Raw genomic sequence first — 251,227 nt, 5'->3', positions numbered from 1 at the left:
GTTTCCATTTACCGAGTAAAGCCGGACGGTGTGGCCATTCGGTTCTAGGTGCTTCAGTCTGGAACCGCGTGACCGCTACGGTCGCAGGTTCGAATCCTGCCTCGGGCATGGATGTGTGTGATGTCCTTAGGTTAGTTAGGTTTAAGTAATTCTAAGTTCTTTGGGACTGATGACCTTAGATGTTAAGTCCCATAGTGCTCAGAGCCATTTGAACCGAGTAAAGTGGTCACTGGAGTCACATTCGATAGAAGCGGGATTAAAATTCCCGTCCGGTCAACATTTTCCGTGGTTTTAATAAGTAGATTAACGTGAATACAAGACTGGTTCCTTTGGAAACGACAAGGGCGATTTCTCTCATCCTTACGTCTCAGTTCCGAGTATGTGCTCGTCTCTATCCTCAACGTCGTTTGCTGGACATTAAAACGTGGATCTTCTGCTTACTTTTCAATTTTTTGGGGCAAACACGTTCATCTGTTTCCTTCTTAAGTAAATCACCTGACGGTGCTGCCCTTAACCCCCACACGCATGCTTTATCAAGCTGTAAAGTGCACTATTATATTTGTTGTTATTATTACTCTACGTATGCTGTTATCTTCTTGGAGACGAGGTCCGTCTATTCATCTAAAATGAAAGACTGTTTGTTTTTCTGTTCGTTTCGCGCCGTCTTATTTAGAAAGCATCCCTAGTGTCAGTGAGTGGTGATTTTCTGAGGTGTCCTCGGAGTCTTTCGCGACGGCATATATGGATAAAACGTTCTCGGTTTTCAAACCGCGTCAATTCGAGTAAAATCCTCGAGCTTTCGATGACCATCTCTGCCATCGTCGTCAGGAGTTCACTGACTGCCGGGGCTGCTACGGTTTCTCTCTTATATAGAAAACGGACATAAAATACAGTTCGAAAATACAAAAGTGTTGGCTCATGCAACTACATATTGGGACTCCGTTATAAAGGAAGCGGCCGAGATTCGTTTAAACAACAACAATTTCAACAGAGACCAGGGGTACACACTCAGCAGGGCATGGGGGCGGGCGTTGGACATCGAATGAAAACAAAGACAGATGGTCGACGCGGGAGAGGCAGTTTCAAACGTGGCGCCTGCCCCTGGCGCCCCCTGACGTCACCGGTGCTGCCACGGGCAATAGTTCCGTTAGCTGCCCGGGTCGACTTACGCGCGCGCTCCACATTGCGTCAAACTGATTGGCTGCTGATGAGGTCATCATGCCTATATAAGCGAGAAACCGTAGCAGCCTCTGCAGTCAGTGAGCTCATCACGGAGATGGTGATCGAAAGCTCGAGGATTTTACTCGAATTGACGCGGCTTGAAAACCGGGAACGTTTTGTTTATTTTCTGAAGTCTTCTAATCACATATGAGTAGCGAATGAATTGTATCTCGTTTTCTTGTGTACAGCAGAATGTTCTATTTTCGGCGTTTGGGAACAGATTTCACTTAATTACTTCACTTTCACTGTGTGATTTTCAAATACGCGTGTTAGATATGTGTGTATACAAATTTCTAAATTCGGACATTCTGATGTACGCAGGAAAATGCGGTAAAATAACAGCGCGACTCATTTGTGAAAATAAGCTCTAAAAATCACCGCTGAGGACGCTTCGTAAATAAGAAGAAGCGAAATACAAAAATCAACACCCTTTTAATTAGTCTCCGAAATGATAACAGTAATAATAATATGGAAGCAATAAATTAACTAGAGAAAACTTAAAACATTATTGGACATATTTGTGTTTTCACTTATATTCAAGATGTCAAAATGGAGAGCAAACTGTAGACAATTACTTCATTCTTTCTGAACCGAGAGAGGTGGTGCAGTGGTTAGCACACTGGACTCGCATTCGGGAGGACGACAGTTCAAACCCGCGTCCGGCCATCCTGATTTAGGTTTTCCATGATTTCCCTAAATCGCTCCAGGCATATGCCGGGATGGTTCCTTTGAAATGGCACGGCTGATTTCCTTCCCCATCCTTCCCTAATCCGATGGGACCGATGACCTCGATGTTTGGTCCCTTCCATCAAATCAACGAACCAACCCTCTGACGAAGAGAATACAAGAATATCGAGATTGCACGAGGTTGGAGAACGAAATCGACAATGTGCTTTTTAAAGCAACCATTCTAAAGCTGTATATTTAGAGAGATTTATGGAAATCACGATGGACAGACTATATTTTCAGAAAGGTCCAACAGTGATCTGAATCATGTTCCTCTCGAAGGTGAGTTCACTCTCTCAACCATTGCATCACGGGACGCTGTTGCATATGAACAGAATTTCGTATTTCTTGATACGATACACGAATTCATTACCACTTAACCTAACACCTTTCTATAATGTAGCTGTGACAACAATTCATTCTAAAGATGATGCCTTATAGAACGGAGTACAATAGCTGTATGAAGGGAACATATTTTTAATAGTTTGATTGACATCTTACCAAACCCATGAGAAATTTTACTTTCAAGAGAGATAATTAGTTCCCTGGTTACCCTGGAGGAAGAAGATAGATTAAGGAGGCATGTTCATGAAAAACACACACTAGTTAAAACTGCACAAAATACACAATCTTGGAGCTATACAGTGACATTTTGTATCGTGTTTTACATTTAATTAACATATTTATTGTTAAGTTCCTTAGATTATATGTATATTTAACATTTTTATGGAGTTTAAAAATTTTGATTACAAAAACTAATATACGTAACTTTCCTCGGAAACTATTCAAGAACTTTTTTCAAAATGTTATGTGTTGAATCTCTTTCCATATAGCAAGTACTCTCATGAGGGTTTTTTAATATATCAAATAGCGGAACTTCAACAATTTTTTAATTATGATTCTGTAAGTATAATATGAAAGTCACGCAAAATTCCAAGGACTTTGCCCCATATCTCAGTTTGTACCCAGAATTTCAAAATTTACTATTGAGGCATCATTTATTGGGTTTACAGAAATAAACGCACAAAATTTAATAATTGTAGTCATCACATATTCTGGGATAAAGGGGGATATACTTTGAAATGCAATTTAAAGTTCAACCTAACGTTTTTCTTAAATGTCACCTCTTCAGAAGGCCCCAGATTTGTACGCAGAGTCTTCCTTCCCTTCAACGCTTCTCTTCTGGTTTCTCGTTTTCTGCCCTCTTTCCTTAACCATGTCTTCAACTGACTTCTTACCTGCATAGAGGCGCTTTAAATCTAGTTTTCTGATGATATCTTGCATGAAATTTCCTATCTTAAAGCCCATCCTCTCTAAGACCTTCATCCTCACTACGTTTCCATCATTAAATACAAATACTGCATCATAAGTTGCAATTTTGACAATTGTAGCAGATGAAAATGTGGTTTTAGGGCCTCGTTTTCATTCGAGTGAGTACAGGGCCTCATTGGGATTCTGAGTTTTGCTATGAACCCACTTTTCTTAGAAGTTCATGATCGGCTAGAAACCTGTAAGTGCGCTTGACAACTTCCAGGATACAATTTGTAAGCCTTTCCTTGTGAATGTTGGGGTTGTTATCCCTCAGAGCCAGTAGATGCTGAAGTGTTGCTTCATAAAGTGGGTGTGGCAGGAAGGTCACGTCACACACTTCATTTTTTTAGGCGCTTGGGATGCGATTTCACCACTGTCACTTTGGGAACTTGTCGTCCGCGAGTCTGAAGATTGACATTTTCGGTCAGTTTCATGAACGTCGCCCCTTAACACCGAAAGGAGAGACTGCCTGTGGCAACAATTTTATCCTCCTTTTTAAGCGCCGGGAGTTACGTTTAGGAAGAGGTCTTGGAAATAGGTCGCTATGTATATAGTCACGAACGATTTGGTCTATTTCTGTAACTGATCCCTCATCATATTTCTTGACAGACCTCACCAATTCACCTTCCAACGACCTTTCGTATTGTATTGATATTATTTTCACAATTGCTAACTTCCGACACGACAAGCACGCTTTTTGACTTATCGATAACTCTTCTCAGTAATGAGCTTGATTAATCTTTTAACTGCTGCCAGTAAGAAAGAACATTCGAACTTTTATCTGTTATTGCTATAGCTACACAACGACCTGCACAGTGCTATGAACCACTGCTAACAACTATGATGAGTCGATAGGCGACTTGAGACCAGTTATGGAAAAACGAGAGTTCCACCACGAAAGCCGATTGATCAAAAGATTTCTTATTACTTATGTAAGAATATTAATTTTACTTTTGTAAGAACATTAACTCCTGTGGACTGAGGATGACACGGCGGCCGGTCGGTACCGTTGGGCCTTCCAAGGTCTTTTCGGATGGAAGAACATTAACTACCGTTCAGACCAATTTTGTTCCCGGAAGAAGTGAAACAGTTTCAGGAGTACAGCACCACCATTACGACTCTGTATGGGCTGCAATGAGACAACAGGAGGTGGCAGTCGCTGTAGGAACGAAAGTATTGGACGTACCTGCTACGCGGCAGCTTGCAAGTCGGGATCAGCAGGTCAAGTGATAACGGCCGATCCTGGCTAGTGGAGAAAGCAGGCCGCAGTCCCCTCGCTTTTTCAGCCACAGCTAAGGTAATCTTTCCTTTGTTGATGAAAATCGGGATGCACCTCGAAACGCTGTTTCTCAAACGAATTAACATTATCTGCACCTTCTATATCTGACGTAAATTAAACATCTTTTGGAGAAGGATTCTGCCTTGAGCAAACACAGTCCTGTTTCTTTTATACTCATATATATTTCGTCCGCAGCTCGTGGTCTAGTGGCTAGCGTTGCTGCCTCTGGATCACGGGGTCCCGGGTTCGATTCCCGGCCGGGTTGGGGATTTTCTCTGCCCGGGATCTGGGTGTTTGTGTTGTCCTCATCATTTCATCATTATCATCGTCTTTCGTGACAGGGACTACATTGGACTGTGAAAAAAAATTGGACTTGTAAAAACTGGGACTTTGTACGGGCGCTGATGACCGCGCAGTTGGGCGCCCTACAAACCAGACATCATAATCATCCCATACAGTAAAGAATCGCTATCATCAGTGATTTTGTAGCACTTCAAGTATGGAGAGCTGTCCTCAAAAATATTAGTATTAAATCTACTAATAATACTATCCATTGGCCGAGCAAAATTAAGGAATTTAGGGATCTAATTTAAATTAGGATGTAAAATGTAAATGTCTTATGCCTTGTTAGCTGGGATATCCAAAGGGGTCGGTTCAGCTGCCTAGTGTAGAGGGTGTCCTTCCTGCGCGCACATTGAGCCCTTCCTTTGCGGTTATGTGAGAGTTGTGTCGTATACGTATTTGAGGAGTGCTGAAGAATGAATGGGTGCGTGTATAGTTTAGAGTTGTGCTTGCGTTGCATGATGACACCGACGCGAACGAAAGTGTGTGTTGAATGATCGTGACGGACGGTCATTGAAAAGGCTTTTAATGAAAAATAAGCTGCAAAAGTCACTCCAGAACTGAATGTCGCACTCCCGAACCTTGTCAGCACCGAAACAACACGAAAGGAACCATAATGCCCTGGCAGTAAAATCTGATAAAGGTTCCACAACAATTATTATGTTTAAAGATGATTATATACATAAAACACTCGAATTCTTTGCAAATAACCACATACTTGAAGTCCAAGTTGACCCCACACCAACGTTTCAAGCTAAAATAAGAAAATGCCTCAACAACAGTAACTTCCTTTTCACTACGAATGAAGTGCGAGACCTTATTGTGATGAACCCAACAGCCCCCAAACTCAGAGCACAACCAAAAGTCCATAAAACCAACACACCTATCAGGCCTATTGTGAACTCAGTTAATAGCCCAGTCTACAAATTAATGAGAGAACTAAATGGCATATTTGTAGAAAAATACACATTTGAAAAATCATATTCCATAAAGAACAGCTATGAACTTATTAAGTTTGAAAGATTTGACAGTACAACCTCAAGCCAAGCTCCTATCCCTAGATATTGTAAACCTTTACAGCGGTGTACCTGTAGATGAAACAGTTGAGATAATAAGAATGAACCTATTAAGAAACAAGACAATGAACAAGCTAGAAATCTTCGAACTTGTAGATGTACTTAATTTAGTGCTCTCACATAATTACTTCTCTTTTAACAATAAAATTTGCAAGCAGCACCAAGGACTAGGAATGGGAAGCCCTCTCAGTGGCCTAATAGCTGAAATGTTTATCAGCCATATAGAAAATAAAATTCTAGCCCTAAATGATAACATCACAAGCAAAGTTAAATTCTATAAGAGACATGTAGATGACACCCTCACTCTATTTGATGGCATAGAGGATGAAATGACAAACTTCTTTAACAAATTAAATAGCCTACATAAAAATATTCAATTCACCCTTTAATAGGAAGAAAACAAAACCATACCTTTTCTTGACATAAAAATATCAAAACGGAACCAAAAGGGAGCTTTCAATGTTTACAGAAAACCTACTGACACTGACACGTCTATACCAAACTCCTCTACACATCCCTCCTCCCACAAAAAAACTGCTTATAGATCAATGCTGTACAGAGCACACAAAGTTCCACTTCAACATACAGAACTCCAACAAGAAATAGACACCATAACATATATCGCAATGAACGATGGATATGATCCTTCTCTAATTAATACCATGTCACAACAGATAAAAATAAACTGAACAAACAACATCAAACTACACTCACAACTGACAGTGCCCCAGCAGTCAAATATGTAACAATGCCATATTTTGGAATAGTACCTGACAAATTAGCAAGACTATTCAAAAACACAGAAGTAAAAATCAGCTTCAGCACCAACAACAACCTAAGTAGGAAGCATATTCACAATATAAAACCACCAGATACAAGTCTTGATGCATCTGGCTTTTACAAAATTACCTGCAGTCAATGTAATAAATATTACATCGGCCAAACAGGCAGAAATTTCAGAACCCGATTCGAAGAACATTTAGACTGCTACAGGCTTGATAAATATAACAAATCAGCAGTAGCAACTCACATTAAAGACACATGCCACCATTTGAAAATCGAAGACAACTTCGAAATTTAACACAAAATAGGAAAAAGTAAAAGAATGGCTATCATGAGAGAAATGGAAATTTTCATACATAATACAAAGCATGGAAATAACATTCTTAATGAGATAACAGAATTCAAAAACTCAAAATTCTTCAACAGTCTTAAGCCAGTTTTAACTCAATAGATTCAAGATGTGTCAATGTGAATACTTGACTACAAATCTGTCAGTACCAATAATATCGATACAAAATCTCGACAATCGATACAGACTCACATTCTACTAGTGATGGGCTAAACTGCGATTTTCAGATATCAGTGATTTCTGTGAATGCTACTTTTCAGTATCTGTTATTCTTAACTGTGATTTGTCGCAGTTAAGAGTCGCAGTTAAGGAACATAGGCCCTGGAGCCTATTGGTAGCGACTATCTCCCTGTCCTCCTCACCGTTTCAGACGGTCGTCGCCCCCGCCGCGCCCCTCGTCATGACCCTCCCCCTAAGTATGTCCATGACTATTCCTGTGCCGACTGGAATGCCTACCGGGATACCCTTTCCACCCAGGTCGATAGCCACCCCTTCACCTACCACCACCCTGACGATGTCACCCATGCCGCCTCCTTTCTCCAGCAGACCTTGTCTGAGGCCGTGGAGGCCCACGTCCCTACTGTCGCCATCCACCCCCACCGTCCTACCTTACCACCACAGGCCGTCCTCCTCCTCTGTGAATCCCGTCGTCTCTACCGTGCCTTCCTCTGCACGCGTGACCCGGACACACTACGACACCACCGGCAACTCCAGTGACACATTCGTAATTTGCTCGTGGCTAAGAAACACCGGGACTGGCGACAGACATGCACCCGTTTAAATGCTACCCTACCAATAAACTCGTCCAAGTTCTGGTCGGCCTTCCGTCGCCTTACCGGAACTAAACCCTCCCCCTATTATCCTCTTCTCCATGATGATCACCCTTTCCCTGACACCCTTAGTAAGGCCAATCACTTTGCCTCCTACCTCTCTGATGTATTTTCCATCCCCGATGATCCCCAGTTCGATTACTCCCTCTTTCCGGATATCCGCGATCGAACTGACACCTCTGTTCTCCCCTCGCTCCTGGTTTCCAGTACTTGGACAACATTGCACACACGGAACTCAATGCCCCTATCACTAGGATCTCATTGATACACTCCACACGAAACGCAACACCGCTCCTGGTCACGATCGTGTCACCTACCGTCACCTTCGTGAAGCTCCTGTCTCGTTCCTCTCCACCCTGGTCAGGCTCTACAATGTAGTCGTCCACCGGTTACTACCCCGACCTGTGGAAAACCTCCCATATCCTCATGTTCCTTAAACTCGGCAAACCGCCGTCCGCCGTCTCCTCCTACTGTTCCATCAGCCTTACCTCGGTCTTCAGCAAGGTCCTGGAATCTATCCTCACCCGACGCATCCACCAGCATCTCCACCAGCACCGCCTCCTTCCCGTTACCCAGTGTGGCTTTCGGCCGTCCTTCTCTTCCGACGACCTTCTCCTCCACCTCACTCATCTCCTTTCCGAACAGCTTCAGTCCCGTCGCTCTGCAATCTTCCTCTCCCTGGACCTCGAACGTGCATATGACCGCGTATGGCATTCCGGTCTCCTCTTCAAGCTCCAAACCTTCGCCCTTCCCATTAACTACGTCCGTCTGATCGGCTCCTTTCTCTCCCGCCGTCCTTCCTATGTCACCATCCATAACACAGATTCCTACATCTTTTTCCCCTCTGCCGGTGTGCCCCAAGGCTCCGTCCTCTCCCCCCTTCTGTACCTTTTGTACACAGCGGACATGCCGCCGCCGTCAGCCCCCGTCCACCTTCTCCAGTTTGCCGATGACTCCGCCTTCCTTGCCCTTGCCCCCACCCTCCAGTGCTCCCAACACCTTCTCCAATCCCATCTTGACCGGTTTGCCGCTTGGTGCAACCAGTGGTTGCTCAAGGTCAATCCCTCCAAAGCCCGGGCGATCATTGTAGGCAAAACCACCCCTTCCTTTCGCCTCCTTGATTTCTATCTCACCATCTATGGCCGTCCTATCGTCCTCACTCCCACCCTTAAGTACCTTGGCGTCACCCTCGACCGTCGCCTCTCCTGGACTCCCCACCTCTGGACAATCCAAGCCAAGGCACGCTCCCGACTCAGTGTCCTCAAGCTCCTCTCTGGCCGTACGTGGGGTCTGGACCCCTCCACCATCCTCCACACCTATAAGTCCCTCATCCGCCCTATCCTTTGTTATGCCCATCTGGCTTGGATCTCTGCCCCCCCTACCTTTTATAAATCCCTCCAAATCCTTGAACGTCATGCTCTCCACCTCGCCTATCGCATCCGTCTCCCCCACGTGGATCCTGTACGATCTCATCCCCTTCCCCCACCTCCTCGTTTTCCTTGAAAGGATACGGATCCTGTACACCTCCCGCAAACTCGATCCTCCTCACCCGCTCGTCTCCCCGATCCTCTCCCACCCCCACCCGCTGCCGCGCCTGTATTCGCACGTCCCACCTGGTCTCCATCTCTCCACCCTCCTTACCCTCTCCCAAGGTGGTTTCCGCCAGCTCCCCCTCCCTGATGATGTCCTCCTCCCCTGCATCTACACCTCCTATCAACTTTGATCCTCCCCCCCCCCCCACCTCCTGTGTCCTTTCCTTTAGGCACCCTCCCTCCCTCCTTTCCCTTCCCTTCTCTTTCCTTTCCCCCTTCCCTCCTTCCCTCTCCCCCGGGCTTCCCCTCCCTCTTCCTCCCTCCCCCTCTCTCCTTTGCCCATGGCATCTCTGCTCTCCCCTCTCCCATTCCCCTTCCCCTTCCTCCTCCTCCACCTCCTCTCTTGGCAGGTCCCCGGACTCGTACACGCTCAATGAACATTCGCGCGCCGGAGATCATCGCCGTCAGTGTTTCGTGTGTGTGCCTTCGTTTGTGTGTAGTGTTGTTCGCCGTCACGCCACCACCGTTCACGTGCCGTCGCCATCATCCATGTTATGTGCACCGTGTCGCCTCGTGTTAGTGATGTTTCTCGTCCAGCGTGAACGGCTCCATGTTTTTTCGATTTTTAGTGTCTACATTTTTTGCCCACCGTTTTTACTGTCTACTCTGTGCCACCTTTATGTACTACTTGTTGTCGAACTCAAGGCTGAAGAGCGGCGTATTGTGCTGCTGACAGCCCGCTTTTGTATAAGGTGTTTAAAATCACAATAATAAAAAAAAAAGAACATAGGTCGTGTATCCCTCCGCCACTGCTATTTCTGCTACTTCCGCGATTTCTGCTACTTCTGTGATTTCTGTGACTTCTGCTACTTTTGCGATTTCTGTGATTCCTGCGATTTCTGCGACTTACCGCCATATGAAAAAGTTACATCTGTCAACACAGAAAATTGCATCTCAACAAACCTGTCATTGGCAAGTATGTTTTACGTTTTTTCTTCCGTTGGCTTTAATTTTGTATTAAAGAAACAACTGTGAAAATATTAATAGTGTAATTATATGTAAGTAGCCGTACATTACCCTAATAGTTCGTATTTAGAAAATGAATTCTAGCATATTGTTATGTTCACAGGTACCTGAACTACATTTCAGTCACTCAGTAAAGTGATAACTCAAAATATCATTGTCAACAGATCTGAAGAAATTGCCACTGCGTCTTTAGACCGTTTTCGTCAGACGAGAGGTTAGTTTCTAAGCGTTTCGATGGACTTAATTACTTCAGTGAGATCGTTCTTGCAAATGTGATTTCATTATAGCAAATATTAGCAATCTACTCTGTCAATTATATTGCTAGTAATTAATGACAGCAAAAATTGTTTAATAATCCTTGTGTTTTTGCAGACACAGTTCTGGCACTGATTACTGGTTGCTGTACGTATCTATCCACATCAAGGCTGTTGAGAGAGACTCGTGAAGATTCAAGACAGCTCTTAGAGGATTTGCAGTTTAAAAGTGAAATAATTGTGAAATAAGTGTGTGAATGATTAAACTGTGTTTTATTGAAGTTGTTGTGCGATTTTAAAGCAATAATAAATGTCAAATACAGTGAGTGAATAATGAAAATCTCATTTTCCACATGTTTAAGCCGTCCTATACCCATAATTTTCCGCCACTTACTTATTGGTAAACACTTGTTGTAGAGTGATATGCCGCCCCCCCCCCCCCTTTCTCCACAATCTTGGTGTGACACTTGACCTGTAACATATCTCGAAGTCTACAATATGCATTTTGAGGCTGTTGATATGAAAGTGGGAAGTACAGATCTTCCAGTTAAATCAGGAATAGCTTAAGTGCATTACTTGAAAGTAACACAGGAAAAGCTTACTTATGTAGGTGGTAATAGTGTCGGCAAAAAGTTCTTGTGTGTGAAGTTGCCATGTAGAACACCAGGTGTAAAACTTTTCTCCCGAGTCTTGAACTGTGTCGGAACAAAAGTGAGGCATTCATATGACTGTTTTCATTTCTCTACACTTATACATATGTCTGAGTTCTGCTGTGTTAACATTGCAAAGTCGTGTAGGCATGTGGAGTATTAACCAAAACTGTCATATTGGAAGCAGAATCAAACACATTTGTTACGTTACTTGATATTTTCAGGAGAAAAAGGCAATGTTGCTTCTTATTAATGTAATACATTCAGAGTCACAGCAGTATTTGATCAACCATAACTGATGCTGAATGTGCATGTCGTCATATAATATGAAGGGCTTATTTCAATAGTGTTACAAGTCCATTACCTCCACTTTTCTGTCTATAATGCTTCTGAAATTAGTGATCCAAACAAACATAAATAAAGGTTCATCTCTAGTAAGAAGCCATATGCTTGAATATTTCTGGTATCTCAACCGCAGATTTTTCAGCGCTCATTTAACTTTACGACTCTGTATCTCAAAATGAACAAAAATGGACTTGTACCACTATTGAAATAAGCCCTTCATATGCACACACAGCCCACCGATCTCGTGAAGCACAAGGCTCTCATAACGAAGTATGTACGTCGGTCAACAGATGACACTAGGAAAAGTATGTTAACTGCGCTTTTTAGTTGCTACTTGCGTCTCTTAGTTGCGATTTGTCACAGAAATCGCAGTTTGACTCGGTAGCGAATAGCGTAGTATGAACTTTGCTCAACAGATGGCAGTGCTAACTGCGCTTTTTAGTTGCTACTTGCGACTCTTAGTTGCGACTTGTCACGGAAATCGCAGTTAGACTCGATACCGTATCGCAGAGATGGACGTAGTACGAACTTTGTCCAACAGATGACACTGTTAACTGCGCTTTTTAGTTGCTACTTGCGACTCTTAGTTGCTACTTGTCACGGAAATTGCAGTTGGGCTCCATAGCGTACCGCAGAGATGGACGTAGTACGAACTTTGGCCAACAGATGCCACTGTTAACCGCGCTTTTAGTTGCTACTTGCGACTCTTAGTTGCGACTTGTCACTGAAATCGCAGAAAGCAGTGCTAAATTCGACCAATAGATGGCTCACGTCTTTGAATGTGAAATACTACTTGCGACTGCTAACTGTGACTGAAATCGCAGTTAGATTCTGTAAAGTTGCTACTGTGATATCTGTGACTTCTCAGTCACTGTGATTTCTAACATACGCGATTTCCTGCCCACCACTACATTCTACAGTCCGCCATCTTGTGTTGTGTGCATATTGCTTACATGTATGTCAAAGCAATTTTTGCAGTGAATTACGTTGACAATCACTGACAAAATACAAAGAGCAATAGTGTTATGTCAATCAACAGCTCCACCATCACACCAGTGATGCAAGTGAAGCAGCAAGATGATGAAATCGAAAGTGATCAACACTATTTTCGTAACACAATACTGATGCAAATCTGTCTGCGTCCTATACAGGCTGTGATATCATACATAGGCAACCACAAGAAGAAAACCAGCAGAAGACATCAATGATTTCGATTTCTAGCCATCCACTGCCCCCCCCCCTCCCAAATGCCACACCAGTCACTATAGTAACAAACAATAGACAAAGAGTTCTAGATTAATCTAGTTTAAGAATGTTTATTTTTAAGTAACACTTCTCTGTATGTATGTAGGCCCTATGTGTGGACGTATGTACGTATAAACACCTGAAGATTAACAGAACATGTTCGAAACGCATTGTATTATGTTAGATTAAACATAAAATAAAAAAAGTGACTGGTAGCAGAAATTGGAAATAAATAACACGAAAGGAGCTCCATAAGCTGGAATTCCGAAAGCATTCATCAGTGATGCACATGCCCATAACAGGGAAAATGTGGTGCCTAGGCTACAAAACCTGGACTGTGTAACATTGGAGGAAAGTCATTTTGTCGTATGAGTCTTGTTTCATGCTCTTTTCCAACTTTTGGCCGAGTTTACGTCCGCAAAGTGAAACACAGCGAGGGTTCGGTGATGATTTGGCCAGCCGTGTTGTGGTATCCCATGGGCCCTATGATGACTGTTCAAGGTCATGTTGCCGCCAAGGATTATGTGACGATTTTGGCTGATCAGGTCCATCCCATTCACAATGTTTGTTCCCTAACGGCGATGCGGGGTTCCAAGCCAACAGAGCGTCTATTCACGCAGCTCGCATCGTTCAGGACTGGTTTTGTAAGCACGAGGATGAATTGTCGCATCTGCCCTGGCCACTACAGTCATCAGACGTCAATATTCTCGAGCCTTTGATGTCTACTTTGGAGAAAACACTGAATGATTGCTATATATGAACTTGCTACTATTTTCCAGAAAGAATGATATAAGATTCCCACTGAAAACCACAAGGAAATTGGATTTATCCATTCCGAGACGACTGGAATCTACACACATCAAAAACAGTTATTCACCACCCTGATTCCCAGAACTTCTGATGATAGACGTCGACTGTAGATATTGTATCATAGACACGGTCCCCTTGACTGTTCAGAGATGTCACTAAACCCGCCCAAAGATGTAAACAATCAAGCATGAGCAGTGCCTATTAGACGGAGGGGGTCTGACAGCCGATCAGTCCCAGTCATTCCACCAGGATGGAGGTATACGGCTCGTGTTGTCTGTAGCTCAACTATGCCTAGACGGACAATACCGCGGTTCGATCGCGTCCGCATTGTTACTTTGTGCCAGGAAGGGCTCTCAACAATGGAAGTGTCCAGGTGTCTCGGACTGAACCAAAGCGATGTTGTTCGGAAATGGAGGAGACACAGAGAGACAAGAAGTGTCGATGACATGCCTCGCTCAGACCGCCCAAGGGCTACTATTGCAATGGATGACCGCTACCTATGTGTTATGGCTCGGAGGAACCCTGACAGCAAAGCTACCATGTTGAATAATGCTTTTCGTGCAGCCACAGGACGTCGTGTTACGACTCAAAATATGCACAATAGGATGCATGATGCGCAACTTCACTCCCGATGTCCATGACGATCTCCATCTTTGCAACCACGACACCATGCAGTGCAGTACAAATGGGTCCAACGACATGCCGAATGGACCGCTCACGTTCTCTTCACCGATGAGTGTCGCATATGCCTTCAACCAGACAATCGTAGGAGTCGTGTTTGGAGGCTACCCGGTCAGGCTGAACGCCTTAGACACACTGTCCAGCGAGTGCAGCAAGGTGGAGGTTCCCTGCTGTTTTGGGGTGGCATTATGTGGGGCCAACGTACATCGCTGGTGGTCATGGAAGGCGCTGTAACGGCTGTTCTATCCGTGATTGCCATTCTCCGACTGATAGTGCAACCATATCGGCAGCATATTGACGAGGCATTCGTCTTCATGGACGACAATTCGCGCCACGAACGTGCACATCTGGTGAATGACTTCCATCACAATAATGACATCGCTCGACTAGAGTGACCAGCATGTTCTCCAGACATGAATCCTTTCGAACACGCCTGGGAGAGGGCTGTTTATGGACGACGTGACCCACCAACCACTCTGAGGGATCTACGCCGAATCGCCATTGAGGAGTGGGACAATATGGACCAATAGTGCTTTGATGAACGTGTGGGTGGTATGCCACAACGAATACAGGCATGCATCAATGCAAGGGGACATGGTACTGGGTATTAGAGGTACCGGTGTGTACAGCAATCTGGACCACCACCTCTGAAGATATCGCTGTACAGTGGTACAACATCCAATGTGTGGTTTTCATGTTTATATTGATCTCTATTACAGGCTCCGGAACTCTCGGAACCGAGGTGATGCAAAACTTTTTTTGATGTGTATATTTTGGATGCCAACCATTTTCCTGCACCGTGTTAGACAGAGTAATGTGTTGTGGTTTTGGTGCGTACGTATTTCTGTTCACCAGCTGTACACATGGAATGTGATTGTTTTTGCATCAGCTTTTCAGTGGCGTTCTTGGATTTTGGCTGGGGTTCTTGTTTTGTGAGATACATGTTGATCAAGGGGTTGTATAGAAAAAATATCCTAATTATAAATAAACTGTGACTGCTTAGTAAAAAACTGTTTATTAACCAACGTATCATTTTATTGTGAACCTCATACTGCCGTAGTTACTGTTGATGCGTATTTAGGGACTAATTAGTTAGTTATTCAATGTGTAGTATTTTCTTGCTCTCATTTTGAGTTGAAAAGTGACAGCAGAAATTCTGAGTGACTCACCTGATACCTTTTAAGTAGTTACTTATTCAGTGTACATTCTTTTCTAGCTCTCGTTTTGATTTAGAGTGATAGTAGAAATTCTAAGTAACTCACTTGATAGCACTTCTCCTTCAGTGACCGCTGAACCATTGTTTAGACAACCTGAATTTTAAATACTAATGCTCTTCGTTAATCAGTATCTTACGGTATTTGTAATTACTGAACTATACCTCACACAGAGTTGTTGGTTACATTACTTACCTCGTTCACATCTTCGAAAAGTTGTTACACGTCCCTCCTTGTTTTTTTTTTATGATCCATACCCTTTTTTATGACACTAGTGAATTATTTCCGGGATGTGATTATTTTCGGAGCCCAGAGACCGACGTGATACATCTACTCTCAACCGTTGCAACTGCAGAGAGATCCAACGTCACAATGACGTCACCTTTCTACTTCTAAAGCTGGATGCACCCGTTGTTTATCTGCTCGCAGATCTTTGGCTGCGAACTACTAATAGATGTCGTCTGCTCAAAAGTGTTCATATGTGTGTGAATTCCTAAGGGACCAAACTGCAAGGGTTATCGGTCCCTAGACTTAAACACTACTTAAACTAACTTATGCTAAGAACAACACACATACTCATGCCCGAGGGAGGACTCGAACCTCCTGCAGGAGGGGCCGTGCAATCCGTGACATGGCGCCCTAAACCGCGTGGCCACCCCGCGCGTCGTCATCTGCTGTATAGCGACGGCGTGAAGGACAAACGATTTTGGTCTACTTCCTCGTACTTTCGTGTGGGGCTGTACCATTACAACAATTTATTCTTGTAAAGTTCTATATACATTTGGTGTCGGTTATTCCACACGCCAATATTTTTCCTATCTTCCAAAACCGTACTGCACTCTTTCTTGTTCTGTCGATCCGTAGAAACAGTTTTCAGCACGCTTCAAAAGCACTGCAACGTTTGGATTTAGCCGCCGTTGCCGGCCGGTGTGGCCGAGCGGTTCTAGGCGCTTCAGTCTGAAACTGCGCGACCGCTACGGTCGCAGGTTCGAATCCTGCCTCGGGCATGGATGTGTGTGATGTCCTTAGGTTAGTTAGGTCTAAGTAGTTCTAAGTTCTTGGGGACTGATGACCTTAGATGTTAAGTCCCATAGTGCTCAGAGCCATTCGAACCATTAGCCGCCGTTTACTAACCGATGGAAAGATGCTCCGTGTCCTTACTGTGTATGAACTCCTGTTGGCGAGAAACTTTCCAAAACAATGTTATGACGATACGAGATTTCAGTTCAGTATCTGAACGAAAAACACAAATATTCGACTACTGTCGAAGGTCGTACATTTTTAAACATTCCGCGCAGCTAAATGTCATTTGATTTACGTTATTGCCCAAGTGTACAAAGTCGAGAGCCTATCGCCATACCCTCGTACAATGAGAAATCGGTATCAGAGTTACAACATTTTGATTAGGAGTCTTCGTGGAGTTAATCAGTGGACATGGAAACTACATAGTCAGCTCCTGTGTTAAGTGAGCGCCTTGAAATTTAGTTGAATTACATGAAAATCATAATTTCTTCCATTTGACTGATGAAAACTTCCCTTTGTAAGGTATGCGATCATCCCAACTTGGCGTGTAGTAATTCCATGGAAAGGTCTTGATCACTAAAAACTTTATTTATGACACTCATCAGATAACTGTGGCAAAATTTACACAAAAGACAAATTAGGAAACCAATCCTTTCATGCCACCCTTCGCTCCAGTTCCTCGGGCCTACAACCCCGCTCCCCTCCTCCCTTCTGCCTGATTTAATGCTGTTATTCCTCCACCACCCTCCCCCCCCCCGACCCACAACTAATTCAATATCCGTCTCATTGCTCCCCTTCCCTGGCCTTAGCGCCCTCCTCCACCCCACTCTACATCCATCCATAGTTCACCCCCTCCCCTCTCCAAACACGTTTGGAAAATTTGTTATTTATGATGTGTCTTGCCCTTTAGACGTGACCCATGTGTGGTCTCTGTAGGTTTTAGCTTAGTAATTCATTTAATTCAATCTTAAATGTCTACATTTATATTACACTTTGGTTATGGACACATTGTTTCGTCTTCAAATAATATGTATTTGAATGACATTACATAGCGGCATATTGTATTTGAATAATGTTATGTATTTGTATGCTACACTCTTCATTTGAATAATGTTATGTATTTTCATATTGCACATTTCATTTGAATAATGTTGTATATTTGCATGTTGCGCTTTTCATTCTCCCTTCCTCCTCTTTCCCGTTCCCTCCCTCCTATTCCCAACCCAGTAATATGCTTTAATGACACTGTTACACTAGGACTAACCAGAAAAAAGGAAGCCGAAGTCTGGGCTACTAGTTCGAATCATAATCAGTCGGGTTAGGGAACCACCCAAACTTGCCTTCAGGATTCGTTAAGTGCTTCTTATGACATCGACAGGGCATTTAACTGGTACCCGAAGTCGCTGCCTCGCCACTTTTTCCACAACGGTCCCTTGCCTAGTACTGCTGCATTTCCGTTCCACATGCTCGTTACTGTGACTAGGATTCGTTAAACTTTCGACGTTCTCTCTGTGATGGTCATTGAACTGAAGAACTTCCTATATACAAGTGTGTGGAAACCGTCAGAGCGATATCATTGTGACGAGACGTCTGTGGCACAGATGAACTACTCAGTTATCTTAAGCTGACATAAATACCGACTGCCCCTGCTGGGGTTTTGTCCTATGTTTTAGCTCACCGCCTTGGCTGTCCTTTTTCCTACAAGTTATCAGTGTACCAATTTCATCGTCCAAGTCATGCCTTTCGCTATCACGTACGAGTTCACGATATCTATTGCTGGCGCTCGCCATATATATGACAGTCTAACTAGGATGCGATTAACGCAAAGAGTCGTCTTTATCACAGCTGTCAGCCTGAAAAAAGGCACGTTCTGTATCAGTTTTATTAAAGGCAGCAGTCAGTGCCTCGCGGCCTCACTAGAACCAGAAAGTAGAGCACGTAACGGCGCTCCGAAGAGAGCATTTTGTGAATTGCTATAACAAAACTCGTCCAAATGTCGACCAATCTATCCAAAGGCAATATTGCCCCCTTTTAAACAATACGACATAAACAGATAATTAGCTTGCGTTTACGACATAAACAGATAATTAGCTTGCGTTTACAATACACGAACTGTTCGTGATTAATCCAACAATACGTTTGAACAGCAACACAGTGAAGATACCCGAAAAATCATACATCTGTCCGCCTGTTTGATCAGAGCTAAATATTACAGTTGCGAACAACGCAGTTTGAATAGTACCCTGCTAACATGCAGAGTCCATGAATTCATTTGGCTGTCTCCGTCCATCCGCTCGATTTAATTTGAAACGGGAATTGTCCAACCAGGCAGGCAACATGTTTCCAGTATCAACAGTGCAATGTCGGTGTTGACGGGGCCAAGCGAAGCGTAAAGCTTTGTACCATGCTATCAACAAGGGTACACGAGTGGAGCTTCTGCTCCGAAAGCCCATATCGATGGCGTTTCATTGAATGGTTCGCTCGCTGATACTTGTTGAAGGTCCAGCATTGAAATCTGCAGCAATTTGCGGAAGGGTTGTACGTCTGTCACGTTGAACGATTCTCTTCAGTCGTCGTTGGTCCCGTCCTTGCAGGATCTCCTTCCGGCCGCAGCGATGTCGGAAACTAATGTTTTACCTGATCCCTGATGTTCACGGTACAAAATGGTTCAAATGGCTCTGAGCACTATGGGACTTGGCTTCTGAGATCATCAGTACCCCAGAACTTAGAACTACTTAAACCTAATTAACCTAAGGACATCACACACATCCTTGCTCGAGGCAGGATTCGAACCTGCGACCGTAGCGTGGTTCCAGACTGAAGCCCCTAGAACCGCTCGGCCAATCCGGCCGTCTCACGGTACACTCGTGAAATTGTCGTACGGGAACATCCCCACTTCATCGCTACCTCGGAGATGCTGCGTCCCATCGCTCATGCGCCGATTGTAACAACACGCTCAAACTCACTTAAATCTTGATAAGTTTTCATTGTAGCAGCAGGAACCGATGTAACAACTGCGCCAGACACTTGTAGTCTTACATAGGTGTTGCCGACCGCTGCGCCGTATTCTGCCTATTTATCTATCTCTGTACTTGAATACGCATGCCTATACCAGTTTCTTTGGGGCTTCATTGTATAATGTACGTAATTTTTGGATTTATTTATTTTTCCATATAAATCTCATATTAGGTACATACATCGTACACAAGATATTGCACAGGAAGTCTTTTAACTGTTGGTTTTACAATGACAAAAATACATGTCACTTAAATTCTTATAGCAAATTGGACCCATATACTCGTAATGAATAGTCACAAATCTGAGCATATACTGTACGTTTACAACTTATTTCTACAAGTAAAAGTATGAATTACTTGTTACCATGCTTAAAATACTGAGATACATGTTTGGTTCAAATGGCTCTGAGCACTATGTGACTTAACAGCTGTGGTCATCAGTCTCCTAGAACTTAGAACTACTTAAGTCTAACTAACCTAAAGACAGCACACACATCCATGCCCGAGGCAGGATTCGAACCTGCGACCGCAGCAGTCGCGTGATTCCGACCTGAGCGCCTAGAACCGCTTGGCCACCGCGGCCGGCTGAGATATATGTATTTTGTGGTAAGGTCTTATGGGACCAAACTGCTGAGGTCACCGGTCTCTAAGATTACACACTACTTAATATAACTTAAAGTAACTTACGCTAAGGACAACACACACACCCATGCCCGAGGGAGGACTCGAACCTGCGCCGGGGGGGGGGGGGGGGGGGGGGGGGGAGCCGCCCGGACCGTGACAATGCGCCCTAGACTGCGCGGTTACCCCACGCGGCATATATGTATTAAAAGCAGTTTTGCAGTAGATACAATGTCACAGATTTTTGAAGGGTATGTTATTCATAAAGAGTTTTATATATCTGGTAATCTGTTGTGTACTTTTGTTTCTGCATCATATACACTTTTCTGACAAAGTGTGGGGTGTTACAATGAGTAACGTATATGGAACTGTTTAACGTGTACTGTAATCATAGGCATCTTTTTTTCTTTTTCTTTTAGTAAGACGGTTTCATCAGTATACTTTTGGTAATTTACATAACCACTGCCAGTTCAGAAATGTAGGGAAGGTAGAGTGCTTCTAGATCTTTAAAGAAAGGTTTGAATAGTTCTATTCTGCTTGTTTGTTTCATTATTCTTGTAATTGTATTTTGTTTCCTGAAACCAGTGCTGATCTGATCTACATTTCCTCAGAAAATGATACCGAACATCGGTAATGAATGTACATGAGTAAAGTATGCGGCCCTAACTGCTTCAGCACTAGTATGTTTCAAAGAATTCCTACCATATAGATCATTTTCGCTTGTTTCGAATTTGGAAATGTGATACGAGAATTCATGTTTTTCTTGAATGTGAATCCCAAGAAGTTTATATGAGTAACAACACTAAGGTTTTGGTCATCTGTGCGCATTACTGCTTGTGCAACATTTTTATTTCATTTGGATTTACATACACACTCCGCAAGCCACCTCCTGGTGTGTGGCAGAGGGTACCCTGTGCCACTGACAGTCATTTCCTTTCCTGTTCCACTCGCAAAGCGATGGAAAAACTACTATTATGTGCTTCTGTACGACTCCTAATTTTTTAAATTTCATCTTCGTGGTCCTTACGCGAAATGTTAGTTGGCTGCAGTATAATCGATCTGAAATCAGGCTCAAATGCCGGTTCTCTAAATTCTGTCAATAGTGTGCTTCGAAAACAGCGTCCCCTTCCTTCCATGGGTGTACATTTGGTGTCTCGAAGTACCTTGGTAATAACTGCATGTCATTCGAACCTACCGGTAACATATCTAGCAGCCCCCTCTGACTTGCTTTGATGTCTGGTGGGGATCCCAAACACTCGAGTAGTACTCAAGAATGGGTCGTACTATTGTTGTATTCGCGGTCTCCATTACAGATGAACCACCCTTTCCTAAAGGCTTCTCAATAAATACAAGTCGTCCATTCGCCTTCCCCACTACAGTCCTTACATGCCCGTTCCATTTCACATCGGTCTGCAACGTTACGCCTACATATTTAGTCGACGAGGCTGTGTAAAGCAACGCAGTAATTACGCTGCATTCGAACATTACAGGATTGTTTCTCCTACTCATCCGCATTAATTTACATTTCTCTACATGTAGAGCTAGGTGCCATCCACCACACGAACTAGAAGTATTGTCTAGGTCATCTTGCATCTTACTACAGTTACACAGCGGCGACAGCTTCCTGTACACCATAACATCATTGGCAAACAGCCGCAGATTGCTGCCCGTCCTGTCCGTCTACTTACTTACTTTACTTTACTTTACTTTACGCAATCAGGCCCAAAGGACCGCGCGATGCTACAAGGTTCCTCCTCCTGGGTTCTGTTTTGTGCCTCCTGGCGCCAATCATTCTCTGTTCAAATCTGCAGCACGTCCTCATGGATTCCATCCCTCCATCTCTTCTTTGGTCTTCCTATAGTGGGCGTCTTCCATAAGGAGTATAATCCACAGCTTTCGAAAACCATCGGCAATCATCCATCCGACTGACATGTCATGCCCATGCAAGGCGCTTGGTTCTCATCAATTCTACGATGTTGTCCGTCCGATCATTTATGTATACAGGGTGTTACAAAAAGGTACGGCCAAACTTTCAGGAAACATTCCTCACACACAAATAAAGAAAAGATGTTATGTGGACATGTGTCCGGAAACGCTTAATTTCCATGTTAGAGCTCATTTTAGTTTCGTCAGTATGTACTGTACTTCCTCGATTCACCGCCATGATTTCATACGGGATACTCTACCTGTGCTGCTAGACACAACATGTGGTTCATGCACGATGGAGCTCCTGCACATTTCAGTCGAAGTGTTCGTACGCTTCTCAACAACAGATTCGGTGACCGATGGATTGGTAGAGGCGGACCAATTCCATGGCCTCCACGCTCTCCTTACCTCGACCCTCTTGACTTTCATTTATGGGGGCATTTGAAAGCTCTTGTCTACGAAACCCCGGTACCAAATGTAGAGACTCTTCGTGCTCGTATTGTGGACGGCTGTGATACAATACGCCATTCTCCAGGGCTGCATCAGCGCATCAGGGATTCCATGCGACGGAGGCTGGATGCATGTATCCTGGCTAACGGAGGACATTTTGAACCTTTCCTGTAACAAAGTGTTTGAAGTCACGCTGGTACGTTCTGTTGCTGTGTGTTTCCATTCCATGATTAATGTGATTTGAAGAGAAGTAATAAAATGAGCTCTAACATGGAAAGTATGCGTTTCCGGACATATGTCCACATAACATATTTTCTTTCTTTGTGTGTGAGAAATGTTTCCTGAAAGTTTGGCCGTACCTTTTTGTAACACCCTGTATAGAAAATAATAGCGGAAGGTCCTCTTGGCGTCGTCCATATCTCCGATGAACATTCGCCGTTGAGGACAACCTGTTGGTTTCTATTAATTAAGAAGTCTTCGAGCCACTCACATATCTGGGAATTTATTCCGTATATTTGTACAGTCGTTAAAAGTCTGCAGTGAGGCACCGTGTCAAACGCTTTTAGGCCTATATGGAAATTTATGAATACTGTTTTCTGGCGATTTACAGTTAGTCTGTTTCTGGTAAACCACTAAGACCTTTGTTCGTAATACACTGATGGAAAAAAAAATTGCAACACCAAGGAATTGTGAGACGTAAGCGGAAGTTATAGGCGTATTTCTGTATCTGAAAAATGATGCCTATTCAAATTTCGAACCATTCTCGTGAGAGTGGCGGTAATAGCGCCCCTACGAGGATGCAAATCAGGTTTGCTTTAAATACACGCTGTAACTGTTGTTAGCGGCTGTTACCTTTGAGGTTATAAGTGGTGAGTTGATGTTAGTCAATAATGCCTTTAAGCCGACAAATACGCTATTGTCAGCACATCACTGAGTTTGAATGAGGTCGTGTAATACTGTTACGGAAAGCTGGATGTTCCTTCCGCTATGCCGTTGTTGTGGTATTCAGTCCAGAGACTGGTTTCATGCAGCTCTCCATGCTACTCTATCCTGTGCAAGCTTCCTCATCTCCCAGTTCCTACTGCAACCTACATCCTTCTGAATCTGTTCTGTTTAGTGTATGCATCTCTTGCTCTCCCTCTACGATTTCTACCCTCGACGCTGCCCTCTAACACTAAATTGTTGATTCCTTGATGCCTCAGAACATGTCTTACCAACCGATCCTATCTTCTAATCAAGTTGTGCCACAAATTTCTCTTATCCCGCTATAATGCAGAAAAACTTGTCAGGAATGTAGCCACTGTTCAAGACTGGTGGCAGCTGTGGTCACGAGAATGTACAGTCGTAACAACCGCGGGCTCCGGAGGGCCACGTGTCACTACCGAGAAGGAAGTGCGTCGTGTTCGGCGTGTGGCTCTGGCCCATCGTACTGCGTCTGCAATAGCAATCTGAGCAGCAGGTGGCACCACAGTGACACAACGAACTACAAATCGATTATTTCAAGAACAGCTCCTAGTCAGACGCCCTGTGGTTTTCATTCCACTGACCCCAAACCAACCAAAATTTGCGACTTCATTGGTGTCAAGTGAGTGCTCACTGGAGGGCAGAGTGGAGGTTTGCTGTGTTTTCTAATGAAAGCTGGTTCTGCCTCGGTGCTTGTAGTGGCCGTGTTTTGGTTAGAAGGAGGCCAGTTGGGGACTTGTCCCTAAATAGTTTGCGTGCTAGACCCACTGAGCCTACACCTGGAGTGATGGTCTGGGGTGCGATTTCGTGTGACAGCGGAGCACTCTCGTGGGTATCCCGCCTACCCTGAGAGCAAAATTGCACTTCAGCCTTGTGATTCGACCCACTGCGCTGCCACTGACGAACGGAATTCCAGGGGGTGTTTTCCAACAGGATAACACTCACCCATAAACACTGTTGTAAACCAACACGATCTACAGAGTCTCGACATGTTGCCTTCGCCTGCTCTATCACCAGATCTGTCTCCAGTCGAGCATATACATCACCGGACGACAACTCCAGCGTCATCAACAATCAGCATTAACCGACCCTGTACTGAGCGAAGAAGTGCAACAGGCGAGGAATTCCACCACACAAACTGACATCCGGCACCTGCAGAACACAATGAATCCACGCCTGCATGCTTGTATTCAATATTCTTGCAGTTACACCAGTTATTAATGAATTAGCATTTCACATTTGCAATGGCTTATCTCACACTTACATTAACCTATGAACTTGCAACGTTAATCACTTCAGTACATTGAAACGTATTCTTCAAATTTCATTGCTCTACTCAGTTATTCTGTGGTACTGCGATTTTTTTTTTCCTTCAGCAAAACTTTTGCAGATGCAGTAAGATTTCTTCGTTATTTCCTTGGATTGATAGACTGGTGAGTAGCAAAGAGGGGGGAGGGGGGGGGGGGAGGGGGGGGGAGGGGAAATTCGTGACGGATACGATGGTCACTCCAAAAGAAATGCAGACTATTTTTGTAAAAATACAGTTTTCAGTCTGCATGCGTCAAAGTTTTACAGTGCGTAGATACATCATTCCCGCTTGTTTTCAAACTTAGTTCAACCTGTTCCCGTGAGTGGCGCCGTCACAGCATGTCTTTAAGATGGCTGCTACACTTGACGTTCGTCAGAAGGAACGTGCTGTCATAGAATTCCTGTACTGTGAAAACGAGACAGTGGGAAACATCCAAAACAGGTTGAAAAAGGTGTATGGAGATGCTGCTGTCGATCGCAGTACAGTTAGTCGGTGGGCAAGCAGGTTACGTGATAAAAGCGGACACGGCAATATTGAGGATTGTCCTCGCAGCGGCAGGCCTCGTACTGCACACACTCCAGACAATGTGCGGAGAGTTAACGAACTGGTGACTGCTGACAGACGCATCACAGTGAACGAATTGTCACGCTACGTTGGGATAGGGGAAGGAAGTGTTTGCAGAATACTGAAAGTGTTGGCGTTAAAAAAGGTTTGTGTCAGGTGGGTTCCCAGGATGTTGACAGTGGCTCACAAAGAAACAAGAAAAACGGTATGCAGCGAACTTTTGGAACAATAAGAGAATGGTGGAGATGAATTTCTTGGAAGAATTGTGACAGGTGATGAAACACGGCTCCATCATTTTTCACCAGAGACGAAGAGGCAATCTATGGAGTGGCATCATGCAAAAAAAAAAAAAAAATAAAAAAAATAAAAAAATAATAATAATAATCTAAACCACACCTTCTGCTGGAAAAGTTATGGCTACGGTGTTTTTCGATTCCGAAGGACTCTTGCTTGTGGACATTATGCCAAGTGGAACCACCATACATTCTGATGGATATGTGACGACACTGAAGAAACTTCTAGCTCGACTGAGTCGTGTTCGATCACATCGGCAAAAGCAGGATGTTTTGCTCTTGCACGACAATGCACGGCCACATGTCAGTCAAAAAACCATGGAAGAGATCACAATACTCGGATGGACAACACTGAAACACCCGCCTTACAGCCCTGACCTGGCTCTGTGTGACTATCATCTCTTTGGGAAAGTGAGAGACTCTCTTCGTGAAACAAGGTTTGAAGATGATGACTCCCTTTTGCACGCTGCCAAACTGTGGCTCCAACAGATTGGTCCAGAATTTTACCGTGCGGGTATACAGGCGCTGGTTCCAAGATGGTGTAAGGGAGTTGAGAGGGATGGAAATTACGTGGAGAAATTAAAATATTGTTCCTAAAGGATGTATCTACACACTGTAAAACTTTCAAACATGTGGAATGAAAGATGGATTTTTAAAAAAATAGTGTGCATTTCTTTTGGAGTGACCCTCGTACATGCGTCGTGAGCAGTTAAGAGGGTTGAGGCACGAGATCACGACCAGGCAGGAGAGTGCTGAACTCTGGGCAGCGTAAGCGCAGCGTCCCTGATGTCGGAGCCAGGGTCACGTGCGCGTAGCGTAGCGCATGGAGGCTGGCGGGTTGGCCGGCCACTGGCGCTCGATACGTACGGGGCACGCGGAGCGCGCCGGCCGCTGAACCGGCGACCCGCCGCTATCGGCGAACTTCGGCCGGCCGCCGTCCACGACCCCGCAGCTCGGCGGCCGCGTGCCGGCGCCGGCCGGCTCCAAGCCACGGCCGTCTCTTTCTTCTCTCTGGTCAGGTCGGAACGGGCGACGTGACCAGCCCCAGCACACCGCGATAGCCTCACAAGCGGGTAGTAATCAAACTGAGTGCTTATAGAATGTCGTCTCAAGTCACGCGACTGGATTCGTGATTTCCTGCCAGAGAGGTCACAGTTGGTATTAAGTGACGGAAAGTCATCGAGTAAAACAGAAGTGATTTCTGCCGTTGCCGAGGTAGTCTAATAGGTCCTCTGCTATTCTGTATTTAAATTTAGGAGGCAATCTGAGCAGTCGTCTTATGTTGTTTGCAGATAATGCTGTGGTTTGTCGTCTAATAAAGTCATCAAAAGACCAAAAAAATTGCAGAACGTTTCCGATAAGATATCTGTATGGTGCAAAAATCGGCAATTGGCACTAAATGCCGCGCGGGTTTAGCCAAGCGGTCTGAGGCGCTGCAGTCATGGACTGTGCGGCTGGTCCCGGCGGAGGTTCGAGTTCTCCCTCGGGCATAGGTTAAGTAGTTCAAAAATGGCTCTGAGCACTATGGAACTTACCTTCTGAGGTCATCAGTCCCCTAAACTTAGAATTACTTAAACCTAACTAATCTAACCACATCACACACATCCATGCCCGAGGCAGGATTCGAACCTGCGACCGTAGAGGTCACGTGGTTCTAAATTGTAGCCCCTAGAACCGCTCGGCCACTCCAGCCAGCTAGGTTAAGTAGTGTGTAAGCTTAGGGACTGATTACCTTAGCAGTTAAGTCCCATAAGATTTCACACACATTTGAACATTTGACACTAAGTAATGAAATGTGTGAGATCATCCACATGAGTGCTGAAACAAATCCGTTAAACTTCGGTTACACAATAAAGCAATCGCCAGCCGTTGTGGCCGAGCGGTTCTAGGCACTTCAGTCTGGAACCGCACGGCCCCCACGGTCGTAGGTTCGAATCCTGCCTCGGGCATGGATGTGTGTGATGTCCTTAGGTTAGTTAGGTTTACATAGTTCTAGGGGACTGATGACCTCAGATGTTAAGTCCTATGGTGCTCAGAGCCATTGAACCATTTTTTTGATAAAGCAATCAGATCTAAGGGCCGCTAAGTCAGCTAAGTGCCTAGGTATCACAACTACACACAACTTAAATTGGAAAGAACACATAGAAAATGTTGTGTGGTAGGCGAACCAAAGACTGCATTTTGTTGGCAGAACACTTACAAGCCTCAAGAGACTGTCTACATTGCGCTTGTCCGTCCTGTTTTGGAGTGCTGCTGCGTGGGTTGTGATCCTTACCAGATAGGATTAATGGAATACATCGAGGAAACTCAAAGAACGGCTGCACGTGCTGTATTATCGAGAAGTAGGGGAGAGAGTGTCACGGACATGCTACAAGATTTGCGGTGGGCATAATTAAAGCAAAGGCGTTGATCGTTGCAGCGGGATATTTTCACGAAATTGCAGTCACCAGGTTTCTGCTCTGATTGAGAAAAATTTTGTTGACGCTGATCTACATAGGGAGAAACGGTCTTTCTAATACAATAAGGGAAATCAAAGCTCCCACGGAAAGATATAGGTGTTAATTTTTTCCGCGCGCTGTTCACGATATGAATAACAGAGAATTATTGTGAAGGTGGTTCCATGAACTTTTTGCCACGGACTTAGAGTGATATGCGCAGTAGCTATGTAGATGTAGAGGTAGATGTAGATGTAGATCGAGAGCACCGTGCCACCTGTCCATGGTGGGGTGAGACTACGAATAGTCTGTACATGCAGTTTCGGTGAGAAATGGACCTTACTTAAGACATGATCCATTCGTAAAGTACGAGGGTGTGCTGAAATGTAATGCTTCTCGATTTCTTATGTGAAAACTTTTACCTGAAAGCTTTGTAATAAAACAAACATTATTCTATGAGGTTCTGAGATTACAGCCGCATCATGTTGACTTCTTGCCACAATATTTCGGCCGGCAATCGTCCAGCCATCTTCAGGTGAGTGTTCAAAAATGTTCAAATATGTGTGAAATCTTATGGGACTTAACTGCTAAGGTCATCAGTCCCTAAGCTTACACATTACTTAACCTAAATTATCCTAAGGACAAACACACACACCCATGCCCGAGGGAGGACTCGAACCTCCGCTGGGACCAGCCGGGTGAGTGTTCAAATGTGTATGAATTCATAAGGGACCAAACTGCTGAGGTCTTTGGTCCCTAGACATGTACACTATTTAAACTAACTTAAGCTAAGAACAACACAGAAAGCCGAGGGAGGACTCGAACTTCCGGTGGGAGGGGCCGCGCAATCCCTGACACAGCACCTCAAACCACATGGCCACACTGCGCGGCTCAGGTGAGCGGCCGCCTCTGAAGACTGCTAGTTTTTTTCTTTATTGTATTTCGGTTCCCCATCCCCCAGAGGCAGGAGGGGGGCCTGGCAGCAGCTTAATACGCCGCTCTGTAGCCTACAGATAAAGCTAAGAAAAGAAACATAATGAGGAGACAGAACAATAGAAAAAGGGATGATAAAACGGTGACTGTTTAAAACTGGTACAAGGCGGAAAAGTTGTGAAGAAAACATAAAAAACAAAGAGGTCAATGATGCTGATTAAAAACACTCAGAAAAGGGGGGGGGGGTGGAGCAGTACGGACGCGAGAAAAAGGAGTGGGGAAGAAAGTGGAGGGCAAAGAAAAAGGACTCGGGGGGGCGGGGGGGGGGGGGGAGTAAGTTGAGAAAACACTGGGATGGAAGGGTGAGGGGGGGGGGGGGTGGAAGACTGCTGGTTGACGGTGTCGGTTTTAGACCAAAAATTGGCGCGGAGACGCATGCGCATTGGCGGCCGTCACAGGAGCGTCCCCCAATCGAAATCCGCTCCCTCTACAAATACTATTCCATTCGTGGCGCGCAGGCGGATGCGTATAGGTGAAACTAACCGTTCACCCTCCATCGGAACATAAACTCGAGGCGCTAAAAACAAACGTCAGATGCCACCAGACATGTGTCATTGTGCATAAAATGTTTTCTCTTAGAAGAAATTAAAGAGATCACCGGGTCCGAAGCGTTGTCCATTTAGAAGCCGCCGCCACGATTTATAAGATCTTACGCTAGATCTATTTCCACAGATTCTTTAATTACTTTATCCCAAAAGGATCTTGCTGGGGCCAAGATTTTGTGGAAGAATAATCTGTAGAGTGTCCTGTGGTAATACAATGCTCAGCTAAGTCCGACTTATTGGGCTGCGAAAGGCGAGTATGGCGCTCATCTTCAATGGACCTTTCATGTACTGTGCGCATCGTCTGATCTATGGTAAGCTTTGCCATACTGGCGAGGAATATCGTAAATTCCGGCGTTCCGCACTCCTAGATCGTCCTCTCCGAGCCGAGAAGAGCACCTATCGTCTCCGTTGGCCGGAAGATTAACTTGATATTTCCATAGGATCCTGCCTGCTTTAGAGGTAAGGTTGCCGACGTATGGAAGGAACGCCCTGAACTTGATCGGCTCCTTACCTTCTTGATGTTGTGGTTGGTCATGTTTCTTCCTCCTTAGCTCTGTACTAATCTGATATGCAGAATAAACATTATTTTTGAACACCGACTGTAGACGTTCTAGCTCCTTTGTACGGCTGTCTCCATCAGAAACAAAATGTGCCGGGTGCACCAACGTTCTAAGGACGCCGGCAGTTCGTGAAGCGTGATGGTAGCTCGACCCTTGCAAATAGAGGTCCGTACATGTGGGCATACCGTAGACAGAATGCTCTAATGACCACTATCCTCCTAACCAAGACATCCAAAAAGACGGTAAGCAACCATCTTTCTCTATTTTCATCTTAAACTGGATGTTCTTGTGGATTTATTTCACATTTCGTCAGTAGATTCTCTGTTTAAGTTCTGCCGAATCAAGAACCCTTCCCTCAAAGTCTTCTATCAAAAAGCTTGCTATCAGAGGGGAGAGAGAGCTGCCCGTGGCAACACCGCCAGTTTCCTCAAAATATTCATTGTTAAATAAAAAGTAACTTGAGTAAAGGACATGATGAAAAAGTGCTGTTATATCGGCCGTGAAATTTCTGATGAGTGACAAAGAGTCCATAAGTGGAACCTTAGTGAAAAGTGAGATCACATCGAAGCTCACTAATAAGTCAATTTCATTGATTTGAAGTGACTTCAGTCTATTGACAAAGTCAGCAGAGTTGCGAACATGATGCACGCAATTCCCCACAAGAAAACTCATAGAATATTCAGTACGCCGGGAAAACTTCAAGAATTACAGAATAAACGTCATCAACATTCTACATCGTTATTCCCCATGTCTATATATTTGACACCCTCTGCCGCTAGAGGGCTCCGAAGTGTTGCTTGTGACATGGCGTAACTTCGAGGGACGTTCAATAAGTAATGCAACAAATTTCTTTTCTCAGCCAATTTCGGTTGGAAAATGCGGAAATTGTTATCGGACATCGTGGATTAGTTCCTATAGTTTCTTGGAGTTCAGACAGGTGGCGGCGCTATACGTAGCCTTGAACATGGTACCAGTAGCGGAGGTGCGTTCCAAGCAGAGAGCTATCATTGAGTTTCTTTTGGCAGAAAACCAGAGCATCGCAATTATTCGTAGGTGCTTGAACAAAGTCTATGGAGACCTGGCAGTCAACAAAAGTGCAGTAAGTCGTTGGGCGAGGCGTCTGTGATCGTCGCAACAGATATGTCGCACATCTGACCGATTTCCAGCGTGCCGACCGGCCGCACACACCTGTGACTGATGAGTGCTGGACTGTTTCTGAAAGAAAACAATTGCAATAAAAAACATACAAATCCAGGGAAATCACATCACCTAGTGACAAGGTATAATACATAAAAAAAACGTTCTCTGTTTCTCAAATTTGTAAATACTGTCTTAATAACTCAAATTTATTTGTGTACAAGTCGTAAAGAGAAATGAGAACCACTTCTATGAATATCAAGAGCTCAGATGGAAATCCAGTTATAAGCAAAGAAGCGAAAGCAGAAAGGTGGGAGGAGTACATAGAGGGTCTATACAAGGACGATGTACTTGAGGACACTGTTATGGAAATGGAAGAGGATGTAGATGAAGATGAAATGGGAGATACGATACTGCGTGAAGAGTTTGACAGAGCACTGAAAGACCTAAGTCGAAACAAGGCCCCAGGAGTAGACGACATTCCATTAGAACTACTGATAGCGTTGGGAGAGCCAACCCTGACAAAACTCTACCATCTGGTGAGCAAGATGTATGAGACAGGCGAAATACGCTCAGACTTCAAGAAGAATATAATAATTCCAATACCAAAGAAAGCAGGCGTTGACAGATGTGAAAATTATCGAACTATCAGTTTAATAAGTCACAGCTGCAAAATAATAACGCGGATTCTTTACAGACGAATGGAAAAACTGGTAGAAGCCGAACTCGGGGAAGATCAGTTTGGATTCTGTAGAAATGTTGGAACACGTGAGGCAATACTGACCCTATGACTTATCTTAGACGATAGGTTAATGAAAGGCAAACCTTTGTTTCTAGCATTTGTAGACTTAAGAGAAAGCGTTCGTCAATGTTGACTGGAATATGCTCTTTCAAATTCTGAAGGTGGCTGGTGTAAAATACAGGGAGCGAAAGGCTATTTACAATTTTTACAGAAACCAGATGGCAGTTATAAGAGTCGAGGGGCATGAAAGGGAAGCAGTGTTAGGGAAGGGAGTGAGGCAGGGTTGTAGCCTATCCTCAATGTTATTCAATCTGTATATTGAGCAAGCAGTAAAGGAAACAAAAGAAAAATTCGGAGTAGGTATTAAAATCCATGGAGAAGAAATAAAAACGTTGAGGTTCGCCGATGGCATTGTAATTCTGTCAGACACGGCAAAGGACCTGGAAGAGCAGTTGAACGGAATTGATAGTCTCATGAAAGGAGGGTATAAGATGAACATCAACAAAAGCAAAACGAGGATAATGGAATGTAGATGAATTAAATCGGGTGATGCTGAGGGAATTAGATTAGGAAATGTGACACTTAAAGTAGTAGATGAGTTTTGCTATTTGGGGAACAAAATAACTGATGATGGTCGAAGTAGAGAGGATATAAAATGTAGACTGGCAATGGCAAGGAAAGCGTTTCTGAAGAAGAGAAATTTGTTAACGTCGAGTATAGATTTAAGTGTCAGGAAGTCGTTTCTGAAAGTATTTGTATGGAGTGTAGCCATGTATCGAAGTGAAACATGGACGATAAATAGTTTAGACAAGAAGAGAATAGAAGCTTTCAAAATGTGGTGCTACAGAAGAATGCTGAAGATTAGATGGGTAGATCACATAACTAATGAGGAGGTATTGAATAGAACTGAAGAGAAGAGATGTTTGTGTCACAACTTGACTATAAGAAGGGATAGGTTGATGGAACATGTTCTGAGGCATCAAGCGATCACCAATTTAGAATTGGAAGGCAACATGGAGGGTAAAAATCGCAGAGGGAGACCAAGAGATGAATACACTAAGCAGATTCAGAAGAACCGCTCTCTGAACTGAAGACCACAACAACAACAAGTAGTAAACAGCGTTTTTCCTTTTTAACAGAAATGTAACAAAAGCCCGCTCATGATGCTGAAACTTCAGCTAAACATGTCTTGGGAAATAAAAGAATCGATAAAAATTGTGTTATGCTTAAGGCAGATCCTCTCCAGAAACAACTTTTTTTAAATGTTTCTCCTCAGTGAATCTTATTATTAACACTCTTTCGCCGTGAAATTTAGTCCCATACTTGAACCTTTCTTTTATACCTTTTGTTGCTCCTTCGATGTAGGTATTGAGCATTAGGTAGTGGTGAAAGACTCCTCCCCGTCTTACACACTTTTTAATCAGAGTGTTTCATACTTGGTTTTCCTTTCTTATTGTTCCCCCTTGGATTTTCAATGTGTTGTGTATTTCCCATGTTTCCCTATAATCTACTCCCAGTTTTCTGAGAATTTCGAATACCTTGCACCGTTTAACACTATCGAACGATTTATTTAGGTTTATAAATCCTATGAAGGTACTTTGATTTTTCTTAAGTATTGCTTCCAGTATCAACCGCAAGATCAGAACTGTCTCCTGGGTGTCAATTGATAAAGCCAAATTGATCGTTATCTAAGAGCTTCTCAGTTTTATTTTCCATTTTTCTGTGTGTTATTCTTGTCAGCAGCTCTGATGCATGGGCCATTAAACCCTAGCACTCATCTGTCCCTATCTGCCTTTGCAATTGTATGAATGCTCTTTTTTCAACAGTCTGAGGGTATGTCTCCATTTCATAGATTCTACATAATTACTTGCAAAGTCGTTTGTTTACCATTTCTCCAAATGATTTCAAAATACTGAAAAAGTGTTTTCCATCCCTGTTGCCTTACTTCAACGGTCTTGCAATGCTCTGTTAATCTCTGATACTTGAGCCTTATGTTTTCTGAATCAATTTCCATTTCTTCTTCTACAGCACCAACAGAAAACTTCTCCCCATCGTCAAGGTGGCATCCACTTATCTTCTCCTGTCTTCTCTGCATTTAACAGTTGAATTTCCATTGCACTCTTAATGTTGCCTCCTTTGGATGACATTTCTTTTCAGTTTACATTTTTACTGCAGATGTTTCAGCTTGCTTTCTCTGCAATTCCTATTTAATTCATTCTTAAGTGACTCATATTGCTCTTTTCCAATCTTTCTCTGAACATTTTTGCAACTGAAACAATTCATAGGAATTATACAAGGCCCCTTAAAAATAAAATAAATGAATCCTTCACATCAGGGACATTTGCAGAGCAGTTAAAACGGGCAAGAGTTGAACCTATGCTTAAGAAAGGTAATGCAGAAGACATAGAAAATTACTGGCCCATTTTCCTGCTGTCAGCATTCTCAAAAATAATAGAAGCAATTATGAATGACAGATTAATGAATAAATACAATCTTTTGAGCGAATCACAGTTTGGTTTCCGAAGTTGCAAAAATATGGAATCAGCCATAGCAGAATTCACAAAAGTTGTACTTGATGCTCTCGATAAAGATGATTGTGTCACAGGCATATTTTTTGATCTTTCTAAGGCGATTGATACAGTCGATCACAAGATTCTATTAAATAAATTAGAAGCATTAGGAATAAGAGAGGTAGCTAATGACTGATTTCGATCATACCTAGCAGATAGGGTACGAAGAGTAGAGATAACACATACTTCAAATAGATCTAAACATTTAGTAAAACACTTATCAGAACCAAAATGCATTAATATAGGTGTTCTGCAAGGTAGCATATTAGGACCAATACTATTCCTGATATACATTAATGACTTTTTCAGTAGTGTTACTCATGGTGGAAAAATTCTCTTCGCTGATGACAGCAATATTACAGTCACTGAGAAAACAAGAGAACTCCTTGCCAAGGAAGCAAATGAAACTCTCAAGGAAGTTTGTGATTAATCAATAAGCAATAAAGTGACATTGAATATAAAGAAAACTAATGCTATGAATTTCAGTTTGAAGAGGAAAAACAACAATGTTAAATTAAGTGTAGATGGCACCTCTATAAATTGTGTAACAAATTTAAAATTTCTAGGAATTAATATTGATTCTCAGTTGAAGTGGTGTGAACCCACAAAGGTACTTGCAAACAGAATGTCATCAGCATGTTATGCCCTTAGAATCCTATGATCAGTGTGTAACACGCAGTGTCTTTTAGTTACATATTATTCATATGTACACTCAATTCTTTTTGGGGAACAAACACACAAAATATGAACACAATTTTCAAACTCCAGAAAAGAGCCATAAGAATAGTAACCAAAAATACTAGTCGGGCTCATTGTAAAGATCTGTTCAAAACACTGGGGATTTTAACTGCTCCATGTGAATACATTTACCAGTCAGTTGCACACATCAAAAATAACATTGGTAATTACTGCACAAACAGCTCTGTCCATGACCATGTAACAAGTGATAGACTCAACTGACATTTACCAAGAAAAAATAAACATAAAACTCAAAACAGCATTTTCTACCAAAGAATAAAACTGTACAATAAATTAACAAAAGAGATTAAAGAAATTGCAAAAATACACTTATTTTAAAAGGCAGCTAAAAAGTACCTGTTATGTAATACATTTAATACATTGAAGGAGTACTTAGCTAAAACAGAGTAGGAGTTTGATAAAAAAATGTTATACAAACAAATAATAATAATGATGATTATAAAACATTCAACATTCCACATAACACATTCATTTTATGTTTGATTCCTTCTTTTTTCCTTTCTAAAAATACTTACCCCCAATCTATGTACAGCACAATACTAACACCTCTTCCTCTATCTGAGCTCATCATCTCACTCATTATGGAGGGATGCTGACTCAGTTTTTCTGGATAGCAAATGGGAAGCTGTGGTACAGAAAATGGCCCAGAGATCACCAGTGTGTGTGTGTGTGTGTGTGTGTGTGTGTGTGTGTGTGTGTGTGTGTGTCTAATGAGTGAAGTTTTTTGAAACAATGTGCGTGTAGTGTGTGCAGTAACGGATAGTGAGTTATGAGCGTACAGTGTGGCATTACATTATTCAGTAAGTTATTTGTAAAAAAGTATTGTATATCTGAAGTAAATCTAATGACTGTCTAACTAGAAGTCTGTAAATATATGTGTATACGAATTAGCTTATTTTAAATTGGTCTAAACTTGTAAATACTTTGACATGTCCTATATCCTTGTAAAAAGAGATCTATGGATGAATAAAGCTACTACTACTAATACTACAGTTGAAGTACACTGATCAGCCAGAGCATTAGGCCCATCCTACTATCCATATAAACCCGTCTAGTCGATAGCAGCATCATCTGGCAAAAAATGATTGCTACTTTGCTTGTCAGACACATGCACGGTGCATGTAGTTTAGTGAAGTAGTATATCACAGCTACTTTGAGTCAGTAATTAGGTATGAAATTGTATTTTGGGGTACCTCAAACCATATGTGTCGAATACTAAAACTTCAGAAAACCACCATTAGAAATATGCACAATGTAGGATGAAGAAAATCATGTCATCCACTCCTAAAAAATCTGAGTATACTAAGTGTGCCCTCACTATACATATATGAGCTGATTATCTTTGTACACAGTAACCCTGACTTATTTGTAGCAAATCATTTTCAACTTGATTACAACACCAGAAATCAAAATAATGTTATGCTGCCCACCCTCTGTTTAAAACTTTATGCTCAAACTCCACATTATATGGGTATGAAAACTTATGACAAATTGAAAGGAAGAGAACTGCTCAGCATAAATTTAGAAACACTGAAAAAATCCTTATATGAGAAACTAGAGCAGAAATGTTACTATTCAGTAGAAGAATTCATAAATGACAACCTGAAAATTTGAGCAGGAGAGAGCAAGTACTTAGGACAGTTAATCTTAAAAGTTTGTTACTGTTGAAGAAAAATTCTTAACTGGTTAATTAAGCAATTATTCAGTACTGTGTATTATATTACTGATATTATAAGGAAAATTGTAATCCAATTTTTGTGTTTTGAAAAGTCTCCTGTACTTTTAAGTCAAGGTCTTGAAATGGTATGTTATGAGACAGTAAACTTCTACTTCTACTACTACTGACTGTAATGTCCATGTGTAGAATGCAGAAGGCACACAATCTATTTGTGTCTGATTGAGGGCAGATTGTGATGGCCTGGAGGCTCGGCACCAGCATTTTGGAAACTGCATGACTTGTCGCATGTTTGAGGAGTGCTGTGGTGAGTGCCTTCAACATGTGGCAAAGCCAAGGACAAATAGCTATTTATCTGTGTGCTACAAGGAGGTACTCAGTAAAATACATATTACTGGTGCTGACCAAAAGATCTGGGTGAGCGTAGATGAAAGAATTGATGTGGGTGTGTGTAGTGTTTAAAATGTTATTATTCATGTTCTCAAAGCTTATTGGCCTGGAGAAATGTTCCTGCTGACATGTGCAGCTCTCAAGAGCACAAACAACTCGACAGTTGCCACTTTGTGTGACACCTGCATGAAGTTACTGTGGCCAGATGATATGAACAGTGACAAAATTTTACTACTGTGAGCTGCATCCAAAAAGTAAGTTTCTCTATTTTTTTGGGACAAAGACAGCATAGTTACATGAAAAGCTTTATTGACAACAGGTACAGCAATGTTTGAGCTATGTTTTCACCTAGTCACCAAAAGAATTGAGACACTTGTTGTACCATGAGATCAAGTTTTGTATTCCTGTGTTGTAGAAGTCCGCCACCTGTGAACTGTACCAGCATGTGACAGTTGTCTTAACCTCTTCATCACTGACAAAACGCTGGCTCGAGGACACAAATTTTTTGAGGTGCAGGAAAAGATGGAACTCGTCACCATCATCATAATACCCCTGCAGAAATGTTGGTGCAGCTACAAATCATTTCGTTTTGTGCTTGGGTGTCAGGTTTTTCAGTAGTCATGTGGCACACTATTTCATGAACAGCAGGTGCTTAGTGACAATTTCATGCAAAAAGGATTGTGATGTTGTTGTTGATGTTTTTGTGGTCTTCAGTCCTCAGACTGGTTTGATGCAGCTCTCCATGCTACTCTATCCTGTGCAAGCTTCTTCATATCCCAGTACCTACTGCAACCTACATCCTTCTGAATCTGCTTGGTGTATTCATCTCTTGGTCTCCCTCTATGATTTTTACCCTCTACGCTGCCCTCCAATACTAAATTGGTGATCCCTTGATGCCTCAGAACACGTCCTACCAACCAATCCCTTCTTCTAGTCAAGTTGTGCCACAAACTTCTCTTCCCCCAGTCCTATTCAATACCTCCTCATTAGTTATGTGATCTACCCATCTAATCTTCAGCATTCTTCTGCAGCATCACATTTCGAATGCTTCTAATTCTCTTTTTGTACAAACTATTTATCGTCCATGTTTCACTTCCATACTTGGCTACACTCCATACAAATACTTTCAGAAATGTCTTCCTGACACTTAAATCTATACCTGATGTTAACAAATTTCTCTTCTTCAGAAACGCTTTCCTTGCCATTGCCAGTCTACATTTTATATCCTCTCTACTTCGACCATCATCAGTTATTTTGCTCCCCAAATAGCAAAACTCATCTACTACTTTAAGTGTCTCATTTCCTATTCTAATTCCCTCGGCATCACCCAACTTAATTCGACTACATTCCATTATCCTCGTTCTGCTTTTGTTGATGTTCATCTTATATCCTCCTTTCAAGACACTATCCATTCCGTTCAACTGCTCTTCCAAGTCCTTTGCTGTCTCTGACAGAATTACAATGTCATCGGTGAACCTCAAAGTTTTTATTTCTTCCCCATGGATTTTAATACCTACTCCGAATTTTTCTTTTGTTTCCTTCACTGCTTGCTCAATATACAGATTGAATAACATCAGGGAGAGGCTACAACCTTGTCTGACTCCCTTCCCAACCACTGCTTCCCTTTAATGCCCCTCAACTCTTATAACTGCCATTTTGTTTCTATACAAATTGTAAATAGCCTTTCGCTCCCTGTATTTTACCCCTGCCACCTTCAGAATTTGAAAGAGAGTATTCCAGTCAACATTGTCAAAAGCTTTCTCTAAGTCTACAAATGCTAGAAACGTAGGTTTGCCTTTCCTTAATGTAGCTTCTAAGATAAGTCATAGGGTCAGTATTGCCTCACGTGTTCCAATATTTCTACGGAATCCAAACTGATCTTCCCCTAGGTCAGCTTCTACTAGTTTTCCCATTCATCTGTAAAGAATTCACGATAGTGTTTTGCAGCTGTGACTTATTAAACTGATAGTTCAGTAATTTTCACATCTGTCAACACCTGCTTTCTTTGGGATTGGAATTATTATATTCTTCTTCAAGTCTGAGGGTATTTCGCATATCTCATACATCTTGCTCACCAGATGGTAGAGTTTTGTCAGGACTGGCTCTCCCAAGGCCATCAGTAGTTCCAATGGAATGTTGTCTACTCCCGGGGCCTTGTTTCGACTTAGGTCTTTCAGTGCTCTGTCAAACTCTTCACGCAGTATCATATCTCCCATTTCATCTTCATCTACATCCTCTTCCCTTTCCATAATATTGTCCTCAAGTACATCGCCCTTGTATGTTCCCTCTATATACTCCTTCCACCTTTCTGCTTTCCCTTCTTTGCTTAGAACTGCGTTTCCATCTGAGCTCTTAATATTCATACAAGTGGTTCTCTTTTCTCCAAAGGTCTCTTTAAATTTCCTGTAGGCAGTATCTATCTTACCCCTAGTGAGATAAGCCTCTACATCCTTACATTTATCCTCTAGCCATGCCTGCTTAGCCAGTTTGCACTTCCTGTCGATTTCATTTTTGAGACGTTTGTATTCCTTTTTGCCTGCTTCATTTACTGCATTTTTATATTTTCTCTTTTCATCAATTAAATTCAAAATTTCTTCTGTTACCCAAGGATTTCTACTAGCCCTCGTCTTTTTACCTACTTGATCCTCTGCTGCCTTCACTACTTCATCCCTCAAAGCTACCCATTCTTCTTCTACTGTATTTCTTTCCCCAATTCCTGTCAATTGTTCCCTTATGCTCTCCCTGAAACTCTGTACAACCTCTGGTTTAGTCAGTTTATCCAGGTCCCATCTCCTTAAAGCAGTTTCTTCAGTTTTAATCTACAGTTAATAACCAATAGATTGTGGTCACAGTCCACATCTGCCCCTGGAAATGTCTTATAATTTAAAACCTGGTTCCTAAATCTCTGTCTTACCATTATATAATCTATCTGAAATCTGTCAGTATCTCCAGGCTTCTTCCATGTATACAACCTTCTTTTATGATTCTTGAACCAAGTGTTAGCTACGATTAAGTTGTGCTCTGCGCAAAATTCTACCAGGCAGCTTCTTCTTTCATTTCTATCCCCCAATCCATATTCACCTACTATGTTTCCTTCTCTCCCTTTTCCTACTCTCGAATTCCAGTCACCCATGACTATTAAGTTTTCATCTCCCTTCACTACCTGAATAATTTCTTTCATCTCATCGTACATTTCATCAATTTCTTCATCATTTGCAGAGCTAGTTGGCATATAAACTTGTACTATTGTAGTAGGTGTGCACTTCATGTCTATCTTGGCCACAATAATGCATTCACTATGCTGTTTGTAGTAGCTTACCCGCACTCCAATTTTTTTATTCGTTATTAAACCTACTCCTGCATTACCCCTATTTGATTTTGTATTTATAACCCTGTATTCACCGACCAAAAGTCTTGTTCCTCCTACCAGCAAACTTCACTAATTTCCACTATATCTAATTTCAACCTATCCATTTCCCTTTTTAAATTTTCTAACCTATCTGCCCGATTAAGGGATCTGACATTCCACACTCCGATCCGTAGAATGCCAGTTTTCTTTCTACTGATAACGATGTCCTCTTGAGTAGTCCCCGCCCGGAGATCTGAATGGGGGACTATTTTACCTCAGGAATATTTTACCCAAGAGGTCGCCATCATAATTAAACATACAGTAAAGCTGCATGCCCTTGGGAAAAATTATGGCTGTAGTTTCCCCTTGCTTTCAACCGTTCGCTGTACCAGCACAGTGAGGCTGTTTTGGTTAGTGTTACAAGGCCAAATCAGTCAATCATCCAGACTGTTGCCCCTGCAACTACTGAAAAGGCTGCTGCCCCTCTTCAGGAATCATGCGTTTGTCTGGCCTCTCAGCAGATACCCCTCCGTTGTGGTCGCACCTACGGTACGGCTATCTGTATCGCTGAGGCACGCAAGCCTCCCCACCAACGGCAAGGTCCTGCTTCATGGGGGGAGGATCATGATATCTGTAGGAAATAGCTGCAGATCTCCATAATCATGAAGCAGCAGCTCTCCAGGATGTGCTACCACACCAGCTCAACCAGGTATTTATTGATGAGGGACGGTCACCCACTGCACTCTTCATCATGTGCACTTTGATGAGCTTCGGAGAAAAACCCTACACCAGTGATGCACCATCTCTTTGTTTATTATGTTCTGTTCATAGACCCACCTGACAAAGCTGGTGGTAAATTTTGATGGCACTATGTTTTCTGCATTAAGGAACCTTATCACAGACTGAACCTCACAGGCGATGAGAGAATGGATAAGAGACGCCATTTTGGGGCACTGCTGACACGGTACTGGCACCAGGCAGGCCTTTTCAGCCGGTATTTGATTGTTATGTCAAAGATCTGTTGTGCATCCACAATTTTCCCAGCTAAATACGTCTACCTTAAAGCAAACATCATCAGGAAACTTACTTTCTGAGTGTGCCTCACAGTAACATATGGTGTTTCATGCATAGCTAAAGCAAACAAAGTACTTCAGATTCTCTACCCCATTATGCCATATGTCACTTGCCTTGAACAAGCATTACACAAAGCTCCAGAAGAGGTGCAATCAAATTACCGTGATGTGAACAAATTACTTTCCTGTGGCAAGAAAATCTATGTGAAAGCTGCAGAAATTCAAGGAACAGGCTTCACTGCACCTCTTCCCTGAGCCTGATCATGCAAGAAGGGGTTCATGGCTTAGCACTGCTGAGTATTATTGCACCATCTACATGAGAATAAAGACAGCCTACTGTGAACTTGATAGTGATGAATCAAGTGCTGCTAAAAATGTTAAAGAGGTCTTTACAGATACCTTATCTGGAAACTTTGGCATAGCTCAACACCAACTTTTCAGCAGTATCAAATCCATCACATGACTGGAAGCTCCTGATACTCAACTGTGAGATGCCTTGGATATTGTGCAACATGTGCAGAATGAGTTGGGTTGAGCTCATGATCATGTGGCTGACAAAATGAGCAATAAATTACAAAGTGCTCTCCAGCACACTCGTGGATTTTCTACAATATGCAAAATTAGTAACAGTCTTTCTGGAAATGCCACAGCATTTGAAGATAATGAACCAACAATGGCTTGCAGTGACCAAGCTGTCTCTAAATATGCTCCTATGATAAGTGAGGAGCTTTTCCAGGTACAATACTATCCTCAGTGGCAACCATAGATCTTTGAAAATGGAAAACCTGAAAATGGACTTTGTGATCATTGCAACTCTGCAGAAACTGAAGACTGACAGGATGTGTTAACTAATTAAGGAATACTTTAGACTAGTGGTATGTAGTAGTAAAGATACAGTTTTATGAGTTGGATAAGTGTTATTGTTTTCGTTGTACTTCACTTTTTTCAAAAATATGTAGACATTCCAAAAATAAGTAGTAGTTAATTTCAAACAATTTTAGAACATTAAAACCTGGGTGCTATATATTGTAATTGCCAATGATAACTTTATTGGGAATTGGAGTGGCTTAAAATGAATGGATAATAAATCAGGTGGGATCATTGGTATACAGGACATGAGAATGAGAGACCTCTCCTGCTCATAGATCCATGAGGATAGTAGCTTTAATACAGTATTTTGCCTAGTTCTAATCTGAGAACAGGTAGAATAACAAAGTTTTGGAAGATTCAGATTTCATAGTAGTATTTAAACCATAAGCCTGCAAGGAAGAAAACAAAACAGCACACTGTTGTGTACACAATTTTTGTTTAAAATTACATATGAGGAGAGAATAGATATGGATGAATCAATTTGCCAAATGGTTTAATCTGCTGTCTTACTTGAAACCCACTGAATGAAAGAAAATGAAACTGTATATTCTCACAGCACAGCATAGCACAGAATTTCCTTTCTCACAGTCAGTTTTAACAGAAAACCTGTCCATTTCTGTTTAAGTATTTGGACAGCACTGGATATGTCATGGTAGCCTGGTTGTGTGGTAAACATGTTTATCTGATTTGAACCTGGTAGTGGCAGAGGTCTACATGTTTGGTCATGTGAAATCTTTGGATTATAAGACACCTGCAGCATCTGAGGAACATACTGGTCCATGTTTTGGATGTGATGGATGCTGATGGACCAGGAATTGGTGGTTGTGTGTGCTGTAACTTGGTACAGAGGTACTGTATCAGTCTTGATGTTGGTGGGGTGTCATATTGAACCCTACATTTAAGTGGATCCAGATGACAAGCAGCAGGAGTTAGAGAGCAATATGTGTTGGGGTATTTTGCATGTAATGGGAAAACAGTATGTTTTCAGACATCAGTTCCTATGCTAAACTTAACTGTCTTGGTCCCCACTAAAACTCTATAAGGGAAAGTTAGTTACAGCCTATATGGTCTATGTTTCACCTGAATGTTTATTAGTAGTATTATTTTAAGTAAATCAGCCAAGTACTTTTTGGTAAAAACACTAAATAGCAACTTAGTATAGATTTATGCAATCATATTGTAAATATGTGGCAGTTAGAACAATGTATAAATGCCTGTATTCATCCATTGCCAAAGTCTACAACAGTGGACCCTATAAGCAGAGAATTTGTAGCAGCAGGATATAGGGCCCGTACTGATAGACACCCAAGTATGTTGTTGCTCCTAAAGTGTTAAGCACAATTCAGGTCAAATTCAAGGCCTATAGAAACCAATTATTTGCAAAATATTATAGGTCAGAATGATTACAAAGTATATAATAAATTTTAGCACATAGAGTGCTACTGAGCACTACTCAGAATTGCCTCGCGGGAGCACTACTGTTGCCCTGATGCCAGAATGGATTGATGAGTAAGATGAGTAATCCCCACTTCACCAGCTTGCAGGCAAAAGCATAAGCCCCATGCACCCACAAGATGTCATTTAAGTCCACTTGTGGTCCACATGCATGCATAAAAAATGCACCAGTCTGCAGCCCAATGGCCACTAGTCCCACCCACTGCCCCACTGCCACCACTGCTGTCGCTGTCACCTTCACTACTATCACAGCCATGGAAGCTACGTAACCCAGCTCAGCCCACAGAGCTGAGGGCACCATTTCCTTCCTCTGGCAGCAGTCAGTACAGTGGAAAATCGATTATCCTGACCTCAGTTATATGGATTCATGATTATCTGGATTGTCAACCATGAGTAAATCTCTTTGTAGTCTAGTCAGTGTGTGGATGGACATATGATGCTGGCACTACCTGGCCCCACCCCGTGCTACCTCTACCCAATGTAAATACACACACACACACACACACACACACACACACACACACATATATATATATATATATATATATATATATATATATATATATATATATATATATATATATATATATACACACAACAGTGAATAATTCATTCATCCAGTCATGTGAGACCTCTCAATGTGTAAACACACTGAGATGCATGGCAGCTCTCCTACCTGTAGTGCAGCCCTCATGTGAGGAGATGCTACCCAATGTGAAATTCATGATGTTTAATGTGACTTATAATCTTAACATCAGTGGCATCAAACACATCATTGTGGGAGTGATGTAAGATCATGAGTTCTATGTTCTATCCAGTAGTGGTTTTTGAAAATCTATGACATAGTGCTACCAGAGTCATGTTATCTGCAGATGAGTGGATACACCTATGCAGTACATCAATGCAAATCTCTACTTTGTTCCATGGAAATGCTCACTACCCAGTAGTGATACTGGTTGATTATAAACTCTCTGCAGGAGATTTCCCATGATTAAAATACATGCATATACAAGGGGACACTTTTAAGAATCTAATGTATACCAGTTACACAATCCAGCATGCTCTGCACTGTTGACTAAGCTGGTAATCATAGGATTAGCATGTAAAACTCCTCATCCATCAGAAGAAACCATTGCTTAACTTTACAATTCACACTGTGCATCAATGCAAATCAGTATGAATGAACAAACTGTGGCAGTTTTAGGTACAGAACTGTACTCATATTTAAGTATGTTCATATATCCTGCTATATTGAAATGTGTGTGTAAAAAAACAGTAAGAGCTCTATGTGTGTTCACTATAAAATTGTCTGTATGCTAAAGTAAACACATTGTCATCATCATGGCCAAGTGGACAAAACATCTTCATCACAAGAGTCAAATTGTAAACAACTGGTCCTGCAGTGATACTGAGAACTAGGAGGAGGAGAAGAAGAAGAAGAAGAAGAAGAAGAAGAAGAATTGATTATGGCTCCCAATAATTTACATGCTTTACTTGGTAGCCCATCTGACTGTAAGGAGACCAATGCTGTCATCTTATCATTAACATATTTTAAGGGGCTCCACTTTGTACAAGTTTAGATATTCTTAGAAACATTACTTCAGTCCTAATACCAGCTAATACAGGAGATTCTGCATGGTATATGGAGTAACCCATCAGACACTCAGCAAAAGCAGTGATATCTCACCTTCTAAGAAAGTAAAAACCAACAGTGTTTTCATATTTGATGATATAGTGGAAAACGAGGATGAAATACAGAAATATTTTTGTTTAGGCTCGCAAATGAAGGTGAATGTCCTTTATTTGAGCCACACACATTCCATGATTCTGAAGCAATTTGTGAGGAATAATGTGAATCTCATTATCACTTTCAAACAGCATAGTATGAATTTAAAATACATTTATGAAGCACATGTAGGAACTGACATGACATTCAATGAATTTATTTCCAAATGTGAAAATTACAGAACCAGATGCATTATGGCTTCTGGTCATTGACAAAACAAGAAAATTGAATGATGGGCGATATGGATAAAACTCCTCTTTAAAAACGGTCTACCAATATACAACTGTGTCAGTATATTGTACGCTATGGACAAATTCACACAACTACAGTATACTCATTTCAAGAGTATTGCACACAGACGTAAGTTGATAAAATAATTGGCACAACTGATGAAAGATTAATGGAATTGGATAGCATTATGAAGGCAGCAGCTACAAAAGGTTGGATGTATAAATGTATAAATCCAAGGTGGAGACTTAAAACTGGTGAGGCCCATGGAATTGAAAGAACATTAGAAAATATCAAAAAACCTCCTGTAAATAGAGCAAAAATAAAAAAAGTTGATGAGAAAACAATGAAATCCTTCCAACATTAACTCATGTAATAATCACAAAGATTGATGTGACTGAGAAAACCCTACATAAGACCACATGAGATGAATAGTATCATGACTTTGGTTCACTATGCATCAGCATGTTGACAACACGCAAAATCAAAGAGGTAAGGAAGGCTATTTGTCAAAAATTATGGCTGCTAAAGTTAGGACACCTGGAGTGAGATCATTCTCTGTCTGAAACATTTAGACTGGTAACAGGAGGTATTGATCAGCTCACACACATGACATATGGAGATGGAAGAGGAGGATGAGAACAAGAAGAAGGGGAAGAATAAGAAGGATATTGTTGTGGGTTGGCAGGAGAGCCAACACCGGTTTACTAGAGGAAGCCGAAAGGCACACGTTTTAGCTCACGCAGGCTGGCGTGAGGTCTGGAATAGGACAAGGAAATTAGAATTTAGAAAAACGGACATAGCTGGTGGAATACTTAACTTTAATCCATAAATGGTGAACGGTACGTTATTACAGTATCAATAGTAACTGGTAATGGCGCCTTGCTAGGTCGTAGCAAATGACGTAGCTGAGGGCTCTGCTAACTATCGTCTCGGCAAAATGAGAGCGTATTTTGTCAGTGAACCATCGCTAGCAAAGTCAGTTGTACAACTGGGGCGAGTGCTAGAAAGTCTCTCTAGACCTGCCGTGTGGCGGCGCTCGGTCTGCAATCACTGATAGTTGTGACACGCGGGTCCGACGTATACTAACGGACCGCGGCCGATTTAAAGGCTACCACCTAGCAAGTGTGGTGTCTGGCGGTGACACCACAGATATATTATTAGTGACACATAAAGGTGATACTTCACAACTGAGACATTTCATGATGACTCCTAAAAGAATAAATGTTGTAGTGGACACAATGAGTGTGAACATTGGTGTTTAAGGACGTAGCATTTATCACATTCACTGATGCTGGGCTTGTATTAATGACATTTTCCCCAACTTGGAAAACAATGACATGGTTTGATGATGGACTGGCATGCAAAGGTATGGTGATATCTCTTTGAAACTCTAATCACACAGAAAGCATTGCTCACGTCAAGGAATATGAGAAAGTGTCATGGTTGCATGAAACCTTTAAGAATATGGCTATCTGGAATACATATGGATGTACAAGGTGATTATAATTAAAGTTAAACTTCCAAAATGGTGTAGAAATGACACCACTGGTCAGAATGACATCAAATTGCAATAGAATATTATCAGAGAAGGGGGAAAATGTATGGCAGAAAAAAAAAAAAAAAAAACAATGGGAAAATTGATCAATAGATGGCGCTGTATTTGTCAGAATAAGTAAATGAAAACACCTGTCATGAATATGACCCATTGAAGTTGGTATAAACATGCCAGGTACAGGGCTTTTCCTCCTTTCACATCTGCAATGTTCGCCATGAGTGTCTCAATGCAGGATCACGCTCTGCTTGTAAAGCTAGATAAGAAGAATGATGACTGTGCACATGTCACTCTGGAGAAGTTCCATGGCTGTTGCACTTGGTTGGTCAATACAAGGATGGTTAATGTTGTTTGTGGATGAGACACTGCAGTTGTCATCTGATGATGTCTCATATGTGCTCAATTGGAGACAGATCAGATGGTTGAGCAGGCCATCGCAACACGCAACATGTCAACACTCTGTAGAGCATGTTAGAGTACAACAGAGGTATGCTACCCCATTAGAAAACCCCTCATGGAATGTTGTTCATGGATGGCAGCACAACAGGATGAATCACCAGACTGACATACGCATTTTCAGTAAGCAGGCGTGGGATAAGCATGCTGTCATACAGAATCTTAACCCAGACCATAAATCCAGGTGTAAGTCCAGGTTGGTTCCAAGTCTTCAACTTGCCTCCTTCTAACCAAAACATGGGCATCACTGGTACTGAGACAGAACCAGATTTCATCAGAAAACACAGCAGACCTCCACACTGCCCTCCACTGGGAGCTGTTCTTGAAGTAACCAATATGTGACAGTTCATTGTGTCACTGTGAAGCCAACTGCTGATCAAACTGCTGCTGCAGGTGCAGTATGATGTGCCAGAAACTTTTCTGTGCCATGTGGGCATCTGGAGCCCAGTGTTCTTGCAACAGTACATTCTCATGATCACTGCTGCCAGCAGTCATATGCATTGACTACCTTCCTATATTGTCTTCATGTCTTCCACAGTATCACAGAAAGAACATTCAGATTTTCATAGCCCCATTACACAACCTCATTCAAACTCAGCGAGGTGTTGATAATGGTGTCTTTGTCACTTTAAAAGCATTCTAGACTGACATCAACTAACTGCATCTAATCTCAAAGCTAACTAACACTCAAAACAGTTACAGCATATATTTAAAGCAAATCTGATTTGTTTCCTCATAGTGACACTACTGGTGCCACTCTTATGTGAAAGGTGCAAAATGTGAATAGATATCACCTTTCAGATGTAGAAGCATGCCTACTAACTCTATGTTGCACAACTCCTTGTTGGTGTGGCGATTTTTTCCCCATCAGTGTGCATATATACAAACAGAGATACAGCAGATAGAACCATTATGTTTCCCATTGGTTATTTACATATTTTTTTTACAGTTCAATTTTTTTCTATGTGCAATACACAGGAAGTGAGACTAACTGGTAGAACTTGCACCAGGGGAAGAGAAAACCACACACACACAGTCACACAGATATGTATGCAGTGCACAATATATACACATATGTAAGTAATTTAAGTCATATCTACAGAACAGGAAGCAAAAAGTTTCTTTATATGGTTTAAGTGATTTAAGGAAGTTTCCCACTTCATTTAACTGGGATGAAATTACATTAGGTGTTACACAGGGTTTGATCATGGCTCCCCTTCTGTTCTTGATATATGTGAATGACCTCCCTTGTTATCTGAAACAAGAAGCTAGACTGACACTGTTTGCTGATAACACAAGCATAATTATTAATCCAGTAAAAGAAACTACAATAGAAAATGATACAAATACTGTCCTTGGAAAAAATTTTTGATTGGTTTTCTGTGAATGGGCTTGCTCTGATCTTCGGATAAAAAGGGTAGAGCATACTAAGTTTTAGGGTGTACATATAGATGAGAATCTTAATTTGAAAATTCATATTTTGGATCTCCTAAAGTGACTAGGTTCAGAAATTTTTGCAATCAGAATTATTGCCAATTTTGAGAATACAGAAATTAGTAAGCTAACATACTTTGCGTACTTTCATTCTCTGATGTCATAGGGAATAATATTTTGTGGTAACTAAATACTTAGGCAAAAAGTATTCACTGCTCTAACAAAAGTGGTTAGAATAATATGTGGGGCTCATAGTCGCATATCTTGGAGGCATCTGTTTAGAAGCTTAGGAATTCTTACAACAGTCTCACAGTATATTTACTCAGTAATGAAATCTGTTCCCAACAATGTGGACCAGTGTAAAAATGACGGTGACATTCATGATTATAATAACAGGAGAAAGAAAAACTTACACTGTCCTCTGCTTAACCTATCTTTGGCACAAAATGGGGTAAAATATACTGCTGTAAAACTTTTCAATAAATTACCAGATGAAATAAAATGTCTGACAGACAACAATAATAGTTTCAAAAATAAATTGAAATCATATCTCCTTGACACTCTTTCTATACCATAGATGAATTCTTGAACAGAAATAAATAAATCTATAGGTATAATACACGCAATTTGTGTCATTTAAGGGAATGGGGTAGGTAATAAAAATTTTAAGGTTTTTTTTTTTTTTTTTTTTTTTTAAACATTATTCATGTCTGCATTTCTTAAGCACTTGTCATGCTCCACACCTTGACGGTCACCATGAGATTGATCAGTGGAACACATAATTAACCGACTAATTAACTAACTATCCACTCTGTGTACAATCTGGTGTCATATAGAATAAAAATCTAAAATTGTACCTCCCATCCTTGACAAACTGCATAGGCAGCACAAATACTAACCTGCAAAAAATGTAAGTTGTTAGAGGAGTTGAATAAATACAAAATTCTTGTTAAAAGAAAATATCATTTATTGGTAATCCAAGTTAAAAGTATTTGCACATTATCTGAAACACATGCAAAACCATTTTTTTGTCTTCATGACCAAACATTTGCTTGAGTCATCAATGAGATGTACAGAGTGATTATAATTAAAGTTAAACTTTCAAACCGCTGTAGAAATAACAGCACTGGTCAGAATGACGTCAAATTGCAGCGGAATATTATTAGAGAAGGGGGAAAACATATGGCACAAGAAAAATAAATAGTTACAAAATGTAGCAGTAGATGGCACTGTAATCATCATTATTTAATAGTGGTCAACTACAAATGACAAATGAACCATACAGCAATGCCAAAAGTATATGTTTGATGTTAAACAAACTGTACTACTCAGTGTGCATGGGTGTACAGGTGTGATAATGTTAGTTATGTGTGCCCATCCACCATAGCAAGGTCACATCACATTGGACAGGAAAAATCAGGTTCAGTTGTCCTCAGGCCAAAAACCACATAAAAAGCATCAAAAACATCAAATTGGATTGTTAATTTCCACATGACTGGCACAAAACATGTTCAATATGCTGTACACCATTTTCTGCAACAAATTGAAGTCAAGAAACAACATGTTCCACAACTAATTGAAGTGTTTCTTGGGTCAAATTCAGAATGTGTTGCACAATGCGTGTCTTCAATGCAGCTAAGTTTGCAATCAGAACACTGAATACAACATCTTTCAGATAGCCCCACAGCTAGAAGTCACATGGATTAAGATCAGGTGGGGCGGCCAGGCTGTAGGAAATTGGTGGCAGAAAATTCTAGCATTTCCGAAATGACACTTCAGCAGCTGCTTAACTGGATTTGTAATGTGTGGAGGTGTGCCACCTTGCATAAAAATGATCCCATCCACACATCCTCACTGTTGGAGAGCTGAAATGACGTGATTGCCAAAAGATACTCATAGTGCTTACCAGTGATGGTAACAGGACGGGAAGCACTTGTCTCTTCAAAGAAATACGGCCCTCTGCTAAATGATGCCATAAACCCACACCACACTGACCTTTTCACAGGACGAAGCGGTACTGGTAGATTTGTGTATGGGTTTTCCATTGCCCATATTTGACAATTCTGTGTATTGACACATCCTGTCAGATGGAAGTGGGCTTCGTCTGTCCACTAAATCTTCCGTGGCCAATCATTGTCCACTTCCATGTGAGCAAGAAATTCTAAGGCCAATGATCTTGCCAGCAGGTCAACAGGAAGCACCTCATGCACATGGGTAATTTTGAATGGATAGCAAAGAAGAATGTTTCGTAGGACTTTATGCACCATGCTCACGGGTATGTCCAGTGTTTGGGCACTTCTTCGTGCACTACACGTTTGCACACCACCACTCGTCTCCTCCTGCATTGCTGTGGCCATTGCTTCTACTGATGTTGAATGAGTTTGTTTCCTCCCTCTGCCAGGTTGCATACCAAAAAAACATGTCTTTTTGGATTTCCAAATCATTTTCTCCAGACCCATGGCAGTCATCAGACAACACCTTTTTTCAAACCACCACTGTTTGCGACATCAATGGTGTCAAGCAAGAGCTCAGTGGAGGGCAGTGTGGTGATCTGCTGTGTTTTCTGATGAAAGCTGGTTCTGTCTCAGTACCAGTGACGGCCGTGTTTTGGTTAGAAGGGGGCAAGTTTAACGCTTGCAACCAACCTGTCTGTGGGTTTGACGCCCTTGACCTATACCTGGATTTATGGTCTGGGCTAAGATTTTGTATGACACCAGGAGCACCCTCATCCTGTGCATCCTTACCGAAAATTTGTATGTCACTCTGGTGATTCATCCTGTTGTGCTGCCATTCATGAATAACATTCCATGGGGTGTTTTCCAATGGGATAACATACCTCTGTTGTAACCCAACATGCTCTACAGAATGTTACCATGTTGCCATGGACAGCTCAACCACCTGATCTGTCTCTGATCAAGCTCATATGAGACATCATCAGATGACAACTGCGGTGTCTCATCCACAAACAAGATTCACCATCCTTGTATTGACTGACCAAGTGCAACAGGCATGGAACTCCATCCTGCAAATTGACATCTGGCACCTGTACTGCACAATGCATGCATGTTTACATGCTTGCACTCAATGTTCTAGCAGTTACACTTGTTATTAATGATGTAGCAGCATTACACATTTGTAATGGCTTATCTCACACTTCCATTAACCAATGGTCTTGCAATGACAATTGCTTAAATATGTTACCTAGACAAATGTATTCCTGAAATTTAATTACTCTGCATCAGTAATTTTTTGGTGTTTAAATTTTTTGCATCAGTGTATATAGATTTTTCTAGTGAAGTGTAAAAATAATGTATTGTAACGTACTGAAAAAACTCTTCAGTAAAAATTCATTATTTATAAACCAGAATTTTCATTATATGCCAGTTATTATTTACTAAGAAAGATCACTGAACCTTTCACTATGGGAGTGCAAATGACTGCTGTAGAGAGAGAGGGAGCAGGATGAGAGGAGTGGCTGGGAAAACATTGTTGTTTATAATAAACCTAACATTAATTTGTTATTGATATTTTATGTAAAGAAATTCTCTGCACCCTGATCGCAAACAAACATGAGCTTCTCACTACATGGTACAGAGCACAAATGTCCACTTCAATAATAAAAAAGGAGGGAGGGGAGGGCGAACTTGATTCAGTTGGTCCAAGGGAGACACGACATTGTTCTAGATCCTTACCTGTTCCAGAACTCTCACTGTGGTGTGGTGACCATGCCACACATTGGGGAAGACTGTGGTTCTCATAAGCCCACTGTGGTTCAGTGACCTGCATTCACAGTTCCCCAAAACAGCGGCAGCATCGTATCATAGGTTACATCATGCCATTGCTGGGAAGCAGATGAAAGTGAAGACAGAAAGCTCTGTTGCCTCATGATACCAAAAGTGACCTTGATTTTGTTTCTTGTACTAGCCCTGCATCACAATGACCTTGACCTGGTTCTCACACTGGCTCTTCATCTCAGTGCCACTGAATTTGGTTCTCATTCTCTTGTTATTATAGTGTTTAGGTGTGTCTCTTCATGATGATCTGAAGGCGAGTCTTGTATCTGGTATGTACCGCAGCTGGTGAGGCTGTCCAGTAATATAGAATATAATGTCCTCTAGAATGAATGATTTGTGGACTACTACAAAGTGCAGAAAATTCCCCATTAGCCAATGTAACTAGTGTGTTTTGCACTTGGGTAATGGTTCCAGATCAGACAGAGGGTGTCATTCATTGTTGTGGTGATCACAATGATTCTTTTCTTGAAGGCTAGCTTTTCCCTGGGCGAATTCTAGATTCAGATTTTCTCATCACTAAGTAGTAAAAGTGTTCCACAGATTCAATCATCTGGCAGTGATGACAATGAGCTTGCAGCTTTACTTTATGGAGGGATGGTCTAATTGATGACATACCAAGTAGCCCTTACTCTGCTAGGTAGGATAGCATTGGAGACATCATTCCAAATATTTTTCCAGTTCTTTCTGGAATACTTCATCTCAAGGGGTTTTTGCAAATGCTGTGCTGTGGGTGATTCATAGATCTTCTTGGTGGTAGTTTGCTTTGGGTCAAGATGAATGTAACTAAATTCTATAAAATATTTGTGTACATAGTCTTGTCTCTGCATTTATATGGCCAAAATTTCACGGTGCAATTCTGTCCACAGGTCTCAAAGTTTCCAATATGTATTGTGTTATCCATTGCTTGTTTACTTCCATTATTTTTGGGATCCAGTTTAGGAACATGGCATTACTGTGTGTCTGGATGCATTTGAGGTCCAAGCTATCCCCATTCCTTTGCAGCATTGCCATCTTGAAGCAAACTTTGAAAATGTTTCCTTCCCACATGTACCAGCACACATCCATCAATATTTTGTATGCTATATTTGATGGTATTAATACTACAGCTACTGTATTATTGAAATTACTTAACACTTAAGAGCCGGCCGTGGTGGCCGTGCGGTTCTGGCGCTGCAGTCTGGAACCGCGGGACTGCTACGGTCGCAGGTTCGAATCCTGCCTCGGGCATGGGTGTGTGTGATGTCCTTCGGTTAGTTAGGTTTAAGTAGTTCTAAGTTCTAGGGGACTTATGACCTAAGATGTTGAGTCCCATAGTGCTCAGAGCCATTTGAACCATTTGAACACTTAAGAAGTAATAAACAGTACTTTTTGAAGATGATCTAAAGCTCAAATGTTGTTTTCCAGGAGCTTGCTACAACTGGCATATAGCTTCTTTAACCAATTCACATGGATTTTGACTAACTACGTTTCTAGTTGAAATCTTCCTGCCATTACCTCTAGTCACATCTACATTGCTGCTGTATGGGTCCATATGTGGGAAAGATTTTTGAAGATTAAGTTTTGCACCATAACAACTAGTACATTCTGGCAGTATTCATCTGAATTCATTCATTTCCTCAGTTGTATTTATAGTAACACCTACATTGTCTGAATAAGCATGTCACAGTTTTGACATTAAATAGGCCCTACTTGTAGCCCCTTTAATGCCATACATTGATTCCAAAGTAATGATTTCACAATGTTGGCACATAAGGTCACTGGCAGAAGATGTCCATACTGAACTGATTGATTGATCTGCACAGGCCCATTTAACTGACCATTAATCTTGATCCTTGAAGAAGTTCCACTAATACATATTCAAATTATCTGTACAAATTTTTCATCAAAACCCATTTTCCTCACAGTTCTAGGTAGAAGGTATGACTTATTTTGTCAAATGCTTTATTAAAACTCAAAAGCACTAATGGGAGCTGGCACTTATGTATGTATGTTAAATCAATAATGTCTCTACATTCGCACAGAGTATCAAACATTGATTGTCCTATTTGGGCACTAGATTTATATATAATTAATTTGTAGGAGTAGCTATAATCTGATATTTATTATGTATGTGAAAATTTCAAATTTGGCATTTGGAAGTGTTGTTGTTGTTGTTGTCTTCAGTCCTGAGACTGGTTTGATGCAGCTCTCCATGCTACTCTATCCTGTGCAAGCTTCTTCATCTCCCAGTACTTACTGCAACCTACATCCTTCTGAATGCGCTTAGTGTATTCATCTCTTGGTCTCCCTCTACGATTTTTACCCTCCACGCTGCCCTCCAATGCTAAATTTGTGATCCCTTGATGCCTCAGAACATATCCTACCACCCATCCCTTCTTACAGTCAAGTTGTGACACAAACATCTCTTCTCTTCAGTTCTATTCAATACCTCCTCATTAGTTATGTGATCTACCCATCTAATCTTCAGCATTCTTCTGTAGCACCACATTTTGAAAGCTTCTATTCTCTTCTTGTCTAAACTATTTATCGTCCATGTTTCACTTCGATACATGGCTACACTCCATACAAATACTTTCAGAAACGACTTCCTGACACTTAAATCTATACTCAATGTTAACAAATTTCTCTTCTTCAGAAACGCTTTCCTTGCCATTGCCAGTCTACATTTTATATCCTCTCTGCTTCGACCATCATCAGTTATTTTGTTCCCCAAATAGCAAAACTCATCTACTACTTTAAGTGTCTCATTTCCTAATCTAATTCCCTCAGCATCACCCGATTTAATTCATCTACATTCCATTATCCTCGTTTTGCTTTTGTTGATGTTCATCTTATACCCTCCTTTCATGAGACTATCAATTCCGTTCAACTGCTCTTCCAGGTCCTTTGCCGTGTCTGACAGAATTACAATGTCATCGGCGAACCTCAACGTTTTTATTTCTTCTCCATGGATTTTAATACCTACTCCGAATTTTTCTTTTGTTTCCTTTACTGCTTGCTCAATATACAGATTGAATAACATTGGGGATACGCTACAACCCTGCCTCACTCCCTTCCCTAACACTGCTTCCCTTTCATGCCCCTCGACTCTTATAACTGCCATCTAGTTTCTGTAAAAATTGTAAATAGCCTTTCGCTCCCTGTATTTTACCCCTGCCACCTTCAGAATTTGAAAGAGCATATTCCAATCAACATTGCCGAAAGCTTTCTCTTAAGTCTACAAATGCTAGAAACAAAGGTTTGCCTTTCATTAACGTATGTTCTAAGATAAGTCGTAGGGTCAGTATTGCCTCACGTGTTCCAACATTTCTACAGAATCCAAACTGATCTTCCCCGAGGTCAGCTTCTACCAGTTTTTCCATTCATCTGTAAAGAATTCGTGTTATTATTTTGCAGCTGTGACTTATTAAACTGATAGTTCGATAATTTTCACATCTGTCAACACCTGCTTTCTTTGGTATTGGAATTATTATATTCTTCTTGAAGTCTGAGGGTATTTCGCCTGTCTCATACATCTTGTCCAGTTTATATTTAATATTTCACTTGTCAGTGCTGCCATACAAGTTATGTTTCTGCCACTGTGCTGTGGCCCCCCAGGGGGCTCACCACTCTTTGGTTGGTTTGTGCTTGGCTACCATGGGGCCCTAGCCTTTACAGCATTTTTTTCCCTTGTGTGCTGCATGTCTATCCTCTTGCTATTGTTTTTCCCCTCCCTTGGGGAACATGCCTAGGATGTTATTGGGAATGTTCTGCATTGTCTGTCGCTGACAACAGAACAGTCTCATTTTTATTTTTTACTCCCTTTTCATTTCTTTGTTTCCCTTCCTCCACTTCAGCGTTAGAGATTCCTCTTTTTCTTCTTCCTCCCAGTGTGCTCCTGAAGACCAGCCCATGCATCTGATGCATAACAAGTGACTGAGTAATGTGTAATTCCCAGCCCCAGGTTAACAGGTAAAGTTTGCACATACCCGCTGGTACAGGCCAGGCCCAGGGAGGGGTGATTGCCTGAGCTGCAGCCTTCTGAAATTGCTGACTGGCCCCTCTGTCAGTTGTTTGGGAGGTGTGAGCTGAGGTGTGGTGTCACTGCCAGACACCACACTTGCTAGGTGGTAGCCTTTTAAATCGGCCACGGTCCGCTAGTATACGACGGACCCGCGTATCGCCACTGTCAGTAATTGCAGACCGAGCGCCACCACATGGCAGGTCTAGAGAGACTTACTAGCACTCGCCCCAGTTGTACAGCCGACTTTGCTAGTGACACCACACTGACAAATACGCTCTCATTTGCCAAGACGATAGTTAGCATAGCCTTCAGCTACATTTGCTACGACCTAGCAAGATGCCGTATTCAATTGCTTATTAATATTATGAAGCATGTATCATCAAGAGCGATGTTCTACACTTATGGATTAAAGTTAAGTATTCCAGAAGCTACATACTTTTCTTTATAGCATTCATTACGTATCCTGTTTCAGACCTCACGCCAGCCTGCGTGAGCTTAACGCGTGCCTTTCGGCTACTTCTGAGTGGCGTGGCTGTCTTGCTACGCCACTACATGAAGTGTGAACAATCACCTAAGACAGGTGCACCACTATGTGAAGGGAGCCCCCAGTTAAAAGGAGCATGCCATCGGAGATGCTGGCTATCAGGGGGGGAATTTTTCGGCAAAGAGTCAACCATCTTTCCAATCAACGTCTACAAAATGTAAACATAATGAGGCTAATGATTCAAAGACCATTCCCGCTACACCACGGTTCCTCATGGTCTCATGTACTGAAGATGGTCAGTCCTTTGCCACAGTAAATCCATTTATTATTCAGAAAGGTGTTGATGCAGTTGTTGTCCCTGTGAAATTCTGCTCTCATTTACGGAATGGCACTTTGCTTTTGGAAACTGCTTCTGATTCTCAAGCACAACTGCTTGCTGCCTCACTTCTCCACAGCTATCCTGTTTGTGTCGAGGTCCATAGAACTTTGATTCTTCACATGGTGTAATTTGCACCAGGCTGCTCGATGGTATAAATGAGGCTGAAATCCAATCTTACCTTTCTGATCAGGGTATTGCTGCCATCCATCGTGTAATGAAGAAGGTAGATTCTTCCTTAGTGCCCACCCACACTCTTTTTCTCACCTTTAATAGACTGGTGGTTCTGTCCAAGATCAAAGCAGGCTATAAAATTTCACAGTCCGACTGTACATTCCAAACCTGATGCACTGCTACCAGTGTCATCATTTCAACCACACAATAACATCTTGTCGACACCCAGACAAATGTGCAACCTGTGGTGGGGATGCACACAAGGGCAATTGTCCACCTCCTTCTCCCCACTGTATCAACTGCAATGGTGACCATGCCACCTCCTCTCGGGATTGTCCCCTTGTATCTTGATGAGCGGACTGTCCAAAAGATTTGGGTAAAGGAAAAAGTGCCTTACCCAGTAGCTTGCAAGTTACTGGCTAATCGCAAACCCTGTGTTCTCCTGTCTGGGCACCTATAGTTCTGTTCTTGTTACCCTTCACTCCATGAAGGACATGTACACATTTGACCTCAGATTCAGCTCTGAGGTTGTGAAATCGCCCAGTGTGAAGATAGCATCACCAACCCCTATCCTGCTTTGCAACAAATCTTCAGACTCTCACCTCAAGGAGTGAAGCCACCAGCTTCACAACCAGTAGGCAGGAAAGGACAGAAGGAGTACTCCCATGAAGACTTCCTCCATCCCTCCAGCCAGACACTTGAGTATTCCTGTAACCGGAAAGGCTTGAAGAAGTCCACCAAAGACAAACAGTCTTCTCCTTCACCAACTCAAAGATCCTGTTCGACGGTGTCACTATGTGGTACCTTAGCCCTGCTGGCCTCTGTCTCACCAGGTTGCACGACCAACCATTTTTCAGTGTTGTACTCTACAGACCAACTGCATGAGCAAGCCGATGCTTCTGTGGACCCCGTGGAGCAGGATCCTCCTGCTTCTGTGCCCTGTAGTAGCGACTCTACACCAGCTGTCACTCGGTGGCCTCCGAGTTGACAACCCTACATCTCTTTCTCCTTGTGACTGTCCTCCAATGGAACGTATGCAACCTTTGGTTCCACAAAGAGGACTTACAGCTGCTTTTAGCATCACAGCATCTCCTTGTCCTCTGCCATCACCAACCCCCATTTTCCCCGTTTCCTGAAGGAAACGAAATGGCACCCTCACGACCACTTTGAGCTTTCACATTACTTATTGAATCATTTTGACCTTCCCTCTGAAATCAGCATTCCATTCATGGGGGCATTATGCTGCTCATACAGGATGACATTCATAGTCAACCTATTTCCCTGACTACCCATCTTCAAGCTGTTGCAGTTCGACTTTTCCTTCCTCACCTGACTTTCTCCCTCTGTACCATTTATGTACCTCTCTCATTCAGTGTCACCAGGGTAGACTTCCTTCAGCTTATTGGGCAGCTACCTCCCCCTTTCTTGCTGCTTGGTGACTTTAACACACATCATCACCTTTGGGATTCTCCCAGGAGGTCAGAGAGCTACCCTCTTCATTGGCCTTCTTAACCAACTTAACCTCTTCTGCCTTAATACTGGAGCACCCACATTCCTTTCTGACTCCTTGCACACCCATTCCCATTTGGACCTATCCTTTTGCACTGCCCAGTTTGCCCATCGTCTTGAGTGCTCCGTTTTTTCTGATACCTACTAGAGTGAGAATTTCCCGTGTGCTCTCCATTTGCTGACTCCTACCCCATCCACATGCACACCAAATTGGCAGCTTACTAAGCCTAACTGGCAGCTTTATTCCTTCCTGGCGACCTTCAAAGAACAGGATTTCCCCAGTTGTGATGACCAGGTGGACTATCTCATCAATGTTATCCTTACTGCTGCAGAATATTCCATTCCTCGCACTTCCTCTTTACCATATCATGTCCCAGTCTCTTGGTGGACTGAGGCATGCCGCGATGCAATTTGCATATGGGGACGAGCTCTCCACATTTTTAACCATCATCCCGCAATCACAAACTACATTAATTATAAACAGATGGGTGCAAATTGTCGTCGCATTCTTCAGGATAGCAAATGAGCTAGCTTGATTTCATTTACTAGTTTATTAAGTTTCACCCCTTCCTCTGTCATGTGGGCCACCCTCCAACAGCTCTCTGGGACCAATATCCATTCCCCCATTTCCGGTCTCACAGTGGCAGAAGATGTTATCATGGACTCTATTGCTATCTCCAACACCTTGGGCCACGATTTTGCGGAAGTTTCGAGCTCTTCCCACTATCACCCTGCCTTCCTCCATCAGAAACAGGTGGAGGTGGCTCAGGTGACGCCCTTCTCTTCTCTGGATTGTGAGTGCTACAATGCTGCTATTACTATGAAGGAGCTCAATCATGCTCTCAGTTTATCCCGATCCTCCACCCCAGGGCTGGACGCCATCCACATTTAGATGTTGCAGCACCTTTCTCTTGCGGGAAATCACTTTCTGTTTAACATGTACAACTGCATCAGGGCAGAGAGTATATTTCCCAGACACTGGCATGAAGCCACTGTCATACCCATACCTAAGCTCGGTAAGGACAAAAACTTTCCTTCTAGCTGCTGCCCCATCTCTCTTACCAGTTGCATTTGGAAGGTATGATTCATGCCCAGCTGGTATGGTGGCTCGAGTCTCTCGATTTACTCACGAATGAACTGTGCAGATTTTGAGCATGGTGTTCTGCAGTTGACCATCTCGTTACTTTGTCCACCCATGCCATGAATGGTTTTCCGTGGAAATCCCAGACTGTGGCCGTGTTTTTTTTGATTTGGAGAAGGCCTACAACACCCGCTGGAGAACTAGTATCTTCTGTACTCTTTACATGTCGGGCTTCTGTGGCTGCCTGTCCTGTTTCCTCCAGGCATTTTTGCAAGACCGAGTTTTCAATGTGCGTGTGGATTCTGCCTTGTCAGACACCTTTATCCAGGAAAGTGGTGTGCCTCAGTGTTCCGTTTTGAGCATCGTCCTCTTTGCTATCGCCACTAACCCTATACTGGCCAGTCTCCCCACGGACATCTCTGGCTCCCTTTTTGTTGATGATTTTGCCATCTATTGCAGTTCTCCATGGACCTGTCTCACTGGGTGGCATCTTCAGTAGTGTATTGATCGCATTGACAATGGCTTTTGCTTTTAGATAACAAAACTGTCTGTATGAATTTCTGGCAAAGCAAGTGGTTTCTCCCACCATCTTTCAGGACCTGTTGCCCTTCCGTTCATTGAAACTACAAAATTCCTGGGGCTCATGCTCAATAGGAGGCAGCCCGCTGTAAGCAGTTCCTCAATGCCCTTTGTGTCGCTGGCCGGAGTGGCCGAGCGGTTCTAGGTGCTACAGTCTGGAACCACATGACCGCTACGGTTGCAGGTTCGAATCCTGCCTCGGGCATGGATGTGTGTGATGTCCTTAGGTTAGTTAGGTTTAAGTAATTCTAAGTTCTAGGGGACCGATGACCTCAGAAGTTAAGTCCCATAGGGCTCAGAGCCATTTGAACCATTTGAACCCTACGTGTCCTCAATGGTACTTCATGGGGTGCCGATCAAACCATCCTCCTCCATTTGTACTGGTCCCTTGACCATTCGAAACTCGACTATGGGTACTTTATTTATGTGCCTGCATGGCCATCCCTCTTATGCTGTCTCAACACTATCCACCATTGTGGCATCTGTTTGGCCATAGGTGTGTATTATACCAGCCTGGTTGAAAGTCTGTATGCTGAAACTGCTGAACTACCCCTGTTCTACTACTGTGACTCTCTCCTCAGCAGGTATGCATTCCGTTTGTCTGCCATGCGTGGCCACCCATCCTATGCCTCCTTCTTTGATGATTCATTTGATTGTCAGTATGTGGCTCATCCTTCTTCTCTGTTACCTCCTGGAGTCTACTTTTGCACTTTTGGCACTTGCTACGGTGGCTTAACTTCACACTACCTGCACCTTTCCCAGTGGGTGTGAACCCTTCACCACCTTGGGTCTGGGTGAAATGGCCCATGTTAACCTTGGCCTTCTTTCACTTCCTAAGGACACTACTCATGCCTCGGTCTATGACCTTCAGTTTCACGATCTTTGCATGGAACTTTGCGATAGTACCTTTGTATATACTGATGGCTCTTGGCCTGTCCATGGGGTTGGGTGTGCCTTCGTTATTAGCACCCACATCCTTCAATAGCAGCTTCCGGCACACTGCTCAGTATTTACAGCTGAGCTCTTCACCCTGTATCAGGCCATGGAGTTCATCTGGTGACGCAACCTTTTCGATTGTGTCCTCTGCTCAGACTCACTCAGTGCCCTTCAAAGTCTATGTGCGCTGTGCACCATCCATCCCTTATTTTAACTTGGCTGCATATTGGGCACTGCCTTTTTAGCCATCATCATTTGCTAAGTGGCAGTACCCCCCATTTTGACACATTGCAATCAAGATTTAAATGTCTCCCACTTCCTGATGGAATGTCCATTTTTTTAACCTTTTACATTCCCATTTGGGTTCCTGTCTGAGTTATCAGTCGTTTTAGCAAATGACACGCGGGCTGTCAACCACGTTTTACTTTTTATCCACTGAAGCAATACGGTGAAGGGCATTTAAGTTTAAATTTTAGTTTTGGACCTCAGTTTCTATATGGTGTCTTTTTTAGCCCTTTTTCCATGTGCCTGTTTTTAGCTGTCTTCTATTATGTCAATTGGGACTGATGTATAGTCGTTTTTTAACTCCTCTCTGTCTTCATGCTCTATAGTTTGACTTGGACAGTTTTTTTGCACCCTAAAGCAAAACTATGATATTTTTCTGGAACACTGAATGATGCATTTTCCTTAATTCCCATTTAATGTACTGGACTCACAAAATACTCTGTTCCTTGTATCGTGATTGAAATTGGAAATATTTGGCCCAAGTTTCTTCAATTTCCTGTTTGTTATCATGCAATAGTGAAGTGTTGAACTGCCAAGTACCTTGTTTGCTTCACATGTATGAAAGTTGTATGGTAGGTGACATGATCCAAAAAGTTCACATGCCAGTACTCACAATCTATTACATTAGACATAAACAAGTAGATTCAATCTAGGCTGCTTGTGGAAAGTCTATTAACATATGTGTAACATTTAATGTGCAGGTCAAAGGAAGCCCAAGTGTTTACCATACTGAGTTCTTTAATTAAAATTTCCAGCTCAACAGATGCATTGAAATTTGGCACCTGTTTTTCTTTCCACAGCACACAATTAAAATCCATGCCTATTATTATGTTAAGCTGGACATTTGGTAAAAGGTTAACAATTGAATCTCTGAAAAAGTGGGTTCTACTCCATTTCCTAGATGAGCCTATTGGTGCACATGTAAATCATGTATCTGGATTGAAATCCGTCTGCTGGTTTCCAAAACATTGATACCTTTATATAATATAGCTGTGTTGCCCTCCACCCCAGTCATAGCCTGTAACCTTCTTCATGATTACTTCTTGTAGCACTGCAATGTATAACATCTGCCACATATAAATAATCCTTTAGTCACTGTATCTTTACAATGAATTCTATTATGTTATTGTTAATATTTGCTAATCTATAAGTATGTGTGTGAATTGCAGTGCTCTATGAGGCCTTGCGGGTTATTTGAGTAACCGTACAGCTGGAATGCAATGGTTTTTGCATCAATATCCAGTGTACTAAAGTAGTGGTACCTGTTTCCAGCTCTAAACCTACATTTTTATTTACAGCAAAATCACCAATGAATGTTAAAGCATCACATGACACTTCATGAAGGAGTATTATACAGGGTGATCAGAAACAACCTGAGAATTTGTAAGGATGTTCTTGGGTAGATGGAGTTGAGAAATAATTCTTAAGGAAAAATTTGATGTGTTGTGAGGTTTCTGAGTTAATTAGGATTGAGTCAGCCCATCAGGCCATTGCACTCACAAATCCAGATAGTCTGACAGAGATAGTGTTGTCAATTAATGTGTTTTTCGTTTGGTTTCATAAAACCAAACAAGAGAACAATACCAAAATTCGACTTAAGGTAATAGCAAGGATCAAACCCAAGCCAAAGGCCAAGAAGTCTCATGCACTATCACCTGTGCTATGAGAACAACTGCAACTGGCACTAATCGAGTATGGTGGGCCATCTTGACTTTGCATGTACAACAGCCTGATTGGGCAACTTCAGTCCTAATTAACTCAGAAATGGTGAAATGTATTGAATTTTTTTCTTAACAATTATTTTTCAGTACAACCTGCCTTGCAACACCCTTACCAGGTTTCCAGACTTTTTCTAACAAACCTGTACAACACTTACTTCACGAAAGAGGTTGTTCAAGACTCTAGATGAGTAATTGCTAGCACACTTTGTTAAAGTTGACAGTTAAATACCACTCCAATGAGTACCAGACACTACATAAGGTTTAACTCTTGATAATTTCAATTGAACATGTCCCACTCCCAAACTGTGTCTTGTCTTTTCTGTGTCAGTATTAGTGTGCAACAGAATTTTATTTTCCTGAGATTTTCCTTCGAGTGTTTGCAGGGTTGTCCTCTGGTTTATTCTCCTTTTCCATCCCTTGAAATCTTCATTCAAAAGTCATTTTGATATTTTCAGAGTGAGATATTTTGTTGACTATCAATTTTGATATGGCACTCGGTAGTGTGTGAGGGGTACGGTAAAATACTGGACCATAAACAGCAACAACACAGTATAAACAATCAGTATTAAATAATAAAAAAATTCTTTTATCGAGACATTAATCACACTAGCCCATGGAAATAGTGCTAAATTACAATAGGTCCAGACAATTGGCCTTAAAGTCCATCAAAAACTAGCATACATGAGTATTCCAAAGTTCAGATGTGGCATGTGTCACCTTAAGTGAAATGGGCATTTACTCCAACAGCATTACAAGACGCAATTTTACAAAATGTGATGTATATCATCTTGGATAAAGACAAGACTTTACTTAGGCTGAATAAAAGATGTCATGTAGCTAAATGTGATATATGCCACCTTTAACAGGGTGTATAAGACCCGGGAAAACTGGGTGATCCGGGAAAAACCCAGGAAGTTTTTCATCTGGGAGAAAACCGGGAAAAACCCGTGAATTTTTTAGAACGCCGGAAATTTTTCATTGTTTTAGTTTTCAGTTAAATTTTTGTAATTTTAGTTGGTAAGAACTGATACTCTAACAAATGATATTACTGTGTCCCGCTACGGCAGAACAATTCTGCAGCAATAAAACATGAACAAGAAAAAAAAAAACGTAAATAAAACTTCAGTTGCAAAGGAAATGTGCCACATACAATCAACAAAACACAGTGCTCATAAAAGTGTCTGCCAACAGCAAAATGTGTGAAAGCCTTTAGGAAGACTATGCAATACTTCATAACAATGAATTGCCTCCGATGAGGGTGACATCATAACTGTTTACATTAGATTCGTTTGAGCAGTTGCGAGCAGGCTCATGTGCATGCGCAGTTGAGTAGCATAACAATAGTACTTTCTTGCGCTTCTGTTTACAGAATAATGGAATAATGGCTGTTAGCTGAATAAGCAGTAGCAGCAAGCAGCCAGATACTAATCGGGAAAATTTTACTGGTGCGCCCAAGCTGCTAGATTCACCCAAGCGCATCAGAACAGGCCCAGATCTAATGGATTGGGGGAGGGAGGGGGCGGGGGGGGGGGGGGGGGGGGACACACAAACTGAGGAGTCTGTCCCATGTGGCAATTTCAGGAGGAGTGTCTGCCAGCAGCAAAATGTGTGAAAGCCTTTAGGAAGACTATGCGATACTTCATAGCAATGAATTGCCTCCGATGAGGGTGACATCATAACTGTTTACATTAGATTTGTTTGAGCAGTTGCGAGCAGGCTCATGTGCATGCGCAGTTGAGTAGCATAACAATAGTACTTTCTTGTGCTTCTGTTTACAGAATAATGGAATAATGGCTGTTAGCTGAATAAGCAGTAGCAGCAAGCAGCCAGATACTAATCGGGAAAATTTTACTGGTGCGCCCAAGCTGCTAGATTCACCCAAGCGCATCAGAACAGGCCCAGATCTAATGGATTGGGGGAGGGAGGGGGCGGGGGGGTGGACACAAACTGAAGAGTCTGTCCCATGTGGCAATTTCAGGGGGAGGGGAGGGTACTAAATTCATGTTCTTCAGGGAAAAAAAAACCTTGTTTCACAAAGCACCTAGCATCCAGCACACATTGCTCTATCGGTTATTCTTATGACTTTGAAACGCATCCCTGTTGATTTTTTACATTTTTCAACAAATTCTAAGTTGATTTCTGAATGAATCATAAGTTGATTTTTGAGTGTGTGCATAGGGTATGTGATACCTCTGCCAGAGGAATCCTGATCGCATCTAGAAATATACTTTCCTGCAGACGAAAGGGGAGGGGGCTAAACAAGCGGAACAGAACAAAGCTGAACTGAGTTTGCAAATGATCAGCTTTGTTAAAATTTCTTGTGAAATCCATAGACTCAGACTTCCAGAGTGGAAATAAATGACAAACAGGACTAACAGATAAGAAAGATTACGTATTATCTTCTCGGTGCATCCAAGAAAATGAAATTTTGACTGAAATGTTTTGGCCAGATCGCTACACTGGTAAGGGCCAGTTGTACAGACACCGCCTAGCAGCCACAGTTCAGTTCTGGGAGTAGTGTGCAAAACACATTGTACAAACACATAATAATGCCTAACCGGAGAATAAACGTGGGATAACTAAAACAGTGACTGAGGCAGGGCTAGTGAAGTTAACCAGAGAATATGTCTTGCCACCGGCAGGAATAGTTACAGAATTATTGATGAGAATGAGGAAGGAGAAGAAACAGAGATATCAATACAAATTATGGAAAACATGATGATACCAAATTTATACAAAAATTTCATACAACAACTTTTCAATCTCATGCTTGAGAAACTGGAGCATATGAATGAAATGTGAAACTATTTTCTAACATAAAGCTTTTTGCTTTTAGTAGGCCTGATAAGCATCTGATATTGGTACTTCATGAATTATATTCTGCCGTGCTATAAAAATGACCGTTTGTGCCAAAACAGTCTCGTTTATTTGGTGTGTTATACAATTTCTGGAATATTAGACAGGCCTATTTCATTTCATCTAGCAGACGGTGACAAAACAGAAGCAATCAAAATGGTTCAAATGGCTCTGAGCACTATGGGACTTAACATCTGTGATCATCAGTCCCCTAGACTTAGAAATACTTAAATTGAACTAACCTAAGGACAGCACACACACATCCATGACTGCGGCAGGATTCGAACCTGCGACCGTAGCAGCAGGGCGGTTCTGGACTGAAGCACCTAGAACCACTCGACCACAACAGCCAGCCAGAAGTAATCAGATAGAGAAATCACACCAGTCTTGGGTACTACTTGTATTTGCAGCTTTTTCAGTATTAGATAACGACATTTCGTTTTTTAGTATATTAAAATGTTTGACGAACTTTGATGAGCTCATAGATTCTTTCACAGAAAGGAATGCACACCATGTAAAGCTGTAGCAAGATTACAGAGCAAAAATGCTAGGGCCTAAGGATTGAAGAAATGTGGACTGTCTTGCTTGCTCTTGTCTTTATGGTTTTATGTACCCTACACTTAATTTTGTCACACAAAACAGCAAGTTATTAACTAATAGGCAATAAAGAGTGCAGATTTTCTGAAGAGTTCTTGTTCTTCCAGTTACAAATAATCCCATCCAGTATTAATAGCGAGATTTTTTTTTTTTTTTTTTTTTTTTTTTTTTTTAAATGAAGAAGGGCAGGATGTCAAACTGGCCGACTGGGAGCCGGAAATTTTCACTGCCGTGAATATAGTTTGATAGCATCCATTACAAAGAATACATGTTTGAATTCCACAGAGTGAAATAAAGTGACGTGCAACAAAAGAGTGGTGTATGAAAAGGTGTGGCACTGCACTTTGGCACACTTAAGACCAAATAACATGTCTTCCTTTTCCTCCAACATCTATGATTTATGTATGAAGATGCACACTACTAATTGAACATTTTTTTGAAAATGTCGATTTTTAAAATTTTTGGCTTCCTGTCTCAAATGCTTGGGGGGGGGGGGGGGAGGGAGGGAGGAGGGGAGGGGGGGGGGGGTCGGCGGAGATATTGTAGATCCGTTTCAGATGCGCCGAGCAGTCTGAGTTGTAAGGGGGAGGTGGGTAGTCTCCATGTGACCCATGTTTACGTTTAATGTTTTTTCTGTTTCCTCTTCGTTTACTGCTCTCATGTCAAATGAAAACAAAACAAATTTCTGTGGCTGGGGGCTATCAAGTGAATTACATTACATTCATATAATTAAAGAGGGCTAAAATGTTATCAGTTTCAGACCTTATTTTATTTCCATCTATCTGACAGTCAAGCACTAATTGCCTTGCAGAACAATGAAGTTATTTTTGTCGGTTGCTAAGGAAATTTGGCTTTTATAAACATTTTCCATTGAGGGAGTCAATTTATTTGAAATGAAGTCTTTAATTCCATGTTATTGGCTAGTTTCAACTGTTTGCTGCATTTCAGGTTTTAATTTTCTAGCACGTGTGGCATTATGCCATAATAAAGAACCAAACATGAGATAATACAGTACTAGTACTCCAAGAAAGTTTACATCTCAAAAACCGAATTGAAAAGCTTAATATCATGTCGAGGCCTACTTCATTGGGAATCTGGCATGCAAATGTGTAGTATAAGCCAAATTATGCATTTTAGTGTGGTTCACAAAATTCTGGTGCTCTTGGAGTATCCTCTGATGTCTTGTTTCTTTTATGAAATAATGTAAGATCTTTTAATGTTTTACACGTACAAACATAAGGGCTTCCTACGTCATCGTAGAATGCAAGTGCAGTGACGCCAGTTGCCTGGCGCTCTCTGGCAACTGCTGAAACAAAGCTATTTCTAACAGGCCACGGGAAAATATTGCGAATGGTGGTTTGAAAAGCGTTAACTTTCAAAGTAAATTTCCTTTTACGAAATATGAAAAATGTGCAGGAATGTATGATCAATTTGTTAAATCACAGAGTGTTTGACTCTAATTTAAAAATCAACTCTTTGAATACGAGCCATTTAGAATAATTTTGAGCACAGAATATCAGAGATTTATGTCGTTAATAAACATTTTATGGGCACATTTGTGTGATGTACCTTAAAGTGTAACACGCTCAAAAAGGATCAACATTATATGTGAAATCTTAACATCTCTTGCAGCTTATTAATCTACAGGTAGTGAAGAGCAGGCGTGCTAATTAAGATGATAAATAATCACTTGCACTCTTGTCACTTACTACAAATACTTTTATTCTTGCAGCGTATACGCAATGCGTGTAGCATAGAGTGCATGCTACAGAGAACTGATCTGGCAAAGATCAGTCATTCTCACTGTGGTACGGTAGGGATATTATTTGGGGGTGAGCCAGTGGCTCTATGTCCCCACAAATCTTCGAGACCAATATTATATGTGAAAGCTTTGATTTTTCTTATATTAACACTGTGTATATTAATTTAAAACCTTAACTTTTCCTATTTGTGTGTTCGCACTACACAACTGTGATCTTGCTATTGGCTGACTACATCATGTGTTCTATACTCTGAATATCTGCTGTCATTGGTTGGCGAGATCAGATCACGTGACATGAGCTGTGACTGGCTTACAAAAGTGCATCGCAGTCTCGATTTCAATGCTTTGGAAAGTAATCTACGGTGTTTGGTGGAATTCACATTTGTACTTTTGTAATACAAAAATATGCAGCATACATGTTGCTGCACATCAAAGATCTTTCCAAAACTTGTTTTATTTTCCTCTGAGTTTCGTTTTCTAAAGTGCTGAGAAATTCTATGGTGGTGTATAAAACTATAGCTATCCAAAGGATTGATAACTTTCACAATTCTGGGGGAAAGTATACTGTCACTTAACATGGAAAATGTATATTTTCACCTGGGAGAAAATGTATTTTTAACCAGGAAATCTGGGAAAAATCCGGGAATTTTTTTTCCTTGTCCATGTGTACATCCTGTTTAGGAAACCAGAAATTTCCTTAATAGAATCCAAAGATACGAACTACTTAACAGAATCCAAAGATATAACATAGCTTAGACATGATGAACGTCACCCCATGAATTAGAAAGCACTTCATCTTTAATTAAAACAATCCCTTATCATACACCAGCTGGACATGCAGTGCAGCAGCCTTCAAGGAAGCAAGTATTCCTTTGCTTTAACAATTTACACCCCCTGTCAATTGTGGAAAATCACATAACACTGACCATATCTCAGTGGGCTGGAATAAGAAATTTTTAACAGCCAAGGAATCCCACTATGCCATCACACATGAGTGAAACTCAGTCAGTAATTGTAGAGGATGCTTTACGCACATGTAGCTGTGCAGTGCTTAAGGCCTGTCTAATACTTCACATAGTCTCTGAAATACAGGCTTAGCAGATTAATGGTAGATGACACATTTGGAAACATGTCCATCACACAGATCCTGTGTGACCTGTGCTCACTAGCATAGCAGGACCTGATCTACTTTCTGAAATGTACCTCTAGATAATATGGCCAACCAATCCTGGCTCTGAGGACAGCAGCTATTCATTATTATGAGAGCTTTCACAACATGCACATATGGCCTTTTTGTGGTTAGGGCTGAAGTTCCATCTACTAGTTCACTCAATAACAGTATCACCCTATCAGGTCTAACAGTGTTGCTAACCAAATACTTGCTAGGCAGCTGGACAGGCGTCCTACTAGTGAAATTTTGGTGCAACAACATATTGCACTGATATATGGCTGACCACTATATGACACAAAGTCTCAGTAAACCTTTGATGTATATGTATGAGGGAATATGTTTCCAAATTTCCAGGGTGACTGATTGAACACCATTGTGTACTTTGTGCATATATGTACACAACCAAATCTCTTTGGTCACAGGAAACACTTTCTCTTACAGTCCAAATGCCATAACCTGCATGTTGCAACAACACATCACTGATAGAACTATGAATATGTTTCAAATATCGGACAGCATTATTTACAGCAAGTAATGTGTCAGCATACAAACAGTAGACCATTTAACAAAAAACAGAGAGAGAGAGAGATAGGAGGAGGAAGAGGAGGAGGAGGAGAAGAAGAAGAAGAAGAAGAAGAAGAAGAAGAAGATCCAGCTGTGTTCCTACTATATATCCTCTGGCAAATTCACTGAATCTCTTAACATATACATGAATCACAGAAGCAGTGATTCTCAGAAAATACTTATCAAATGTGCATTGCAGGGTGTGCGCTGAAATCCCAGTACACACAAGTCCATTACAAAGTTGTACACAGCAAATTTCTCAGCTCACAGGCCCCATGACCCCTGGTACTGATGTATACACTTCCAACAGGCTGGAGTGCAGAGCATGGAAGTGTTGACAAATGGACAACCAGCCACATACTAGACCCTTAGATCATCAGTGCTATCTCTTGCATTGTTAATGGCTAAATTCAGTGAGGAAGAGAGTCCACAAGTTTCTTCAGGTGTGCCGTATTCAGGTGAAGCCACTCATCCATCTTTAGAGCCCCACAGAGTTACCAGGCCACCAACATGTTGCTTGATGTGTTTCATCTGCTGGTCCAAGTAGTCCAGACAATGAATTTCAGCTGTACGTGCAGAATGGGTTAACATCAGAGCCCTGGGAATTTTATGAGATGGCCATTCACCCTCTTGTGTCACAGTGGGACAAGCGTCTCAACAGCCAGGGTAAATACCTCTAACATACAGGTACTGGTTTCTGTAATTATGCCTCTGGCTCCTTTCTTTTTGAATGTCCCTTGTATTTTAATGCCAGTAAGACATCTGCATGCTGACTACAATACCTTTCTGAGCAAACTTAACTAAAACAAACTAAACTTCACAGTTACATTCAGAAAACAGACCACAGATTGTATCCATCCAGGAAGAAAAAAAAAGAAAATTGCGAAGTAACATTGCTCAGGGATCCAAGGTCAAAACTTTCCTCTTTCTAAATAAAATGAGGTCCAATGCCAAAACTAATTTCTCATAGGTGATACAATATTATTACCAAATGGGAGAGGTCCCTCTCAGGACATTCACAAAGAAGATGTATGATATTACTGAGTACAACCAAGGAAACATCACTACAATCAGAGTTATTGAATACAGAAATTATTATGTAAACTTAGAGGCACAAGACACTAGAACAATGTGGATGTTACAAAATTTTTTAGTTTCATGAGTGTAAGCAAGTTCACCTAGTATGAACGTGGTGCACTGTTTGTGGGAAACTTATACATGCCACATACATCCTAAGTAAACTGAAACATACTGGTACAGTATCAAAACAAAGTGTGTTTTAACAGTGTACTATCCATTGTTTCACAGTCTCTCCAATTATAAATTATGGGGTCACTTGGCAGGCTGGAATAATGTAATTCAGCTCCATAGAAAATCAACTACAAACTAGGACATTGCATACTTACATTTATTCATCCAAGAATAATGAACATATTCAGTTAGTGTGCTTTAACTGCAATAATAATATGGAAAATATTAATAGACCCTTCCTCTGGGACATGAAACTTACATTAACAATGCCTGTAAAACACAAAGAAATGCTAAGCAGTTGCTTATCCAAAGCACTAGGCTTTTCAGTGATGATGAAACTACTTAACTGTGACCTGCTGAGAAACAACCATTATTTTTGAAGAGACCATAGCAAAAATTGAATATGTATTATTTATTTTTCTGTTATTCCTATGAGAAGTTGAGTTAATCTCAAATTGATTTAAAATTTGTCATGGTACTTCTCATAAATACTGCACTGAAGTTTTTTAGGTACACAGTTTTACATTTAGAAATGTGCTATAGATGAGCATTCATCTATTATTTGTTGATACTTTTAAATAACTGCATCAAGACCAGCATCCCAGTGACCCCTTTGATAATCATTATCTTCTGGATAACACCAGGATTGAAGACTGAGCTAGTTCATATTATGGTTAAGGCAGTAGGCTTAAATTTGAAAGGTGTGACTTTCCAGATTCAGGTTATTATGGTTCCCTTAATTACTTAAGGCAAATGTCAGAGTGGTTTATTTTGTACAGGAAATTCTTAGTTCCTTTTGCCTCCGTTTCCATTCTGCATGAACTGTGACTCTGATAACATTTTATGAACTGTATGTTAAATTCAATACCCATTTTTTCATTAATAAGGTTCACAAATTTTCCTAGAGTGGTTACAAAATATTAGCATGATAGGCCTGATCTGTGAACTTTTTTTTTTTTATTGAAGATCTGTTCTTTGAGTAAATTGCTCATGTTATAAGCTATTTTCACATAAATCATAACTTTTCCTTTGCCCATATTGCTTTAGAAACAGTTGGTTTCTTGTCTGTAATTGTCTAGATTTGTCTTTTATATTTCTGATGTCAGTTGTTTATTCTGATATGTGTAGTCAATACACCAGTTATTGTAAGTAGGGACAAGGATAAATTACTTCATTTCTAGATTTTCTAATAGTCTTGTATACAATGATAAATTTATCACATAATGTATTTTTTTACAATGTTAGAAATTTAAGTTATTTTAATCTCTTGTCATTCATTCATTCTTTTATGGATTGTGCTCTGTAAATTCTATCATAAAATCCACAAATGAGGAATGAGCCATGTGTTATCTCATACATATGCACAGGAGGTAATGTGCTGAATTACTGATCTTATAAGTAACATCTATTTGCAGTAGGATAAAAAAAAAAAAAAAAAATTATTGGCAAATAGTGAACATGAATTCAGAAAATATCATTCTGGTGAAACACAACAAGCTCTTTATTCACATGAGGTAATGAATGCTACTGAAAGGGGTTCTCAAATATATTCCATTTTTCTAGATTTCCAGAAGGCTTTCGGCACCATTCCTCACAAGCGACTTCTAATAAAATTGCTTGCCTGTGGAGTATAAGTGTTATAGGACCCCTGGTATTCCTAATCTACATAAATGATTTAGGAGAAAATATGAGCATCCCTCTTAGATTGTTTGCAAATGACCTGTTATTTACCATTTCATAAAGTCATCAAATCTGATTTAAAAATGATTTAGATAAAATATCTGTGTGGTACAAAATGTGCCAATTGACCCTAAATTAAGGAAAGGGGGAAGTCATCCAGATTAATACTAAAAGGAAACCAATAAATTTCAGTTACACAATAAATCACACAAATCTAAAGGCTATGAATTCAGTTAATCACTTAAGGATTACAGTTACAAATAACTTAAAACTGGAATGCTCACATATAATAATGTTGTAGGGAAAGCTAAATAAAGACTGCAATTTATTGGATAACAGTTGGAAGATGCAACAGGTCTACTAAAGAAAGTGCCTACACTGCACTTGTTGATCCTCTACTGGAGTGTTGCTACACAGTGTGTGCACACCAGACAGGATTGATGGAGCATGATGAAAAAGTTCAAAGAAGGGCAGCTTACATTGTATAACATGAAATACAGGTGAGAGAGTCACAGGCAATATGTGAGTTGGGGTGACAATCATTAAACCAATGTCATTTTTCATCGTAGCAGCATCTTTTAATGAATTTTCAATCACCAAATTTCTCCTCCAAATGCAAAAATATTTTGTTGGTGCTCACCTGCATACGGAGGAATGACAATTGCAATAAAATAAGAGAAATCAGAGACTACTCACAGTCTTGAATGAATGTGACAGAAGCACTAACAACGGGGGACTGATGTACTAGGACATACCTTGATACTATGATATAGAACATTGATAATGGTTAGGCACTAGCTGAAATCTAGATTTACTTAATAAAACATGAAAGAAAATGACAACTGATTGCTGTGCTCCATCATTTTGAAAGTCATATCACAGTCATTGAGTACATCCACATTCCTAATGGAAGGTAACTTGATGCATTATTAGAAGGTTTTATAGCTCCACAACACAAATTTAAGTTTTTAAAAACAAAGAATTGAGACTGTTGTTAATAATTCTTCCAGGTTATATGGCCGTGGTCCATGGAATACTTCCATTCCTAACGTTTCATCCAATACCATGTTGGACATCTTCAGAGGTATGGCTGGTCCTGTTGAGTCCTGCTGACTGACGAGTCGGGCATCGGAGAGTAGCCTAAATACCGAGGAAAGTGGGCGTAGTCTAGCTTGCACGTAGCAGCAGAGAGAAAACTGGTCAAAGGTGTAACTATCGATGTCCATAAACATAAAAATCACTTATCGATTCTGTAACGCCACTGTCCATATCTCGCTTAATTTCAAGGCCTCTTCTTTTCTATTAAAATTATCTTCATGTTTATAAATTTCAATAGCCTCCTTATACAGTCATGGATAATAGTTCGTGGTAGCACTTAAAACTGTGGTTTCAGAAAACTTAACTACATGGTCACCAGACTGAAGTGCATGTTCTGCAATGGCTGATTTATCTATTTTATGCAGTCAGCAAAGACTTTTATGGTCCTTTACTCTCGTATTCACACTTCTTTTCATAGTCCTGATATAGACCTTGCCACAGGTACATGGAATTTTATACACACCACTAAATGATTAAGGTAGTCTTCTATCTTTAACAGAATGAAGTACTTGTCCTATTTTTCTGGTAGGTTTGAATACTGGTTTCACTTTATGTTTCTGCAAAATTTTGCCGATTCGATCTGTAACCTTACTAATGAAAGGTAAAGACACCGTGTTCTTCCATTGTTGTGTACCATCCTTGTCCTTTGGCCTGCTGTAATTAGGTCTTAAAACTCTATTAATTTCTTTGTTCAAGTACCCATTCTTTTTGAAGGCCTGTTTCAGATGATTCAGTTCCGTATCCAGATGTTCCAGCGTACAAATCCATTTTGCCCTGTCCACTAAACTTTTGATTACACCTCTTTTTTGTTGTGGGTGATGATTGGAGTTCTTATGTAAGCATCTATCAGTATGTGTGCTCTTCCAAAACACTTTATGTTTTAGACTGCCATCGGTCGGTCTCATGACTAACACATCGAGAAATGAAATAGCCTGGTCTTTTTCCACTTCAATGGTAAACTGAATTTTAGGGTTTATGCTATTAAGATAATCAAAAAATTCGTCTAAGGCTTTTTTACCATGTGTCCAAACCACGAATGTGTCATCTACATAATGATACCAACAACATGGTTTCTTATTTGCTTTATTCAATGCTAATTGTTCAAATTTCTCCATGTAAAAATTGGCAATCGCAGGGCTCAACGGGTTTCCCATGGCAACACCATCCACTTGCTCATAAAACTCCTCATTCCACTGAAACTGACCAGATGTGAGACAGTGTCTAAACAGAGTGGTCAAATCTTCAGGGAAAACTTCTGTTATGTAAACCATAACTTCATTGACCGAAATCATATTAAACAGAGATACAATATCAAAACTGACCAAAATGTCTTCAGGAGCCAAGGTTAGACCTTAAATTTTCTCAATAAAATGATGTGAATCCCTCACATAAGAACCAGTCTTACCAATGTATGGTTGTAGAAGAGTAGCTAGATACCTAGATATTTGATAAGTAGGGGAATCAATCACACTAACTATGGGTCTCAGAGGGAGATTTATTTTGTGAACTTTAGGTAAACCATAAAGTCTGGGACACTTAGCTTCACTCCTTAGCAAAACTTTTTTATCCTTCTGTGGAATGGAAGTAGAAGACTTTACCAACATATTAGTTTTCCTTAAATGATATATGGACAGTGACGTTACAGAATCGATAAGTGATTTTTATCTATGATGCACTATTATCGATAGTTACATTTTATCTTTGACTAGTTTTCTCTCTGCTGTTATGTGCAAGCTAGACCATGCCCACTTTCCTCAGTATTTAGGCCGCTCTCCGACACCTGACTCATCAGTCAGCAGGACTCAACAGGACCAGCCATACCTCTGAGGATGTCCAACGTAGTATTGGACGAAACATTAGGAATAGAAGTATTCCATGGAACACGGCCATATAACCCGGAAGAATCATCAACAAAAGTACCATCTGGTCGTGAAAGCCTTCACTGTATGATTAAAGAATTGAGGGCCGTGATCAGCATATTTAGTTACATCTAAGTTGAGGTCACCCTCTCTGTGCTGAGAGATAGAGATAATTTTTTTGGTAAATGTACGGTGGGGATGGTACAAAATTGATACATAGATGCTGTTGTGGTCTTCAGTCCGAAGGCTGGTTTGATGCAGCTCTCCATGCTACTCTATCTTGCACAAGCCTCTTCATCTCTGAATAACTGCTGCAACCTAAATCCTTCTGAATATGCTTACTGTATTAATCTCTTAGTCTAACTCTACAATTTTTAGCCTGCACATTTCCTGCCAGTGCTACATTGGTGATCCCTTGATGTCTCAGAATGTGTCCAGTAAAATGATTCTTTCTTTTTGTCAAGTTGTGCCACATATGTCTTTTCTCCTCAATTCTATCCAGTGAAATGAAGTATCCATCTAATCTTCAACACTCTTCTGTAGCACCGCATTTCAGAAGCTGCTATTCTCTTCTTGTCTACACCATTTATTGCCTGTGTTTCACTTCTGTACTTGGCTACACTCAAATAACTTGAGAAAAGACTTCTTAATACTTAAACATGTTAATAAATTGCTCTTCTTCAGAAACACTTTTCTCAACATTGGCAGTCTATATTTTATATCCTCTCTGTTTCAGCCATCATCAGTTGCTTCACTATAGCAAAACTCATCTACTATTTTCAGTGCTTCATTTCCTAATATGATTCTTTCAGCATTGCCTGATTTAATTTTACTACATTCCATTACCCATGTTTTGCTTTTGTTAATGTTCATCTTATACCATCCTTTGAAGACACTATCCATACAATTGCTCTTCAAAGGCCTTTGAAAGAAGTGTGAAGTCATCGGCAAACCTCAAAGTTTTTATTTCTTCTCCATGAACTTCAGTTCCTTCTCCAAATTTTTACTCCTTCCTCAATGTAAAGCTTGAATAACATCAAGGATAGCCTATAATTCTGTCTCACTCCATTCTCAAATACTGTTTCCTTCTCTTGCCTCTTGACTCATAACTACCACCTGGCTTCTGTACAAGATGTAAATAGCTTTGTGCTTCCTGTATTTTACCTGAGCTATCTTCAGAATTTCAAAGAGAGTATTCCAGTCAACATTGTCAAATGCTTTCTCTAAGTCTACAAATGGTATAAATGTAGGTTTGCCTCTTCTTAACCTATCTTCTAAGATACATCATAGGGTCAGTATTGCCTCATGTGTGCCCACATTTCTTTGGAACACAAAATGATCTTCCCAAGGTCAGCTTCTACCAGTTTTTTTCATTCTTCTGTAAAAACAGTAATTTTGTTAGTATTTTCCAACTGTGACTTGTTAAACTGATAGTTCAGTAATATTTACAACTTTCAGCAACTGCTTTCTTTGAATTGAAATTATTACCTTCTTCTTAAAGTTTGAGGATATTTTACCAGTCATATATATTTTGCATATCAGATGGAAGAGTTTTGTCATGGCTGGCTCTCCCATGGCTATCAATAGGTCAAACAGAGTGCCATATACTCCTGGGGGGTTTGTCTTGACTTAGGTCTTTCAGTGCTCTGTCAGATTCTTTTCACAGTATTATGTCTCCTGCAACCTCTACATCCACACCTATTCCATTTCTATAATATTGCCTGCAAGTTCACCTTCTTTGTATAAACCATCTGTACGATCATTCTACCTTTTAGCTTTCCCTTCTTTGCTTAGGACTCATTTTCCATCTGTGTACTTGATATTCATACAGCTACTTCTCTTTCCTTAAAAGACCTCTTCAATTTTCCTGCATACATAATCTATCTTTCCACTCATAATATGTTCTTTTACATCCTTACATTTATCCTCTAGCCATGCCTCTTAGCCATTTTGCACTTACTGTCAATCTCATTTTTGTGTCTTTATATTCCCTTTTGCCTGCTTCATCTGCTGCATTGTTATATTTTCTCCTTTATTAATGAAGTTCAATATTTCCTGTGATACCCAAGTATTTTAGCTAGGCCTTGTGTTTTTACCTATTTGATCCTCTGCTGCCCCCACTGTTTCATTTTTCAAAGCTACCCATTCATCTTGTTGTGTATTCCCTTCCCCTTTTCAGTCAATCATTGCCTACTGCTCCCTCTGAAACTCTCAACAAGCTCTAGTACTTTCAACTTCTTCAAGTCCCATCTTCTTAATTTATTAGCTTTTTGCAATTTATTCAGCTTTACTCTACAGTTCATAACAAAAAAATGGTGGCCAGAACTCACATCTGCCACTGGAAACATCTTACAGTTTACAGAGTGCTTATGAAATCTCTGTCTTACCATTGTACAAGGGATATCCAGAAAGTAAAAGACATTTTGAAATAAAAATTCAGCAATATGGAAAAATCATCTGTGTGGAAATACCATCTATGTAGAAATCTTCTGCCTGCAATTGCAGCTGCTAGTTTATACTGGCATGCAGTTTGGTGTCAGTATCAAAGCATTGTCTAGTGAGCCATGTCTTCATTGCTGGGAAGAGGTGATAGTTCCTTGGTGTCAAATCCAGGTTCTATGGTCGATGCTCAGATACCACCCATCCACAACCCTGTAGGAACTCTTGAGTATGACTGATCATGTGTGCACGTGCATTATGCAAAAACAAAGCTTTTGTGCTGTTTTCCCTGCTACTATTCTGTATCACCCTTCTTACCTTTCTAACAATACATTTTTGAGTTAGTTGTTGTACCACATTCCAGGAAATCAATGAGAATCACTTCCTTAGAGTACCAAAACACAGTAGCAATGATCTATCTAGCTAGTAGCATTTGCAAACACTTTCTTTGTTTCGTGGGAAAACGTATGTGTCCCCATTCTGTCAACTGCCTTTTTGTTTCACATTTGACATACTTTACCCAAGTCTCATCCCCAACTATGATACAATTGTTAACTTTGTTACCATTTTTCTCATAATCTTCAATGGAGGTCAGTGCTGCAGCCAATCTCTATTTTTTGTGATGTTCCATTAGGATATTGAGAACTCACGTAGCACAAAATTTGCAGTAACCGAGTTTCTCTGCCTCAATTTCATGCATCAAACTCCATGAAATTAGGGGAAAATGTTATGAAAGTTCCATAATTGTTAAATGATGATTTTCATGAAGTTTGTCATTGATTTTTATCACCAGTTAATAAGCCACAAGACTAAGCCTACCACTGCAGTATTCACTGTGTGCATTGGTGTGGTCATTTTTAAACTCAATACCCCATTGCCTCAATTGGCTTTTACTCATTATTTCTTTTCCATGTACATCGCAAAGGAGTGATAAATTTCAGTTGGTTTGCCAACAGAAACCTAATCACAGAACATGACTCACAGGTGGCCAAATTTTGTATTGCAGCACACAGTTTAACACATCACAGAATGCAAAGTAGTACGAACACAGACTGCACACTACTGCTGCTGGATGGTTACTGAGTGTAGGAACATTATGGAATCAAGATGATGGCTGTAGATGCAGATACCACTATGCTAGACCAAAACATAGGATACTTTCTGGATAGCCCTTGTGTTATCAGTCTGAAACCTTGCAGTGTCTTCATGTCTCTTCCATGTTTATAACATTCTTTCACAATTCTTAAACCAAGTGTTAGTGATGATTAAATTGTTCTCTATACAAAATTCTACCAAAAAATTCCTCTTTCATTCATTTCCCCCAGTCCATATTCACCTACTATTTTTCCTGCTTTTCCTACTATAAATTTCCAGTCCCCCATCACAATTAAATTTTAGTCTTCCTTAACTATCTGAATAATTTCTTTCATCTTATTGTGCATTTCTTCAGTCTTTTCATCTGCAGAGCTAGTGGGTATAAAACATGTACTACTGTGTTGGTTGTTGACTTTGAGTCTATCTTGGATACGGCAATGTGTTCACTATGCTGTTCATAGTAGCTTACCTGAATCCATATTCTTATTAGTTATTATAACTACTTCTGCATTACCACTATTTGATTTTGTATTTATAACCCTGCACTCACTTGACCTGAAGTCCTGTTCCTCATTCCTGAATTCACTAATCCCCACTATACCTAACTTCAACCTGTCGATTACCTTTAAAAATTTTGTAACCTACCTCCCAAATATAAATTTTTACATACTCTGAACTGTAATAAAATAAGATGTAGGGTTTACTAGATGAGACTCATAAAAATTAAGTGTTGTTGTGAGGAATACAGATGAAACTGTTCTGACGTAAATGTTGAAAACTTAATAAAGCTATTACTCTTCTTCTATCAAGACATATAGGTGTGCCATACTGCCTATGAGCCACACAGTATGTATTTTTTCATAGAGCTATTTAACAAGCTCAGGTATACATTGTGATGTAGTTTGTACACATCATATTAATCTCAGGAAACAGTTGGTTTGAAAGAGTTCCAGTGGAAATGGAAATGCCTTGTGGCTAGGGCCTCCCGTCGGTTAGACAATTCGCCTCGTGCAAGTCTTTCGAGCTGACATCACTGCAGTGATATGTGTGTCAATGGGGATGAAATGATGATGATAAGAACAACACAACACCCAGTCCCTGAGCGGAGAAAATCTCTGACCCAGACGTGAATCGAACCCGGGCCATTAGATATGACATTCTGCCGCGCTGACCACTCAGCTACCAGGGGCGGACAGAGTTCCAATTATTGCTAGCCACTCTTATTTGTTCCATGTTGTAGGCTGCTACTCTATATGAGTGAACATTAATCTGATGTTGTAAAGTCCGTTGCTGATCATGTTTGATTTACACAAAGCATCTATATCTTGAAGGAAGCCTTCCAGCCACATAAGCTATGGAATAGGAGTTTATAGATAATTAGCACTGATGTGATATTATGGTGATAGATGGGATGGAAACAACACATTCTACAGCTCTAATACAAACTCTGCCTCTCCCCCCCTCTCTCTCTGTCTCTGTTTCTGTATCTCTCTCTATCTCTCCCTCTCCTTCTCCCTCCCTCCCTCCCTCACTCTCTCTGTCTCTCTGTCTCTCTCTCTCTCTCTCTCTCTCTCTCTCTCGCTCTCTTTCTCTCTCTGTGTTTTCTCTCTCTCTCTCTCTCTCTCTCTGTGTGTGTGTGTGTGTGTGTGTGTGTATGAGCATTCATGTATTGAAGTATGGTTGCCTGTCCCATATCTGGTAGGGTAGAAGTGAATAGTTTGAAACTGCACACATCAAAAAACGTTTTGCATCAGCCCGGTTTCCAGAACTCCTGAAGAGAGTCATTGATTGTGGATATTGTATCACAGACACAGTCCCTTTGACTGTTCAGAGATGTCACTAAACCTGCCCAAAGATGTAAGCAACCATGCGTGAGCAGTGATTGTTAAACAGAGGGGGTCCGACAGCCGATCAGTTTCAATCATTCCACCAGGAAGGAAGTACATGGCTCATCTTGTCTGTAGTTCAGCCATGCCTAGATGGTCAATACTGTGGTTTGATCATGTCCAGGCATCGCGGAGCGAACCAAAGCAATGTTGTTCGGACATGGAGGAGATACAGGCCGCCCAAGGACTACTACTGTACTGGATGACCACTACCTATGGATTATGACTCGGCTGAACACTGACAGCAATGCCACCATGTTGAATAATGCTTTTTGTGCAGCCACAGGACTTCATGTTATGACTCAAACTGTGCGCAATGGGCTGCATGATGCACAACTTCTCTCCCAACACCCATGGCGAGGTCCATCTTTGCAATCAAGGCACCATGTTGCGTGGTACAGATGGGCCCAACAACATGCCAAATGGACCACTCAGGTTTGGCATCACATTCTCTTCACCAATGAGTGTTACATATGCCTCCAACCAGACAATTGTTGGACACATGTTTGGACGCAGCCCAGTCGGGCTGAATGCCTTAGACACGTGTCCAGCAAGTGCAGTAAGGTTTTAGGGTGGCATTATGTGTGGCTAACATATGCCACTGGTGGTCATGGAAGGCACTGTAACAGCTGTACAATATGTGAATGCCATCCTCTGACCAATAGGGCAATCATATCAGCAGCATATTGGCGAGGCATTCATCTTCATGGACGACAATTCACACCCCCATCATGCACATCTTGTGAATGACTTCCTTCAGGATAATGACATCGCTCGACTATAGTGGCCAACATGTTCTCCAGACATGAACCCTATCAAACATGCCTGACCAGCCAACCACTCTGAGGGAGTGAGACGGTCTGGACCAACAGTGCCTTGATGAACTTGTGGATAACATGCCACGACAAATACAGGCATGCATCAATGCAAGAGGATGTGATACTGGGTATTAGAGATACTGGCATGTACAGCAATCTGTACCACCATCTCTGAAGATCTTGCTGTAAGGTGGTACAAGGTGCAATGTGTGGTTTTCATGAGCAATAAAAAGAGAGGAAACGATGTTTATGTTGATCTCTATTCCAATTTTCTGTACAGGTTGTGGAACTCTTGGAACCAAGGTGATGCAAAACTTTTTTTGAAGTGTATCATAAAATGATAAAGGTAGGAAGTAGAGGGAGCGAGAGAATGTGACCCTAGGATGCAGTAGAAAACACAGAGATCAATGAGAAAAAGAAACTGTGGCATGGATCTAGAGTTAATAGTATGTTACAGGGTTATATTTACACTTCCATTCGGGAGTTGTGAGTCATTTACTTGATTCTCTTAGTGAATACAGAGGTGGTCCCAAGAAGACCAGAATTTCAGAGTTGGGATTTTGGACACTGTTTTAGTGGTCTCTGGCATTAGCTACAGAAAGAATTGTTCTTCCACTATGTGCAGTGGAGTTTATGTAAGTCTGAAGTAATTAATCAGAAGTATGAGAGAACATATGATAACAAGCAGAAGTGACTTGTCTGCCACATACTTTCTTCTAGAAGTGTTAGTCTCATAAGGTATGCAGGAGTGCTTCTGTGAAGTTTGGAAAATTGGAGAGGCACTGATTGAAGTAAATTCCTAGATAACTCTGTGTGAATGGGCATTGCCTACAAAATGCAATGTTACGGGTTTGAGTACCAGTGTGGCACACAATTTTAATCTGATAAGCAGTTTCAAAACAATGAACACTCCATTGCAAAGTGAAAGATTTACTAACAAAATTTCTTACTTTGTTGAATGCAAAAATTCTCTCTTGCACTGAGATTCATATGGTGTGTAAGATAGACACAAACAAAAATTGAAGTAGAAAATATATGTTACAACAGTAACAAAAGTGGTATTAAAATAAAATATGGTAGAACAATAATGGAAGTTACTGGATGGAAAATAACATAAAATAAAAGGAAGGCAACTGATTAACTAGAGAAATGGTATATGCTTACCAACACACACACACACACACACACACACACACACACACACAGAGCATATTTAAGAGTCCATACCTCCAATCTCTCTGCTGTATAAATTTTGAAGTGACTAATCCTTCTTTCTCTTTACAGCTCTGTAAATTTCTGCGTATATTATTCATATTTTGCTAAAGGCACCTTAATCCATGTGAAACATATTTTAAAAACATTCAGATATGTCACTGATTTTTGAATGGGCATAAGTGAGTTGTTTCTTTTCCAAATAATACAATCAGTAGTTTGAGATTGAATTTCATGTCCTTTTTTTTTTTTAATTACAGGTACGTAGGTACTTTAGAATAAATAATTTTTGCCAGTTTATTTTATAAATTATGTCATCATCTGTGGTCTCCCAGTCGGCATTACGTAAAAGAATGAGAGGTAACAGATAGCATATATTTGCGCTGTGTATAGAAATCTATCTTCATGTTTGTAGTTGTTGTTCTGTTTATGCTGTAATTGATGAGACATGTGCACACTGTGAATAAATCCCCAGAAACAGAGTATAATGTTCAATGATCAGTAAGTACTGAATTGCGTTATGAGAACAGAAAGGAAGAAATATATATTCTTAGGAACAATGTTTATTGCTCCTTTTGAGAATAATGGCAATCATTTTTTACATTCATTAGATGCATAGTATCAAAGTTTTGTTACAGCATCATATTCCTACTTTCAGTTAACTAAATTATAACTCATCCTTTGACCAGACCACGTGGAAAATTCATTGAGGCATACTTAAAGAAAATCTATGAATATATTTGATCTATTTTCAATAAGAATATTAAGCCTTTCTCCTACTTATCCAAAATTATTACATACAAATAAAAGACTCATGACTAACATAAACTCAATGTACATATAAAAAGATTTAAAGAACTTTTTTTTCAAAGAGCTTCATTACTTTTAGCAGATACAAAAGAATTATCTCTGTGACATTGTGAAAATAGGATCAACTGTAAGTGTTGGTATCTACACCAACTCAAAGCTGCAAATTGTTTTACTAATCAAACATTTATTTAGAAATATTATAGTTTACTGAATGTGAATGTGGAGCATTTCAATTTCATATAACAATAACATTACAATAAATTTCCATTCTGTGTTATCATTTTATTACAACAAAGTGTTTGTTCTGGTTACACATTTGCAAAGGTAATCAGCTGTTTGCTTCATCTGTAACAATAGAACTGCACTTTCATACTTCTCTTTAAGCTAACAGGTATGCATCAAAAATAAACTTCGTACCTTGCAGCAGGTTTTTGTGTGCAGCCTTGTATGAGGTCTTACATGAACTTACTGCCAAGACAATCTTATAAAATTTATACAGTAGATTCTTTTAAAAGAATCATGCAGTATTTCTGTACATATCGCACCACCAGGAATGAACAATTAAAAGTAATACTATTATTAAAGGCAGTTTCTGTATGTTATTCTACATTTGAAACATTTCATTAGCATTATATGTTTTATTTACACATATCAACGCAACAGTTTAACATTAGTGAATCACAAATTTAACACTTTATTTTAATCACACATTCATATTGTGTACATACACTTGATTTAAAATAAGATAAATACATTCAGCATCTCACCTCATTTATGCACTATAACTATTTAAGTATCATTGACACATATAAAACATTTGTGTACAACTGTAATGGAATATAAATAGTGTGCTGAAACAAATATATATTTACAAATATTTATAATGAAACTGTAAGCAATCAGCAGTCCATAGCATTACTACTTTAGAAAAATAACATCACAAACAACACATTCATGATCAATAATATCCAAAATGATACTTCACCACTGATGATGATGGTAAAAATAAACTGAAATGTAAAATTTTACTTCCAAAGCAGACATTTCTAACTTTGTCTACATTATTACCTCATGGTACTACATAAGTACTAGTACTTATAACAATGAAGTGAAGGACCTTTCTCCACCTTGCTGGTAACTGCAACACATATCTCCTGTCGAAAACTTAATCTCTTCGTGATGGCACTTTTCCTCTCATTCTAGGTCACACTTACACTGATCCATCTCCATAAAGTTTCATTTAATCAACCATTAATTCAAAGTGCACTGAACCTCGCCTTTCAATTCTGTCATGTACAATGTTTTGAGCCCAGGCCTTGCACTCAATGTTGACCAATACACCATCTGGAATAAGGAAAATATGAATGACAAATATCATGGATAATGCACAACCCTGTTTCTATAAGTATATTACAATACTGAAACTTAATGCCCCTTTAATTTGCTGTGTTACAAGCTGTTACTTTATTACGAAGTCTGTGTCATTTACCAGCTGTGCATATAACTTTCACTGTGTCAAAAATTATAAAATTGACATATACCAGTAATATGCAACAACTTAAAAATTAAAAGATTAAGCATTTTATTACATCATATTTAATTTGCTATTGACATTTGAATTCTCTGAAAGATTCGGTATTTTTGGAGAAAGTTCAGCAAATCCATTCACTTTCTTCACAGTAAAAAATATCCTGGATAGACTAGAGCAGATGTAGTTTTAAGTCTCTAGAAATTTTGTTCCTGAACTGCTTCATTGGCAGGACCTACACTTCCATAGGTAGTGGTCCGAACATTCCCAGGTCAATAATCAGAAAGCCATCTCTTGTTTTAGACAGTCAACAGTTTGGCATGTTCATGCTCTCACTGTGACATGTGTTGTGGTCCTGTATGTCATGTCTGTTGTTTAAGGAACCTACATATTCCTTAACATGAAGGCAGCACAGAAGTACATAGCATCAATCAGCAGTCATAAATCCAAATTTTGTGCATGATGGCCTGCAGTGCTCCTGTCTCGTACTTGATGTTAAGATCTTAATTGCTTTTTTTTAAAGTAATATTACTCTTGCACCCTGTAGAGTGACTTTATAGTAACAGGCCATAGCTGATATGGCAGTGAAACAATGAATAATATACTATTAGGCAATACTGATCAGTTAGCACCTATTTCAGTTTTCTCAGGAAGTACGTGACTGGTGACAATTTGTCACACCTGTGTGCAGTGTGGTCTTGTGAAGTGAGATTACTGTCCAGTATAAACTCTGGAAGTTTCACAACCCCTACACAGTTTAGACATCCTTTGTTGCTGAGGCTACATATTAATTGTGTGTTTTTTCTTCATTCATTTTAATTTTATTTGTAGCAAATTATTCTTTTGTCATTTCAAACAAGGCATCTGCTTCTTCTTGAGCCTTGCTGGCTTTGATGCCTTTGATCAAATTTTTTCTTGCTTGTGTTAGATTTGGTGGACACTAAAATATTGTTGGCTCTATACAGGATGATGGCATTATTCTTTCACAACAAATGCCATAGAGAGGAAAGTGGCAGAAAAGGATGTGCCTCATGAAGTATAACTTAGTACTCTTAGCAAATGATGCTGTGTCAGAATTAATGACAGTAAATCAATTAGACTTTCAGAGGATTGGGATAAATGAATGCAAATATTTATATTGCCTAATCTATAGTTAAATAAATTAAGAGGAGTAGATACTGCTGAATCAGAGCATACATTACAGATTTCAGTAAAACATACTGTTTCTTGTCATATTAGAAAATATGTGATCTTTGAGGGAAGATAAAATGTGTTTAGACTTGCTTTGGGAAACAAGTGAGCCATGCATAACCTAGATCTACACTGAAGACTCATAACTAGTGATCTGATAAAATAAATACAATTTTTAGACATTCTCCATCTCAATTAATAGAAATGTTAGGTAGATTTCTTACATGTACCTCAAATAGATAACACACGAGCCATCTAAGACTTGAACAAGGTGCAGTAGGACAAAGTTAAGAAAGAAATCTAGTTGATTAGATCATAGGTATTATCACTACATATTAAAAAATGTAGTTCTCAGACCCAAACATTCCATCATTTGATGAAAGAAAAGGAAGGGTTGGAGGAAACAGAATTATTCAATGAATAAAGTCTCACAAGCCTCTGCACTAAGGACATTCTATTATTAAGGGTGTACAATAAAATTCATTTTATGAAACTCATGCTAGTTTTGTGGTAAATGATGAACCAGTTTTCATGAATGTGGCTACACTTGCTACTAGTCAGTGTAATTATATGTTGCTTTCTTAAAACTGAAATTGAATTCTCCGTCTGTCTGGAGCAGGATATGAATTTTTTTCGGGGAGGGGTGGGGGGGGGGGGGGGGGAGGGTTGAAGAAAGGAGGTGGATGAGCTGGCCTCCCTAGCATCAGACTGTGTACAGCCTTGTACGCAAAATTTTCTGCAAATGAAGCAGACAGGCTTAGTTTCCACCTTACCCTCTCATTGCTGATCACTTAATTCATTTGGCATACCGGCATATTATTATACACGATGCCAGCATTCACAAACCATCTCCTAACAATTTACAAGAGATGAATGATGTGTGTGATCACTTGGTGCAAAAACACAAATAAAAGAAAATTAATATAGAAGGTATATTCTAAACATGACCTCAGCAATGTATTTCATTCATTTATTTACCAATTATGTTCCATACATCCCATCACAGAGGAGGTCTCTTAGGAAGGTGGATGAGGAGCTGTTAGAAAAAATCTGTATGCAGTATAATAACATCTTTCTCTCTTTCATATTAAACAGAATATGCAAGTGTTTTGATATGAAACAAGTAAGCTAATTCTAACTTCCAGTTATGTGTCTTCAGTTCGGGGTGGTGAATTTTAATTTATTGTGTGTGTGTGTGTGTGTGTGTGTGTGTGTGTGTGTATGTGTGTGTGTGTGTGTGTGTGTGCCAACACTCAACACTCACAGATAAAATTTCGGGTAAGCCATTTACCATGATTTATGAAAATACTTTTACCTGTAAGAATATAGGCATTTGCAATACAATTGTCGTTCATTTTACAATTTGCTGCAAACACTGATAAAGTACTTACGGACAGGCCTCTCAAAGAAAACAGCAACAAGCGGGCTTAGGTATCCCTCATAATTTTTGAATGGAAAGAAGTATCCCGGAAATCCTCGGCGTGGGATGTACTGTATGGGGCCAATATTCTCAACATCTGCTGGATTTTCACCTTCACAGCTTACCCATACTGTGTTGATCTGACAGGAAAAAATCATATTTGAAATCAGTATTAAGTTGTGTTTCATCTCAGACATAAACACAAAATTACACCATGTACAGATAACTGGTTCACAAGTAAAAATGTCTAGATGTTGCCTTTCAAAAAATTTGACAAGAACTGTATCTTTGTATTGTATTGAATCATATGCATATTTTGTAGATATGAGAAAATCATGATAGAAACTTGAAGTGCTAAGATAACTTTCACTGTTGTGGATAAAAGAGGTTATTCTTTTTCAACATAACATCCACCCTCAAAAAAATAGTTCTGCAAGTATGAATATGGGTTAGAGTATTCTGGTCTTCATTATAATGAGTCCAGTCATACTGGATTTTTGATCAGTAAACAAACTTCATGAGACCACATAAATTCTGGCCAGATGTAAACTGGTTTTCATTTTTCATATGTAAATTATGTAATACATCTTTGTAAATGTTTATTAATTTTTCTGGTTGTTTGGCACAAATTTTCCATAAATATAATTTTTATTTAAATGGCAATATAGTTTTGTACTTTGATCTTGCACTCTGAAAACTAGTTGGCAAATAATCACACCAAATACTCTTAAAACAAATATACATTAATTTGGTTATTTTTAGCATTCAGTTTTAAATGCAGATAAAACATATGTTCCTATTTACATTTTTATTTATTTTACTATTGATAATTAATTGAAATTACAACATAGCAAGATGTTTATAAATTTCATATTTACAAATTTTATAACCTTTGTCATTTGATATTATTCCCAAAAACTTTTGCATAGATACATATCATCAGCAAATATTACACAAAATAAATCTCATAAATATTAAAAAAAAGTTATGTGAACTTTATTTTGATTAATAGATTGTTTTGGGTTGTTCTAGAACATTTACATGTCTTATATTTGTTTGGTGTCAGTTTCTTCAGTACAGTTTTAGTCTCATTCCGTCTAGCATCATTTTCTTGTTGACGTGTTTTGAGGTAACAATAGGGAAGTTCTTTGGAAAGTGTGATGGAACCAGACAAAGGAAATAGCTCTGTATTTTGTGTCTAATATTTACTCATGACATTTTGAAAATGTGTTTGACATCTTATGTGAAAGAATAAATAAACAACAATTTACAACTGCTGAATTAATGACTCCAACCTGACACAATTGTTTTGTGTAATGTTGACATAAACTATAACTGTAAAAGTATTTAACTATAACAAGGAAAGTGTGTCATATGGTACTGTTGAACAGTGAAATAGTATACTTTGTGCAGCCAGAAATACTTCACAGTTTTTCATTGGTAATGCAAGAGGCAGGGAACCACAGGTCAATAGCCAGGTGGAATGCCAGTGAGAAAGTTTTGCCTATGGTACAGCAAAAAACAAATACTCTATTGCAACTCTGTGTGTGGGCTGAGAGCTCAAGCATACAATGTAGCAAACTGACGTCTTGGCGATGGAGGGATATCGTCATAATCGTGACTGTGCAAAGTATCACAAGCAAGCTTAAGCTGGATGCAAGATTAACTATTTAGTATACTGACATTGGAGAATAGGTATTGAAAGGTGAAACTGTGAAATCCTGAAGTGACCAAGAGAGCTGACCAAACAAAGCCAGGACAAATGATGGCATTGCCTTCCTATCATAACAGAGTACAATAGCTCGTCCTGTATAAATACTACTTTGATTCTGGTGGAATTCTATTCAGTTTGCAGCCATACTATCAAGAGGGGAGGCCCACATCAGTTGACCATCTGATTCTCTAATTGCCTTTGATCATCGGTCTAGTGACACATGCTGTCTGGCAGCACTTGGTTGCTGTAAGCTGCAGCACCAGTTACTAAGTCAAGACTGTTGGCAAGCTTTAGCTGTCACTATCAGGCCAACCTTCTGGAGGTCAAACCAGCAGGGTCTTTGAGCATATTGTCATCTGCTACTGACAGTTCTGCCCATGCTGGCTGCCTGGATGCTGAAATATCAATTATAGCATTTTGTGGACAATAGATGTTTAATATTGTAATACTGTTTTAATAATGCCTTTGTGTATCAGATAGGCATCTATCCTCTGAGTTGGGGGTACACACATTGCGTGAGTGGCCAGTCATTGGCTTTGGCTTGACCTCAGCACACTGCCCACCATACCCTCCTACCACCAGGATGCTACATTTGGTGTCAGAGCTGTTGCTGTAAGAAGGCATCTGACGTCAGAGATGTATCTGGCTACAGCGCCACAACTGCAGCCTCACCTAGCAGTACAGCAGTCACTATGGATAGGTAAGTGTATCTTCAATTGGCTTTTGTTTTGTATGTTGTGGCCATTACTACTTGGTGGGACAGTCCTGCAAACATGAAAGTAACTTTTTTTAAACTTTGAGAGCCTACTAACCTGTCACAATTCAGGGGAAATTCCAGGGAATGGTGCTTGTGTTCTGTTAGATGCCAATTTGTCTGGAGATGAGTTGCCATGTACAAAGGCAGTGCCAGTTACATATGATACTTGTAGAAGGGTTGACCATAAAACACAGCAGTGTAATAAATCTCAGCAGGCCATGATAAGACACAAAGACTCATTTTACAATGTCTCTGTCAGTATTCTTGCAGCAGTAATCTCTCATAATTTGTGTTATTGTCAGATGGAGGCTACAAAACTGCAGTTGTGCTTCTGATAGGGCAAGTATCATCCTTTTCATAAAGTATTGCTGCATTACAGAAAGAGGTGGGTACCTTACAAACCAGAACTAGTCTATTACAATGCAAGTCAGTAGAAGCAAAAAGCTTGTTAAATGTACCTGTTCCTGCTGTAGTGCCTGTAACAGCTAGTCTAGTGACTCCTTTTTCAAGAAAGACAATAGGAGATGTGTCTGTATTTATTAATGAAGTGAATGCTGCCACTAGATTAGGTCATTGCATGGATGAAACATGCTTGCTTTGACTCTGTTATGGTTGGTTCATGATGCAAGAACGTATGTCATATACTATGAAGGATTAAATAAAGTGCTGATGTTTGAACTGCTGCTAACACACTTAAGCAATGGTACATTACTAGAAAAGTTGAGGCTTTTTAGTTAATAGATTAATGGTCTGTCAGAAAAGCACAATAAATCAGTAGAAGCATTTTTAGACAGGATTAATGTGTGAACCTATGAACTGATGCAGATTGTGAATACAGGGAGAGTTATTCTGCAGGAGATAGAAAACAGGTTATTGCATACATTTTTGTGGTGACTTCCAAGTGGCATATTGAGAAGTGTCAAAATGGAAGGTGATTTAGTCACTGCTATTAGAGTTACCAAGCAGCTTGAGGAAACGGACATTTCTACCTAAGGCTGAAATGACCAAAGCATATTTTCCTCGCATGTAAAATGCTACAGATGTGGATGTATGAGCCATATCAAGAAGCAATGCCACCAAGCCCAGTGTTACAAATGCAAGGAAGTGGTGCACTAGGCACATGTTTGTTGAAGTAGCAAACTAGACAGGAAAGAACAAGTGTTCTTTAAACAACACTGCCCACTTTTAACATTGGAGGAAAAGGATTACAGGAGCATTCAGAAGTGTTGCCACATGTTGGTGAGGAGTACTGTGTGAACCTAACACTTAACTTTCTGGATACGCATCATGCAGAAATTGACTTTTGACAGTATACAGTTGAACTCAGTGGGACATTGTTTCCTCTGGCCATGACTACAGCAAATACTACATCACCACAACATTGACTGACTGTGAAGGTGGTACCAAATAATTTGCAGACTCTTGCACTAAAGATCAATTCATATGATAAAGTACTGAGAGGTACAAGGAAGGTAGCCTGGATGAGTGTGAGTACTAGCTTGCCAAGTGAAATATTATGTGTTGTAGAGACATTGGAATGCAATGCAACAGGAATTAGATGGGTATTATATGGTTCTGATGTGCATAGACAATCATATGGACAAAATAAATCTGGCAAAGGGATTACTGGTTGCCAACTTAGATAACCTAGAAGAAGACAATCTGGATAATAACTATCCAGATTGGAGACCTTTGCCACGTGCAGACAATCAAGGCATCTGCACCACATAAAAAGCTACAACATTTGGAACAAAGAGATACAGCAATGATGAAGCTTTGTTAGTATGATTTACTTCCCTACCATGGTATTACTGCACTTCACCCCCCCCCCCCCCCCCATGGCCATAATCGGAAATGCCTGCTAACATTACAGTAAATAAAACAGGTCAATTTTTTAACTGTTGTATACACTGTGGAATTCCAAACAGCTTCAAGTGCAAGTTGTCTGGCCATTAAAACAGCAGACCTCCTTTTGATCAGCGTCAGTCACACAAGTAAATGCATGAGTTGACCAATGTACTGCTACTACCAGGTGCAATAACATTTTAGTTGATTAATACAGAACTGTTTTATCCTGGTGGACTATTCATTACCAGTGATACCAGTCATGTAACATAAAATGCCAACTGGAAATAATGTTCCAGTGTATAAGAAACAATACGGAGTCCAGAAATACCTGCAACTGATAATGGAAGAATTTATTGACCAGGAATTGGCTCATGCCATTATTGACATAGTGGTAGCCTTTGGGGTACAACTATTGCAATTGTTTGAAAGAAATCACTAGATGGTACCATAACATATAGGTTTTGCTGTGACTACAGGTACCTAAACACAAGAATTATCAGTGATGTATATCCAATACATAACTTAATGGAGACATTGGACAACTTAGGTCAATGTAAATGCTTTTCTACAATGGATTTAAAAAGTGATTATTACTAGTTGAAAGTAATTCCAGAAGACCAGCCCAAGACCCCATTTATGATCCATTGAGTCAAAACCAATATCATAGAAAGCTGTTTCATCCCAATAATGTGCCAGGCTATTTGATGGAGTACTTAGAGGACTAAAACTAAAATAGAGCATGGGTTATCGCAGTGACATAATTGTGTTTCCTAAAAATATGGAGGGATATGTAGAATGAACGCAGAAGGTGTTCAAGAGATTATGTGCAGCATGCTTGACACTGAGTGTGGATAATTGTCTTTTTGCAGTGATGGCAGTGAATTATCTGGGGCATATAATTAGTCAAGAAGGTGTTAAAACTGATACATGTTTCATTTCTGCAGCACATGATTTTTTGCCACCAGAGCAACAAAAGAGCTTTAATTGTAGCTTGATCTTTGTAATTATTACTGAAAATTTGTTAGAGGTTTTGCCAAAATTGCTGAGCTGTTAAAGAAAAGAGCAAAGTTACAATGGCTTACTGACAGGCAGACTGCATTTGATAATTTAAATGAGGCTTTAGCGTCAATTTCCGTACTGGTGCTTCCAAACTTTGGAAAAAGAGTTTATTTTATATTGTGATGCAAGCAGTTAAGCAATCAAGTGCATCCATAATCAATGTGTGGATGGTAAGGAACACCTATTGGCATATGGATCAAGACAATTAAATAAAACAGAGTGAAATTATTCTACTATGGAAAAAGAGTTGTTGGGTCATCTACGGTATTTACTGGGATTAAAAGACCTGTCAAAAAGATTGACACATGGGCTTTGAAATTAAGTGAATTTGAATAGATAGTGCATAAACCAGGCAGAAAATATGACAATGGTGATGGCTTAAGTAGAAAAGCTTAAGTGTTACCAGCACTTGGTAGAAGCTTACTGGAATGGCAGAACACATAGGCTGTTGAAGGTGACTGAAGTATTTTGAGCAAAGCAGCAGTTTGTAGTACAAGAACGCTTGTCATGCAGAATGATGAAATGCGAACCATGAGTGGAGCTTTTGAAGACAAAGTACTGAGGTAAGCACATAACCATGTTCTGTCAAGTCTTTGAGCATGCTGATTGAGCAACTGATCAATGGGCAGCCAAAAAATCTTAGTGGAGAACATAGAAACAATATATGGAACAAAATGTTAGAAACTTTATACCATGCACACAGCATGCAGTTCTTATTCATCAATGAGTTCCACACACAGCCAAGGCCCAAGAAACACAAGCCACCACTTGGGATATGAACCTAACATGGGCAGCAGAGTTCCACAACTGTAAAATTTCTGTACAACACATATCGCAATTAATAGTGGCCATTTGGGGTGCTAAGTTGAGTAGGGCACCAGAGTACCCAAGAGAAAGTAGTTCACAACTAGTAGTGAAAACTAACATAGGTAGAAGTCTAATGGAGGGAGTAGTGCTAAATGTTAAGTCACTTACATGGAAAAGTGATCTCTAACTTGCCTTGGTTCCACTACAAAGATTGCTGGAAGTGTCCCAACCATTTAGAATGGTAGGTTCCAATATTCTGACCATCAGCTGAAGATCAGTGGATAACAGTTAGATACTGACTATGATACATCTCATTCACTTCATGTAGCAACAATTGCAATCCTAAATCAAAAGGCTAATACAGTGGCTGACGACATGATGAACAATTGGATTTTAAAATTCAGTACTCCCAACAAAATAATCACAGATCAAGACACTAATTTTATGCCTGTTCTGATGATATAGCTATGCCATTTACTATAAATTCATATGTTAAGGACTAGCCCTCACCACCCTCAATCAAATGGAAGAATGGAATGTGTTCATTGTACAGTTTGAAAAATGTTTAGTTATTATGTCCATATAAATCATAATGAGTGGGATGTCTACTTTTCATTTGTCATGCCCTCACATAACTCTAAAATAGACAGTAATATTGGGCTCTCACCCTATGTGGTAATATACAGTAAGAAGAATGTATATCTTTTGGATTAATGAAGCCTAAACTGTGAAAAAAGTGACTCAGTTAAGAAACTTGGCAAGCAAGTATGAAAATGCCTAAGCAACAAGAACAGACAAAACATTGTGTCAGTAAGTTACCTAAATATAGAGATGGACAGTGGGTTTTATCGATGAACACTTACACACGAACGGACAAGACAAAGAAATTCCTGAAGAGGTCATAGAGATGACATCTCCTGTTAACGTCAAGTTGCAACAGCTGATAAAAACCTCTATTATGTAGACACTTTACAAGTACCAGTGCCATTCCTAGTGCAGGATGTTAAACCCAAGAAGAACGGAAAAAGACTGAAAGTCAATAATAAAGGAACACAAGTGCTGCATGCATTTATACCATGTCATAGAATAAATGAATGACATGGGTTTGTGAAAAGTTTTGTCAATGATATGGGAAATAGTTTATTTTGTCTGTCACTGCTTTGACATTTTCAGGTTGCACTACAGGTATATTTTGTTATTATGGCATTTTGTGTTTTGGAGAATTTTTCTTTTTTGTTTATTTCTAGCATTTTAAGTTATGAGGCATGTCTGGAAAGTAAGTACAATAGGGAAAAAACTCAAAAAGCATTTTTTCAAACCAAAATTTATTTTTATGGGAAAGAGCATTTCTTAATCTATTTTTCTACATAGTTGCCACCATTGTTCAGACATTTCTCATAGAGAGAAACCAGCTATGCTATGCCATTTCCATAGGGGCCCCCAGTGAAGACAGCCATTGCTGAACACCATTTTGTACTCTTTCACCACTGTCAAAGTGCCTTCCTCCAAAATCGTGCTTCAAGTTCAGGGGGTGTTGGGTCATCTACAGTATTACTGGTTCATCCAACGTTGAATTGTCCTACCCACTTTCTCACCTTTACATCAGTCATTACATTTTCACCATAACACCCCTATCTCACACATACTGCTTCCAAACGAACTGCTGAATATGGTTTCGAGTGACACCAATAGAGTGGGGGTGTGCATTGTCATAAAGCAACACAAGCCTTGACTGAGCATTCCACATCTTTCATTTTGAATTGCATGCTGAAGTTTTCTCAGTGTTTCATAGTATCATACTACACTGATAGTTTCACCTCTGAGAAGCAACGCAGCAAGCAGAATATCCATCCATCCCAGAACACAGAGTACATGCATTCTTGTGCCCAGAAAGTTGTTTTGAATTTTTGTTTTTTGGGGGGATCATGAGTGCCTCCACTCCATCAACTGTTGTTTTGATTCTGAAGTGACATTAAAAACCCAAGTTTCATTGTTGGTCACAATTCCATTTAAGAATTTCAGACTTCATTTCCCTCATCACTGCATCAGGTAATAAATGTCTAAGTTCTACCAAGATGGTTAATTTTGTGAACATCCGTAAGCATTTTTGGAACCCAACAGGAACATAATTTGTAAAAATTTAAGTGATTTTTGATAATCTCATGTAAAACAGTTTCTGAAATTTATGGAAAATCATCACAAAGAATTCCTATTGTGAACTGTTAGTTTTCATGAATTTTCTCGTTACCTTTCTCAACCAAACCATAACTGACGTCCGAAGGTCATCTACTCCGTGCATGTTCATGATCATTGGTTCGTCCATCATTGAAATATCTTACCCACTTTCTCACCTTTCCATCAGTCATTACATTTTCACCATAAATTTCTACAAGCTGATGACAAATTTCAGGTGGCTTAACATTCTTTGCACTCAAAAACTGTATTGCACATTGCTCAGGTATCACATTAGGCATTAGTAATGATCACCAACAAATGTAAACACAATACAATCCAGCTGTAATGGCATCAGTGGTAAGATGATGAACCAAAGAGATTAATGCGTGGAACTGCAACAGTAGTGCTGTGATGGCAGTATAATGAAATGGTATTTACTTTCCGGACACTGCTCGTTTAAGGACAGGATGTAGGCTATTGTTGTTATGTGACCAGGATAGTCACTGGAATACACACACTTTTTGAAAGAGGAAGGTGAGTGAATGCAGATGATGTTCTGTGTATGTGTGTTAACCACCATTTGAAATGGACAATGCATTTTATTGTAGGCAAGCAATATGATTTATTTTGTTTAAATATTTGATAACATCAACAGAGGAGCTTCAAGGTTACAAAAGAGAGTGTTTTATGGTCTGCTCAACTACAATGGTTCAGTCTAGGGTGAAATACAACAGTTTTAGGGTAAGCCAGAATCAGATGAATGTCAGAGATAAACATTGTTGCCACACCCTTATTTCCAGAAAATGGGCATGGATTGGTTTTACTCAGTGTTTTGTCCAAAAGTGGTGATTGTAAATTGATACAATGAAAGGAAGCCAAGAGGAATGACAAGGACTGAGCTACATGATAGTGGAATGTTAATCAACAGTATGATGCATGTCATAGTGGGTATCTGACACAACCTAGTTTGTGCTGCCAGGAGAAACCACTAGATGTGTCTCCAGTCCAGAACCTAACATGCCTAAGTCAGCCCTTCAAAACCAGACCACCTAAATTCCATAGACAAATTCAAATCATCACAATACAGACAAATCACTATGGAGCAGACGTTTCAACACATACAACAGTATCGTGAGAAGCAATACCAGACTGTGTTGACCTTAAGTGTCACAGATTCTAATGCTGTACTGGTTTCGGTTATGCTTTAAGTGACATACATATATCATGAGTGAAAAAAATTACTCCCTCATGAACCACCTGTGCATTAAATATCAGTAGAATGATTTATAAATAGAAATAAAGATAGTTAAGAAATAATTAAAGTACTCAATTACTTGTTAAGTGAGGAAGAGTAAACAAGATTGTGAATTATATAGAATGGGTATGACCAGTATGTGAAAAATGATTGTATTAGTGTAAAAAAAGTAATTTAGATGACATCTGTCTAGTAAGAATATGAGTTCCCTGAACTGAATTTAAGAAAATAAGATTTTAGAATTAAGAACCTAATTGAGGAGCTATGTGGTTTCAAGCAGATGGATTGTGAGGAATTGAGAATATTGTATAAATTTTGTTCTGTGCATCTATGTCAGGACTGTTTCAGAGTTACCTCAGAGAAATCTGTGGCAAATTTCTTAAAGACTATGGGCATGTTCCATAGTAGAGTAGTATACTTGGTGGAGCCAGAAAAATTTCAAAGTTCTTCCCTAGCTCTGCAAGAGGCAGAGCAGCACAGCCCAATAGCCAGGTGGAATGCCAGTGAGAATCATTCACCAGTGGTGCAGCAGCAAACACAGGATCTGTTGTGACATTTTGAATGGGCTGAGTGTTTGAGCATGAATGGTAGCAGAGAAACGTCATAGTGAGGGAGGGATAGTATTGTAGTGTATGGAACTGTGGACATAGAAACGACCGAGAGGCTTCGTCCCCGCCGTAGCCCTCAGTGGTTCATAACCCCAGAACAGGCTACAGCAGTCCACTTACCCCCACACCACTCAGGTTATTGTGCGGTTCGGCCCCCAGTGGACCTCTTGGGAATGTCTCATACCAAATAAGTGTAACCCCAATATTTGCGTGGTAGAGTAATTATGGTGTACACATACATGGAGAAAGTGTATGCGTAGTGATCGCTGACATAGTGTAATGGAGGCAGAATAAGGGGAACCAGCCCACATTCACCGAGGCAGATGGAAAACCACCTTGAAAACCATCCAAAGGCTGGCTGGCAAACCAGATCTTGACAGTAATCCACCGGGCGGATTCATGCCGGGGATCGGCATGCCTTCCCGCCCGGAAAGCACTGCGTTAGACCACATGGTCTTAATGATGACTGTGCAGAGTGTCTCAAGAAAGCTTAAGAAGAACACAAGACTAACTATTCAGTTTTATTACATGGCCAATAGAAGACCTTAAAAGTAAAGTTAGGAAATTCTGTAATGACCAAGATGGATGACCAAACAGGAAAATGTCAGCAATGATGTTATTTCCACCCCATCACAGAGCACAGGAGCTCATCCTGTATAAATACTACTTATGTTCTGGTGGAGTTCTATTCAGTTTGCAGCTGTCCTATTGAGAGGGAGGCCTATGTCAGTCGACCATCTGCTTGTCCAGCTGCCTTCAGTTCTGTCTGGGTAGTTTTGTTGATTGTCAGCTGCAGTGCCGGCTACAGAGTCTAGACTGATGGAGAGCTGTGTCCATCACCATGTGGCAAGCCTCCTGGAGGTCTAACCAACAGGACCTGGGACTAGATCATGATCTGTCATTGTGTAGGTGAGTCACTGCTGTTGCTACTCATCTCTGTATCTGGGGCAGATTTCTGTGATCAAGTCTCTCTCTCTCTCTCTCTCTCTCCTGATGGGAGACCATGGCACTCCTCTGCATAACTTCACGTACTCTGAGCAGAGCTGATGGACACCTTTTAAGCACAGTCTTCAGTGGGGTCATGGGTGCCCTAGTCACCATCTCATGGAAGCTGTGTGCAACCTCACTTGGTGTAGATGCAGCTAAGTGCAAATACAGGTGAGGTGACCGGCTACATGATGTTGCTGCCGGTGAGCTGACATGCCACTGACTGCATGTCAAGAGCTGACAGGTGTGTTCCAAGGTGGTACACTGTTGCCTACCCTGCCAGAACTGGCTGCCTGAACATCTGTTATATTCTGTGGACAACAGGTGTTTAAAACTGTTATACTGTTTTAATAACACTTTCAGGTGGCAGACAGAAATCTACCCTTGGAGTCAGTATACCCACATCTGTTGGATGATCAACCATTGGCCTCCTCCACCTCTAAACTTGATATTGATACAGCACTCACTGTAACATCCTACTCTCTGGATGCTACAGTACAGATGAATAACAATTACATTGATCATAATGCTTTTATTCATGCAGCAGTGCTACACTGTATATGCAAGGGCCAAAAGAACAACAACTGAATGATAGTGCACCATCTTATAGACAGTTACAGCAGGGGTCAAATAAAGTGTCAAATTACCAATATAAGAACAATAAAACTGACATTTTCTTGCATCTTTTGCATCTAAGTAGTTAAATTTATTAAACGACCATTGACATACCGTTCTTGGATTTCGCAATTTCTCTTCGCGAATATGAACCTTTAGATCTTGAGGCATCTTTTCAGGTAGGTCAGTGTCATTATAAAACACAGGCATCCAGTTAAATATCTGTAAGATAGTAAACATTGCTTATTAAAACATGAAAAATCATGATTAGTTTACAGAATATTTCATACTCATCTGTCCTACTACTCAGATACACTCTGGAAATATTTATCTCTATAAGTCTTACAGGATAAACAATTCATTAAAATCTGGTAACATTATGCAAACCTTACCCACTATTTAAAGATTGCTGTTCTCTAGTATTAAGAATAAATTATTCAGAAGACAATACAATTGTAAATAGAATTTTCAGTTAACAGTTAACAGAAATATGATAGATTAATCATGTAGCACATATAATATTTAATGGTATTAATTTTGTCTTGTGTAAACAACAATACATCAAACTTTGAATACACTGTGTAAGAATCAGCATTTCACTTAAAGATTGTGGATAAAGTGATACACTTCTAGGTTTTGTAAGTACTCTGATTTTATTGCTTCTAAAATATTTCCACAAACTAAGTGATCATCAAATAAATTACACATTTTCCTCATAATCAATTAATTACTAGATGCATACCTTATGATCAATATTATTTCCTGTCCCACATTCCTCATGGACACTCCATTACATAAAGGCTCTTGAAATGCTACTGATATGTAACACAAAAATTTGGTTTGTGTCTTTGCTCATAAGCCAAACATTTGTTGTTGTTGTTGTTGTGGTCTTCAGTCCTGAGACTGGTTTGATGCAGCTCTCCATGCTACTCTATCCTGTGCAAGCTTTTTCATCTCCCAGTACCTACTGCAGACTACATCGCTCTGTATCTGCTTAGTGTATTCATCTCTTGGTCCCCCCCCCCCCCCTCCCTACGATTTTTACCTCCACACTGCCCTCCAGTACTAAATTGGTGATCCCTTGATGCCTCAGGACATGTCCTACCAACCGATCCCTTCTTCTAGTCAAGTTGTGCCACAAACTCCTCTTCTCCCCAATTCTATTCAATACCTCCTCAGTAGTTATGTGATCTACCCATCTAATCTTCAGCATTCTTCTGTAGCACCACATTTCGAAAGCTTCTATTCTCTTCTTGTCCAAACTATTTATCGTCCATGTTTCACTTCCATACATGGCTACACTCCATACAAATACTTTCAGAAACGACTTCCTGACACTTAAATCAATACTCAATTTTAAAAAATTTCTCTTCTTCAGAAACGCTTTCCTTGCCACTGCCAGTCTACATTTTATATCCTCTCTACTTCGACCGTCATCAGTTATTTTGCTCCTCAAATAGCAAAACTCCTTTACTACTTTAAGTGTCTCATTTCCTGATCTAATTCCCTCAGCATCACCTGACTTAATTCGACTACATTCCATTATCCTCATTTTGCTTTTGTTGATGTTCATCTTATACCCTCCTTTAAAGACACTGTTCATTCCGTTCAACTGCTCTTCCAAGTCCTTTGCTGTCTCTGACAGAATTACAATATCATCAGCGAACCTCAAAGTTTTTATTTCTTCTCCATGGATTTTAATGCCTACTCCAAACTTTTCTTTAGTTTCCTTTACTGCTTGCTCAATATACAGATTGAATAGCATTGGGGAAAGGCTACAACCCTGTCTCACTCCCTTCTCAACCACTGCTTCCCTTTCATGTCCCTCGACTCTCATAACTGCCATCTGGTTTCTGTACAAATTGTAAATAGCCTTTCGCTCCCTGTGTTTTACCCCTGTCACCTTCAGAATTTGAAAGAGAGTATTCCAGTCAACATTGTCAAAAGCTTTCTCTAAGTCTACAAAATAGCAATTGGCAGTCATCATTAAAATACAGATACTAGCACTCTTGGAATCCGACTCCCTTTCAGATTGATTTGGGGCTGATTTACTTACATTGTCGGTGAATATCTGTAGTGATTATGACTTCAACAACTTACATTATCTGTAATGTTTTCATCTACAAACAGTAATGTTTCTCCACAAAAAATATATATTTTGCATTCAGTTTCACAAGGACAAATTCTTTTACATTTTCAGCAATTTTTTCAGTTTAGTCATTTTGTTTGGAGATTTTTTTTACCTTAATGGAACCAGTATAGCATTTGCTGAACCCTTTTCTTCACTACATTCTATTAATCTTCTGCTCAATTTATACAGTATCTAAAATATTTAGTGAACTAAACAGAGATACATATACTATATTTGGTGACAATAAAGATATCATTAACTATTCCTGGTATTAATATTCACATAAACCAGCACAACACAGCAAATATGACCAGTTTATGGAAATATTCCTAGTGTATTTATCATGATCTTTTTTGACTGATTGTAATAGTATATCATTTTTACCAGCTTTATAAGCTTATTTCAAATAAATTGGTATCTGCATTAATCATTCATGATTTATTGCAGTATAATATTTCCTAAATCATATTTCATAATTTTCTGAGGACCTAATATATCATAACATAGTCTAGCAACTAAATTCAATTAATCAGTCTCATGTAATTTACTTGTGGCTATTCTTTTGCATGCCACCCTAATGACCAGGGAGCAGAGAATGTTAATGCAAACCTCAAAGATCTATGAGTTCATTTTATATCAATATTTCTCATTTTATGTTATCAACAGTATTTTCTAAATTGAGTTTCTGGGATTTTTTCCATAATTAATTAGAAGGATACATACCTTATTAAGCTTAAGGAATATGCACGGAGCAGATTTTGGGTAGTTATAGTTGTTTGCCTCAGTGCAAGGAGCAAAATCATTTACATCAACTTCACAGACTTTCCCATCAGCTGGCTCATTGTCATAGGAGCATGTCTGAATGTTCTGTCCTATACTTGCTGATTGGCCAGGCTTTCTGTATGCTGCAATAAATCAGTAACATGCAAATGTAAAAGATTATGTTCTTTGGAAACAGTACTGTTTTACAGCTCTATCTGGCTATGAGTAAATTTTCTATTCCAATTTCTTGCATTACTGGGATGTATCTGATAATTCTTAACTGTTTCAAGTACATGGGGCACATTGTCCCTTTATAAAACTATTCATAAATGACAGATATCTCATAGATTTTATTTTTAAAAATTACACGCTCTTGAGGAAGCTTGGTTTCATTGTTGTTATTTTTCTTGCACTTCAACTATGAATGTAAATGTTCTCTTGAGAAGGAATAATATTGTGAATATTTCTTGCTTTGTGTCACTTTTGTTTTTAATATCTTGCTGATTTTTAAGAATAATTTGCTGGAATGGGAAGGAATAGTTACAACATAAGTATCTTAATATATTTAGATATTTCTATATCACCGCACTTGAAGTTCATAGGTAATAGAGCTAATTATTTTGTGAGGGGCAAATATATTATTGTGCACCAGTACTTCAGTGGTTTGAAATGTTACGAGTACATATTTTTATTTCCTTTCAATTAGAACACAGTGCAAACTACTAAGTAAATATCCTCATTGAATTTAATATTTATTTGCAAGACCAAATGTTTTCAGAGTATGAAACAGCACTTCCAGTCTACATTTTATATCCTCTCTACTTCGACCGTCATCAGTTATTTTGCTCCTCAAATAGCAAAACTCCTTTACTACTTTAAGTGTCTCATTTCCTGATCTAATTCCCTCAGCATCACCTGACTTAATTCGACTACATTCCATTATCCTCATTTTGCTTTTGTTGATGTTCATCTTATACCCTCCTTTAAAGACACTGTTCATTCCGTTCAACTGCTCTTCCAAGTCCTTTGCTGTCTCTGACAGAATTACAATATCATCAGCGAACCTCAAAGTTTATATTTCTTCTCCATGGATTTTAATGCCTACTCCAAACTTTTCTTTAGTTTCCTTTACTGCTTGCTAAATATACAGATTGAATAGCATTGGGGAAAGGCTACAGCGCTGTCTCACTTCCAAATATTTACTTTCACATGTCTTACAGAAGAAGGTAGCTCTTTCTAAAGGATGAGGAAATTCTTATAGTACTCTATCCAAATGACAGTGATGATGAAGACAACCTTCTTTTAGGAGAAGAAAACGCCATATTATTAGAAAAAGACATCTGAAGCAGTGAGAAAAACATGGTGGAAGCTCATGAAAGGACTTCTGATCTGGCATCAGAAAGCTCTGTCTACAAGTTTGAAAGCTGGAAGAGGATATAAAGACATTGGTGAGGAAGATGTGCTGTTTCCTGTAGTGATTTAACTTTTTATTGAGGTTCCTGAATAATGTTGGAAGAAGATAAGGTCATCAGTGAATATCAAGCAGTTTAAATTTGTATTATCTTTGAGTTTAAGACCTGAGTTGTATTTGTATTCCATTGAGAATTATATTCATTTACCTCATGTTGGCAGAAATTTTAGACAACTCATTCAATGTGTATGTCATCTGATGTTCTTTTACTAACATAGTCTCAGTAGAACTGTAGTGTACTTACGCTCTAAAAATTTGTCAAGCTCTTCTACCCAATATTTATAGTTATTCTCATCTGATCCCTTGTACCAGATGAGGGTACTCTCGACGTTTGACTCTGGAGGCATTGGACGGAAACCCAGACCTGAAATCAAAACATACAACTTATGAGAGGTTGTTTACACAGACACTGAAGACAATGAAGGCCATTACACTCTTCGCCTCATATTTGTTATGAAATCCCAAATACATTGTCAAGTTTCTCAATAAATCAACAGGCTGTTACAGGCACCTATATTCTGCGTTTTTTTCCATAATTTAAAGTTAGGTCAGTAAGTAAATCGGAAAAAAAAATTCTCTGACAATCTGAGTTAAGAAAATAAATTTTGTGTCCCCAAGTGGAAACTGGTTTAGTTACATTAGTAGAGGTCTCTACTCTTTTCTTTATTTTAATTACAGTGTCCTATTGGAGAAGTTATGTTTTATGCACATTAATGGATAGGCATATGGTTAGTTCATATCTTACTTAAGAAAAATGATATAGAAACTTGTGTCAAGTATACAGAATGGATCATTCTCTCTAAAGCATGGAGTGTGATGTTTTAATATTTCCTAACAAGCTAAAATTGGAATCCAGTTTTAGTCTGTCAGAAGTTTTGAAACAATGCACACTCCTCTCCAGAGTGTAATGTTCCTTCTGGAAACATTACCCTAATCTGTATCCAAACTATTTATCTATGAAAATATTTATCTCAGGGATCTTAGTTGACTTAAGTATGCAGGAGACCTTCTGTGAAGCTTGGAAAGTAAGTGAGATGTATAACAGAATTTAAAGGTGAAGTATGAGTCTTGGCCAGCTTGCTCCTAAGCTTCCAAAAGTCCTTTATCTGTTGCTGCAAGAAATGTCAGCATTAAATGATGTGTTAATTAGCTCATTAGCCTTCTGCTCTGTGAGCAAGTTCTTACTGTAACTATTTCTTGTGATCCATTGCTTCCTTTTTCTTTTTACTGTACTTGCAACCTTCCGTCTAATTACCTAGTAGCTACTTTTTTCCCCAGCATACGTACTTCAATACATCTTTTGTAAGCCAATCACTTTAAAATATGCCAGGTCCAGTTTTTAGTTCTTGTTTTTCGTTACTGATTGTACTGTCACTCTTTTTGGCAATTCATTTTTCACCAATTGTTTGTTTTCTATCTGCACCATATTCTCATTTCCAAAGCTTCCGGTTTTTTCCTCTTCTCACATTTCTGCACCAAACACAGTGTAATAGAACACTCTATATTATTAAACAATGGAAACTCCAGGATGTAATGTAACAATATCATGAAAAGGAAAGTTGCCACTCACTGTATAGCAGAGATGCTGAGTTGCAAATAGGTACAACAAAAAGACTGTCACACATAAAGTTTCATCCAGTTTCATCAAAAATAGAGATAGACACACACACATGCACATACAGGCACACACACACACACACACACACACACACACACACACACACACACACACACACACACACACAACCGCAACTGACTCACAATGACTGCAGTCTCAAGCAACCGAAACCACACTCAGTGTGGTTCCCGTTGCCTGACACTGTGGTCATGTGTGTGAGTTGCATTTGTCTGTGCATGTGTGTGGGGGAGGGGGGAGGTCTATTTTTGATGAAGGCCTTATTGGCCAAAAGCCTTATGTGTGACAGTCTTTTTGTTGTACCTATCTGTGATTCAGCATCTGCACTATATGGTGAGTAGCAACTTTCCTTTTGATAACACTCTATATAAAATATTTTGTATGTTGGTTTACTAGTTTGAAAACTTTGTAAATCTCAACTTTGACATTGCTAGTCATGTATTTACTTCATTTCCATAATTCTATTCATTCTCTCTGGATTTCCTACATATTTGTGCTCTAGACTCATTCTAGTTTTCTCCGTTCAACATTACTTTCAGCATTTTTTTCCAACTTCTACTAGCATAACTTCTGTTTTTCATGCATCAGCCTTGCATAAACCAGTATTTTCTCCACTATTTTCTGAAATTCTTTTCCATTTTATATTAGCTGCAGTGCCCGGTGTTGCTGGGATGTTTAATATTTGCCATGGAATGTGTTAGGTCTTTTGCCTAATTGATACTCATAGCAAGTGCAAGCCACATGGCAAACTGCAATTGCTTAGTACTGAACAGCATATTTTGGTTGTTAGATATTTAATTTTTCATTAATTTTCTTCAGTGTTTCATCTTAATGTAGAAATGTGAAGTGAATCATTGAAGAACTTTTAAGTAAGTCAGTCAAGTACTTTTTGAGATGTCTGATAATGTTTCGCAAGGCACTGACCTTCCTCTTTTCTTGAACATAAAGTATTCAAAATTTCATTAAGATCAGCATAAAACTGTAGATTTGAATGAATTACAAGAAAACAAATGGACACACTTCTACATACATAAATTGTGTAGTATTCTCAACCAACAAGTTTTTGATCACCAATTTATCATACCATAACCCCTAAATATAGGCCGTCAGGACAAAGCATTAGTCTCCCCATGAGATGCTTCGATAACATTGTATAACACCTCCTCTATCCTTTATAATGGCCTCAGTCTGTTGAGGAAGACATTCCAAAATTTCTTCAGGCAGTCCATATCCAATTGTAACTACTCACTGATGATTAGATCCTGTTGAGCTCCAAAATTGTGGAAATGGTGATTGCTGTGTTTCAACCACTGTTCCAGATAGGTCCTGACATTTGTAGTGGGAATAAGATCAAGTGTTTCAGTGGGTTTGGTATGGTGCCTATGTTTTCTAAACAGGAACATATAAGTGAAGTCCTGTGAACATGGCTGCTGTCACCTTAATTGAAGTGTGCATGCACTGCATACACATCATGCAGATGAAGTAGAAAGGTCAACATTTGGCCACCAAGAATATTAAAATAAACATCTTGGTTAATGCTCACACCTAGCTGAATGAGTGAGCACCAGTCATGGTAAAAAAAATACCTCAAAAACATCATAGTACCCCCTCTTGCCTGAATTGCACACTCCACACACTATGGATTAAATGTTTCATTGGGCCAGCTGTGCATGTGACTCCTTGCATCATTTTTAAAGAGGCAAGATTGTGACTTGTAGGTCCACACTACATGCCTCTAGTCAGTTACTATCCAGTTTCTGTGTTGCTTTGTAAACTGAAAACATGCAGCTTAATGTACATTTTGAACAGTAGTCTTTTTTGAAGTACCTGACTCCAAAATGTTCATTATGTGTGTTACTCATGGCAACATTCATTTGGGTGGTGGCTGAGATGGATTGGAATTTGTTGACAGTTGCAATTCCTGTCACTTTTGAAACTGATTGTCATTGACAAGGCATGACATTCCTCTATGGTCCCTGCCGGTTAGAATCTTTTGCTGATCTCTGTTCTTACACTTTGTTACATGACTGGTAGTAGTACACCATTCCTTGTAGACATGTGGGATAGCCCACACTGATTCGCCAGCAAATTGGCAGCTTTACTTGTGATCTTTTAATGTTCGCTTCTAAGCACTATAGCTCCTTTCTGCCATTCTGTCATGTCTCCACATAACTTAGTCTTGCTGTGCTGATTCCATACAACCAACTTCACTGCCATGACTTACACCAGTGCTGGAGGGACACATGACCACCTGGAACCAAATATACACTATTTTCAGCTTATCAAAGAGCCTTTTTAATGGGGTCAGCGAACTCAGCTGAAAATTCTGAACAGAATCTGACAGGGATCCCACAGGACCCTGGAGCTTGGTTCGATTTTAGCGGTTTTACCTGGTCATCAACGCCCCTGAAACTAACATCTATATCACTAACTTTGCAGTGGTGTGAGAAGTAATCTGCAAACTACTTTTGTGTCTTCCTCAATAAATAAATATTTGGAAAAGGAGTTCCAGTTCTATACTTATGCTTTTACTTTTATACCCTCAATTTCAGTTCCTTTGTCACCCAATAAGATGAAAGTAAAAATAAAATCAACGTCTCACTCAGTCTGGTACATAGCATTCGACCATGTGATAGAAAATGACGATGGAAGTAGATCAGTCTCAGTATCTAATTTTTAATTACTTACAGGAAGTTATTTACAATGAAATTCTGAAAAACAGTGACAACATATTAACGACGGGTAACAGCTGCATCATAATAGGAGGCGCAAATGATGTTTACTGTAATGAAACTCGGCGTGCAACGAGAATCCTAAAGGAAACAATCAAAAGGATGCCTCAAGTGCATTTCTACATTGTTAGTATCCCCAGGAGGCACGATCTGATGGAAAACTCGTGCGTAAACATCGAGATTGTTACAGCAAACAGGCTATTTGAGAAAATATGCCGAGGTTTCCAGAATACGACTTTTGTAGAGATAAACAGTGTTCACAGAGAGCACTTCACAAGACATGGTCTCCACATGAACGTAAAAGGGAAAAAGATTATTAGTGCCGAAATACTTAAATTTATTAATGAGTCATCTGTAATGGAAGTGTCTCCAATCCCAATTCCGCCAAAACAAGAGTTGTCTGTAACAGTGGAACCATCATTATCTGCAGTAGAGCTACAACAAACACCAGCAGCAGCAGCAAAGGCTCAGATGTTCTCAGCAGCAATGTCTGATAAACCAATAGCAGCAGAATCACCACAATCATCAGCAGAGCTGTCGTCATCAGCAGCAGCATCCAGAACAGCAGAACCCATAATACTACCTCAAGGCAATGAAAATGCATGTGAGGAAAACATACGAAGGTCATTAGCTGCAGCAGCTAACAAAGAAGAGCAGTCACCAAGTCGGCGAGCACAGGAGCCACCAGCATCAACAACCACACAGAAGAGGTGCCTGAGGCCTGGGAGATCAACAGCAGAAGCAGCTTCCAATCAAGACAGATGCCTGAGAACTAGGAGATCTGCTACACTAAGTGAGAATTTTTTATGGTACCGAGTAAGCAGAAAGAGAACATGGAAAAAGATGTAAGTAAAACTGTCCGTTTTAAATACCAGTGTGACAATAGTGAGAGGAATATAAACACCGGACAAAGATACGTTCCAGGTTTAATGACACAAACTGAAAAAAATCACTGCATAGTACCAGAAGCAAAGGGAGCAAGTGAACTGCTTAGTATATTACAGGAAGGGGAACTATTACATTTAAAGCCAACTGTTAGAATACTTCACCAAAATGTTCAATACATAAACAATAAAACAGAGGAACTAGAGGTAATATTACAGGAGTATAGGCCAAACATTCTAGTAGTTACAGAACATGGGCTAAAAGAAAATCACATAGGAATGTACAACTTGAAGAATTATGTGAAAGTAGCCAGTTTTTGCAGAACTTCCTATAAAGGTGGTGGGGTTGCTATTTTTTCTAACTATAAATCAACTAAAGCCATAAATATAACAAAATATGCTATAGAATTGAGCTTTGAAGCTACAGCACTGGAAACTAAAATTGCTGGGAATTTATGTTGTGTATTAGGTTTGTATCGATCACCAAATGGTATAATTAAAACCTTCTTTGAACAGCTGGAAGATATAATCCAACACCTCTCAAAAACATATGCTTATTTGATCATTATAGGAGATCTGAACATAGACACGAGTAAAAATACAGACAATACTAAGACCCTACTGGACTTATTGTGCATATACAATCTAAAAATAAAAATAGATAAACCAACCAGAGTAACAAAGCATAGTGAAACTATTATTGATCATGTAATAACAAATATTCCTACATGCTATTGTGACACACAGGTAATAAACTCCACATTAGCAGACCATTTTGCAATCATGATAGACATAAATATAAAGACTAGTGATTCAGTGCAGAAGATATGGGAGATGAGAAGACAGAACTACCCACATAACATAAATCTGCTAAAAAAGATGTTAGAGGCAGAAAACTGGGAAACAATATATGCAGCTAAAGATGCAAACACCAAATGGAACCAGTTTTATTCTTTATTCAATTATTATTATGATGTTACATGTCCTGTTAGTAAAAGGCTTGTCAAACAGCAACAAAAAAAGAAAAGCTGGGTGACTGGAGAAGTAATCCATGCCAGAAATAATCTGAGAGTGTATTATGACCTCTCCAAACAAAAAAATAATGAGGCCTACAACACACTGTATAAAATAAAAAAGAAAGAGTACTGTAGTTTTATCAGAGAAACTAAAGCATCATTCATCAGGATGTCTATAGATAAGGGAAAGAACTACTCAAAAGGTTTATGGTCGTTCATTAATGGAGAGAGAGGAAAAGTAGCAAATCGGGCAGAGGACATCTGCCCACTGATGAGTGGGAAAAGCAACGCAAACCCTCTAGAAGTAGCCAATACTTTTAACAGATATTATATTACTGTAGCAGACGAATTAATAAGTCAAAATAAAACAAATGCAGTAAGTAAATTGTTAAACCCCCCACATACAAATCATACTATGGTTTTCATACCTACAACAGATGCAGAAGTGTCAAACCTAATAAAACAACTTAAAATTAAACATTCTTCTGGCTTGGATGGTGTCACATCACATCTCATAAAGGAATGCAGAGAATGTATATTAAAACCATTGACACACATGCTGAATGCTGCGATAGAAGAAGGTATATTTCCAGATTCACTGAAAGTAAGTAAAGTGAAGCCAATATTTAAGAAAGGGAACAGGGATGAATTAGGAAATTACAGGCCAATATCATTGATCTCAACATTTGCTAAAATCTATGAAATGATAATAAAGAATAGAATTGTAAGTTTTATAACAAAGTACAGTATACTGCATTCATCACAACATGGTTTCAGAGAAGGGAAGTCAACAAAAACAGCATCAACAGATATAATTGAGCACATTCTTAATTTACTTGACAGGCAACAAAAGACTTGCGGTATTTTTATGGACCTATCTAAGGCATTTGATTGTGTGAACCACTCAAAATTAATGATGAAATTATATCAGTATGGAATTAGAGGAAAATGCTATGACATACTTAAATCATACATTACAAATAGGAAACAATGTACAGAAATCAGACATACTAGTGGGGGAAACATAACAAACTACATATCAGAATTACAAACAGTTAAACACGGTGTGCCGCAAGGGTCTGTGCTTGGGCCAATACTATTTATACTCTACGTAAATGACTTCCCCAACTATATAAATCAGAAACTTATTATGTATGCTGATGACACAACAATCATTTGCACAGCTGACACAAAGGAGGAGCTTGAGAAGGAAGCACTCCTGACTATTGAAAATGCAAATAAATATTTAACACAAAACAACCTGTTTATGAATCAGTCTAAAACAATGAATGTAGTATTTCAGACCAAGCATAGTGAAAATTATAATATAAATGTTAATATAAATGGAAACACTATTAAAGAAGTAACCAGCACAAATTTTCTAGGAACTATAATAGACAAACATTTGGCATGGGGGGAGCACATAGATGCACTGTGTAAAAAGATAAACAAACAGATCTTCATCATGCATAAAACAGCTAAGACTGTGGATGATAAAGTCCTCAGATCAATGTATTATGGACTTGTCTTCCCACATTTGTCTTACTCGGTTCATATATGGGGAAATGCACAAGCTGGCTACCTAAAAAGAATATTCACAATTCAGAAAAGGGCAGTGAGATGCATTGCAAAAATACCACCAAGACAGACCTGTAGACAAGCTTTTGTACACTATAATATTATGACAGTATATTCACTGTATATATACCAAAGCATAATGGTGGTAAGGTCAAGTGATAAACACCTCCTAAATAAAGATGTACACAAACACGGTACAAGAGGAAATGAAAATTACTACATGATAAACAGAAATCTAAAACTGTCTATGACTGCCCCAGAAGAAGCAGGCAAAAGGTTTTTTAATAAACTCCCCAAAATCATTAAAAAAGAAACAGATCTAAAATGTTTTAAAAATCATTTGAAACTATATCTCACAGAGAAATGTATATACAGTTTGAGTGAATACTAAGATGTGTTTAAATATATCATTACTGAAATGTACCTGTAAAAATTATCATTTCTGTATGTTTTTTTGATTTGTGTGTACATATAATGTGAAACATGTAAAACCTTTGTATGATTATGGACTATTTCTGTTTAATCATTTGTTTCATTTATATATATATTGAAATCAAGTTTGATGTTAATAGGCTATTGTATGACACACCCAATACTCTCAGCTGGATTTTCAGCTGGAGTCCATGGGCAAAGAATAAATAAATAAATAAATAAATAAATAAATAAATGAAAAGAGGAAAAGTCTGTTTACAGAATACAGTACGAAATAAAGAAACCTAAGAGAACAATAGAGAAGATAGCCTAGCTGAAAGGCCGTATAGTAACGTGATGACTACATTACGATGGCAGTGTAGCAATAGAACAGACTTATTCATAAACAGGTACTTACAAGAAAAAAAAAGATTAACATTTCTGAGATCTCCTTCACAGTGTCTACCACTAATTCTTCTTTACTGACACAAAGATCATGGCTCAGTTAGTTAATCTACATTATTGGCATTTATGCTTATTCGTCTAAAACTGGTAAGGCAACTTAGAATGGAAAACCTAGGTTTAGTAGGTGGCTCAAGTTATTTACTTCACAGAGGACGATTAATTTCATGAACCGATCACATTTTACATCTTCTTAGAGATTGGGCTAGACAAGCATTGTGGGTAGACTTACACCGGGTGGTATGAGTAATGTCTATTTCTTTGTTTCACGAGTTATATATATATATATGAGGACGATCAAAAAGTTTTCTTTCGAAGGCCATACAGTTCAGAATCGGTATGACAATCGGGAAAAAACGCCGTGAGCATTGGGAGTGAGGCAATCGCCCCACCGATGCTCCTTCTGGTGTCCGGCTGCATGAAGAAACCTGCAAATGCCTGCTTTGCATCCTCATCCGACAGGAATCGTCGACCATTCAAGGCCTTTTTTAAGGGACCAAGGGGCGATAATCGCATGGGGTGAAATCTGTACTTTAGGGGGTGGGGGTTGTTCGAGTGTCTCCCCCTGGATGAGGCTGGCCTCCCAGATGGACTAGCGTCTTGTGTCGAGTCGCGACCGGCACAAAACCGGCGCACCATTCCACTGAGGTAGTTTTCGACAGACATGCTGCCTCATACGCGTTCTTCATTCTCCAATTGGTCTACCGGTGTTTGTCGTTTGGCATCCAAAAAAACAACAGCACTTTGGTCCTACTTGGATGCATTTGGTAATAATGTGGCCAGAGTACACATTCCCTCATTTGTCGCACACACATTAGAAAGACATGAGTGCCATACTAATCCTTTTCCTACATGTCGGTGCATATATACCCCGATCGGAGTTACTATATGTTCCATAAACGCAGCAGCAACGCCCTCAAACTGAAACTTTTTGATCGCCTCTTTTATATCGGTCACTCTCCCTGTCACTAATTGGTTCTAGAATGAATATTGAAATTTTAGATTTTGGGTTGAATTATGACAAACCGCCAATAATGGATAGCGACGGTGGAGAAGGGCAAAAGGGAGACTCGTGACATTGGATGGGAAAACGATTAACAAACGTGAAGTGAAAGTGAATTAGATGTTTCCTTGTAACGGTTTCTCACAAAAATGCAGCGTGGTTGGCAAAGAACAGATTTCAGAGAATAATTTAAGGCTGCTTTTCTAAACAGACTTTAATTTGGTATGGTGTTCGTCTTAGCACGCTACGTGGAACATAAATTGGTGTCCATGGAAACCGTGCCTGCCTCAACAATGCTAGAGCAGGCAGCGTCTTTTCAGGATGCAGTTTGCTGAATGCATTTTAGCTCGGTACGAAGCAGAATCTAAAATCTTGAATAACATTTGATGGCCAGATGAAGCTTTCCATTTCGATGTGTCTATTTATGGCCACAACTGCTAATTTTGGACTCCTAGCGCATAAAATTCGGAGTTTACAATTGATTAACTTGAATCACGGCCCTCTGCAAATGCACGTTGTACTTTTCTTCCAGTTTAATAAATTCTTCGTGATTCGATGAATGCAGAAAGTTAATTTCAGTGCTAGAAACAGTCGTTGAGCCTACTGTTACATGAGATGATAAGAGGATGCGATGTAGAATGAGGCTCTATCCAATTTCGCATTATATCACGCACATGACTCGGTAATGCTTTTCCTGCAAGGGTTATCGGGCGTCGCGGAAATGCTGATTGGCCAATGAGAAGCCCCGATTTGCAGCTGTTACATTCTTCCTCTGCCGATACCTGAAGGGCAAATCATATGCCAGAAAAAACATGGCAAGTTGGACACGTTGGATGCGGTGATATGGAGAAAATGTATGAATTTGCTTTCAAATGCTGAGGCTTACGACGAAATCCCAAATTGTAAGAACTATACCACATTCCCGTTCAATGGTTGCAGCATGTAGGTGGCAAAATATTTATAGAACAGAAAAAGCAGTCTTGTTTGCACAGACAGAGTTTTATTTAATTTGTTTGTTTGTTTATTGAGCACCCGTTTTATCATGTACAATGATATGGGATTTGTCATATGTTACATACAGAAAAAATATGAATAACAACATATTATGTAAAAACTATCAGTGAACAATCTGAATTAAATATATGGGCAAAACAATTATAGCTTACATGATATAAATTTGTAACAATATAGGACACAAATAAGTTACATATATTCTGTGTATAATGGACAGCAACAAGAAACAATGATTATAACACTCTATATTGACAGATTAATTAATTTTTGTGTGTACATAAAAGAGTCTACCCCACGACACAAGTTTGTATATGAGTAACTTATAAGATAGGTGAAGGTACGCTATCTTCCTGAAGAATTCATATATTCACTAACACTGTAAAAACTATTACTGACTAACATTCTTTTGAGTTCACTTTTAAAACTGCTCAGCTGCTGAATCCTTTTTATTTTTAAGGGAAGAGCACTATAGAGAATTTTTGGGTGGTATATTGCACTCTTGTTGTAATGGGCTTTCTTATGCACTTCTCCGTGAAATTCATTACTCTGTCTTGTTGTATAGTCACGGAACTCACTGTTTAAAGAAGAAAACTGGGGGTGAGACTTCAGGAAGCATATACTTTCATAGATGTAAATGGATGGAAGTCATGATTTTATATTCCTTGAAAATTTCCCTACATGGATCTCTAGGTGCAGCTCCTTTTATGATTCTTATCGCTCGTTTTTGAATAATAAAGGAGCGTTTTGCCTGACTTGAATTGCCCCAAAATATGACACCATATCACAAAAGACTATGCATAAATGCATAATATGTACACAATACTGTTTGATCACTGCAGCAATTTTTTAGCATTCTACATACATAGCAACATTTACTTAACTTTTTATTGAGCACATCTATATGCTTGTCCCATTTTAGATGCTCATCTAACCAAATTCCTAAGAATTTTGTATTTGGCGTTTGTAGTATATTCTGTTGGCCTAGCTTCACAGTTATATTGAGCTTCATATTATTTGAAACATGTCTGTAATTCATCCATAATGTTTTTTTCTCATTCACAAATAAACTGTTGTCCCTGAACCATTTACTTGCTTCAACTGTTGTTGTTTCAATTTTGCTGTTAAGGTCAGTCTCATTCTGAGCTTTAATAAAGAGACTTGTATCATCAGCAAAAAGTACACAATCAGCTTGTGTTAAATAGTTTGGCAAGTCATTTATAAAGATCAAGAACAACAGGGGTCCCAACACCGAACCTTGGGGCACCCCATAACTAACTTCCTTATAACCAGAAAAGTATGACTTTCCATCATGAACTATTTCTACTTTCTGGCATCTGCCAGATAAATATGACTTGAACCATGCATGAGCAGTACCACGGAGTCCATAGCAACTAAGTTTTTCGAGCAGTAGTTTATGATCAATAACGTCAAAGGCCTTTGATAAATCTAAAAAGACCCCACAATTTACTTCATTATTATCAATGGAATTTAGGACAAGTTTTAGAAAGTTGTATATAGCTGTTTCAGTTGATCTATTCTTTCGAGAGCCATTTTGTTCATTGACCAATATTCCACTTTTTTTTTTAGGAAAGTAGAGAGTCTTCCATACATTACTCTTTCTATAATTTTTGAAAAACAAGATAACATTGATAAAGGCCTGTAGTTTTTTACATCATAATGATCCCCATTTTTGTATAATGGTTTTATAATTGATTGTTTCAGCTTTCTAGGGAAAGTGCCAGTACTGAAAGATGCATTAATTATATCTACAAGAAGAGGAGAAATATATCTGCTGTGTTTAATGATTTTGTGTGGAATACCATCGGTGCCACAGGATAATTTATTTTTTAGTTTGCTTATGGCATTCTCTACCTCATGTACTGTTACAGGATACAAAAACATGTTTCGGAATTCAATGTGATGTTATGACTGATGTCTGTACTACTTTGGGTTTGTATGAGGTTTTGAACTACACTTGTAAAATGACAGTTGAATATATTGGCAATTTGTAATGGATCATTTATAGTTTTGTCCTCAGTTTTAATAACAATGTTGTTTCTCACTTTGCTTCTTTCTAAGTTACTATTGATCACTTTCCAAACTGATTTTATTTTTTTGTTGCCATTATTTCTACTGATATATGAATCATTATTTAACTTTTTTGCTGCAGTGATTACTTTCTTGTATAATTTCCTATAACACTTAACACGTTTCGCGTGTTCTAGGCATCATCAGACAATCTGGGGAAATTAAAAGTTGATGTAAGTATGAATTGGTATTAAAGGCACTAATAAATGAATAAATTAAAAATAACAAGAGGAAGAAATACACCGACTGGACTATGGAGCACAGGCTTGTTCATTTACTGCCCAGCACCTCAAATCATCCTTCACGTAGCCAACAAGGCAAAAAACTAAATTTTTTGGAAGAGTTTGAAATTTCTAAGGCTATCTCTTCCAAGTCTCTGAATCTAATAAATGAACAAGATTTGAAGATTACAATGGAAAATAGCACACTTTTTGAGACCACCTTTGACATTTCTGGCACACCTCGAGATCTCCCGCATTTTCACTGTCAACACATCTCTGAACCACAGCACTTCGATAATGTTAGACAATGACGCTGAGTGAATTAATGTTCGCACCTTTCGCCACATGAGGGTACCTCGTGCATTGTCGGACGTGACTGTTTTGCTGGTCCATTTGTTATGGTATGGGGAGACATAATATTACATGGTCGTGCGGACTTCCAGATCTTTGAACACTGTACACTAATCGCTCAATGTTATTTTGATACTGTACTGCTTTCTCACAGGCGTCTTCTTGGGGGGTGCGTTCGGCCCTGACTTTATTTTTGTGGGCAACATTGTGCGTTTGCATCGAACTGCGCATGTGGAGGAGCTCTTGAAAAGAGATGATGTTTGACGAATGAACTGGCATGCCCGTTCCGCCGACTTAAATCCCATTGTGAAATGTATTCGTAGTTGCGAATAGAGACAACCATTCACCTGTATAACGGAATGACGACAGCGAAAATTTGTACCGGACCGGGACTCGAACATGGATTTCTCACTGTTCGCCTTACCATTTGGCTATCCATGAACGCTTCAAGATCAGACCCAAACTTCCATACGTCTTCAACTATATGTCTGCAGTCTGCACTGGTACATCCATTATGAACATTCTCATACAAGGGAGACACTTTTAACAGAAGGTCGCTTGCCCGATGTCGGCAGATAAATACGATATTGCCGTGCCTGTGTTGTCAGAAGTACCATGCAATGTTTCTTTGGGCATGCATCCATGCAAGTCCCAAAGAACATTGCATGGTAGTGCTGAACAACACAGGAACTGAAATATCGTATATATTCCATCGAGAGCATGTGGTATGCGTTGGGGAGTCGTATTGCAACACGTTCGCATCACCACCCACCATCCACCAGTTTTCAACCGCACCTGTGGAGGAATGGGAACGTCGTACAACGAGAACTTTTCACCAACTTTGAGGCCAGCCTGAAGCACGTTACAGCACATGCGCTGTCATACGTGGTCACCACACACCTTATTACGAACCATGCCCTGCCGTTTTTAATGCCTAGGGATCCATTATGAGTAGCGATGATTTCAATGTGATTATTGTCTTTGAATGAAAGTGCCATTTCTGTTCGACTCGTTGCGTATTTCTTTCAGTTATGTTCTTTACTACGCTGTAGCAGTTCTTTCTATGTCTGATCCAAATTTCATAGAGCTAAGTTAGTTGACACTGAGACATTATGCGGAAGTTATTCTCGTCCTTAAATTTTACGCACCAATGTACACTACTGGCTATTAAAATTGCTACACCATGAAGATGACGTGCTACAGACGCGAAATTTAACCGACAGGAAGAAGATGCTGTGATATGCAAATAATTAGCTTTTCAGAGCATTCACACAAGGTTGGCGCCGGTGGCGACATCTACAACGTGCTGACATGAGGAAAGTTTCCAACCGATTCCTCATACACAAACAGCAGTTGACCGGCGTTCCCTGGTGAAACGTTGTTGTGATGCCTCGTGTAAAGAGGAGAAATGCGTATCATCACGTTTCCGACTTTGATAAAGGTCGGATTGTAGCCTATCGCGATTGCGATTTATCGTATCGCGACATTGCTGCTCACGTTGGTCGAGATCCAATGACTGTTAACAGAATCGGTGGGTTTAGGAGGGTACTACGGTACGCCGTGCTGGATCCCAACGGTCTCGTATCACTAGCAGTCGAGATGACAGGCATCTTACCCGCATGGCTGTAACGGATCGTGCAGCCACGTCTCGATCCCTGAGTCAACAGATGGAGACGTTTGCAAGACAACAACCATCTGCACGAACAGTTCGACGACGTTTGCAGCAGCATGAATTATCAGCTCGGAGACCATGGCTGCTGTTACCCTTGACGCTGCATCACAGACAGGAGCGCCTGCTATAGTGTACTCAACGACAAACCCGGGTGCAAGAATGGCAAAACGTCATTTTTTCGGATGAATCCAGGTTCTGTTTACAGCATCATGATGGTCGCATCCGTGTTTGGCGACATCGCGGTGAACGCACATTGGAAGCGTGTATTCGTCATCGCCATACTGGCGCATCACCCGGCGTGATGGTATGGGGTGCCATTGGTCACCTCTTGTCGCGTTGACAGCACTTTGAACAGTGGACGTTACATTTCAGTTGTGTTACGATCCGTGGCTCTATCCTTCATTCGATCCCTGCGAAACCCTACATTTCATCATCATAATGCACGACCGCATGTTGCAGGTCCTGTACGGGCCTTTCTGGATACAGAAAATGTTGGACTGCTGCCTTGGCAGCACATTCTCCAGATCTCTCACCAAATGAAAACGTCTGGTCAATGGTGGCCGAGCAACTGGCTCGTCACAATAAGCCAGTCATTAATCTTGATGAACTGTGGTATCATGTTAAAGCTGCTTGGGCAGCTGTACCTGTTCACGCCATCCAAGCTTTGTTTCACTCAATGCCCATGTATATCAAGGCCGTAATTACGGCCAGAGGTGGTTGTTCTGGGTACTGATTTCTCAGGATCTATGCACCCAAATTGCGCGAAAATGTAATCACATGTCAGTTCTAGTATAATATATTTGTCCAGTGAATACCCATTTATCATCTGCATTTCTTCTTGGTGTTGCAATTTTAATGGCCAGTAGTGTATTTTATATTGAACACGCTGGGGAATAGCCCTTTTTAAAGTCCAAGTTAACAAGGACCTCTTTGACGACGAATAATCTCGTGCGACAGGAAACTGAGCAGATCACTCCTGTTTGCAAAAAGCATAAAGTGCCAGATGCATAGAATAGTTAATAATATTGCTAATATCCGTCTTTGCGGAATCTTAAAGCACGTTTTAAGCGTGAACATTGTGACGTTCTTTGAGCTTCGGTTATAGAATCGGCACAGATTTGATGAAAGCTTTGTGTGTGAAACACAGCTTCCTTTGTACACATACGATATGAACAGGTAGATTCCTTCTTCCTACATTTTGAGAAGACGTTCGACACTTTTCGCTGCTAATAATGTACGAGTAGGTGCGACCGTAGCGAGTATCTTAACAGGTATGCGATTTTGCGCATTATTTTTTGAAGAACTTATTACATTATACTGGACGGCGAATGCTCAACAAAAACGAAGATAACATCGGCTGTGCTCTAAGGATTAGATTAGATTAGAGCAGATTAGATTAGATTCGGTTTTCGTTCCACAGACCCCAAAAATTAGATGATTGTCGTGGGTGTGGAACATGCGAGAAAGTATAACATAAAAAACATAGAACATCTGAATATAATACTCACTGCCCTGATCATTTATCAGGAGATTGTCTAGTACGTGAATACATTTATAGTAAACTGGAACGTAAGGAATTGTTGTCAGAATGAAACAGTTATGCACTTTTAATAAATTTATCATACACAAAATACATAATCTTGACTGTTATGACAAGTGCTGTCAAACCTGAACTCTAACAGACATTTTTACTTAAACCGACCTGAGTCCCTGTTGAAATGTTCATCTGCAAGTGGAAGGAGTTGCCTACCAAAAGGTCTTTCAAACTCTGTTTAAATTGTGCTTTATATGAAACCAAGCTGTTAACGGTTGCTGGCAATTTATTGAAAATATGTGTTCCTGAGTATTGGACCAAGGTAAATGATTTTTGGACCAAGGTAAATGATTTTAGGTCTTCACGTAGATTGTTCTTATTCCTAGTATTGATACTATATATTGAGCTATTGGATGGAAAACAGATACATATTATTCGCAACAAATTTCATTAAGGAATAAGTATACTGACTGTGAGAAACAGTGGTCAGAATACCCTGTTCTTTTAACACGATATTCTTCAACTTACACTACAAGTGAGTCTTACTACACGCTTTTGCACTCTAAAAATTTTCGCTCGGTTTGACGAGTTACCCAGAATATGATCCCATATGACATAATGGAATGAAAGTACGCAAAATATGCTAGCCCTTTTTATACTTACATATTCTACATCTGAATTCATTCGCACTACAAATGCAGACTTGTTTAGGCGCTTCAGCAGTTCTGTAGTATGCCCTTCCCAACTGAATTTATCCCCGCGTTATAATCCCATAAATTTAACACTGTCAACCTCTTCTATCTGCATCTCTTCGTATGTTATACACATGCTGGAAAGAAATCTCTTACAGGTTCTGAACTGCATATAGCGGGTTTTTTCAAAGTTTAATGACAGTGAATAGGCTTTAAACCATTTATTAATGCCAGTGAAAATTTGATTAGCAGCAATTTCTAAAACCGGACTTTATTTGCTATTTATTGCAATGTTTGCATCATCTGCAAACAAAACAAACATAGCACCTGACAACGTCAATCGGCGTTGCCCCAAAGAATGTTAACACTATCTCTTGTGTTATCAGATAGGAACATCATCATCATCAGAGTGTTCAATGACCATGATGGTGTGCACAAGTATGCATCGTCCTTTGACTATAGTAAGGATAACTCGATAGTACTCGATTAAGAGATAATCGCTGAGCTCCTGTAGACCGTCAAATTGCTTAAATATCTAGAAGCGACATGAAGGGGCTGAGAGAGTAAAATCAGTAATAGGGAAAGCAAATGGAAAAATGAGGTTTACTGAGGAGTTGCGAGAAAGTGCTACTCATTTGTTACGGGAATCGCTACCAATTTCGGAGTATTGTCTGGGCGCATGAACTCCTCACTAAGTAAGCATGAGAGCATAAATCGCACGCATATAGAGACGCGCTGTTAGGACAGTTACATTAGCAGATGGATATACAAACGAACAAACCCTGTCCGAAAAGGTCTTAAAGACCCAATGGTACCGACCGATCGCCGTGTCATTCTCAGCCTATAGGCGTCACTAGATGCGGATATGCAGGGGTAGGTGGTCAGCGCATCGCTCTCTGGCTATTGTCAGTATCCGTGAATGGAGCCGCTACTTCTCAAGTTAGGTAGCTCCGCATTAGCTCACAATGGCTGACTGCATCGTGATAGCCAAGAGCGCTCGGCAGACCATGGCGGTCACCCAACAGCGCTTAACTTTCCATTGTGGCAAGACCGTTGGCAGCATATCAGTATTGCCGATGCGAAATATAGAGACAATCGGGTATCTGAAATGGGGGTCCTTGAAAGAAATGCGACGTTGTTTCCACTGATCGCTGTTGGATGATTTTACGGTAGGAGTATTCAGAAAAGCCTTTGCGACATTTTTTGCTGCCAACATCGCGTGTTTCGCTTAGGGATAGTGAGAATAAGGTACGTTAGGGTGCGTCCAGAGCGAAACAAACATGTAATTTCCTCTTTCTCAATGCGCGAATGGAACAGGACAGAGATGCACTAACACTGGTGCGAAGTACGATCCACCACAAACTGTGCAGTTCTTTGGATATGTAGAATGTGGCAAAGTTCACTACGGTCTTCGTTTTGCTCCTTCCCAGTACATTTCAACACGATACTTAAACAATTCTTTCAAGGCGCGTCGACGGATGGAAAACTGGGGAAATGCCTAGTATCCGGCAGACATACTGTCCAAAACGAACACGGTGTTTTGACCATAGCGACCATCCGTTAACGTAAGTTACAAATTTTGCGAAATAATTCCATCAGGACGTACCGGGTTAGCATGCTGTCCTTCTAAGTGACAGCACTTCAGCTAGAGGAATACCATTAACTTCTACAAGAATGCAAACGGACGGAAAACTTCGGTATTTCAAAGGTTTCCTCTGGCAGAGTATCCATAATCCTCCAAGTTCTTACGCGTGGTTAAGACGGAAAATAGAGAGCGTATTTATTTCAACTTCTTCCATTAGTGGTCCCTGTACTGAAAGGAAGCGTTATCTGTGAAAATCAATCTAAACAATGTGGCATATTTTAATAAAAAAGCTTCGACTGTCAGGCTTTTCGTAAAGTGGGTGATCTGGATAAAATAGCGATTTCGATCCTTTGAATCCCCTGTAGAACATATGGGGATATCTTAAACGTTACTATCTTTGCTGTCGTTGAGTCAGAAGTTCCACTTTGTCAATACGTCCCTGAAAGTTGACCGACAATACTGACAAACCAAAATTCATCTGCTATACTTCTGAGAAAGTGGTAGTTATTATTACATTGTCATTTAGTTACACTCGAGTGTTTGCGAGAACTGCTTTACATTACATGTGTTATGAGGAACACTAGCCTGCTAGATGCTTGGAGAAAAAATTAGTTGTTGTGGCCAATGAGTAGGTGAAATGTGCAGAAAATAAGGCAAAGTGCAGAAGGTACAGCAGTTGAAATTTACCTGGGTTGTCTCCGATTAAGGATCCATCTAGCTCTCGTTTCGGAATCCTCATGTCCAGAGTCTGGTAGAAAATGGCAAGCATCGCGGAGAAAAACCCAGCCAGACATGTGTAGAACAGGACGTAGAAAAGGAGAATTTTTGCTGAAACAGAAGAAAACAAAAATATAGCTAACTAATCAGAGGTCAATCAAGATCAATGTAATTTTAGAGCTCTGTGATATTACAAAATTGAACGCAACAATATATAAAGATTTTGAAAGAAACAAAGGCGATTTGCCTATATTTAGCAGGAGGAAGAGTTCTAAAAGTACATCAAATAAATAAATTTGTTTGAACACTTCTACGTTTCTAAAGAGTATCCATTTTTAAGTCCTACTTGGTTCAAATGGCTCTGAGCACTATGGGACTCAACTGCTGTGGTCATAAGTCCCCTAGAACTTAGAACTACTTAAACCTAACTAACCTAAGGACGTCACACACATCCATGCCCGAGGCAGGATTCGAACCTGCGACCGTAGCGGTCGTGCGGTTCCAGACTGAAGCGCCTTTAACCGCGCGGCCACTCCGGCCGGCTAAAGTCCTACTTGTTTCATTGTTTCCATTTCAATGAGTTTTCGTTACAATATGATGTTTAGGAAGAAGTATTGTAAGTTATCGTTTTTCTCTTACGAATTTATGTACTACTTGTCCTTTCGACATTAGCATCTTGTCAACTGCGTCGGGCATAGAACACACATGAAATTTGAGGTTAATACCACTACAGGGAAGCGTTGGGATATGAACTTGCTGATGAAGGCAGTGTCTCCCTCCCACCAATCTGCCCATCCCTTACCTTCCATATAAACTCGGTCACTCAAACTGCTAATTCTTTCATCTGCGGCTGGAGTAAAAGCAAGTAATTATCAGTCTTCATTGGGCGTGCCGTAAAATGCGTAAAATTATAGCTATGGTCGTCACCGAAGGACATTTGTAAGCTTAAGAAGAGGTTCATATGTCAAAGTGCCAACTTACTTCCTTTATTGTGACGTGCGTGTGTTATTCGTGAGCAGTTGGTGTTGAAGAAGGAGTCTGATGATGAAACAAGTGGGTTACGAATATCGTTCCGTTTACTCAGCACACAATGAAGCAGTGGTGACACACGGCTGCGTGTTTCGAGAGTCAAGATCTCGTCATTTATCAGTGTTGAAACCAGCAGTTGGACGTGTTTGAATTTGCAGAGTACAGCCATAAAATAAACTGATATCAACAAGAACGTTCTTGCCTTATTTAAAATCGCCAGTTCATGTTATATAGTGGTGTGGGCAATGGACGCTAAATGCATCAAGCTACCAACAGCTCCCTTCCATAATATTAGAGGTTGTAATGTGTGAGAATTGAAAAGAGCAATGTGAACTGGACATTTAAAAACAAGAAGAGAATTTTTCGTCCGGATGACGTTGTTAAATGATCGTTACTTTTCATGTTCCAATATGGAACGTCAACAGAAACAGCCGGACGTTTAGAGCTTGACTCTCGAATTGAGTAGCTGTGTGTTGAGATTGCTCTATTGTGTGTCACATGCTGAATAAACGTAACGATTAACTTGACAACCACTACTTCAACCTGCTTGCTTTAGTGCAAGCGTTGTTCTCCCTCTACAGGTTTCACCTCCTCTGCCCAATACTTCCTTCAGTTACCAAACTGACTGTTCCCCGATGCCTCAGGATGTGTCCTACCAACCGAACTCTCATTTTACTCAGGTTGTGGCAGAAATTTCCTTTTTCCACAACTCTGTTCAGTTCCTCGTTATTAGTTATGCTATGTTCCCATGTAATCTTCTTGCAGTACCGCATTGATAAAGTTTTTATTGTCTTCTTGTCTTAACTTTCTGCTGTCAGCGTTTCATCTCCGTAAAACGCTACACTCCAGATCATTTCCTTCACAAATTCATACTCAGGGTCAAGAAGTTTCTCTTCTTCAGAAATGCGTTTTTACTGTCGTCATTCCGCATATTATGTCCTCTTTACTTCTTCAATCGCCATTTATTTTGCTGGGAAAATAGCAAACCTAAATCTGCAACTTTATATATCGCCTTTATAATGTAATTCCCTCAGCATCGCCTGATTTAATTTGACTACACTCTATTATCCTTATTTTACTTTCGTTGATTGATAATCTTCTTTTAACCTCAGTTCAAGACAACATCTTGACAGCATTACAGTACCATCAGGAAACATCAGCTTTTTTACATTTGTTACTCGTGAATTTTACTTTCCTTTCCCAATTTCTCTTTGGATTGGTTTACGGTTTGCTTACAGATTCAATGAAGTCAGTGGTAGGTGCTTTCCTTTCATGTCCTTGGACTCCTTGTTATTGCTGTTTAGTTTCTGGTGACGTTGCAGATAATATTTCACGCTCTGTATTTTATCCCTCCCACCTTCAAAATTTCAGAGAATAATCCAGTCTACAGTGTCAAAACATTTCTCTCAATCTACGATCAGTATTGCTTCAAGTGTTCGTACACTTCACCAGAACCCAAACTGATCATCCCCGGATCGATTTCTACCAGTTTTTACATTCTTATATAAATAATTGTGGCCAGGAAATTATTACATTCTTCTTGAAGTTGCGAGATGTGTGGAGGGCTGTCTATTAGTGGAACATGCTGTTTAAGGAAATCCATCGTCACAATTTTTCATTTCCTTAAAAACCGGATGCCAGTAATTCGAGGGTGTGCTGAAAAGTGATGCCTCAGTTTTTTATTCTGTACCCAATATCGGCTAAGGTATTACGTGTCATATTACCCAGACGACTTTCCTTCTTCGCTGACGCAAGTTGGCACCCTCTGCGATAGAGGAGTCCGAATTGTAACGTGTAACATGGCGGTGCATGAGAAACAGCGTGCTTCAATCGAATTTCTAACCACAGACAAAGTGCCTCCAACCGAAATCCACAGGAGAATGAAAGCCATGTACGGTGCTGATTGTATCGACATTAGTAATGTGCGATGATAGATTGTTCGTGATATAATGAGAGCGTATACTGGCCATCTACGCAGAACTAAGAAGCAGAAAACAGAAAGCATGAATTCGAAGAGCTCTTCCATAAGTGGAGCACCCTTTTCTTCAGCATGACAATGTCACACGGCGCACGTGAGCTGCGACATTTACAACAATCCTACGCCTTTTCATCTGTTTCCATAACTTAAAGAAAGCCTTCGAGGAATTCACTTTGATAGCGATGAAGTGGTACAAGCAGAGGTGAGGTTGTGGTTCCGTCAACATGTAGAATGTTAATAAAGTTGGCTTTATTTAAAAAGTTTCAAGAGTTTTCACGTAAAATATCGGATGCATTACTTTTCAGCACGCCCTCGTATATCGCCATTCCCACACGTAATGCAAATCAGAACATTCTACAAAATAAACTCTGCAGGCCAACGTGGCTTCCTAACAAGCAGACATGTGCCCACACAGTGACTCTCTCCCAAGCGTAATCCCACACCACAAGCGCTGCGCACTCGTGGTTGCCAAACCAGATCCATTGTTGAGTCCAGAAACGAACAGTAGTGTACTGCTAGCTTAAAGTTACAGGAGAGCATTTAATTCAGAAAACTGATAGAACAATAAAAGCCGTGTATGGTGACGATTGTATCGACGTCAGTAATGTGCGACATTGGGTTGTTCACGATTATAATGAAGGAAACCGTTGTGCTAACCGCAACGTGTGTGACATATCTGAGAGTATATGGCAACCGAGGAGATTCGTCTGTATCGAGTTGATGAGCTCGTAAATCGTCGGATAACACAGACACAGATGTGAGGTAAGTATGGCACATCACGAGAGCGTGTACAAGCCACCGCTGCAGAAATATGGTACAGAAAACTGAAAGCACGAATTCGAAGAGTTTGTCCACAAATGGAGCACCTCCTCCTTCAGCATGACAAAATCAGAACACATGCGAGAGCTGTGGCGTCTGCAACAAGCCGACAGCTTGAGTTCACTGTTATCGATCAACCTCTATGTAGTCCCGACTTGTCCGTATCAGATTTTCATCTGTTACTAAAACTTAAAAAATACTGTCGAGAACTTCACTTTGATAGTGATGAAGCGATGAAAGCAGACCTACAAAGCGCGAACGATCTCGCGGACGAGTGTCCACACGGCGAGACTCTCCAAAGCCTTCTCCCACACAACAGCAACACTTGCTGCACGCTGGCGCGCAGCATACCAGACCGAGTATTGAGGCCAGAAAGAAACAATAATGTACTGTACGCTTAAATTAACACAACTTTATGTAATTTAGAAAACTGATTGAAATCCCGCATATACAGGAATGTTAAGCAATAAAGTGATGTAAAATTAGGATGTCAGATAAATATATATCTCGCGAAGCCTACGAATTTTTTTGCGTCTCTCATCACCTCACATCCATAAGGTGGATAATATTAAGACAGATATCGCTGTTTTGATATTTCAGAGATCTTGCTCTTGTAAGACCCTGGAATCACATTCTGAAGACAGTGGTCCCAATCCCCAGATTTAGTCCTTTCGAGATTTACGGAAATCGCTCGAGGCAAATGTCGGAATGTTTCCTTCGCCTTTCATTCCCCAATCTCATACGCCGTCAGTGGTGAGCGTGTCGCCGGAGGGACGTTGCCTGCCGGTGTGGACGAGCGGTTCTAGGCGCTCCAGTCTGGAACCGTGCGACCGCTACGGTCGCAGGTTCGATTACTGCCTCGGGCATGGATGTGTGTGCGATGTCCTTAAGTTAGTTAGGTTTAAGTAGTTCTAAGTTCTTGGGGACTGATGACCTCAGATGTTAAGTCCCACAGTGCTCAGAGCCATTTGAACCATTTTTGGAGGGACGTTAAACCTTAATCTTCCTTCCCCTTTCGAGGTGCCCAGTTCGATAGTTCTGGATAGTTTTCGCCGAAGTTGCCCAGCAGCGACCCAGCATCGATCGTTGCGGCTGCTGACTAGTTGAGGTGAGGGTTTCCCATAGGTGCCCGCTGTTGGTACCTCTGCAGACGGCGCTGCGGCCGCAGCAGCCGGGCGGCCGGGCGCCGCTACACCGCGGTCGATACTTGCGCCGCTGCCGCCGCCGCCGCCGCCACCACCGCCGCCTCTGACGTCACGGCCTATTGATCCGCCGCCGGCCCCAGGCTCGCCGCCACAGCCGCATATCGCGGCGGCCCTATCGCCCCTCCCACAATCCCGTCCCGTCTCGAGACCTGCGTTACACAACGGTAGACTAGGCCGCAGCTCAGTAATACTGCCTGCCGTTACTGTCTGCAACACTTGCGACGTCTAGGGGCGATACATAAAGTAGTGGGGAACAACTTCCGTTAGAGCTAAAAAGGTTCGCTCATGCTGCCTGGCTGCACTAGCCGCCTTTCCATTGAATCCGTTGGTCCTGTGACGACGAGATTTCACAGAAGTAGCAGGGTCTACTAATCAGGTGCGATGCCTCTGCTTACTACTTTCGTCCATGGCGTTGTAAGCGTGATATTTGGAAGTGTTGTAGTCAGGCGAGTTGTTTATTTGGCAGCATAGGCAGTTGTAGATAGTAAAGACTGTACAGGAGTGCAGCACCATCTTTTCACAGGTTATGCGATGATAAACAGAGTGTGCTACATTCTGAAACAGAATACAGTGCGTCACCCTCTTAAAAGAATATAGACCACATACCTGTGACCGCATATGTGCATTGCCGAAAGAAAATTAGTGCACATGGAAAGACGACGTAGATTTTGATCCGACGACGGAATATGCCACCTGGAGGGTAATACATGTGCTCATAATGATTTCATCGTCGTCTGCCAACAGACAGAGCACTGGAATGGCTACCAGAGCACCGTACCCTTTAATAGGAGATGCTCACAACCAGAAGGCTCAGTGTGGTGCAAACGTGTGAAGCAAGCAGCCAAGTGAGCGAGTTTGAAAGGGGTCAGATTGAGGCTCTGAAGCTGGCCGCTGTGGCCGAGCGATTCTAGGCGCTTCAGTCCGAAACCGCTCTGCTGCTACGGTCGGAGGTTTGAATCCTGCCTCGGGCATGGATGTATGTGATGTCCTTAGGTTAGTTAGGTTTAAGTAGTTCTAAGTCTAGGGGACTGATAACATCAGATGTTAAGTTTCATAGTGCTTAGAGCCATTTGAACTACTGGTCCTTTCGGAGAACTGCCACACAAGTTGGACGTGCTTCGTCATTTGTGCAACGACGCTGGTTATCAGTGGTGAACTGAACATTCTCAACTCTGCAAACGAGGTTCTGGACGTCCACGCAGCACAGAATCCGGCCAGGATGTGTTTCAAGGGCAGCGGTGGCAATCTGTACAGCTGTCACAGCTGTCACAGCACAAAAAATGGTTCAAATGGCTCTGAGCACTATGGGACTCAACTGCTGAGGTCATTAGTCCCCTAGAACTTAGAACTAGTTAAACCTAACTAACCTAAGGACATCACACACATCCATGCCCGAGGCAGGATTCGAACCTGCGACCGTAGCGGTCCCGCGGTTCCAGACTGCAACGCCAGAACCGCGCAGATATTACTTATCAAGAGTACACATTATTCGCAGGCGCAAATTACTTTTGGAAGGCCGGGGAAACATCGAAGGTGAACCTGACTCAGGGAGGTCTCCTGTTTCAAATTCGATGAAAACGTCGAACGTATTCGTACTCATGTGAGAGCAAACCTCCAGCAGAAACTGTCAACCAAGTGTTTCACAAGCATGTCTTTAAAAGGATCAGGAAAAGGGTGACTCGATTGAGACTGGACATTGCAGACAAGTGGATGCTGCATCATGAGAACGCCCGATGTCACACGGCGATTCCGTCAGTGAATTTTTGACCTCAAAAAGCATCCTTACTGTTCCATTTTAGTCCTTGTGACTTTTTTCTTTTCCCGAAAGTGAAAAATGTCTTAAAAGGAGGTCATTTTGGGTCTCTGGAGAATATTCAGAAGAACGTGACCAACATGTTAAAGGCTCTAACGGTTGCAAGCCTTCCCAAGACTGGGAACAACGACGGTCGCTGTGGCCGAGCGGTTCTAGGCGCTTCATTCTGGAACCGCGCGACCGCTACAGTCGCAGGTTCGAATGCTGCCTCGGGCATGGATGTGTGTGATGTCCTTAGTTTGGTTAGGTTTAAGTAGTTCTAAGTTCTAAGGGACTGATGACCTCAGATGTTAAGTCCTATAGTGCTCAGAGCCATTTGCACCATTTTTTGAACTGGGAACAACGACTCCTCCGATATACAACTGCCTTTGATGAGGACAATATTGTTGTTTAAAAAAAAAACTTCGTTAGATAAAAAATCAATCTCGTTACTTCTTTTTACACCTTGTACAAAATTTCCTCGTGAATCGCTCTGACTATTAGTGAAGACCGTATCAAAATCCCTACTGTACTTCTTGAGATAAGCCTTCACATAAATACAGAAAATCCTAGGTGAGCACTTTAATTTAGTAATGTGAGTAGATATCTAATGACGATCGAGTCACAGGAGTGCCCAGCAATCTTCAGTGGAACACACTACAGGAAAGATGCTGAATCTCATGTGAAAAGTAGTGTACTTCCAAAGATGAGACAAAAACGCTTCGGTGCGTTGAACACACGTTCCTCTGTCGCAATATGGCTAAAGAAGGAGGAAAATGGATAAATGGTGCTGGTTTAGTATGTGCCTCCACCGTAACCATTACAATGGTTTGCGGAATATTTACGCAGATATAGATGCAGAGTGCAAGCACGAGGGAAGAGAAGTTCCCGAGTGTTTGGAATCTCTGTTGGGAGAGAAGATGATGTATGACAGGGTGTCCACGTTGCAATAGAAGTTTGAGGAAGTTTCAGACTGAAGGTACCCTGGTTTTCTATCGAGAACGAGTAGGCGTGTGACAAGAAATATCTGTTGCAGTCTGAGGAAGTTTTCGAGAGGCACAAGTATGCAGAACATCGCTCGGGGCTGCGTGACAGCCTTCCCGACATGGGCGGCAGAAAGATGTTTCGGAGCTTCGAAGGACGACTGGTCGGCGTCGCTGCTGGCGGCACCCGTCCTTCCGGAAGCCCTGAGGGGTGGGGGTGGAGACGGGGGTGGGAGCATCGATGTGTTAGCGGCGTGGCGACGCGAAAGGTCACGGCGCATGCGCGCGCCGCTGACCCACATCGCATCGCGCCATAATGGCCCACTGCAAATAACCGCCGGCGATCGACAGCGGCGGGTGGGGCAGGGGGCGAGGGTGAGGCTCCAATCAATCAACGACCACGCTCCTGCTCACCGCCCACTGCTTAAGGCTTCCGCCGCTTTTGTTACCGCCGAGCACCTGACGACGTACGCGTATGCGTCGCTAGGACAGTAGCTTCACGTATGCGTGAATGGTTAAAAATAAGGCTCCGGACCTGACTTACCTTTGGAAAAGTGAGTAGGAAACGCAACTTTTTTGTAATATCATAACAGTAATCCGAATAGACTCTGTTGATCGGCGCGCAGTGATACGAGCAATCCAGACATCATTTAATGTAACATGGTCCAGTCACATTAACGTGACCACCGCCTGTGTTCGATGTCAACGTGCAGTAGCCACTCACAGATGGCAGGTGGCAGTGGAGTGTCGCGGGGGACCATTCCCTTAATTCCCTTGTTGCTTCTACGATATATAGGCTCAATAAGAAAGCAGAAAGACGGCTTTCCTGTAGTTTCCTGTAGCACGAGTTTGTGAACGTAGGTACGCTGTTAAATACATGGCAAACTGTCTGGTTTTCTCTTTACGAAGTACTTGTAAGATAACATCTGCATGCAATCACTGCTAATTCTGCACACACACACAAAAAAAAACAGAGGTGCATCCATATGGTGCTTGTGAAGATTGTGTCACCCAAGAACCTCCTATTTTAGGTTTCCCTAAGGAGGGGCGAAGGGTTAGTGTTTTATAAAGTAATACCAGATTCTGCCTGGTTATCTGGAGCAGAATATTGGGCTCCACGAGAAAAGGATCCTAGGCATTTAGAAATATTAGAAATTAAGTTCGTCAAATCAGTGAGGATAAAATCACAAACACCTCCATAAGGACAGAATTGGGTGTGAAATTTATGTAGGAAAGCTGCACAAGAAAATTGGGTGTCAAAGCTACAACAGAGAAAGTTGCGTACAACAAAATGAAAGGTAAGTATTCTGCGTATGTCGGAGAAGGAAATTTTGCATTACAACCCTTTCGAGGAAATTTTGTGGGTGGAGTGAAGATATTTTATGAAACCGGAATAACATTATCGTAGCCAAAAACTGAAAAATCAGAAGAAGTAGTGAATGAAAACATAGATATGATCAACCTGTGGTGAAAAGGCAGATAACCTTCAGTACGTATTAACGTAATGTAAAAGTCAGCCTGCCATTTCCTCACGTGACACTCTGTGAACTATGGATGAACGGCAACAGGCAGATACCATATTTATAGATTTCCGGAAAGCGTTTGACATGGTGCCCCAGTGCAGACTGTTAACGAAAATCCGAACATACGCATTAGGTTCCCAGATATGTGAGTGGCTCGAAGATTTCTCAAGTAATAGAACCTAGTACTTTGTCCTCGATGCTGAATGTATCAGGGACAAGGGTACCGCGTAAGGAGGCCCCTCTTATTCCCTATATAAATAAATGATCTGACAAACAGGGTCAGAAGCTATCTGCGGCTATTTGCTTATGAAGCTGTAGTGTATGGGACGGTGTCGTCATCGAATCATTGCAGAAGCAAAATGTGTAGTTAGTGTGATTAATGGCACCTTGCCTTGAATGTAGGAAAACGTATGTTAATGCAGATGAGAAGGAAAACCATCTAGTAATGTTCGAATACAGTGTCGATAGTGTGCTGCTTGACACAGTCACGTCGATTAATTATCTTGACGTAACGTTGCAAACAGATATGGAATAGAACGAGCAGGGATGATAGTAGGGAAGGTGAATGGTCAACTTCAGTTTTTGGGAGAATTTTAGAAAAGTGTAGCTTACTTGCAAAGGAGACCACGTAAGAACACTAGTGCTACCCTATTCTGAGCGCTGCTCGAATGTTGGAGACCGCCATCAAGAGGACATCGATGCACTTCAGAGGCGGGCTGCTAGATCTGTTAGCGGTAGGTTCGAACAACACGAGAGTATTTCGGAGATGCTTCGTGAACTCAAGTGGAAATCTGTGGAGGGAAGACGACCTTCTTCTCGCGGAGCTTTACTGAGAAAATTTAGAGAACCGACATTTGAGGCTGACACCAGAACGATTCTACTGTCGCCAACGTACATTTCGCGTAAGAACCACGAACATAAGAAAATTGGGGTTTCGTAGGGTGGCATATAGACAATCCTTTTCCCCTCACTGTGTTTGCGCGTGGAACAGTAAAGGAAATGGCTAGTAGTGGTACGAGCTACCCTCTGCCACGCACCATACAATGGCTTGCGGAGTATGTAGATCAGGGATAGACTACAACCCTGTCTCACTTACTTCTCAAGCAGTATTTAGCTTTTCTGTCTCTCGTCTCGTTCAACAGTCGTCTATTTCTGTGCAAGTTGTAAATAACGCTTCTCTTCCTGTATTTTACCGCTGCTACCTTCAGAATTTCAGAGAGTGGGCCTCTTATGGAGTTAATTCAACCGAAGGGTTGAAGCACGAACCATCACACGTTTGTTAATGCAGCATCACAGAAATGCTCTCAGAATCCAGTGCAGATGTTACGTGTCAAGTATTGAACAGTGCCGAGACTCTTTTGAAAGTCTGATGGGTGTACTGACTTGCATAAGAGTTACGACGGTGGCAGGGAAGTGGATACTTATAGCGAACGACATGGTGCATATAGACCGGAGCATCAGCTTACGTAAAACGACCAGTGGGGCGGTGAACAGTGCGCTGTGTGCAGTTAGACAGGTGTTGCAGGCGAAGGTCGCGATAACGTGTGGAGGCCAGGTCAAGCCAGGCGGAGCCGCGTCGCGTTTACGCAAGCAGCGCGTGCGCGCTGAGCTTCACAATTAGCCGAGCGATAATGGACGGCGGCAGCGCGAACCACACTCAGAACGGGCCCCAGGATGTGTAGCGCCCCTCGAGTCAGCGGAACTGTCTGTACATGTTTCGGAGTTGTCAAGAGTTTCATACTACGAGCAGCGTTTGATAAGTAATGCAACAAATTTTTTGGCCAGCCAGTGTCGGTTGAAAAGTGTTGAATTTGCTGTCGAATATCGTGTTATTTTCCCACTTCATCCCTCATAGTTTCATGAAGTTCCTGTTGGTGGCGGTTGCATACGAAGCTTTCAAACTAGCGCCTGGAACGGAGATGCGTTCCAAGCAGAGAGCTGTCACTGAGTTTCTTTTGGCGGAAAACCATACCATCGCAGATATTCACAGACATTTGGAAAATGTCTACGGAGATCTAGTAGTGAACAAAAGCACGGTGAGTCGTTGGGCGAGGTGTCTGTTACCACCGCAACAAGATGTCCGATTTCCCACTTGCCGGCCGGCCCCACACAGCTTTGACTCCTGCAATGTTGGAATGCGAGGGTATTCTCATTATAGATGGCCGACAGACCACAGTTAAACACGCAAGGGTTCGCGAAAATCTACACACCCGAGAGGAGCTCACAAAACTTCACTGGGCTGCTCTTCCTCGTCCACCCTACAGCCCGGATGGCGCACCTTCCGACTACAATCCGCTCGGCACAATGAATGATGCACGTCAACGAGGGAAGGTTACTGATGCAGCTCCGACGTCAACCAGTAGAGCGGTACCATGCGAGCATACAGGTCCTCACAGTGAATGGCGTAAGATCGTTGAGTTGAACGCAGATCATGTTGGAAAGTACGGTTTTGTAGGTAAAAGGGATGCGGTATAATATGGTGTACTGGAATCCTGAATAAAACCAATCTGCTTTTAGAAGATAAAAGTATGTTGCATTATTTACTGAACGCCCCTCGTACACTCCAGAACACTCGACGTGTTGTTGTGTTAACGTTACGACATAAATTATTCTAGTTCACAAGTAAGGAAATAAAAAAAATTACAAAGCTGTAAAATGTAAACTTTCATGACCGAGAATGACAAATTTGTAAAAATGTTCCAGACTATTATGCCGTGATGAAATGAATTTCTTCAAGAAATCCATAGTTTCATTCGCAAAAAAAAGGAGCGTTAAAACAGCAATGCAAAGGTCATGCTTGTGTACAGCCGTCTGTGAAATCGGAAGATTTCCTACCGTTCATTAAAGACGTCACTGACAGAATTGAGCAGATCTTCAAGAAACGGAATATCGTTTCTAAACCCACCAGGAAGATAAAGAAATCCCTCAGGTCGACCAAAAATGCCCGGGAAGCACAGAAAATGAAGGAATTTGCAGAACACGAAGTATTTGTGGAGACGTGTATGTGGCTACTAAGAACGTAAGGAAAACTGTAGAAGGAGAACAACACGCAGGTCAGCTGTTGCGGAATACACTTTGCATCCAGTAGGCTACGAGGAGGCTTACAAGTTCTGGTATTCTGTCAGGTCATAGCAGCTGTAGGTCAACAGTTTGCATGAAATGTGGACGTCAGGGAAACTTTAAGCTCTGATATGGCTTTAGTAGGCCTTGGGAATTAACTGGTATGGGCTACAGACATCACAAGCGTTGTGTGGGAATTGCACACGGACGAAACATCCTCGTAAACTACTGCAGACCACTTCAATTGGAGCTCATGTACCGGAGTTATTGACATAACTACCCAACGAGAGGAGACAGGATTCGTTTTTCTTAGCCGTGCTGCTGGCCAGAAGCCAGCCATCACAAAAACGAATGCACAGCACTGCAGTGGTACAAACATCAGTCATTGGTCTGTTGGGCGGTGTAAGGTTTTGTAGAGTTATGAGTCACAGTAGGCAATGTGGAAGTCGAATGGGCGTGAGTAGATCTGGAGTATCCCTAGCCAAGGTATTACACACACCAAGTGTGTGTGTATAACGACAGATCGGAAGCTGATATTTTCTGAACGAGTATGATACCGTAATGTTTTCTCTCATTCAATATTCACTGTTCCTGCTTCAGGAAATACTGAAACAAATTTTACCTTCTGTGTATAACAGGCTCATGGGAGGCTTACCTGTAATCGATGAAAACAATAGAACCCTTCTGCGCAAATAGTGAGGTGACTAGCATTTTTGAAACGAACTGAAACGTGTGTCCAACAAAGCTTTTGCAAAATAGTATACTGCGTACTGAGATATAAAGGATAAAGTATACTACAAAATTTTGCAATGCAGTTTCCTGTATAGGGTGAGTCGGCTAAGCTATTCACATCAGATATTTCCTCAGGCATTTAAAATATCGTAATTATTTTTTCAACGGCGTTTCACTATTCAAAGTCCGATTACTAGTTTGGGGAGATCACAATATTTGGAACTTGGGATTTATCTGTTTTGAACATGAAAACGAAATAGTGCAGCAAATTTTAATTTGAAACTGATGTTAATGGCATTCCTCTACGGGTGGTTGGACCGAGGCACCGAAAAGAAGGGAAAAGATGTGGCATTTAAGGATGACTCACAAGTATGGTAACAATTAGTGCTTTGGATTCTGCCAAGGCACTGAAAGAAAGATACACGGCCAAATCAGCAACTGCAACAAAAAAGGAAATCACAAAATCAAGAGCCGGCCGAAGTGGCCGAGCGGTTATGGGCGCTACAGTCTGGAACCGCGCGACCGCTACGCTCGCAGGTTCGAATCATGCCTCGGGCATGGATGTGTGTGATGTCCTTAGGTTAGTTAGATTTAAGTAGTTCTAAGTTCTAGGGGACTTATGACCCCAGCAGTTGAGTCCCATAGTGCTCAGAGCCATTAGAACCATTTTGAACAAAATCAAGAGGTAATAAACATTTCCTTAAATACTCCTCACGTTATCAAGCGTTCGAAATGCCCACCATATATCGCAATACACGCTTCCAGTCGCCAGTGCAAGTACTTGTGGACAGGCTGAAAAGATTCCTTGGATATCATTGCACATACTGCAACAGTGCGATGTTTTCAATCCTTTGGGTCATCGTAACTTACGCATAGATTTCATCTTTGACTTTACGCCAGTGAAAAGGTCCAGTGGCGTCAAATAAGGCGAGCGTGCAAGTCACCTGACAACACCTTCACGTCCTGTCCAGCGACCAGAGAAGGGCTGCACGAGCGCTGTCGTAGCAACAAACGAGCGGGCAGCCCATCACCTACGAGCTTGTGCCTCATACATCCACGTATTTAATGTGGCGCTTTCTCTAGGGGAGTCGGTGGCACTTTGATAAGAAACTGTGCGTATCTTTTACTCGTTAAGAAGTTCACAATGAAGTAAGGACCAATCACGTTGTCTCCAACAATCCCACAGCAGACTTAACACTCCACTGTCTCTGACGTTCGCATCTGCCTCGGCCATTGCGGATTTTCACCAGCCTAATAACGGATATTTCTTACCTCAGCTTCCCGTGATTTGCCACGGTGGCTTCATGAATTCTTTGAAGAAGCACTCCTATTGTCTGGCAGTGACTTGCTACAAAGTAATAATGTAATTATGATTTATTTCACTTCTTACCCCAGTTATACGTGAAAATACCATCGCAATAGCGTAAAGTCAAACACTAGTATGTACAATACAAATCACGGGGTAGTGCAACAACCCCCAGAAAGAAAAAACCATAGCGATGTGGTTTCTGTCGATGCGGGAACAGCTAAAAAAAAGTGGTTCAAATGGCTCTGAGCACTATGCGACTTAACTTCTGAGGTCATCAGTCGCCTAGAACTTAGAACTAATTAAACCTAACTAACCTAAGGACATCACACACACCCATGCCCGGGGCAGGATTCGAACCTGCGACCGTAGCGGACGCTCGGCTCCAGACTGTAGCGCCCGGAACCGCACGGCCACTCCGGCCGGCCAACAGCTCGAGATAGCGTCCTTGTACCGCTCTTCCAACACATACAGTGAACCCATACACGAGGCGCAATTCGTCCTACTCGTCATCAGTAAGCCTCTCAGCATTCCTGTGTATTCCTGCAAATAGAAAACCTTCTACTCACTAATCAGCACGGATTAAGAAAGCATCGCTCGTGCGAAACTCATCTTGTCCTTTTACACTGTTGATATCCCGCGGACTGGAACAGGTAGATTCCGTAGTCCTAGAAAGCGCTTGGCACTGTACTCCATTGCAGACTGTTAACGAAAGTCTGAGCATGCGGATTAGATTCCGAGATATGCATGCGGCTCTTCTTAAGTAATAGAACCCAGTACGTTCTCGTCGACGGTGGGTGTTCATCAGAGACAAGAATATCGTCAGGAGTGCCTCAGCAAAGTGTGGCAGGACCGCTCTTATTCTCTGTATACATAAATGATCTGACGGACAGGGTGGGCAGCAATTTGCGGCTGTTGACTGATGGCGCTGTGGTGTACGGGAGAGTATGGTCGTTGAGTGGCTGCAGGAGGATACAGGATGACGTGGACAGAATTTCTAGTTGATGTAAAGAATGAAACTTACTCTAAATATAGAAGAATATGAGTTAATGCGGATGAATAGGAAAAACTGTTCTGTAACGAATACAGCATTAGTAGTGAGTCGATTGACGCAGTCACGTCGGTTAAATAGCTAGGCGTAACGCCACAAAGCGATGTGAAATGGAACGAGCACTTAAGGACGGTACTAGGGAGGCCGAATAGCAGACTTCGGTGTATCGGTAGAATGTAGGAAGGCGTAGCTCGGGGCCGCGTATAGAACATTAGTGCGCTCCACGCTTGAGTACTGCTAGTGTGTATGGTTCTCCCCAACGGGTCTGATAAAGGAAGACGTCGAAGCAATTGAGCGGCGTGCTGCTAGTCTTGTAACCGGCAGGTTCGATCAACACGCGAGTATTACGCAGATACTTCGTTAACTCAAATGGGAAACCCTGGAGGGCGACGACGTTCTTTTCGTGAAACGGTATTGAGAAAGTTTAGAGAAACTGCGTTTGAGGCCTAGACACAGCAAGACGATTCTACTGCCGCTGACGTACATTTCACATAAGCACCACGAAGGGAAGTCAGGAAAAATTAGGCCTCGTATAGAAGCATATACACAGTCGTTTTCGCCTCTCTCCATTTTCTAGTGGAATAGGAAAGGATACGACTGGTAGTGGTACAAGACATCATCCGCCATGTACCATGCGGTGGCTTGCGGAGTATGTACATAGGTATAGGGGTAGAACGTACAACTAACGCTGCCAGAAAAACAAACCCCTGACTGAACTTAATGTAAGTTTGAGGGCTAAGAGTAAAGTTGGCATTGCTCTTACCAGCAGCTGTACCGTGGGTGAACGGAACAAGACACAAAGCTCATACCGTCAACATTAGAGCTATTGTACAGACATCATCAGTGCAACGCAGACAAAAAGACAAAAGAAATAAAAAGTCATACGATTATTATGTAACGAACCGCAGGACACCACGGATCTCTTAAACAAAATGTTCACAAATTATTCTTGAACGGCGCCAAACTTTTTTCGGTGTTATTGGCATTCTTCACATATATAGGGAGGAATACTCGTACTTCTTACAGGCACAGGATTCAAAGATATCCCCGAAAAATATAAGACATTTTTTGTTGGAATTCGTGTCCACCCTGTATATAAATAAACGGAGCGTTTGTGAGCACTAGATTAGACGTTTCGACAGAATCAAGGAAAGCGTGACACTTGATTTACCTACTGTTCTTCGTTGTATTAGACAAGAAAGGGAGCGCTGATTTCCATTAGGTGGACGCTATTAATTAGGAGTGCGTTTCGAATCAACGGTTTGCTACCCTGATTTGGGTTGGCGCTATCTCTAAATGCTGAAAATCTTTATATAAGGCCAAACCTCGTCATCGGTTCAATATTGCTGCGCAATCGGCCTTTGGGGCGTCGATTAAATGTGTGGAGAAAAATAAGCGGAAGCCGCATGCAACTGTACTAATGACATCAAGCATTTGCAAGTAATTTTTATGTTGAAGAAAGATCTCCAAGGCATCAACGACTGCTGAAGGGACTGATAGCTGAACCTGAACATAAGCATATGTAACGTATTATGCGTATACACGTGTACAGACCCGCCGCGATCAAACTATTGGTGACAAATCACTAGAAATAGTAACTACTGCGATATAGCTAAGAGTAACCATGAGCAGCAACATAAACTGGAATTGCCACTGGGAAAAAAATGTAAGAAAAGCAGATGCCAGGCTGAGAATCACGGGGTAAATCCTAAGGAAATGTAACTCATCCACGAAGGAAATTGCTTGTATTACCAGACCTTGAGGATTTTTCACCAGTCTGGGACTCTAAGCAAGTTGAATTAATGGAAGAGATAGACAAGATCTTACGAAGAGCGGCTCGTTTCGTCGCGGGATCGTTTACCCGGCACGAGAGCGTTACGGAGATGCTCAACAAACACCAGTGGCAGACGATACACGAGAGGTGTTGTGAGTCTCAGATATGTTTACCACTGAAATTTCGAGAGCGTACGTTCCAAGAACAGTCTCGTAACATATTTCTTCCTGCCACGTACTTCTCACGAAATGACCACAACGAGAAAACTGGAGAAATTAGGGCTAATACGGAAATTTACCGACTATCATTCTTTCTACACACAAATCGCGAGTGGAAGAGAGAAGGGGGAATCGGTTAGTGGTATGAGAAGGACCCTCCCTTAGACATTCTTAGATGGTTGCGAAGTATACAGGATGCTGAAAAAAGTGTTCCGTATTTTGGAAGGTGGTAGTATGGACCAAAACGAGACAAAGTGTCCAGTAAACATGGGTTGTAAAGTGCATACGTTAAGAGCCATAAACATTGCTGCATTTTCACTACTTTGAAACACATCTCTTCTACTACAAGCTCTTTGCTATTATGAACGAACCTACAGAATGCAAAAAACTAAGGAAGACAAATTCCTCTGTTATTGTCCATGGATAAAGCATGCAGTAAAGATCTGTTATTATTGTTACTGTGAACCATTCCCACAGTTCTGGGTAAATGCAGCACATATATTCGTTTTAACGGAACTAGTTTGTGTTCTGATAAGTTTGTGAAATAATTTTACATTCTAGTTTTATCATCACATTTGCCATATAATGGAAGTCCATTATTCCACAAAAGAAATGGCAGACTTGATCTTCTGTTATTCTAGCAAATGGATGCAGCCGCCGAGCCCGTGTCCTGTATGCTGAGAAATGAGCAGAACGCAGTAAAAGAATAATGTGTCTTCATTTGTTTACCGCACTCTGTAGATCGTACGCAGTAGCAAAGAGGTTGGAGTAGAAGAGATGTATTTTGCAGTACCGAAGATTAACAAGTGCTCATAGCTCATAAGGTATGCACTTTGGAGCCCATATTCACTGTACATTTTTGTCATGTTTTGGCCCCTACTGTTATCTCTCAAAAAAAGGGATTCTTTCTTAACCCTCTTATATGTAGAAGCAGATAACTTCGTCATAATACTTACAGGAAGGAGACTGTGCTTCCGGAAATGTCGCAATGCCTGCAGAATAACGTGCACAGCAACGCGTGAATATTTTATTGCGTATTTGTCAGAAGTTAAATGTCTCAGTTTATAGTAATATATGTTATGCCACGTCATGATATCATGCATAAAACCTGTGTCTCTTGCGGTTCGCATGCATTTACTGTCCGTCGTCTGAAGACTGCGCGAGCTAGAGAGTATACAAATTTAAAGGAGTCCCGCTAAAAGCGCAGCATATTCTGTGAAACAGCTGCCTCTCGTGCCAGATCTGCGCACGTGCAGCGCGGCGGGCAGTTGAGATAGCGACAACAGCGTCGCAGGAGGCTGAGTCAGCGCCGCACGCTGCACAGTGCATACGCCACGCAGCGGTCGCCGGAAGCACGACTCGAGGCCGCGCGTGTTTATGGAGGGCCGAGTCCGTGCCAGCTGCGTGCGGGGCGCCCACGCATCTCTCTGTGCAGAGGAAGCACTTCAGCTGAGCCGTAAAAACGGGCCGACCACCAACCTTCGGGTCAAGGAGGGTAAAATTCCTGCAGTGGCGAATTTTATCAGCTATTGGTGATCCCATGTGGCATGTACTGTGTTAATCACAGTATTATCCTAGATAAATTGCTGTTTTAAGGCCTGATGGAACAGCCAAACAATGGATAATACAGAAAGCCGTATTTAGTAATTCAACCAGTACAGTACGGGGACATAATTCTGACTGGGGGGAAATCAGGTATGGGTTTCACCAAAGCTAAGTCTTACGACCACTATTCTTCCTCATCCATGTAAATGATCTTTATGCAACAAGCAGAACTATTTCTTTTTGCAGATGACACTACTGTTATAATCAATCTACATCTACAGGGATACTCTGCAAATCACAGTTACGTGCCTGGCAGAGGGTTCATCGAACCACCTCACAATAATTCTCTATTATTCCAGTCTCGTACAGCGCGCGGAAAAAACGACACCTATAGCATTCCGTGGGAGCACTGATTTTCCTTATTTTATTATGATGATCGTTTCTCCTTATGTAGCCTGGCGTCAACAAAATATTTTCATATTCAGAAGAAACATGGTGATTCAAATTTCGTGAGAAGATTCTGCCACAACGAAAAACGCCTTTCTTTTAATGATGTCCATCCCAGATCTGTATCATTTCCGTGACACTCTCTCCCCTACTTCGCTATAATACAAAGCATCCTGCCGTTCTTTGATATTTCTGGATGTACGCCGTCACTACTATATGGTAAGCATTCCACACCGCGCAGCAGTATTCTAAAACAGGACGGACAAGCATAGTGTAGGCAGCCTCTTTAGGAGGTCTGTTACATTTTCTAAGTGTCCGGCCAATAAAACGCAATCTTTGGTTGCCCTTCCTCATAACATTTTCAATGAATTCATTCCAATAGCAGTCGTCCGTAATTGCAATTCCTAGGCATTTAGCTGATTTAACGACCTTTACATTCAACTAATGTACCGAGTAATCGAAGTTTAACGGGTTCCTTTTAGCACTCATGTGGACGACCTCACACTTTTCGTTATTTATGGTCAATTGCCAATTTTCGCACCGTACAGATATCTTTTCTAAACTAAGTGTACATACAGAAACAGAGAAAATAGTAAAAAAAAGTCCTTCAAAGTATTATTCTGTGTTCCTGTGAAAGATCTCACCGTCAATTTTAAAAAGTCACAACACATTCAGTTCCGCACAATTAGGGTACTACACTAACGATAAGTGTAACAAATGGTGAGGAAATAATAAAGAGAGTGGGAACTTCAAAATTCTTAGGTGTCCATATCGATGAGCAAATGATTCAAATGGCTTTGAGCACTATGGGACTTAACATCTGAGGTCATCAGTCCCCTAGAACTAGAACTACTTAAACCTAACTAACGTAAGGACATCACACACATCCATGCCCGAGGCAGGATTCGAACCTGCGACCGTACCAGCAGCGCGGTTCCGGACTGAAGCGCCTAGAATTGCTCGACCACCGCGGCCGGCTATCGATGAGAATTTTGGACTGAAAAAAGCATGCTTTGGATCTCAGAAAACAACGCAATTCAGCCTCATTTGCACTTATAATCATTGCAAATCATGAGGAGAGACAAATCGGTAAGTTGACATGACTCCGTAGGCTTTCCCGGCGTAATGAGTCTTGAAAGTATGTTTGGGTTTGCTGCCGGATACTAAAATCAACTCGATTCAATATTTCGGCGATCCAACTGTTCGCCATCTGCAGCAGAACGTTGCTTCTGCTACTGAGTCACACTGGGACTCAGCAGCAGAAGCAGCGTTCTCCTGAAGATGACGAACAATTGGATCCCCGAAATACTGAATCGAGTTGACTTAAGTAGCTGGCAGCAAACACGAAGAGACCTCCTAGTAAGTTGACATGACTCCGTAGGCTTCTGACTGGGGAGAAATCATATACGGTGTTCACCAAAGCTCAGTTCAAAAAATGGTTCAAATGGCTCTGAGCACTATGGGACTTAACTACTGAGGTCATCAGTCCCCTAGAACTTAGAACTACTTAAACCTAACTAACCTAAGGACATCACACACATCCATGCCCGAGGCAGGATTCGAACCTGCGACCGTAGCGGTCACGCGGTTCCAAACTGACGCGCTTAGAACCGCACGGCCACACCGGCCGGCCCAAAGCTCAGTCTTAGGTCTATATTTTGCATATTTTCATTCGATAATGTCATATGAAATAATGTTCTCGAGTAACTCATTTGAAGAAAGAAAGTCTTCATTGCTCAAAAACGTGCTCCAAGAATCGTATGTGGTGGCCAATCACGACCGTCTTGAAGACATCTGTTTAAGGATTTGGGCATTCTGACTATTGCTTCACAGCAGATTTAGTCTACCATGAAGTTTGTTATAAGTAATCCACGACAGTTCAATTACAATACCAGAAGGAAAAACGACTTTCATTGCGCGACATCAACGTTGTTTTTAGCAAAAACAAAGGAGTGCACAATGCTGAAAAAATTTTTTGATCGCTTGCCTGGTGATATAACACGTCTGACAGGTAGCAAGACCAGTACCTTCACAGAAGACTCCGTAATACTTTCTCAGCAACTTTTTTTTTCTTTTTTGTCGTCAACAATGTGCAATATCGTCTAAATAGCAAAAACTCATCTACCACGTTTATGATCTCATTTACTAAGCATTTCCCCTCAGATTGATCTGATATACTTCGACGATATTCCATTAGCCTTGATTTTCCTATGTTGACGGTAAGGAATGACTGACGTAAAACTGATCTTCGACGCAGCTTGTATAACATATCAGGTGTTGACACATAGCGGTCATCATGAGCTGACATAAAATATGTCGTAATAATGCGTGCTACGTATAGACAGACAACAACAGAGAAGCTTATACTTTTCGTCGCCACTAAAAAAATTGTGAAAAGAAGAGGTTCCTATTCTGAGTTTTACAGCAAGAGATATACCTAAGCGTCCCTTCTAACTCTTAAACACTGTCATCCGACTCCTACATTCCTTGTGAAGTAACACATTTACATCTTCCATTGGATGACCATTTTATGAAGTTATATCCACACGAGAACTACACTCCTGGAAATTGAAATAAGAACACCGTGAATTCATTGTCCCAGGAAGGGGAAACTTTATTGACACATTCCTGTGGTCAGATACATCACATGATCACACTGACAGAACCACAGGCACATAGACACAGGCAACAGAGCATGCACAATGTCGCCACTAGTACAGTGTATATCCACCTTTCGCAGCAATGCAGGCTGCTATTCTCCCATGGAGACGATCGTAGAGATGCTGGATGTAGTCCTGTGGAACGGCTTGCCATGCCATTTCCACCTGGCGCCTCAGTTGGAGCAGCGTTCGTGCTGGACGTGCAGACCGCGTGAGACGACGCTTCATCCAGTCCCAAACATGCTCAATGGGAGACAGATCCGGAGATCTTGCTGGCCAGGGTAGTTCACTTACACCTTCTAGAGCACGTTGGGTGGCACGGGATACATGCGGACGTGCATTGTCCTGTTGGAACAGCAAGTTCCCTTGCCGGTCTAGGAATGGTAGAACGATGGGTTCGATGACGGTTTGGATGTACCGTGCACTATTCAGTGTCCCCTCGACGATCACCAGTGGTGTACGGCCAGTGTAGGAGATCGCTCCCCACACCATGATGCCAGGTGTTGGCCCTGTGTGCCTCGGTCGTATGCAGTCCTGATTGTGGCGCTCACCTGCACGGCGCCAAACACGCATACGACCATCATTGGCACCAAGGCAGAAGCGACTCTCATCGCTGAAGACGACACGTCTCCATTCGTCCCTCCATTCACGCCTGTCGCGACACCACTGGAGGCGGGCTGCACGATGTTGGGGCGTGAGCGGAAGACGGCCTGACGGTGTGCGGGACCGTAGCCCAGCTTCATGGAGACGGTTGCGAATGGTCCTCGCCGATACCCCAGGAGCAACAGTGTCCCTAATTTGCTGGGAAGTGGCGGTGCGGTCCCCTACGGCACTGCGTAGGATCCTACGGTCTTGGCGTGCATCCGTGCGTCGCTGCGGTCCGGTCCCAGGTCGACGGGCACGTGCACCTTCCGCCGACCACTGGCGACAACATCGATGTACTGTGGAGACCTCACGCCCCACGTGTTGAGCAATTCGGCGGTACGTCCACCCGGCCTCCCGCATGCCCACTATACGCCCTCGCTCAAAGTCCGTCAACTGCACATACGGTTCACGTCCACGCTGTCGCGGCATGCTACCAGTGTTAAAGACTGCGATGGAGCTCCGTATGCCACGGCAAACTGGCTGACACTGACGGCGGCGGTGCACAAATGCTGCGCAGCTAGCGCCATTCGACGGCCAACACCGCGGTTCCTGGTGTGTCCGCTGTGCCGTGCGTGTGATCATTGCTTGTACAGCCCTCTCGCAGTGTCCGGAGCAAGTATGGTGGGTCTGACACACCGGTGTCAATGTGTTCTTTTTTCCATTTCCAGGAGTGTATTTACCGAAAAAACCAGCGCAGTGATATGACACGAAACTCTCATTCAGGAGGGGGCCATTTCAAGTACCCCGCCCCGTTGTCCTTGGATAAAGGCAAATGCCGGGTAGCTTCTTCAAAAAATAACACAGCAGATTTCCTTCTTCAGCCTTCCGGAATGCAAGATTGTGCTCCGTCTCTAATGGTCTCATCGTAGACGGAACGTTAAATGCTATTATTCCCTACTTTTCCTTTACAAGAATTGTTTCGATTCACATTAGCCTGCACGTTTACACTTCTACACACATCAGAACGGTGGCTGTAGCAGAAAACTTGACTGTCTTTACAACAAGTTTAACTTCTACAATAGAGAATATGAGACTATGACGCAGCGGTCTCTCAGTCGTGATTGCGGTTTTGTCCGAAATCGTCGGGTATTGATTTTCTTAATACGCTGCCTTTAGTTTTATAGCCTATTGTGCGGGCCTTTCATACTGTGGCTATTGATAACCAACAATTCATTTCTATCGTAACGGGCGGTCGTTTCCACGCCATTGCTCTGACCGCTTACATTTTATGACTGCTCTTCATTGTCTTTGAATGTGTGTTAGTCGTTACAGGCATAACAGTTTCACGCAGTCAACTCATACGGAGCCGGCCGAAGTGGCCGTGCGGTTAAAGGCGCTGCAGTCTAGAACCGCAAGACCGCTACGGTCGCAGGTTCGAATCCTGCCTCGGGCATGGATGTTTGTGATGTCCTTAGGTTAGTTAGGTTTAACTAGTTCTAAGTTGTAGGGGACTAATGACCTCAGCAGTTGAGTCCCATAGTGCTCAGAGCCATTTTGAACTCATACGGAAGCCGGTTAAAACTTCCACTAAGAAGTGAGTTAACACAGCTGGAGATGAAAGCTAGGAACATACAAAATGACATACAAAGAGCAATAACAAAGTTGTGGTGACCATTGAAGTTCTTGAAATTTGATCTCTAATCTGTTTGAAATCTCCACATAAAACGGTGTATAGCGGAAAAGAGAAAGTGTCACTGTTGACACAACAGTTAAATATGGCCCGTGTCTTCACACTTAAGACCTGAACTCGGAATGGCACTTTGCAGTCAAGTTTACAGGAACACATATAAATCCTACAGAAGAAGGGATAATGCAAAAACCCTGTTACTGTGTTATATGACGCAACAGGACGTAACGATACAGCATATCACAAGGAGTGTTAAAAATGCTGATAACCACGATCACGAAATATTGTACATTCCAGCAGCGTGGACTGTTTCTAGCTACGAGATTTGGCTGACTCCGCAAGTGAGGGGTGTCATGGAGTAGAGTTTGGAGTTTGTTACGAAAGAGTAGGTAACTACTACCTACAATACTAAATGGTTGTTATTCACTTTATATTAATCATTGTACATGACAAGTTCTGGCTTTCTACAAACTGATACTGAAAGGATACGTCTGTCTGTGGGCTCTGTAGGATGCAAAAATGGGTTGCGAAAACCATATTTGTTTCTCTAGCGGGGAAAGTATGGGGATGGGAGGGGCGTAGATTTCAGTTTCCCTTCACTGAGTACGCCTTTGAGTCTGTCACAGTCGATGTACAACACTACAGGGATTATAATCCGGCATGGATCCAAGCAGTAGCCAACTGAAGTCTGATGGCGAAGAGGTAATAGGACGTGTAATTGCTACATATTATAAATATAATAAGTTCGCCGCCAAGTATTTTTATCCGTATACGAAGTATTATCTCAGGATCTATCGTAGGGATTTTGATATGTTTTTCACTAATGGACAGACTGATTCACGAGGAAGATATGTGCGGCCGTAAATACTTAGTGCTAACTGTGGGAAGTCGGAGCGGTTCGCTAATGATTATATAGTTAAAATCTAGTTCCAGGAGGCAAAGGAAATATTCTCTTGGCAGGCAAGTCAGTCATCTCTTATTACACGGATCTGCCATGGTGTGCTGTTATTATCGGAAAGGTAACTGGGATAACAACCGGAACGAACTGCTCTGTGACGAGCCACTAGAGACCCAGGGTTTCTGGTATAAAATCATTCAGAATACAACCCTAGTCGTATTCCTGGCTGGCTTGTCATTAAACCCTGGTCACACTTCCTTCTTTTCCTGTAAGTTTGCTAGCAGAACTCGGACGGGAAGGTTTACGTGGCAGGAACGACAGGCACTGTATTACAACGGAAAGCAAGAATATTCGTCAACAATTCTACTACTGAACTATATTACATTTATCAATCGAGAAATTCCTTGTCAAGTATTTACTTGTACAATATGCCGTTCTGTATGTTTTTTACATTCTCTATCCACAGCCGAAAAAATTCTGAATATTGCAGGAAGTGTTGTGCTTGCTGCTCGCAGCTGAGGTTGACGTTTCGGGTTATTTTTATTAACTTCAACTGGTTACTAGGACTGTGTCTTCACAAACATAGCAGATTTCACCCAAACGACCTACCGTAATGCGAGCAGCAACACGAACAAGATGTTCAACCTACAAAGTATGTACGAGCTTATTTAATTCTGGACGTGTGTATGTCTGCCGGCCGGGGTGGCCGAGCGGTTCTGGGCGCTACAGTCTGGAACCGCACGACCACTACGGTCGCAGGTTCGAATCCTGCCTCGGGCATGGATGTGTGTGATGTCCTTAGGTTAGTTAGGTTTAAGTAGTTCTAAGTTCTAGGGGACTGATGACCACTGCAGTTGAGTCCCATAGTTCTCAGAGCCATTTGAACCATTTTTTTGTGTATGTCTGATTTGGGGTGCACTGCTTCGCACGAAAGATTTCGCTGTGCTTTTACAAAGGCGTCAAATCCGACCCAGTTGGAGCACGCATACTCAGTGTGTGTGTGTCGTGACGACGCTAGTTACGGACCCCTGCTAATAGTGTTTACGCAGAGCCGTAGTCGGAGCTAATTGCGGTAACGTGCAGCTGTCTCGTAGCCAAGCGGTACAGCTCGGTTCGTCTACTCGCGTTCAAAAGACCGAGTCAGCCCGAAGAACCTCTCAGTATTGAATGGCAACAAAAATGGTTCAAATGGCTCTGAGCACTATGGGACTTAACATCTATGGTCATCAGTCCCCTAGAACTTAGAACTACTTAAACCTTACTAATCTAAGGACAGCACACAACACCCAGTCATCCCGAGGCAGAGAAAATCCCTCACCCCGCCGGGAATCGAACTCGGGAACCCGGGCGTGGGAAGCGAGAACGCTACCGCACGACCACGAGCTGCGGACGAATGGCAACAGAAACGCGATGTGGCATAGCGCCGTGTAGCAAGCATCTCATTGAACTAAAGATTTACTGACTCGTAGAATTTGGTAGGCTATCCTCGACAGCGGCTCTTCATGAGATACCAACAGCAGCTAGATAGGCGGCAAACTCACTCACTTTCAGGTGGCCTGTGGGAAACAGAAGGCAACTTTATAAGGCTGTTCACTTGCTGTCCTGTAGATACCAACAGAGAAAGATGGTAGAAAATGGTGAAGAAATGCGTAGTGTCTCGGAAATAAAAGAAAAAGGTCAGATGGAAGATTCTAAAGGGAGTGATCAGTCTGGAACTTTGTGCGAGGTACAACTAACTTTTGTTAAACGACATGACTGTTGGAAAGTATTATCGTTGTAACAATTATCGTTGTAACAATTTTGCTCAAACAATTGTTTGTTGGCAGCTGTTTGAAGTGACTGGTGTGACAAGTTTCACAGCAATGGAAAATCACGAATATTGCACAGTGATAAAACATTTTGTACTGAAAGCATATTGAAGAGGAAATTTGTTTTCGCATTTTCTTTTGGTGAGAAATCAACAAATGCGGCACCTACTATCTTTCATATAACGCGACCATACTTTTTTCTTGATGTATGACATCTGTTTCACACACCTATAGTTGCTGATCGTGTTATAATAACCCGCTTCCACAATGGCGTTCATCTCGGAGATATCTGGTTCCAATCTTGGTGATGGAAGAAATCTACGTAGCTGTTATTTGCCTGGCAGGAGACAATAAATTGTCGCGTACAATTCGTAACCAGCAGTCTTTAAACCAATGTTCTGGATGAAATGCCAAGCGTCTTCGCGGTCTTTCTTGAAGATGATGATCCGTCCATCGAATGAGCTCTTTCGCCCCTTGGTACTATTCGAAAGGCTTTGGCTATGGGCTGGCATCGAGTTTCAAGACCTCCCTTTTCTGGTAATTCATCGAATACTGTGGGACAGTAGCCAGACGTGAAGTACTTGAATAATAATGATTAAAGTCAACAAATGTACTGTAATCCAACACTCTCTATTTAAAACGTGCTACCAGTTTCGACTCCAAAAAGCATCAGCCCCAAGTGTACTTTACCATCAACGTACGAACGGCAATCACAAAGACCAACGGAGACTTCAAATGGAAACAGCACAGCTTATTAAGCATGTCTCGCCAGCATATGAAACCAACAAAGTCGAGTGTAGCGGGACAAAAGTAAACTGGATTCCGTATCTTCGTAGCGATAACAAGCCGACCAATGGTCAGACGGAATCCAGTTGATTTTTTTGCCTCTGCAATGACTTTGTTGGTTGCGTATGCTGATGTGACATGCTTAATACTTTGTACTGTTTCCAGGTAAAGACTCCTTTGGTCTTCGTCAATGTTGTTCATACTTTGATGGCAGATTACGCTTCGAACCTGAAGATAACGCTTTTTGACGTCGAAATTGGTAGCATGTTTTGAATAAACGGTGTTTGATTACAGTTCAGCTGTTGGTTTTAATTAACATAGCCAAGTCTCAAGACGTTACATCTATTAAAGTCACCTACAATTAATAGTTACAGTTTGCGAAGGAAAGGGGCGTTATCCGGGATGGAAGAATACCTTTCGAATTAAGTGACTGACTATAACTTGTGGGATCTCCCACACAGCGAGGTACCACATTAGTGTTTGGAAGGACGGCGTCCGGCCATCCAGGTTTAGGTTTTCCGCGATTTCTCTAAAGGCAAACACTGACACGATTCATCTGACAGCGCACAGCGATTACCTTCTGCTCCGTCTCTGGGGTCTCGTCGATGGAATGTTACGAGAGGTAGTCAAAGTTTTAACTACCATCCCGAAGAAATAAAGTTACGTAACTATTTTTCAAGTACATGGCTGCTATCCTGGTGCACATTGACCCCCCCCCCCCCCTTGCCAGAGTACCATAGTACACTGCTAGGACAGCCAAAGCAAAATGGCTTAGCCCGTTCGTAAAGTAGAGTAGACTCGTGGACAACGTACAGTCCCTCATTTACCGACCGAGCGAGGTGGCGCAGGTTAGCACACTGGACTCGCATTCGGGAGGACGACGGTTCAATTCCGTCTCCAGCCATCCTGATTTAGGTTTTCCGTGATTTCCCTAAATCGTTTCAGGCAAATGCCGGGATGGTTCCTTTGAAAGGGCGCGGCCGATTTCCTTCCCCGTCCTTCCCTAACCCGAGCTTGTGCTCCGTCTCTAATGACCTCGTTGTCGACGGGACGTTAAAAAACACTAACCTAACCTAACTAACCTAAACCTCATTTACCTTCTTTCACAGCCTCCTTGTCAGACATACTGTATGACTGTAGTTATTCTTTACTACATTGTATTCTTCCTCGATGTTGCAAATTTAGCACGTCCTTTATGTGAATCATCTTCGAGAGAAGTGTGACATGTTTCAACTCAAGTATTCACTTATTAACCGCTGTAAACGATAGAACAGAAAGAAAATTCCTCTCAAATAAAAATCAGTGTGCCAGAATGGAACCCAAATACAGTCCCAGTCCGGAGCGTAGTTTTAATCAGCCAAGAAGTTTCAAAACAGTCCACAGTCTGCTGCAGAGTGGAAGAGTCGTTGAAGGAGCAGAGTCTTTACATTTTTAAATCTTTCTATTGCATCCTATTATCTAAATGCGTAATGAAATGTGAAATCCTGTCTTTGACAAAATGAGAAAGGCAAAACAAATCGTTACACACACAGAAATGGATGGATGGAAAGATGGGGTTAAAGGAGCCAACTAGAAGATTATCGGTCTTTCCAACCTACGTATGTATCGAGTCGGAAGTAGTCCCCAGAGAAGAAGGAAACAAAAGACAAATCCCTATGAACCTTATTGTTTCTTAGAATCAAGAACAACCAAGAAATTTAGAAGCGATTGGCTCTGTGAGAGAGGTAAAATGGCGAAGATTTGTGAGTTGTTCCGCATAGAAAGCATCTGGAGGTCCCTGGAACATGTTGTGGGAAGGGAGACGCACCATCTGCATCCGACGTTTGCTTCCTCACCCTCCATTACCTCTATTACCAAGGCAGCAAATTCATAAAATCTCAGAGAAGAGAACAATAACGACGAGACAGAAAACCGACGACAGATATACAAATTTGGAAGAAAAAAGCTGAGAAGGCAGGAGCCAAGCCGGACCACCGAGCAGGGGTAGCCAGAGGCCCCCTACGTTGGAACAGGCGGCACCATACCACTACAATCCCTCAAGCGACCGACGAAGCCAATGTACCCCACATCACAATGAGGTGCATAAACCCGGTCAGTCGCTCTGGCGTACTACACTAGCACCAGAGGCACCATGTCAGGAAGGTTAAGGTTTCGCCCTAAGGTGGCCAAATTGGGGCAGTAGAGTAGGGTGTGAGCCACCGTCAGACGAGCACCACAACAGTAGTGGGGTGGATCCTCACGTCGTAGGATGTGGCCGTGGGTCAGCCAAGCGTGGTCAATGCAAAACCGACAGAGAGGCATGCGAGAAGCACGAAGGGAAGATTGCCACATGGCCGTGGTCTTCTTTATTACTCGTAGTTTGTTCAGAGGAACCAGGGAACACCAATTAGTGTTCCAAACTTCCAACAATTCACGGCATGTCGTCGGCCGAAGATGTGGTTCCGGTACCTCCATCTCGAAAGACGGCATCCTGGCAGCTAACTGGGCCAACCAGTCGGCACATTCGTTCCCTGGGATCTCAAAGTGACTTGGGGTCCAGACAAAGACGATCGACCGTCCAACTTGATGAAAGTTAAAAACGAAGATCCTGGATATTCACAACCAACGGGCTTTGAGGGTAACACTGGTCCATAGCCTGAAGACTACGCAGGGAGTCGCTACTGATTAAGAGCATCTCGCCGGTGCAAGACTAAAGTGAGTCGCCGCTCGAGCGATACACTGCATCCCTCCGGTAGGGGGCGTAGTTCACTGAACCTTGCGTGCATGTAGCCAAAATTGGTTCTTCTGTAGACCATCCAGAAATGAAAGTTATTGAAAATGTATTTCCAAGAGTTACAATCTAATTAGATATAGATAGCATACTAGAAGATGGGCCCTTAAGTGATTTTGCCTGGCTCTAAAATTTTGGTTTTCCCTGTGAATGTGTATTAACAGGATCGTGTACCAGTGTTCGTAATTCTTTCTTGACAAGAGCCATTATCGTCAGTTTTAAATTTCTGACATTTATACCGTTTGTGGGCTTCACTAATTTAATTTTTTATATTTTGGCTGTATATGCCACTGGACGTAAGTTTCTCAGCGTAAGCGCCATGTGCCTTTTTTGGTGTATAACTACGTTATTTGTACCAATGCTCCCATACTGTTATAACGGGAGTGTTAATTTCCTTCCTTTTTATTGTTACTCCACCTAAGGACGTTATTAATATTGATAATTTACACGTTGCCTTTGTACGCCAATTGGCACATGTTTCTCGGCACGAGCGCGACCTGCCCTGTTTTCAGAGTGACTACGCTCGCCGATTACACTCAGTCGCTTGTGAGCGTTGCAAGATCCATGAGCTATTTTATATTTACGTGACAAACCCTAATTCTAGGGCTATATAGTTTATTTTTGACGCATGGATCTAAGCCGACAATTGTAAAAACGGCGATGGTTCATTAGTCCTTACTTATGCAGAATTGTAAGTACAGTCGTCGTTATCATACTTCTGTAATGATAGAGTTCTCTAATTTGTGTTAAAATTTATTCTTGGCTTGTAAGTTTCATACTTTTCTAATGAAGCTATGATGTTCATTGTCCTTAGGCTACATTCTGAAGAAGACAAATCTATATTTGTCGAAACCTAGGCTAGGTAAAGAATTTCTTTATCCATTGCAACTGGTCGGCTGTTTATAATTTTAATACTAGAATGAGGTTCTTTTCTGGAACATGTGTCCTGCCGCTTCATTAAAAATAACAAAAAAAATGTCACACTGCAACATAAAACTGCATTAGTAGTAATATCACGGATAATAAAATAATTAGACCGTTGCTTATTGTAATGCTCGCCACAATTCTCTTCAATCTCACCGCACAAAACTGCGACTTAATCGTTCGTAACAAATATTCGCCTCTTGCTATGCCAGAACCTGAAGTATCTAATAAAATTCATTTCGTCTTCCTGTATGAGAGCAATGTCAGCGACCAGAACTGTAGCAGAGACTTCAGTTAACCGCACTGCGTTTCTGATGAAGCAATCATATGCTGCTGGAGCAGTAGCGTAATTTATTTATTTTTTGTTACGCATCGTATAATTTAAACACTCAGACGCCGCAACTCCTTACAATCCTTCACTGTCCGTTAGAGGATTTCCCACTGGAGACAGACCAGCCAAAACAAACAGTTTTGTGGCAGCAGTGTATTTCAGTTTAAGCATTTGATCGAAACGGATACTAGGAAGAGAGATGGAGCACACATTTGGGACGGCAGCGACGGCGGTGGGCTGGTCCACCTGCAGCGGGGAGGTGCGCGCCGGGTTGCCGGGCACTAGGCGCAGCGCCGGAGGCATCGATCCGACGTTGAGCGCAGCGCGGCGCGGCGCGGCGCGGCGCAGAGCAGGCGGCCCCGCTGCGGCGCTGCCCCTGCCGCGGCACGCCGGGCTCACCTGACCCTGGTCAGGGCGGCGGAAACGCTCACCTCGCATTCACACCTCGCGTCCGGCCTCTCGTTGGCAGAAATGTCTTCGGCTCCACGATCACTACGTTGAGAAATAAATATGTAGAAACGAGGAATAAAGCTGCACCGGTGACTTATAAATATCCCGTTTTTCTTCCATACGAGGGCGTGCTGAAAAGTTACGCCTTCGAATTTATTATGTGAAAACTGTTAAAGCTTTTTAAATTAAACAAACATTATTAACATTCTACATCTCTGTTCTTCATGTCTACGTATTTGCAGCCCTCTGCCTATAGAGGGCTCCGGATTGTAGCGTGCAACATGGCTGTGTATATCTACATCTACATTTACATACACACTCCGCAATCCACCATACGGTGCGTGGCGGAGGGTACCTCGTACCATAACTAGCATCTTCTCTCCCTGTTCCACTCCCAAACAGAACGAGGGAAAAATGACTGCCTATATGCCTCTGTACGAGCCCCAATCTCTCTTATCTTTGTGGTCCATCCGCGAAATATAAGTTGGCGGGAGTAAAATTGTACTGCAGTCAACCTCAAATGCTGGTTCTTTAAATTTCCTCAGTAGCGTTTCACGAAAAGAACGCCTCCTTTCCTCCAGAGACTCCCACCCGAGTTCCTGAAGCATTTCCGTAACACTCGCGTGATGATCAAACCTACCAGTAACAAAACTAGCAGACCGCCTCCGAATTGCTTCTATGTCCTCCCTCCATCCGACCTGATAGCGATCCCAAACGCTCGAGCAGTACTCAAGAATAGGTCGTATTAGTGTTTTATAAGCCGTCTCCTTTACAGATGAACCACATCTTCCCAAAATTCTACCAATAAACCGAAGACGACTATCCGCCTTCCCCACAAATGCCATTACATGCTTGTCCCACTTCATATCGCTCTGCAATGTTACACCCAAATATTTAATCGACGTGACTGTGTCAAGCGCTACACTACTAATGGAGAATTCAAACATTGCGGAATTCTTTTTCCTATTCATATGCATTCATTTACATTTATCTATATTTAGAGTTAGCTGCCATTCTTTACACCAATCACAAATCCTGTCCAAGTCATCTTGTATTCTCCTACAGTCACTCAACGACGACACCTTCCCGTACACCACAGCAACATCAGCAAACAGCCGCACATTGCTATCCACTCTATCCAAAAGATCATTTATTTAGATAGAAAACAACAGCGGACCTACCACACTTCCCTGGGGCTCTCCAGACGATACCCTCACCTCCGATGAACATTCACCATCGAAACTACGTCGGTGCGTGAGAAGCGTAGTGCTTCTAACGGCAGAAAACGTGCCTCCACGTGGAGCACCCTTTCCTTCAGCACGACAATACCAGACCACACACGAGCGTTGTGACATCTGCAGCATTCTGACACCTCGGATTCACCGTTATCGATCTCCTCTGTACAGTCCAGTTTCGGTTCCAATCGACTTTAATTTGTTTCCAAAACTTAAAGAACACCTAACCTTGATAGTTATGAAGCGGTGCAAGCAGAGGTGAAGATGTGCCTCACAACAACGAAGTCACACATTCTACCGTGACTGTATCAACAAACTGGTCTCTCGTTCGGAGAAATGTGTTCCTCACCAGGCTGACAATGCTGAGAGATAAATATGTAGTCAAATAGAATGTTAATAATGTTTGTTTTATTTTTAAATAAAACTTTAGGTTAAATTCGTAGGCGTTACTGTTCAGCGCACCCTCGTAAATAGGGTACAAACTTATCATCCACAATATTCCGAAAATATAAATGGCAGGTGAGTGGGAGAACCAGCGCACAACCAGCTTAACAGTTCATGTATTCCTGACGAAATGAGGAGCAGGAGGGAAAAGAAAATGCAGGATACCTTAGGTCACCATCAGCTTGACTGTGCTAGAGGTAAGGACATCAGAGAGGCTGTTCTGATGTAGCGACTGAAAATGAAAGCAATGATGAACAAAAATCAACACATCATCAGGGGATTTGTCGACCTAGAAAAAGAGATCTACAGTGCAAAATGGTGACGATATTCGAAACTTTGGGGAAGATATACGTCATATATAAGACTGGAGAAGGGACAATAAAAATGGAAGATCAGGAACGAAGGGCTCGGATTAAAACAGGTGTAAGACAGGACTGGAAACTTTCTCCCCTACTGTTCAATCTGTACATCGAAGAAGCAATGACAGAAATAACAGATAGGTTCAGGAGTGGGACTGAAATGGAGGGTGAAATAATATCAGCGTGAGATGCGTTAATGACACTGCTATCCTTAGTGAAAGTGAGGAAGAACTGCGGGGGCTTACTTATTGGAATGAGCAGTCTGCTGAGCAAAGAATATGGACTCAGAGTAAATCGAAGAAAGGCGAAAGAAATCAGAAACATAAATGAGATTAGTGATAAACTTAACATTAAAACTTGGGATCACGAAGGTGATGAAGTGAAGAAACTGCTTACTTGGAAGCAAAATAACGTGTGCCGGACAAAGCAAGGAGGACATAAAATACAGATCATATTCCTTATTTTATGAAACATCGACCTTAACTTGAGGAATTAATTTCTGAGAATGTTTGTATGGAGCACATTGTATGGAAGTGACTTGGAGAAACCGGGAAAGAAGAGATTTGAGACATTTGAGATTTGGTGCTGCAGAAGGATGTCGAAAATTAGGACTGATAAGGTAAGTAATCAAGAGGTTCTCCGCACAATCGTCGAGGAAATGAATAAATGGAGGACACTGGCAACGAGAAGGGACAGTATGATAGGACATGTGCGAAGATATCAAGGAATAACTTCCATGGTGGTTGAGGCAGCTGTGGAAGATAAAAACTATAGGGTAAGACAGATATTGGAATACATCCAACTAATAATTGAGGTAGTTCGATGTAAGTGCTGTCCTGAGATGGAGACGTTAGCACCGGAGAGCAATTCATGGTGGGTCAAACGAAACGCTACGACTAATTTATAATTGCTTTAAATGGTGTCTCGAGGAGCGAACTATAGATGGAAACTGCGTCCGGAAACGTCGCCCAAGGTAGCTAGGAAGTTTTAAAAATGTAGGGGCTTCTAGTCTACCATTCAATCGCGAAAGTGAGTCTGTAAGCTGACGGATCGTAATCGGGACTCCATGCAGTGGGGTGACTGCATTCATTGCGTTAGATGGCTTCGAATACGTACACGCCTGCCGTAGCTACATTGCAGAGCGTACGACCAAAAGTCTGGTGTCGAAGGGGGGTTTGGTTGCAGACTTTTCCATGTATTACTATAATGCTCTGTGCCGTCTTTGGATGAAGCTGCTGGACCATCAAGTTTTTCTTCACTACACGCCCTACAATTCCTCAAAATTGGTGGATATAATTTTGTTACAACCTGTAATACCATGGGGGTGATGCCATGTGTCTTACCCGTTAGGAATGTCCATCATTGCGATTTCTGAACTCTCCAGTTCTCCTGGTTTTCCTTCATCCTTTTTGTTGCTGCACGTGATGGCTCTATCTCAAGGTCATCAATTAATTATTATTATATCATAGTATTATTATTTTATCTTTTTTAGTCATCAGTTTTCTGACTGGTTTGATGCACCCCGTTATAAATTCTTCTGCTGCGCCAACCTTTTCATTTCAGAGTAGCAATGGCAATCTACGTCACAATTATTCGCTGTATATATTCCAGTCTCTGTCTTCCTCTACAGTTTTTACCCTCTACAGTTCCTTCTAGTACCACAGAAGACATTCCCTGATGTCTTAACAGGTGTACTATCAATCTGTCCCTTCTCCTTGTCAGTGTTCCCCATGCACTCCTTTCCTCGCCGACTCTGCGGAGAACCTCCTCCTTCCTAATTTTCAACATCTTTCTGTAGCATCACACCTCAAATGCTTCGTTTCTCTTCTTTTCTGGTTTTTCACAGACCATTTTTCGCTACCATACAATGATGTGCTCCAAATGTACATTCTCAAAAAAATTTTCTTCCAATTAACGCCTATGTTTGATCCTTGTAGACTTCTCTTGGCGAGGAATGCCCAAAGGCAACCTGTTTCGACTGACTTTACCTTCATATTCAGACCTTAAAAATCTTTTTGTCATGAAACGAGTTCATTTTACGTTGAACCTCACGCCAAGTTGTCAAATCAGAACATTAAAAAAGGTTAGTCATAATTAAAAGCACCTAGTACAAAAGGCCATATATATATACTTCCACAAATACATCATTGTACGACACATAGTTCATAAAACTAATATACGTGGAAAATTGCTCCATCATGCATAAATTTTTAATATATTTTTTCTTTACTGCTAAGGCAATCGTACAGTCGAGTCAAATCAAAGAAATGCCTGACACCTGACAGGGTTTTGACAGCTTTCAACTGCGAAGCGCAAACGGCTGTAGGGGAAAACGGTATCCGTCTACAGAGCTATGAAGAGGTGTTGCGAGAGGGCCATTTACAAAACTACGTTGTAGACATGCGAAGCAACTGCACTCTGCGTACAGAATCTATTCGGGATTATGTTTTTTAATTTGGATACTGTACTTGTATATTTATGCATTATGCACATTTCTTTGTAGGACTGTTTCATAATCTAAAACACGTCTTCACGAATACATGGAAATGAAATTTTTTCGATACTTCACTACAAAGATAGTTCATTTCTCGTTTTCGTTTGTAATAGAAATTGGCAAAATGAATACCCGTGAAATGCCGGGTTTTTCATCTAGTAGTGAATAAAATTGTGGACGACTTGTAGCTGTTTCAACTGAATATTAATTGCAACGATCGCTGTGTCCCTGATAGGCGATGCCTGCTATATTGCTATACTTACGCAAATGCTCAGTTAGTTCCGTAATAGGATGCACGGTATACGGCATATTTATGTGCTTAACGTTTCGCTTCCTAATAAGCCTTGGGCCACGAATAATATACATAAAACAAAATTCACTGAGAACGCAAATAGCGGCCTTGCAAGCCTACCTCATGTAATCTCTCTTCTGTTCTCACCTTGAGTACAGTCGAAATTCAAAGGCCGGATTTTCCGCCCACAATCCTTCTTAACCTCTCGTGGCACCAAACATAGCGTAATGGGCGTGGAACTGCCTACTGACGGCATGCTTTGGCCTCACACATCATACTTTGTCTGCTATCCTGCATTAATAGTGTCCACATCACGCGGGTTACTAAGTATGTACGCGCATGGAACTATCTAAAGTGAAACGACCACATAAAACTAATCGCAAGTAAGGCAGATGCCAGATTGAGGTTTATTGGAAGAATCATCAGGAAGTGTAGCCCATACAAGTAGGTTACAAAACCATCATTCGACTAATAATTGAATGGTGCTCGTCAATCTGGGATCTGTGCCAGGCAGGAATGGTAGAAGAAACAGAGGAAATCCAAAGAAGAGCAGCGCGTTTAGTTCAAAAAATGGCTCTGAGCACTATGGGACTTAACATCTATGGTCATCAGTCCCCTAGAACTTAGAACTACTTAAACCTAACTAACCTAAGGACATCACACAACACCCAGCCATCATGAGGCAGAGAAAATCCCTGACCCCGCCGGGAATCGAACCCGGGAACCTCGTTTAGTTACAGGTTCGTTTAGTGAGAGCAAAAGCGCCACGGAGATTCTCAGCCAACTCTATTGGCATATGCTAGAAGAGAAGCGATGTGCATCACGGTGTGGGTTACTGTTAAAATTCTCTTAAGCTGCTCGTGAGCACGTATTATCAGCTACCTTACATTTGCTGTGGTGTATGTGTAGTGGCTTGCCTAATTTTTGTTCCCTTTCAGGCTACCTTTTATAAAATTCCGCAGAAAGAAGGCTTTTTAACCGTCGCGTCCTCTGGAAGGTGGCAAGATGAAATAGCTTTGTTCGAACATACTGAAAAAGGAATTACGAACAAACGGGTTGTGGATTGAAACCTCAGTTGGACCTTTTCTATTTTTCTGTATGCCTTGATATAGGGTTCATTTTTATACCTTATTGATCTTACTGAACACATTTTGATGCTATTACAACGGCCGATGGTTTCGTTCTATTTTTCACATAGCTGGAAATTTTTCTCATAGTGATAGGGCACTGAAAGCTGCCTAGTCAAATTCAAGATCAGGTATCAGACCTTAGTTACGTATCGACAGACGTGCCAGAGGACAGAAACCCTGTATGGGCTGTCTGTAAGATCATCTCCGAGCGCTACTGCATGAGCCATGACGGTCATGAAGAGTAAAGCAACGTGAACTACAGCTAATGCTTTCCCCAAGTTTGTCTACCTCAATATGTGAGCGATTTCAGGAAATTAGAGCTCCCTAATTGGGGATTGCCAATCAATGTACTAAATCCTGGCTACGTCAAGTATATGCATTCTGTTCCATCCCATTCGGTAGACCATTATTGCTTGATAGCACAGCTTGTCTGACACAGCCTAGAAACACAGCTGACACTGGGTGTAGCATTATGGAAATAAACAGACTGACATAAATCCGCGTTGATCGAAAGGCGAGTGCACACGGGAAGCGAGCAGGCTGAGCGGTTATTTCTGTGCGCGCGCTTACCCACTGGTGGTGGTAAACAGTGTGAGGCGCCCCGAGAACATCGTGGAGAAACAGACGCGCCTGCTGGATTGGCACTAGCCGGGCTACGGCAGTCACAATGCCCCGACGCTTCTGGAATGTAATCCCACAGCGTCATTTGAGAGCTCCTGTGGGGTGGAAGGTATAAACGGGCTCCAATGTAGGTCAAAGCTTCAATTTTTGTCTCTGCTCTACCAATTAGGGCCGGCCGAAGTGGCCGCGCGGTTCCGGCGCTGCAGTCTGGAACCGCGAGACCGCTACGGTCGCAGGTTCGAATCCTGCCTCGGGCATGGATGTGTGTGATGTCCTTAGGTTAGGTTTAACTAGTTCTAAGTTCTAGGGGACTAATGACCCCAGCAGTTGAGTCCCATAGTGCTCAGAGCCATTTGAACCATTTTTACCAATTAGGAGATCAATACCTGCAAAAAAGGCTGCCTAGATTCAACTGCTTACATTGTCTTATATGATCTACATTCACTTAAGCTCACCGGACTAAATATTAGTCCCCCCCATCCTCCCTACAGAGAGCACTTATTATTTTGGAGCGCTGCAGATGTTGCAGAACGGTTGCCAGGCCGTCTTGTGACCCTTGACATCTGACTTAAATTATCTAGTGAAGTGGTGCTTGTGTGGACGTACTTTGATGTGAAGGTATGACAGAATGCGTATCCAAGACAACGCCGTAATTGCTTCCCTATTTGTTGGTGTACCAACGCGGACTGTCAAGCCTTTCTACCACGGAGCCACCGAGTTATTTGGGCCCTGTAGCATGCGTCACAGCACGTGACGCTACAGGTCTTACGAGTTGCAGCGACAGCCTCCAGCGGGAAGCGAGTTGTTATTTTAGACCAGTCTAATACATTCAAATACACTCACGCTCTTCATAACTTTATTGAGCACTTTTTCATCGACGTACTGATTTCCCTTCGGGCTCCAGACGCAGCCGAGCGCTCGCGATGTAAGTCGGGCGAGGCAACTACTGTGACGTCACAATTTCTTTGCAGGGTCGCTTATTTTCCATGGGCCCCGGTGACAGGTGGTGGCGTATCAGTTGCCATCCTGTAACAAAGCTTAAAAACAGCGGTGGTAAAAATATCGTAACCGATATGAACTCCAGACGGTTGTGACGCCTTGTCAGTGAAAATCGGTTTCAGATTCGACAGGAGTGGCTGCTACCGGTGAATGCAACTCTGTCTCAACTAGTATCTGACAGAAAATTGCGAAGGGAACTTCATGCAATGGGCATATAGCCTCGGGTACTTAGCAAAAGGCCACTACTCACAACTTCACATGAAGTTGCACAAATTCACTGGGACAAACAGCACAGAAACTGGACAGTTGGTGACTAGGGGCACGTGGTGTGGTCTGGCGAGTAGAAATTTTGCATCTTTTCAAATGCTGCGAGGCGTCGATTGCGCCGACGACCTAGTGAGGCGTTTATGCCGTAGTCTGTGGAGGGTGTATTTCAGGCTGTAGGTGGTTCAGTGATGTTTTGATGCTGATATTCATATTATGACTTGGGACCACTCATTCAAGCTACCGTTAGCATGAACCAGGATGTTTACTTCAACATCCTCGGTGATTAGGTGTTGGCCTTCCTACTATATCTCGATGATGATTATGCTATGGACACTACCGGTTTGCCGGCCGGGGTGGACGAGCGGTTCTAGGCGCTACAGTGTGGAACCGCGCGACCGCTACGGTCGCAGGTTAGAATCCTGCCTGGGGCATGGATGTATGTGATGTCCTTAGGTTAGTAAGGTTTAAGTAGTTCTGAGTTCTAGGGGACTGATGACCTCAGCAGTTAAGTCCCATAGTGCTCAGAGCCATTTGAACCATTATGAACTACCGGTTTCCAAGAGAAAAACAGCCGTGTGTTTTCGAGATCCTAAAGAAGGCACGCTGAAACGGAACAAAGAAAGGACAAAGGCACTATAAAGAGTTATTATACGGCTAACGAACTGTTATATTACTTCCAACGATGAAATCTAGTAGGCAGCAGTATTTGAAACAGTAGTGTGGACAACAGGATATAAAATTTCTCTCAATGGCGAGCTGTTTAATGGAAGCTGGCTTGAGTGCCGATTCCAGCAAGTTGCTCTTTCTCTCTCAGGCGTTGCGTTTCTCTTTCAGAGTGCTGTTGGAATCGATACTTTTTAATTTCTATCCTTGCCTCTAGAGTGTACCGTGTTTACTGCTTATTGCTCCATTAGCATATGAGGGCACATCACAGGTAACGAAACACCCATCACCGTACATGCGAGACTATGTTAACATTTTCAGTTTACGAATGCTATAACATTAAATAGATTAGATGAATTGGATGAAGCGCTAACCTCCAGGTTTGAAAGACAAAAACGGAAATATAAAACCAAACAAATTATATAGTAGACAATTATTTCTAGCGATACGTAAGGAACGTCTTGTTATCAGCATATGATGAATTTGAAATCGCAACAAGTGGCGTGATCAGACTAATCGTTTCTAAATTAAGCCTTAGCACTTCCTTCCCCGGAACCCCTCGAATGTTTACATTACTACAGACGAAAGTGATTAACTATTTCATTCTAATTTGCAATATTTACTCCGTAGAAAAGGATAAATCTCAATGAAACTACCAGATGTTTCATTCCCGAGTGATATGATCGTGATTTGCCGCTAATGTTACCGCATAATAGTTTGATGCTAGTTTAGTACTTTATGCAACGGTGTTTCTGCACTGAGAGCTTGTTCTAGACACGATACAGATGCACTATTTTCCAAGAAAACTAAAGCCCGTTTGGAAGAAAAAAATTTACTTAAAATTTCAGGCAGTTTAGTGGAATATTATGAATAAATCTATAGTGTAAATCCAATATACATCGCAGCAATATGTTACACTGAATTCAAAGAAACATGAGAAAATATAAATCGAGAGCAAGTGTCTGCTTAAGCGTCATTTCAAAGGTCGTCAATTATGGTAACTTTTTTGAACGCTAATATATGCTAGTACGCTTAATATTGTGGGATAGGATGTAAAAAAAAGTGACGATAATTGAAAGGTGGTCGTCTACGTAAGAAAAGCAGATACAGTAGGAATGCGGAAAGTAGTTTAGTCACGACGTGTATGGAACAATCTTAGAAGACAGTACGAGACAATGGTCTATCAACACTAGATGTCAACCTGAAGACTGCAGGACTCCGCGCTTACTGCACGGAGTATCGGTCCGGTTGGCGACGAAGAGCCCTAGTAACAGTCGTGTCACCCCACAGGACAAAAGTCGTGCAATAGACAGCAAGATAAAAGAAAAAATAAGTTAGACGGAGCAGCTTTGTGAGAACGGCTAAGGCTTATGCTGGAATCAAATATTCCCGGAAGAAAATTCTGACTTACGACTAGTGTATGACATATCGTGTTTGCAATATCTAGGTCAAGTTTGGTAATTACTTGCTGGTTGTACATCTACAGTTACATTTATACCTCGCAAGCAACCTTACAGTGTGTGGCAGAGGGTACTTCCGGTAGGTACCACTATCTGATCCGTCCTTGTTCCATTCGCGAGTGGCGTGTGATTAGAGTGGTTGTTGGTAAACTTCATGATCATGTCTAATTTCTCGGATTTTCTGGTTTCGGTGACTTCACGAGACGTAGGTGGGAAGAAATAATATGTTGCCCGATTCTTTCCGGAAAGCACTGTCTTGGGATTTGAGTAGCCAACTTCTTCGTGTTGCACATGGCCTCTCTTGTAGCAACTGGGTTTGGTGAGCATTTCCGTAACTCTCTCGAGTTGACTAAATAGTCTCGTGACATAACGTGCCGATCTTCGTTGGATGTTGCGTAGCTCACCTACTAATCCAACCTTTCAAGGGTCCCAGACTAATGATAAATATTCCATAATCGCCGAACAAGTGTTTTATAAGCCACTTATTTCGTTGATGAACTAGTCTACACTGAGACGACAAAAGTCATGGGATAGCAATATGCCCATATACAGGTGGCGGTAGTACTGCATGCACAAGGAATAAAAGGGAAGTGCATTGGCGGAGCTCTCATTTGTACTCATGTGAACTCACGTGAATAGGTTTTCGGCGTGATTAGGACCGCAAGACGGGAATTAATAGTTTGAACGCGGAATGGTAGTTGGAGCTAGACGCATGGGACATTCCATTTCGGAAATCGTTGTGGAGTTCAATATTCCGAGATCAACAGTGTCAAGCGTGTGCCGAGGATACCAGATTTCAGGCATTACTCTCACCACGGAAAATGCAGTGGCCTTCACTTAACGTCCGAGGGCAGCGGCGATTGTATAGAGTTGTCTTTGCTAACAGACAAGCAGCACTGCCTGAAATAACCGCAAAAATTAGTTCGGGATACACGACGAACGTATCCATTAGGACTGTGGGGCGAAATTTGGCAAATAACGAGCTATGGTAACAGACGACCGACATGAGTGCCTCTGCTAACATCACATCACCTGCCGTGCCACTCCTAGTTTCAGCAGTGCGGTTCTAGGCGCTACAGTCTGGAACCGCGTGACCGCTACGGTCGCAGGTTCGAATCCTGTCTCGGGCATGGATGTGTGTGATGTCCTTAGGTTAGTTAGGTTTAAGTAGTTCTAAGTTCTAGGGGACTGATGACCACAGCAGTTAAGTCCCATAGTGCTCAGAGCCATTTGAACCATTTGAACTCCTAGTTTCGCGACCGTATCGGTTGGATCCTAGACGACTGAAAACCGTAGAATCATCCCATGAGCCCCGATTTCAATTGTTAAGATATGATGGTGGCGTTCGAGTGTGGTGCTGACCCCAAGAAGCTATAGACGCAAGTTGCCAACAAGGCACTGTGCAACCTGGTGGTGGCTCCAGAATTGTTTGTATTGTGTTCACATGGAACGAACTGTGTCTTCTGGTCCATTTGAACCGATGATTGACTGGAAATGGTTGTGTATAGCTACTTGGAGACCATTTGCACCCATTCATGGATTTCATGCCCCCAAACAACGATGGAATTTTTATGGATGACAATGTGCCATGTGACGAGGCCACAATTGTTTGCGATTGGTTTGAAAAACATTCTGGAAGATTCGAGTAAATTATTTACTCATGTCAAGGAACAACTGCATGTCCTTTCGGTCTTCCTGCGGTTCGCTACAGTCTTCTGGCGATGCAACTTTCTTACACAAAACCGCATCATCTGCAGTCAGCCTCATGGAAGTTTCGGAGTTATCCACTAGACCATTTATATATATTGGAAACAGTACGATCCTGTCACACTTCCTTGAGTTACTCCTGAAATTAAATTTACGTCTGTTGATTCCGAGCCGGCCAGGGTGGCCGAGTGGTTCTAGACGCTACAGCCTGGAACCGCGCGACCGCTACGGTCGCAGGTTCGAATCCTGCCTCGGGCATGGATGTGTGTGATGTCGTTAGGTTAGTTAGGTTTAAGTAGTTCTAAGTTCTAAGGGGCTGATGACCTCAGATGTTAAGTCCCATAGTGCTTAGAGCCATTTAAACCATCTGTTCCGTTAAGGGTAACGTGTTGAGTTCTATCTGCAAGGGAGTCTTTAATCCAGTCACAAATCTGATCCGATACTCGGTAAGCTCGTATTTTCTTCACAAAACGATGTTGTGAAACTGTATAAAATCTCCGAACACGGCGTCAAACTGAGCCCCGTTGTCTACAGCGCTGTGGATCTCATGGACGAACAGAGCGAGCTGAGTTTCGAAAAATCTCTGACCTGAGTTTCGGAAAATCTCTTTTTGGGAATCCATTCTGATTTTTATAGAGGAGATTTTCATTCGCCAAATATACCAACACGTGAACATAAAAAACGTTCCGTAATCATGCAAAGTTCACATCAGCTATAAATGCCTATCAGGTGATTATTTGCATCTGTCCAACGACCCTCTTGAAACCGGGAGTGACCTGCCCTTTTTTCCAGTCGCTAGGTACCCTCCGTTACTCTAGCGACATGGGACAAACTGATGCTAGAAGAGGACCAAGTTCTTTAGAATAAAATCCGTAGAATCTTCCAGGTGTCTCACCTTTTCCGGATACCTTTCCACTCCTAAGCGACTGTAGTTGCTTTTTTACTCCGCGGTCATTTCGGCGTTCGTGAGCCGACTGGCAGGAGGGACAGATTACGATCTTCCGATCGTCTGTGGTGAAACAGATTCGGAAGAACGAATTCAGTAGTTCAGGTTTCTCTCTGTCATCTTCCGTCTCAGTATCAATATGGCCACAGAGCAACAGAGTAGATGATTTCGATACGATTGCGGATTTTACATGACTATAAGTTATAAGGTTTTTCAGTCAGAATGGTTGTGCAAAATTTTACTTTCAAATTCGTTGAACGCTTGTCTCATTGTTCTCCTTATGCTCAGTTTTGCTTCGTTCACCTTTTGTCAGCTAGATTTTGACGTCGCTTGATTCTATGATGAAGCTCTCTTTCCTCCCATAGGAGCTATCTAAGACGACTATTTCACCAGGTAGGTCTTTGCCAACCTGAACATCTTGTTCGGGACGTATTTGTCTGACAGATTTATGATCACCGACGCCCTCCTCTATGTTAGCCGATTCCAAAAGTTTTGGTCTGTTTGTGGCTACGATGTCTAAGAAGTTGCCCTCGCGACCTGGTTCCCTACCTGCTCGAAGCAATTTTCAGACAAAACATTCAGCATAATGTCACAAGCATGCTTTTCTCTGGCTCCAGTTTTGATCGCACGACTCACCCGTTTTATAGGTGTAGTTTTCTAAAGTTTATGGAGAGCAGGAATGAAACTGTCATCACATAAATACCGGTTAAGGAAAGATCTGGATTTAACTAAGAAATTTGTCCAGAATTCAGTAGCCACAAGACTTATAACGTCCTGCATTCCCCTGAAATTACCTTTCCACGGTCAGGATTCGAGTTTTCCAGCTTTGTTCTGATATAGGCTGTTGGCGTCTCTGTCGTGTCTCTTCGGCCGCTGTCGTCATCATCGAAAGAAGCAAACAGTATCCGTCGAGAAACTTCGGGTTAGCTGGTGACTGACTGCTCACTCTATTGGAGCTCTTGCCTCGTCACCCGGAAAGCTCCTTCTTACAAATACTCAGGGCACTACGGAGTGTCAGCGATGTCGACTTTGGAATCCAGTGTATTTAACGTTTTCATCCGTTTGATAAGTGCTAGGGGATGAGGTAATGGGTGAATGGAAACCAAAGGTTACAAGGAATTAGGTAGAAACTCCTGACAATATATGTTCTCTTTTCATGTTAACCTGGTTGGTCCATTTCTGTAGAAGGAGTGTATGACAGTTGTGGACCCACATTGACGTGAAACAGTTTTTTGTTACTGTGAAATTAGTTTAAAATACATATAACCACATTCGGACCAGACGAGTCGCTCGTAACTACGTAGAGCAGGTCGTATCAGAAGTGGCCATAGCTGATGAGACGTTAGAGCCTAATCTTCTGTTATTACCATGATACGAGTGCATCAATAATGTTCCTCAATTCCAGTTCTATAGACGGTACTAGAAAATGTTGAACGGTAGGACGATGGACACGGAAGTAACAACACAATGGTCCATTTTAATGAAATAAATTTCGGCGAGGAAAAAAGTTCTAACAGAAGGAAGACATTAATTGTAACCGCAAAACATTATCACTCAGTGTTGGTTTTCACTACCGGTATTTCCGTATATTGTAATATATTTTTTATGGACGTTAGGTCGTGATCTAACAAGTAACCGTCATCAACTTAACCTCATATTTTAAGGAGAAAAAAGCACACTTGCGAGATGTCAGCCCCAGCTGTCGATCCCGCGTGAAAATTTAGGCCATAGTTCTGGCAGCACGCCGTTGAGACCTCCTGAACGTATGGCTTTTAAACTTCTTCTCGAGCACCGGTTATCGCTCGGTACGCCTCACTGTAGCCGCTTAATGTCCGAGCGCGAAGTACTGCACAGTGGACAGTTTGTGAAGTACTCTACCGTCTCAAAGTGCGTGGTTTCTAATCTGTAGCTAGTGCCAGAAATCTCATTGCTTTTATCACTTTTATGTTGCAGTTCACAAATGCAGTGTAGCTTTTAGTGTTTACTAATTATTAACATCGCTGTTGTGGGTTTTTTTCTTTGGATTATAAAGCTACCGTTCAAGCGAAGCAGATTTGGAGGAGACCCGCTGTTCTTCACCGTGATTGACATAATTAAATAATAAAACGAAAATCATTAACTTCATTTCATTATAATTATTCGGTTACTTGTTTCTCCTCGTTTATATTTTGAGGCGTATAAATAGCTGCAGGATATCAGTACAAGATTATTGTTAAAATACTAGTGAGCATATTTGTGGATGTAGTTGACATATTATGTACTCATATTGCTTGCTAATTTACGCGTAGAATGTGTTCTCTAACAAGATATCAAAATACGTTGGGTGGATGTGTCCGCCTCTCCCTCCTCAGTCCTCGACTTCTACATAGGAGGCCCCTGCCTGTCACTCCCCTGTACTGTATAGTAATACTTCGCGCTCCACCAGGCGGAGCGAGTGGCAAACGACTGGTACCGACAAAAGTTTAGAAGCTCTATTTTCAGAAGGTCACAGCTATGGTATCAGAATAATGGCTCAAATTTTGGAGCGGCATCGATTGTTGGGGTTGATATCTTACAAATGTGCTTATTTATCTCTAAAATGTGAGGTCAAGTTGGTGACTCTTCATTGTAAGTCATGTTTCAGTATCTTAACGTTTCGCTTCCTAATGCTGGATGTAAAGACGCAATTAGCAGATTTTCAGATTTAACTGTTTATACGTACTGTAACCACGCAGCGGTCAGCTCATGACGTCACCTTCCCGCTCACAAATACCACGGTGTCATGCCGACAAGTGTTACGGATACTGCACTGTGAAAGAGATAACGCAGTTTCCTTTGTTCAGCCCACAACCTGCCTCAAAGTACATGGATATTTGAATATTACACTAGCTGTTTGCAACGGTTGAAACATACAAAATCCCTTGCACATGTAGTCAAGCGTACAAAAGAAGTGCTGAAAGAAGCAGCAAACGGCTCAAACAACACAAGAGCAATTGTTGTCTGGGAAAAACGGATTAGCAGATCGTACAGTGCGTCAAGGAACCACCAAATTCGAGTCTCTGATAACATAGTTTTGTCAGGGTCCAATCATTACAATGCTAAGATGTGCAGAGAGGTAAAGAAATAATAAAAAAGCCCAAGAAAACATGGAAACAACTTTAATGGAAAAGAAGGAAAGCTGAAAGTGGGATGCTGTGAGTTACGTGCTAAAAAAGAAAACAGAGCCAACGTTTCTGCAATGTAACAAGCTCCACAACACACTTCGGGGCAAGTCTACGATCCTTATCGGATGACGTCACGATGTGGCCTTTGCTTGGTTACGCGTAAAAATCTCGCCTGTCGAGCTTGCTTAAGTTTTAAAGGTTACACACCACGTCTTTCTAGTCTCTAGTGACGTCTACACTATTAGTAGACGAAATGTTTGGCAGTACGACATACCTTAGGCTATGACCAAACACCCATAAAACAGAAATCACAAGGTAAGTATTGATCACTGTTCCACCAGTAAAGCTGCATATATCGGGTGGAAGCATTGACGCCGTTAGTGTAGTATGCGAACAGGCTGATTACTGAGGAGTTGTTTAAGCGGCAACAAGAATTTTCAGCCACCATCAATATTTCACAGTGGTTGTGATAAACGCTCCATGTGAAGGGAAGGCGAAGAAAAAGATGCACTTAATTGGGTCACCAGCCGCTCTCCTGTTGCGCAGCGCCACAGAGAACCCTGGACAGACCTGCGCCGCGCTTTCGTGTCGGCAGTGTCCTGACGCACGCCCTGGTCTCATTACCGGCGCAGCGCCTTCGTTAGCGGATACCCCTCCCCTCCCCACCGCGCCCCTTTGACCACCCCTTTCTCTCTCATCCTGTCCCCTTCCTTTCCATGCTGTCAACACTGCGGGCACGGTTATTAAACACCGGGTCTACTGCCGGGCCGCTGAAGAGGCCACAGGAGCTGTGAAAATCTGGCGAAGCCACGTCCCAAGCAGTCTCGTTGCGACGTTCATGGAGTTGAGCTCTAACAAATGCACACCAGCTATCCTGGCGCAGCGCTAAACCACCGATCCTGACTGTCGCAGCACTGGATCATGGTGCCCTTGTTACAAAAGTTCTCTATAAATCCATAGACGATTACGACTTTGCAACCTGGATTTGGCTTTATGGATTCCGTGGTGATGTAAAGACTCTCAGCGATGACGGAGAAGAATAAATTTATCAGTTTGAGGAAAGGGACCCCCACCTGAAAATGGCAGAGTCGGAAATTATAATCGAAAATCGTTCTGATACCACTGACAGTGGAATACTCTTGTTGCTAAAACCGCAGTATAGGCGACAGAACAAGAAAAGAAGCCCAATAAACATGGACTCTATGATGCATACCTTAAGGGCTATGACGAGCACTTGTTCATATTCGGTACTGTGAGACATATCTCTTCTTCTGAGAAACTGCTCTTTTGCTGTTAAGGTATGCGTTTTACAGCCTATACTTACTAGGCTTTTTTTCTTGTTTTGGTCCTTAATAGCTCCTCCAAATATATGAAAACTAAAGAGCTTCCAGTAAAAGAGAAGTGTTTCACAGTATCGAAGGTGAACAAGTGCTCATAGCTGTTGAGGTGTGCAGTTTAGAGCCCACGTTTACTACACATTTTTTTCTTGTCGTAGTCCATACTACCGCCCGAAACTTGACTAGCCTCAATCGTTTCAGTACCGGCACATGCATTCTACTGTCACAAGTATCAGAACGACTTTCGCTTGTAACTTTTGAGTCGGTCATCTCTTCACCAGGGCCCCTTATATTGATACATGTGCCCTTCTCCATCATCCACGAAAGTTTGTAACATCATTGCGGAATTACTCGGTATAGCACCTATAAAAGAGAAGTGCGTTCTTTACGCAACGGTGTTTCGACAAGTTTACATAAAATACATTTCTACTAACTAGGACAATATTTCACACTGACATCAGTTAGACTTCGTAACCGAAGATTCGCAGTCATCTCGCAACCAGTTTGTTTGTAGACTCATGTTAAAGGAAGTTTTCTTTCTTGTTGTTGAATACACACGACCACGTCAATTTTCGTTATTAATTATGATGTACTCGATCACGTGCGCGGCACTGCACTATGTAAGTGAAATACAGTTCCAAGCAAAATTTTCGTTATTAAAACAACTAGATAGTGGCTCTGTCTGAGCGCCAAACTTAATGTGGAATATATGAAACAGAGTCGATTTACGCCCTAAAATATATTCAAACGAAAGGTGCGTTTTTCTGAAATCAAGAAAGCTTTGTTTCTTTTTCTTCAAATACACTCTGCAACTGGGGTATAACATCAAAACTACAGGTTTCTACGCAGTCTCTTAAGAGGAAAAGGCAGGAATGACAAGTTCCTGGTATTGACGGTGTTTACATCTCGCGGTTCTGCAGTAGCGCCAGTGCCATGAAAAGGACGGTACAGCTCTAAATCGCTGTAGCCAGAAGGCATTGACATTCTAGCTAGTTTGGGACCAATATTTCCAACAGGCACTATTTACGTCATCCAGAAGCAGTATCGAGATATTGTACTAGCATAGGTATGATCAGTTTTCATTATGATCTATCGCTCTGTTCGTGCCACTTATCACTAACCGATTACTGTAGCGGCAACAGGAGCAGCATAAGACAGCAGCAGAAATATGATGGAAGGGAAAATAAGATTAGAATTCAGTCTCAAGTCGTCGTCGATTTACAAGTTCACCGCTGTATCAGCTAAGACGCGTCAGAAGAAGTAGAATCTGTAATGTAAACCGATAGTTCAAATATGGCAACAAAGAGAGATAGAGACAACAACATGTACCAAGTATTTCTGTAAGTTTTAACTTCGGAGGCGAAGAAAGCTTTTGGATATAGTAAAGAACTATTTACGCAATTACCCATTTGAATGTGTTGTTCTGTTTGATTTCCACCATCATGGTGCAACGATGAGCTGTGAAATGTACTTTATTGCCCTCGGAAATCGAAGAAACGACTTCCCCGTCTTCATCGCCACAAAAACGTAAACGAACTTCTCCCCCGCGACAACGCAAGCCCTCACACAAGTGTGCGCACCCCATAGAAGCTCAGAAACTTCATTGGACTGTTCTTGCTCATCCACTTCAAACTTCTGTCAATTTGGCTCAACGAAAGATGCACTCCACGGGAAGTAGTAAGTGAATGATTGCGAGGTTGCTGATCCTACAAGACATTGACTTAACAGGTCCTCCCAGTAAGATGGCGTAAGACCGTCACATTTAACAGAGATTATGCAGAAAAATAGGGTTTTGTAGCCGAAAGAGTGGGGAATAAAATGGTGTATAGGTATCCAACCTGTTTTCAGAAAAAAAGTATTGAATTACTTCGTGAATTCCACTCGTATATCCTCATAGTTAAAAAGAACTCTGCATTCAACATGGTATACGTACTTTCAGAAACACGATTCAACTTACTGTGTAACAAGTGGGCGTGGTGCGCCTGTCACGCAATTTTGAAATTTCGTTTCAGGATGAGTGAAGTTAACATTTTCAAAATCGAATGTAAAATAATCAACCCTTGGTGGATGACGGAGAATAGTTCTATTTGGCAGAAATAAATGAGAAAAACTTAACAAATCAAATCTATTTGAAGTGATAGTCTTGCTTTGTAAGTGGTGTCTCATGAGCCAAACGATTAGCACCTGACTGAAAGAGTGTACTGAGTATAAACAAAGGCAGTGTTTTCTTAAACAGCTCAGAGACGTATTCTGTGCGCTTTGACGCGTACAAAATAAGCGCTGTTAACCGCCACTTGTTATTAGGACGGTATTTTGTATCTAATGACAGTTCTTTAAGAAGGAAAGGTGAAGTGTGCCAGCGTCGGCGGGACGCAAAGTAGATACGGTACAGTTCCGCAGACAGGACTGACACAGCCCATTGCGATGTTGCTTGTTTGCAGACAGACCACCTGCCAAGGTGAGCGTGTTGCCGTAACAACGCGTGGCTTTGTAGAACGTGATTGGAAACGCTGGCTTCTCCGCCTGCGATATTTCCGCTGTACTCTGCCAACTCACCTGCATGACCTTTCTCAAGGCGCACATGGCAACAAGACAGACGTGACAACTCTCTCCCTCCCCCCCTTCCCCGTTCCCTCGCCTCCCCCTTGTCAGCCTGCCAACCAGTAAAAGTTTATTTTCCTCACTTCTGCTTTTCTCAAGATGGGACGGATTTCTTCCTAGCTATTGGGATAATTCTAAATTAATGCGTCCATAGTGAAATAGCTAGGAATAAAGAAGAGGATTGAAAATTTAATTATATAGTTCAACATTAACAGTATCGTAATACATGTCACTAAAGAAATTCTAGGTGAAGGACACAAAACGAATCGGGTAGGGACCTAAATTTGGAACGAAGAGATAGAAAAAGTCATAGAAAAGAAAAATATAACATTAGGGAGTTCTAGTAGAAACAGACCGAGGAAGCTGCAGGAAAATATAATAAAATCAAAAATGAAACAGAAAAATACTAAAAGAGACAGACAGATTTTCGTGGAATACATTTATAAATCGAGTTGAACATGATATCATTGGCGGGCAGGAAATGGCATGCAAATTGATCAGACACTTAAAAGAAACCGATAAAGGTACTGCAAATATAAATATCATTCCTTCAGAAGACTGGGTGAATCACTGTCAGAAATAACGGTATAATCCAATACAGAGGAGCCAACGGGAGGAAAAAATACACGTAGGGACAGATCTAACAGACTTGACAAAAACTGAGAGTTTAGAGAAAGCAAGAAATAGTAAAGCACCTGGATGACATGGAATTAACTCAGAACTGATAATATATGGGGAACAATCTAGAATTCAGAATGCTCCATTCTTGAAACATGTGTCAAGTGAAATAGCAGAAGAATGAATATGCTCTAAAGTTTTAAATGGAGACTGAAGTAACCCAAATCATGCAGTGGAATCTTATAAGGTCAACAGTAAAATAATTAGTGAAAGGCTTCGAAAAATCTCTAATTCAGTTTTAATAGAACAATAAGCAGATTGTCCATAAAGGAAGATCCTGCGCCGACGATGTCTCCACAAATCTTTCGCAACCATTGGTCGGGCCCACATGTTGTCAAGGTTGTTTCGACTTACGATGCAGAAGTTTCACTGGGAAGCCCTTAAACATCCTCCACAAAGCCCTCTCTCCATGCGATTTCCATATTTTTGGAGCCCTGAAGAAATCCACTCATGACTGCCGATTTGCTTCGTACGAACAGGTGTAAGCCTGAGTACAATCATAGTTGTTTAGGAAACCAGAAACATTTTTCCATAAAGGCACTGACCGTCTTACTTCACAGTGGGAAAGGTGTGTTAAAAGTTATAGCGTTTACTTTTGAAGTAATAAATAATTTACTTTTCTTTCATCTGTCCCGTAGTTGAGTACCTATCTCATAAGAGAGAAAGACGTTATTTTCTCTTTTGAGAGTTACAAAGCAATGTGCGTTCCTGAAGTGAATTGCCTTGTTTCTTGAAGTGTTACACACAAGGGTTTTCTTAACGAGAAATAGAAAACCAGAAATGTTTTAGGCTCAAATTGCGCACCTTTCTCTATCAAATAGCCACATTCATCATTCAACCCGTTTATACTCTTCAAAGAAGACATGGACTCTCTTACTTCAAGAGCAGCGATGTGTTACTAAGTTATCAATATTTATGTGTCGATAAGAAAATCATTATAAAAGCAGCCGTCCATTACTGAAGTACGTCGAATTTATGCTGATTATCAGTCTCTGACTGAAAATCTGTCACTCATTACCACCGAAGTGAAGTGTTTGTGTTACTGTCTTGTGTAATATTCAGCGAAGGATAACGCCAGTACCTGATAAGTGAAGTATTGTATTTTCTTCAGATCATTATAGTCATCTGACGGGATATTATCACTTTCGGAAAATTCCTTTTACGACATAAACTCGTAATACGATCGCTTAGCAAAAAAATCTCAGTCACAGTACAAGAATGCGAAATGAACGTCGCATTTTGTCTCCGAATCATATGCTCTACAATTTCTCGCTTTACAATTTTCTCGTTTTTTTGTTAATTGATGTGGAAGAAATTGACAATTGTCTCCTGAGAATTATTTCGTATCTGACTGTTTTGCCTTAGGTACAAGGAAATGAGCGGAGTTGCATAAAGTAGGACTAACAATGCCAGGCAAAAGTAATTACTCTAGGCACTTATACCTGTAGTGCCACAGAGTCTGGCATATGGAATTGATGTGCTGGATGCCTTGTACCTTTGGACATCGAAACAGTCTGCATTTACGAGAATTTATCGTCACTTTCAGCATTCTGACAACGGCCTTGCCCCAGTGGATACACCGGTTTCCGTGAGATCACCGAAGTTAAGCGCTGTCGGGCGTGGCCGGCACTTGGATGGGTGACCATCCACCCGCCATGCGCTGTTGCCATTTTTCGGGGTGCACTCAGCCTCGTGATGCCAATTGAGGAGCTACTCGACCAAATAGTAACGGCTCCGGTCAAAGAAAACCATCGTAACGACCGGGAGAGCGGTGTGCTGACCATCCTCACTGAGGATGATACGGCGGTCGGATGGTCCCGATGGGCCACTTGTGGCCTGAAGACGGAGTGCTTTTCAGCATTCTGCCCAACGTCTGTACTGAGAGATGCAGTTATAATGGAAAAAAGTGTTTAACGACGAAGTCATTGGAAACGGGGCACAGGAACGAATTTTGCGTGGCAGTAATGGGAAGGAGGTAACGAGATATATGGGAAGGATATCGGCTAATTCCTTATCAAAGGAACTACGCCGACTTAGCGAGTTAAGCAACTGTTAAGGTACTGGAGTTTTATTTTCTATCTCCGTCAGGCCACCATAATTTAGTTTCCTTTACGAATACTGGGCTGGTCCCCTACAGAAAGACCACGGCTCGTATCTTTTACCCTCATTCATAAATTTTAATTTTTCATGTTATGTGACCAGTTATTTGTCATTCACGTGTTATAGCAGGCACAACCTGGGAGCTTGTAATAAGAACGGTAGTGCCGAATTCATTTAACGTTTGGCGAAAGAATATTCTGGAGAAGGGTCCAGTGTGACATTTTGCAATAGTTCTGGTGCAGGAAAAACTACTGCCTATAGTTTTCCGAGAGTGAATAAAACGCAGAAGAAAACCGCAAGAAAAAAATTGCTGGAAACAAGAAGCAGCGAGGTAAGTTATTGGCACTGACGCAATGAATATGATGAAGCAAGGGGAAGGCATGTTCAGCGTATCTGCCTCTGCTATAGAATCGAGAATGTGTTGCACATTTTCCTCCTCAAATGCAACTTTTTGTACGTTCAGCAATATGAGTAAGAAGCGAGACTATAGTGAGCACGTGAAGGGTACGGTTAAATTTCTTCAAATTTCACGCTATCTACATGCAACTTTAACAGTCTTGCCGTTAATACTGCCACCTACTGCCAAAGCTTAAATAATAAAGAGATATTCCATCCACTCGCAAAATGAAGACGCACTAATAGGAGCCTGGTAAGAAAAAGTCTGAATTGCATAGCAACTATTCTAAATTGTGTGTTCAAGTCTGTCGTCACCAAGGAAGTACTTGGAACATGTAAAAAATGGAGCTTGATTCCAGACGATACATGGTAAAGAAAATTATATAGAGAATGAAAGTCATTTTTTATGAACATTCATTTCTAAGATTACAAGTGTTATATGACAATTAACGGACGTAACTGACTGTTACAAAAGAAGCTAGATTGGTTATATACTAAAGGAACATGGAGTGCAAATCCAGCTTTAGAATAAGTGCAGAAGAAGAGAGAGCAAGGATGGGAGGGGATTCAGAGTCTTGACGATCTGTTCAGTGGGTGCAACTGAAACATGCTGAAAAAGGAAGCGATTGGTGCAAAAACATAGAAACAGTAACGACCTGTCCGGAGAGCAGAAAACTGATCATCAGGATACAGATCATATTTTATGCAAAATGTTGAACATTTTAATGCTGCATCATCCTCTCTAACCAATAGTACAGCCTCACTGCTACAAAATCTTGACCAGGTGCGAGAACACTCTCGTTGCGATTAGACGAATATGATATACGGTTTTTGCCAAATCTGCTTGTCATATTATTGTTATTACTCTTTCTGCCATCTACACCTCACAGCGTAACGTCTCCTGGAACATCTGAGCGTGGTGCACGTCGTCCGTTTTGCAAGTCTTGCGTGAGTGCGAGCTATCGATCGCGCGTCTGCGATAATGTGCCAGCCAGGCACAGGCGGTAACGGCGAGGTTTTGCAACCAGCGGGTGTCCATTCGAGAGCTTGTCTTAACATCGTTATTACTGAGACGGCGACCTGCGTAAACAAGTTAATAGGACAGCAGCACCAAGTTTGTTTGCGCTGCTGGACCATCGTTCATTGTCTGTGGCGCCTTGTGCAATACTAGTACACTGGTACACTGATTCTCCCTCTCTGTAACATTGACATACTACAGTGTACAGTAGTTAGGAAAATACTACTATATGAATTTATCAGTACCTGAGCCAATAAATACATAAATACTTGTTGTTGTATTTTTAAATCTGAAGGTTGGTTTGATGAAGATCTCCACGCTAGTCTATTCTGAGCAATCTTCTTCATCTCTACGTAACTGCTGTAACCTGCATCCTCAAACTTTCTGCTGTAGTCAAGCCTCGGACTCCGTTCTCTACAATTATTACCCCCCCCCCCCCCCCTAAGCTCACAAAGTTCCCTTCGTTACGAAACTGACTCTTCGTTGGTCCCTTCATTAAATCATGTTCTGCCATACGTTTCGTATCTACTATCACATTTCAAAAGTTTCTATTATCTTTTTGTCTGAACTATTTATCGGTGGCGTCTGACTTCAGTGAAAAACTACACGTGAGACAAATAACTTCAGTGAAGACCTTCTATATTTAAATTTACGTTAAATGCTAACAGGTTCCTGTTTTTCACAAATGCATTTCTAGATATAGCCAGACATCATTTTATATCCTCTGTATTTTAGCAATCAACATTTTTCTATCCATATAGCGAAACTCATTTACTACTTTTAGCGTGTCGTTTTCTGATCTAATTTCCTCAGCATCACTTGAATTAATTCGACTACATTTGCACTATCCTTGCTTTGCTTTTGTTTCCGTTCGTCTTATAATCTTTTTTCAAGACATTAAAACGTCCAATCAACTGCTATTATGAGTCCTTTGCCGTCTTTAGAAGAATTACAGTGACATCGCCAAACTTCAGAGTTCTTATTTCTTCTCCTCAGCCTTTAAATCTCTTTCAGATTTCTCACTGGTACGCAATGAAATACACTGGGGGTAGGGTACAGCCGTCTCACTCGTTTCTCTACTGGTTTCTCTCAAAGTTGTACATAACTTTCGTTCCCTTTATTTTGTCCCTTATACATTCAGAATTTCAAAGAGTGTTCTCTAGTCAACCTTGTCAAAAGTCTTATCTAAATTTATAAATGTTATAAACGTGTATTTCGCAGTAGATTAAGTAATTCCATTTTACGAAGTCATCTGTAATTATGCCAACATACAGTAAAGGTTACAAAATTCAAATTTACTGTTACTATACACAATGAACTTTTACATTTTAAGTACAGTGCGGTTCATGTTATAGGACTCTTTCGATCCAATCATTTTGAAACATGTGCGCAATATACTCTCCTTTAGTAACTCCCCAGTTGGCTATTAAGCCACTCAGAGTTTGCAAGTTTTCCAAATCTTAACGCCAGGAAGTCCATACTGGAATGTTGCGTCTGCTGTTTAGGAACTGCAGTCCTAGATAGGATTCGTTCCATTGGAGGATACACAACGCAGCATGCTCAGAAGCTATTGTGAATTCTTTAATGTTTCAACGTCTTGGCACCTGGAGACGAGGCCGTGGTGCTGGTGAAGAAACAGCGGAGCATTCACTTGAAATTACTTAGAGAAGACATATGAAATCTAAGTCAGAATAACCGAAGAGGGAGTCCAGTATATTAATCATTGCACTACCCCATTCGAACAATGTTTCCGAAACTCCTAGATTTCACTGTTTTTTTTAGGACGCTTGTGTCCATTTATAGTGTGGCAGAGATCACATTTAATTTGGGATCACTCTTTGTGTGCGACTTTGATTTATTCTGCGACTAAACAAAAAGTGATGGTCTAACATCAACCAATACCCTTTCGGCAGATTTTCTGATGCAGTCCGCCATGGTTTCTCTGTTGTAGCAATCTCTTTTCACCTCGGAGTAGCATCTACACTTTCGGCAGTAGCGAAACTTGATCTTCGATCAATCTGTATTGCTTGATAGCTCATCATTTGCGTTCGTTTTCACTTATTACATTTTCTTGGAAGAGATGATTACAGTAATAGCTTTGCGAGGAGGTAACTGCAAAACGAATCACACGCAATTGTACTTCATGCCATCCTAGAGCGGTTCATGCTCGGTCCCACCATCTCCAGCAGCCATCGTGGAGTAACGTTCTGAAGATGATCAATTTTAAAAAATAAAATTATTCTATGCAGTCTAAACTGTTTTCTGCTAGGTTATACGAAAATTTAAGGCTCTGGAGGCGAATAAGAACAAGAAGATATGGCGGTCTCCTCTCTACAGTACTCGTCAATGAGCTCGATTTCCCACTGCGATGACTTTTGTTGAGTGTTATCAAGTGCGTAATTTCCTATCGGCGTAAATCTGTAGACACTCATAGTCGAGGGCAGAGATGCAAAACAGCCTTCATACCGCAGAGATCTCTGTAGATTTCTGCAGTGAAGACCGAAAGGGACAAACTCATGTTTCGTTACCCAGTCCGTCTCTCGTATGTTTGCGACAGTAGGTCATATTTGTTTGACGGTTGTCAATTGGCAGCCGAGATATAAATAACTGAGCACGCTGGCGGACTCCTCAATTGGCTGCTTGTTGACAGCTGCTCAACGAAGACAAACACAGCGCGATGAAACAGAAATATCTCATAACGAGTTCACCTTGCCGAAACCAACTGAAAGGTCTTTGCCCGGATGGCACTGAAACCGGGGTGGGAGCATTCAGCTTTTGCTGATACAAGAACACATACGCTGTACAATCAAACTAACCTTAAAGAGAGTCTGTGAGGCGAAAAATAGTAAACAAGAGTTTCTCCCTTCGTTCTGATTGACTTTGCTCCTGTTCAAGCATACACTTAACCTACAGTTTAATTGATATGTTGATGGCTCGTATGGTTCAAATGGTTCTGAGCACTATGGGACTTAACATCTGAGGTCATCAGTCCCCTAGAACTTACAACTACTTAAACGTAACTATCCTAAGGACATCACACACATCCATGCCCGAGGGAGGATTCGAAACTGCGACCGTAGCAGTCGCGCGGTTCCGGGCTGAAGCTTCTAGAACCGCTCGGCCACCGCGGCCGACGATGGCTCGTATTATTCAAACGTTACTGGTGCCTTTTTCTAAATTTGTATTATATTGCTGTACTCGCATTAGTCACTGGGAATATAGCAAACTTTTAATTCGCTTCAGATGCATTATCTGGTGCAAGATTAATAAATTTTAAGATTTTTAGTGACTACCCCTGATGAAAAAGTGATGTCAGGTGTGGTGAAACGTTGAAATGTGATCAATTATTAGAACGTACATGAACGTATGGTGATCGTTTATGTAATATGTAGCTATGACTACTCCGTTGAGTAGACCTAAAAACAACACTTCAGTTACTCACTATGAAGAACGTATACAGGGGGTCCCTACCTATTCCATATTTCGAATGGTTTCCGAGAACACATTTAATGTAAATTGTAATTTATTTTCTGTAGTATTCAATATAGAAAAATTATTTTTAAAGCGTAATTTTACGTGCCCATTCGATATAGCGGTCCCAAATTAGTCTATTGCAACATTTACCGACATGTGTTAGCAGAGACAGTAAAACGTCAAGAATAACCAGCTGCTGCTCGCTGGTAATAGCGCGGACCAGCGTGGTGCTGTTCCTGTTGAAGTACTGGTCATTCTTCGTGTTTTACTGTCACTGCGCATAAATACAGACAAACATTGAAGTAGACAAATTTGGGACCGCACTATCGAATGGACACGTAAAATTGTGCTTTAAAAATCATTTTTCTGTATTGAATACTACAGAAAACAAAAAACAATATATGTTCAATGTATTCTACCCTGGAAACCATTCGGAATAGGGTATATGTCCCTATGTACAATCGCTCCTGCCATATCCACGAATACTGTATATTCCTCCTGGAACACCCCGTTTATACAGGGTGGTTCAGTTGCCCTTAAAGCTGTCGTTTTATGCAACCCATAATGTTCTACTTGCCCCTCAAAACCATGCGCGTTATTTCCATATTCTCTTGCTCGCTAACCGGAAACTATTAGTCCTGCAGAGAAAAAAATGAGCAGGACCTTTTTTTGGTAGGAAATTTAATGTAGCTAACTTTTACACTGCTGTGAGTTTTCTCTAGAGGCCACGGTTTCCGAGTTATTCAAGAAAAACGTACAAAAGTTACCTTCAAACGCTGTCCCACACTCAGCCCTCACTGGTCAGGATTTCTAGTATGTTTTTCACGACACTCCGTCCTATCACTGTAAAAAAAACTGTGTACGAATTATTGCCCACTTTAGACCTTTTTTGGTCTTTATTGACTGGTCGAATGATGCCACCGACTTGGTCGAGCCCTTACAGCTTGTAAAATTTGTAATGTTTACCTAACAGTTTTGTGAATTTTAGCAGCATAAGATAAACAATTACAATGTATTCGTCAGACCTTCTGAATACGAAGCGACTCTGCATGTAAGCATTAAATTTGGATTGAATTGTCAACGTAATTAGTCTGAACATAACGTTTACAAAAGTCGTTTTTGGTTTATTAGCCTTTCGTGCACGTTTAAATTAATAATGTCAATTTAGCAGCTGGCTGTGTAGTAGAAGTGAATCAGGACCTTTAATTTTGCTTGTCCTTTCCCGTTCATAAGGAGCAGATGACTGTGTTGCACGCAACATTCATATTGCACACACACTATTTTTATATGGTGCCTACATCCTGCCACCTCTCAGGGGCATAACCATAAATAAGAACTCCTAGCGTCGCCGGGATGCATCGTGTGCACATTTTGTCTCTAGACGTTTAATGCAAAGGCTTTGAAATGCCCTACACACACACACACACACACACACACACACAAACACACACAAACCTGTGCCATTTAGACACAACTAAGTATATGAAAATGAGTGTAAGAGACAGTCATTAATTGCTACGAACTACTCGCAAGTGGAGAAGTTTGTGAGATAAAGATTAACAAATAAGCTTCAGAAGTTGAAAACTATTTCTTTGAACCACTCATTGTATTAGTTTCAAGTGCTCTAAATAATCACTTCTTGAACTTCTCAGTTGAATGGTTTCTCTATCATCAACCAGAAGATAGCTTTTCGTCGTTAATTCAAAACGATAAACAACGGACGTAAGGTTCTAAGTGAATAAGGAGACATCAGTACATCTCGTTTAGTCCACATACAAACAGTCAAAAGTTGTATACATTTTTCCTCTGCTGGTTTATTACAGAATAATGCTGAATGAATGAAGCTGAGCGTAAGCACTACTAATGAGATGCAGTGACGTCATTGAGCGCCTGCACCACGCCCATTAGCTGTGTTGTGTTGAAGATAAAAGACGCCGCCTCACGGCAGCTACCGACGCAGCTGTTTAGCGGAACTGGACGAAACCGGACCCGATCCGGATCCGCCGTTTATCGCACGGATTGCCGTCTCCTGGCGCTCACAGATTTCCGTGTTAATTGGACAAAGCGGTTTTGTTACGTCTCTGCAAGCCGAGAGTCCTATCCGGATCCATCCGGCTTGGCAGAGTAACGGGTTTCGAGACTACACTGCAACATGCAAACAAGAATGACTCAACAGTGTTTCTTTGTTATTGCACCGGACACCTGGCTACTCATCCCGACTGCCCGGTTGCAGTCGTCGGTCATTCATAGATTTCCGGGTTACCGGAATGAAACTGGTTTGCTTCGTTTCTCCGTGTCAAGAGCGTTATCTGGATCTATCCGGATCAGCAGACTTGCGGGTATCGAGACCGTAATGTAATAATAAGATGACTCAACAGGGGGAGCGCGGTGTGTCAATGAATATACATCCCTACAGTCTGGCACTGGCCACACACAACTTTGGAACCGGTGTCCATAGCTGTTTGTGCACCATACGGTGGCTTACAAAGCACGTATGTGGAAAAAGAAACAATATTAGTGACGTAGAAAACATGCCCCTCCGTCAGCTTACATTGTCAGTCTAGGTTTATAGAGTGGATTTCTGAGACAAATACTTTGGGGTTATGGTGTTATTCGTGTAGAAAATGAAACTAAAGAGAAAGTTAATTCTGGTGTCAGCATAACAACGTCCTCTCGAATAACTTAGAAGGGGCCATCAAATGTAACGACCTTTCCTTTGCGCGAATCCCGTAATTACCTTGTTTCGAGGAACACTATGGGGGGGAGGGTGTTTTCATCCAGTTCAGTAGCAAATAATAACCGTATGCCACCACATCCCGTCCTCTTCCCGGGAACATACTGCATACGAAAATCTGTTCCATCATTACAGGTGGAAGTGGTTACCGACGGGTCGCCGCTGCACTAAAGGCACACCAGCGACATCGCCTGTAGACTGAGCTACTGCTTGGCTTTAGGCGTTCCGTGTGAACTTGGATACAGAGATATATCAGGCGACAGAGATTCTTGAAGTATCTATGCCGCAGTATCAGGATGTTCGTCCACTGGCGCAACGCAATTGCAGCGCGACAGCAACGCGACGTTTTAGCTACAGCTGGAAGAGATTTGCGTTGCACGTTCTTCGTCCACTGATGAAACTCTGATGCAACTCTTTTGCGGCGTAGGACTATTTCAAATGTGCTGATTTTTGTCAGTCTGCATCACAAAGCCAAGCTATGCAGTTCGTAATGCTCTCGTTACGTAACGGTACCTGAGTAAGCTTCAAAAAGAGCGGAAATTCTGGATTCATCCGTTCACCCGCGGTAATCAGACACGTTCAGCTTTCGTATTAGCGCGAGCACTGAAAAAGGCGAAGTAAAATTAAAAGGAATTGCATGCATGCCCGCAGGAACATTGCATCGTTCTTATTAACAACACAGCCACTGCAGTATCGTATTTACACGCCGATACCAGGCAGCGACTTTCAACTAAAATGTCCTTCACAGTACGGGAATTGCATAATGTGGGTACGAGTACAGGTTGTCACGCAGTAACGACGACATATGGAAGTTTGGGTTTGGCCGTGAGTCGTGCACGGATAGCCAAGGTGGTCAAGGGAACCGCTCGCGAAATTCGCGGACCCTGGGTTCGAGTCCCGGTCCGGCACACATTTTCATTGTCGTGATTGCCTTATACATCCGGTGCTTGTTCGTATTCTCAACTCCTAATAAATTTTATGTAATGTTGAAAAATTTGGCGAATGCAGTTGGTCTGCTCGTACAGTTCGAATAGAATAACGTTGTGATTGACTTTTCAGTGATGACTGCGGTAGGTGTAAGGCGCTGGCCAGTCACAGCTTTTTTCTCAATCGCCACGTGGTGGCCGTCTCAACTGTTTTGAAAGTAAATGGAAAGCCTTGACAAGCGTGGCTGGCTGCTCGCTGGCAACAAAACCCCCTTCCACTGTTATGTGTCACCACAGTCTTATTTTATTCAAGCTATAACGTAACATCATTAGACACTAGATCACCACACACGGAGTGGTAGACAGAGCTCAAGTGTGCGATAGCTCAGATAAATAATAGTACAAACTTCGACAGGAAAGAGAGACAGAAAAAATTGTATAAGCTTATGACACAAAACGCATCTGTTTCGAGGTAATAGCTCTTGATACGAAAAATGGCTCTGAGCACTATGGGACTTAACTGCTGAGGTCATCAGTCCCCTAGAACTTAGAACTAATTAAACCTAACTAACCTAAGGACATCACACACATCCATGCCCGAGGCAGGATTCGAACCTGCGACCGTAACGGTCTCGCGGTTCCAGACTGTAGCGCCTAGAACCGCACGGCCACTCCGGCCGTCCGCTCTTGATACGTTCTGGTCTAATCATTCTCATACTTCTTTCACGATTACCATTTTAAGAAACTGTCAGAAACGGCTTATTCCCATTTCAGTGTAAGCTAGACAACGGTGCTACGTTGGCGACCTTATTCTTTCTAGCATTCTACGTGCATCGAGAATTCTCATGAATAATCCAGTCCGGCAGATTACCCACGCTGCCCATTGGAGCAACGTAAATCAAAATATTAGAATAGATCCATAAAAATGATTAAGGTGGTTCAAATGGCTCTCAGCACTATGGGTCTTAACATCTGAGGTCATCAGTCCCCTAGAACTTCGAACTACTTAAACCTAATTAACCTAAGGACATCACACACATCCATGCCCGAGGCAGGATTCGAACCTGCGACCGTAGCGGTCACGCGGTTCCAGACTGTAGCTCCTAGAACCGCAAGGCCACACTGGCCGGCTGATTAAGGTGTTGTGACCATGTGCGAGACAGAAAATCCACGAATCCGGAAGTCTACCAATCCCTGGCAGTAACCACCATGTAACTGAAACTTAGTGACTGATTAAAATCGTGCTGCAGAACAGTGCGGATCTGTGGTGCTGGTGTCCCATCTTGCGTGACACGATACCAGTCACATCGATATTTCTATAAGTCTACTCGCCTAATACATCCCTTTCTCGCTTGAAAGTCATATGGAGTGCACAGCTAAAGACGTAATTTTTATATTTAAGGACATAGAATCAAAGTGACTACGTCCGTGGTCTGGCGCCTTAAAAATGTAAGAACTTGCATAAATTTAATAGACCGCTTTAGTTATAGCTGTTGTTCGACAAGGTTAGTCGTTCCAACGCTCGTCTGTACAGCTACGGGAGAACTTTGGATACTGAGCAGTTATTCCTCAGCGAGCTTAGTCTGTTCGAGCCTTAACTGAACGGGGGCACAGCGCACGGAATCAGCCATTTATTTTTCTTATTGTAGCGTTTCTTATAGGTTCGTACGTGAGGGCCACTTAATCATTAGATACAATATAATTTTTGTGGCTGGGTATCCAACATGTCTCCATAGCGTACACTTAACATAAGATAGGACGGGAAATCGTGTACGCAATTTGTCTGTGACTCGTATAAACTATTGTATGTTTAACTAGTTATGAGTTGTGTTTTTTTTTAAGCAGAAACGGAAACACAGCCCGGAATCTGTTTAGACACCATGGACTGGTTGGTTGCCCTGGCACAATTGTTAATCTGACAAGTGGATTATCCTGTCTCGCAAGCTAGCGCGCTACAGTATCTGCGGGAATCGAAAGGTTGTTGACAGGTCTCAGCGATGCCAAGAACATCTGCAATGCGCCCAATCGGAAATCTGCTGTATTCGACACATTCTTTCGTGCCTATTGAGAAGGAAAATATGAAAACCTCTGAGCAAAGTAACTTTGCGTTCTGTGGTGACTGTTATCGCTTCTGACCTTCTGAAGCTTCGAAGGAAGTCAGAGGAGTGGAGTTTCCGCGTAATCAGCAGTGCGCGGTTCTTATGAACGGCGGAGTTCTGAGCGGCGACCGGTTGGCGCAGCACAAGCAAACCCACAGCAGAGAACTTCCTTATCTTGTTTACAGATCACTCCGATACTGCGCCATCATTCCAGCTTCGTCTTCCTAATAATTTTAGTACCGTTTCTTAATCCCAAAACAAACGACGTGAAAATTTTCACACTAAAGGATTGTGTGACTGTGAGATTGTAGATGCACGTTAAGTTAGCACATACTTTTCTGTCGGTCTTGTACACGGTGAGGACTCTTTTTTTTTATCTTAACTGCACGCTCGGAAATCTGTATGAGCATGATTATGACTGGAAAAAATTAGATGGAAATTGTGACTGGCGTATTTCCTTCATTTACTATTCTAGGACAACAATTACAAAACTGCATTGTTTCCTACTTAAGGCTTACTATTTAATGCTTTTGTGGCCGTTGTCATATGAAAACAAAAGAAGAAACCTGAGTTAAACGATGGCAGCGGTGCAACGTAATCATTACATCAAAACTACTAGCAACTGTCAGTATTCATTAGTGGGTAAATTTGGGTGACCACATCTACTGATCGTTCTCTAATGCAAGGGTTCCCAAACTTTTCTTTGAGTAAGCAATTTGAGAATCTTGGTACTTTGATGGAACACTTTGTTTATTTTTAAGACCTATAAAATTTTCAAAAATCAGAAAAACTTGTTTTATTCAGTGACTACTTCAATTTTAAATCATAAATAATAACACAGAAATCATAGCAAAATTTTTAAACATCATTAACATCGTCGTTTCCGAAACCCTGCTGTAATAGAGCGGATGCTGAAGCCACGTAAAACTCTACCCTTCTCTACTTACAGATGGAGCGAGGGAAAACGACTGACTATATGGCTCCCTACGATCCCAAGTTTCGCTTGTCTTCGCGGTCGTAACGTGAAGTGTACTTTGGCTGGAGTAGAACTGTTATGCAGTCAGCCGCAAAAGCCGACTCTCTAAATTTTCTCAATAGTGTTTCACGAAAAGATCGTCGTTTTCCCTCCAGGGATTCCCATTTGAATTCTTAGCTTGTCTATAACACTCGCGTTCGATGGAACATACCGATAAAGTATCTAGCAGCACGCTTCTCAAATGTTTCTATTTCTTTCTTTAATCCGACGTTAAGGGGGTCCCAAACACTCGAGCAGTACTCGAGAATGGGCCTCTCTTGTATTCTACACTCGGTGTCCTTTAAAGATGAGCTATGCTTTCTTGGAATTGTCCAAATAAACCGAAATCGACCATTCCCCTTTCCTACTCCTAACCTTAGATGCTAGTTCACTGATGGATAAAGGAATCCTCTAGACGTTTATATGGCTTACTATATTCAGCTATGTTGCCTCTGTAGGTTATCTAATTTCGTCTGCCCACGTTCCATTAGATCGTCTAGATCATGTCGTATCTCCACAAAGAAATTTCCTGGTCCCTTCATTTTCCTGGCTACAGACCCCGCCAGGCATCATTTCATTTTCACTGCAGTCATAGTCTGTTCCCTGAACTACCTGTTGGTTTTTCTACCTCTGCCATTAATTCTCCACATGCATATCTCTGTTGCGCATTGAACAGCCTTCAGTGTTTGATCCTTTTTCCAATTAAAATTTTTGGTGATGTGCATTGATTGTAAACTTCCATTTTCAGACTCTATCTGGAGCTTACTTTCGAACTGTTTAGTTCTTCAAAAGCGCTGCATGACCCTTTTATTCGTCTATTTATTTCTGCTGAAGTCTAGCAGTGACGCAAACTGTTAAACAGCAAGCCTTCTTATCCAGTGTTCGTATATTTAGTTTTTGAGCATATAGCGTGAGAGTACCCGCTGCCTTCCCCTGATTTCCAGTCAAATGGTAAAGCAAAAACGCAATGTGTTTTACATAGAAATTACATTTATTCTAAGATATTGCAGTGACTGTGTTTGTAAGAAGTACGATGCAGCGTTCCACCTGACATGCATGCATGTACGAAGAACAGGCATTGCAGCGACTACAGCCGTAATGAAATACTGGAAATGTATTTGCAGCTGTGAATACTGTAGGATCAAATGACGACATTGAAAATTTGTGAATGCCTGGACTCGAACCCGGATTTCCCGGCTGTCGCTAGCAGTCGCCTTAACAGTTCGGCAATCCGTGTCCGCTTCACGCTAGACCCAAACTTCCATATGTCGTCGTCCATGAGAGACACATTTTAACCGGAAGTGGCTAGCATCTTATCGGCGGATAAATACGATACTGCAATGCCTGTTTGTAAGAAGTACGATTCAATGTTCCACCGAGCATGAATGCATGAGAGAGGGAACAGGCAGAGTGGCGACTACAGACGTTATGAAATACAAGAAATGCATTAGTAGTTACGAATACAGGCAACCTCCAGCTGTAGAATGGAATGTTGACACTGAAAATTTGTGCCATACTGGGTCTGGCCGTGAAGGGTGCACGGTTAACCGAAATTGTTAAGGCGACCGTTCACTACAGGCCGGAAATCCGGGATCATGTTTTCAGTGTCGTTATTCCATTATACATTTGGAGGTTGCCCGTAGCTACAACTGCGAATACATTGACTGTGCGTTTATTCCATTACACATGATAAACATACCGCAAATTGTGTCCGCTTAATGCGGCACTCCCAAGATATCTGCACTGAAACACACATCCACTCTTTGTAGCATCTCCAAACTACCTGCCTGCTCACATCAAAGGGCAGGCTGCTGCAGACAAGAGCACAAAACTTCCCCGACAGCGAACAGATTATAACTGCCAAGGTTGATTTGACCAGTTATACGACATAAAACTACGATACCACAAGGAATGGCAAAGGTGACTGAGAGAACTCAGCATATAGAATGTTCCTACAGTATAGAAAGGATTTGGGATACTAATTTTTTGCAGAAAATATGTTCCAAAAGGTAGGTATGGACAAGTTTCCGCGAGTGGAGACTGGTTTGGAGTAGCGCATCGACTCACTATTCGGAAAGATACGCTACTTCCAGATGTGACGCTAGACATTCATTTGCGCCAGTTGGTGCACAGTATCACTCGTAGCTCTATTGACACGTTGTCTGCAACGATGCCGCCGCCGGCCACAGCAGAGGCTCACTTACAAGGAACCAGTTGAGCGTGAGGTCGCAAAAAGCCAGTAAGGTTTACCGTATCCGACGCACCAAATATTGTCTGCAATGCAACCACAATACTGGCTGCTAAGGGCAACGGGGTGGGACTGAAGGTACACAACGGTGAGCATAGCGTGTGGCTATGGAGCGTAGATGAACTGCTGAATCAACGATTTACTCACAACAGTGCTACAGTGCTGGTGGTGTTGGTATAAAGTAGAGCAATGGCAACGGTAAACAAAGCAAACATCGCATTATATCTGCAACAATACTTCCCGAGGTTTACAGTTCTTCAGAAAATAATCCAAAGAATTTCGCATAGTGAGAATGAAGTGAAAGATGAAATATTAACGTTTCTAAAAGATTAGTCAGTGGAAGGTGTGGTCTCGTATACGCTCGACTGTGCGGACAATGTACATGACAATGATGACGATAAGTGCTTAACATGTGGCTGTGTTATTGAAACAAGTGTTGAGTGATGTACGAGTAGTTCATCATCCTTGTCGGACATAGTGCCAAAAATCCCGACTCCAGTGCAAAGTAGTAAAGGATAATTGTCGTGCAAGGAGCGTGTACTAAACATCATTAGGTACATGGAAGATCATCCTCAGCATAGTAGAATAACAATTACTAACAGATTTAGAGTAAGTCCACAATAATTACGGGTATTCAAGGGAAGACAAGGCGCACTACTTACAAAAACTGGTGTTTGTGCGTTTCAAGACATGCGCGAAAGTTATCTACTACGTTATGCTAATCAAATTGCGCGGGACATAGATTACAGAGATTTCAAGGGAAGCGTAGATGGTTGCATAACTTCAAACAGTGCTGCAGAACTGGAAGACGTAAGATAACGAAATTTCAAACAAAGCGTCAACCTGACGATGCATCGCAAACTGCGGAATCGGCACGAAGATTTGTAAATGGCCGGCCGGTGTGGCCGTGCGGTTCTAGGCGCTGCAGTCTGGAAACGCGTGACCGCTACGGTCGCAGGTTCGAATCCTGCCTCGGGCATGGATGTGTGTGATGTCCTTAGGTTAGTTAGGTTTAAGTAGTTCTAAGTTCTAGGGGACTGATGACCGCAGATGTTAAGTCCCATAGTGCTCAGAGCCATTTGAACCATTTGTAAATGAGATAAATAAACGTATATCATCGGTTAGTAAGGAATTTGTTTTCAACTCCAACCAATCGGGAAACGCATATGAAAGGAGCACTGGAAATTGGAGGTAACAAGAAAGTTGTATCAAGATCAGCTGACATCAGTGCCTTAACGTCATCGTATACAATTATGCCGACTATTAATCTGGATGGTAAATTGGCTAGAAAGTAATTTACTGTGTTGCGAGAAGTAGGAGGTGCTCTGTCTCCTATGGTTCTTTCTCGTGTGAGTGATCTTGCAAGGGCAGTAGGCAATATTTACCTCACAGCAAGCAAGAGTGGGAAAATGGGGGGCAAGAGAACTACAACTATGGTATGAGCACTCTGAATGTTTGTTTTATACGCGCCTATAAAACAAATTATCGCACTATCTGCATCTACGCTTTAAAGGACAGACTGTTTCGCATTCGGTTGCATGCTATCACATTCTATCAGTTCTCATCACCCCGTTACGCCAATATGATTCTATACCCATTCTTTAAGAGTCGATACCTTGGTAAACATTCTGTATGGTTTGTAGTTCCCAAGAAGTTCGCCTTCAATCTTGATGGTGCAGACCTTCGTGATCAATGTGGCATGCCATTTTTGTTCGGTTTCGTGGTGCAAGTTAATGGTGAGCTGGTGCATTTCTGGCGCCCGTTGCCATCGATTCTCATTTTCATCTTTGAGTCGACTTCGATATTGATTGCTTTTCTTCATATCTTTGGCGGCGGGCATTTAACGGCAGTGCGTGCGTTCTGCTGGGTCTCTTGTGTGGGTATCGGCGGTGTGAGGGGCAGTGACGTGGGACTGTGTACGTAGGCAGCAGGCGGAGAGGCCGAGTCGGCACGACGAAGGAGCGTGGCCAGCCGCTACGGCGTGTTGAATCGTGCAACGCCGATCCATTGCCCAGGGTGATTTGGTTTTCTTAGAGGTTGGAAGGGCAAGTTTCTTCGAGTCTGTTACAAGCTACACAGGCCGAATGAATTGGAGTCGTCGAGTTGCTTCGGTGGGTTGCGTGCATCTTAAGTGAACATGTCAGTGTACTAAAACCTATTTGTAATTGTTCTAGTTGTTTATCACGCAACTCGGTGTCGTGACTTGATACTTGACGGCATTTAAGGAAGTGTGGCTACGTCCAACAAACCGACATGAAGCATGGCTAAATACGTAGCTAGAAGTGCAACGAGTAGTGCGTAAGTCGGTGTCTAGCGTTCCAAGACATGCCGAGATATTTCTTCCATTCTACCTTGTAATCCATTATTGTAGTTTGGCGTTTAAATGTGTGCCGAAATAATTCTTGTCATTTAATTTTAGGACATTATTTTAGTGTTCCTTTTGCGAATTGGTTTATCACATTTTAAGGGCCGTGACTGGCCAAGTAACTCACGGTGGCTGATTTCATTGAAAGTATTGATCACCTGTTCTCTATACAAGTTTGTGTATTTCATGCCTCAGAATATTGTCCGCCGCTGATGTGTTTTGTGTTGAAATAATTGACAGTGGTCGGCGTGAGCAAACTGGGAACAGAGTACCACGGTACATCTCGTGTTGTGTTGTTACTGTCTTGTGATTCCATCCTTCCCGTGTAGAGTTATTGTGTCTGAAGTTCAATTGCAGTGCAAAGTTGAGTACAGTTTTATTTCATTTGCTGTCTCGTGGATCTCTTGCATTGATTAAAATCCTTTGGTGTGCTAGCGTCTATCACTAATTCACACGCAGTATTGAAGCGACCTCATTTTAGGGGCTATTGTCATATGGTAATGTTCTAGTAGTAATGATTTTAACAACATTGTTGATTAATCTACTGAGTTAAGTAAACTTGAAAATTTGTTTGGTCAAATTAAAGCACACCCTTAGTCGTGGAAGTGATTTTATTGTAATAAAGCTTTTAGGAATAGTGTTTTATTTAGGAAAGTCGGCTAGCCAAATTTTACAAGATCTGTGTTCTGTCACTTAATGTATTCTTTAGCTGGTTGGAAGTAATTATATTTCTGATAGGAATCGTGTGGATGTTAGTTCCACCTAAGTAATGAAGTTTATCTGAGTTAGTTTAAATAGTTTATCCAATTTTCAAGTTTTTATGGGTCTTGTTCTAGTTAAAGAAAATTGTTCAACATTTATCCAAGTGCTCCGGCTTTATAAGGCAATCGCCTTTGTTATTGTGATTGTGATTTGATAATGCTTTATGATTGAATAAAATGTGTGGCAACTAAAACGGATTAGTAATGTGATTTCGGTGTGTCCTTATGACCTACCACACCTCAAATGGTTTGTTTTGAACATTTCTTGAATGTCAATGATGTCCACTTTCTGGAGTGTAATACATCCCATGAAAGGTTGATCTCTGCACCTTTTGAACGCTCATTTTCTGTCGTCCTCCTGATGCATATGGTGAGTAATTAGCAGCTAATATGTTTCTTGACTTAATTGTTAATACAACTCGTACTAAAGACTGAACTTGTGACCTCGCACTGAAAGAGTGCCTTGTTAGGCGTAACGCCGTGTGCCCGCCGGCCTGGCGGTGAAACACCCATCACTATGCGTGCGGCAGTCAACGTGTTAATTCAATGAAGGCTGCTAATATCGATTTAGACTACACAGACGTGTCACAAACGTGCTTTGCCGTTTACGAGATAACACTACTGTGAGTGGGGTGGGACAGCCGCATGCACTTAGGAGTAATGAGCGTGTGGGGTGAGGCTGCTACGTGAGAATTGCCGGTGCTGATGGAAATGCACTCCCCTCGACCCAGGAGACCGACGGTGGCCGTCCATTGCGCCACTGATCGATAGCCCGCGTCCCAGCGGCCCGCACCTCGCCTCGAGAGTGGGTTTGCAATTTAGAAAGAAAGATGGAAGGAAGGAGATTGGGTTTACTGTCCCGCCGACATTGAGGTCGTTAGAGAAGGAACACAAGTTCGGATTGTGTCAAGTATGGGGAAGAAAATTGGCCGTGTCCTTTCAAAGGATTAAAACCCAGCGTGAAAGGATATCACGAAAAGATTCGCTGATGACATTACTATCGTCAGTGAAGTTGAAGAAGAATTACCAACTCTGTTGAATGGAATGGTTTAATGAGTACATAACACCGGGTTGTGGATAAGTCGAAGAAAGACGAAAAGGAATGAGAAGGAACAGAAATGAGAACAACGAGGCACTTAACATCGCAATTGGGGATCACGGAGTAGTTAAGGAATTCTGCTACCTGCGCAGCAAAATAGCTAATGGTGGACGGAGCAAGGAGGACATAAAATGCAGAGTAGCGCTGACAAAAAGAGCATTCCTGGCCAAGGGCAAAGTACTAGGATTCTCAAAGTGTTTCGCCAGAGGAGATGTTTGGGAATTCCCGTACTAGAGGGAGCTGTAGAGAGTACAAACGGTAGACAATGACAGAGACTGGAATGCAGAAAACAAATAGTAAGAGGTTTTCTGAGTTGAAGAGGTATTCACCGGAGAGGAATTCGTGGCGCGCCGCATGAAAGCAATCACTAAATTGCCCACTCAGAGCACATTATAGGTGTCGGGAGACTTTTGATCAGATAGCGTAGCTGGCATTACCACTACTTTCTTGTACGGCTGCGCGGAAATGCCAGTCATCTGCATTTTAAGCATGTACACTACTGGCCATTAAAATTGCTACACCAAGAGGAAATGCAGATGATAAACGGGTATTCATTGGACAAATATATTATACTACCACTGCCATGCGATTACATTTTCACGCGATTTCGGTGCATAGATCCTGAGAAATCAGTACCCAGAACAGCCACCTCTGGCCGTGATAACTGCCTTGATATGCCTGGGCATTGAGTCAAACAGAGCTTGGATGGAGCGTACAGCTACAGCTGCCCATGCAGCTTCAACACGATACCACAGTTCATCAAGAGTAGTGACTGGCGTATTGTGACGAGCCAGTTGCTCGGCCACCATTGACCAGATGTTTTAAATTGGTGAGAGATCTGCAGAATATGCTGGCTAGGGCATCAGTCGAACATTTTCTGTATCCATATGGTTGTTGTCTTGCAAACGTCCCCATCTGTTGACTGAGGGATCAAGAAGTGGCGGCACGATCCGTTACAGCGATGCGGATAAGATACCTGTCATCTCGACTCGTAGTGATACGAGGCCGTTGGGATCCAGCAAGGCATTACCCTCCTGAACCCACCGATTCCATATTCTGCTAACAGTCATTGGATCTCGACCAACGCGAACAGCAGTGTCGCGATACGATAAACCGCAATCGCGATAGGCTACAATCCGACGTTTATCAAAGTCGGAAACGTGATGATGCGCATTTCTCCTCTTTACACGAGGCATCACAACAACGTTTCACCAGGCAACGCCGGTCAACTGCTGTTTGTGTATGAGAAATCGGTTGGAAACTTTCCTCATGTCAGCACGTTGTAGGTGTCGCCAACGGAGCCAACCTAGTGTGAATGCTCTGAAAAGCTAATCATTTGCATATCACAGCATCTTCTTCCTGTCGGTTAAATTTCGCGTCTTTAGCACGTCATCTTCGTGGTGTAGCAATTTTAATGGGCAGTAGTGTAGTACACTTAATGCCGGTAATGCTACCGTGCGACGAAATCGTTGGTTTTCGCCTGCCGCTAGGCCACCCCTTTGGCAGCGCTGTGGGTCTGGACACTGACGCCCCTGCTGCAGCCAGGCTCAATGCTCTCTGCAGTTTCTTTACGGGCGTCGACGCGGTCCGCTTCTCCCAATGTCCCGATTTCCGCGAGGCTTCCCCTTTGCGGTCCATCAATTTAAAAACTCACGTTTCCTGTCAAAGGAGCTGGCCTAGAGACAGGCGTTGGCTCCCATAATTTCGCCGCTTTGTAGCTCCTTGGATGACTTTTTCGGACGTGGGTTCCTATCCGTAGTTTATTTTTTCAAGTCAACCTCTACCCCCCTCGAATTTTGTCGATATTGTTTCGTTACCTCCCGTTCTTTTTTGGAATTTTTCAGTCTCTACTCCAAGGTACAGAGAGGGCTGTTTGATACTTGGGCAATTATAGAGCGGCGGTTCTTCCCAGCCAATTGTGTCAATAGACTTGGAGAGGACGGAGAGAATCCCAATTGGCAGATATCCTATGCACTTTTAGGAAATTTGTAGACTGATTTTTCCCGCTACTGCACGAGAGATGCACCAATTTCTATAGTTGCTATAGTTGCTAGCGCTTCAATCTGGAACCGCGAGACCGATACGGTCGCAGGTTCGAATCCTGCCTTGGGCATGGATGTGTGTGATGTCCTTAGGTTAGTTAGGTTTAAGTAGTTCTAGGTTCTAGGGGACTGATGACCTGAGATGTTAAGTCACATAGTGCTCAGAGCCATTTGAACCATTTTTTATAGTTGCTAGCATTACATGAGGAAGATGGACTACATAATTCGCCCCATTCCTTTGACTATCACATTCCACATGAGTAACGGGGCTTCTCTCCTTTGCTCTAGCACAAAATCTCAACTGGTTGAGAAAAAGAGCTGCATACATTTTTCAGTCACTGAAAGCTGTATTTTTATAACCAGTTGATTTATACGAACCAGGCTATGTTAATTGCATTCTATAAGGTCAAGTACTGAGTACGCTGGGAGAAACTACACGAGAAGACACTAAGGGAATAAGACTCAAAGTTGCAATACCTTTGATATAGTTCTTTCAGAATTTACCAGTCTTGAACTTCTGTTCTTTAGGGGCGGACCAAGAAGGTTTCTTTCACTCAGACGAAGGACTCATGTATAAAACACGGCTTTATGTCGGCAAAAGAGGTGATTGTATTTCGATAATTCATGATTTCCATGTATTTGTCGTGTGGATCAGGAAGGTAGAGGTGAGTTTATAGCTAGGAAATGGTGTTTTGATTTCAGTAGTGAAAGTAAACTAGTTGTTACGAATTACAAAAGAAGAAAGAAAGTCTGCAGTGTGACTTGTCAACAACAGTGTTATTAGGAATGAGAGAAAGAAGAAGGAAATGAACAACTGTGTTCTTTTTAAGGAACAGTTCCCTCATTCATCAAGAGAAAATTATAGAAATTATAACAAACTTAATTTGGAGGGATCGACAGCGATTTGAACTCAGTTTTTGTTAAATACGAATCCACTGTCTGAAGAATTGTGCAGCCTTACTTTCTTGTGCGTCGTGTTCATGGCTTTTCCCTTGACGAATTTATCCTCCGACCTTCTTAGAAATTACGCTTCCTAACGTTTGAAATTATGAGGTTGTTTACGTGCTTCTGTCACAATCAGCTGTCCTCCATCCTCCCTCTTTAACGATGACAGACTTCTTTCCTCTGTCCGTAAACACATGCAGCTAGCTCGTACGAATCAGTGTTGGTTATAGGTACTTTCGTGATGGTTTAAGTCCTTTACGGCTTTTATTAAGTTCTGCAGGCGATAATTTGGATGTTTTCTGTTCAAGTCTAAAGGACCATCCCCATCCCTTCCTGTTTAAAGCTTCATCAAATCACAAACTGAGTTCTAACTTGACCGAAATGGACCTTTTAATACCATCGCAGTTATCAAATGAAATGTATTTGAAGTTGTAGGACCCCTATTCGTCATTATTTATAAAGCATCGCATAAAGGAAACTCACTGAACGTTTTTTCCTTATATATCATGCGTCAGCAGCAGTTAAACCAGGGCTAATTAAGCACGTTGTTGGTGAATCAGAAAGGATATAGTCATATCGAGACGTGATGACTATTCTTCGTAGCTACACAGCGCCTACTGTTGTGACAGAGACGTCAGGTACATGGCAATAATTAAGGTTGGAAGTACTGTTGTAATGCAGACGTCGTGATTCTGGTTACTCAAGAAAGGTACATTACTGAGAATAGGAAGGGGGAAGGAAAAGGCTGTGTTCTGCTCAGTTAAACATCGCAGGAATTTAACGTAATGTACGGCAACGATGTAGCCAAATAGCTAAGTCTGGATAAGGATTCGAATCACCCTTTTCTAAATAACGAATCCAATATACCAACTGCCGTGCCATCTCAAATGAACAGTCGGTTACACAGGAAAGCAGACAAGATAAGTAATTCTGTAGTTTCGTTATAACTTCTCAATGAGAGAGCGTCAGTTTTACACTTGTTTCATGAACGGTACGGCTAAAATGCTTTAACTGATTTTGGAAATGATCTCTGTGATCTTCTGGAAAGCACTGTTGTTTTAAACAGAGAATACTTTCCAATCTTGAAGAAATACTGTTAGAGGAGTCCGGCGCTTAGTTCTCTAACGATACATATTAGTTTCAGAAATGGGAGCTTCAGCATGTGTAAGTCAGCAGGAGATTGGAACAAGATCTTACTCCACTGCTGTTGGCAATTTTTACATAATCTCAGAATAATATTATAAGGACACTGAAAAACACGGTTATGAAATCTCTAAACAAATTATATTCATTATACTGAAAATAGAATCAAACAGTGCAGTCTAGACGCCGTGTCTGTGATAGTCCCAGAAATCCAAAACAGAACCTTATCTCCTCGAAAGATAGGGAGAACATAGAGTTGTTCATATCAGTAGTATGTTCTAACTTCCATATTCTGCTACTGAGACCTATCGAGGTGTGGTGCAGCGGTTCAGACGCTGGACGTGTGTTGGGGACCGCACTCAAGGGGAGAGTGGTTCATATTCCCGTCCGGCTTTCTTTAGCTCTGAATGATCCGTTTGAAAAGATGGCAGCTAATTCGCTGTCCCATTGCTATCCCATCACTATAAGCGGAAGTCTAGGATATTTCTTTAAAAGTGGAGACTCCTGATTTGCTTCTCCTTCCTTGCACACGGTCCTCCGTACGTAATGGCTGTATAGACATCGAGAACAGTGAGATATTTAAAATGTAACCATCTTCTTCCACCTAAAGAATCAAATAAGCAGGGATCAACCCTGTTTGGTTGTGAAACCTGAGCGTCGCAGCGAAATATTTCAGAGCGACAGTGCGAGCAGATAAGCGGAGCTGTGTGGGATGATCCGCTGGTAAGTGCTGTCACCGCTATCAGCCCGTTACGTAACATCAACACAGCGCCGCTTTGATGGCTTCTTTTAAACTGACTAGCCTACCAGCAAGCTTTTGCTATTCGAACAAGTCCGACCGACCACCGCATGAGCTCTTTCTTCAGATTCTGCATCTAGTGCAGACAAGTACAATAAGGTTCGCAACTCGTTGCAAACGTGGCTTACCCAAAAATGACACTGCGTAATAAATTAAGTACAGCCGCAAATGAAAATGAGCTATTTTGTCACAGATAGTGAGGACTTATTCTGCAAACGAACAGTGTATATTTGACTTTTTAAACATCGAATTAAGTTACGACTTGTAAAATAGTTGTTTTCAGATAAAGCCGAGAGATCTGGTTGTTTCATTACGCAGTATTTATGTGGCTTACAGCGTTTTAAATCTTACCATGCAGTCAAGGAAAACCTGCCGATAATTTTTGTGTAAACAGGGCAGTCGACGACTTGCTCGACAAGTGCAGTGTGTTTATGTTGTCACGCTTACCTTCAGTCACAGGAAAAGAGAAGTAATGTCAATGCAGTTTTTAATCAACGACTGTTTTTTACTACACACAACAAGTCATTTAAACGTAGTGCAGCACTGTACCAAATGTACAGTACGTTTTTATTAACATGTACAGTAATATGCTCCTGTTGTAAAAAAGGAAAAAAAATTGCAGTTACTACTTACATTCTCCATAAGTGAGTAACATGTCTACTTTCTCTTCTTTGACTTACATTGTACTCATACACACCTTCAACTGAAGATGGTTGACTGAATGTGAATTTTCCTTGTGTTCCCTTTTTTACTTTTAGCGGAACGACTAGCTCAGGATATTGAAAATTCAAATAGCCTTCGGTGAAATTAAAAGCAAAGGCTGTAACATTAAGATCGCAATGGAAATTCCACTGTTAAATGCATAGGAGAGAGCAGATAGGTGGCAAAAGTACACTGAAGACGTCTATGAAGGGAGTAATTGTCTAATGCCGTTATAGAAGAAGAAACAGGAGTCGATGGGGAAGAGGTAAGGGATCCAGTGCTAGAATCAGAATTTAAAAGAGCTTTGGAATATTTTATATCAAATAAGGCAGAAGGGATAGATAACACCCCAACGGAATTTCTAAAATCGTTGGGGGAAAGTGGCAACAAAACGACTATTCATGTTAGTGTTTAGAAATTATGAGACTTGCGATATACCACCTGACTTTCGGAAAAAATTAATCCACACAACTCCGGAGATTGCAAGAGCCGACAAGTGCGAGAATTATCGTACAATCAGCGTAACAGCTTATGCACCCTAGTTGTTGACAAGAATAATGTGCATAAGAATGGAAAAGAAAGTTGAGGATGTGTTAGATAACGATCTGACGTTGCGGCTGATAATGGGAACGAGACTGAAGAAAAACTAAGACACGTTCATAGGATTTGTCGACCTGGAAAAAGCGTTTGACATCGTAAAATGACACAAGATGTTCGAAATTCTGAGGAAAATAGGGGTACGCTACAGGAAAAACTGGTAATATACGAGGATTGCCCAGAAACTAATGCACTGCATTTTTCTTCTCAGCCGAAAACAATGCTACGAATGCGAAACGTTACGTATGTATTTTTTGAAGTCTCCTGAGTGAGCGCGCCAAGTTTACACCACTTCGGACTGATAGCGTAGCTGCGGGACAGTTGCAAAATGGCGTCTGTAAGTGATGTACGTTACAAGCATCGTGCCGTCATTGAGTTTCTCAGTGCAGAGGAGGAAACTGTGGGGAATATTCACAAACGCTTGTGCAAAGTCTATGGAGCATCTGCTGTCGACAGAAGACAGTTAGTCGCTGGGCACGGAGGGTGAGGTCATCAGAAGGCGGTTCGGCGGAGCTCCGTGATTTGCAGCGGTCGGGGAGAAAGGCTGTCACACCTGACAGCTCTGACCTGGCTCCACCGGACTTCCAATTGTTTGGGCCATTAAAGGATGCCATTCGTGGAAGACATTTTGAGGACAATGAGGAGGTGATTCACACAGCAAAGCACTGGCTCCGCCACCAGATCAAGGATTGGTACCGACAGGGCATACACGCCCTTGTTTCGCGCTGTAGGAAAGACAAAGAACGGGATGGAAATTACGTGGAAAAATAGGATGTGTAGATATACGAGGTGTGGCTAGAAAAAAAACGGACTAGTACTGGTGAAACAATAAAACGAATGCAATAAGGCTGAAAGTCGCGTGGCCTGTCACGTGACTCTCGCTCCGCCTACTGCTCGAGTTTCATCTGCCTCCTGCACTCAGTCTGCCCGTGGCGTCTGTTTTAAGTAGTTGACGTTTTGTCTGTGCGTCGGAAAATGTTGAGTGTACAGAAAGAACAGCGTGTTAACATCAAATTTTGTTTCAAACTAGGAAAATCTGCAAGTGAAACGTTTGTAATGTTACAACAAGTGTACGGCGATGATTGTTTATCGCGAACACAAGTGTTTGAGTGGTTTAAACGATTTAAAGATGGCCGCGAAGACACCAGTGATGACACTCGCACTGGCAGACCATTGTCAGCAAAAACTGATGCAAACATTGAAAAAATCGGTAAACTTGTTCGACAAGATCGCCGTTTAACAATCAGAGCAGTGTCTGAGTTAACAGGAGTTGACAAGGAAAGTGTTAGGCAGATTCTTCATGAAAGTTTCAACATGAACAAAGTGTGTTCAAAAATGGTTCCAAAGTGTCTCACAATTGAACAGAAGGAACGCCGAAGAATGATTTGTTCTGACATCCTGGAAAACATTGAAAGTGATCCCACCTTCTTACAAAATGTTATTACTTGCGATGAATCGTGGTTTTTTACTTACGATCCCGAAACTAAACGCCAATCGATGCATTAGAAAACTCCTGGTTCTCCACGACAAAAAAAGCACGAATGTCAAAATCGAAATTCAAGGCAATGATGATTGTTTTTTTTGACATCAAAGGCATTGTGCACATTGATTGGGTACCAGAGGGACAAACAGTGAATCAGCATTACTACATTAGCGTCCTGGCTACCCTACGTGAGCGAGTACGGAGAAAACGGAACGATTTGTGGAGAAAAAAGTCATGGATCCTTCACCAAGACAATGCCCCAGCTCACAGTGCGTTGTCAATGAAGACGTTTTTGGCAAAACACAACATTCCCATCTTAGATCATCCACCCTACTCACCTGATTTTTGGCCCCCTGTGACTTTTTTCCTTTCCCTAAAGTCAAGTCAGCTTTGAAAGGAACTAGATTTGAGACTGTTGAAGCAGTAAAAGAAAAAGCGACGGAAGTAATGTATGGACTTACCGAAAATGATCTGCAGCATTGCTATGAACAGTGGAAAATTCGTATGGAGCGGTGTAGAGACCGAGGAGGAGAGTACATTGAAGGAGATATCATGAAATTGTAAATAATTGTAAATAAATGTTTTTTTCCAGCATGAGTCCGGTTTTTTTCTAGCTGCACCTCGTAGCACCATTCTTTCGTGTGTTTAATTCTAATTATGTTCAATAAAGAATTGTTGAAGAAAATATGCAGTGCCTTACTTTCCGGCAATCCCTCGTAAAATATGTACAAGAACCGAACGGAAATAATAAAGAGGGGAAGACCAAGAACGAATTGCTCGTATTAAAAATGGTGCAAGACAGAGATGTAGTCTTTCGCCACAAATGTTCGACCTACACATCGAAGAAGCAGTGACAGTCGCAACTGTGGGATTAAAATTGAAGGTGATAAGTTTTCAAGGACAGATTCGCTGATGGCATCGGTATACTGAGTAAAAGTGAAGAAGGATTTTGCGATGTGTTGAATGAAATGAACAGACTAATGAATACATAGTATAGGCTGAAAGTAAATCGAAGAAAGACGAAAGTAAGGATAAGTAGGAGAAATGAGAACAGCGAGAAACTTAACATCTGGATTGGTGATCATGAGGTATGAAATTAAGGAATTCTCCTACCTTGGCAGCAAAAGAACCCATGAAGCACGAAGCAATGAAGACAGGAAAAGCAGACGGGTGAAGAGAAGTCTTCTCGTATGAAATACAGGACTTAATTTGAGGAAGAAATTTCTGGGAATGTACGTCTGGAGCACAGCATTGCATGGTAGTGAAACACGGAATGTGGGAAAACCAGAACAGAAGAACGTCGAAGCATTTGAGATGTGGTGCTCTAAAAGAGTGCTGAAAATTAGGTGGACTGATAAGGCAAGGTATGAGGAGGTTCTCCCTCGAATCGGCGAAGAAAAGAATATACGGAAAACATGCAGAGGGAGGCAGAGATTGGAACACATCCAGCAAATAATTGATGACGTAGGTTGCAAGGGCTATTCTGAGATGAAGAGGTTGGCACATGAGAGGAATTCGTAGCGAGCCACGTCAACCGAGGACTCAATTTTTGAAAATAATCTCTAGCAACTGATGAGTTGCGTTATAATGGATGCCTGCACTTCGTGGTAGGAGAGTCAAGTCAGTTTTGTGATAAGTTTTTAATGATACCATGTTTTCGTAAATCGTACATCGTGATGAGTTTTTGAAGAGGTGTTAAGGAGAAGAAATAGATTACCGAATAAAAGTCTGCGGCTCGTGGTCTTGCGGTAGCGTTCTCGCTTCCCGCGCACGGGGTCCCCTGTTCGATTCCCGGCGGGGTCAGGGATTTTCTCTGCCTCGAGATGACTGGGTGTTGTGTGTCTTTCATCATCATTTCATCCTCATTCACTCGTAAGTCGCCGTAGTGGCGTTAAAGAATTTATGGAGCGGCGGCCGAACCGCTCCGTGAGGGGTGTCCAGGCCACCAGTGCCATACGCTCATATACCGAATAAAAGGTGTTGGTTATTACTCAAAAGAAGACGTTGTGCTGTCCGTATATGAACAACGAACAAAGTTACAAGAATGACAGTGATGTTGGTTAACGTCCCCCGCCCGCGATAGCTATAGAATATTTCGTTGATGCAGCGCGGGATTAGCCGAGCGGTCTGTGTCAGGGACTGTGCGGCTGGTCCCAGCGGAGGTTCGAGTCCTCCCTCAGTCATGGGTGCGTGTGTTTGTCCTTAGGCTAATTTAGGTTAAGTAGTGTGTAAGCTTAGGGACTGATGACCATAGCAGCTATGTCCCGTAAGATTTCACACACTTTTAAACAGTTCGTTGATATTCATTTTATGTTGGTTCTGGAGCGAAAGCTGTTCGGCGCGGTCAAGATAAGGAGTAATCCTGTTCAAGTGTGACTGGATGCTACTGTTGGATAGCAATGGATTAAAGGAGAGAATACGACTGTAAGCCCTGGCACTTGGGCTACGTCGATAGCTTGAGGCTAAGCATGACGTATCGATAGCGGATAGGCCGGTGTTTGGCGGTGCGGCGCCCTAGCAACGACCCGGGGCGCCATCCCTGCCGGCTGCGGTGGCGCGGCCTCGGGACAGAGACAGCGACGGGCAGGCGGGGACGGCGGCGGCGGCCGTGTTGCGCCGATCGATACCCGGCAGCGCCACTGCGCCCAGGCCTGCACCGCACCGCGCCGCCTCAAGGCCGACCCACACACACACCAGCTCCACCGAGAGGACCCTATGCGAGAGGAAATAACGTTACGCATCACGTGGGCAGGTGCATCACATGGAAAACTGCTCTGAAGAACCACGCTGAGGAGCCAAAGGAACTGGTACACCCGCCTAATATCGTATAGAGCCCCCGCGAGCACGCAGAAGTGCCGCAAAACGACGTGGCATGGTCTCAACAAATGTCTGAACTAGTGCTGGAGGAAACTGACGCTATGAATCCTACAGGGCTGTCCATAAATCCGTAAGAGTACGAGAGGGTGGAGATCTCTTCTGAACAACATGTTGCAGTCATCCCAGATATGCTCAATAATGCTCATGTCTGGGGAGTCTGGTGGCCAGCGAAAGTGTTTAAACTGAAACTCAAAAGATGGTATCTGTTCTTTCGGACCATCTTCTTCTTCTGTGCGAATGCACAAACAGTGCCCGAATTCTTACGGGAATCGGCAACGTGCCGCGAGTAATGAGTATAATCGGCGGGTGCACTACGAATGTAGTGCGCGACAATACGTTGAGAATGTGGGTTTCGCGGGAGGCGTGCCAGAGATAAATCCCTGCAGTCGCACTGTCCTCTATGCCCTCGGTGGCTCAGATGGATAGAGCGTCTGCCATGTAAGCAGGAGATCCCGGGTTCGAGTCCCGATCGGGGCACACATTTTCATCTGTCCCCGTTGACGATGTCAACGCCTGTAAGCAGCTAAGGGAGTTCCTTTCACTGTAATTTCAAAAGGGTGTTCCTGGACGCACGTCGTGGCAGCGCAGTTTGAGGCCCCATGCCACGGATTGCGCGGCCGTTCCCGACGGAGATTCGAGTCCTCCCTCGGGCATGGGTGTCTGTGGTGTCCTTATCATAAGTTAGTTTAAGTCTAGGGACCGATGACCTCAGCAGTTTGCCCCCTTAGGAATTCACACACATTAGAAATTAGAGTGTTCCTGGGTGCCGGCCGGAGTGGCCGAGCGGTTCTAGGCGCTACAGTCTGGAACCGCGCGACCGCTACGGTCGCAGGTTCAAATCCTGCCTCGGGCATGGATGTGTGTCATGTCCTTAGGTTAGTCAGCTCCAAGCAGTTCTGAGTTCTATGGGTCTGATGACCAAAGCAGTTAAGTCCCATAGTGCTCAGAGCCATTTGTTCCTGGAGTCACTCTGTAGCAATTCTGGACGTGTAAGGTGTCACATTACCTTGCTGGAATTGCTCAAGTACTTCGGGATGCATAATGGGCATGAATGGATGCAGCTTATCAGACAGGATGCTTTTACGTGTCACCTGTCAGAGTCCCACATGAGGAGTCCCATATCATTCCAACTGCACACGCCCCACGCCGAACAGTCCCCTGCTGACAAGCGGGGCCCATAGCTTCATAATGTTGTCTCTATACCCGTATACGTTCATCAGTTTGATAAAGTTTGAAACGAGACTCGTCCGACCAGGCAAAATGTTTCCAGTCATCTATAGTCCAATGTCGATTTTGACGAGAAAAAGATTAGGTGTTACATCTGGTAATCAATGAAGAAGTACCGAATCGCACTGGGAAGAATAAAGCTTTTAGAATGTATAAGGTAATAGGACACGTTTTGAGACGTCGAGGAATAGTTCATTTGGTAATTGTGGGAAGTGAGGAAGGTTTGAAGAGAAGAATTATAGAGGCAGACCAAGGCATGAACACGCTGAGCAGTTTCAAATGGACATAAAGTGCAGTAATTGTGCAGATATTATCAGACTTGCACAAGATAGATCAACGTGGGGAGCTGTATCAAGCCAGGTTTCAGAAATGGTGACTACTACTACCACTATTAGTATACTACTATGACTGTTACATGCTACATGCTACAAGGTGCCTGTGTAAAGTTCGGTGAATGGTCTCAGAGAATAAAGGAAACAAGAGAAACAAGAGTTACAAACAAAATACATTTACTAGCCTCTAAAGTAATCACCATCAGCCACAACACACTTCTGACATCGATTGTAAAGCTGTTGTAAATTGTCAGAAACGCTTCTCGTGGAATTACTCGAAGCACAGTGGTCACACGTTGTCGGATATCTGCATCACTATAGGAGATGCGACATGCTGCTGCCAATACGATTCGGAGAACAAGTGGCACTCAGTGGCATGGTGTTCATCGTCTTCCCCGCCTCCCACGGGTAGAAATTCACGATGGATGAAATCTTTGCTGTTGACGATCAACATAGTCTTAATTTTGAATTTTATTAGCAGTCTTTCATAGGAGGCGAGGAAGACGATGAACACCATGCTATTGACGTCGCTTGATCTTCGAATGCTATTGGTAGTACCAGGTCTCATTACCTGAAATGATGCGGATATCCAACAACGTGTGACCACGGCGCTACGGGGGTTTCCACAAAAAGCGTTTGCAAACAGTTTCCAACCGTTTTATAACTGATGTCAGAAATGTGTTGTAATTAACTATGATAACTTCCAAGGCCGGCAGAGGTATTTTGTTTGTACCTCTTGCTTTCTTTAGTTTCTGAGACGAATCACCGAAACTTTCAGGTGCACCTTGTATATTCGTACTTTATCTCTGTACTTAATTTCTTACAGTTGATCTATGATCCATATTTCACTTCCATGCACCATTGCTAGAGACACGCTGTCGAAAATGATCCGACTTCGCCATATACAGGGCAGTGCTATTAATAAGTATATTTAATTTGTTGATCATGACTGCTCGGTGAAGCCTAGTGAATCAATCCAAGGCTGTAGTAGGACGAAGAGCGAAAGTTGTCGATTGCTATAGTTGGAGAGGAGAAGGTTGGAGTGGGAATGAAGATGATTTGTTCTGAAAGTTATATGAGTGATGGAACTTAATTGTGGTTAGGACAAAGTAGGGTACGGGCTACAGGCTATAGGAACGATACAGAGATAGGGCGGAATGTCTCTAAAATCTGTCTCAAAACAGAATACAGAGCGTGCGCAGGTAGAAAAATAAGGAATGCATTGGTGTGGGCATGGCAACAGGTAAGAATCAGTAAGAAGTGAGTAGCTAATATGATGTTGCTTTTCTAGTTTATGAAAGCTATGCGGTATACAAAAGAGTTCATAGTATTTGTCTAGCGGGGTGTATTAAATGAGTTAGCCTGATAGAGATGTATGTGAGAGACGGTAAGCTTGGTGTGGAAGCCGACGTACAGTGCGACAAATTGCAGTCGAGAGCGGGACCGCGTATTCTGTGTTCTTTATGCTTCATACAATTTTTTCGCATTTTTGTCTCTGTGAATGTTTACCTCATGTAGACACTACATGTAAATAGTGCAGCACAGCATATGATACATGTACTGTATATGGACATCGTTAATTCTTCGAAGTTCATGGTACGTTAATCGGAAAGATAACGATTCCACAGAAAATATTTGATAACATAATCTTAAGTGGACAGCTTTGGAAATATACTTCGCTGATGCCAACTGACAGAAGTTGGAGAGCACTTGTTTGAGAAAGATTATGTAGTATTTTATTAGCACCCGCGTATCTTTCAGATATAAGTTCTTACGAAGAGATAAGGCAAATTGGTATGCTACCTGAACAAGCAACTTTACATTCTCATAATCTGTTTCATGACAGAAAAATAAAAAGGCTGTATTACAGATGCTGTTGGCACGTTGTCAAAATAAACACGAGCACATGATAGACTTTTTGAATTTTACTGTTTCACCTTCTGAAAAGCGTTTTCGGTCTGAGTGTCAGAGAACAGATATGAGAGCGACGCCTAGTTGTGTCACCCTTTGTTTCAGCCCTCACCAGTTGGTAGACTGGTGACCTCTGTGGTCATATTTTAATGTTGCTGCGTCATAAAATGAAGACTGTGGGTTCGATTCCCACCTCTAGGGAGGTGGAGTGGGAAGGGGGAGGGGTGCCTGTCTGTTTCAAATGTATGTTCACTCTGTATGATGCACTATATGAAACGGCAGTCAAAACACAATAAGCAAGTATAAGTGTGATGAATGTTTTCGAAGATAAGAAGATTGAAACATGGACGCCTTAATTCTTAGGCGTCCAGAAACTTAAACAGAAACCTAAACAGAAAAACATGTTCCTATTAGGAAAAATGAAAATGAAACGAACATATCCCATACGGAATAGTACGAGTTTAAAAGTACATGTTTCAACAATTCTCATTTCAGTTATGTCTTACGTTTCAAAATACTGAATTGCAGTTTATTGTTGACTGTATGCCTCTGACAGGAATTGCTGTTAGATGTGTTGTACATCTAGACTTTTAAGCCCATCAAATATCAGAAAGACTAACAGATTTCTCGGCCACGTTTACGAGGAACTTCTGTCTCTTCAAATTTTCTTTCGAATAATGGAGTGCAATAAACGTTCACAAAGATTGTCTGCGAAGGAAGGAGTCGAACGTGAATTGTAGCTCGTATTTACTTTGTAGTTAAATATAAACAACTCAGCATCATAAAAATAAATTCTGAAGTCTGTGTCAGCCTACACTTCTACCTGTTTCAGCTCTTGCTTGAGAAGTATTTGCTTTAATTCAGATGTTGAGTCTACTTGGAGTCCATTGCCCGTTACATTTCCTTGTAATTAATGATGACGTCCCCTGATCATATATTATTCGATGCTCAATATTACACGTTCATTCATGTTATTTCCATATTTTCTCTCGTCATTTGCGAAATAATTGCACTATTGTGATTGTCATCATTAGTATTATTGTTATTCTGCAAAGCAGTATTAAAGTGCTAAGCAACATGTATAAACAGCTAGTGACAACATTAACCCATATCCCAACGGTGGCCCAGACGCGCTGAAGCATCAAAAGCTCCTGACACTCTACTAAACGCACTCTGATGTCATGTTAAGCATCCGGGGATACTGAAATACAAAAACAATTCATCGACACAGACATGCTTTCTGTTGCAATAAGTCGGCGGAGAAAAAACCAGAACAACGCGACGCCCTTCTGCATTCGTCTAAATCATGAAAGCACATTTTGAAGTCTCAGTCTGCAGGCGATTAATGTTCCATGCCGTTATCAGGGGATATGGCTGACCATTACAAACGAAGTGTAAACTATACGCTCAATGGCTTGCGTCTTGCTCCGCTTCCTGAGACCAGAAACTGCAGACTTCAATAGAGCAAAGCCTTTAGTCACAGGTTTTATTTGTTAACCGATCAGATTTTATCCGTTTAGTACTTAGGATGCCTCTCACCTTTCTACACGTATACGTGCCAAGACAGGAAGTAAAATTACGACAGTAAACCCATAACACTAAACATAACATATCACCTTGTTTTGTTACCTGCTTCTTGTCTGCATCTACAAATACGCTCCGCAAGCTGCTTCACTGTGCATGAGGGAAAGTGCTTCGCATAAACATTAGACATTTCATATCCTACTCCATTTGCGTACAGAACAAAAAAGAAAGTCTGTTAGCATCGGCACGAGCACTAATCTCTTCCCCCTTAGCCATAAAGCCTCTACACGATATTTACTATGGAGGCAGCATAGCTGTTGTACAGTGCCCTCGAATGTCGATTCTCTTAATTCTCCCAACAAAGTTTAGCGTTAAGAAAGAAGCACTGCTTCCGGAACCTCCCATTTCAGTCTCCTACCAACTGTGTTAACTACCATGTTTATGGGTCACGATTTTTTCAGCGTTGCCGTCTGCACATTTGACAGGCACCTCTAATGACAGAGCAGTAAAGTTAAGTGCCTACAGCGTCTTAAATGCTATTTCTTTTACTCGTGGTCCTCACTGTTGACGGCGTCATGTTTATAAACCCCTCAGTGCGTGACCATCGCCTTACACAGCGCTCTCCTCTTTCCTAGAGCCTTTCCGTCACGCAAACTGCACGTTAAGTAATGGACTCCCAGTGTGGGTCTGGACAGCCCTTTATCGTGTCTAAACGCAAAGTAAAAAGATTTTTTGTAAGAATACGGACAAACAGGTTCATGCTGAATTGTCATTATGTGTCTTTCGGTATTAATTTTAGGCGATAATGCTTTTCTTCTCTTATCAATGAAAGAAAGGAAAGGAAGGAAGAAAGTTTCCAATTTAGAGCACTGTTGGCGTCCAAGTAATTAAGGAAGAAGTGCAACCTCGAATTTCGTTAAGGACGGAGAAGGAGATAAGACTCTGCCTTGTTTAAGGCACTATTTCGGCAGTAACGAATATAAAGCTCAAAAATATGAAGCAGAATGTCCAGAAGTTATTTCCCAAATGCGACTTTGTTTAAATAAATGCAGCATTATGCGTGGCTCTGTTCACACTAATATTGGATTAAGCTTCTACAAAAAGTAGCATGAATGCACACTACATCACATGATTTTTAAATGCTACATCTCCAATTACCGAAGTAATGAAATTTCGGAGGATTGTACTCTGAGGAACTACAGACTGAAACTCAGGATCACATGAAACTTCCTAGCAGATTAAAACTGTGTGCCAGACCGAGACTCGAACTCGGGACCTATGCCTTCCGCGTGCAAGTGCTCCAGCGACTCAGCTATCCAAGCACGATTCAGGACATGTCCTCACAGCTTTACTTCCTATAGTACCTCGTATCCTACCTTCTAACTTCACCGAAGTTCTCCTGCGAACCTTGCAACATTAGCACTTCTGGAAGAAAGGATATTGCAGAGACATGGCTTAGCCACAGTCGGCGCGATGTTTCCAGAATGATATTTTCACTCTGCAGCGGAATGTGCGCTGATGTCATATCATCATCATTCATATCGGGGCACATTCCGCTACAGAGTGAAAATTTCATTCTGGAAACATACCCCCAGGCTGTGGCTAAGCAATACCTCCAAAGTATCCTTTCTTCCAGAAGTTCTGGTCTTGCAAGGTTCGCAGAAGAACCTCTGTGAAGTGTGAAAGGTACGAGACGAAATACTGGCGCGAGTAAAGCCATGAGGACGGGTTCTGAGTCGTCCTTGGCGTACTCGGGCGGTAGACAGTTGTCCTCTACAGGCAAAGGTCCCGAGATAGAGTATCGATCCGACATACAATTTTAATTTGTCAGGAAGTTTCATATCATGGTACACGACACTGCAGAGTGATAATTTCATTCAGGATCACATGCTGACTACGTACACTGAAAGATTCACAGGTTAGGTCGTTAACCGGACAAAAAGTTAGAAAAGCACCGAGAAGACACCGAATTAATCAATGTACAGTCGACTTGTTGAAGTAGAGACGTGAAAGTGCAACAAAATCTCCAGTTAAATTATGGCGACCGTTTATTCACTATCTAATAATATTCTGTCGTACAACAGAGGCGCAGGTGCGTATAACATTTACCAAAGTATGGGTACACTGAATGTTTTTTGGATAATAACCCAACTTACATAGTTCATCTACATATTTGCAGATATTTTACTGGGCTTAGTTTACTGTTTTCTGCCATTGGAGATTGCACCGTCAGAGGTAACTTTAAACCTGCGAGCTTTCCAATTCACTGGTCGACTGTAATACGTATTTCCTTACGTTCTTTACCTGCAGCTAAACGAGGTAGAGTCCTGTTTCCTTCCCCGTCCTTACGAAATTCGAGCTTGCATTTATCCCTAATTACTTGGACGCCAACAGGGTGCTAAATTGGAAGCTTTATTCCTTCCTTTCCTTTCTTTCTATGATGAGAAAAGAAAAGCACTGTCGCCTAAAATTAATGCCGAAAGGCACGTAACGACGATTCAGCATGACTCTGTTTGTCCGTATCCTTACAAAAAGCTTTCTACTTTACATATAGACACGATAAAGCACTGTCCAGACCCACATAGGCTACGATGAACAACATCGGTCAACAAACAGAATAGATCCAAAGCGTGTAGTTTGCATTCTTAAACACAATGCTCACAGGCGTTAAAAAGATAACGGGGGCGATTAATAAATACTGTACATGAGCCTAGTCAAACAAATTATGCAATGTTCAGTGTTGGACGCGTCATTGACCAGTGGATGTAATATGCAAGACGACGGGTACATGTTTTTTGTTTTCCGATCTTGGGGCCGATTTTCTCTCAATGACTTCTCTTCAGCTTCAGTATTATGATCCCTCGATCACTTATAACATACACTGAAGAGCCAAAGAAACTGGTACACCTGCCTAATATAGGGCATGCGAGCACTTAGAAGTGCCGCAACACGACGTGGCATGGACTCGATTAATGTCTGAAGTACTGCTGGAGGGAACCGACACCATGAATCTTGCAGGGCTGTCCATAAATTCGTAAGAGTACGAGCGGGTGGAGATCTCTTCTGAATAACAAGTTGCAGGGCATCCCAGATATGCTCAATAATGTTCATGTCTGGGGAGTTCGGTGTCCAGCGGAAGTGCTTATGTTCAGAAGAGCGTTCCTGGAGCTACTAGGTAGCATTTCTGGAAGTGTGAAGTGGAGTGGCGTATTGTTCTGCTGGAATCGCCCAAGTCCGTCGGAATGCATAATGGACATGAATAGATGCAGGTGATCAGGCAGATGCTTATGTACGTGTCACCTGTCCGAGTCGTATCTTGATGTATTATGGGTCCCATATCACTCCAACTGACACGCCCCACACCATTAGAGAGACTCCACCAGTTTCAACAGTCCCTAGCTGACATGTAAGGTCCATGGGTTCATGAGGTTGGCCGGCCAGAGTGGCCGAGCGGTTCTAGGCGCTACAGTCTGGAACCGCGCGACCGCTACGGTCGCAGGTTCAAATCCTGCCTCGGGCATGGATGTATGTGATATCCTTAGGTTAGTTAGGTTTAAGTAGTTCTAAGTTCTAGGGGATTGATGACCTCAGACGTTAAGTCCCATAGTGCTCACAGCCATTTGAACCATTTTTTCATGAGGTTGCCTCCATACCTTTACAAGTCCATCCCCTCGATACAATTTGAAATGAGACTCGTCTGACCAGGCAACATGTTTCCAGTCATCAACAGTCCAATGTCGGTGTTGACGGTCGCAGGTGAGGCATAAAGCTTTGTATCAGTGCTGTCAGCAAGAGTACACGAATGGGCCTTCTCCTCCAAAGGCGCACATCGATGATGTTTCATTAAATGTTTCGCACTCCGACACCTGTGGATGGCCCGGAACTTAAATCTTCACCAATTTCCGGAAGGGTTGCACTTCTGTCACGTTGAAAGATTCTCCTCAGTCGTCTTTGGTCCCGTTCTTGCAGGATCTTTCTCCGGCAGCAGCGAAGTCGGAATTTGATGTTTTACCCGATTCCTGATATTCACGGAATACTCGTAAAATGGTCATACGGGAAAATCCCACTTCATCGCTACCTCGGCGACGGTGTGTCCCATCGCTCATGCGCCTACTATAATACCAAGTTCAAACTCACTTAAATCATGACCATGTGCCATTGTAGCAGCAATAACCGATCTAAATCTGCACCAGACACTCGTTGTCTTACATAGGCGGTGCCGAGAGCAGCGCCGTATCTGCTTGTTTGTATACGTATCTCTGTATTTGAATATGCATACCTATAGCAGTTTCTTTGGCGCTTCAGTGTATGACAGCAGGGTCAGGCAAGTGCTGCTCAAGAGAGCTCAGGTCTAATGAGAGCAGACGACGACGATACCTTAGGTGACAGAAACACAAAGGAGTTTTCGGCCACTGCATAATATCCATTACAGAAGCTAAACGATGTCAAAGTTAGCGTAAGGAGGGCTATGCGTGAAGCGTTCAGTGAATTCGAAAGTAAAATTCTATGTACCGACTTGACAGAAAATCCTAGGAAGTTCTGGTCTTACGTTAAATCAGTAAGTGGCTCGAAACAGCATATCCAGACACTCCGGGATGATGATGGCATTGAAACAGAGGATGACACGCGTAAAGCTGAAATACTAAACACCTTTTTCCAAAGCTGTTTCACAGAGGAAGACCGCACTGCAGTTCCTTCTCTAAATCCTCGCACAAACGAAAAAATGGCTGACATCGAAATAAGTGTCCAAGGAATAGAAAAGCAACTGGAATCACTCAATAGAGGAAAGTCCACTGGACCTGACGGGATACCAATTCGATTCTACACAGAGTACGCGAAAGAAATTGCCCCCCTTCTAACAGCCGTGTACCGCAAGTCTCTAGAGGAACGGAGGGTTCCAAATGATTGGAAAAGAGCACAGGTAGTCCCAGTCTTCAAGAAGGGTCGTCGAGCAGATGCGCAAAACTATAGACCTATATCTCTGACGTCGATCTGTTGTAGAATTTTAGAACATGTTTTTTGCTCGAGTATCATGTCGTTTTTGGAAACCCAGAATCTACTATGTAGGAATCAACATGGATTCCGGAAACAGCGATCGTGTGAGACCCAACTCGCTTTATTTGTTCATGAGACCCAGAAAATATTAGATACAGGCTCCCAGGTAGATGCTATTTTTCTTGACTTCCGGAAGGCGTTCGATACAGTTCCGCACTGTCGCCTGATAAACAAAGTAAGAGCCTACGGAATGTCAGACCAGCTGTGTGGCTGGATTGAAGAGTTTTTAGCAAACAGAACACAGCATGTTGTTATCAATGGAGAGACGTCTACAGACGTTAAAGTAACCTCTGGCGTGCCACAGGGGAGTGTTATGGGACCATTGCTTTTCACAATATATATAAATGACCTAGTAGATAGTGTCGGAAGTTCCATGCGGCTTTTCGCGGATGATGCTGTAGTATACAGAGAAGTTGCAGCATTAGAAAATTGTAGCGAAATGCAGGAAGACCTGCAGCGGATAGGCACTTGGTGCAGGGAGTGGCAACTGTCCCTTAACATAGACAAATGTAATGCATTGCGAATACATAGAAAGAAGGATCCTTTATTGTATGATTATATGATAGCGGAACAAACACTGGTAGCAGTTACTTCTGTAAAATATCTGGGAGTATGCGTGCGGAACGATTTGAAGTGGAATGATCATATAAAATTAATTGTTGGTAAGGCGGGTACCAGGTTGAGATTCATTGGGAGAGTGCTTAGAAAATGTAGTCCATCAACAAAGGAGGTGGCTTACAAAACACTCGTTCGACCTATACTTGAGTATTGCTCATCAGTGTGGGATCCGTACCAGATCGGTTTGACGGAGGAGATAGAGAAGATCCAAAGAAGAGCGGCGCGTATCGTCACAGGGTTATTTGGTAACCGTGATAGCGTTACGGAGATGTTTAATAAACTCAAGTGGCAGACTCTGCAAGAGAGGCGCTCTGCATCGCGGTGTAGATTGCTTGCCAGGTTTCGAGAGGGTGCGTTTCTGGATGAGGTATCGAATATGTTGCTTCCCCCTACTTATACGTCCCGAGGAGATCACGAATGTAAAATTAGAGAGATTAGAGCGCGCACGGAGGCTTTCAGACAGTCGTTCTTCCCGCGAACCATACGCGACTGGAACAGGAAAGGGAGGTAATGACAGTGGCACGTAAAGTGCCCTCCGCCACACACCGTTGGGTGGCTTGCGGAGTATAAATGTAGATGTAGACATTGCGTATGTCTGCAAGCTGATGTTAGTAATGAAGGAAGCTGAACTGCTGCAGATGTCTCCTGGATCTCGCTACGGTCGCAGGTTCGAATCCTGCCTCGGGCATGGGTGTGTGTGATGTCCTTAGGTTAGTTGGGTTTAACTAGTTCTAAGTTCTAGGGGACTAATGACCTCAGCAGTTGAGTCCCATAGTGCTCAGAGCCATTTGAACCATCTCCTGGATCTGAAGTCCACAAATATCATAGGAAGGATGATGAACTGATTTCTTCGAAGACTGGCTTCCTCAGTCCTGCTGTACGTCGAGCCGTTGCTTTCAACTGGTGAATAAAAACAACGGCTGACGTCACCGCCTGTCGCTGTTTTGCTCGGCTGCGGTACGGCCACTGCTTTATCGCAGTCCGCCGCTGTTCGCGAGCAGCCGTTGATAGCTAGGCGACCAGTTGGCCGCGCGTTACCCGCCAGCACAGCTCTGCAGCTTCGGTATTGACTACCGACTGCTGCCGAAACGCAGGAAGCGTAATGCCGAGGGACAATGGCTCATTCAGAGCGCTGTGGTAATCGAGACGCGGATTGCTGAACAAAAGCAGTACCCGGTGGCTCAGACACGAGAATCAGGGAAGAGTTGGCCAATACTTGTATTTTTGTAGCATTAATGGGTAAGATGGGCTGCAGTGATGCCTTGGGCGGGAGAACAGTGATGACAGGGCGCCATGCAATCGTGAAGGCACTGGAGCATTTGAGTCGTCTTCTGGGCAGACAGTTTCTCCTCTGCTCCGATTTAGTCATGATCCTACAATCGTTGCTATACGTGTATTCTGCAGAGAAAATGACCAATTGTACGTTTTAAAACAGCGAGGTAAGCAGTTATCATTCTGCTGTGTACGAGGACAAGTGGGAATTTGCGGAATGGAACAAGCAGACCCAGTCGCCAAGGACGCCCGCAGGGAACACAATGTAATACAGTGGCTCATTCGCTTGCAGGCTATCGTTTCGCTGTTTAGTCGGAAATCCATGCAGTTGTGGGAGCAGGTGTAACTGGCAGTGAGTGACTATGAGCAGTGGTTGGTGAAGTAAGCTATCCGGCCGTGGAGACCCTCATGTCAGTCACTTCGGCGGGATGAAGTGTCCTCAGCCGCCTCTGAATTGGTCACTGTCCCCCCAACACAAGGCATCGTACTCCAGGTAACCCACCCCTACCCCCTCACAGTCTGTGATCTCTGTGGCGTGAAAATCACTGTAAGTCACATTTTAACTGAGTACATTTTATATTGTGATAAGCAAGACAAAACAATTTAGGTAGGGATCCGCACTCTGTCTTAGCCGACGGGACCAGTGTCGTAGAGTTTATGAAGTGAGTTGCCGAGTGGCTCACCTCATTTAGTCCAGCGATCACCCTGCCGCAGCTATCTATGGTATTATTTTTCCACTGCTTATTCCCTTCCTATCGAAAGTTTTAGATCTGACAAAGTGATTTTCGTTTTGTGTGTATGTGTGTGTGTGTGTGTGAGTGTGTGTGTGTGTTTGTGTTTGTGTGTGTGCGTGGTTTGAGGACGTTATTTATGTTTTTCCTTGCAGTTCACGTTTTAATAGTATGTATGCTTTCATAGCAGCTTCCAGCCAGCGATCTTCATTTACTGTCACAACGTGTGTTTCAGGCTTCAGTATAAATTCCTCAAGATGAAATGCGGAAGCTGTTTGCTTCCATGCAGTGGCAGATACAAGAGGCAAATCGTGTCCCTGGAGATCACATCTCATACTGATGTTGGTCATCGGTTTCGAATGGAATGAAAGTTTAATCACTAACACCAGTTATGCGATGTTTTACGATTTTTATGACCAAACGAAACTACAGTCGTCCGGCCATAACTGGGTCCTTTGACTGCTCTGGGTTCTTTGACTGCTCTGGGAGATGGTTCATTTAAACTAAAACATAAGAAATATTAGTTCACTTTATCACATAAATGACAAAAGCGTTTTTGTAACTCAATACAATCCTTTTCCACAGGAGTGCTTGATAATTTACTACTGTCACTGACTATTAAAGCGTCACTTGATGCACTAATTAACAAAATCCCCTCCTGAAGTACAGAGTGAGTCAAAAAGAACTGTACAACTTTGGAAAGATATAGAAATTTATTGAGATGATTTACAGTATCGGTAGATGTGTCATTTTGTAGCAAATAACCTCACGTTTCACATGAAAGTGTCATTTTGGTTCCATGTGACTACCATTTGTCATACGGCAAAGATCAATTTCTTCCCACAATCGCTGCAGCTAATCGGGCACAACTTGTACAACGGCAGCGTACGTTCGATCAGTTGTTTCAAGTTTGGGTAGCAAGGTGGCCATGCGATTGGCCCTTCACGGTCAATCCACCGATCAGGGAAGTGATTATAGAGGAAACCTCGAACTTCAATAATGAAATGGTGTGGTCTTGCTGGTAGTAAACCATCTCATCTCGGTCATCTTCATCGATCTGTGGTATTAAAAAGTTTTCAAGCATATCCAGCCCGCATCTCGTGGTCGTGCGGTAGCGTTCTCGCTTCCCACGCCCGGGTTCCCGGGTTCGATTCCCGGCGGGGTCAGGGATTTTCTCTGCCTCGTGATGACTGGGTGTTGTGTGCTGTCCTTAGGTTAGTTAGGTTTAAGTAGTTCTAAGTTCTAGGGGACTTATGACCACAGCAGTTGAGTCCCATAGTGCTCAGAGCCATTTGAACCATATCCAGATACATAAAACACACAACGAGCATGCCACGCACCAGTGAAAGTAGCCACTTTAACTGTGCACTACGCTGGCCCTCCTGGTGGTGGAATGCCGTACTGATGCACTACGTGACTCAATCTTGAGGTTTGCTACAAAATGACACACCTACCGATTCTTTAGTTATCTCAGTTAACCAAAGTTGTTAAGTCCTTTTTGGCTCGCCTTGCACGATGTTCAACGTTAAATGTGACTAGGGCCCCCTCGTGGAGACCGTTCGCCGGATGCAAGTCTTTAGATTCGACGCCACTTTGGTGACTTGCGCATCGATGCGGATGAAACGATGATGATTAGGACAACACAACACCCACTCCCTGAGCGGGGAAAATCTTCGACCCAGCCGGGAATCGAACCCGGACCTTAGGACTGACATTCTGTCGCGCTGACCACTCAGCTACCGGGGGCAGACATGTTCAACTTTTACAAAAGTATATTTCCAACTGAGACCTGAGTAACACTTAAGTCCTACTCGATGATGGCGACTGCTTCAGCTGAACTCACGAACTGGAGCAGAGTACTTCCACACTCAGCTCTATAGTGACCTCTGTGCGAGGGCGATCATGTGCTGAGATCCTATCCCATTTGACGTAGAGGACTGCAACGAGGCACCGCTAATGTCTGTGGTATCGATGCGCTTTAACATCTGTTGCCTGGCTCTGCGAATTTTGGACGATATCACAACGATCATTGTCATCGCAATAATAATACTAATAATAATAATGAGTGTCGATTGGAATCGGAGTGATTTGTGCAAGAGTTGTTGCTGTACATTGATTGACGCGCGCGCCTCATCACGTGCTGCAAGGCACGGCAGACGACAGCTGACAGACTGGGTCCGTCGTCTGCAGACGCGTCCTTGCCCGACAATTAAAGTGCGCTCTCGGATTACTTAACCTCAGCGCAAGACGTTAACGAGTGTGGCCCCGGAAACCCGTCCCACTCTGCCCCCCTAATACATGTTGCTGCTAGGTTGCAAGGACCTGCGAACGCTGCCCTCAGGCAAGCTGCAGGGCAGCTGCCTCTCTGTTCATTACAGAGGCAAGAGGCAGGCTCATCAGTTATACACATATAATGACTTTAACGCAACACTGAAACAAGGTACGATCTGGACTCGCTCAAGACAATCGTAGTCTGAGCTATGTCCCACGCCATGTAGCTTAGGAATCAGCTTCTTCGTTGCCAAGAAAGCTGAAGAAATTATATAATTATGAGCTCAGTAGGCAGAGATTTTATTTATCTCATTTGTAGAACAGCTAGTTCGTTTTCTACGAATATCGCTGACTTCCAGTCCTCTGACACAGCCATTTTTAAGTATAATGAGAGCCGAACAGGAGACAGCTCTTCTCCCTGTTCTTTAACTTAGGGATAGTGATCCAAGGCTGGGGAGTGTCGGTGACCACGGTATTAAGTCTACACACTGTAGTGTGTTGAGAAACAATGTGATGTGAATGTAGTCATTTGCACGCTTGTGACGTACAGTGTATTTCCCTACTGAATGAGATATTTTGTTGTTAAGCAATCCCAACTATTTCCGTACGTCGTCTACCTTCCCTAATTTTCAGGGATTCCACAGCAGTGCCTCTTACCCCTTTGATTCTTTCGAGTAATAATTCGGCGATACTTTTCAAATACATTGAAGCGGACTAGTTTGTTTCGCTGTTAGCAATGTTGTTGAGGTCTTCAGGTGTAGTACAGAGCATCTTGGCCCCGTTATCGCACCTGCTGCTATGCTTGCAGCAAAGACGTGTTAAAGTACGTGTCATGCTCTCCTCTAATTTCTATTCACATGTGTTTTTTTCAGTTTCAGTTAGTAAATGCCAGCAAATTGTGCTAACTTCTCCACTACAATAAATGGTAGATATTTTCTCATACTGTAATCCTAACAGACCTTCCAGTTATGTACAACTCATGCACTGCTTGGCGTACCTCTTCATCAGAACGGAACTCCTTTCCTCACATTGCGTCTTGGAGTGGTCCAAATATAAGGAAATCACTTGGTGATGAGGAATGGCGCCATTCCTCGCACGCTCTCTTCGTTTCCGGTTGGTGGAAGTGAACCCAGGTTTCGTCCCCAGTAACGATTTTTGCAAGGAAGCCACCACCTTCTCGTTCAAAGCACCGAAGTTCTTCACAAGCATCAACACGTCGTTCTCTCATTTCAGGAGTCAGCTGGCGTGGCACCCATCTTGCAGACACTTTGTGAAACTGGAGCACATCATGCACAATGTGGTGTGCTGACCCATGACTAATCTGTAAACATGCTGCAATGTCATTCAGTGTCGCTCGGCGGTTATCCTTCACTATGGCTTCAACTGCTGCAGTGTTCTGTGGAGTCACAACTCGTTGTACCTGACTGGACGAGGATCATCTTCCACTGAAGTCACACCGTTTGCGAACTTCCTACTGCTTTCGTAGAGTTGCTGCTGTGACAAACATGCATCACCGTACTGAACCTTCATTCGTCGATGAATTTCAATAGGTTTCACACCTTCACTACGCAAAAACCGAATAACAGAACACTATTCTTCCCTGGTGTAAGTCGCAAGTGGGGCGGCCATCTTTATACTGATACTGCGACGGTATATGTGCATCTGCACTATGCTGCCACATACAGGCCATTCTGCACGCTGTTTGTAGCACGCTTACCAACTTACAGGATAACGGTGCGAAATTTCGATTTGTTATTACAAATTTAAGGTTTTCATTTGATTCACCTTTGTAAATTGATGGTGGCTTCCCAGATATTTATTTGGAGATGTTTATGTGAAAAGAATATTACGTGTCGTTTTGCATGTGTACTAGAATAAAAACACTCGCTGAGTGCTTCCGCGACGCGTCGATTATATTTGTCAGATCATATTTGAAAACGGCAACAATTTCTCATTTTATGCAAATCGATGTGTTTTACACTTTTTGTGATTGCTTCGATTTTTATTTCATTGTTCTTTCTTTTATTTTCATATACATTGGTCGTACAGCTAAACAGTTCGCCTCAGCGCTGTTGACTGCTACGCTGGGGACTCAGATTCGATTTCCTGTGCTGGTAAGGATTTCCTTTCTTGTTCGGTTGCACTCAGCCTCGAGAGGCCAACTGAGGAACTACTCGACCGATCAGTAGGGGTTCAAAAAGGCCCAGAAACCCGACAACGATCAGCAGAGCAGTGTGCTGACCTCATGCCCATTCATTTCGCATCCGATGACGCTATTGTCAGAGGGTGAAATGGCGGTCGGGCAGGCCCGAATGATCCTTTAGGGCCAGAATACGGAACTTTACCTTTCTCACCTAACATAACTAAATTTTATTGGCAATGTGATAAATTCTGTGATTTATTTTCTTCCACAAATCGCTCTATTGCCGTCTGCGTATTCTAACTGTCGGCTCTCTCTACTAAAACGGAAACGACATTATCACATATCTTCTGGTGACAAAACACTTTTTTCATGAATTGTTGTTGAGTTTGTAAGATATAAGGTTTACGGACTTACCGTGCTCATTATAGGGGAATATATTGCTTAAATGACGCACTGTCATCCTGAGTCACCATTAGCTTTTCCCGGAAACTGTTTCATCTTGTCTGTTGGATGTTTAGAGCGTCACAAATCACTGCTTCGGCTTCAAATAAACGCTTTTGCCTTAGAGTTATTTGTGGAAGCCTCTTCATCCTCGATTTTGCGACAGCTGAATTTGAGTTCGGAAGGAGCTAATCGTGCCAGCAAGAATTTCAGGTCGACAATATGTTTAAATAACCGACCTGCTCCGCGATTAATTTGTTACCGGCAATGTATCAACAGACCTCCAGTTACGATGCACTCCAGGAAATTGTTTCCTTACTGTAGCTGTCTTGCTAAATGATATATCATGGCTATATATTTCTGTGTGACAGCGAATAGCTGTTGCAGCTCACGAGAGACCACAATGTTTTTGCGTCAGCGCCTGCGACGTACAGCGTACAGTACGGGTCCTGTGTTTCTGAGTAGAAAACATATCTTTCTCAAGAGATGTAGAAAGAACAATAGCTACGTTGGAATAATGATCATACGAGCCGCGAGAGTGGAAAAATGTTTATTATCATCAATCTTATGCATCAGATGTGTCTGTATTGCTATTTTTTATAACCGTTCCATTGTTATTGGTTTGGGTTTTATTCCTTTTCCCGATTTCAGAAATACGAGAAATCCCTACGTTTTTCTATTGTGCAAATCAACTGAATATTTGGAAAGTGTTATCCATTACTTATTTTCGTTTCAAATACGGTTCACTCATGGAATTTATTAATAAACAACAAAACAGCCTTTCTTTTTGGTCAATAAACCATTTGCTAATGTTCCCCTCTCTCTTTAAACGCATGAAGCATCTTTGCAAATTCTGTACATCCTGTAGACTCGAATACCAAAACCTCATCGTTTTGCCGATTCCTCCCATATCGGACTTCTGCCTATACCTGCACACCCTCAATCTCCTATCCCAATGAAACTTCAATAGGATCTCTCTTCCTGACCCAGAAATCCGCCACCATCCAACCAAACATCAGCCTTTAGTCCGCCTGTTAAGACCCATTTTCCTGAGAATGGGTAGACGTATGAAATTTAAGTTCTCGTATGTCGGCACTAAAGTCTACAGTCCTTGGGTGGTGTAAAAAGTTTAAGCTTCTATATGAATGCAAACAAAAGATACGGCCATTGACGTCACATATTTTGATATCTTGCCAGTACCGATATCGATAACAGGCAAAAATTGTCGAAATTATCAATTCGTAGGATGGATGAAGTGTCTAAATACATAACTAAGTTTATAAGAAACCCTCGGAGCGCGAGTCATACTCGCACTTATCCAATTTTTTTTTAAATAATCTATCACCTCTTCATTTAACTGTCCTTTATAGATGCAAACGCCAATATTTTTAATGTTGCTGATCATCGACAACTATCTCCACTTTTCGTAAGGAATTTCTAACGCCGTCATCTTTCTATGGACAACCGCGTCGTCAACGAACAGTAACACAGATTGCCGATAAACCGTCCAAAACAAGAACTTTATAACTGTGTGGTACTTCATTTGTTCATTTGAGTGAAATAAAACACTGCACTATAAATCCACACCAGTGAAAGTATCCTGCAGATAACGTTGCCTCTTGATCTATGTTATTCCACATAACGTACCAACATAACAAAAACAAATAAGTTAACATCTTTGCATCTCCATATTAAACGCACCTCTTTTCTATAAACGAGACTCTACAGCCAGTGCAGATAGTTTTGGGTAAGTGAACAGTGCAAACGTTGGTGAAACCCGACGCAACAGGGGCAGCGGTGCGTGACAAGGGAAGCCCTCGCCAATGGCCGGCCACAGTGTAATCCCCCGCACACGATGCAGTGAGTGGCGTCGGCGTGTGCCTGGCGCGCTCCCCTGCCACGCATTCGACGGGGTTCCTGCAGAACACAAGACACGTACACCACCTACAGCGGTAGCCACTGTCTCCCTGGAAGTTGAGGACAGGTCAACTGCTCACATCGAATAAGTTGAATAAGTTGGGGCGAGCATTTGGCTGTGGGCAATTAACCCCGCTGCAATTTGGTAGTAATTTGGTAAACTTATCATCAATGAGCGGCTTCAGCTGAGTGTCGTATACTAGAAGAAACTTGTGGACGCCATTCCTCGCATAACTGAGGCCATTATCGTGGATAGAAGCCATTATCATGGCTAGAGTGAAGTCTCCCGAGGGACCTGAGGGTGACTTAACTTTTTGTCCAGTGTGCTGTCAGGTACTACACTATAGTTTCGCCAGTGTTCATTTACTCCAAGGAGTGGGTGTGAAGAAGGGCCAAAGGGGGGGATGGGGGGAAGGGGGGGGGGGTACAACAGATTCAGACATATGCTCTTTTGTGATGTATGACTATAGCCTCGAGCCGCGCGGAATTAGCCGAGCGGTCTAAGGTGCTGCAATAATGGACTGTGCGGCTGGTCCCGGCGGAGATTTGAGTCCTCCCTCGGGCATGGGTGTGTGTGTTTGCCCTTAGGATAATTTAGGTTAAGTAGTGTGTAAGCTTAGGGACTGATGACCTTAGCAGTTAAGTCCTATAAGACTTCACCCACATTTGAACATTTTTGAACTATAGCCTCGACATCAACCTGCAGAATAATGAAGTGTATGTGATATCTCCTGCTTACTGGACAGATGCTCTTACCACATTTTTTAAGTCCCAAATATACTCAAGTCCTAAAACGAGGAATAGCTAAAGCCACCAAAACTCTTATCCTAAACTTAAGGAGAAGCCCCCAATAAAGCTCCACTACTTCAGGCGTTAGCCCGTATGAGTAAAGATGCAAATAAAACTTGTTAGAAACAGGAACAGAGAATACAGGGAGGTATTTTTTTATTTTTTTTGTTTTTTAATCCATCTCCGTCGCACCATGACGTCCTTGCAAAGACTGGCGAACGCCTTCGGGAGGATACCCACGTTGTGGCGACGCATCAGAAGACATCGATGCAGGTCTACTCGCAAGTGTGTTCAACATCCGTTGAGGGGATCGAATCTGTAAAATGAAGGAAGGAGCTATGTCAGCTGCTCCTGGAATGGTTTATCCAGCTGCGAGGGGGTTTGCCGAAGCACTCCGGAATTCGACAAATGATTTTGGTACTTAGGATTCTCGACAACTACACGAAGTCGGTAGTTAAGGTATTGTCAGAAGTCGAGGGCTCGTTTGTCACCGCCATAAAACAGGTAGTGGGCACCGTGCCCGCTAATCCAAGTCACTGAGTGGATCTTCGCCGGCGGGAAATAGTCCGTATCCAGGAAGACAAGTACTTGCGCGGTGATGGCTCTCAGGAGTCGTGTCTGTGATGAACTCCATCTGGCAAACCAAACGGCAAACATCTCTCGCTTCGCCGCAGCAAGTTCAAATGACTCTAAGCACTATGTAACTTAACATCTGAGGTCATCAGTCCCCTAAACTTAGAACTGCTTAAACCTAACTAACCTAAGGACGTCACACACATCCATGCCCGACGCAGGATTCGAACCTGCGACCGTAGAACCAGCACGGTTCCGGACTGAAGCGCCTAGAACCGCTCGGCCACAGCGGCAGGCGCGCAGACAAGTGGATGGCCATCGATGCCTCGCACGCCACACGTGGTACATAATGGCGATGTCACTAGATGTATCCAGTGAGACGCGACTACCATCAAGCCATTTAGACACAGTCGTTATGGCAAGTGCACGGACTACTCTAGCACAACTGCCGTCAGATCCATGTCCGAAAAGAACAGGCAGCAGAGATATAATTAGGGCGAGGCTGATCAAAGAAACCTTCAGTGGAGATGCACGTCACGCTCCAACTCTTATAGGAATCTGCGAAACGTCGCGAGTAATGACAATGGGCAGGGCACCACGTCAGTAGTACACGGGTAAGTTGAGAATTTGGGTTTGACGGGAAGCGAGCTAGGGTAGTCGGCGCAGTTGAGATGACCATTGTGTGCCGAATAAGCAGGAGACCCTGGTTCGAATCTCGGTGCGGCACAAACTTTCAACTTCTCCATTGATGAAAATCAATGCCCACTAGCAGCTAAATGTCATTAATTCCTTTGTGTAGAGAGTAATAAAGGACATACGCCGCAAGGGACTCGGAGAATGGTGCTCGGGCGCAACGCCCGCCCCTCGGCTGTGAAGCCAGAGACCCACTGCAGCGCTCAGGCCGATCCATAGTGCGTCGGCGGCCGCGGCGGCCTAGGCGCCGGCTGCCCCGGTATTGACGGATTGGAGAGGGCGGCGCGCGCCACGGCACGGTCAAGTGCCGCCGCGCTACTTCCGTTCTCCGCTGCGCTGCTGCTTGTCGTTTGTCTGGCTGCACCTGCACCCACCACTCCTAAGGTATCCGCCTGCCCAAGTCAGCCGAGCGACGAGCTTTCACAAGGAGTCACTTTAAATGGAAGACACCCATCCGCCACAGTGCGTGCGGTGTTCAAAGATGGTTCAAATGGCTCTGAGCACTATGGGACTTAACAACTGAGGTCATCAGTCTCCTAGAACTTAGAACTACTTAAACCTAACTAACCTAAGGACAACACACACATCCATGTCCTAGGCAGGATTCGAAGCTGCGACCGTAGCGGTCGCGCGCTTCCAGACTGAAGCGCCTAGAACCGCTCGACGCTTGCGGAGTGTCCAGCTTCGTCTACGTCAGGCATGTCAGACTCGAGGGCCATACCGAGTCGTAGGTTCCTGTGGATCAATAACTCGTATTTTCAACGAATTGCAGGTTCACGGCAAAACTGTCATGTTTCTTGGAATTTTTGAAGTTCGTCAGCAATTTTCCATTTGATCTCTCACTTCTGCTCGGCGTGATTGGTGTGCTTTCGAATGTTCAGCAGAGTTCTTGATTCTATTTCGACGACAGACCGACCTGTCGTCTTCAGGTGCTGCAAGCTCCATTCTTAGTTCGAGTCCACGGCAGGGAATATGCATACTAAAAACGGTAGTAGCACTTTAGTTTCGACAGGATCATACTGAGTGCAAAGAGACGAAATATTTATGAACCGTAGAATACTGGAATATTTGAAAGAAAATTAATATTTTCTTCTTTCCTTTCACACTAACAGCACAACTAATCGTCGTAATGTGAATAACCTCATTTTTCTGGTTTAATGGAAGCGAAACGTTTACTGTTAACGCACATCAGACAAATCAACTCAGACAAATCAGTTTTTTGGCTTTGGAGCTGCTTGCGGTTTTATTAACGACATCACACAGTCAACTTCAAACCTAGAGTAGCAATGTGTCTTCTGCCTCATGTACAGAAGTAGCGGCGAAGTCAATGCAGGATTAATGCATTTATTAGTCAACTAATACTGAAAGGGTAGTTCTACTAGTCCTACATAACAATATCAGACAAAGTATAACCACCTGGAGACATCACGTAATACAACTGCTTCTGGTCTAGGCAACGGTTTCAGTCCGGAAGGATAGGAACTATACCAAACGGCGGGGGAGGGGGGGGGGGGGCGTTGACGACAACGTTTCCACCCACTTGCAGACTATTTTCGTGGGATGAATATGGGGTGATTTTGCAAACCATAAGAGAGGCGACAGGGTTGCGAAGTGTTTGTCAAATCAATAACATATGCATCCACCCACGAAAACGATTACTGACATCTTAGAAAATAGAAGTGTAAACACAATACTCACCATAAAGTTGTACAAAAGAGGGCAACACTTGGTCATCAAGAACGTTGCTCTATCGGTTTCATAAGACACTTGTAAAATAATCCTAATGACGTTGGTTTGCTCCTTCGAAACGCGTCAATGTTAGCGCTTTTTGCATAGTGAAAGATGGCTGGGCTTATATTTTAACACTGGTGCTGAAATAATCATCCTAACGAGGGCTTGCTCGCGAAAGGAAAAGGTCCCAGATTCGAGCCCCGATCCGGCACACAGTTTCAAACTGCCAGTAAGTTCTAAATAACAGACACTCTACCGCAAAGAGAAAATTCATTCTGGAGCCTGGCTCATGTTCACAGTTACCTGAATAAGTGGGCCCAAGTTATAGAAGAAGAAGCATTCCCCAGACATGACAGAACCGTACCGTCCTGAGATACACTCACCATACATTGCACCTCAATGCCTCTGCAGGCCATCGGCTTGCTCGGCGCGTGGAATCATGTGAAAGGAGGCGACCCACAACTCGTCGAGTCACATTCCAGTCAGCCACTGTCCAGTATCTGCAATTTTTGGACCACGGAAGACGTGCAGCTTCAGGTGCCGCAGTGGGCAATGGCCTTTTCCAAGCACACCGTTTCTAAACGCTCATCACATCCATTTCTCTTGACAATGTTCGCTCGGAAGCTGGTTGGGATGGATAGGCATTCAATGACAGCGGAAGTTCCTGCCGGTTTCCAAGCCGACTGTCAATGACACGGGGTGAAGCTCGCCCCCGTTCTCTGTCAGTTTTGTCGTTTGTACGACCATTCTTCTTACGGTATGTTATATGGCTGCGAGTGGTACATCATTCCTTGTAGACAGGTTGCACAGTTTGCGTTGGTACACTAACAGATCGACCAACTTCAATCACTTCATTTCATTTATAATACGTCTCCATGGCTATCCATCTTCGTGATCTGATTTCATACAATCAGTTGACACATACACACCGCTTTACTGCTGTCAGTTACCTCAGCACTCGATGGTCACATGAGTGCCTGGTAACCAGTACACCACCTTGAACGCACCAAAGCGACCAGGATACTCTTTCAAGGTGGTGGCTAATACTTTGCCCGGTGAGTTTATTTGAAGCACCGAGCGAGTGAAAAAAAAGAAAAAACCACTGCTACGATCGCAAGGATGGGCCGCAAAAGTGTTCGCTGCTAGCGGTGAGTTTCACACCGAAGATTCACATCGATTCAATCCTAAGCTCTCTAAGACGCGTGGCAGACGATTATTTTCATTATACAGTGTATCACAAATTAATACCGTTTCATTCACTGGTAAAGTGTGGGGAGAACGGCAACTTATTTACTTCTATGCAAGCTGTTACTAAGCTAATTTTACCTTTGAGACCGTTATAGAAGTGGTATGCACAAGGTGAAGGATAATTATGTAATCTAGCGTGGAAGTCGGTTCTTCGAATTTTAGATGTAATTTTTTGCCGGATGAGAGAAAGTAACAAGTCAGTTGAACACTCGAAAGCGCATGCACTGGTGATCAAAAGTTGAGAACAAAAGTAGCTTTCGCAAGATGTGTCACTGCTGAATAACTCAGCTCGATGAAACTTGGACCACAAACAGAAAGGACTGCTACAGTATAGCCCAGAAAGTAACGCAAAGAAACACGCAATGAGACAAACAGAAATAACACTTTTATTTAAAGACAGTAATAATAGTGACGTCAGAGCTATTCATGAAGGTCCCCTGGGCATTAAATAAGTTGGGACATGGTTCATAATAGTGTGTGTGATCACCACGGATGGCAATGGATGCTCTACAACGTGCTACAACGCTTGCCACGAAATTGGTAACGAACTCATGTTGTAAGGCATCCTATTCTTCCACCAGAGCGGCTGACCAATGCTAGATGGTCGATAGTACGTTTGGACGTGTTGCAATACGTCTCCCCAACGCATCCCACACGTGCCCGATGGGACTGAAGACGGGAGAATGACCAGGACACTCAACTCGCCGAGTATCCTACAGCACCTCCACCTTTGCTGTCCGATGCAGTTGCGCTTTGTCACCATAAAAATGAAGTAAGATCCAAATGCACATGGGTGAGGACTACAGCGCCAAAATAACGTTGACCGATGACTGTTCAAAGACTTGGAGGTCAGTACGCCCATACAACATTACGCCTCCCCACATCATAACACAAGTGCCACCATTGTTCGACAATGCTGCACGTACTCTCACAAAGCGAGAGGTGCACCCTTTTATTGAACATGATCGTTTCATGATCCTGCTTTTACGGTGTGGGAGGCATAATGGTGCACAGCCGTACTGACTTTCAAATCTTGGAACACGTTACACTCACTAGTCTACGTTATTGTGGCACTGAACAGCTTTCCAACATGCGTCTTTTTAGAGGTTAATTCGGCCCTTGCTTCATTTTTGTGGATGGCAATGCACTACCGTATCGAACAACGCAGGTGTGGGAGCTCCTGCAATCGGAGGATATTCGGGGAACTGACTGGCCTGGTCGTCCTCCTAACTTGGATCCCATTGAGCATGTGTGGTACGCGTAGGGAGACGTATTGGAGTGCGTCCACTTGCACCAAAACCATTCAGCGGTTGTCAACCAATCTGGTGGAAGAATGGAACACCCCACCACAATAAATCCTTACCGACCTAATGGGCAGCATGTGAGAACGTTGCACTGCCATCCGTGATGACCGCACACCCTATCAACAACGATGTCCCGCGTTTTATAAAGTCCATGGGGACCATCATGAGTCACGATGACTTCAATGTTACTATTGTCATTCAATAACAGTGTCATATATGGGCGTCTCATTGTGTATTTGTTTCAGTTACCCTCTTTACTGTACTGTAGCAGTTCTTGCTATCTACGGTCCAAGTTTTATCGAGTTATGTTACTTAGCAGTGACACATCGTGTGAAACTTTCATCCTTCCTTAAATTTTGTACATCAGTGTTTTTGTCTTTCATGAAGTGTTTTCTATTCCACATTATGTGGTATTTCATTTACTGTTTCCCGCCAGTAAAACGGATCCGTCTTCTTTCCGATTACCTGTATATCCGATATGCTATCATAATTCTACGGGATGTAGTTACCACGCACGCACTTGGGTATTATTCACATATATGTGATGTGTTCTGAAAGAAATTCCTTTGTCAAAATACAGTCTCTCAGTACCGTTTCAACAAATCGGAGCTACTCACGGGCTGTATCTACGATGGGCTATGTAATCTTTGTGTTCTCACACAGTTTTACTCCTAGGTGTTTGAATAAAATCACTGACTACATTTAAAATTGATTTCTATTGTTCTCAGATGTCACTATATTTTCATATTTTGTGAAGCGCACAACTTAACATATCTCTAGGTGCGACAGGAGACGCAAATTTTTCCATCAGGCTGATGTGTATAAAAATCGCAGTGGACATTACCTCCATTTCTTCGGATAACACTTGTTCATAGGCATCCCTCTCATTTGTACGAAGTCTGAAACTGTAACTAATATTATCGGTCGATTAATTATCATAAAACGAGAACAATGACTGTCGTATCACGTTCCCCTGGAGGACATCTAAAATCAGTTGTGTATCAGAAAATTTCTCTCCATCCAGAGTAATATTAACGGAAAAACTATTTGTGAGCGTTCACTGCTAATAATCTCGAGCCCCAAATCATTTTGTAGGAGTTCTCCCGGATTTTCATAGGTCTCCATACAGATGTGGTCCTCCGCGCTCCGTACAACGGCTTTTCAGAAATGCTAAATTATTTCGAAGCTCTCGATCTAATCGCTCGCTCCGTACGCCATTCATTATTCTGTAGCAATAATCCACTAAATTACTGCTGCAATGGTTAAAATTTTACAAAAGAGAAAAGTCGATTATTTGGTTGAGCGTATTCAACAGCTGAGCGCCTGGGTCGATATGCTGACTCGTGGGAAAAGATACAGATTAAAGAATTTCCATAAATAGAGCCTTGAACAATAATATTCTTAGTAAAAATTTCAAAGGACTGGAAAAAGTACAGTATTATGAATGAATTCGGTGAAGTACATTTCCGAAGAAAGGAAAATTTGCGGCAATTTGACTAACACCAGCAAAGAAATTTTCAATGTTTAATACAAAAATATATTAGTATCATTTATATAGAGGTAACGCAGATGATTCTGCGGTTGCACGTTTGGAATACAGTACTACATTTGAGTGAACTTATGCTATTGAGGAACTGAAAGAATAAAAATAAAAGGAAGAAATAGAACTAAGAAGCGGTGCACTGTAACATTTTATAATTTTAGGAACGAAATGAGCGATTAAATGCCAAGCGAAGAGCTAGAGCGAAGAACTGTAAAGGGAAAATAATGCTGGAAAGTCATCACCAGTATGTGGGACACATTGATGCAAGGTATTCCGTGAAATCCAGGTCGAAAAGAGCGGATAATGGAGAGGCCATTGGAAGGGGGAATATTGTAAAAGGAAAAATACGGAAAGGGAAGTTAGAGATTAACACATCGTTCACGACATAACGATTAGAGATGCAGCATGGGTCCGATGGACAAGGATGTAGAAGGAGCTGCCCCTACACTCGCTACCGAAATCACAAAAATATAGATTCGAATAGTCGGAAGAACATCTTAACTTCAGTGCTTCCTAAAACCTTCTCATCCAGATTCCTAAACACTGCTCAGTTGGACGGGCTTTGGGATCAGGCACACGGATTATTCATGTCGAGATCAACAGTACCGATCCAGCACTTATTCCGTGTTGACTTGCGCGTTTACAGAGCACTGAAGAACGGGAATACAGTTTAGTATTTTTGAAAGCTTTGGAATCATCGAATTATGTGGTAGACATTTTTCATTGTAACTATAAAGCTGAATCGTGTCTGCGTGGATAGGAATCCTTACTCGCAAGGCAATTGCATTAGATAATTGTTACATGTGACCAGTGCCAGTTATCCTGGAGCAGGTACTCAAGAGTGGTTGTTCATACGTAAGTAATAGGCGGCACAAGATTTTTAATTCTGTGGGCAGTGACTGACAATTCGGATTATAAATATTACGTAATTTTGACAAATATATGTGATTCACAGACACTTCTATTGGCTCACTCTAACGTAAAAGAGGAAGCGAACTACAACACATGACCATCAAATCTTAATTGCGTGCGTAATGAGAGTCTGAAACGAAGAGGAATAAAGACGGAGTCGTAGGGTACTTGTGCGTGTGCGAACAAGTCGCGGAAGAAGCATAAAGTATGTTGCGCAAGAATTACGAAACTTCTTTCTGAAGGAAATAACTTAGTTGTATCGAGTGACAAAGAGATTTTGTACACGATGATACAGATTTACCGTGGATACCCTAAATCTTTTAAGGCAAATTCTTGACTGGTTACTACGATCGAATACAGCCGCTACCCTCACCTGAATCCGAGCAAGCGCTCCATCACTCATGACCTAGTTATCGATAACATCTTAAATTCCAACTTTTCATCTTCCTTTTCCTTTGTAGGTGCAAGCAGCGATTTCGGACAGGCAAAGGGAACTTAAAACAAGTCAGCCGCCAGTTACCAACCGATTGCGCTTCTGACATGGGCTCTTGTTCAAATACCAGTGCATGGCAGACTCTGTCAGTGACGGCATGGCATGAACTGCTTTGAAGTGAAACTGCAGCGCACAGCACGCACTAGAGCTAGTTGTGTCCTTCGCATCGTATCACCAGTCTGAAATTGCCTCCTCTGCGAGCGATAGGCGCTTTGGCTGAAAGCGCATGAAAATTTTATTAGCAAAATGCCTATAGCGTTTGTATTGTTACAGCTACTCAAAAGAAATGACAGCGTGTTACGCAGCGCTTCCTAAGCAGAGACAGTTCCAGCCGCTGTTGCCTAGTTCTTATTGTGCATGTTGTAAACAAATTTGTTGCATAAATCGCACTCCAGCACTACATGAGAAGCATTTCGTTGGCAAATATTTTCTAGATTGATCTTTGTGTTGATGAATAAGCACACTACATTACTCCTCACCTCTGTTCCAGGACCTTCTGCACCCCTGCTCCAAAAGAAGCCGAGCTTTCGCGCGGAAACCACGAGTGGGGTCGCATTCTTGTGCTTTTGGAATTGCTGCACTATAATATTGCCGTACAACATGCAAAAGAGGGCTGAAAGCGTACGAAATGAGAAAAAGACTTACCCCAACTAGCGCCGGTGCGGCCGAGGAATTGGTGCGTCTCGGGGTTCCATAAGAAGATCGAAAAGGCTTCCCATTTTCCGAGCTTGGGTGGCGGTGCGTAGAATTGCTCGACTTGCTTCTCTGCCATGTCTGTCCCCTGTGTGTGTTTCCTGACAAGAACTGTTCAGCACCCTCTCGGACAGCCGGCCAGGTGCAAGAGGGTTGCCGGGAGCGCGGGGATATTATATCAGGCCCGCTCGGCGCCGAATACGCGTGCGCAATGTCCGCTTAGGGCGCCGCCGCCCCGGTGCTGCCATCGCGCGGTCGCGGGCGCGAACCATTCGCGGACGAGAGTGGACGTCGCGCACCGCTCGTAAGACGCATCCACTCCTTCCTTAAGCTGCTTCAGGAGCTCACGCCAAGAAATGTGTCAACAAACATCCGAACATTTAACGATCCATTTACAATGAAGATTTTCGCTTTGTTCTACTGATGGACCGCACGAGTAATTCATTCATACATTGGTTTAATCCGTCAGTCATTAGACTGACGGACTTAAGCCAAACAGTTTCCCATACTGGTATAATCTCTGATAGTTAACAACGAAACTATCAATCTTAGATAAGAATCTTAGGATAAACTACTTTAGCTTTTACCACCCTACAAGTAACTATCAAATTTCAGGACAGGAAGAAAGAATTACACATCATCAAGCAAACTGCAGTCGCTAATGACTTCCCTAGCTCAATGATAGGTAAAACGGACAAACAAGTAACAAACACGAAAGAAATTTCTGGATCTTTAGAAGGAACCAATAATACAATCAAATATTTGCTCAGCATATATTATGAATGTAACAATTCTCAAAAAATAAGAAACCTACTTAGGTCAAATACAGTGAAAGTAGCTTTCTCCACAAACAACAGACTATAACAGAAATTAGTCCACAACTTAGATAATAAAAAAAGATAAATTCTCTAAACTCATGAATGTACAAAATCACATGTAAAGCTTGGTCACTCTACTACATAGGACAAACTGGCAGGAACTTCCAAATTAGATGCACTGAACACATCAACTGTTACACACATCACCAATTTACAAGATCAGCAATGGCAACACACATGAAAACACTGGACACACATTCAAAAACCTATAAAAAGTTTTGCGACAACCAACCACTTCCAAAAATCACATACAGTGGATTTAATGGAGGAGATGGAAATTTTTGTACACCACATAAAGCAAGCAGAAGAAATTCTCAATGACAAACTAGAAAGCGAATCTGTTAATTTTTTCAAATGTTTCTTCTGCAGGTGGTAACTGTAGTAATTTCCGTAAATATGCGCATTACCTCATAGGCTCTACTCAACATCTACATCAAAACAAACATAATCGATAGTTGAATTGTCAATAATGATGTAATAAATTTTATAACTGACTACGCTATTTATATAATGTAATCCTCAGAAAATGTAATACCTCTCTCTGTGAAACAATACTGTGGTAATATCTCTACAGCATGTTTTGACTATAAATGCAGACAGTGGAAGTGGCGATTTGCGTGTGTGTGGTGCTCTGTGTAATGGTGGAGGTACAATACTTGTAAGTAAAGAAATAAAAATACTATATCTAACGCTAGCATATAAAAAACGTTACAAGATTCATTTGTCCGATTTTCCGATTACAGTATAACCTCAAAAAGATAACTACAGTGCAAGAGAGGGAGAAAATCACACATGCAGACATCACAAAAAATATTTATTTAGATGTAGACATGAGTGCACTTGAAAATATGAACAAGTTTTCGAAACGTGTGGTGCTAAGCACGAAAAAATAAGTAACTGGTGCAGCTTTTCATGATTTGAATCATATCAGATTCAACTTATTAGCTCACATACTATCATACCTGAGACTAGTTTTCCACAGAATGGCGACTGGTAACCTTATTTAAAAACTCTTCAATATGAATGACGCAGAAAAATTATGTGGGTCCAATACGAATTACATATTTTCATCAAAACTTATACATCCAAAATCCATATCCTACCTAGTCTTACTTTTGTCAAGTTCTACCAACCCCTTCAGATAATTCATAGACACGTTCTTAGTCACCTTGTCCCTCCCGCACACATTCTTTGCTAGCTGATCAAATCCTTATTCCTTCTCAAACTCTTAGTACACTCCCAGGTATCTTACAAAACTCATAAACTTGAGCAACAAAGTCCGTGTTGAACGTGAGCCGCTGACGACACACACCTTCACAAACTACGCAACGTCTCCCAAAGGAACTGCAGCTCGCTAATCCAGAAATCTGTGTAGATATCTAGCCGCTGAATCAGCTGTTGTCAGCTCCATAATCACGGTTTGATTACAAAAATTCTCATTTTATACTACGCAAAATCCAATCCGCGTAACACCTGTTTCACATCCATCGCTGCAATACCTTCACTAGACTCACTCCTTCGATCCGCTTTACTTTCTTCCTTCACAACCACCTAGTCACATATTAATGTTTAGTATGAACACTTAATCATTCACTAGAATTCAAAATTACACAACTCCCTCATAACTACAGACGAAAGCACGAAAGCACTGCTGTATTTTACAATAAGATTGAGTTATGTAATAGTGTATTTCATATTGTAACATTTTTTCGTAAATTAATAGTTAAAGAAAATCTGATACATTCCAAATTTCGATAATTTTTTGCGCTTATTCAGCTCATCGTGTAATCTTGTAATTTTATTACTCTACCTGTTCCTTCAACTTATAGTGAAATTTTCCTGTTTCTTCCTCTGATAAGGGAAGCCCATTCTTTCTCGCGCCTCTTAATTCACCTGCTTCATCTGCACGGCTAAATTTTAAAAATATTTTGTAGTTCTACGTACCATTATTTTTCATTTTTTGATTTTTCTGTGTAGCAAAACTCACTTCTAAGCAATGGTATACCCCAAACGTATATTGTTTTAACTTCCATATCAGTATTTGAGACCACGAGAGATCATTTATCAAAGAAAGATTTCTTCTAATATGCCGGCTGCTTTAAATGATACTCTTGTTCCAGTCTTCTTAGGCAGCAGAATTATGTCACTTTTCTGACGATGTGTTCTTCGGGCCAGAACAGCTACTATCGTGCAGAAATGGCTGATAAACTCTTACAGAAAACCACAAGTTAAATTTTGTCGTATCCCGCCTTATGTTGAAGCTAAACAACTCTAACGGCGCGTTTTTAGGTAGAATCTTAATCTGAAATTAGGTCAAAATTTGAGTTCTTGTATATCGTCTCTTAACCCTCGCAATACCAAAAAGAGTGGGGTTATGGGGTGGTACTTTATGTCCACCTGTTGAAAATATTTTGATGTTGTCAGTTATTTTGTGTTTTAAAAGTTTGAAAAAATACTGTTTTTTTTTTCGATTCCACTTCCATATTCCATATACGCTTTAAATTTTTCAGTTACATTTAACCCAAAAATTTAAGTCTGCGTAGTAATTGTCACTTTCACCAAAGGAATGTCGTACACAATATTTCTAGGTTCAGAGCCTTACTTGCACATCAGTATCTCTTTATAAAGTGTGTTGCGAGTAAATGTCAACAAATGTCAACAACAACGAACTAAATACGCATTTTTAAAACATGTTTGTGGTGATCGTGAAATCGCTTGAACACGTTACAGGATGTGCTCTGATACTACTAAGAGTGTGGTAAGGCGCTTTTTGTCAGTCTCTAGACCCTACTTGCACATGTTTTTTAATTATTTTTTTTTCGTGTGCGCGTTATGGAAAATGTCTTGGTATTGTTAGGGATAAACATTGAAAGTACGGTAAGAATTAAGCCGATCTCGGCCTGAATTCAAAACTTTGCGGGGCGTTTAGGAAGTGACTTGCATTTGATGTGTCACGAAGGGCACAGAGATAACTGAGAACAGAGAAATATCTATGCAAAGTCTTCATAACAAGAAAAGCCGCTAACAAAAGAGAAAGCAATAGGTGCAATGTCTAAATAACTATTGCGTTTTCTTATTCTTTCCTTAGCTTACGTTTCATGGCCTACCGGCAGATTGACTTCAATGGTTCAAAAATGGCTCTGAGCACTATAGGACTCAACTGCTGAGGTCATTAGTCCCCTAGAACTTAGAACTAGTTAAACCTAACTAACCTAAGGACATCACAAACATCCATGCCCGAGGCAGGATTCGAACCTGCTACCGTAGCGGTCTTGCGGTTCCAGACTGCAGCGCCTTTGACCGCACGGCCACTTCGGCCGGCTGACTTCAATGGTCTTAGCTTTACTGTATGTGATTTATATGTGCGGAAAAGTTTTTCAGAGACCTCTACCAGTCATAAAATTGTTAGCTACTCATATTATTTAATGAAGTTACATTTCGAGGTATAAACCTTATCCTCAGGCCAAAATGACAAAACAAACACATTTTACAAAAGTTGTTTTGTACGGTCTTGGCATGTGCTGCGATTATCTTTGTTCATTTGATAAGACTGTCCTCTTGTGGTGTGTCAGTTACCTCCATTGCTATGGCTCCTTAAATGTCGTTACAATGTCCATAAACATGTAAAGGATACTTAAAATCACATCGCAGTCAACTCTATTGCACAGTACAGCGCAGATCTGGAAACCGTGTAAGTTAGGGGTATAGAATTCTGGCAGGTCAACCAATTATGTTCCTCTGCCTCTAATCTGGCCTTCACCTCTAAGGGATGTGAAGTTTCACCGGAACTAGCATGTGTGTCGGATCATGTTTCATGTTGTGTTACGCGAGGAGCAAATGAGTAGGCGTACATCACTTACGTGTGCCGGCTATTCGGTATTTAGTAAGACACACATGTCAGATTTATTGAAAGAATAGGGACTATTGAGAAATCAGTTGTGCACGGGTGTGAAAAGCTTCACAAGAGCTGGGTTGTCATAACATAGAATGATACTTAAGGCAATGACTGACAAAAGCACTTCTTAATAAAGTTTAAGATATAAGACTGCTGCAAATTAAACGTTATATTTTCGTTGTATGTCACGTTATGACCAATATAATCTCGTACCTGCTGAGCAAAATTACTTTCGATCCGTTTCTTTTCCAATTTTCGAACTTATTTAGCGAAATTATTTCAGTAATGGATGGCGAAGTTATTCGAGAGTCGAAAATAGTAGAAGTACAACATGATGCTTCATATACAAGCTCCAGTGCCAACAGAGTCCTATTACGAGGGTTATTCCAAAAGTAAGGTCCGGTTATAAAAAAAAATCAAAACTAAAATGTTTTTTCAAAACAATTGTTTTATTTACATTCCTTACATCTTTATCTATTTTTCTACATAACTTCCATACTTATTTAAACATTTGTCACATCGTTCAACAAGCTTTTGAATGCCCATGTTATAGAAATCGGCCGCCTGTGACGATAACCAGTCCTTAACTGCTTCTTTCACTTCATCATCTGTGTCGAAGCGCTTGCCGCCGAGAAACTCCTTTAAGTAACGGAACAGGTGGAAATCACTTGGCGCCAGGTCCGGACTGTAAGGAGGATGGTCCATCTGTTCCCATCCAAATTTCTTGATCAGAGCTTGCGTTTCATTTGCAGTGTGGGGTCTGGCATTGTCATGCAACAACAAGATCCCAGACGACAAAAGACCACGTCGCTTATTCTGGATTGCACGTCGAAGTTTAGTCAGGGTAGCGCAGTAGGCGGCTTTATTAATCGTTGTTCCTCTCTCCATAAAGTCGACTAACAATACTCCACGTCTATCCCAGAACACAGTCGCCATAACCTTACGTGTTGAGATTGTCTGCTTTGCCTTGACCTTGACTGGCGATGACGTGTGACGCCATTGCATTGACTGACGTTTAGACTCTGGAGTGATGTGAGAAACCCATGTCTCATCCCCTGTGACAACATTGTCTAAAAGACTTCCTTATGATATCGCTCCAAAAAATCAAGAGCAAAAGCCATTCTTTTCATTCGTTGGGGCTCAGTAAGCAGCCTGGGAACCCAACGGGCACACAATTTGTGAAACTTCAAATGTTCAGACACAATTCTGTACAAAGTTGTTCTACTCACATTCGGAAAATGCATGTCTACGTCTGTAATAGTGAATCGGCGATCTTCACGAATTTTTTTGTCAACCGCATTGACCAAATCGTCTGAAATCACTGATGGTCGGCCACACCGTGGTTCATCGTGCACATTATCCCGTCCTTCATTAAAAGCTCGCACCCACTTGCGCACTTTACTGTCGCTCATTATGTTAGGACCGTACACTTCAGTAATCTGCCGATGGATTTCCGCCGCTGAATTGTTTCTTGCAGACAAAAACCGTATCACTGCCCTTACTTCACAATCGGCGGGCTGATCAATTGTCTTAAACATTGTAAAGTGACACTGTGAACTACACTCAGCAACAGTAACAAAGCGAATGGCGGCATTTGACGCGCAAGGCTTGCCGGGAGTCGGCGCGCATGCGTGTTTTGTCATTGGTGCCAAATTTCAATAGTTACGGCGAATCGGACCTTACTTTTGGAATAACCCTCGTATAAGGAATGATTGCAAATTCTAAACGCTACAGAGTTCTGTGCTGTTAATATAATTGCACACAACGAAATTCTGTTCAGCAATTTTCCTAAGGAATACTGAACACCGGTATTAAATTCTTATCAAAATCTGTGTAACAGTTTGTTAAAAATGCTGTCGTGCTGTGGGTAGTGCTCATCCAGGATCTTCTTTTTTTAGGAGGTGCTGGCTTATCTCAGAAGTTTTCTACAAACGCGATGTCAATATCGACTACAGTAGGAATTCAGATCGAGTTTGTGACAAGGAGGAATATGAATATTGTGTAAATTGAAGAGGAAGTGGGGAGAAAGGAAAGGGAAGGAACTAATGATATCAGCTGCACCGGGATTTCGTGTGAATTGCTCAGACCAGAGGATAACTAACACCTACAGTTGCTGCTATTTGTCGCACAGTGGTTCCAGGATTGTCCACTGCACCTGGAACACGCTCCTCCATTTTAGGCGGTCGAATTGAACGACGCTTTCCACTGTCTACTTTGGTGGGTGTTACCGAACTTGTTTCTGCAAGACGCTGGAACAATCGGCTGTATAGCTTAACAGATAGTACCTGGAAATCGTTCAGTGTACGGATTCCGGACTCTCAGATTAACTCCATCAGGTAAATCATAGCACTAAATCATGTCTACCATTTCGCTCGTGATATACAAGGCCTCCATTGCTAGGCTGTGTCACAGTATCTGCAAGAGAGAAAACATTTTGTATCACACCACAAACATCACAGTAACATGTACTTTAAACGTGATCTGTAAATAGGCAAAACATCACGGTACTCACTCGGAACATGGAGAAATGTACGCTAACGTAATCAGATGTAACAAAACTAGAGTACAATCACACAACGTAAACGGCACAACTCACTGCAGACCACTGAGTCAACAAATGTTTACGTCGATACTGCACGGTAGTATCCCAGCACGCTTTTGATCCTGGTGTGACACGGAGTGTCAGTGCGGCAACGGTGCTCATATTCGCAACCACATGTTCGTGATGCCTTCCTACCTCGCAGTATTCAATTCCAGGGGTTGTAATTAAGGTTAATTATCGGGTAGTCTTCTGTGGTAGGACAAGTAATGCATTGCCACGGATGATATCACAAGAGCACCTCCCGTGAACACGTGTTCACATTTCATATGTCAGAAAGTATGCCTTACAGGACACATGTACGTAAGATATTTTTGCCTTGTTTTGATGCATACTATCGTACCCTGAAATATAAGATAGTTCTTTTAACACACAGAAAAGATGAATATATGGCTTACCAGCTTACGTTTAGAATACTACTATATAATCTGAATTTGCAATAACAATAAACAAGGCTCAAGGCCAGAAAAAAATAGATGGACAGAGGGACGAGAGAAAATGAACACAGAAAGAGGAAAGGGGGAGATGGAAAGACGGAGGGGGCAGAGTGAGATGGAGAGAGAGGGGGGGGAGGAGAAGATGGACATAGAAATAGGGATAAGTTGATGAACAAAGAAAGGAAGAGAGAGAGAGAGAGAGAGAGAGAGAGAGAGAGAGAGAGAGTGGCAGGAGGAGATGTACAGAAAGGGGGGGTGAAGAGGGATTGGAAAAGGGGGGAGGAGGTGATGGAGAGAGAAAGGAGTGATCGCCTCACAGCAACGCGTGGCCAGAAAGAACTAGTCTATATAAATAAAATTTTGGAAGTGTACATAATTTCTCTTCCTGGAAATGTGTTTTGTTTGAGACGAGTCTTCTATTACACACAGTACTGATAAAATCTTCACGATGTATCCCTGATTGATGAAAATCAATGCAGAGCAGGTGAGCAAATAGGGCATAAAATAAAGCCTTAAAATCTCAAATTCCTGAAACAGACCAAGTCCGAAATGTTCTGTTTCACATTACGTAATACGCCAGTCATATGTAGTGGAAAAAATCGAGGAGATACGGTATACTGTAATGTTATAAAACTGTCAGAAAGTGTATATTTAATTATTTTTACAGCTTCGTGTTTACGAATGTGTAAATAAATCAGCTGGACGCTGTTTCACAATGTGTCGTATTACCACTCACGTTCCAAATGCGGGCACGTCAGCTGCTCTCGGCTTAACACTTGACATGTATTAAATTAAAAGTGACAAACGTTATCACATAGCAGCTTTATGTTGCTGCTCGTATGCGAGACTGAAACTTCAAAGCACAGGAAGAAATCACTCGAACATAAACACTTCCCTCAAATGTGTACTAAGGCTGCCAAAACAGTCTCGTCCCAATGTTTCGGTTGGTGAAACTCATTATCGACAACCATGATCGAAATTTTTTACGTATCTGCCTGTTTGTAGCCGTTGTGCCGGGTATTGTTGTTGGGGGACAGTCAGACTGGGTCTCGTGGAAGCCCATATGAATGATCCCCTTAGCATAATACTGCCCCTCCTCCCCACGCCGGCCACTGGGCAGCATTCGTGGAGAGGTGTCAGTTTCGAGCAGCCGTTCATCTAGATGGCAGTGTACCCTGACACGAGCATCGATCTCGTGTAAGAAGAAACGTGAATCATTCGACCAGGCGATCAACGGCCCAACTTCGATCATCTCTTGCCCGCTGCACACATCATTTACGACGTTTTTTGGGTCAACATGGGAACATATAGGGATCTTTTCCTGTGGAATGCGCTGGACATTGTGCTCCCATACACTTGTGCTCGCACCATCATTGTACTCTCTCGCCATATCTGCCACAGATCACCTATTCTGCTTTACAGAACAGGCAAGCCTCCTGCCTTCACGCTCCATGATGAGACAAGGACCTCCAATACCTTGTCGCCCAGTAGTGGTTTCACCGTCCTTCAACCATTTTCCACAGTTCTCACAACAGCACGCCAAAAACCGACCAGTCATTGCCGAGACACTCGTTGTCGAGCGTCGGATGCTAAAAGTCTGCCCTTTTCGTCATTCCATGTCAAATCTCCAAATTTCGGAACAATTTTCCTGCTCGACCATCAAGGATTTCGATGAAATTTTATGTGAATATTCGCACTTGTGCCCAATGAGCAAACCAAATTGCAGGCTTTGCAACGTAGATTATGAAATCCCTCTGTGGCTGGAATAGCGTGACCCCTATGGCGGTGGGGTTGCTGTTTCATGTTCTTGAACCGATAACGGCAATGTCACCATGGACGAACCGAGTAGAGTGAGACATGACCTGTCAGTTTAAAAATAAATACCACATGCAACAAAACACGGACAACAGCTTGTTGCGACGTAGCCTGCTGTCGTGGCACATTCCCTCAAATTTGTCCGTCTTTTTCAGGTACCGCTAGCGCACGTTTGAAAATCGAACATAATTTTCTGGATAGTTGAAAACACTCTCTTCCCAACTGTGGCCGGCCGTAGTTGCCGAGCGGTTCTAGGCGCTACAGTCTGGAACAGCGCGACCGCTACGGTCGCTGGTTCGAATCCTGCCTCGGGCATAGATGTGTGTGATGTCCTTAGGTTAGTTAGGTTTAAGTAGTTCTAAGTTCTAGGGGACTGATGACCTCAGAAGTTAAGTCCCATAGTGCTCAGAGTCATCTGAACCATCTGAACCCAACTGTGAAATCAGTTATGGAAACAAATTTACTAAGAGAAAACTGAATGTGATCTACTTTTGGAAATCTTACGAAATTCAAGTTTGAAACGATATTGTAGAAACTTGGAAAGTAATACGTGAATGAAGTTTTATACTGGAAAAGCTTACGTTGCTAAGCTGTTGTGTTCATGTTTATCATGCCTTTAACCAACGATATATAAGAAGCGAAAATTAAAGCTTTATTCTCAGGGCGATTTTTCCGGCTACTTGGCCTCAGTTTATGTAGTATTGTTAGCTCATATTGGAAATTAAACCCACTGTTTCGGGTGAGCTTAAAACACGTTGTTTCGAGTGAGAATGATTTTGAAGCCTTAATAGAAAACGGTATTTGCAAAAAAAGTGTCAGATATAACATCTATTTCATTTTCACAAAAATCATCATCTTTTCGACGAATTTGTAGATTATTGGAAAATAGTAGGGGAATGAAATTTTGTATTCTGAACCCTTGTGCTCCCGAGCTTTTAAGTATTACGTGTCATGTTCAGCATGCATTGACTCTGCGAGATATTAGAATCCAAAATTTACATTTTTTTGTGCCGCGATTTTCGTGCCCAAATTTGACTCAAATTATCTAGAATACTTAACTCGCATTGGAAAATCAATAACCATGCTCTTTCTAATAAACCTAGTTTGGAGAGCTTTATAGAACACAGCTTCTTGTAAAACCAGAACTAAAGTACAGCATTTTTGAACTTTTCACAAAATCTTCAACTTTGCACTTAATTTGTTCAGTATTGGAAAGTGACACATAAACGAAACTTTATATTTGAAAAAATGGCTCTGAGCACTATGGGACTTAACATCTGAGGTCATCAGTCCCCTAGAACTTAGAACTATTTAAATCTAACTAACCTAAGGACACCACACACATCCATGCCTGAAGCAGGATTCGAACCTGCGACCGTAACGGTCGCGCGGTTCCACACTGAAGCGCCTAGAACCTCTCGGCCGCAGCGGCCGGCTTATATTTGAAAACCTTGTGTTGTTAGGTTACTACGTGCTAAGTTTCACGTTCTTCATACTTTAGTCCCTGGGATATAAGAAGCCAAACATTGTGAGTTTTTTGGGTGCCGATTTTTTTCGGGCGATTTCGCCTAAACTTTTGGCTGAATATCGATTGTAAAATTCCGTTCATTATTAATTCTTAAGAGAACACATAAAGTTGTACAAGTCGGCCAAATTTCATTTCATTTAAAAACATATTACCCGAGCTACAACAGCTCAAAGTCGTCAGGAATTCACGTTCGCTCTGCGCAAAGTTGCGCATCAGTCGAACATGCGACTATATCTCCGCTAGTACTGCTTCGACGAATATTAAACTTCGTCAGTGTTCATTGGAGATATGCGCAAATGTTCACATAAAAGTTTCAACGAAAGCTCATATGGCAGAGCATGGAGGCATAGGTGAGTTGACACGGAATGACCCATTTGTTCATATGGTCTGAGCACTATGAAACTTGACATCTAAGGTCATCAGTCCCCAAGAACTTAGAACTACTTAAGCCTAACTAACCTAAGGACATCAAACACATCCATGCCCGAGGCAGGATTCGAACCTGCGACCGTGGCGGTCGCACGGTTCCAGACTGAAGCGCCACAACGGCCGGCGACCCTTCTGTCAGAGACACTTATGTCAGTGTTTCCCCACTTGCAACCAGTGTCGTGACTATAGTGATTCTCCATTCGTCTTCCTTCTGATACTTTCCTTAACGCAAGACGTGCTTGCAACGGCAACAAGCAGCACACAGTATCGGAGTGGGCAGTGTTCAGAATGTTCTGTCTCATCAGTGGACATAAAACTTGCTTTGTATTTAGTTGGTTGTAAAGGGATCTTGTTCCTTAAGCGCATGAAAACTTTGGGAGATGGAAAGGTTTGAAGATAGTGACTCAATTTAATGTAAGAGTAATATTGTTAGTTTGATGTGAAAAACGGGAAAACAAATTGACAACAATGAATCGATTGTTTCTTCAACGTAACAAGACAGAAGTATTCGTTCTAGCTAATTACGCTGGTGTGAAGAACTAAAGGATGAAAATACCTCTTGCGTGGTGTGTCACCGCCAAGTAACATAGGTCAATGTAAATTATAACACAGATAGAAATTCTACAGTATAGAACAGAACGTAACTGAAAGAAATAGGCAGTGAAACGAAGAGAAATGAAGTTTTATTGGAAAGTAACAATAACACTGAATTCACGGAGATTTATGAGGGCCCCCTGGACAATAAAAAGCGCGGGACGTGGTTTTTAGTAGGGTGTGCGATTACCACGGACAGTGATGTACGCTCTGTAACGTGCTCTCATGCTGCCCAGAAGATTCATAAGGAGTTCA

At 41.8% G+C, this 251,227-nt stretch overlaps 1 protein-coding gene and 1 non-coding gene across 2 annotated transcripts; one reads left to right on the top strand and one right to left on the bottom strand.

Annotated features, from left to right (window-relative positions):
* Positions 1–85,629: 85,629 nt before the first annotated feature.
* On the bottom strand, positions 85,630–239,003 carry LOC124595316 (sodium/potassium-transporting ATPase subunit beta-2). The gene is made up of 7 exons (XM_047134016.1): positions 238,750–239,003; positions 125,787–125,927; positions 106,465–106,584; positions 104,711–104,892; positions 101,971–102,078; positions 90,003–90,171; positions 85,630–87,236 (listed from the first exon to the last, which is right to left on the bottom strand). Exons 1-7 carry the CDS (start codon positions 238,874–238,876, stop codon positions 87,133–87,135), a joined length of 951 nt encoding a protein of 316 aa, XP_046989972.1. The 5' UTR covers positions 238,877–239,003; the 3' UTR covers positions 85,630–87,132.
* Positions 209,779–209,853, top strand: Trnat-ugu. Its single transcript has one exon. It is a non-coding gene; the product is annotated as a tRNA-Thr (tRNA).
* Positions 239,004–251,227: the final 12,224 nt, after the last annotated feature.

The sequence above is a fragment of the Schistocerca americana genome, chromosome 2 (assembly GCF_021461395.2).
Source record: "Schistocerca americana isolate TAMUIC-IGC-003095 chromosome 2, iqSchAmer2.1, whole genome shotgun sequence".
Classification (NCBI taxonomy): Eukaryota; Metazoa; Arthropoda; class Insecta; order Orthoptera; family Acrididae; genus Schistocerca; species Schistocerca americana.
Note: the sequence above shows the minus strand (reverse complement) of the source record. Positions and strands in the feature narration are given on the sequence as shown.

Coding starts and splice junctions, on each gene's coding strand:
- LOC124595316 (XM_047134016.1), bottom strand. CDS start 238,876: ATGGCAGAGAAGCAAGTCGAGCAATTCTACGCACCGCCACCCAAGCTC. Junction 106,585..125,786: donor CTTAATCGGAGACAACCCAG/GTAAATTTCAAC, acceptor TTTTGATTTCAG/GTCTGGGTTTCCGTCCAATG. Junction 102,079..104,710: donor TATTCCTTAAGCTTAATAAG/GTATGTATCCTT, acceptor ACTATCTTACAG/ATATTTAACTGGATGCCTGT.